The following is a 278,831-nucleotide window of genomic DNA, read 5'->3' as shown; positions in this document are numbered from 1 at the left end:
ACTGCGCGGGCCCCGGCTGGACCCTGGGTGGCACACGGGTGGAGCAGACTGGAAAAGCAGTGCAAAGCGCTTGAGAACTGAATTAACACTGGAGGCACAGCCCGCAGAAGATGGGTGGAGGGCCTCCTGCGTGGCTCAGTCGGGTGGGCGTCGACAGGTCTTTTTTTTTTTTTTTTTTAAGTTTATTTCTTTATTTTGAGAGACAGCTCAAGCAGGGGAGGGGCAGAGAGAGAGGAAGAGTCCCAAACGGGCTTGGCACTGTTAGCTCAGCCCGACGTAGGGCTCTAGCCAGCGAACCGTGAGATCATGACCTGAGCCAAAGTCAGACGCTTAAAAAGTCAGACTGGGCCACCCAGGTGCCTCTCTTTTGGCTTCATTATGTTACCAAATGAGAAAAACCCTTCCAGTTTTGCAAAATGTTTGCTAGACTGCAGTTCAAAGAATGTTTAGCAATTTTCAAACAGACAATTCATTTTAGAGGCATTTTACAGGATAATTTACCCATTCTTAACTGTTGTAAAGGTATATCACAAAGATACATTGTGGTTTAATACAAAAAGGAAGGGAGGGAGGGAGGGAGGGAGGAAGGAAGGCAGGAGGGCACCTGGCTGGCTCTGTCAAGTAGAGCGTGTGACTATTGATCTTAAGGTCGTGAGTTCAAGCCCCACATTGGGTTTAGAGCTCACTTTAAAAAAAGGGGGGGGATGGGGCGCCTGGGTGGCGCAGTCGGTTGAGCGTCCGACTTCAGCCAGGTCACGATCTCGCGGTCCGTGAGTTCGAGCCCCGCGTCAGGCTCTGGGCTGATGGCTCAGAGCCTGGAGCCTGTTTCCGATTCTGTGTCTCCCTCTCTCTCTGCCCCTCCCCCGTTCATGCTCTATCTCTCTCTCTGTCCCAAAAATAAATAAAAAAAAAAAAAAAAAAAAAAAAGGGGGGGGGGAGGGGGAGGGAGGGAAGAAGGAAGCAGGGAGGGAGAGAGGTACAGAAAGAAAGACAACGTGGCCATTAGGTAGCAAACCAGAAGGGGAGGGCGTGCGTCTTCTTGCTCTCAAAGCCATCCATGACCTCTCCCACCTGTGCCAGAGTGCTGCCAGGCTGTTCACACCCAGCCCTGTGGTTTGAGCATAAGCTCTTTCCCTGCAGGTGAGGCCAGACTCTCTGCAGGGAAGGACTGGGCCATCCATGGGGCCCCGGGAGCCACAGCAATCCACTAAGAACAAGAGAGAGGGGCAGCAGGTCTGAAGACACAGTGTGGCCCATGCCCTCCAAGCTGCCATCATCCACCGGGGTACACGTGTCTCTGGGGTTCATGAAGATGTGTCTCTCACTCAACCAGAGAAAAGGCATCACATAGCCGTCCTGGTGTTACAAGGACACATGGCCCTTGGGTGTAAGAGCGTCCAGAGCCAAACCTAGCCTAGCGGCACAGGGAAAAAGTATAAGGGCTTCTCGGGGAGACTCCGGAGACTCCTGGGCCGAGAGGATTTGAGGAGGAAATGGGAAGCAAGAGTATGTGAGTTCCTCCAGGTGACAAGGGTTGGTGAGACTTAGCACCTGTGCACCTGTGCCCGTGGGACATCTACCTGTCATCTCCACGTAAGCATTCAGAACTGGAGCCATGATATGCCACGTTTATTCGAATAGAATTTGCATTGGATTTCTATTCAAGTGCAAATGTGAATAGATTTGAAAAGAGCCTTCCTTTTTTCCTTACAGGAAGTCTATTGTGACTGACTTGGCAATAAGGATGGGTTTTGTCATTTGGAGCATATGACACACACCTGAAAATTGAATGGACTGAATGTTCAGCTCTGAGGCCTGATGGGATATATTTAAAGCAAAGGTACAATAGCGGCACCTGGCTGGCTCAGTCAGGGGAGATCACAACTCTTGATCCAGAGTCACGAGTTCAAGCCCCAGCTTGGGCGTAGAGATTATTTTAAAAAAACAGGAATCAAGCAAGGAAAACAGGAATCAAGACATCCCAGGAATGGCATCCTTTGCCTCTGCTAAGCTTATGATAAAAGTTGATATAAGCTGATTGTTAAATTGTCAAGAATTTTACCAGCCAGTTGTTAATACCATTCTTAAAAATGGAATTGCCTGATCATTCAATAAATTATGGGAAAAACAAAAGGGACAAATGCCAAACTCATCACTTTGCAATTATCTTACTGCATTTTACTGCTTTTATTTTATGTAAAATATAAGCGGACTTTTATACCCATTGAATCTGTACAACATACATATGACACCGCGCCTCATCCCAAATCCCAGCGACCAATGCTGATGGCTTCTAATCCAACATGGCAGGAGGGTCTGCACCGTGGAAACTGGCAAACACCGTATTGTTGATTTTCTAGACTTAAAAAAATGGTAGGGAAATGTAACAGTACAGATTAAATGTCAAAATCCGTCGTGTCAATAGCTGTTACCTTGTGAGTAACATACAAGCTTGAGAAAATACTCTTCAGGGGCACCTGGGTGGCTCAGTCGGTTGAGCGTCCAACTCTGGCTCAGGTCATGATCTTGCGGTCTGTGAGTTCGAACCCTGCATTGCTCTGTGCTGACAGCTCGGAGCCCGGAGTCTGCTTGGGATTCTGTGTCTCCCTCTCTCTGCCCCTCCCCCGCTCATGCTCTCTCTCGCGCTCTCTCTCTCTCTCTCTCTCTCTGTCAAAAATAAATAAACATTAAAAAAAAATTTTAAATGCTCTTCAAATATTTGAAGACTATCATCCATCTGGCATGAAACGGCTCATGTATTGATGGACGAGTAGAGTTCCAATATGCTGATGATGGAGGAGGTTTCCATTAATTGGTGTAAATTGGGATTCGAAATTGGGGCACCTGGGTGACTCACTCGGTTAAGCGGCCAACTCTTGATCTCAACCCAGGTCTTGATCTCAGGGTTATGAGTTTAAATCTTGATCTCAGGGCTGTGGGGCCGTGAGTTCAAGCCCTGCATTGGGCTCCGCACTGGGCATGAAGCCTACTTTTAAAAAAAGTCATGGGGCACCTGGGTGGCTCAGTCGGTTAAATGTCTGACTTCAGGTCATGATCTCATGGCTCATGAGTTTGAGCCCCGCATCAGGCTCTATGCTGGCAGGGATGTGTCTGGGCTCCAGGTTTTCTTCCGAGTATGGGTAGGAGACACCCTTACAAACGATTTCCCTGATCCACGTAAATTTCCCTCACAAAAGGGCAAGTTCTACTCTGTTTTCAGAGCTTAGGTCTCTGCAGTTTCTCACAACAATCCTTGTGCCAAAGGGGCGCGTTTTGGGGTGGCCTGTCGTGCCCCCTTCACAGACATGCCGAGGCCCGTGCAAGCCTCTCTAGGAACGAAGGAGGCGACATCTGTCTGGACATAGCGTCTGGTCCATCTGGGCACCGCGGGCAGGGACCCGTGCCGCACAATCCCTGCCGGGCAGCCACGCAACACCTATAAACCGTCCACAGGGTGGCGGTGCAGCACTTCACGAGAAAGGCTGTACCGTCCTTGAAGCCGCTTCTGACGGTCAACGTCACCCCTTCCTAAAGCCCCAACCCCCTGGGAGAGCGTTAGCACAATCCGTTCACAGACCGCGAGGCAGACACGGGGACTCCAGCCATGACAGTGACCTGCCAGGGTCGGATCTTTCATTCTCCCTCTCCTGGGAACTTGTTAAGGCTTTATTATTACTTTTTAATATTTATTTATTATTTGTGAGAGAGAGAGAGAAAGATAGCCAGTGGGTGGGAAACAGGTAGACGGGGACAGAGGATCCCAAGCAGGCTCCACACTGTCAGCACCGCGCCAATGTGGGCCTCGAAGGAACTCGCGAACCATGAGAGCGAGACCTGAGCCAAAAGCAAGAGTCAGTCGCTTAACTGACTGAGCCACTCAGGTTCCCCTTTCCTGGTATTAAAAAAAAATTTTATTTGAAGTCATCTCTACACCCAACCTGGGGCTCAAACTCATGATCCCCGAGATCAAGAGTTGCACCCTGTAGGAGCTTAGCCAGCTGGGCTCCCCTCTGTATTAAAGCCATGGGGCGCCTGGGTGACTCAGTCAGTTAAGCCTCCGAATCTTGATTTTGGCTCAGTTCATGATCTCAGGGTTTGTGAGTTCGAGCCCCACATCTGGCTCCGTGCTGACTATGCGGATCCTGCTTGGGAGTCTCTCTCTCCCTCTCTTTCTGCCCCTCTCTGGCACGCTCTCTCTCTCTCTCTCTTTCTCTTTCTCAAAATAAACAATAAATAAACTTAAAATAAAAATTTTTTAATGCCAAAAAAAAAAAAAGGAGTATCTTCGCCTTCTCCAGAAGGGACCGGGTGTGAGAAGGGCCATCTGCAAAGGAGGGTCAACTTAATGGCAACTGCCCCTCGGCTTCCTGCACGGAGATAATATGATGCCCAAGGGGTTTTTCAAAGAGTTAAACGTAGAAATGCTACATGACCCAGCTGTCTACACTCCTGATACACACTCCAAAAGAATGAAAAGCAGGGACCGGGACAGACATCCACATAACCGTGTTCACAGCAGCATTTATTTGCAGCAGGCAGAAGACAAACTAGCGGTGTGCCTGTCGACGGATAAACAGATAAATGATGTATATGCGTACCATGGAATATCACTTCGTCTTAAGAAGGAACGAGGTTTTGACTTACGCCGTTACGTGGATGGACCTTGAAAACTGTGAAATAAGCCAAACTGGTAAAAAAAAAAAAAGGGGGGGGGGTATGATTCCACCTTCCTGAGTGGAATAGGCAAATTCAGAGGGATTCGGGTTACCAGGGGCTGCGGGAAAAGGGAAAGAATCCGTGGTTATGGGCAGAGCTGTGTTCGGGCTGATGAAAAGTATCCTGGCTGCAGAAAGTGATAGTGGCCGCACAACACTGCAAAAGTAACGCCACCGAACTATCCATATGGATGATTAAAATGATAAATATTTAGGTTACGTATCTTTTACCGCGATAAAAAAAAAAAAAAGAAAGAAAGAAAGGGGGCGCCTGGGTGGCTCAGTAGGTTAAGCATCCGACTCTTTTTTTTTTTTTTTTCAGTCTATTTATCTACTTTTGAGAGAGTAAGAGAGGCAGGGGGGGGAGGGAGGGACACACAGAATCCAAAGCAGGCTCCAGGCTCTGAGCTGTCAGCACAGAGTCCAAAACAGGGTTCAAACCCATGGACCATGAGATTGTGACCTGAGCCAAAGTTAGATGCTTAACTGACTGAGCCACCCAGGCACCCCTGACTCTTTTTATCTTTATTTTTTGTTTATTTATTTTTGACAGAGAGAGAGAGAGACAGAGCATGAGTGAGGAAGGGGCAGAGAGAGACAGAGACACAGAATCCAAAGCAGGCTCTAGACTCTGAGCTATCAGCACAGAGCCTGACATGGGGCTCGAACCCATGAACCACGAGATCATGATCTGAGCCAATGTCTGATGCTTCACCAACTGAGCCACCCAGGTGCCCCTTGACCCTTGATTTCAGCTCAGGTCATGATCTCATGGTTCATGAGCTCAAGCCCCATGTCAGGCTCTGCACTGACTGCACAGAGCCTGCTTGGGATTCTCTCTCTCTCTTCCTCTTCCCCTCCTCAGCTTGTACACTCTCTCTCTCTGTGTTTCTCCCCCGCTCGTGCTCTCTCTGTCTCTCTGTCTCTCTCTCTTTTTCTCTCTCAAATAAAAAAAACATTAAGAAAGAGAAAAAAGAAAGCAAGAAAACCACATGCTGTCTGCAGCAAAGCCTCCCTGGCCATGACTCCCCATCACCGCCGGGAGACATCTGAGCAACTTGTCCCCAGTCCCTAAGCAAAACCAGCCACTCCCTGCCCCACAAAGCATCTGTTTCAACATCCCTGGCTCTCCCTCCCAGCAGTGTGTGCTTTTTCCATTCTCTGAACCCTTTATTTATTTATTTTTAACTTTAAGTCATCTCTACACCCAACGTGGGACTCAAACTCACGACCCTGAGATCAAGATTCTCATGCTCTTTTGACTGAGGCAGCCGGGCGCCCTGCCCATTCTCTCAAACTTAGAGAACATGTGCCCAGTTCCCTCACCGTAAAATACAGTCTTTGGCACATGCTTACTCTTATGCCTGCAGGGGTTTGTGATTTTATCTTTTCCTGAAAATTCTCTTTGTCACTGCCCCTTGCACAATCGGGGAGAACCCCGAAGGCGGTGGTGTGGGTGGGGCCTTCCTTAGCTTTCGTTTCTCCTCTGTGACCACATTGTGACATCTGCCTGGAAAGAATTCCGTGCCTAGCCGCTAGCTCCCCAAGGCTGGGATAGCCCGTTGGCATAGACGTGTATTGCTGGCTACACAGAAGCGGCGTTTCCCCTGGGCACATGAAGTCAGACCAGACTTCCTGGCTTGGGCCCCTGCAGGGTCACTCAGCTGGGTCACTGTGGGGAAGGGGGACAAGGGAGAAAGGCCAGGCCCACAGACTAGCCCTGCCCGATCACGGGGAGCGAGTTCTCTGAACAGAAAGGCTTGCACCTAAGCTGCTGGTCGCCCTTGTGATGAGACAAACACCTGTTGTGATTCTGTGTCGCTCCCCAGGCATCTGACAGCAGGACAACTTCCCCTCAGGCCTGGACGGTCACATTCCCACCTTCTGTTCTATTTATTCCCCTCCCCCCCTCCCCCCAGGCACTTTCCAAACAACCACCTATATCCTCTGTCCCACCCCCTTGGCAAGTACCAGGTGCTGGTGCCCTGTGCTCCCCAGGGGCCATGTCCTGGGACAGGGGACGTGAGCCCCCACCCCATTTCTGGGACCCTAAGTGGCAGGACCTGTGACTTTACCTCCTCAGTGTGGAAACGGCACCCTTGGTGGGTGGCTTGTACCCCCCTCCCCGACCCCCGTCCAGCAGGCCACCGTCCCCACACAGAATTCAATACACCAGCCGTGTGTCCCCGCACAGCCTGGTGACCCTGGGCGACCCCCATCCCGGGCCTCAGTTTCCCTCCTCTGCGAGATGGAAAACGGAACACCTGCTTCTCAGTGGGCAGAGACAAGAGAGCTACCGTGTCATTGAAAATCCGACGATAGTATCTGATGTTTGATAGGCTGATTAATATTTAATAGCACTCCTTTCCCCAGCCCAGTCCTAAAACTTCTTTTGTTTTTCCTCGTAAGTTTATTATTTTTGAGGGAGAGAGAGCACTAGTGAGTGAGAGGCAGTGAGAGAGACAGAGAGAGAGAGAGAGAGAGAGAGCAGGCTCGTACTGTCAGCCCCGAGCCCCAGCTCACCGAACTCGGGGCTCGAACTCATGACCCTCGAGATCATGACCTGAGCTGCAATCGGATGTCTAACGTACTGAGCCACCCAGGTGCCTCCCAGGCCTAAAACTTCGGTGTTTACCATGCCAGGCTCTGCGCCAGGCTGTGCACTGTAGTTTCTGAGACTCTCCGCACCCCAAACAGAGGGGAAAATGAAAACATGAACCGGCCACCTTTCTCTCCTCTGTGACAGAGAAGAGAAGGGACAGGAGGGAGGGGACAGGAGACTTCCCCCTGGTGGGGCCCTCCTTGGAAGAGTGTGTGGGATTTCCAGTCGGTGAGAGAAGATTAAGCCAGGCTTTTCCCCTTTGATCCCGGCTGCCCCGCCCCAGAGGCCTGGGAGCGCAAAGGCGCCTCAGGGCTGCGGTGCGGGTTCAGGTTCATCGGGGGCTTGCAGTGACAGTGCCCGCCGATGGCAGAGGTGGGCGCCCTTCTGAGACCCCAGGGCTGTAAGGCACCTGGTCCCAGGACAGGCTGCTGGCTGTGGGGACGGGGCCCAGGCCCAGCCTTGTTGGAAAGCATAGCTGCCAGATAAACTGCCCAGTCTGCCCGTCGCACCACTAGACTGAAGGAGCTCACCCTGGTGACACGGGACATCCTGGGCCACGGCCTGAGCCAGGCAGGGGAGAGAGGGCTGGGTGGCCAGGTCGGCAGAGAGCAGCGGGCCAGCCATCTTCCACACAGGCCACAGGTTCACTGCCGAATTGCTGTGCTGAGATCTTTTCTGCTAACACTGACAAAAATGTGGAGGCCTGTGCTCCCTCGGAATCCCATCCACTTTCTAGAGGCTAGTAATTCTCTGCAGGAAAAGCAGCCAGCCTTTGGCTGGGCCTCGCCCTCCGGCCTCAGGTGGCCATGTGGGTGCGTCTCAGCAGAGCCAGGAGGCCCCCCAGGCACGGCCAAGCCCACGTGGTGCTGTCACCCTACTGGCCACTGCATAGGCCACACAGACTCTCAGAACTGGGGGGACTGGCATGCCAGAAATCTGTAGGCCAGACTCCCAGGCTGGAAGCTCAGGCAGGAGTTCCCTGCTGCAGACTTGAGGCAGAATGCCTTCTCCGGGAACCCTCAGTGTTTTCTCTTAAGACCGTCCACTGATTAGATGAGGCCCACCCATTTTATCCAGGGCACTCTGCTCCTCTTAGACTCAAGCGACTGTAGATGTCAACCACATGTACAAAACACCTCCACCACGACAGCCACGCTGTCGCACCACACAGGGCAGCACGGTCTAGCCAGGTCAACACATGACATTAACCATCACAAGGAACCACAGCCACTTTGGGAGAAAGGGTCTGTCCACTGTCCTGGCTCCAAAGACAAGGAAGCAGATGCTTGACCTAACATAGAAACTTGCTGCCCCAAGACCCGGCTGTGGGGCCTGCCTTAGAACGTGGCGGCAAACAGTAGTGTGTTATGTTAACTAATGGTATTATGAGCGGATTCGAGACCCAATGTTTTCCCAGTGCTTTGTGTGCTAAATATTTTCACCTTGCCCCTTTCTCCTTCTGTACAAGCGGGGGGATCATGGACGTTCCTCAGCTGGACCACGGACTGCGGTCATGGGGAAGAAGCTGATGGGCTGACAGGTGGGAGATTTGTTCTTGTTCTCTAGCTCGGCCAAGTGCAAGTGTGAGGTCAGGCCCTTCAGCTGCCAACCAGGACCCCGACACCCACAGAATGAACGAGCAGGCCAGTCAGGGATCAGAGGTCACTGGAAACGACGGCCCTGAGAGTGAATTCTCACAGACAGTGTGGTGTGGGGTTACGGGAAAGGCCCGGGACCATGAGGGCCTCAGGTCCAACCTCAGCTGTGTGGCTTTCTTTTTTATTTATTTTTTTAAATGTTTATTTTTGAGACAGAGAGAGACACACAGAATCCGAAGCAGGCTCCAGGCTCCCAGCTGTCAGCACAGAGCCTCACGTGGGGCTCGAACCCATGAACTGTAAGATCATAACCTGAGCCAAAGTTGGATGCTTAACCGATTGAGCCTCCCAGGCGCCCGTATACGGGGACATTTTTAACCACAGCTTTAGGAGACTCACGTCCCCTCTGAGTCTTGGGGGGCTGGAAAGCCCTTGGCCCCGATGCACAGCTGGCACCTGCCTCAGAAAATCAGCATCTACACAGACCTTCCGCACTGCCTGATCCTACACCAGACCCGGGCGGGGGCTGCCTCACTCCGACTCTTGATTTCAGCTCAGGTCATGATCTCACGGTTCGGGAGTTTGAGCCCCACTCCAGCTCTGCGCTGAACATAGAGCCTGCTTGGGATTCTCTCTCTCCCTCTCTCTGTCCCTCCCCCACTCATGTTTTTTCTTTCTCTCACAACAAACAAACATTAAAAAAGGCCACTTGTGTCGTTAATGCAGGATTCTTTGCCTCTGAAATACAATCCAATTCCCTAAATTCCAAAATTTTAAATGAGCACAAAGACGTACAAAAGGAGATTTTGAAGGTGATTTTTTTAAAAGATTATTTATTTCAGTAATCTGCATCCCCAACGTGGGGCTCAAACTCAGGACCAGCCTGGCACCCGGCTGGCACCCGGGTGCTGATTTTATTTATAGCAACTGCAACTTGGCGTCTTCAGAGATCCCGGGGGTTTCCGGCAGCCGCGAGGCGCTTCTTGATGAAGTGACCCACCAGGCGCTGTGGCCGCTCCTGGTACTCGACCAGCACCTCGTGAGGACTGTTGACCTGGTCCCCTTCCAGGCGGTTCAGCAGAGTGACACAGACCACGGCCACTGCAGAGAGCAAACGCCACATCCACACAAAGTGCTGGGTTTCCAGCTTGCCTTGCTGACCCCGGCCGAGGCGTCCCCTCTGCTGTCCCCGCAGGATCAACCCCCTCAGCCTTCACTTCCAAAGGAAGCTCTCGAGCAAATCCCAGGACTGGCTTGGGGTGGGAGGAGCCCTATCCTGCCTTCCAAGGCCAGGCTTCCGGGGATTCTGGAAGGCAGAGCTGGACCCTGCCGGGGACACGAGGAACTCGGGGGTGGAACCCCCAGCTGCGCTGGCAGCTTCCTGACCCGAGCCGAGGTGGGTCTTTCTCATCCTACTTAGAGGCCCGGAGGCTCCTGAGGGCCCTGCAGCGGACTGTGTGATGGTCAAGGGTGTCTGAGCACAGGGCTGGACGATGCCAACCCGTCCACACGTGCCTCGGGGCTGGTGGGTGGTGGGGGCAGGAGGAGGGCCCGGACGGGGGCCTGGAGGCTGAGCCCTGGAGGAAGGACCCCCGTGACCAAATGCTCACCCACCTTGGAGGCCGCACGCGCCGCACATGGCAGCCAGGACCGAAGACTCCATCTCAATGTTGCGGATGCCGGCCGCGTGGGCCGCCTCCAAGTACTCCTGCTTGTCCTTCTCTGAGTAGGAGCAGAGGGCACCGTCCAGACGCCCTTGCCCTGAAGACACATGGAGACGTGCCAGCGTTGACTTGGGTGTGCTCACCACTTGCACGCAGTAAGCGCCTACTGCATGCCTGCGACGTGCTTCCCGCCGGGACACGGGGACACTTTGGATCCCCCCAGGCCCTGCCCACCCTGGAGCCCAAACCGCCCACTCATAAGCAGAGCGCTATGAGCGCCATGGAAACATTGAAGAGACAGGAGCCCAGGAGTGACGGAGACCCTCCGCCGTGCAGGAGCCCCCCACCCCCACCCCCGGGAGGCCAGGCCCGTCCCCATCACCTTCATAGAAGTCAGAGGTGCACATGGTGTTCCCCAGGACCGTGGGGAACTCCCGCAGGTCTGCACCGCACTGCATCAGCTCCTGCGCGAGCCGCTCATCCAGGTGTGTCCTATGAACCACCCGCTTCCCCAGGACCATCTGCTCGAACACGGGCTTGAAGGAGGCATCCACCGCCTGGCGGGTGACGACCACAGAGCCAGGCTCCAAACCTGGAGGGAGAAGCAGGCATCGTGGCCACACAGGGCAGACAGGGAGGGCACCGCAGAGCAGAAAGGAAAATGACCCATCTGCACCAGAAAATACCAGGACGCCCTGTAATGTTCGAAGAGGAAATCGCTAAGGATCGATTTTCTGCATCGAATTCTTTTTCTGATGACTGAGGTACGACATTAGCATTTTTCTTTTCTTTTTCTGATGATAGAGGCAGAGAATATGGGAGAGCAAAGAGCAAAGAAAAAGAAATTGCCAGGAGGCCCTGTCCCTGCCTGATGTGCCGCGCCTTCCAGCCGCCACTCTGTAACTGGCACCCTACCGCTCAGGTGACCACAATGTGCCGAACTGGTCCCAGTTTCGTGCTTTCTCATTATTTAATATTTCAAGGAACTACAAACATAGGCAAGAAATCTTGTGCGTCCCAAACCCAGCTCCAGCAACGACCGATTCCCAACGGATCCTGCTCTCCTTTCATCCGCGTGTTACTAGGTTCCACGTCGAATGCTTTCCGGGTACACCTTCCTGGGGTATTTTTCCTATTTGTAGGGTCATTCCTCGGCTCTCATTCCTTGATCTTACAATAGCTTCGTGTGGGATTTGACCACGAGCCTTTCCTGATACTTATCCGAATGGGAAATTGGGTTTCCTAAACATTAGGAATGGAGGAGGAGGAAACCAGTGGATGGTTCTAGAGCCCCCAGAGTGGCTGTTTTCATGAAACATTACAAAGTATGTCCTCCGCCCCTGCATGTTTATCTGGACTTTCTCTCCCATGCTGTTTTGGTCCCTCCTGGTCATCGAGACCCTCCTCTCTGCAGCTGGTCCCACGCTGGGGTTGAAACTGAATGGTACTCAGCGCTCTCCTTCCTTCATGAGCCTGGGGAGTTCATGCCCTTCCTGATGTCCGGTCATCCTCAAGCTGGGGTGTGTGAGCCCTTCCCCTTCCTCAGAGTCCCTGCTGGCTACGTGGGGGGCGGGGGAGGGGGGCTGTCTGTTCTCACGACTGTGCTTCTTCCCGAGTGGTGCCCCGGCACCCGCCCACCACCCTTATGCTGGAATTCGTGGAGATGTCACACCATGCGTTGTCACCAGCATCATCTAGGGTCTGGGTCGGCTCTCTAGTGGCTGTTTTTATGGGGCTATTTTAGGGGACTCAAAATCGACACCACGTGTTCCACCACGCTCTCTGATCATCAACTGTAAAAATCCCTCTAGAGCAAGAACTCAGAAACTCAGATCTTTAGGGTCTTTGGCAGACGCTGGTGTGATGTGCACACGCTGTGAGTATCCATCTGGCGGACGGCACCGGGGCCGAGACCAAAACCACTCAGGCCCTGGTACTTTTCCCTGAGAACAGCTTAAACATTGACTTATAATCCTTCAAGCACCAATATTTACACAGCAATCTGTCTGTATACATGAGAAAATGGGATAATGCATCCAGAAGATTTGGGGTCTACTGTAGTCTCCGCCCCTGGTCAGAAAACCTAAATTCCAGAAGTGCCCTCAGTCCAGGAGAGGTCACAACCCCACATGTGCAGGGCAGAACCAGTAACAGCCGGTATAGGGTCCTCCGGGCTCCAAGCCCCCCAGGCAGTTCCCCACAGGGAGACGCCCACCAGGCACAGGGGCACATGGCGGGAATGTCTGAGTCAGAGAATGATCAGCTTCTATAAAGCAAATGTGCCCAGGGGCCTTGGCTCTGAACTCAGCCTTGGCTTTCTTACAACATCCTGTTCTCTTTGTTCTCTTTGTGGCTTTCAGGGACAAAACAAAACCCGTTCAGGTTGGCCTGGGGACCCTTTAGGCAACTTAAGGACACTTATCTTAACTTTGGGTTCCATCTCTGTCTTTGAGTTTCCTGTTGGTTTTCTCCTAAGGTGCTTGAATCCTTGCAGGGATTGGGGAGCGCAGGGGACAGGAGAGAGGCAGAGAAGAAGCGGTTAGAAGGCACGGAGAGAGGCAGGCAGACAAGGAGACTCCATGGTTGCCCCCAAAAGGACGAGGCTCTACACACGCTGGGCTTAGGGCCCTTCCGCTACCTACTTGGGCCTAGTGGTCCCGGCCGAACCGGAAACAACGAGAGCTTCTCTTCGTGCCTCCTGCCAGGAGCTTCCTTGAACAAAGCCGGGTAGAGGGCTCTTCGTACCCAAGCCCGCCCCACACTGGGTCTGCAGCGGGGACACTGGCCCTGGGCGGAGGCCCTCGGCACACTCACCGATCCCACCCGAGGTGCCGATGCGGATGACAGTGACGTCGGAGCAGCGGGCGTGGTACAGAAGCTTGATGAGCTCGTGCAGCATGACTGAGGTAGAAGGGATGCCGATGCCGTGCTAGAACCGGGAGGGATGCCGCGTTACGTGGGGGGGGGCAGGAGGCGGGGCGAGGGGGCGGCCGGTGCGCTCTCTGTGCATCGGGCGCGGGCAGGGAGACGACATGACCTTCCAAGTATAAACCTAAAACCTACTGGGGCGCCTGGGGGGGCTCAGTGTGGTGAGCATCCGACTCTTGACTTCGGCTCAGGTCATGATCTCATGGTTCATGAGTTCCAGCCCTACATTGGGCTCTGTGCTGCCAGCACTGACCCTGCTTGGGATCCCCCTCTCTCTCTGCCCCTCCCCTGTACTCTCTCTCTCAAAATAAATAAGCTAATTAATAAAAACTATTGACACTTTGGGAAATGCAAACGTTTGCATGAAGGGGTCGCACAGCTGGTCCCCACATCTGCGAAGCAGGTAGCAGCCCAGGAAATGGAGGCTTGGTGGGGAAGCAACAGCCTGCTACTTAGGCGCCAGGTAACGAGCGTCCCCACAGGCCGGAGACGCTGCACAGATGCCCACGCCACGCACAACTGTCACAGTTTTACCTGTCCTGCTTCTCTCCCTGCGCTCTCTGCTTCTGCCACAAAAAGTAACTGGCCCGTGCCTCCGCTACTGGGTGCCCGCCACCTCCTAGTCTATTTCAGAGGACCTCCTGGGGCACATCTCCCACGAAGCCCCTCCCCAGTGCCCACACACGCGCAGGCACTGCTCCCAAAGCTGGGGTGAGCTCTCGCACCTATGTTGGCCACGTGTGACCTTGCATAACTCCTGCCTCCACGAACTATCTGGAACTGAACACTGTCTCCACACACTGGAGTGCTCTGGACGGTTCACGCTCCTAGAGACGTCTCACCCTGCCCCCAGCCTGACAGTGTAAACAGGTGTCGAGGGGACCAGGCCTGTGTGTGTGCAGAGAGCAGGAGGCGGGGGTGACAGGGGGCTTGCGGAGCCCCAGGCCCGAGCCCACCGTCAGGGCAGGTACTCACGCTGACAGACAGCACGGGGCCCACTTTGAACATGACGTAGCGGTCGGTCCCCACACAGATGTTGGGATATTCTGCACCTGGGTGGTCAAGGCCCAGCTCCTTGGCCATGTATTTGGTGAACGCTTCCATCCGGGTGGGGCTTCCCCCGACACACACGAACTGCAGCCAGAGAACAGAGCCCCGTCAGCACAGGCACAGAGCACCATAAAGGGTGCTACCTAGATGTAGACATCAGCATCACCTAGACGTTGCTGGGAAAAAAGCCTCACAGCTCCTGTGTCCGGGGAGCCCAGTTACGTGTGCTATTGTGAGTGATGCAGAGGCTTGTGAGTGATGCACACTCGCTCAGTGTGAGAAGTACCGGGTCACAGTTCTGCATGACACAGGGAAACCAGACCCTTGTTATCTCTGGGGAGGTAATTCGAGGTTCCATGCCTGCCCGGCCTCTGTCCATCACGTGCACAGCTCGGCCGATGTCCTGGAGGGAGCCTCACCGTGCGACCGGGGCCCCCCAGCCCATCTGTACGATGGGCTTCTAACCAACGTCTCCCACCCAGACGTCCAAGAGCCAAACGGCCAAAGTATAGAAAGAGCCAAGGGCCCAGTGGGAGTCGGGAACTGGTAGAAATCAGGTGCGTGGGTGGCGCTCAGAGAAGTAAAACTTAAAATCTGCAAAGTATTATATATACAGTCTTATTTTTCATTTTGTTTTACACAAGAAGAAAAAGTAAATGAGCTGGTTTTAAGGAGTTTGATGATGAAAGAGTTATTAGTTTCTAAACATGACAAAAGAAATCCCCACCGCCTAGAAAGGTTAAATTCAAACGCATGGAAAGTAAATACATTAAGAACACAATGCACAGCAAAGAAAACCGACAACAGAAGGACAAAGCAACCCACTGATATCTGCAAATGCCACATCCCATAGGAGTTAGTCTCCAAAACATATAAGGAATTTATACAACTCAACAGCAAAGAAACCAAATAACCCCATTTTAGGGGTGCCTGGGTAGTGCAGTTGGTTAAGCATCTGGCTCTTGATCTCAGTCATGATCCCATAGTTTGTGAGTTCAAGCCCTGCACCAGGCTCTGTGCTGCCAGTGTAGACAGAGCCTGCTTGGGATTCTCTCTCTCCCTCTCTCTTTCTGCCCCTCCCCAACTTGTGTTTTCTCTCTCTCTCAAAATAAATAAACTTTAAAGCAACAACAACAAAAAAAAAAACAATAAAATAATCCCATTTCAAAAAATGACCTTAATAGACATTTTTCCAAAGAAGACTTCCACATGGCCAACAGACACATGAAAAGAGGCTCCACATCACTCATCATCAGGGAGATGCGAATCAAAACCACAATGAGATACCACCTCCCACCTGTCAGAGTAGCTAAAATCAACAACACAAGAAACAACAAGTGTTGGTGAAGATGTGGAGAAAGGGGAGCCCTCGCGCACTGTTGATGAGAATGCAAACTGGTACAGCCACTCTGGAAAACAGTATGGAGGGTCCTGAAAAAGTTAAAAATAGGGGGCACCTGGGTGACTCAGTGGGTGAAGGTTCCGGCTCTTGGTTTCAGCTCTGGTCATGATCTCACAGTTCATGAAATCGAGCCCCACTTTGGGCTCTGCGCTGACAGCATGGAGCCTGCTTGGGATTCTGTCTCTCCCTCTACCCATCCCCTGCTCAAACTCGCTTACTCTGTCTCTCTCTCTCTCTCAAAATAAATAAATAAATAAACTTTAAGAAACATAAAAAATAAAAGTAGAAAAATCATATGATCCAATAATTCTACTATGGAGTATTTACCCAAAGAAAACAAAAACACTAATTCAAGAAGTTATATACATCCTTATGTTTATGGCAGATTTATTTATAATAGCTATACATCGAAGCAACACATGGATAGATGAATGGATAAAGAAGACACAAATAAATAAATGTGTGTGTGTGTGTGCGCATGCGTGTGTGTGTGTGTCCACATACATACAATGGGATATTACTCAGCCATAAAAAAGAATGAGATTTGCCATTTGCAACAACATGGATGGAGCTAGAGAGTATAACACTAAGTGAAATAAGTCCGTCCGAAAAAGATATATACCATATGATTTCACTCACATGTGGAATTTAGGAAACAAAGCTAACTGATTAAGAAAAAAGACAGACTTTAAGTACAGAGAACAAACTGGTGGTTGCCAGAGGGGAGAGTGTAGGGGGGATGGGGGAAGAGGTAAGGAGGATTGAGAGGCACAGACTTTCGGTTACAAAATAAATGAGTCATGGAGATGAAAAGTATGGCATAGGGAATATACTCAACAGGATGGTAATAACATTGATGACAGATGATGATCACATTATCATGGTGAGCACTGAGCGATGTACAGAATTGTCGAGTCATGATATTGTGCACCTGAAACTAATTTAACACCATATGTTAATTATACCCCAATTAAGAAAATACTATTAGTTCTAAGTAACCAGAGAAAATCCCTCTCATAAAAAAAAGAATACATGGGGAGTCGTCTCACAGCTGGAAAGGAATACGGTGGCTACTAAGACAGACCCGCGGAGAAGCAAGGAAATTTTGAGTCATTCATTGTTTTGATTTTGAATCTAAACATTAGTCCATCTTTACCCACAGGGATCAGACATTTCAAAAGTCCTGTGCCAGGATAAACCAACACTGAGGAACTCAGGACTCTGTGGGGGAAATGGGCTAGAAGTTGCATTCAGCCAAGTAAGCCATTAAAAGAACAAACATGCACTTTAAATTACAAGGAGACACGTGTAATTACTCACTTATTCTCCCTTGTTCCTCTACAGAATGTTTTGTAACTCCTTTTCTCCGAGTGGAACATTAGGAAATTTATTTTATATGGTTTCCATTACACACTGAATTTATAAGAGATTATTTAGGCACCAATATGGCAGAACTTACAAGTTTTCCTTCATAAAACTCATTAGTTTACATATTTTAAAAGTAACGGTTAGCAAAAATCTGAAGATATAACTTGATGAACTTGTCCTCTGAGCCCATGTCTACCAGTATCACCTATGACGAGACTGATGTTAAGACAAATCCCCAGAATCAACAGCCCTGCCTTTTACCTTCACATCTCCAAACATAGCAGGGAGATCGTGCGTGCTGGTGCTGAGATGGAAGTGGTACAGGACATCTTCTTGCATTGTTGCTACATTTGGGTTGGTGGGTTGTACAAAGTGGCCACTGTCACAAAATAGAAAGGCGAAAGGTTTATAGAGCACCAGCACCCAGTGGCCAAAGTGAGAACAGAAGCATCCTGTGTCAGTTGAGATGGGACACCCTAGCACCACAAATGTTCCCACCTGCCTGTGTCCGTTCTGCCCCCTTCTCCTTCCCCACATCTCCTCCCCACACCCCGGGCCCCTGTTTGGAGGAGAATCACAAAGAACTCAGAAGAGCCAAGAAAATACAAAGATCAAAGTGCTAAATCACCCTATAGAAAGTATAGCCAGTTGCTACCCAACCCAAGTTCATTCGACACCTGAACTTGGCTTTATTTTCAAAATAATACATTCACATAGGAAATATGAATGGGAATAAAAGAAAAAAGAAAAAAAAAGCTTCTTGTTCTCCCTTCCAGAGGTAACCTTTCCAATCTGTACACCTTGGGTTTAATTTTTCTTGTCTTATTGCATTATCCAGTACCACTCCTGTACAATGTCCAACGGGAGGGATGAGAGAAGACATCTTTCCATTTTGGTTTTCTTTCCAGTGTGGCCACATGAAAGTGTGTGTGGCTCACATTATTCTTTCTTTCTTTCTTTTTTTTTGACATTTTATTCATTTTTTGAGAGTGAGAGAGAGAGAAAGAGAGTGTGTGAGTGGGGGAGGGGCAGAGAGAGGGAGACACAGAATCCAAAGCCAGCTCCAGGCTCTGAGCTCTGAGCTGTCAGCGCAGAGCCTGATGTGGGGCTTGAACTCACAAACTGTGAGATAATGACCTGAGGTGAAGCCGGCCGCTCAACCGACTGAGCCACCCAGGAGCCTCTCACATTATTATTTCTATCAGACAGCACACTGCCAGCCTAGAATAGGGGTCAGCAAACCTTTTTTCATAAAAGGCCAGATAGGAAATATTTTGGGTTTCACAGGCCACGTGGGCTCTGTCACAACTCAATCCTGATGTTGTCACGTGAAAGGGACCAGAGGCAAATGCAAGTGCATGTGGTTGTGTTCCAATAAAACTTTATTTACACAACCAGATGTGTAGGTCTAGACCACATCTCCAACTTGACAAGCTTAAACACGCCTCCTTTGACATCTGTGTCTGCCTGACTCCCAGAGGCCACGGTGCTCCCCACCAAAGCCTGGCCTGTCGGGCACCAGGGGTGCACAGACAGACATGGATCCCTGAGTGAGGGCATTCAGAAGCTTCTCATTCTTCCTTCCACGCCTGACCTTCTGCCCAGAACCCACTGATCTGTTTCCTCCTCAATTTAACTCTGTAAGAAAAAAAAAAAAAAAAAAAAAAAACAGAAAGAGATGTAAGAGAAGAGGCTCTCAGCTGCCTGTGACTTGGAAATTCCACCACATGACTGCACGGGCTGGCTTGAGTCTCTCACACCCTGTAAACCAAGCCCATCAGAAAAAGTATGCTGCAGAACTCCTCCGGGGAGATGCTTTATGGGACTCAGGCCCCCAGCTCAGCGGCTGTTTCCTTGGGGGTGTGAGAGTTCAGGACATGTGCCCAATGTTTCAAAATCTAACTGAAAACACACATTTCCCTACCAAAGAGATGCGCTGGATAGCCATAATGCCAATAATGCGAAGCAGGCTCCAGGCTCCGAGCTGTCAGCACAGAGCCCGACACGGGGCTCAAACCCACAGACTGCCAGATCGTGACCTAAGCCGAAGTTGGCCCGTCACTGTCTGAGCCACCAGACACCCAACAAGCAAACATTTCTAAGAATTTTAACTCGATAAGCAAGTGATGGATGTCTTGCAACGTGAGTCGTACGTGACACCGAATGACACATGATGACAACTGAGCCAATGGTCCTTCTCTCTCTCTCTCTGCAGGATTGTGGGCGATCGTCTCCCAGGCTCGGATGCTCGGTCTCAGGCTGTGGTGTTTGGCGGAAATCAGTGATTTTTCAGCACGTTGGAAGGTGCCCACAACTGGCACTGGTGTCTTTTCTGTCACTTCAAAGCACCTGTGGACAGTCCTTTGCTTTTCCGTACAAGAGTGAGCTTAGGAACGCTTTGCTTCATTCTAGCTCAGGCTGCCTGCGGACAGAGACCCTTTCCTCCGCTGCCTTATTACCAGTTACAGCAAATACAGTCTATGACGAGAGTTTATTGATACTGCACTGTAGTCAACATCCGTGCAAGCATATACAAGGGCCCCCATGCAGAAAAAGATCCCAGGGGACCAATAGACAGCAGTGATTCCATTAGTGATCGTGAAAGTCGTCCTACACAGTAACCGTCCTCTCTCGTCTCCCTCACACAAGCCACAAAGGCTTTCAAACATAAGTGCAGGTTAATTTATTTTTCTATTCTGTATTTTCCTTATTATTGTGTATTATGTTACAGTATTGTAATCATTTTTACATGGATATTTTTGGATTTTGGAATGAACCATCTGGCAAAGCAATGTTTGACTGTATTGATTTTGGCTTAGGGTGCAACAACACGGGTGATCTCCTGGGAGAGCAAGCTATCCATATGACTAAGTCATGAGTTCCTGTCTGCACCAATCACTCCGCCGGACCTGAAAAGCCACTGTAAGGCACTTTGTGCCCTAAGATGCCCAAAATCGAGTAAGGAAAACGGATGGGAGCAAACACAGCTACAGTATGGTAGTAACTGCGGTAAGACAGAGAAGGGCACAGCATCCAGGCCACGACAGTGTCTGCGGCCTGCGGGGCAGATCCAGCCGGAGTCTGATTGGGGTTTTGTAGGCACACGGCCTCGCTCATCCATTTACACTGTACCCACGGCTGCTATGAAAATTCTGACACCTTCACACAGTCATGGCGTCCTAAGGTCTTCTCACGACAACCGTCACTGATGACAGGATGGTTGCTACACGCCTTCGGGATGTTATGGTCACGGAGGACCAAGTAGAAGGGCTGAGCGGCAAGCGTCAGAACTGACAAAACAGGATGTGATTAAGACAAGTTTGCCACATTATTTCAAAATGGGAAACTTTTTTTTTTCCCCTCCCTGATTCCAGGAAGAGAAGGAGAAGGAAACAGAGCATTACTATGAAGAACACCAATGCTTTTATATATTTTTCAATTCTTTATGCTTTAATTTATTTTTGAGAGAAAGAAAGAGACAGAGCGTGAGCAGGGAAGGGGCAGAGAGGGAGGGGACACAGAATCCGAAGCAGGCTCCAGGCTCCAAGCTGTCAGCACAGAGCCCGATGCGGGGCTCGAACCCACGAACTGTGAGATCATGACCTCAGCCGAAGTTGGATGCTCAACCGGGGCTCAACCTGAGCCACCCGGGGACCCCCTGCAATGCTTTTAAAATAGATAAGTTGGACAAGGACCATAATGAACCAGACCATGTCAGAACTTACTTTTTAAAAGATGTTAAAACAAATCAAAGACATTACTTGGAAAGCTCGTTCTCTCCTCTACATACAATTTCCAGTCACTTTATCTGGTTTTGTCACTTGACTCATTTAACAACTATTCGTGAAACACCTGCTCCGGAAAGGAAATGCAAAATGGATGCAAACTGGCTGATTCTACAAGCTGTCCAGGTGCCTTGGGACAGGTGCTCAGGGACTAGAAGAGGCGAGGAAGGGAGTCTGGGGCGGGGGTTAGGGAGAGCTCAGAGCAGCCAGCCGGATCTGACCCCAGCCACGCATCAGGCCCCGTTCTGGACACAGATACAAACGTTAGTACCTGGGAGGCACTCGGCTTTGCGGTAGAAATGATGTAACTAATAGTTCACACATGGGGAGCCTGGGTGGCTCAGTCGGTTAAGCATCCGACTCTTGATTTCAGCTCAGGTCATGATCTCACGGTTTATGGGATCTGGTCCCACATCAGGCTGTCTGCTGTCAACATGGAGCCCGCTTGGGATTCTGTGTGTCTCCCTCTCTCTCTGCTCCTCCCCTGCTCACGCTCTCTCTCTCAACAATAAACATAAATTTTGAAAATCGAATAGCTCGCACATAAAAACCTACTTCACACTCACGACTGCTGTGGAAGCTGGCTTCTATCAGTACCCCTCACCGTATGGGCTCACTTTAACGTGAATGTTTTTCATAAGAGGCACTCATGAGCTGGCCTCGAGCTCCTAACACCACAGCCGCCTTGCGGTGGTGGGCAAGGACACACCAGTGAGGGAGCGCAAGCGGAGGGCAGGCCAGGGGCCACTCCAGCTGGGTGCTGTCCATGACCTTGAGCCCAGCTCCAGGGCTCCCCCAGGTAACCCCAGCAGAGGTGGGGGACACCAAGGGGAGCGAGGAAACCAAAATACTGTTGGATTCAAGCCCAGGCAGGAATCAGGATGAAGGCAAGAAACTCTCCCTTGGCCAGCAGTGCACAAATAGACATAGAAGATGGGCTGTAAGGATTACCAGCTGGAATCACGGAAAACCATAAAGAAAGTATTTACGATTCTGAACCCCGACAGGGCCGGGAGACAAGCAGGGGCCGTGTTTTGGAAGGGGCCCCACCAGAGCCGTTCTGAGCCCAGAGCTGCCCACGTAGCTAACACCGCGTGTCCCTGGCACCAGACGCCAGAGCTCTTGTCATCTCGTCCCCGGTCTCTGTCACCAGAATCAAACGTGTTACCGTACGGCGGCTCTCGGAAAAACATGTGTCACACAGTAATCGCCATAAACCTAAGGATCTAACCAGCCTGCGGTCGGCAGGAGCCTTACTTGTGATTGTCACGTTTCTTTGTTTGGAGTCCCGAGGAAGCCATTCTCTCAGCTGGGGCAGGAGCCTAGGAGAAAATAACATAGAATGTTATTTAAAAGTTTTGGAGGGGGCGCCTGGGTGGCTCAGTGGGTTAAACATCCGACTTCAGCTCAGGTCATGATCTTGTGGTTTGTGGGTTTGAGCCCCCCATTGGGCTCTGTGCTGACAGCTTGGAGCCTGGAGCCTGCTTCGGATTCTGTGTCTCCCCATCTCTCTCTATCCCTCCCCTACTCATGCTCTGTCTCTGTCTCTCAATAATAAATAAACATTAAAAAAATAAGAATAAAAGGGTTTTTTTTAATGTCTATTTAATTTTGAGAGACAGAGTGCAAGCGGGGGGCGGGGGGAGGGGGCGGGCAGAGAGAGAGACAGAGACAGAATCCGAAGCAGGCTCCAGGTTCTGAGCTGTCAGCACAGAGCCCGACATGGGGCTCGAACTCACGAGCTGTGAGATCATGACCTGAGCCGAAGTCAGATGCTCAACTGACTGAGCCACCCAGGTGCCCCCAGAATATTATTTAAAAATAGACTCAGGCATGTAAGAGACTCTTAAGAGCTTATTTGGCAAAAATCTATTGGAACAAGGCAGCGTCAGACTAGAAGCTGTCAGGAAGGCCCCAGGAGAGAATTAAAGGGAGCAGGTACAGAAGGGGAGCCAGGACATGGTTGGTAGGCAGATCAAGTATAGCTTGTCCTCAGGGATTTGACTTGACACCCTCGAGGTGTTGACAGGCTCAACACCAAGGTGTTGACTTGGGACCTGGGCATCAGATCTGACACCTCCGTCCAAGGCCTCCTTGTGTAATTAACAACAGCGAGTCCCCCCGCCGACCCCACTCACCCCCACTGGAGGAACCCAGGGCACTCTGGCTCACTGGCCTGTGGAAGCCCAGTGCTGAAACTCTGTGCACACTCACATCAGGCCCCATGTGCGCTATGTGACCTGCAGGGTTGCTAATTTCCAAGGAGCTAGCAGAAATACACCAGAAGCCAAGGTGGGCGGGCGTCACCCCTGGTTTCCCAGCCTGGCCCCACAGACCACTCCCGGCTGCCCACCCCTGTGGGATCTCAGGTGTCAGGGACAGCCCAGGAAGAGGGGTGCGGGTCGGGGGAGAGGTCTGAACTGTGGGATTTCCAGCACCTGCCAAGGAAGGAGAGAAGATCCGAAGCAGGCACGAGTCAACCCTGTCTTTACTACCATCCTAAAGCCAGAGGAAGAAGAAACCACAGATGCGGCCGCGTTAAGTTCCTGGGGCTCGGCCTCTTGTTCCCCTCCCCCATCTCTCTGTCCACAGATGCGAGGCCCCGGGGCTACTTTCCTCTGCTCTCTCTACACCTGCCCTGTCTCCAGCCCCTCCTTCTTATCTGTTTTACCTTCCTTTTCTCCTGATGCTCCCCTGCATTCTGCATCCTGAACCTATTAAAACCGGCTCCTTCAAAGTTAAGCCTTCTGAGGATATAAATGGACTCCCGGTTTCCTATGGTCCCCAGACTGAGGCTGAACTGGGGGCCAGAGTTAACGAGCTCTCCAACGTGGCCGGGGACCCCCATAGGTTTGCTGAAGAACTGCACATAGTTATTCAAACTTTCCAACCTGGCTTCTCGGATTTGTATCAGCAGATCCACACGCTGATTGCTGGGGCCAGCCCAAACACTGGATGAAGCCAGTCTGGTGGAAACATCCCGAGCAGGAGTTAGACCAACACACCCCCGAATTTTGGCAAGATGCTAGAACACTCACTCACTGGAGCAATTATAATGGCTTGTCCTAAGCCTGGTGACGGGAACAAGGTTGAGGCGTGTACACAAAAGCCTGATGAATCTGCTCATGGTTATGACGATGGACTCCAAACTGACTTTAAAGACATTCTGGTCTTCCCTTTAGCTATTGAGTCCACCCAGGCAGGATTTAATTCTCTGCTTATCAACAGTTATATCTCTGTTTATCTTTTTTTAATTTTTTTTTTAAATTTTTTTTTTAACGTTTATTTATTTTTGAGACAGAGAGAGACAGAGCATGAACGGGGGAGGGGCAGAAAGAGAGGGAGACACAGAATGGGAAGCAGGCTCCAGGCTCTGAGCCATCAGCCCAGAGCCCGACGCGGGGCTCGAACTCACGGACCGCGAGATCGTGACCTGAGCTGAAGTCGGACGCTTAACCGACTGAGCCACCCAGGCGCCCCAGTTATATCTCTGTTTATCAAAGATCCAGGATCTTTCCCTTCCAGTTAAAAGGGCCAGGCTGGAATGGGAAACTACGTCCCCTCCAAATTTAGTTATCCTGGCAAACCAGCTTGGTTGCACCCTAGCCAAGTCTCATTTCTGCTGTTATTACAAGCAACCAGGATATTGGAAAAAAAGACTGTTAACAAATTTAGGCGTTGTAGGTGCTTCTAGACCGCTAGCCAAACTTTTCAACGTCCTGTCGGTCCATCGCTGGTAATCAGCTCGGAGAATCCACTCTCCAGACTGGGAATGAAACTCCGTCCTTACTGACACAGGACCTACACCCTCAGTGCCCAGCCCCACTGCCACCCGCCCAGAGCACCTGAACAGTTAGTTCAGTTAGTGAGGAGGGGTCTCTTACAACTCAACAGTTTCCCATCTCTGAACCTACTCTCTTTGAGACATACTGACTCTGCCTTCTGCCCCTACTCATTTATTGGGTTGAGACTTCTTAGAAAAGCATCATGCCAGAATTTCTTTTTCCCCAAAGGGGAAGATAATTCTAGAACTTGACAGTAGTCATCAACATAGCCAACCAGGGGATTTAAATGACCCTTTGACATCTTTGATTTGCTCTGTCTCTGACAGGACCACAGCTGAGTCTGGGGACACTGGTAATTTGTCACGAATGGATCAGCTACCATCCTCTTTAGGGGCAAAATCCTTAACTGATATTGGCACAGTCCACAGAGGACCTGTCAATACGGCTCAAATAGATCCCTCAAAACCTGTCCTTAGAATAAGTCAATAGCCTATAAATGAAGAAGCCCTTCAGGGTGTCAAGCCCATAATAGAGAATTACAGGTCTCAGGGCCTCATTATCGCCGGTACTAGTCCCTGTAACACCCCTACTTTATCTGTGAGAAATCCCGATGGCCAAGGATGGAGGTTTGTTTGGGACCTCGAGGCAATCGATAAGTCTGTTATCCCTCAAAACCCTTTTATTCCTAACCCCCATACACTCCCAACATCCGTGCCCACTGAAAGCAACGTTTTCACGTTTTCATAGGTAACTGACCTATGTGGTGCGTTTTTAGTGTTCCAGTTGCTAAGGACAATCAGTATCTTTTTTTTCTTTAAGTTTATTTATTTTGAGAGAGAGACAGACAGACAGAGACAGAGAGAATCCCAAGCAGGCTCCACATTCTCAGTGCAGAGCCCGACATGGGACTTGACCCCACGAACCATGAGATCATGGACCTGGGCTGAAATCAAGAGTCAGACACTCAACCGACACAGCCCCCCAGGCGCCCCTCCCTTTTTCCTCTCTGCATGTGAGAGGGAGGGGGATGCCCTGAGAGCTGCTCACCCAAAAACACGGAGACCACCATCACCCCATGGGGTGTTGTACCCAACAATTAGACCCTGTGACTCAGGGATATCCCCCTGGCCTCACAGCCATTCCTGCCACTGCCCTCTCAGTTAAGGCCACTGAAGAAATAGTCACAGGGGTTCCTCTAACCATCCCAGTGCCCCATGCAGGAGCCCTCCTAAGTTCTCCTGACACTCAACACTTTTCAGCCTGTCGCCTCACCTCCCGTGACATCATCCTGGTCACTGTTCCTCTTACAATGACTCTTTCTGGTTCCAGGATCCTGAACCCTCTCACCCCTCTCCTCTCCATCAAGGATAAAATCGCTCACAGTGGCCTCACATTGACAGATCACCTGTTGACTCCCGTGACAATTCACAGGAAACTGCTCTAGTCAATGCAGCCTTTCATGGTTTACTGATGGTCCTTATTCGAAGCATCAAATGTCACACTGGATGTGCTATACAACTCCCCTGAAGTCACCGAGACAGGACCTTCACCTCAGGCTCCTCTGTTTGGCCCAACAGGCTGACTTATGTGCCCTAAATTGAGCTTCTGTTTTAGCCAAGGGCAGAACGACAAACATTTATGCAGACACTCAGTGTGCCTTTGGGGAAGCTCATGATTTCGGAAGGGAAACAACAGTTTTCTTACCTCCCATGAGGATAAGATTCAGAATGGCTCCAATGGGCGCCGGGGTGGCTCAGTTGGTTGAGTGACTGACTTCAGCTCAGGCCATGATCTCGCGGTTCACGAGTTCGAGCACCACCAAGTCAGGCTCCGTGCTGAACAGCTCAGAGCCTGGAGCCTGCTTTGGATTCTGTGTCTCCCTCCTCTACCCGTCCTCTCCCCGCACTCTCTCTCTCTAAAATAAATAAAAAATATTTTTTTTAAATGGCTCCTATGTCCAACATTTACTAGGTGCCATACTTTTTGCTGGTGGCTCTAGTTATTACTAACAGTTCCGGGCATTTAGCCTCATCCCCCTGGAGGCCAAAGGAAACCACTTTGCTTATATTTCCACCAAAAATGCTGTGCTAAAGGAGACCAACAGCAGGACCCCAGTCATGGTCCAAAGATACGTTTTTCCAAATGACGGCCTGGAAAAATTGACCAGAGATGCCCAAAAATTGGCCCCATAAAAGGAGAATCAATATTGGAAATCTGACAGTTGTTGGTCTGATAAAAAGAGAGAACTCAGGTGTGGACCAAAGAACAATGTGGCCGTACCAGAAAGTTTTAAATTCCCAGTACTCACAACTGTACGCACATTAAACCATTGGTCTACCGTGAAAGGATAGTGTTCATGAACCAATATGGCGGGAACTCTGCTTGTCCCACTGGCCAAAATACAATCCTGGGAAACACCCATACTGCCCAATGGACCGTTTGAGGTTTGGCAAATGGGTTCTGTGCAAATCCCTCCATCTCATGGATATAAATATGTTTTAGTCATGGATCATATGCTTTCTCTCTTATTGGAATGAAGCCTTGTCTTGTAGACAGACCCACACCTCTTCTGTGACTAAAATCCTATTAGAAAAGATTATCCCCTACCTGGGGATCCCCTCTTGAACCACGCAGTGACCAGGGAACCATGTTACTGGCCACGTGCTTCAGCAAGTCTGTGCTTCTTGGCTAGTTTTACACTTTATATCCAATTAAGCCCAACTGTTGCGGGTAACTGGTGGTTTTAAGGGAAACAGATATATACATACAGTTGAGCTCAGAACAACGTGGTGGGGGGGGGAGGGGTGTGCACTGGAAAATCCGCCTGGTGCTTCTGCCTTTTGATTCCTCAAAGACTTAACTGCTACTAATAGCCTACTATTGACTAGAAGCCTTCCTGAAAACATAAATGGTTGATGAACACACATTTTGTATGTTTTATGTAGTATATACTATACTCTTAAAGTTGGAGAAAAGAAAGTGTCATTTAAAACATCATAAAGAAGAGAAAGCACAATTACAGTACCGTCTGTATTTATCCAAAAAAATCCACACGTACGTGGATCTGCACAGTTCAAACCCCTGCTATTCAAGGGTCTGCTGTATGTGGTCTCCATCCAGTTTCCCAGAGTAGTGAACGCGCTAAGGGGTCTATTGTTATGTTAATGAGGTGGCTTGGAAAGCGCCAGAAGGTGGAGGCTGGTTGCCAGGGAAACCAATCACACGATTAGAGATTGGCTTGGTCAGCCCCACTTCCCACCTCAAGGGTCTGGAGGTTGAATCAATCACCAATGGCCAATGATTTCATCAGTCGTGTCCATGCATTGAAACCCCCATAAAATCCCAACAGGCCAGGGTCTGTGAGCACGTGGAGATGGGGGGACAGCGGGCCCTGGGGCGGCAGGGAGCTCGGCACCCCCTCCCCAACCGCACCCTGGGCAGCTCTCCCTTCCCTCTGTTCCTGATTTAATCCTTTTACAACAGACCAGTGATCTAGTGAGCGATCTGTCCCCCGAGTCCTGTGAGCGGCTCCAGCCACTTCGCCAAACCCAGGGAGGGGTCGTGGGAGCCTTTGGTCTGTAGCTGGTGGGTCAGAACCCAGGTGACACGTGGACTGGCATCTGGAGGGAGGAGGGGCCGTGCTGGGGGACCGGGCCCTCAGCCTGGAGGGTCTGACTGCCATCTCTGGGTAGGTGGTGTCAGAAGTGAGTTGAATTCTCTGACGCCCTGCTGGTATCAGAGAATTAGTGTCAGGAAACCCACGCACGCGTCAGAATTGTAATCGCTGATCAGCATTTTAGCTCCTAATTCCAGGCATGCACAGTATTCATCAAACAGATTTATACAGACGGCTGGGCTTCCGCAGAAGTCTGGTTTCCAGGAAATGCAACCATCAGCAGGACCATGCAGAGACTGGCCCCAGATGGCCCCGCTCCCCTCCCCTTAGGGCCCTCACTCCACTGAGAGAAGTGGAGCCTGGGGTCTTACATCTGTGTCCCCAGGGCCGGTGTCAGTCGGTCAGGCAGTGTTCCCTGCCAGAGCAGTACGTGGTCCCAGCAACGCACCTCCCCGCACCCCCCAACAACCTGCACCTTCCAAGAGGCTAATTTTTCCTCTGCGGGTGGGAAGCTGGGCAGCATGCAGAGAATCGAAAGAGGAAGAGTTAGAAGTGCTTTCCCGGGAGGCGGCAGACAGAATCCAGAAATGGAAACCAAGCCGCAGAGAAAGCATCCTGTCCGGTCTTGCAGAGAAAGCGCCACTCCCACACCCGCTTGCTTTTCTCGCTTCGGAAACAGAGAGATCATCTCCCTGCCCAGTCCCCGTCCCAGACCTCACGCCCTCCTGAGTCCGCCCCGGGGCCTCTTCCCCTTGCACCCTTAGTGCCGGCAGGCCCCCCTTGTAGGCCACGAGCCTCCCCAAGACTGACCCCTCTCCGTGCTCCCACCCAGCACACAGCAAAAGATTTAAGCAACTTGGTGCCAAGAAAACCGCAGACTCCGGTGACCCTCTGGCTGGAAAACCCCCTGCTAACTGAGGCTGCTGGCAGGCAGCGTGGCTGTGTGTGCAGGGTTGGGGGGGGGGGGGGAGGGTCCTGGTGTTCCAACCAGAGACGCGTTTCACTCTCCAAAGCATACATTATACAGTGCCCCTGATGAGAGAGCGTGGGGCAGGCTGGGAGCCAAACACAAGCTAACAGCACCCCCCCCCCCCCCCCCCGCCCAGGTGGGATATGTGATATTCCTTGGACTCTCCTGGCTGCCCAAGAACAGGAGAGAGGAAAGAAAACAGATGGTTGACTGATGGAGATCACGGTCATGCAGGACAAGGGTCTCCTTCGGTGTATGGAGAACTTAGTAAACTGCAAGAGAGACAATCTCATCCAGAGGCTGATCTCCAGAAGCCTAGAGACTCCATTTCCCGGAGCCCTAATATCACCCTCAAGAGGTAAAGGTGTTTAAGTGCCTGCCATGGTGATGTGGGAAACAGAGGCAAACGAAACATCAAATCCCCTTACTGCCTACGGCTCACTGACCAGTCCTTGAAACCGGCACAGTGACCTCCCTTGAGGGTCTCATCTGCCTCCATGATGACACTTTGTGGGGGACAGAAGGGAATCTCAGCTTCACATCACCCCACCTTGAGAACCCTGTAAGTCTCCTTCCTTTATCTCAACTGCCCCAGGACACATGCTGGCATCATGCTCCAGGCTTAGGGCCCCCGATATACACCCGAGGGGTCTCAGGACTGAGGTTTCACTAAATGGTAATAAATGGTGTTTCCCTGGCCACAGCGACCCCCTCAAGGTCCTGGAAACCTTGCTTCCAAAATTCCTAAGAGACTTACTCTATCCCCGCCCCCTCCCAAGCTGAGGGTATGTGATGAGTTACCCGTCACGACCCCAGTGCAGCTCCTGCTGCCCACGGGTTGCAGGATTTTTTTTTTTTACCTCAACACCCAGTGTAAGGGTTAAATTGTAGTGTAGGGCTAACCTATAGCTTGAGAGATAACAGCTTTGTGTTGACACTATAGCTTGAAAAATAACAGCTTTGTTTTGACACTGAAGGTTAAGAGATAACAGCCTTGCTCTTGTAAATTACGCTTCATACTCTCGTAAATTAGGCTTCACCAATTAAGGAAACAAAAGTTCAAAGAAAAGAGCATCAGAGGCAGGGTCAAGGAGATCAACTGGTTGCGACTTAACCGCAGAAAGTCTAAAATAATCACCCCATCCGGGAACTGTTTCCACCTCATCTGGGAGCTATTTCTTTGTTCTGTTCCCAGGTGATGATAAAATGAGGTGGTCGGCTATAAAAACCATGTACCACGGCTGTTCAAGGCCGCACTCTGATCAAAAGTGTTGCTCCCGATCGGTCGGCCTTGCCTCTCATTGCAATAAACTTTGTTGTGACTGTCACTGGTGTCCATAGCATTCTGTTTTAGGAGTCGTGTGGATGCAACACCAGGATTTGTGGTCTCCCCACTTGGAAGAAGGAAGGGGTGGACACAGAGTGAGCAGGTACAAGGTTATTAGAGCATCAGATCCGGAAGGAAGAATACTGGGGAAGCTCTCTTTACAGAGAGGGGGCGCTCAGAGGGAATGCCCGTGACTAGACGCAAGGCTCCTTGTTTTAGGAGGTTCTGGTCAGCATCCCCTTCTCTTCCCCCTGGATCCTCCTCAGGTCCCACCCTTACTGGCTGGACAACTCCAGGTGCTGGGTGGTCCCTTCCCGATGGGCTCGACTCCATTGCGCGAGGGGTCAGACTGGTCTTACTGTTGCCCGTATACACAAGTTTTAGGGTTTAGTTAGGTATTTTCCGTTGTCAGATTCCTGAGAGGAACCTGAGGGGGAGTAGGTGACGTCTGTTACATTCTTAAGTGGAACTCTACGCCCCAAGGGGGTTGCTGTGGTCAACCGCTCCCAGCTCCCAGCATTGTTCCAAAATGCATGCTTTTGCCACCCAGGGACCTCAGGTCCTTTCTCTATTATCCTATCTTTCCCTATTATACAGGGGTCCTGTCTGTGTGCTTTAATAAAATCACCTTTTTTTTTTAATTTTTTTTTTTTTAACATTTATTTATTTTTGAGACAGAGACAGAGCATGAACGGGGGAGGGTCAGAGAGAGAGGGAGACACAGAATCCGAAACAGGCTCCAGGCTCTGAGCTGTCAGCACAGAGCCCGACGCAGGGCTCGAACTCACGGACCATGAGATCATGACCTGAGCCGAAGTCGGCCGCTTAACTGACTGAGCCCCCCAGGCGCCCCTAAAATCACCTTTTTGCACCAAAGACATCTACAATAATTCTTTCTTGGCTCCAAATCCCCACCATCACCCCAAAACCCCATCACCCCTGATAAGGGAGCATTAAGTCAAGCTAACACACACCCTCCCCCACCAGGTGGGATGTGTGTGACATTCCTCAGGCACCCTGGCTGCCGAAGGACACAGGAAAGGAAAGAAAACAAACAGTTAACCGATAGAGACCACAGTCCTACTGGACGTGGGTCTCCAAGAGTTTACAAATATCTTAGGAAATTACAAGAAAAAGGCAATCTTACCCATAGCCTCATCTCCAGAAACCTACAAACTCATTCCCAGAGCCCCAGCATCACCCTCCCCTCTGTAGTGATGTGGGGAACACAGGCAGAAGGAAATGGCAGGTAACATGAAATGTCCTCCTAACCTGCAGCCCATTGACAGATACTTGAGGCAAGTACAGAGAAGCACGTTTCTCCAGAAACCCCTGCCCACGTCATGTTGCCTTCCTAGAGGGAAAACAGCCATAGCCAGACAGTAGCAGGGCCTCCAGGATCCCATGGGTCCTCTTTAACACATCAAAGTCCTTCTGGAGGCCTCCCTTTGCCTTTCCCTCCCCCAACTCCACAGTATCGAACCAGTCTCTCCTCCCAAGCCCAGCACAGCTCTCTGCCCTCGGGTCCTGTCCCCGTGCTTTAATAAAACCACCTTTTTGCACCAAAGACGTCTTCAAGAATTCTTTCTTGGCCGCCAGCTCTGAATCCCCAGCACTCCAAAACCGCATCACCCCCACCTGCCCACAGAAAGGTCAAAGCCAGGAGGAGATAAAGGAGGTGTCTCACTTCCCAAGATCTTTCTCCCTAGAACAGGCAGAGCAGAGGGTGGAAACCAGGAGCCAATCCACCCCTGGGGGCAGCTCCCCACTCACCTGGATTCTTCCAGCTGCAGCAGGTGAACGGACAGGTGAACAGGCAGTGTGGGGAGCAGGTGTAAAAGAAAACCCTGGCGAAGAGTAAGAAAGAGGGAATCACTATTCAGGGACCCAGCACTACGTTTGCATTTTGAAGGAAGTTTTCAAGTTGGAAGAAAACACACAAAGCTACATTATGTTTTCCGACCTTCAAAGGAATCAGGAAACAGGGCTAGTCCGTGAGTGAGTGTCGTTGAGGCCAGGCTTAGCCCAGCGGGGGTTCAGGGTATTCTAGAAAAGGAGGCACCCCTACGCCAGGGCCCCTACCACCAGCATCCACCACGTGCATTCAACTGCAGCTCACGACGTAAAACCCAGACAGAAGGGCTCCCCAGGACCCTGTCTCGGGCGCAAGAGGGAGCACCAGGGGAAGTGTCAGATGCACTGATTTTCAAGCACCACCCACCCACCCCCACCCCCGGTGCGGTTTCACAAGGAGAGGTCACTCATCAACTCAGCGAAGATTTCCAATGACCGCTTTTTACATCATTTTGCTGATTTAAAATCGTCGTGCACCCTGGACATTTTCCCTCCCACCGAGAATAGGTATGGCACATTCCCAGCAACACACACTGATGGTATACAATGGGACCTGTCCAGTCTGGGCAACTCAGAATAAACGCGACACTTCCTGTTTCCTGCGGGGCTGAGAAAAGTCAGCTTGCAAAACCCAGTGACTGATGTAGCCCACTGTTGGCTGCACTGTACCCCCCCCCCCGCCATGAAAGGGCTTCGCCCCCCTCCTCAGTGGCCACTGCAGAGCAGGGTGAATTTAGGTGCTCGCCTGGTGCTTTCAGGTCACTTCACGTGTTTAGTCACAGAGTTAAGAAAGGCACGAACTATCTGTGAGGTACCAGAAAGGGCTAAGCATGGCAGGAAGGGGTCACTTGACTTGGGGCCAGGTCAGAGGCCAAGTGCTCAGGCGGTGAGTCCATAAAAAACTTGAGCAGCACCTGGAGGTGGCCGGGGACTCCTGAAAGGTTTGGAGGGGGCAATGACGGAGATGTGTCTTTGTGAAAGGATCCAGAGGAAGCCACTATCACATAACAATTATTCCCACCTGAAGACATAGGAGTTTCTGAAATCCCTTGTCTGCCTAAAAGTGGAGCCTCCTAGAAGAACTCAATTGTCATGAATTAGGTCCTAGGGAGCAATGCCAACTCTTCTTTGAAAACCAAAAACAAAAACAAAAACACAAAAAGACACTCTCACTATCTTATCTCCCATCTATCCACTTATCCACTTATCTTTCCAAAGTCCTTTGTTTCCCTAAGTGCCCCTTCTGCACCTCCCCAGAAGTCCTCTGTTCTCCCAGAAGTGTCCTTCTGCCCCCTCTATGCCCTATGAAGATGGTAAATAAACCCCCCAATTTTTTTAAGTAGGCTTCATGCCCAGCACGATGAGGGGCTCAAACTCACAACCCTGAGATCAAGACCTGAACTGAGGTCAGGAGTCAGACGCTTCAATGACTGAGCCACCAGGCACCCCCAAATTCTAACCACCTCTTGGAGCCACATTTTTCTGTTAACTCCCATGTGCATACATAACTAAAAATCCATCTTTTCTCCCACTAGTGTGTCTTGTCATTTTGATTTGCAGTCCCCCAAAACACTACCTAAGAGGATAGAAGTTTTTCCTCCCCAACACATGATTCCAGCAGAGTTGGATGGAGGGACACAGAACATGAGCAGAGACATGTTAAGAACAGAAAGGCAGGGTACGTTCTGGATCCAGAAGATGAAATCGTAAGGGCTGACTGGAAGGATGAGGCTTCAAGGGGTGCCTGTGTCGAGCTAAGATGACAGGGAAGGACCCAGTGTCACTTACTAGGCATGGGGCTAAGGCTGGCTGTTTCCCATGACACCCTTTGGTTCTACACAAGGTGGCTGTAGGCATCACCCCATGTGGGAAATAAAGCTTGAGTTGTTTTCACAAGCAGGTTTGAAAAGTGACAGATGAGGCTAGCTGGGGGGAAACAGGGCAGGTGGGAATTCGGGGCCCAAGTCACATCCCCGGAACCAACAACTGAGGGAAGTCCCAGACACGAGAGGGACATCAGGGTAGGGAGGGAATGACCATGGCCACGTCCTATCCCTGCGGAAGGAAGCACTGATTAAAAATAGTCTTTCAAAAGTCTAATCTTCCCTGGGCGCCTGGGTAGCTCAGGCGGTTAAGCATCCGGCTCAGGTCATGATTTCATAGTTCGTGGGTTTGAGCCCTGCATTGGGCTCTGCGCTGACAGTGCGGAGGCTGCTTGGGATTCTCTCTCTCTCTCTGCCCCTCTCCTACTCATGCTCTCTGTCTCAAAATAAATAAGCATTAAAAAAAAAGTGTAATCTTCCAACATTATCGGCACTGGATGATGGTTGTGACACTTCATGTCCCTTCGTCCTGAGGAATGGAGCTTCTGTGGAGAGCAGACAGCAGATGTCCATCTGTTCTTTTTCAGTTTTAACCATTAAACTAAAAATCAGATAGGTGGGTTACTCTGTGTAAATAGCTTGGTGTGTATAAATGTTTATAAAACTCTTTTGAATGAACATAGAGAGCAAATGTGTGTGAGTGTTCGTGTGTGTGTGTGTGTGTGTGTGTGTGTATGGGAGAGAGAGAGGGAGGAAAATGAACAGTGTTTATCTTCAGGGAGTAGGAAAAGCTGAAAGTTTCATTTTGTTTTATATTTGTGAGGTTTTTCATATTATTATTTTTATTTAAGTAATCTCTACACCCAACCTGGGGCTCGAACTCACTCACAAACTCCAAGGTCAAGAGCTGCTCCGTCGGCTGACTGAGCCAGCCAGGTGCCCCTATTTGTGTTTTTTTTTTTTTTAAACACTGAGTTTGTATTAATCTTATGATCAGTAAAGATAACAAAAGAAGTCCACTTGGACAAAAGCCCATGGGAAAAACTCATTTTTTTTTTTTTTTAACTAAAATGTTACTGGGGTGCCCACCATCGTAGAAAGTCCTGGGACTGCGAATGTGATTTGTTGGATCATGAGGCTTATGCAGAGAGAGAACTAGTAGGTCAATCTGGCCTCCAAAGAAGGGAGAAAAAGGGCAGAAGGATGGAACATTAGGGGACTTAGGCCTGGTTCAGTAAGAGGTGACAGGGCAGGATAGCAGCCTTAAAGGGTGGGGCAGGGTGTGAAAATCCTTTTAGGGGTTTAAGATTTAGACTTTCATTCCGGTTCAGGGAAATCACTAATCCTTTAAAGGCCGAGTTTACAGCCAAGGAAAGCAACCAAAGGTGTCTTTAACCCTGAAGACACCAGGAGTGTGGAATGAGCTAGAGGGGCCAGGCCTCACTGGGCAGGGCAGGGCAGAGTAGAAAAGGGCAAAGGGACAGGGAAGTAGCAGAGGGGAAGGGGGGCCGGGAAGGACACCACAGCCTGAAGAGTGCCTCAGGGGCCTTCCAGGATATTTCCTGTTCTCCAAATTTCAGAATTTCTGGGTCACCCCTCATGGAGGGGAGCAGCCTGATGTGGGGTTGACTTCTGGCATGGGTGGCCAGGAGGCTGCCACCTGTGACCTTGGGTCAGCCGGCCAATTGGGTCACCTGGCCAACCCCTGACCAAGAAGAGAGACAGCCCTGTGGTCCCCGATGTGGGCGTTTCTAGGTCCCAGGACAGTTTACCATAGACACGAATTGTGAAAGGACCCGCACGCAGGGACCAATTCTACGTCCTCTAATTTTTTACCGTAGTTTCTCTTTAGATCTGCAGGACAACTAGAGGTCAGTATTTCATGCTTCAACACTTGTTCAACATGGGTTTCAGGCATGCTTCTGGCCATCGAAACTCTCAAAGTTTAGTAAGAAAGAAAGAAAAAAAAAGGGGGGGGGGGGAACAGTCCTAAAACAGATTCACTTGCCCCAGGACGGCAAACCAAGACTCAGATATCTGTTAAATCAAAACCAAATGGAGAGCAGCCTTAAAAATTCCGAGCAGAGAAAAAATTCTGAGCAGAGAAAAAGGTTAGTCATAGGAAGTTTGAGTTTGCAAGACGACCCCGCCCCCCCCCCCCCCCCCCCGGGCCACTTCCTGCCTAGCCTCTGGAAATGTAGAGCAAGATTCCCAGTCTTTCCCAATGTCAGTATGAGGTAACCACGGACCAATTCCCCACCCTTTAAGAACTTTCTAATATTGCAGCCAAGCGCTGCGAAGAAGAGCCACCGCCTTCCCACTCGAACTCTGGCGTGGTGATGACCGTAGACCTGTGAGTCCTATCCTATGCTCTGGTTCCAGTGCTCCCTGCTTGCAAACTCTTGGCGTGTGCCCAAAAACTTTTACTAATTGCTACTTTGGTGAATCATTGGCTTTATTCTGTTATTTCTGAACTTTTGACAGTTCTAACCTATCAGCCTCTCAGGAATCTGACCTTTAACCAGCCCACCTGCAATTACCTGGTCTCCATAGTGAGAGACTCCGGCCCTACCTCCAAAGCAAGGTGACCTTGGGGGAAGGATCCTTTCCTTTTATAATACCGTTTGTCTTGTCCAGTCCCCTCCCTCTTCCCTCACCCTTATGCCCCCTCACCCCCCATTTCTGCCTATAAAAGTCTTCCTCTTGTGCAATTCCTGGGAGCTCCTTTCCTCTTGCTGGATGGGACGCTGCAGCATCGGTAACCAAATACAACCAATGAGATCTTCAAACCCACTCAGTGGAATTGTGGTTTTTAACTGTAAAAATCATTCTCCAAGAGGTAACTTAACCACTAAAGAAAAAGTGTGTGTGGGGGGGAGGGGGGATTCTGGGTGTTCTATGGTTTGAGCTGTGGAGAAGCCGGTCCCCGCCCCGCCTGCCTCCACCTAGAGGTCACACCCGCTGCGTCTCGGGTCTTGGGAAGAAGGCGGCGGTGGCGGGGTTAGGAAACACACCCCTCTCCCACCCCACCCCCGCACGCTCTGAGCGCTCCCCCTGTGCACCCTGCTCCCAAGTGCACCCCCATCCCCTCTCCCAGAACATTCTCCCCACGCACCCACTAAGCGCTCTCAGCATCCTCCGGGACGGTACCTCCTCCCCGCACGCCTGCTCATCTGCCCCCCGCGCGCGCTGCTCCCCGGTCCCCCGCCCCGCACCCTCCTCTCCCTGCACCTGCTCCCCACCCCTGCTCATCCGCCCCGCGCGCCCTCACCGTATACTCCGCTCCCCCTGAAACCTGTTCTCCTCGGACCCCGTGCCCTGCTCCCGGCGCGCCCTGCTCATCCGCCCCACGCGCGCGCTGTTCCCCGGTCCCCCGCCCCGCACACTCCTCTCCCTGCACCTGCTTTCCACCTCTGCTCATCCGCCCCGCGCGCCCCGTTAGCAGTGCACCCTCCCCGTACTCCGCTCCCCGAAACCTGTTCTCCCCCCGACCCGGTGCTCTGTTCCCCGCACGCCCTGCCCATCCGCCCCGCGCGGGCGCTGCTCCCCGGGCCCCCTCCCCGCACCCCCTCACTGTACACTCCTCTCCCCGCCCCTGCTCCCCACCTCTGCTCACCCTCCCCGTGCGCCCTCTCCTCTCGGAGTACTCCCGTTGAGCGCACCCCGCTCCCCGCACATCCTTCCCAGCCCACGGCAGGTGACAGGGAAGCCTGGCTCCGGAAAGCAGATCCCCGAACCCCGGCGGGGACCACTCACCGAAACGGGGACCCGCAGCGTCAGTTTCGGATCTAAGTTTGAGCGCCAAGCCTGGGTCATCGCCCCGCCGCTGCCCCCTCCCCGCCCCGTTCCGGGAAGGCTGCCCCCAACTCCGCCCAAAGTTGTTTCCTCCTATGGCGGGTGAGCTGGTGAGTCACCGGAGACATCCCGGTTACTCATTAAGCCGCTCTGCCGTGAAGACAACCCCTTGTCAATCTTGAAGAGCAAACAGCAGAGGTTATCCAGCGGCAAATGGGCTTGTGCGAGACGGGGCAGACCAATTACCAGTGCGGCAAGCAAACTATGCCCACCGAGCAAACCCGAACTCAGAGCCCGCTCCCAGAGGACGCGGGGTGGGAGGGGCTGCTTTGAAGGAAAGTTCACTGGAGGGAAATGAGAGGCAGGTGGCCTCTCCTCGGCTGCAGGCGATGGAGGTGGAGGTGGGCTTTCATTGGCTGCAGGTGATGGTGGGGGTGGGCTCTCATTGGCTGCAGGTGATGGTGGAGGTGGGCTCTCATTGGCTGGCGGCTGTTGCCAGGTAGAGAGGAAATCTTCCTTCTTCCTTCCGCGTGGACTCTGCAGGATGAGGCCAGTGGTCCTGACCTCCGTGGAGGAGCCCAGGTCTGTAGGGGTTGCCCCACCCCCAGCTCCAAAGCCACCGGGGAGAAATAACACGCGGAACCAGCCCTGGGTGGGGTGGTGTCAGGAAACGGGGGCGGGGGGGGGTGCCCAGGCCATGTCCGCTGTGGTCCGTTAATCTCTCCAGTCCCTGATCTGGATTTTCTTCTGAGACTCTGGGTTGTGGGAGCTCGCTAGTAACTGGGCAAAGCCAGGAGATGCTGGCGCAAGAAAGGAAATGACTCATTCGGTCGGCAGCCTAGACTGCAGGGCCTGGCAGCAGCCAAGACTGCGGGCTGACCCGAGCTGCCCTGCAGGTGGCCTGCACAGGCATCCAGCGCCCGAGAGCTCGATGCCTGAGGATCTCTGGTGCAGCGCACAGCCGTGGCCCGATGACCACGCTGCACCTGACCTGGAAAATCAAATACCCAGGACATATGTGTCAAGGGAACACCCGGTGAATGCGACAGACCAGAAATGAGATTGTGACCGTCTCTAAACCACACCTGAAAGCCCCGCCCACCGCGAGGCCACCCCCGGGCGCCTCCGGGCGGCGCTGCTACAGGCCAAGATGCCACGGACACACAGGCCAGCCCCGAGGGCCTTGGACTTGTGCACAGAAGTGCTCTGAGCGGCCTCTCCCTGAAGCAGTCATGCCGCAAAGGCCACTGACGATGAATGACACCCACTCCTGGCGGACTGGCCAAGGAGTCATTCCACACCATTCAAAGTCCCCCACAAGGAGCTGAGTATGTTGCAGAGCCATTTGCGGAGGCTGGCTTTTGCTGTTGGGTACCACTTCCCAAGTGCAAGTGCCAGCCACCCTTCCTCCCATCTCAGCAGCTCTCCAGCATCCTAGAGGGCTCAGAGGGTAGAAACCTCAGAGAAGGGAGAACGGTGTTCTTCAGACAGCCGGCAGGCCCCACGGCAGGCCGTGGAACAATGTTGTGGGTCACAGCCAGCGTTCTGATTGTCGATGGGGAAGAATGGAGAAGAAAAGCATGTCCACTCCCGCGTGGAGGAGGCAGGTACCTCTGTGTCGCACAGTGTGGCCCCCAGAACATTTGAAGGTGGCGCCGGACACCAGCTGGATGCTACCAGCTGATATGGTCTTGGCCTCTTTGTCTTTACCTGTATAAGGGCCACTTGTCTCCTAAGGGGGTATTCTGAGCAGAAAAGCCAGGGCCTCCGGGAACTGTCCAACCTGGACCCCAAACACGAGGGGCAAACATGTGCCCCCAACGTCAGCCCGCCTGCTTGCTGCTACACAGCTCTGTCCGCACTCAGTTTTCTGCACACCCTTCTTCCCATTCCATCCAGGAATCGTAGGAGTTAATTTCTTAACTGGCTCTCAGCACACCTTATAGCCCACAGTGACTGTCCCCTTGTCTCAGTCTATCAGATGGGAAACATGCCCCAAATAGATCTCTGTTGTGTATAAGCCACCTCGTCTGTGGCATTTTTGCAAGGGCAGCTCGATAGGGTAAGTTAAAGTTGTCAGGAATAATTACGGAAGGGTGTCTTGTAGCCTTTGCCCCATTGCCCCCGTGGGGACATTGTGAGGATCCACCCAGGGTTTGACATTAACACAACCCACAAGTGCCCCCTTCACATTGCCGCACGTTTTCTCACACTCGTATTCGTGTTGTGCTTCTATACAGCTTTGTCACATGTGTGACATCGCCACAGTTGAGATGATGAACTGTCAGTTACCGAAAGAACCCCCATGGTGCCCTATCCCCACCCCTACCCCAACCCCCAAAACCGTTAAGCCCTAGTACCTGCTAATCTGCCCTCAATTTCTAAGATCTCATTTTTTTTAATTAAAAAAAATTTTTTTAACGTTTATTCATTTTCGAAAGACAGACTGTAAGTGGGGAGGGGCAGAGAGAGAGACAGAATCTGAAGCAGGCTCCAGGCTCTGAGCTGTCAGCACAGAGCCCGATGCAGGGCTCGAACCCACAAACCGTGAGACACACCTGAGCTGAAGTCGGATGCTTAACTGACTGAGCCACCCAGGCGCCCCTTTTTTAAAATTTCTTAATGTTTATTTATTTTTGAGAGAGACAGGCAGACAGAGTATGGGTGGGGGAGGGCAGAGAGAGAGGGAGACACAGAATCCAAAGCAGGCTTCAGGATCTGAGCTGTCAGCCCAGAGCCTGACATGGGGCTCGAACCTGTGAACTTCAAGATTGTGACCTGAGCCGAAGTTGGACGCTCAACAGACTGAGTCACCCAGGTGCCCCTGAACTGGCTTTTTCTACTCAGAATTCGCTGAAGATTTGTCCACAGTGTATGTATTAGTAGTTGGTTCTGGGAAAATTAATAAAAGGAAACTGCATTCAGAACAGAGTCTGATGGACAGCAGGGGGCGCTCTCACACCCTACCGCTAGTTACCAGTTCCAGACCCAACAGGAAGAGTGGCACCTTGCATCCGGGTACTACTTTAGCTACTACCTTTACTGTCTCAGTGGGAGGAAGGAACACCCCCGGCCCCCGCCATCCCCCCAACAGCCCAGCCAATGAGAAGCAGGCATAGCCCAGCCAATGCGTGAAAGTCTCAGCTCAGCCAATGAGAAGCCACTAAATTTTGAGCTCGCAGTTTATTCTAATGCACTTCTTGTTATCACAGCCTTCCCAAATTCGCTTGCTTCTGTGAGAGTGGTCCTCTCCTTCGTTTTACAGATTCACCTCTGGTTCTGCATGAAGCTTGGTTGTCACAGAGTGCATTTCTCTGCTATTCCTAAATAAACCCATTTTACTACTCAAAAAACAAACAAAAAAATGGCAGTTTTATGTTTAAAGGCAACAGTTGTTTTTTACCGAGCATTGTGCCCTGATGCGGACTATCCTGTTTAACCAATCGCACCCTGAAAGACAGCCAGGCTGTTTCCAGTGTAGGCTACGAAGAATAAAGCTGCTGTGAAATTTCACGTACAGGTATTTTGTGTGTGTGTGCGCGTGAACATACATTTTCATTTCCCTGGGATAAATACCAAGAGTGCAATTGCTAGGTTGTATGGTAATTACACATTTAGTTGTACAAGAAACTGCCAAATTGTTTCCTGCGGTGGCTGTAATATTTTGCACTTTGCCAGCAATGGATGTGAAATCCACTTTCTCCACATCCTCAGCAGTATTTGCTGTTGTAATTATTTTTTACCTTAGCCATTCTGATCATTGTACATTGATCTCTCATGGTTTTTACTTTGCACTCTCCTGGTGGCTAATAGTGTTGAGCACCTTTTGATGTGCTTACGACATCTGTATACCCTCTTTGGGGAAGTATTCGTTCGTGTCTTTCCCTCATTTTTTAATGGATTGTTTGGAGGGTTTGTTGTTTGGTTATTCTTGTCGAGTTTTCAGTGCTCTTTGTACATTCTAGATGCAAGTTCTCTGTTGGATAGATCATCTGCAAACATTGCGAATATCTTCTCCCAGTCTGTAGCTTGTTTTTTGTTTTTGTTTTTATTTTGTTTCATATTTTGTCCTCTTCATATGAGCTTTCACAGCGAAGAATTCTTTTTAATTTTGATGAGATCAGTTTATCAGTTTTCTCTTTTCATTCTTTTGCTGTCAAGTCTAAAAGTGATTTGCCTTGCCCTAGATCCTGAGGACTTTGCCTGTGTTTTTCTTTAAAGTTTTATTGTTTTATGTTCTACATCTTAGTTCATGATCTATTTTTATTATTTATTTATTTTTAATTTTTTAAGATGTTTATTTTCAAGAGAGAGAGAGAGACAGAGCACAAGTGGGGGAGGGGGAGAGAGAGAGACACAGAGAGAGAGAGAGAGAGTCACAGAATCCCAAGCTGACCTGAACCAAAGTCAGATGCTTAACCGACTGAGCCACCCAGGCACCCCTCATGACCCATTTTTAAACATCATGATTTGGTGACTCTGGCTTTTGGGTTTTTGTGGGTTTTGTCTATGGATGGACAGTGGCTCCAGAACCTGTTGTCAAAAAGACTGTCCTATGGCACTGAATTTCCTTTGTTCTTTTGACAGAAGTTAGTGCAGTGTATTTGTGTGTGGGCCTACTTCTGGATTTTCTGTTCTCTTCTAATCAATCATCTGTGTGTCTCTCCCTTTCTGTCATTGCTGCAGTATTTGGATTACTGTAACTACATAGTAGACGTTAATATTGGGTAGAGTGATTTTCCTGCTTGATTCTTCTTTTTCAAGATTGTTTCAGCCATGGGACGCCTGGGAGGCTCAGTCGGTTGAGTGTCCAGTTTTGGCTCAGGTCATGATCTCATGGTTCGTGGGTTCGAGCCCCTCATCAGGCTCTGTGCTGTCATCGCAGAGCCTGGAGCCTGCTTCGGATACTCTGTCCCCCCTCTCTCACTCTGCCCCCCCTCAAAAATAAACATTTTTTCAAGAGGTTGTTTCAGCCATTCTAAGGCCTCTGCATTTCCATATAGCTTTTAGAATAAGCTTGTCTATATCTGCAAAAATACACCCTGGGAGTTGGATAGGGATTGTCCTAAACCTATAGGCCAGCTGGGTCCTGGCAAAGCCAGGACTCAGCTCCTCCTGAGTCCCTTCAGCTCCTAGTTTGCGGATGGTTTTATCATGAAAGAGTATTGTATTTTCTTTTCAGATGATTTTTCTGGGTGAATTATGATGATCATAATAATGATGATCATGTTTTTTTCCCCTTCATTCTATTAAGGTACTTTATTACATTGATCGATTTTCGTATGTTGCATCAACTTTGCATTCCTGGAGTCAGTCCCACTTGGTCATGTCATAGAATTCTTTCAATATGCTGGCAGATTTGCTTTGAAACTTATTTTTTGGGCTTTTTTTTTTTTTGAGGATTTTTCAGTAATTTGTTCATTACTTTCTTGTGATGTCTTTATCCGCCTTTAGTATCAGGATATTCCTGGCCTCATAGGATGAGTTAGGGAGTGTTTTCTCTTCCATTTTTGACAGAAATTGAGAAGGATTGGTTTTAATTCTCTAAATGACTTTTAGCATTTATAAGTAAAGACATCCTGCTTTGGGCTTTTCTTTGATTGGACAGTTTTGGTTTTTGGGGTTTGTTGTTTCGTTTTGTTTTGTTTTTGTTACTGATTCAGTCTCTTGTTATAGATCTGTCCAGATTCTCATTTCTTCTTGAGTCAGTTTGGTAATATGCACACTTCATCCTGATTATCTCATTCTGTCGGAGCACAGAATTGCCTTAGTATTCTCTTATAGTCCTTTTATTTCTATAGTGTTAACGATGTCTCACTTTTATTTTTCATTTTAGTGATGAGCGTCTTCTCTTTGTCTTAGCCAGTCTACTAAAGGGCTGGCAACTTTTCAAAGAATGAGCTTCAGTTTTGTTGATTCTATTGTTTTGTTGTTCTCTGGTTCATTTATATCTGCCCTAATCTCTCTTGTTTCATTCCCTCTGCCAGCTTTGGGTTTAGTTTGCTCATCTCCTCGTTCCCTGAGATAGTAAAGTCAGGTTGTTGATTTGAGATCTTTCTTTTCTTTTCTTTTCTCTGTCTCTTTGATTTGAGATCTTTATTACTATTTAATGCAGGCATTGCAGCTATAAATATCCCTCTGAGCCCTGCCTTCACGGCATCCCATACTTTTTTTTTTTTTTTTTTTTTACGTTTATTTATTTTTGAGACAGAGAGAGACAAAGCATGAACGGGGGAGGGTCAGAGAGAGGGAGACACAGAATCTGAAACTGGCTCCAGGCTCTGAGCTGTCAGCACAGAGCCCGATGCAGGGCTCGAACTCACAGACCGCGAGATCATGATCTGAGCCGAAGTCGGACGCTTAACCGACTGAGCCACCCAGGCGCCCCCATCCCATATGTTTTTGTATGTTGTGGTTTTATTTCATTCATTTCTAAGTATTTTCTAATTTCCCTGTGATGTCCTCTTTGACCTGTCAGTCACTTCCCAATGTGTTAATTTCTGCATAATTGTGAAATACCCAGTTTTCCTTCTGTTATTGATTTCCATTATTCCTTTCTATTATTGATTCCAATGTGGTTATAGAACATAATTTGCCTGACCTCCCACACAGTTGAAAATCTACATATAAGTTTCTCCCAAAAGGCTTAACTACTAACAGCCTACTGTTAACCAAAAGTCTGACCCATAACATCAACAGTCGACGAACACGTTTTGTACGTTCTATGGATCACATACTGTGTTCTTACAGGACAGTAAGCTAGAGAAGAGAAAACTAAATGAAAAAAATCTTAAGGAAGAGAGAACACATCTGTAATGCTGTCCTGTAGAATGTCCACCTGTCAGTGGACCCGCACAGTTCAAGTCCAGGTTGTTTCAGGGTTGACTGTCCCATTTTTACTCCATATGACCAGCCATCCACACTGTCTCATGCTCACACATTTCCCTATGGAAATGTTTCCTCAGTTTGCTCACACAGCACAGATGCCCAGCTAAGTATCTCGTTTGAAGAACTACAGTTCTAGGTGCATCTGGGAGGCTCAGTCAGTTGAGCATCTGACTCTTGATTTCCGCTCAGGTCATGATCTCACGGTTTGTGAGTTCGAGCCCCGCATCGGGCTCTGTGCTGACAGAGCAGAGCCTGCTTGGGATTCTCTCTCTGCCCCTCCCCTGCTCACACTTTCTCTCTCCCTCTTTCTCTCTCCCTCTTTCTCTCTCAAAATAAATAAATAAAACTTTATAAAACCACATTGCAATGCTAATTACTTACATGTAGCAATCGCAAAATTTATAAAATAATAAAATTCAGTCTGATTAGTTAAAAAACCATTGTTAAAACTACTAGGTTAAATATTAAAATGAGACATAGTTTTACTTAAATGATACAAAATAATAAATGTGTAATATGAATTTCAGCCTATGCAAAAAAGATTAGCAAACATTTTAAACTGGCATATGATATGATGCTTTCACATCAGGTGTTTACAACTTTAAGGCATAATGATAGTAGTAATTTTTTCTTAGTGTAAACTATGTCACAATATTCTCAAGTTTTTTTTGAAACAGAGAATATCATCTCTATAGGTATTACAGGACCAAATAATGGAAAAGACTGTGAGTTTCTTCTAGTTAAGGGTCTAAATAGGTTGATTTCAATAGAAATGTCACCAATGGAGACTCACACAGGAGCAGGTGAGGTCAGATGCTGATGGGTTGAGGGTGGGGGGGAAGGGGTTGGTTCCAAGACACTGGGACACCCCAGGCCAGTGAGACGCAGCGTCCCCAAGCCCCGTGATTCACATCCCAGAGAAATACAGGAAGCGACACCCAACATTGGTACCATCTATGCAACAGTGACACCCAATCGGCTAGAAGGTAACTTAGTTCATAAGAATCTATGCTCGTCAAATATAGCAGGAGCCTCAGAAGTATAGTTGTGATGCAGTCACATCTTTTTCAGCCATCAGAAAATGATCGCAGGGGCTTATTTGAGCTCTCCTGGTACAGATGCCGATGGAGATGTAGTCGCCCCTGCAATGCAAAAAGGGAAGAGATGAGTTGACGGGGAAAAGAGCAATAAAGATCACATTTTTTGTAAATTAAGAAGTTTTTTAAGGAAAAATTTTTTAAAATTTTTTTGAGAGAATTTTTTTTTAAGTTTATTTATTTTGGGGTGGGGGGAGGGGTAGAGAGAGAGGGAGACACAGAATCCAAAGCTGGCTCCAGGCTCCGAGCTGTCGGCACAGAGCCCGACGTGGGACTTGAACTCATGAACCACGAGATCATGACCTGAACCGAAGTCGGACGCTTCGCCAACTGAGCCACCTGGGCTCCCCTGTATATTAAGAAATTTAACCTATTAATTTTAACTAAACGAAAGCACATGTTGGGGCTCCTGGGTGGCTCAGTCGGTTTAAGTGTCCAACTCTTGGTTTGGGCTCTGGTCATAATCTCCTGGTTCATGGGATCAAGCCTCATGTCAGGCTCTGTACTGACAGTGTGGAGCCTGCTTGGGATTCTCTCTCCCTCTCTCTCTCTGTACCTCCCCCACTTGCTCTCTATCTCTCTCAAAATAAATAAAAACAAACTTAAAAAAATAAAGAAAGCACATGTTTCTGTACCTACTTTTGAAAACTACTCCTGACATCTACATAAAAATGTAACGCACGGTCCCACCCACAAGCCAAGCACAAGTCATACGAGAAACCTCCCGTCTGCAGCCCGTGCACCGCTGGACAAGGGCAGGGGCCCCGTCCACCTTCTGGTCTGTGTCCCCGTGTGCTGAAAAGGCCCTGCGGACACTGACAGAAATGTGTTGAGCTGAACTTGAAGGGAAGGAGCAGGCAGGACGAAGGGTCCCTGTGCTTCCCCGGCCCCAGAGGACACGGCCTGGCTCCTTCCTTTGCACCAAGTGCCTTCAGCAATGCTGGCTCTTTCAAACTAGAAATCTGGGCCAGCAGCGATGGGCCAGCTTTCCAGCACACCAAAGACACACCTAGAACAGCTGCAAAAATTGCAGTAAGGAAAAAAAAAAAAGCATCAGTAAGAAGCCTGGCTGAGATCCAGAAAGAGCCAGGCTCTCAGTGGAGGGCTTTCCGGTCAGAGGGAAAAGGCAAGTTCTGGGTTGGCTGTTGCGGTTGATCAAGTTAAAAGCCAAGACCGACAGGAGAAGAAACAGGAACCAGAAGAGAAGGGCCCGGGGCACGGGAGATTCTGGTGGGGACAGGAGCCTCAGCGACCCAGGGGCAGGGAGGCAGGGGCACCCAGTCACAGGTGACAAGGGCTGTGTGGCTTCCCCAGCCTTTCTGTTCCTCTGAGATCAGATGATGATGGGGGGGGGGGGGGTGGTGGTGGCGGGGAAGGGGTTGGTTTCCCCTTTCTCTACTTTAAGCACAGGGATGATGTAGCACGTGCCATGATTTGTTTCCTGATAGAAAAGTTTATAAACTCGTGCTAATATCAGGCGAGAATTCCTTGACTGGATCATCTATTTCACTGGCAGTAAAGTAAGTTCCACCTACTGAAGGCAGTGCAGAAAGACCATGACAATCATCCTGCTATATCGCTGGGGGGGGGGGGGGTACCTGTGAACCTGCCGCCCATGCGGGAGCCCCCCTGCGCCCCCACCGCCCAGGGCCAGGTCATTCCTGTCCCATTATCGAGACCTCTGTCACCGTGTGTAACCAAACGGGTCTCTGGACTAAACCAGGGCGTCAATCTCTCTCTCTCTCTCTCTCTCTCTCTCTCTCTCTCTCTCTCTCTCTCTCTCTCTCTCTCTCGTCTTGGAGAATGCGCATAAGACAACAAAAGAATCTTGACGGACTTGCTCCTTCTCTTTGTGCCCCCAAACTGTGTTCCCAGGACGCTGATTTTTAAGTGTCGCTGGCGCCCCTTGTGGTAAGAACACATCCAGTTCGGAGAAGGACGGCCCGGCTGCCCAGAAGCTTCAGCTTCAGAGCTAACTACCTCCGTCCATCGATATTTTTGCGTGGGGGACACTTTTCATATTTGGGCGCACTCGGTTTCTCTAGAAGTACTCACTTGGAGAAGGAGAATCTGTAACAAAGAACAAGTACAGGAGTTCAATTTAGTCAAAGAGAGTTGGTACTAAATGAATTAGCACTTTGCGGGGGCACCTGGGTGGCTCAGTGGGTTAAGCGTCTGACTCTTGATTTCGGCTCAGGTCGTGATCTCATGGTTTGTGATTTCAAGTCCCACATCCAGCTCTGTGGTGACAGTATGGAGCCTGCTTGGGATTCTCTCTCTCTCTCTCTCTCTCTCTCTCTCTCTCTCTCTCTCTCTCTGTCTCTCTGCACCTCCCCCCACTCGCACTCTCTCCCTCTCAAAAATAAATTTTAAAAGCATTAGTACTTTAAATTTTTTTAATGTTTATTTATTTTTGAGAGAGAGACAGAGCATGGGCAGAGAGAGAGGGAGACACAGAATGCGAAGCAGGCTCCAGACTCTGAGATGTCGGCACAGAGCCCACATGGGGCTTGAACTCACAAACCGTGAGATCATGACCTGAGCTGAAATTGGACACTTAACTAACTGAGCCACCCAGGTGCCCCAAGAATTAATACTTTAAATAATCACTTAGAAGACTTCGTAAAAGGCTGTATCACTGAAAACACTAAGCCACAGAACACAACCAGCATGGAAAAGTTCGAAAGTGCACTTTTTATTGGCATCAAATGTGAACCTGTCACACATCCATTTTACGACAGAGAGAAGACACATCATCAATAGAAGTGGCCGGGCCCCTGTGGTGGGGGCACGAAGCAGGTGCACGGACAGCATCCCCTCACGTGGGGTCTGTCGGGAGTGGCTACCCTCAGAGTAAGGGACTGGCCAGCAAAGGCGGGCAGAGACCTTGCTGACAAACATACATATAAAGCACTTCAGATGCTTGTAGAGACATAACACATCTCCTTCCTTCTTAACCAAAGAAATGAAGCCTCAAGAGAAAAAAACAAACTGCCTACAGGCAAATGGCCAATAATCACCGAGCCACAGAAAGTAAACAATACTCGATGGGCTTTACGATGGATGTAGCCAAAACTAAGACTAATTCCACCCGTCGCTATGACTGGTAAAAATCAAAACTAATATAATATTTGGAACATCTAATTACAGGGACACTTCCAAACTATTCAGAATTTAATAACAAAGTTTAAGAAATGTGGATAATGGGGGGGAGGGGTTACACCTGGGTGGCTCAGTCGGTTAAGCGTCTGACTTTGGCTCAGGTCATGATCTCACAGTCTGTGAGCTGAAGCCCCACATTGGGCTCTGTACTGACAGCTTAGAGCCTGGAGCCTGCTTTGGATTCTGTGTCTCCCCCTCTCTTTGCCCCTTCCCCACGTATACTCTGTCTCTCTTTCTCGCTCAAAAATAAACACTAAAAAAAATTTTTTTTTAATAAAAAGAATTAAAAAAAAAAAGAAATGTGGATAACAGAATAATTTCAAGTATGAACCATGAGTTCTGTGTGCAGACCTGAGGGCTTCTTATGAACCTGCCCCAAAGGGGACCGGCTGTCTACACAGAAGTTCACGCATCATAGGGGCCAGGATCTTAGATCCAAGGACACTAAATGTGATATCGTTTGGTATCTTATTTGTCTGTGTGTATGTGACGTATTGAAAGATTTGAAATTAAAAGAAAACATAAAGGGACACCTGGATGGTTCAGTGGGTTAAGTCTCTGACTCTTGATTTCGGCTCAGGTCATGATCTCAAGGTTCGTGGGTTTGAGCCCCGCGTCGGGCTCTACACTGACAGTGCACGGGGAGCCCTGCCTGGGATTCTCTCTCTCCGTCTCTCTCTGCCCCTCCCTTGCTCTCTCTCTCCATCTCTCTCAAAGCCACAGCGATCATGACTCATGCGATTCGCGTGAATAAAGAGGAGAAAAGCAAAACCTGTACAATCCTCCTGAGTATGTGTGACCTCCATGCTTCTGTAGGATTTTACGTGGTGTTTAGATTACTCAGCTCGAGATCCAGAATGAGAAAAGAAAAAGCCCGAGGGGCCGTCCCAAGGAACAGAAACCACAGCAGACAGGGACTGCGGGGTGCACTTCACCTTGAGCGTCCTCGGAGCCCTCGAGCAGCTCCAGGTCTGGGTTCGGGCCTCCACCCTGGAGCCCTCCGGGGTCTTGCGCAGACGTGGACGGTGGGGCTGCTCCCGGTGTCCGCAGGGCCCTCCCATCTGAGTCAGCTCGTTGCTGCAACCACTCATCCTTGTACCCATTGCTGATAAGTTTGGAAAAATTGGTGGGTGAACTGGTTTTTTGCCCGGGCCTCAAAAAGAGAGAAATTAGTGCCAAACTTTAGTACAAAGGTTAATGACAATCCAGAACAGTCCGCAGTGAGCATACTGCTAATAACTTGGATATGTTATCGCCCCTTAAAACCCAACAGGGATAATTCTCTGTCCCTCTCTCTGCCTCTGTCTCTCTCTCCCTCCCTCCCTCTCTTTCTCTCTCTCTCTCTCTCTCTCTCTCTCTCTCTCTCCTTTCTCAGTCTCAATGTCTCTCTCCCCGTGTTCAGCATAAGAAAATACACTTGGTGGGCACTTGGGTGGCTCAGAGCGCAGTTAATCATCCAACTTCAGCTCAGGTCATGATCTCACGGTTCGTGAGTTCAAGCCCCGTGTCGGGCTCTGCACTGACGGCTCGGAGCCTGGAGCCTGCTTGGGATTCTGCGTCTCCCTCTCTGCCCCTCCCCCACTAGTATTCTGTCTCCCTTGCTCTCAAAAATGAACAGATGTTAAAAAGAATTTTTTTTAAAGCAAACGCACTTGCTATCATCCCTGTATGTGCCGAGAGCCTGCAGAATCCACCTTCCACCACCTGTCTTCAGGACATCCAAGTAGAAAACTAATGATGCTGCTTTTCACAGGGACGAAAACTTCACACCCCCCTCCCCTGGTCGTGACGGGTTGCCCGGACTCTACCATTTCTTTCACAAATGATCGCTTTCTAAATGAGGTCTTCCTTGACGTTAATGGTCATCTGCCGGTCGAGCCCCTGGCTGGTTGACACAGTGGAGCCTATGGCTCCTGGCCTCGGGGTCGAGAGTTTGAGCCCCACGTTGGGTGTAGAGATTGCTTAAATAAATAAACTCCAAAAACAAAAGATGATCTACCACTCTCTGCACAGCTTTGCCTTCTATCTGCCATTAAGCCAGCGACTGCACGTTCACGGGTCTCACCTACGCTGAAGAGTGACGGGGGCCTTGGACGTGGATGGAGTCGGACAGGTGACACAGGTCACCTGCTCTCTCTGAGCCTCGGGCTCCTAACCCGCAAATCGCTCTGTGGTGAAGGGTATTCCCAGTGTCCCCCACCCTCTAAGTATATATTTTCTCCACCCCCAGTGTCAGCGTGGTGCTCTCAGGTCTGTCCTGCTGTTTATCTCCCACGGGACCGGAGGCTGCAGGAGGAACCAGTCGGATAACTGGTGACGTGACTTCTGGCACTAACTGGGGTTCTGCCAGCCGTGCACAGTCAGAGCACCCACCGCCAGCTGCGGACACGGGGTCCAGGCCTTGGTGACAGATAAAGTCAGGATGGGACAACAGACTCATGTAAGGCTGATGGCCCCGAATTTAAAAGGTGAGCCTTGCTGAGGACAGGGTCCCCAGGGGCGTCTCGGGCAGGACACAGGCTCACGGAGACAGAACCACTGGTTGGAGAAGTTCGGCACCCACACGGCGAAGATGTGGATGGGGACGGCTGTGCTCCACGGGGCCACGACGGATGTCAGGGGGGGACCAGCGAACGAGGAGCCCAGCGGGTGAGGCCGGGCTATGGGGCGTGACATCAACGTCGTGTCTCCAACACGCGTTGCCAGGAAGGCAACATCATTAGGCCGCCACCAGCCCAGTGCCTTGTTGCCATCATTGTCACTTTGTCCCCCAGACGGAGCACCGAAGAGACCAAACCTGAACCTGACCCAGACAGCACTCGTTCTGTCCGTGCACTTACATGGGAGGGAAGGACAGTCTGCTTCCTGCAGGCTCTTTGGGGCCAAGCGGGGTCCCCACTTTGCTCGGGTACTTGGAGTTGATGGCTGGTAGCCGCACCTGTTGAGGGAAAACAGGAGAAGGAGACTCACAGACGGTGGAGAAGGACCGCCTATGAGCATGGTCATTACGTCACCGGCCACACAACTCGACAAAAGTCCCATAAAACGGTTACGTCGTGGAGACTCTCCGTGATTCGGCAGCAGTTGCCGGGCCTGGCTGCAAAGGGCCTTGGGAGTGTGGGAGCCACGGACCGTCTCTGCGCCCTGATGGTGGTGGAGGTAATACAATGGGTGCATTTGTCAAAACTCCTGGAACGGTGCTCGGCAAAAAGGTGTAGATTAGATTGTAACGAAATAGGGGAAAATGCTACAGGAAAACACAAAAAAATGAACAGAGAAACAAGGACGCCCACAAACCCAGGGACGTATTGCAAACATTCATAGGAAGACAAGGGGGGGCCTTTGGGAAAGACGAGACACGATCCTGCAGGTGTGTGAGACTCCATAATGCTGGCCGTCCACGGGTGACATTTTGGCCGAAATATTGTCTCCTGTCTGCCACATGTCGACTCCACGTCCCACCCAGATCCATGCCCGGAGGCCCAGAGGGGAAGAGCGGGGGAACAGCCAGGCCCTCACCAGAGGCTGGGGTTGGACACTCGTCAAATCCAGCACAACCTACTAGGTTCACTTGGTGGCTCATGCCCGTCCACGTTCAAGGTCTTACTCTAGCCATGCCAAAGGCCTGCGGGCTGTGGGCGGTTCCGGCAAGCTGTGCACGGAAGCAAAGTGAAGATACAGGGCTGATGTCCGGGTGGTCCCTGACGGGCGCTCGTCCCCCTGGCTGTCACCCGCACCTCGCACACAGCTTCCGTCAATGGCTCCAGAGATGACCCCGCCTGATGGGGGGCTGTGCGGCCTTTAGCATTTCAAAGGTCCCCTAAACCTGTGCTGTGGCACCCAGAGATCCTGAAAACAGTCCACATCGGGGCGCCTTGGGGGCTCAGTCGGTTAAGCGTCCCACTCTTGATTTCAGCTCGGGTCTTGATTTCACCGTTTGTGAGTTCCAGCCCCGCATCAGGCTCTGTGCTGACAGTGCGGAGGCTGCTTGGGATTCTCTCCCTCTCTCTCTGCCCACTGCCCCCCCCCCCCCGCCAAAATAAATAAATAAATAATTTTTTAAAAAATCCAGGGACACCTGGGTGGCTCAGTCAGTTAAACGTCCTACTTCGGTTCAGGTCAGGATCTCACAGTTCGTGGGTTCTGGCCCCGTGTCGGGCTCTGTGCTGACAGCCTGCTTCGGATTCTGTGTCTCCCTCTCTCTCTGCCCCTCCCCTCTCTCAAAATAATAAACATTTAACACACAGAACCATGAACGAGACACACAGCCATCGGCTACATGGCTTATTCAGGGAGCCGCAAGCAGGGGGACGCTGCTGTCAGACCCCAGTCACCTTTTTTTTCTCCTCACGTTCCTCTGCCTCCCTCTGCCAGACGGTTTTCACGTCAAAGTCGAAAGGCCCTCTTCTGGACTCATAGTTACCGTTGTTCTGATCCGGGTTAAACTCTTCATACACCATGTAATCCGGCATGGAGATGGCAGGGATCCTGCAGAAACAGGTGGGAGCACCCAGCCTGGTGCCACTTCCTTGCCCCCCTCCTTTCTTCCTCCCCTCCCCCCTCCTCTTCCTGTCCCTCTCCCTCCCTCCCCTCTCCCTCTTTCCCTCCCCTCTCCCTCCTCCTTTCTTCCTCCCCTCCCCCTCCTCTTCCTGTCCATCTCCCTCCCCCCCCCCCTCCCTCCCCTCTCCTTCAGGCAGGCTTGGGGGACTCTGTGATCACTTATGCCACACCCCTGCCCAACTGTGTACTGCCTCAGCACCTGGCAGGCTTAGTTGGTTAAGCGTCAGACTTTGGCTTAGGTCATGATCTTATGGTCCATGGGTTTGAGCCCCACATCGGACTCTGTGCTGACAGCTCTGAGCCTGGAGTCTGCTTGAGATTCTCTCTTTCTCTCCCCCCACCCCTGCTTAATCTCTCTTTCTCTCAAAATACATACACAAACCTTAAAAATAAATAAATGAATGAATGAAATGCACAGTGAGCTACCTCTCGCTACAGAGATGGCCCAGGAGGCCTTGGGATACTCACTGCCTCTGCTCGGCCATGGGCGGCTTGCTGTGGTGAATGTACCAGTCTGGCAGGGAGTACGCAACCGGGGAGGCTTTCCTGGTCCCGGCCACCACCAGGTGCTTCAGCAGATCTCAGAGCCAAAAAGACGCAGCTGTGAGCACACAGGTCACCATTGACAGCGGTGTGTGTGTGTGTGGGGGGGGGGGGTGTGCCCTGTGACTTCCAGAGTCACCTCTGCGCTCTCAGGTGGGCAGGACTGTGCCTGGTCCCCCCCTGCCCGTGCACGTGCCCAGATGTGCACCCCTCCCCCCAAATCCTGCCCAGCTACTGAACTGGCACCCGTGTGTGCCGACATCCACCATCCCAGGTGACATCCGTGGGGACACGGGGACTGTGGGCTGGCTGCCCCCCTCACCTACCCCTGCATAGTCTGACTGCTCTCCGTGGCTGTGCAGCTGTCCTCGCAGACTTCCCAGGGAACGTGGGTGAGGGGAGCTGGTAATCAGGGCCTCCCCTTGGAGTCCCGGGACAGGGACAGAGCCTGAGACCCACCCTGCTCCCGAACCCCCTGCCTCGCTGGGGGCCCAAAGGGGTCAACAGGAAGGCGGGGACGGCGGGGGGGGTGGGGTCTGACCCTGCTTGCTCCTGAGCCAGCTGTCACTGATTGCTTAGGATCCGTAGGGAATGTTTAGCACTTTATGTCGCTTTTGGTTTTCAGATATTTCAGATTAGGGGAAAGTGGCAGGAACAGCATGGATTCCTCTTGGCCTCCTCCAGATGCTCGTGTCTCATTTCACCTTTGCTGCCTCCCTCTCTCCCTCCCTCTTCCTCCCCCCCACATTGGTATTGTCACTGTCCCTGCTGTTTGGGGGCAGTTAGGGACCCCCTCACAGACCTGGGGGCGGCAGGCTCTAGAGGACAGTTGTCACATGATCCCAGCCCACGATCCGCACCAGGAAGTCAGTGCACACGCGACTGTCTTGTCTAACCTGCATACCCATCCAGATTGTGCTGGCGATCCTACTGACTTTCCCTAAACCAGTGGCAGGGGAGTGGAGAGGGGGGTGGAAGGACATCACAGTCCTGTCCCAGCCTTGCATGGAGCGAGTGGAATGGATTGTTCTGGACTTTTCTAAAGCCTTTCGGGGCTGACCCCTGCCCCTGCTCGACAGTCTCTGAGCATGACCAGGCAGTATTTCTCAGACAAATCACAGGTCGAGGCAGACGTTCCCCACCATCGCCGCAGACTCCTGTGCAGGGTCTTTGTTATTGAAAACACATTAGAACCCGGGACGAAGGCAATGAGGATAAGCCATGGGAATGGGCCCCGGGAATGGGCCACAGGTATGGGCCACGGGAATGGGCCACGGGAAGGGGCCCACGGGAATGGGCCACGGGAACAGGCCACGGGAACGGGCCACGGGAACGGGCCACGGGAACGAGCCACGGGAATGGGCTCCGGGAATGGGCCACGGGAATCGGCCGTGGGAATGGGCTCTGGGCACACTGGAGAGCCGGCTGTCCCCACAAGGCCATCGAAGTCGCAGGGACACACCTTCTGCGAGTGACAATGACATGGGGCAGGTAACCCCTGCAAAGGTGCCTCTCACAAGCCAGTTCTGCACATTCAGTCTCGTCAATGCTGTTGTCAACAGTGGGCACATCCTGCGGGTTACACAAGCCCCGCGCTGCGTCCGCCACCCCTGGCGTCCCAAGGCTTTGGGCAGAACTTCTAGGTTCTTCAGCAACATATTTACATGGAGGAAAGGGTGACCAGCGCGACCCAATCCCCTTGTCCACACAGCAGGGACCCTGGGCGCGCGTGGGGTTCTTACCGGGCCGGCCGCCTCGCTTCGCGAGCTTCACATACTCCGAGTCGGTTTCCTTGATCCAGTACCTGCGCGGCCCCGGCAGGTGCCCGTTGGGAGGCTCACTCAAGTCACTGAGGCCGGGGATCTGGGAAGCCGGGGGGGCGTCGATGGGCTTCTCAGACCGCTTCACGGGAAGGTGGTAATACCAGTCTGGAGGAGAGGGGTGGGAAGTCCGCTTGTTACCCAGAGTTCAAGTTGGTGTGCCCCACTGCCCACAACATAGCCATGCCAGGGAGAGCATCTCACCCTCCACAGGACACCAGCATGGGAGAATCCACCATGGGACGTTTGTATAGGAGAAACCACCACGGGACATCACTACGGGAGAAACTTCCACGGGACATCAGTACAGGAGATACCACCATGGGACATTTGCAAGGAGAAACCGCCACAGGAATCAGCACAGGAGACACCGCCACAGGACATTTGCACAGGAGACACCATCACAGGAGACCAGTGGGGAGAAAATGCTCTCTTTCGAATGCCTGCGCTGAGGTTGTGTGGGTTAAGCCGCTGATCCCACCCAAAGGAAGATCTCCCTCTATGAGGCCCTGCTGTTCCTCTGCTACAGGCTGCACATCTGCTCCAAAGAGGTAGAAACAGGGTGTCCTCCAAGGTACCAGATCCCCTCCTGTGTGTCCCCTGCTCTCTCTCCTCTGTGGAACTGGCAGTAAACTGCATTTCTGGATATATTGGGGAATACGCATTCCCGCAAAGTTCATACTCACTTAAAACACTGCAGGCCAGCGTCCGGGACATGTGTCCAGTGCTGGCCAAGATCTGTTGAACTCAGTATACTAAAGACACTGAGATACAAACCCATCACAGCAGCAGCAGCCTCAGAGAGCGAGGCCAGCAGCCTGACAGGAGCAGGAAGGGGCAGGACCGGGCCCCATGGGGAGCCCCCCCCCCCCACCTCCCACGTCCCATGCCCTGGGGCCGGAGCCCAGGTGGGCCACCTCTCAGACGTGGGAACCCAGCACATAAACCTCTCTGCTCCCTTCATCTGCGTTGAGGCCACAGTGGGGCCCACGAGAGAGAAGTCACAAGTGCAAGGGGACAAGCAGAAGCCAGGACCTCGGCCAGGCAGCCACGTGTTATGGAAGACCTCCTCGGACCGCGGGCACGTGAGGTGGCTGAGCCTAGCTCCCGGGAAATCTTAAGTGGGTCCCACAGAGTTGGAGCATGGTGAGCAAGGACCAAGGGGACAGGAGGTGCGGCACTGCACGGATGAACCAGAGGAGAAGGAAGGCAGCCCGCTGTCTGCCCTTCCTCCCTTCTTCGGTCTGAACCCCACAAGCCACGGGGCCCCTAAGTGGGCGCAGGAGCTGAGGGTGTCCAGGACGGCCCTGCCAGGCACGAGAGGTGGGGGCGGAACCCCAGAGACCTTCAGTGACCAGGGTCCACCTATGATCCCGCAAAGAGAAGACACTGGGGACACCCGGACTGCAGGTGCTTCAGGTGACTCTGCAGCAGAAACGGATTAGTCCAAATGTAAGAAAAAATATCCCTGCTGATTGAAAACTTGGGAAACAAAATGAAGGAAGAATGTAAAATACAACAGATGCCATTAATGTGACACACGCGACTCGTACATTTACGAGCACTTATTGGAATGCGCTGTCACAGATTCATGACCTTCAGGGTCTAACACAGTGCCAGGCTCCCAACAGGTATGATGAATAATAGTATGTGTCACCTAGGCTGGGCCATGGTGCCCAGATTTTTGGTCAAATGTTTTCTAGATGCTTCTGTGAAGATATTTTTCAGATGAGATTCACATTTACGTTAGTGGACTCTGATTAAAGCAGATCGCCCTCCATAATGTGGGTGGGCCACATCTAACCAGTGGAAGGCTTTAAGAGAAAAAGACTAAGGTCTTCCAGGGGGAGGGAGGAATTTTACAGCTCTTCCCTGAAGATTCTATGTGAGCTGGTTCCTCTTTCAAGATAGATGATAGATAGATAGATGATAGATAGATAGATAGATAGATAGATAGATAGACAGACGTCCTATTGGTTCTGTTGCTCTGGAGAACTCTAATACAGTAGGAGCACAGGAAAACCGTGTTGAAGAAGTTGATTCATGTAACACACAAGGAGCTCACGAATGATTGTCTTCTAAAGGTAAGAGCTTACACATCCGATTTCCACCTGTAACTAAAGCTGGGTTCACTGCATCAAAACGAATGATGTTTAAACATAACAAAAATTAATGTCTAAAGGACAGTAATGAGCTGAATCAACATTATGCTTTTGAGAATGGAAGAAAGCACTGGGAAAGGTCTAAAGAATGGAGCAGAAGCTCACAGATCATTGGAGCTTTAGGAGGAAGCACAAAGAAGCTTCCTGCACTCATCATATTCTGCTCAAAAATTTTCTCTTTTAGAAGGAAGGCACGCACTCTTTGCTTTATTTTTCCTCTCTGTGTTTTGATTACTAATTAATCCACAGGAAACAGTGTACCTTCCGGTTCTCATTACTGGAAGCTTCGGGCAGGCACTGAATCTACTCCAGTAGGGCATTTATAACTGAGCAAAGGAGCACACACACCACACATACACACACACACAGTGAAAACAATGAGAGCTGTCTTGTAACTTCCATCACTTAGAAATTATTAGTACTTGTATAGCAATTACTATCATTATTAAGGTGATCAATTAGTATCATTTGGATTTCTTTGTTTCTTTTTTTCTTTTTTAACCACCAGGTTGGGTATCATGCAGGTCTTTTTTTTTTTTAAGCAGCTCTTTTTATTCATTTTTATTTTTTAGAGAGAGCACAAGCAGAGGAGAGGAGCAGAGAGAGAGAGAGAGAGAGCGAATCTTAAGCAGGCTCCGCGCTCAGCACAGAGCCCAACACACGGCTCGGTTCCACGATCCTGGGGATCCTGAGCTCAACTGACTGAGCCACCCAGGCGCCCCTCCCTGACTCCCCACCTGCAGGACAGGAGCACCTCATGTTATCAATAAGGAGAAGGCAGACAGGGGCTCTGACACTCAAGACCAGGGGCTGTCAGACTTCTAGTCACACACAGGGCAGGATTACGTGCCCACTTAGCCCCGCAGACGGCCATATTCCTGCCTTTGGGCTGCGGCTGCCTTGCAGAGCAGGGGTTAAAGCCTGGGCAGAGGAGCCCCCGTGGGAGGTGCCATCCTGGGCTAGTGTGAGGTCTATCAATAAGGGTTAATGACACCTCATCAAGTCATTTTGAGGTTAAGGGTCAGTGTATAAAAGTGCTGAGAATGCCATTTGTCAGTGTCCACTGGTGTTGTGCATACAGGGGAAGCCACTAACTAAGGCTTGGAGAAGTCACAATATAGGCTGAGAGCCCACGGAGGCGAAGAGGAACCTGTCAGCCCTCCCCCCGAAACACACACCCAGGTGCCCAGCACAGCCACGGTGTCACCAAAAGCAGTCAGATCTCACAAGCTCATTTAGAAATGCCACGGCCAGGCTTCCTAACACCTCTGAGCAGATGTGAGTGAGGCAGGTGACTGCCAGCTCCCACCCTGTGGCTCCCAGCGGAGCATCAAATCCTCTTGTCCAGCCTTTCATCCCGCCCTCACAAAAGGGGGAGAACCCTCACAAAAGGGAGAGAAATCGGGCCCTAGGTGGCTCAGTCAGTTAAGGGCCAACCTCGGCCCAGGTCATGATCTTGAGGTGCTTGTGTTCGAGCCCCGAGTCGGGCTCTGTGCTGACAGCTCGGAGCCTGGAGCCTGCTTCGGATCCTGTGTCTCCCTCTCTCTCTGCCCCTCCCCTGCTCACACTCACTCTCTCTCTCTCTCTCTCTCTCTCTCTCAAAAATAAACATTAAACAAAATTTTTAAAAAGGGGGGGATCAAAACAAGAGGCCCAGACAGACCACAGCATGCACCTCTTTTTCCTTCCGTTCTGCCCAGCTTCAAACCCTGCTGAGTGAGAAGCCCCACTGCCCCACCAGCCTCCACCGAATTCTTATTTTCTGCGTCCAGCACCTAAATGTGGAGACGATTAAAGTACTAGCGGGAGATGGGTGGTGAGATAGGAAGTCCCTGGATCAACACTGGAGGAAGCAGCTTACCAACAGTCAAACCATTTACAGGAAAATTGCAGAGATCTTACCTCCCAGCAGCTGAGACAACACTGGGAAACCTGGTTTTCTTTTGTCGAAAATAAAGAAAAAGAAGACTAGCTGTGTTTTTGCTTCCCCCCCCCCCCTTTTCTTTTAATGTCTCCCTTTAAGCTGCTTTGACCCTGGGGCACAGAAGCAGCTCTCTTTGAGGGTATCCCGTTAGTTTCACCCCAGCCCCACGTGCCCACACGCTCAGGACGCTGGGCTGGGGGCCAGCCCTCCCTCCGGAGAGCGAACACAACCGCGGGCTCTGTTAGCTGGACACTCACCGCAGGGAGCATAGCGGCTGGCGACGCCCTGCAGCTCCTTGTTTGTGTTCCTCATGCGGGTCTACAGGCGACAGGCTGGACCAGGTGACCACGGGTGAGGAGGGAACCGCCCCTGGTGCTGACTGTAGAGGCCACTTCCGAGGGACTGCCCTCTCCGTCCACCTCCACCTGACAGGTATGCAGGCTCTCGTCATTAAGGAAGGGCATACACGACCCCATGCAGCAGGGGCATGTGCATGCTGGTATACAGCAGGAGCACGTCCATGCCTTGTATACATCAGGGGCACATGCATGCTGGTATACAGCAGGAGCACCTCATCAGGGGCACGTGCACGCGGGTACACAGCAGGGGCACGTTCACGCAGGCACACAACAGGGGACAGCAGGTGACAGCCGGTACGCATCAGGAGGCCATCCACACAGGTATACAGCAGGGGCATACACACTCTCGTATACACAGGAGCATATATATCCATGCCAGGTATACAGCAGAGGGAAGTCTGTGTCCGGCACTCAGCAGGGGCACACGACACGGGTACACAGCAGGAGTTTATCCACACGGGTATACAGCAGGGGTACGACGACACGGGTATACAGCAGGAGGCCATCCGCACGGGTATACAGCAGGGGCCCGACCACACTGATATACAGCAGGAGCACATCCAAGCCGCCGGGTATACAGCAGGGGCACGTCCATGCGGGTACACAGCTGGGCAGCGTGTGATCGCGTGGCGGCGGGACTCATGCAGGTGGCCGGGTGCTCTCCAGGCACGGGGTGACAGGTGGCCCCCGCCCCGCCCCGCCCCCTGCCTCCCGCCCCGCTCACCCGCCGGCCGAGGGTCTCCCTGAATGCTGTGCGCACCGCCGGAGACTACTGTGCTCACGGGCGGCTGGGGCCAGCGCAACCCAGCCCACACTCCCAGCGGGCGCGAAACCACAACAACATGCGTCGTCCCGGCAACGCCCCGGTGGCCAACCGGTGGGCGCGGCGGGAGCGCCCGCAGCCAATCGGAGAAGCCAGGGGGGAAGCGGCCGGCCAATCAAGACCAGGGGCGGAGCGCGGGCCCCTGTCAACCGCCGGGGCCCGGCAGGGGCGGAGCCAGGACGGGGAGGGGGCGGGGGCAGGGGCTGCTGTTGGGGGTGGGGCCGCGCTGCTGGAGGGCGAGGCCTGCCACCTGGTCGCCCAGGTGCTCCACCCGAGGGAGTTTCCACAAAAAACTAGACCGAGATTTGCTTGTCAATCTCCCGTTTATTTAATGCATTTGTAAAACCAGGAGGAATAGGGGCGCCTGGCTGGCTCAGTGGGAAGAGCATGCGACTCTTGATCTCCTGGTTGTGAGCTTGAGCCCCACGTTGGGTGTAGAGATTACTAAAAAAATAAACTTAAAAAAATAAAAATAAATAGGAGGACGAATAAGTGCCTGGGAAAACGGCAAAGAGCCATTTCTGCTAACTGCCTATGGGTAGTGAAATGATCATGTAAAAGTCCTTCCCCATACCTTCTGTGTTTGAGAGAATTCCTGTTTTGCAAATTGAAAGACACTTTAAAAAGCCCTTGGCCACGTTTCCGCCGCAGAGCGTTCAGGTTTCTGCGGAACACGTGACCCCAGTGCGAACGCCCCGCCTGGATTTGGGGTCTGCACAGGTGCGCGGGCTGGGACTGACTCGGTGGCGACAAGGTAATTCTTGTGACCGGAACGAACCCTGAGTGCGGTTCACCAGCTCTCAGGTAATGTTGTGATGAATTTTCAGGGTGTGCAGCCCGCTCGGTCATGCGGGTAATCCAGACTTGGCGTTGCGTTGTCAAATGTTTGCTCCACTCTGCGCAGAGACCAAGAGTGACAGGGGCTTCCTTTTACTTGTCACAGCATCGTGTGCTGAGGGGATTGTAGGGTCAAGAGAAGGTTGTTTTTGAGAGTAGTTGATCGTAGTACGCCTGAAACGAATTCAACACTGTTAACTACCCTGGAACTAAAAATTTTAAAGTTTTAGAAATAGGCGTGCCGAGGGTCTCAGGGTGTTAAGCACCTGACTTCTGCTGAGGTCATGATCTTGCAGTTTGTGGGTTCAAGCGTCTCAGAGCCTGGACAGCTCAGAGCCCGGAGCCCGATGCAGATTCTGTGTGTGTGTGTGTGTGTGTGTCTCTCTCTCTGCCCCTCCCCTGCTTGTGCTCTGTCTCTCTCTCTCAAAAATAAACATTAAAGAGCAAAAAAATAAATAAATAAATAAATATATATATATATATATATAAAATTTAAAAATAACCAATAGATAAGTAAGTAAATAATAGTTGATCCTAGTAACTGCAGGGGTCCTGACTAGCCAGTATCTTTGTCTGTTTAAATTTTTTTTAATGTTTATTTATTTTTGAGAGAGAGAGAGAGAGAGACAGAGCATGAGTGGGGGAGGGGCAGAGAGAGAGGGAGACACAGAATCCGAGGCAGGCTCCAGGCTCTGAGCTCTGAGCTGTCAGCACAGAGCCTGACGTGGGGCTCGAACTCATGGACTGTGAGATCATGACCTGAGCTGAAGTTGGACGCTTAAACAACTGAGCCACCCAGGCGCCCCTCTTTGTTTTAGCAGTGGGTTAATAGAAGTGGGAGAACTTACTGGAATTCCTTGTGAATGGAAATCGTAATTTGAATAACAATGAAGAGTCATTATTCCCTTAGCAGAAAGTCTCCACTTCTGGAGTGTGCTGGAAACCAGTGTTTGCAGATAACAGATCAAACAAGAATCTAGGTAGGGTGCAACTCGGCTGAAAACGTGCCCCAGGAGGATCTGCTTAGACCGACAGTATCTCAAAGCCTTCATTGCCTACATTTTATCACAAGCGGGCTTTCTGTCACTTAACAGCTCTGAGTGTTTACCCTTGTAAATGTCCTCCCACACAATCCCAACTTATGCACATTTTATGCAGTTTTATTGGTAGGTGTTTAGATAAAATGTATATCATATATATCTTATATGCCTATCTGTATGTAGATATCTATGTCACACGCATCTTACTATATCAATATACATATACGAAATTTATATTATGTATCATGTATATAGGTATCTTATTCTCAATATATCTCCTATAGATAGCTCCTGCGTATGAATATTTTGAGAAGGAAAAAAAACATTTGGGTACAAATTCTGATTTCTCAAAGCCCTTGATCGCGTCCTGCCTGCCTAGTCTGTTGTGGTCTACCCCCCTGTGGTTCACTGAAGCCGATTTATTTCAGCTCCCAGGACACATCTCCATTTCTGCTTTTGCCCATCCTTGTTATAGATTCCAGTCTCCAGCAGCTAAAAGACCTGGTTTAAATTCCATTCCCTAGACAGCCCCTCCCCTCCCCCCAGAGGCTCCACCCACCCCCTCAACTCGGTGGCATGATCTTTATACTGGGGTTTCACCTTACAGGAGGGATTTCTAAATTGTGTGTGGGTTGTGTGTTGTAGGTTTTGGTTTTTTTTTAAGTTTATTTATTTATTTTAGAGAGACGGAGCATGAGCAGGGGAGGAGCAGAGGGAGAGGGAGACACAGGATCCGAAGCAGGCTCCAGGCTCCGAGCTGTCAGCACAGAGCCTGACACAGGGCTCGAACCCACAAACCATGAGATCATGACCTGAGCCGAAGTCAGAGGCTTAACTGACTGAATGGCCCAGGTGCCCTGGGTTGTATTTTTAAAAATAATAATCTAAAGTGATTTAAAGACAAACTCTTCTTTTTGACAAAGATTTCAGTATTTCGGTATTACATAGCAATTTGGGGTTTCAGCCTACCTTAGAGAACCCAACTGTCCTCTCTGTGGGCACAGAGGGAGACAGGATTTCTTCGTGTCCCCATCAGCACCTTCTACAGGGCCCTGTATTATGTGTTAAAGTGATAATGGCCTTTCCTTTTCTTTTTTTTTTTTTTTTGGTACAGAAATTTCACATTTTAAAATGGATTTAAGATGCCTTGCTTAAGATTGAGGCATAATAGGAAAATTTTTGGAAAAGTTGATAAAGAATGAACACAAAATATACTTAAGTGACAGAAGAGTTTAGATTGTTTTAAATTAAATCCCTGTAATACAATTTGTGTACAAGGCCAAGGTCAGGCCCCTGAGTGGCTCAGTCAGTTAAGCATCTGACTCTTGATTTATGCTCGGGTCACGAACTCACGGTTTATGAGCTCAGTGCAGAGCCTGCTTGGGACTTCTGTCTCCCCCTCTCTCTGTCCCTCCCTGGCTTGTGTGTGTGCAAGTGTGAATGCTCTCTCTCTCTGTCTCTCTGTCTCCCTGCCTTGCTCTCTCTCTCTCTCAAAATAAGTAAATAAACATTAAAAGAAAAAAAAACAAGGCCAAGGTAATTGTATTGTTTGGAAGAAATGCAAAGTCAATAAGTTGTATTTGAGAAATAATAAACACATGGTTTATTATTTTAAGTTGAATTATTTTTTTAATGTTTTATTCATTTCTTGAGAGAGAAAGACACTGTGAGCGGGAGGGTTAGAGAGAGGGAGACACAGAATCTGAAGCAGGCTCCAGGCTCTGAGCTGTCAGCACAGAGCCAATGCGGGGCTCGAACTCACAAACAGTGAGATCATGACCTGAACCGAAGTCGGACGCCCAAGTGACTAAGCCACCCAGGCATCCCAAGTTGTATTATTATATAGTCTATCAGAAACCAATGTTTAGAATAAGAGTTGTAGGGTTTTCTTTTGTATCTCAAAATGAGATGAATTTTTTTTTATTTCTTTTTTTAGCATTTATTAGTTTTTGAGAGACAGAGAGAGAGAGAGTGAAAGCAGGGGAGAGGGGCTGAGAGAGAGGGAGACACAGAATCCGAAGCAGACTCCAGGCTCCGAGCTGACTGTCAGCACAGAGCCCGACGTAGGGCTCGAACCCATGAACCGTGAGATCATGAGCGGAGCCACCCAGGTGCCCAAGAGATGAATTTTTTTTTTTTATAATAATGTAGTATTTTGCTTCCTTGCCTCATTCCAGGGAGTAGAATGGGTCCTAGTCATTTTAAGAAATACATCAGTGTGCCGGCTTCACTTGCAAGGTTTCCAAGGCATGTGCCTGGTGTTTAGATCCCAGTCGGGAAGGGGCATCACTGAGGGTGATGAAGACATTGGCATCATTTAGCGTGACGGCAAAGACCAAGTGTGTGTCATGTCCCATCCTGACCCTGCACCCAAGTTCATATGTTGAAACCTTACCCCCAGTGTGATGTTGTTTGGGGGGGGGGGTAGGGCCTGGGGGGGTGACCAGGTCAGGAATGGGGTGAATATCACGCCGTGGTTTCATGTTTCTTGAGTCTGAGCCCTACATCGGGCTCTGCACTGTCAGCAGAGAGCCTGCTTGGGGTCCCCTCTCTCTCCTTCTCTGTCTGCCCCTCCCCTGCTTGAGCTCTCTCATTCTCTCAATAACAAATAAACATCAGGAAAAAAAAAAGCTGAGAAAGGTCATTTAAGTTGAAATCATACACACACCGTTATGTTATTCAAGGATACATATTTGTGTGATAACATTTTTAGAACCAAATGGGAATTGTGCATAGCAGGGTCCAGATGGTGGTCACCCGTGGGAAGGAACGGAGAGGCGTGCAATTGGGGAGTGATATTTTGGGGTCTCCCATTGTGTTTGCGGTATTTCACTTGGGAAAAACTCTGGAAGCAAACACAGCAGATTCCTGATTTGTGGCGGCAGAGAGGAGGGTGCAGGGGGACCTTAGCACGACACGGGCTGCTCGGAAGGCATCGCAGTAAAGCACGTATGCATCACTCAGGAGGACCCAGTGGCGGGTGGGGTGTGGCTGCAGGTGCACCAGCTGACCCGGCCATTAGGCCATTATGATGTGTCACAGAAGGTGATGTAACAGGAGAGTGTTCAGCATTTCTACATTTCCTCACTCACGGTGTCTCCCTCCAAGGCGTCTTACCCGGGATGTAAGACAAGAAACAGAGCAAAACCCTCTCCATAGAGCGTCATGCTGTCCGTAAAGTAGGAAAGAGCCAGCGAACGCCGTCCTTCCTTCCCCCGGCTCCCTGCCACCTCGTGGGGGGAAATGAGCGGAAGACCGAAGCCAAGAAGGGGGGCCAGGTTTTTTAGAGGTCATTCTGAAGAAGCCAGCGTCAGCGGTGGACTCAGTGACATGCTCCGGGGGCACGGACGCCCTGACTTCAGTGGGTATGTACCTTTGCAGAATGATTTCCACGAGGTCTTATGTTCCACATCCCACGTGCCAGGCATGCTCTGTTTACTTGGAAAATAACCCAGCAAAACTCGTGTCCTTTTTAGAGAGAGGCCTTTCCAAAGGTCTCCTCTGTACGTTTCTCTCGATCACAGGACTTCCCGTGGGATGCTGGCTCCGCGCTACGCAGGGGTTACTTTGATTCCGTACAGCCGACTGGGGACAAGGGTGTGAACGAGAAGCCATCGTTTTAGAAGAATGAACCAGGGGCTCCTGGGTGGTTCACTTGGTTGAGCATCTGACTCTTGATTTCATCTCGGGTCATGATCTCACGGTTTGTGGGTTTGAACCCCGCATCGGGCTCTGCGCTGACCATGTGGAGCCTGCTCAGGATCCTCTCTCTCCCTCTCTTTCTGTCCCTCCCCTGTGCGTGCTCTCTCTCTCTCTCTCAAAATAAATACACTTTAAAAAAAAAAAAAACAAAAAATGAGCCATAGGAGCAGCAAGATTAGTATTTTAGTTTATGAACTTAGAGATGATTCCTGGTTTTGCCTAGCTGGTCCATTCTCTGGATTCTGGCGCTTAGCACCGCGGTTTAGGACCCCAGACACAGAGCGCGTTTATTCCATCCTCAGGTGAGACGTGACCGCACAGCTAGGGGGCAAGCATTTTAAGCCCAATAACTGTGTCCTCACAGGAGGAGGCAACAGGGAAGCTGTGCCCACTTGGGTGAGCCAAGACCCAAGCCCCCTTACCTGCCCCCTGTGCACTGCCTGCGGGGGTGGGGCAGGGGGAACAGAAATGAAAAGGAACAAAGTGGCCGTGCCAGCGGTAACAGCAGAGCCCTTGCAGAGGAACAAACCTGTCAGTGAAAATGAGGCAGGGCCACAAAGTCACGATACAAGAAGCCAGCACAAGACAGTTACACCGAAAGGTAGCAAAGCACCCTCGCTCCCGCGCCCCGCAGATGGCAGGGCTCCGCAGGCCAGGAAAGGCAGCCAAGGGGCTTTGGAAAGCAGAGTCTGACAGCCAGGATGGTAACGAAACATAATTAACCTTTGGCGAATGTGGTAACGTGGTCCTTTTCATTCAATTCGGCCCATCAGGCGGGCTCACCTGGGCTGTAAATCCATCTTTGAATGATTCTTTGGGCAGTGGACCCCCCACATGACCGACGAGTGATATTGAAAGAGGAGGTGGTTTCAAAATACACTTCCCTGGGGGCGCCTGGGTGGTTCTGTCCATTAAGCATCTGACTCTGGGTCTCGGCTCAGGTCGTGATCTCACGGTTCCTGGGTTTGAGCCTCGTGTCGGGCTCTGCGTTGACAGTGCAGAGCCTGCTTGGGATTCTCTCTCTTTCTCTCTCTCTCTCAATCTGTCAAAATAAATAAATAAACATTTTTTAAAAATTTACAAAAAAGATACACTCTCCAGGAGGGAAAGGAGTTGAGAAAACCTTCTGGGTTGGGGGGGCACAGTCTAACCGCCCTGGATAGCCAATAAGCAGGGCTGGTATTTGCAGAGAAATAAGGTATCAAAGACCCTCCCCTGGGGGGAGTTGGCTGGCTTGTTCTAGTCTCTACTGCGGTGTTCGAGCGGATCTGAGCTGCTCCTGATGGCACAGCTCAGGCCCAGATCGCGGACAGGGTGAGTCGGTACATCGCTTAAATGGTCACCAGACTCTCCCCAAATTAGCACAGGTTTACTGTCATTTATGCATAAAGTTAAAGAAAGAGCAAGGGCACCTGGGTGGCTCAGTTGGTTAAGCAGCCGGCTTCGGTTCAGGTCATGATCTCGAGGTTCCTGAGTTTGAGCCCCACGTTGGGCTCTATGCTGACAGTCAGCTCGGAGCCTGGAGCCTCCTTCGGATTCTGTGTCTCCCTCTCTCTCTGCCCCTTCTCCTCTCCTTCTACATCCAGACAACACAGATAATCCTTTCTACTTTCTTCTGTGTTAGCATCTAGGCACACGTGGAAAGGTCCAGACATACACAAGATGTAAAAACCAGCGTAACCATAACGTGTGTGAAAGTGAGGGATGTGGATATCTGTTCAAGTATGTTGATATACCATCCTGGAAATTTTTTTATCCCTCAATTCCTGAGATTGGATTAGGAACTGAATTAGTTTGCAAAACTCGACCTAGAATAAGCACATTTGTGGACTTGGTTGTGGTGGTTAGTTTCGAGTTCAAGTTACAGGTTAGTGGGTCTTTACCATTAAGTTCTGTTTGTTTTTCTCCTTTCTAGGTTAACCCAGTCATGGAAGATTGTCATAAGCACAGTGTCCATGGTGACCCTTCTTCTTATAGGTAAGCTTTACTAAGTAATCATCCTGAAAACCAGGTCATGGGACGTTTCTGTGTGGGGAGGGTGACCTCCGTGGAATGACTCATGTTTGTAAAGAAATGCCAAAGAAAGTCCTGGAAGTAAGTAAATGCTACAGATAAACGGGCAACAAAGACTCCCCCTCATCCCAGGGGTGAAGAAATGGCTGAACGTGCGGTTTACAGCTTTCAGACTGAGGGTATCATGCATCACGATCCCTAGTGCGCTGGAAAATTGCTCTTTGACAACTTTCTTTGGTATTTTAAGACAACTTGAACCACAGGGAAATCAAGGTTCCAACCCAGTTATTGCCGGGATTGCTATCTTATGACATGGCAGGATGCTGGGTGCCATCTTGTCATCATTGCATGTGGCTTCCTGGATGGCTGGGCTGTCCTGATGCTGTGCCTGCCTGAGGTCCAAGCTCCTTCTCTTGGTTGCGTCTCCACGCACCTGCTGTGCCCCACCCAGCTCCGCAGACCTCTATCTAGACCGAACCCTGAATATTCTGGTTCTTCTGGGAACTGCTCCCTGGAAGCTTTGCTGCTTGTCCCCATCGCTGCTGCCCTGGGGCCATTCCCCTCAGCTGGACATCCCCACCTTGCTGCAGTGGGATGTAGGCGACATTTCCCCAGGCACGACCCCAGACCACACGCAGGGAAGTGTCACGAATGTTTGGCGCGGGCAGCAGAGATGTCTGCACTCAGGGTTTTCTGCATCTGGGAAATTGTACCCCACAATCTTGTGACATCCTTTGAGATGGAAATCCATGCATCTTCACAGCGGATGCCAGCTGCTTCTTTGTATGTCCCCACTGCAACCTTGCACCTTGCCCACCAATGTTGCAGACCCATCTTAGACGCCACGGATGTAAGTGGTTTTGGTGGACTTAACCGGACTCGGGTTCTCTTTATTTTTGTGGAGCTGAAATCCTCCGGATGTGAAATTAACTATCATAATGCAAGCAGTTCAGTGGAAGTCTTGGGGCTGTGCAGCCACCACTCCTAATTTGTGGACATTTTCACCACCCCAAAAGGAAGCCCGTGCCCACTAACCGCTTGCCCCCCCGTTTTCCCTCTCCCAGCCCTGGCAACACCACTCTTCTCTCTGTCTGTGGATTTCGTGTTCTGAATATAAACAGAATTACACAACATGTGACCTTCTTGTCTGGCTTCTGTCATTAAACCTGATGTTTTTCAGGTTCATCCACATTGTAGACATGTCAGTATTTCATTCCTTTTTATGGCTGAATCATATTCCACAGTGTGGATAGACCGCAGTCTAGTCGACTATTAATGGGCCAGGATTGTGTCCCCCTTTTGGCTGTTGTGGGCAGTGCGGCTCTGAACATATGTGCACGTGTACTTGTCTGAATCCCTGGTTTCAATTTTTTGGGGGTGCTTGCCTTCTGGTAACTTGCTGGGGAGGAGCTGCCTAACTGTCTTCCACAGCAGGTGCACCATTTCACAATCCCACCAGCCGCGCATGACTGTCCTGCTCCCCCCACATCCTCATCAACACTTGTTGTTCTCCGGTTTCTGGAGCAAAGCCATCTTGGTGAATGTGAAGTGCTTTTGTGGTTTTGGTTTATATTTCCTGAATGACTAATGATGCCTTTTCATGTGCTTCTTTGTCGTCCATACATCTTCTTTGGAGAGATATCTACTCAAGTCCTTGGCCCATTTTGTGATTGGGTCCTTTGTCCCTTGGATGATGAGCTGTAAGTGTTCCTTATATATTCTGGCTACTAGACCCTTCTCAGATATGTGATTTGCAAATATTTCCCTTCATTCTCTAGATTGTCCTTTTGCTTTTTACATACTGTCCCCTTTAAAAAAATGTGCGCTTATTTTGAGAGAGAGAGAACTTGAGCAGGGGAGGGGCAGACAGAGAGAGAGAGAGAATCCCAAGCAGGCTCCATGTTCAGCGCAAAGCTCAACAAAAGACTTGTTGCCACGACTGTGGGATCATGACCTGAGCCGAAACCAAGAGTCAGACGCTCAACCTGCTGAGCCACCCAGGCACCCCTTAACAATAGGAAGTGTTCTGACCCATGAACATGGGTTGTCTTTCCATTTATTTATATCTTCGTTCATTTCTTCTAGCAATGTTTTATAGTTTTCAGTGTGGGTTGGAGAATGAATCTCTTGTAAGCAGTATATAGTTGGACCGTGTTTTCAAATCTACTTTGCCAGTCTCTGACTTTTGACTGGAGAGTTTAATCCATTTACATGTATGGGGGATAAGTTTCGGAATTCCCTGAGCCTGCACTGATGGGTTAACAAGGCATAAAGAATTACAAAGCTATAGGATGCTCGCTCACACCCAAGTTTGGGTAAATGAGATTAGGTAAATAGGTATAGAGAGGGCGGGGCAAACCCCAATACAGAACAAAGGTATACAAGGTAACCAAGGGCAGAAGTGCCCCCCCCCCCCCACTTAGTACTAGAGCAGAAAGCTGCTTTCACAGGAAGGAAGGACCAAATTAGGTAAACAGGTAAACCAGGCTATAGACCAATGCGCTGCGAGTGATGCCACCCTGAGCGGAACTAATTAACAAAAGAAAGGTGCTTGTTGACTCATCAGTGCAGGCTCAGGGAACTCCTAAGCTTATTCCCCACATACTTGTAAAGTAATTACTGATAAGGAAGGATTTCTACCATTTTGCCAGTTTTTTCTCTGTCTTATACCTTCTCTGTTCCTCATTCCATCCATTATTGCCTTCTGTGTTTAATTGATTTTTTGTAGTTGACTGTGTGTGTGTGTGTGTGTGTGTGTGTGTGTGTGTGTGTGTGTTTTAAGTAGGCTTCATGCCCAGCGCAGAGCCCAACATGGAGTTTGAACTCATGACGCTGAGATCAAGACCTGAGCTGTGGGATCAGGAGTTGGACGCTTAACAGACTGAGCCACCCGGGCACTCCTGTAGCGTGCTGTTTTGATCCTCATTTCATTTTGTGTACATTTTTTTAGTTATTTTCTTAGTGGTCACCCTGGAGATCACAGCGAATGTTCTCAATCCGTGGCAATATAGCTTCAATTGATAGCCACTTGGCTTCAACAGCATATAAGTACTCTGCTTGTTCAACTTTCTCCCTCCCTCCTTCATGTTATTGTCAACTTTCTCCCTCCCTCCTTCATCTCCCTCCCTCCATATGTTATGGGTACACACTTTGTACCCATTTATCTTTTTAATCGTGTCAAAATTAAAACCGAGTTACAGAGCAAGACTACCGTAACCCTGGCTTTTATGTTTACTCATGTAGTTGGCTTTCCCGGAAACACTGATTTCTTCATAGGACATTTCCTCTGTCCTGTCTGTTTTCACTTTGGCCCGAGAGACTCCCTCCAGCATTTCTTGTAGGGCAGATATTCTGGCAAGAACTCCTGCAGCTTTTATTTACCTGGGAACGCCTTAACTTCCTCTCTAATTTGTTGTTTGTTGTTTGTTTATGTTTTTTAAAAAGTTATTTATTATTTTTGAGAGAGAACAAGTTAGGGAGGGGCAGAGAGAGAGGGAGACATGGAATCTGAAGCAGGATCTGACAGCTCAGAGCCTGACGTGGGGCTGGGACTCACAAATTGTGAGATCATGACCTGAGCCTAGGTCAGATGCTTAAATGACTGAGCCTCCACAGGCTTTCTCTCCATCTTGAAGGGTAGTTTTGCTGGATGGAGGAGATCTCGGTTGGCGGTTTTCTTTTTCCTTTCCGCACGTTAAATATGCCCCTGCCTGGTTGCCGTGGTTTCTGCTGAGAAATGTGATGATCGTCTTATTGAGTGTTCCTTGTACATCGCAAGTAGTGTGCTTTCAAGATTCTCTGCCTTTGACTTTGGACTGACTCATAGCGTGTCTTGGTGTGGTGCATCTTTGAGTTTATCCTAGTTAGAGTTTGTTGAGTTTCTTGAATGTGTAGATTTATGCCTTTCATCGAACTGGGGAGTTTTCAGCTGTTATATCTTCCCGTCTTCTTTCTGTCCCTGTGTCTCGTGGCTGTTCTGGAACTCTGGAAGTCTATATGCATATGTATGAGGGTGTCCTATGGGGCTCCTAGGCTCTGGTTTCTGTATTCTTGTTTCCCCGCTGCTGCTCCTCCTCAGGCTCTGTGACTCCGATCATCTGATCCTGATCCTTGAGCCCGTTGATTCTCTCTTCCACCTGCTCAAGTCTGTCAAGTCCTCCGGTGAATTGTTCGTTTCAGTTATTGTGCTTTTTAGCTCCAGAACTTATATTTGGTTCCCTTTATAATTTTTCTATCGTTATTCTCATTTCATTCATGTATCATTTCTTCGGATTTCTTTCATTCTTTGTCCTTGATTTCCTTTAGTTTTTTTAGCATATTTAAGACAGTTGATTTGAAGTTTTTATTTAGTAACTCCAAAAAGTCCAACATTTGGACTTTCTTAGGGATGGCTTCGGTCATTTTTTTTCCCATTGGCTGGACTTGCGTGTTTCTTCATGTGCCTTTTAGTTTTGTGTTGGAAACTGGACATTTCAGTATTTTATTACTTTTATTAAGTTTATTTATTTATTTATTTTTAAATTTTTTTTAATGTTTATTTATTTTTGACAGAGAGAGTGTGAGACGGAGCATGAGCGAGGGAGGGGCAGAGAGAGAGGGAGACACAGAATCTGAAACAGGCTCCAGGCTCTGAGTTGTCAGCACAGAGCCCGACACAGGGCTCGAATTCACAGACCGTGAGATCATGACCTGAGCCGAAGTCGCACACTCAACCGACTGAGCCACCCAGGCACCCCTATTTATTTATTTTGAGAGAGAGAGGACAGAGAGAGACAGAGAGAGAGTGCGTGCACACCCAATATCAGGGGAGGGACAGAGAGAGAGAGAGAGAGAGAGAGAGAGAGAGAGAGAGAGATAGGAGAGAGAGAGAGAATCCCAAGCAGGGTCCACGCCATCAGTACAGACCCTGATGTGGCTCAAACTCTCAAACTGTGAGATCATGACCTGAGCTGAAATCAAGTTGGACACTCAACCGACTGAGCTCCCCAGGCACCCCTCAAAATTTTAATGTGGTGACTCAGGAGTCAGATGTCCCCTCATTCCCCAGGGATTGTTATTATTCCTTGTTGAGGGTCATGGCCATTGGCTTAGTGATGGTCGCTGTTTGGTATCTCAGGGGACAATGAGTGACGTGATACGGTTCCTGGAGTCACTGAGAGACAGGGCGAGGAGTGCCCACCACGCCTCGATCCTGTGGCTCTAAGCTGGGGCGCTCTCTCAGTACACCGATCCCCCACACTGCCGGCTTAGCCATCACCTCCTGCTCACACAGACCCCGCAGGGCCACCAGAGGTGCAAGTGTGGGATCGTGTCTACGGTCTGTCCTAAACATGTGTCCCATGCTGGACGTGCACAGTGCTGCACCTTTTCCCTTCCAAGCTCTTATTCCCACAAGAGACTGCCTCCTCTCACTTCTCCCTCCCACGCTCTTGGGTCTGTCTGTCTGTCACTTGTCCCATTCACCGTCCCTTTCCCAGGTGGGCAAGTCCAGTTTATGTCCTTAAATCTTTTAACAGACATCATAGCCTACCAGAAACCCCTTCTAACCCGAGGAAGCAGGAACGCCAGGCAGGTCAGAACTCACCATCTGTTTTAAGAACAAATCGGTATTAGTTGTCCCCCCCCACCCCCCAAGAATGTTCCCTGCCATCCCGCAGCCCTGCCCCCACGCTGGGGAATGGAGGGTGGCAGGCAGGGGAATGGAAGTTCCACACTGCCCTTTAACAAAAATAATCTGCTTTTTTCTTCAGTCCTCTAGTTGCTTTAAGTTTGGGATTAGATTTCGGAGTCCAAAAATTGTTGGTCCTGTTTGCCTTTGCCAGTATCTGAACACTTCAAGGGAGAACTGATTTTGTGAAGCACCCAATATTGCCATTTTCCATACTGTCATCCAAGTATCTGATATTCTTTTTATTTTTTTAAATGTTGATTTATTTATTTATCTATTTATTTATTTTTGCACGTGGGAGAGAGAGAGAGAGAGAGCGCGCGAGCTCACACACACAAGCACGGGGCGGGGGGCGGGCAAAGAGAGAGGGAAAGAGAATCCCAAGCAGGCTCCACACTGTCAGCACAGAGCCTGATGTGGGGCTTGAACCCACGAACTATGAAATCATAACCTGAGCCAAAACTAAGAGTTGGACGCTTAACCAACTGAGCCACCCAGGGGCCCCCGATATTCTTTTTAACATTGTATGTATCCTTCACACTTAGAGAAATTCCTATAAATATGTGCAAAACATCATAAATGTTTGCAAACTCTTTAATCAGAGTTGGTATTTTCTTTAACAGGGCTTGGGAATCACATGTGGCTGAAAGAAACGGAGTTTCCTCAGAAATCCAGTCACTTTTATGCTCTAATTGCAGAATGCGGTTCCAGACTTTATAATTACCAGGTGATCTTTTGTTAAGTCATTTTGTATGTCACTCGTTTAAAATTTAGTACGCCAGATTAGATATTCACATGCAAACAAAGGTAACATTTGTTTTGCATGTGAATATCTAATGGAAATAACATAGGGATCAGCGTTCTAATAAGTGGCTTTCTGGCTGAGAGACCCTGCAAATTCGCCCAGCCTCTGATCCCCGCAGGCTCTTGCCATAGACTGAATGTTTGCAAACTCTGGTCCACTTTGTTTCTTCCCATTGGCAATGAGGTGTCTATCCTGTGCCTGTCCCATCGCTGATTTCACACAGAACACGTTTGATTCCACAGTTTCACATCTGGAAGGAAATTTGCTTCTAGGATCTCACCTGTATCTGACTTAGATGCTATTTTGATGAGGCTGTGAACTTTTTTATTTATTTTTTTTAAATTTTTTTTAATGGTTTTTTTTTTTTGTTTTTATTTTTTTGAGACAGAGAGACACAGCATGAGCAGAGAAGGGGCAGAAAGAGAGGGAGACACAGATTGTGAAGCAGGCTCCAGGCTCTGAGCTGTCAGCACAGAGCCCGACGCAGGGCTCTAACTCACGAACTGTGAGATCATGACCTGAGCCGAAGTCGGAGGCTTAACCGACTGAGCCACACAGGCGCCCCTGAGCCACCCAACCGCCCGAGGCTGTGAACTTTAGACTTTTCAGTCAGGCTGGAATGAACTAAGACTTTGGAGGCTATTGGGACAGAACGGACGTATTTTGCACCCGCAAAGGACATTCATTTGGGGTGCCGGGTCAGAATGCCACAGACTGTGTTCCCTCCCGGTTGAAACCCAAGCCCCAGGTATGTGGAGGAGGGGCCTTTGGCCTTTGGGTGAGGTCATGGGGAGACCCCAGACTGCTCCCCAACCATCGCTCCACCATGTGAGGACACAGCAAGGAGACACTAAGAACCAGGAAGTAGTTCTCACCAGGCGCTCAGTCTGCCGGCCTTGAACTCAGACGTCCAGCCTCCAGGACTGTGAGAAATCGGTCTCCGTTGTTCATCAGCCCCCGGTGTCCAGGGTGTTCTGTCACAACACCTGAGCTAAGGCAGCTCCTCAGGGGAAGCCCCAGCACGTAGAAAATGGCAAATAGTGTTAGCCACTGCCTGATGCTCTGGATGGGCCAGCCTCCCCTTTGTCCCGAAGCCAGTTTGATCTCAGTGGGCTTAGACTGAGGCCAGACACGGGTGTCCCCTCTCTGGCCCACCCGCCTCTGCCTCTCCTGCATTCCAGCCCGGGTCTCGCCCACCCCACGCGCTGGCCTCCAAAGACCAGAGCTGAGAAGAATGACAGGAGCCGGGTGAGCCACTGCTCCTCGGAAAGAAGGCCAGACAGACGGACTCCACCCCGTCAGTGACCTTGCACTTGATTTCATGGCCACTTCCCTTGGAGACCCCGTTTCCTGGCTCAGCCAGCAGCCGCTGGAGTCCAGTGTGTCTGGTCGTGTGGGGTCCCTACATGGGGAGAGGGTGCTGGTTGGGTCCCCTCCGCATTCCAACCCAGTGAGGGCTGTTCCCTGGGAAGTTCATAGGTTGAAACCTGGAATCGCTCCCAGTCGCAAGGAAGCTACCTTTCTGCAAACACTGAGGATCTGTGTATCCTGGGTGCCTGGGTCCAGATGAAAGAAGAACACAAGGAAACCTCACAAGGAAGGCCAGCCTGAGGAATCCCCTCTACCACGTGGTCCTCACATCAAAGACCAGGATCCCAGGGGCTCCTGGGTGGCTCAGTCGGTTGGGCGTCTGACTTCGGCTCAGGTCATGATCTCTCGGTCCATGAGTTCGAGCCCCGCGTCGGCCTCCGTGCTGACAGCTTGGAGCCTGGAGCCTGCTTCAGATTCTGTGTCTCCCTCTCTCTCTCTGCCTCTCCCCTGCTCACACTCTGTTTCTCTCTGTCTCTCAACAATAAATAGTAAACATTAAAAAATTAAAAACTGGAACTGGGGCCAGATAGTCAGGTTATCACCAGGGAACAGAGATGAGAATTTGGCGTGGACAACAGAGAATTCAGCTGTTACTGCCAATTTGGGATTAACTCCTATTTCGATGGCTAATTCTGTGGGTCAACTTCGCTAGGCTATGTGCCCGGATGTTTGGCCAAACACTAGTCTAGATGTTGCCGTGAAGATATTTTTTGATGTGATTAACATTAAGCTGACAGGCTGTAAGTAAAGCAAATTATCCTCCATCATGTGGGTGGGCCGCACCCAACCAGTTGAAGGTCTTAAGAGAAAAAGGAAGAAATTCTGTCTCCAAACAGCCTTCAGACTTGAGCTACAATATGAGCCCTTCTCTGGGCCTCCAGGATGCCAGCCTCCCCTGCAGGTGTTAGACTTGCCAAGCTCCCCAGTTGTGTGTCTTTCCCTCTCTCTCCTGACACTGGTTCTGTTTCTCTGGAGAACCTGGCCTCATACACTCAAATTCCCCTGGCGGTTTCTGCCAGGGCTTTGCCTGCGGTGTTCTGCCCAGGTCTTGCAGAGGGGGTCTCCTCTCTGACTTTCCAGACCAGCCCAAGTGTCCTCTCCTCAGAGAGCCTTCTGCGGCCAGCTAGACTGCCCATGACCTTGCCCTGCACATCCCAGCCTCCACTTTGCTGTGGACGCTTGGTTGACTTGCAGAGCCTCTTCCTGCCCCTCTGATCCTCCTACTGGAAGGTAACAAGCAAGAAGCTTGTCCAGAGCCTAACGTAGTCCCCAGACACACGGGGGGCTCACTAGATACCAACACAAAAAATGAAGGTCTCTTTTCAAAAGACATTCTTCCCCTCCGCGTCTCAGTTTGGGGGCAGACAGCACACCCAGCAGCGCCTTCCCCCTAAAAGTGCCTCCGGCTGAGCACCTAGAGCGTGTGTTTCATGAGGACAGGGTTTCGCTTCGGTCACACTGTTGACCAGTGTTACCTTGTCTTACACACAGGAGAAAGCTCTGTTAGAAATCACATGACACTGACTGGGGCTTATTTCTGGGTGACTTCTTTCTATGTTTTATTTTTGAGAGAGAGAGATAACCAGCAGGGGAGGGGCAGAGGTGGAGGGGGACACAGAATCCTAAGCAGGCTCCATGCTGGCAGCGTGGAGCCCGATACGGGGCTCAAACTCACCAACCATGAGATCATGACTTGAACCGAGATCAAGAGTCAGACGCTTAACTGACTGAGCCACCCAGGCGCCCCGGGTGACTTCTTTTTAGATCCTAAGCTGTGGACCATAGAATCTGCTTTTATTCAATTAATGATAGACTTTATACAACTTTCCCTTCTCTCTAGATACCATGTTATAATGGCATTTTATGTCTGCCTAATTTCCAGTGACTATATCTGAATAAATATGTGAAAAACAATCTCATATTCAATAATACATATTTCCAGACAATTGAATTGTTTGCAGTTTTTCTATATTATAAACATCCCCGTTGCCAAATCTTTCCAACCGTGCTTAATTTCTTACTTAGGATAAACTCCTGAAAGACAGATAAACGATTCACAGTTTTTTTAGTGACCTTTTTATTTTGAATCTTAATAACTTGATAGTGCTTTTCAAACACTGGATATGCCTCCAGGAAACTGGATTGGAACAGTTGAGGGAATTAATTGTATGCGTCACACTGTGTGTGTGCCTATAGTAGGAAACAGCTGAAACCCTTTGGGGGAGAAGCCAAAATAAAATATGTATTTTTTTAATCCTGAGACGTTTAGTTTTCAAGGAACCCCCAAATGCATTTAGCAGCAAATAAATGAGGGAGTATTTTCTGTACGGATATTTTTTTAAATTTATTTATTTATTTTTCGCGGGGGAGAGAGGCAGAGACAGAAAATCCCAGGCAGGCTCCACGCTGTCGTGGGGCTCGAACTCACGAACCGTGAGATCATGACCTGAGCCAAAACCAAGAGTCAGATGCTTAACCGACTGAGCCACCTGGGCACTCCTGTATGGACTTTTAAGGCCAAAGGTGAAAACAAGAGATAAAAGTTGAAAACATTTCCCGTACTGACAGAAACCAGAAAACTAGAAATAAATGTCTCTCCCTGCCCAAAATCAGCCCCCAAATACACGTGCCTGGCAAAGGAAACATGTTGAGGGGAGCCTACAGGGAATTAAATTGCTCAGCAGGTTAAAAACATACAAACGGCAGGGGGGGCGTCATCTTTTCCGGGTGCCACAACGTGCTGCTTTTGGCCCCGTAGTCCTCAGAGGGGACCCTCCAATGGGATGCCCTCCGTGCCTGCGCTGTTTTTCCGCAGAGCCAGCTTGGAGGAGGTCAGGTCTTTGAGACAGAGAAGCGGTAACAGCAGAGAAGGATGGGGAACCGTTGCCCAGACAGCGCATCGGCAGGTTGAAAGGTGACCCCCGCAGGCCAGTCCCGTGGCCTGAGAATCTGTGAGCGTGACCTCGATTTGGAAAGAGTCTCCTCAGACACACTTAGGGATCCTGAATTTCCCAGGGACTCCTCAGACACACTTAGGGATCCTTGACCCAGGGACAGGTGTCCCTGAAGAGGCGCCTGGCGGAAAGGCCTGGGCACCGGGCAGAGACTGGGTGAGGCAGCTCCACGCCGGGGAGCCGGGAGCCACCAGACCCCAGAAGGACCAGGAGGCAGAGGGGGTCCCTCCCGCCCAGCTTCAGAGGGAAGCACGGCCCTGCCGGCACCTTGATTTGACTTCTTGCCTCCAAGACCAAGAGAGCACCTGTCTACTGTTGGAGGCTGCTGGATTTGCAGTCATTTGTAGGCGGGCCTGGAAGCCACGGGGCCGCATCACCTGTGCAGACAGGAGATGGTCCTGTTCAGACACCTGTCAGCCTAGATCAATGTCCACGCTTCTTCCGATGATCGATGATCGGGTCCCTCCTGTAGAAAGGGGATGCCCCTCACTGTTTACAAGGACAGCCTAAGGCCGCAGCATGGCCCTCTGCCCCCCTCCCTCCCTCTTTCTCGCCTCCCCACTCCTGCCCTCCCCCCCGCCCCCCCCCCCGCCCGTTCTGTGTCCTCACAGACAGCCTCTCGGACTCCAGTACAACAGGCTCCCCACTTTCAGATCATCTCCCCTGAACGTGACTTTTCCAAGGAAAGGCTGGAAAGGACGCAGGTGTCTCAGTGGACACTCAGCGTCCCACCTGCCATGCATGTATATCAGGGTGGAAACGTGATTTCTCTCCCCTTTACGAATAAGAAGACTAACTCTATTCAGACAGGCAGGACTGGGACTGATTTGGTTGGTTTGTTTGTTTGTTTTCCAGGCCAGACTTCGTATGCCAAAGGAGCACCTGGAGCTTTTAAAGTGAGTGAGATTTTTCTGCCACGCAGGGCTTTCTGGCGGGACTGCAGCAGCGGGATGTTTTCGTAAAACTATAAAAATGAAATCATTCCTGCTTCTGTGGGTCATTCTTTTTTTTTAGGTTTATTTATTTTGAGAAAGAGAGAGAGAGAGAGAGAGAGAGTGAGCACAAGTGGGGGAGGAACAAGAGAGGGAGAGAGAAAGAATCCCAAGCAGGCTCCGCACTGTCAGCGTGGAGCCTGACATGGGGGTCGAACTCATGGACCCTGAGATCAGGACCTGAGCTGAAACCAGTAGTCGGAGGCTTAACCGACTGAGCCACCCCAGGCGCCCTCCCTGTGGGTCATTCCTTAGGGAGTTGTACGCTGAGAAGTGCTTTCAAGATGGATTACGATGAAAAAAATGGAAAACCAGCCTAGATAAGAAAATCAGGCCTATGGTTAAATACGTTCGAGAATATCCGTACAATGGAGAATTATGAAGTCATCAAAATAACTCCAAAATATATTTAATGTATTTAATGTGCAGCAGGACACAAAATTGTCAACAGGATCTCTACTTTGTTACTAACTTTTTTGCATGGAATAAAAAGTGTTAGAAACACACCAAACTGTAACGGTGTTTATTTCTGGAAGCGTTTTATATTTTCTAAACCGTGAACATGTATTGTTTTACAAATTGGGGAGAAAATACTAGATAAGTAGTGCTTACATTTTTCAACATAAGAGAATACCTGTTGTTGGGGCACCTGGGTGGCTCACTCAGTTGAGCGTCCGACTTCAGCTCAGGTCATGAGCTCACAGTTCGAGCCCTGCATCCGGCTGTCTGCTGTCAGTGCAGAGCCTGCTTGAGATCCTCTGTCCTCCTCTCTCTCTGTCCCTCCCCTACTCACACTCTCTCTCTTTCTCTCCCAAAAATAAATAAACATTAAAAAAGAGAGAGAGAAATACCTACTGGCTTGACATGTTCTTATTCGGCCCACCAGTCATTTTCAAACTGTCAAAATGGCAGAACCCATTCTTCAAGAGTAAAGTCCGGCACCCTCCTCACCAGTGACAGTGACAGGGAGTTGCCCCAGACTGCAGCCTCCAGCCCTCCTCAGGGCTCAGGTTGAAGACCACATCTCCATGCCCCACTGGCGATGCAGAGGGTTTCCCATTCGAATAAGGTGGGGGTTAGGCTTGAGGATTCACACCATGAAATCATCCAGCCTCAGTCAGGGCGGCCAGAGCCCTGAGGGAGGGACATGCAAGGTTGGATAAGCCTCAGTTGCCTGGGAAGAGTGCGTCCTAAGCATTGGGCCGCCTTCCAGAAGCTTCCCCTGAGTGTCCTTGCCTTTCATCGGTAGTTAGAGGCGGTTCTTTAGACAAAGGGGTGGCCCTGAGCTCTCTCTCGAGACTTGGTCTCCGCTACAACATAAAGCCTCATCACTTCTTCCTCGGCTGCTCCTGAAGCCCGGCTGGTGATGGGAAGCCCCCACTCCCACCCTTCACACTGGGGGTCTCCATTCACAGGAAGGAAAGCCAGACTCTGGAGAACAACTTCCGAGAAATTTTATTTTTGATTGAACAAATAGATGTTCTGAAGGCTTTGCTTAGAGATACGCGAGATGGTCTGCACAACTACAGCGGGGACACGGATGGAGGCGAGGACCGGAACCCCATGGGGGCCATTGACGAGGTGAGGGAGGCTTGGGGGGGGGGTCACACTCCACGGCTTCTCAACGCAGAAAGATCGAGTGCAGGCTGTTATGTGGCTTGTGTCCTCCTCTTTAACCTTCTCCCTAACAGCAGCTTACCTCAGGAAAGCTTGCCGCACACACCCAATTTTTCATCACTGCTGAATCGCAGAGAAGACTGTGGCAATATGACTGACTTCCCGCCAAAGTAAATGACTGATTCTGTTTTATTTTCCAGTAAAACAAACAGAAGATCATTCAGAAGTGGCAGCCTCTGATGTCTATACACATGTACTTAAAGAACAAAGCATTTTGGGGGCGCCTGGGTGGCTCAGTCAGTTAAGTGTCTTGACTCTTAATTTCGGCTCAGGTCATGATCTCATGGTTGGTGGGGTTGAGCCCCATGCTGGGTACTGATAAGGTCAAGTGCGCCTGATTCAGGTCCATAAATAAAAATATTATACATTTTTTTGTTTATTTATTTTGAGAGAAAAGAAAAGAGCACAAGCAAAAAGGGTGGAGAGAGAGAGAGAGAGAGAGAGAGAGAGAAAGAGAGAGAATCCTAAGTAGGCTCCACACTGTCAGCACAGAGCCTGACATGGGGCTCAAACTCACAAACTGTGAGATCATGACCTGAGCTGAAATCAAGAGTCAGACACTCAACTGACTGAGCTACCCACGTGGCCCTATTTTTAAAAGTATATTTTTAAGTTTATTTATCTATTTATTTTGAGAGAGACAGCATGGGCAGAGAGGCAGGGAGAGAGGGAATGATGTCTACTTTCTGAAGCACCCAGAAACCTCACCCTGACACCTGCTGTCTTCTAGACCCTATTTTGTCATGGCCCTGGGACAGGGCTTCCATCAGTCACAGCTTGAAGGGTGGGGCTTCTGCTTTTTGAGAATCAGAATGCCCTTAAGAAGCCAATATATTTTTTTAGGTTTATTTATTTATTTTGAGAGAGAGAGAGCAGGGAGGGAAAGGGGGCGTGGTGCAGAGAAATCCAAGCAGGCTCTGTGCTGTGATTGCAGAGGCTGACATGGGGCTCGATCCCATGACCTGTGAGATCATGACCTGAGGTGAAATCAGTGGTCTTCTTGCGTAACCAAGAGTCCAATATTAACTCAAAGGATGGATACCTGCTAACAAGCAGTCACATGCTCTCTGTCAACTGCCTTGATTACTGAATACTTACAGAATGTTCAAGTCTTTATTACTAAATGAGACCCGAATGATGGGGGGTGGTGGGGATCACAGTACGACAGGCAGTTGTTGGGGCTTCCAAAGGGGACTTCGGTCCAAACTTGCTGGGACTTGGAGGGTGTCTGGACACATGTCAGCTGCCCTGGGGAGTGGCGATCCCACAGAGCCATGAAGGTCATTAGAAATCTGTGCACAGTGCTTGGATGTGTGCAGCTCAGTAGATGTTCACTGTTATTGTTATTTGGCAGATGATGGCCCGTAGGTCCAAATCGACAAAGTGAATTGTCAAAACTCAAACACTTGGCTGCGATTAACAGAAACCCCTTTTTAATATTTGTACAGGAAATGTCAAACTTGGTGAATTCCATCCTTAAAAAGTTGAGAGAAGACCAAGTCCAGATGGCTGACTATGCCCTTAAGTCAGCAGGTGAGTAAAAACTGGAAAAAGTTCATGCTTCCCAAGGGTCTCGATTCTCCATATGTGTTTATTAAGAAAACATAGTTATCTGTCCAGTAATTGAGAAGGAGGAAAAATGAGCAAATCTAGACAATGAGGCAGACGATAGACATGGTTGTAGTTGATGTTTTCTGGGTGCACATCTCAGAGGCAGCAAAGGTGTGCATCTTCATTAGCATGAGTCCAGGACCATGAAGGAAGCTGATGTGTCACAGTGAGGTTGGGGATGCAGAAAATAGAACAGGTGACACAATCATTACAACCTACAATGACGGCTAATGACTAATCTAAATGCATTATTCGTGATTGAAGAATCGTGGTGAAAGACAGGATGTGTTCTAAATGTCTTGCCATTAATAAAATTAATGCTTAAGTGCTTAGAGTTTAGACCATGAACCTTAATATTCTCTACCTGCCTGTGATAGCCTATAAACAATGTGTTCAGTGAACCATGTAGAAAGAGAGAAAGAGGGAGAAAGTGTAAACCACACGCAGTCACACTGGTATTTACCAACTGACAAAGCCAGATTTATAGTGGGGCCATAAATCTGTATCCTGTATCAAGTTGACAGCATTTGGACTAGAATGATTATACGGGGTGTGTGTGTGTGTGTGTGTGTGTGTGTGTGTGTGTGTGTGTGTGTGTTGAAATAGACAGAGCAAGAGAAGAGACTTGCTGAACCTGAATTCCCTGAAGTTTGGGGAGAATCAGCATTGAGATAAAGCATAGGAAGGTGAACTGCAGAATCCTTTTTTTATCAGTATTGGCATTTGGATACACCATTTTTATGCTTTCTTTCCTCTTCCCTATTGAATGTATTTACGGCTTCCATTTTAAAGAATTCATGATGACAAGTGTAAGTCCAGGGATAACCCACTAGAGTAAGGGAAAGCAGAAAATGGTTATGGTTTCTCAATAAATGTGAGACAAGATACCAGCTTCTTGAGCCAAGACGGAGGGCGCCCATGCCAGCTTCCCATCCCCCCACCTCCTCCACCAACTGAATACATACGACTAAAAGTTTTGGACAAAATATAAAAAGCAACTACCCAAGTCTGATGAAAAGTAAACAAAAGCAGGCAGATTCTGGAGGGCAATGAAAAACCCAGAAGTGACCCACGTGGGGGTGAGTTACACGTTTATGGATTAGAAGGGTCAATTCATTTAAGATGGCAATTCTTGCTAACTGGTCTATTGACTTAATCCCAGCAGAATTGTCTATACAAATCTATAAGTTGTTTCTAAAATGTATGTGGAATCACAGAGGAACCAGAATAGCCAAAACAGTTTTGAAAACGAAGAACAGGGGAGCCTGGGAGGTTCATTCAGTTAAGCGTCTGACTTCGGCTCAGGTCATGATCTCGTGGTTTGTGAGTTCAAGCCCCGCATGGGGCTCTCTGCTGTCAGCTTGGAGCCTGCTTCAGATCCTCTGACTCTCCCTCTGCACTTCCCCACTCGTGCTCTCTCTCTCTCTCAAAATAAATATAAAAAAAAAAAGAAAAGGAAGAACAAAGTATGAAGATTGACATTCTCTGATGTTAAGGCTTATTACAGAGCTACAGTAATTAACAGAGTGTGGTCTTGCTGAAATCAGTGGAACAGAATAGTGAGTCCAGAAATAGTCCCACACATAGAGGGCAAGTTGATTTTTGACAAAGGAGAAAAGGCAAGTTAATGGTGCTGGAGAAGTGAGACATTTTCAGCAAATAAATCTCGACTCATCACTTACACCTTACAAAAATTAACTCAAAATGGGAGACTGACCTAAATGTAAAGTTTAAAGCTATAAAACTTCTAAAAGAAAGATTCTTGTGACTAAGTTCAGACAAGATTTCTTTTTTAAAATGTTTACTTATTTATGGGGTGCCTGGGTGGCTCAGTGGGTTAAGTGTCCGACTTCAGCTCAGGTCATGATCTCACGGTTCGTGGGTTTGAACCCCACGTCTGGCTGTGCGCTGACAGCTCGGAGCCTGGAGCCTGCTTGGGATTCTGTGTCTCCCTCTCTCTCTGCCCCTCCCCTGCCCATGCTCTGTCTCTGTCTGTCTGTCTGTCTCTCTCTCAAAAATTAATAAACATTAAAAAAAATTAAAAAAAATAAAATGTTTATTTATTTTTTGGGGGAAGGGGAGGAGCAGAGAGAGAGGAAGAAAATCCCAAGCAGGCTCTGTGCTGTCAGCAAAAAGCCTGACACGGGGCTTGATCTCACGAACCGTGAGATCTTGACCTGAGCCAAAATTAAGAGTTGGGTTCTCAACCAACTGAGCCACCCAGGTGCCCCTGATTGAAATGTTCTGATATTGATTGTGGTCATGGTTGTACAACTCTGTGAATATTCGAAAAACCACCCACTTGTACTCTTGAAATGGGTGAATAATGTAGTATGTGGATTTTATCTGAATAAAGCTGATTAGAAATTTAAAAATAAATGAATGAAAAAGTAAATACATATACATTCTTAAAAAAAAAAAAAAAACCTATATACCTGGGGCGCCTGGCTGGCTCAGTCAGTAGAGTGTTTGACATTTGATCTCGGGGTTGTGAGATCTCAGGGTTGTGAGTTCAAGCCCCTTGTTCGGTGTAGAGATTACTTAAAAATAAGATCCTAAAAAAAAAATTGATCAAGAAAACCTGCTTAGGGGCACCTGTGCGGCTTGGTAGGTTAAGCATCTGACTCTTGATTTTGGCCAGGCCGTGATCTCATGGTTCATGGGATCAAACCCCATGTAGGGCTCTGTGCTGATATCCTGGAGCCTACTTGGGATTCTCCCTCTCTCTCTCTCTATCTCTCTCTCTCTCTCTGTCTCTCTCTCAAAATAAATAAAATTTAAAAAATCTTAAAAGAAAAGAAAACCTGCTTAGTATAAAAAAAAAAAAAGGATGCCCAGTTACATGTGAATTTCAGGCAAACAGCAACTAACTTTTAAGTATAAGTATCTCCCATATATTGTATGGGACACGCTCATACTAAAAAACTGCTTATTTTTTTATCTAAAATTCAAATTTAACTGGGAGTCTTGTATTTTTACTTGTTAAATCTGGCAACCTTAGGTGAACAGTAACTATTTCAGATTCTGCCATCTCAGAAAAAATACTGGCAATTGGATACTCAGTCAGGTACATGCATTTTTAGCTTTGTATTGTGATATCCAGATAAAGCTTGAGGAAATGATTTGCATTTTCTTAATTTCTTGTGTCTAAACTACATTTTGCTTCTAAAATGAAATAACCTGAAGGGATAACATTTGATGAGTATACTTTTGTATTTCTTCGGTTAAAATTAAAGCTCAGTGAATCTACAGAATTGCTCTTACAAATATAACTTGTGGATACATTTATAACATTGTCGGGTTTTATGCTTTTTTTCAAGTAGATTGGGCTGACATAAAGTCTCATCACACGAGCTGTGAAAATATGGGGGTCCATATGTCTGTTTAAGTAATAAACGCTATGCACATGATATTTCCACCTCTGATGCAACTGCTCTGGAATTCAGTTAATACCAGTTTCAGAAGTTTTGTGAAATTACACGGAACAAACATGATTTTCTCAAAGTGACAACATCTCAGCAGTAATGAGAGCCAGAAGTCATACTTTCCCAGCCAGTTCCCGAGTGTGAACCTTAACTTACTTGTAATCTGCCTGGGAATATTTTGCTAACAACATTATTAAAATACAAATGACCAGGATGGGGGGTGGCTCAGTTGGTTAAGCTTCCAACTCGTGGTTTCAGCTCAGGTTATGATCTCACGGTTTGTGGGTTCGAGCCCCACATAGGGCTCTGTGCTAACAGTGTGGTGCCTGATGGGGATTCTGTCTCCCTCTGTCTCTGCCCCTCTCCTGCTAGCTCTCTCTCTATCAAAAATAAATAGCGGCGCCTGGGTGGCTTGGTCGGTTAAGCGTCCGACTTCGGCTCAGTCATGATCTCACGGTCCGTGAGTTCGAGCCCCGCGTCGGGCTCTGTGCTGACAGCTCAGAGCCTGGAGCCCGTTTCGGATTCTGTGTCTCCCTCTCTCTCTGCCCCTCCCCTGTTCATGCTCTGTCTCTCTCTGTCTCAAAAATAAATAAACGTTAAAAAAAAAAATAAAAAAAAAAATAAATAAACATTTAAAAAATGTTATTTCTATATACATATATATACAGTTATATATTTGTATATGTGTGTATATATATATATATACATACAATATATATACACATTTATATATATATATAAATGACTGGGGTGCCTTGGTGGCTCAGTTGGTTGGACGTCTGACTCTTAATTTCACTTCAGGTCACGATCTCATGTTTCGTGATTCATGGTATCGATTCCCATGTTGGGTTCTGTGCTGGCGACTTGGGGCCTGCTTGGGATTCTCTGTCCCTCTGTGCCCCCCTCTCTTTCTAAAAATAAATAAATATCTTAAAAATAAAATAAATAAAATACAAGTGACGTGTTTGGGGCTGCATAATGTTTTATTTTTTTTAATTATGTTATCTTTTTAGGGGCCTCTGTCATTGAAGCTGGGACCTCCGAAAGTTACAAAAATAATAAAGCAAAACTTTACTGGCATGGGATCGGGTTCTTAACCTATGAAATGCCCCCAGATGTTATTCTTCAGGTAAAAGCTAGACTAAGAGGAATCTATTATTTTAGGGTTTTGTTCTTATTATGTATCATGAAAATATTAACACCGAAACGGAGGCCACTCTGAACTTGTCACAGAATCTGAACCCATCCTCTTGCATTTCAATGGTCATCAAACGATATAAATTATTTCTTATTGTATGAGCAGTAAATTATGATTGATTAATTATTAATTGTTTTTATTTTAAGATCAGTAGACTAGATGATTTGACTTCTTAAATAGGACATAGACATTCCATGTCTTTTCCTTACGTTGATTCTGTGCCCCACCCCCTTTTTCTTTGAAAGCTTCAGTCTTTGAACAAATACCTGCTCAAGGTGCATGTCCCCTCAGCTCCCACACTGTGCTACATGCTGCTCAGGCCAATGCATTCTTACAAAGTCCAGTTACAACAGGAGAAATTTCCAAATAAGATTTCCGCTAACATTCAAGTTCAATTCAAAAGGCTCTGGACAGACATCAACAGATGGTGGGGCTCTTCTTAACTATAACCTACAAACCTAAAGTCAGTTCTCAAGGTAGGAAGCCCTTCAGGAGCAATCGTATGGATCTCATTCCAGACTCTAGATCTAGAAAATGGTAGAAGTCATTTTTCTTTCTTACAACCACTGCCATCTCCATCTCCACCACCATCATATCTTTACCACCCATGCCAGCTCGCCGCCTTCTAGCTGCCCACAGTCTAATTAGAGCAACAAAAGAAAACACCGTAAATCAATTATCTAATCATATAATATATAATCCTGCAATAAAGGGCTTTGTTTGCCATAAACATAATGTGCTCTGGAAGAACAACCGAATCCATAGGTATCTTGGCAGTTTTCCTGCGTGATATGTACCCATAAAACGCCTTCATGTTATGGGCGTAAGTGAGATCTGTGGTCAATAGTGGTTTGCTGACCAATATTGCAGCGGTGGATTTATACAGCCACATAAGAGATTAACTCCATGTTTTCTTTCCAGCCAGATGTCCATCCTGGAAAGTGCTGGGCCTTCCCAGGTTCCCAGGGTCACGCCCTGATCCAGCTCGCCAGGAAGATCACACCCACTGCTGTTACCATGGAGCACATCTCCCAGAAGGTGTCTCCCTCAGGAAACATCTCCAGCGCACCCAAGGAATTTTCTGTCTATGTGAGAGGCAATCAAAATCGGTGTTCAGAGTGGGTTATGATAGGAGGGGGTGGCTGGGAATCAGACGCTGGGATGAGCAGCTAACCGTTTTTATCACTGTGAGAGAGTTACTTGTTCCCTGGACCTCTGCTCTGCCATCGACAAGGCAAGGGTTGGACCAGATATGTTCTATTACTTAATTTTTTTTGCTTTTCTCAAAGCTATCTGTGCACAATTTAAAAATGAACATTCTTATATGCTTATAATTCAGCACTTTCTTGTGCCAGGGCTCTCACCCCAGATTTCTACTCTCTGGAAGCTTCTGCCTGCAACAGTTTTAGCCACTCCTTTGGGTACTTGCCTTCATATCTGTTTTTATTGTTACTTCTTTTTAAGAAATTTTTCTTTTAACGTATGTTTATTTTTGAGAGAGACAGAGACAGAGCATGGGCAGGGGAGGGGCAGAGACAGAGAGAAAGACACAGAATCCGAAACAGGCTCCAGGCTCTGAGCTGTCAGCACAGAGCCCGATTCGGGGCTCGAACTCAGGAACAGTGAGACCATGACCTGAGCTGAAGTCGGATGCTTAACTGACTGAGCCACCCAGGCGCCCCTGTTACTTCTTTATTTTTAAGTTTATTTATTTATTTTGAGAGAGAGATAAAGCACAAGTGGGGGAGAGGCAGAGGGAGAGGGGAGACAGAGAGAATCCCAAGCAGGCTCCACACTGTCAGCACAGAGCCCGACGCAGGGCTGGATCTCATGAACTGCGAGATGACGACCTGAGCTGAAATCAGACGCTTTAATAGACTGAGCCACCCAGGCACCCCTACATTCCCTTTTTGAAAAATAATCTCTTAGGAATGCAAGCTGGTGCAGCCACTCTGGAAAACAGTATGGAGGTTCCTCAAAAAACTAAAAATAGAACTACCCTACGACCCAGCAATTGCACCACTAGGCATTTATCCACGGGATATAGGTGTGCTGTTTCGAAGGGACACATGCACCCCCATGTTTATAGCAGCACTATCAACAATAGCCAAAGTACGGAAAGAGTCCAAATGTCCCTCGATGGATGAGTGGATAAAGAAAATGTGGTATATATATACAATGGAGTATTACTCGGCAATCAAAAAGAATGAAATCTTGCCATTTGCAACTACGTGGATGGAACAGGAGGGTATTATGCTAAGTGAAATGAGTCAGTCAGAGAAAGACAAAAATCATATGACTTCACTCATATGAGGACGTTAAGAGACAAAACAGATGAACATGAGGGAAGGGAAACAAAAATAACATAAAAACAGGGAGGGGGACAAAATGTAAGAGACTTAAATATGGAGAACAAACAGGGGGTTACTGGAGGGGTTGTGGGAGAGGGGATGGGCTAAATGGGGAAGGGGCACTAAGGAATCTACTCCTGGAATCATTGTTGCACTAGATGCTAATTTGGATGTACATTTTAAAAAATAAAAAATAAAATAAAAGATATGCATATATATATATATATATATATATATATATATACATACATACATACATACACACACACACACACACACACACACAATGGAGTATTACACAGAAATTAAAAAAAAAAATGGTACTCTCTATACCTAATGTGGGGGCTTGAAATCACCACCCCCAAAATCCAGAGTCACACTCTCCTCCCACTGAGCCTGCCAGGTGCCCCTACTTTTACTTCTTGATCTTTCAGTTTTGCTTGTAATCCATTGGTATCCTTTGATGAAAAATGAAGAGTAGCCTCTTCCGTGGCTCTCCCAACCTCCCCAAAGTTTTATGTCTTACTTTTTTATAAAAAAAAAAAAACAACAAAAAACAACAAGTGTATTGAGATGTAATTCACACGCGAGCAATTCAAATACATAAAATGTACACTTCAGTGGCTTGTGGTATATTCACAGAGTTGAGGATGCATCCCTATCATCAATTTTAGAACATGTTTAAAAAATGTTTATTTCTTTTGAGAGCTCGAGTCAGGGGAAGGGCAGAAAGAGAAAGAGAGAGAGAGAGAATCCTAAGCACTATTAGCACAGAGTCTGGTGTGGGGCTTGATCTCACAAATTGTGAGATCATGACCTGAGCCAAAATCTAGAGTCAGACGCTCAACAACTGAGCCACCCAGGTGCCCCTGGAACCTTTTTGTTGCTCCCGACAGAAAACGTGCACTCGTTAGCTGTCACCTCTCATCTTCTGTCACTCCCCACCACCACTGACCTACTTAGTCTCTGTAGAGTCACTCATTCTGGATATTTCCTATAAATGAAATCATAGAACATGTGGTCCTTAGCGAATGGCTCCTCCCACTTGGGATCATGTTTTCAAGGTTCACCTGTGTCATAGCGTGTCAGCACTTTATTTTTTCAATTGTTGAATAATAACTACTTCTCTGGGTGGATAGACCACGTTTTACGTATCCATTCATCAGATGATGGGTGTTGGGTTTGCTTCCACTTTTTTGACTGTGATGATTAATGCTGCTGGGAACGTTTGTGTATGAATCTTTGTGTGGACATTGGTTTTCTTTTCACTCGGAACTGTACCTGGAAGTGAAATTACTAGATCACATGGTAAACCTACATTTCATGTTCGAGATGCTGCCAGATAGTATCTCTTACTTTCAATCGGTATGCAGTGTTTTCGCTGTAACCGTGTCAGTGATGTTCTCATTTGAGCCATATCGTATACGAGTTTCTTTGTGTAAGAGTTTTGATGTTCCTGAGGACAACAAATGTCTCTTTTTAATTCACTTTGCTTGAGGCACCTGGCTGGTTCAGTCGGTTAAGCATCTGACTCTTGATTTCAGCTCAGGTCATGATCTCGAGGTTCATGGGATCGAGCCCCACGTCGGGCTCTGTGCTGATAGTGCAGAGCCTGTTAGGGACTCTCTCTCCCTCTCTCTCTGCCCCTCCCCTGCTCTCTCTCTCTCACAATAAATAAATAAACTTAAAAAATAATTTGCTTACTTTTCTATATTCCTATCACAAAAACATTCATTATCTCTTTTTCAGGAGTGTCAAAATCCTGCCATTATGTTCCTTCATGTCAGACAGTTTCTAAGTTTCTTCTTTATTTTACTTTTTAAAGATGTCCTTCTTGTCCGCATTGCCCCCTCTTATCTGATCTGCATAAACTTCATCTCTGCATCCTGGGGATTCAACATAATCACCTCTTCTATTATTTAAAAAAAAATCTTTTCTCTCTGATTCTCCTCTGTTTCTTTGCTCCACCTTCTGAAAGATTTTGCCAACTTATATCCTAACCCATTTGCTGAATTCTTCATTTCTGCTGTCATGATTATTCCAAGACTTTTTCTTTTTTCTGTAAATAACTCCCATCTTTAATGTCTAAATGTCTTCCTTCATGGATACAGTATGTTCAGTTTTGGAAGATATTAACAGAATTCGTTTCAGTTCTGTGGTGTTTTCTTCTGTTCCCTCCCCTGTCTTTATCCCCAAATACCACTTTTCCTATTTGTTGAAAGTGGCTCTTCTCTCGTGTCTGGTGATGCTTTTCTGTCGCATTTCAGAGACAAAGGGTGAAAAGCTAGCTCAAAGCTCTGCACACTTCGTGTGTGAGCTTCTTGGGTGGGTGGTCTGCTTGGGCTGTTTCTTCCGGAGCCCCCAGTGTGATACAGGGTTAGGTTGACCCTCAAGGAATCCCGCAACCTTGTTGCATGGAGATTTCAGCGTGGCCAGCCACACGCTGTGAGAACAGGTGCATGGTACCCTCCCCCCCCTCCCCCCCCGCACTGCAGCCCCCTCCCATCCCCCACCCCATGACCCCGTCTCTGCCCTTTCTGGATACTTGCAATGACAGTATCAACATGCTGCTGGTCCCCCTACACACAGGGTAATCCGTGCTTTCTCCAGGCCACTCCACCAGTCACCAGCTGGCTATCTGCAGACTTCTTGTCTTAGTGTCTGTTCCCAGGTGTTCCCTGTTGGTTTATGCCTTTCTTTTTTTTAAGCCTTTAAAAAAAATTTTTTAAGTTGATTTATTTTAAGAGTGTGTGAGTGGGGAAGGGGCAGAGAGAAGGGGGGACAGAGGATCTGAAGCAGGCAGAGCCCGACGCGGGGCTTGAACCCACAAACCATGAGATCACAACCTGAGCCGAAGGCAGACACTTAAACGACTGAGTCACCCAGGCGCCCAACTTGTGCCTTTCTTCAGTTCCCCGGTGACCCCATCTGGAGGGGGTCTCACAGTTAAAACATGGGCGCCCGGCCTGCTCTGTGCACCATTGGAACACCTATAAATGCCATGATTCTGGGGTCACAGGACAGAACAGAAGCTGCTCCCCTTTGACTCAGAGTCTGCTGACACCTACAGCTGACTTAGGTTGGATCTGAGCGGGTCGAACCCCACCTCAGAGAGGCGCACTCAGTTGCTCATTATAGATGAATTATGGGTAGCCCATCAGGCAATAAAAACCACTTCTCATCCTTTTTCTCTTCTCTTAGCAAATTTATGAAGCAGTGAAATTAAAGCAGTGATAAAGAAGGCGGCAATAAAACTCGCACACCTCCCTTAACAGGATAAACTACAGCTGGCCCCCCGCCCCCAGCAGTGGTGATGTTTGACCACCCAAAAACTTAACTACTAACAGCCTACGGTGACCAGAAGTTTTATAATAACATAAACAGTCGATGAACACATAGTTTGTATGTTACATACATTATATGCTGTATTCCTCCAAGGAAGGAAGCTGGAGAGGAGAAAATGTTATGAAGAAACTCACAAAAAGGGGCACTTGGATGGCTCAGTCGGTTAAGCATCTGACTTCGGCTCAGGTGATGATCTCGAGGTTCGTGAGTTCGAACCCCATGTCAGGCTCACTGCTGTCAGCACAGAGCCACTTCAGATCCTCTGTCCTCCTCTCTCTGTCCCTCCCCCACTTGCTCTCTTTCAATTTCAAAAATAAATGAACATTAAAAAAGGAGAAAGTCAAAAGGAAGAGAAAATACAGTTCTGTACTATGTTTACCAAAATAAATCCATGTGTATGTGGATCCACATGGTTGAACCCATGTTCTAGGGTCAGCTATGAATGAGGTTTGAATTGTATGTACATATAATTGTGGCTGCATTGTTTAATCATGGTGTAGGCAATTCTTTTAATAAAATTATAATGGGGCACCTGGCTGGCTCAGTCAGTGGAGTGTATGACTCTTGATCCCGAGGTCATGGGTTCAAATCCCATGTTAGGTATAGAGCTGACATGTTTAAAAAACTGTGATAAAGTTTACATATCAAAGTTACATATCATATAATTTTCATTATAAAACGGTTGAACTAATGGACCCTTCGTGCATTGTGTTTCCATGATTTGGGGAAACTAATGACAAAGTTTAGATTCACAAAATTAATTTCCACCAGGCTGTCTCCTCTCAAAAAACTTCCATTTTGAAGGGTAGAGAAGGAACGAAAAAGCCCAAGGGAAATAGCATACAAATAACACTATTTTCTTTCAGTCAACAAAAGCTTACTTTTTGGAGTTACTTGGGTTGTCTGAGTCTGGCAATTGGGTTAAATTTCGCTCATTTTGGAAAACATTGGGTCAGCATGGGAACTTATTTTGTGTTTCCTTCATTCAAAGTATGCCAACAGCAAATTCAGTTATTAGACCAGAGTTAATCCTGGGATTTGCTCTGGTTCTCTGTCTCTATCATCTATCATCTATTTATCCACCATCTATCATTTACTTATCTATCATCTACGTATTGGTCAATCTGTCTATAGATAGATACTATTTATTTATCGTCTATTTATCATCTATCATCTACTTATCTATCTATCTATCTATCTATCTATCTATCATCTACCTGTTGGTTGATCTGTCATCTATCCAACTATCATCTATCTATTGATCAATCGATCGTTTTATCGATTGATCTACCTATCGTCTATATGTCCAGTCAGCCCTGTGGTCAACCCGTTTCTTGCCTCACAAGCCCCCCAGTTAAATGCCTTTTGGGTTTATAGGGAAACACTGGCACCTAGCACAGCACCGCGCCCTGGTAGACACCCAAGGTGTCTCGTGAATTGTGGCTACTTGAACAGACAACAGGCTCCGTTTATTCAACTGAGCATCCATTCGTGACACGCCCCCATGTCTGTTGTTTCCTTTCACAGGGCATCTTGAAACACTGTGAGGGAGAAGAAGTTCTCCTGGGTCGGTTTGTGTATAACAAAACAGGAACCACCATTCAAACATTCAAGCTCCAGGTAATGAGAGCCCCGGGAAAAGATGGGGTGTGAGGAGCTCCATCCCCAGAATGGGTTTGTGGGGTTGATGCAAAGTGCTATAAGAGGATAATTATGACCAAAGTGTGAGCTAAGGAAGGCTTAGCTGAACTTTAATTTGTAGCTCCAAGTGCTACATGGATTTTTTTAAATTATTTTTTTAAGTTTATGTATTTTTGAGAAACAGACAGAGAGAGTGAGCAGGGTGGGGCACAGAGAGAGAGAGGGAGGGAGAGAGAGAGTCCCAAGCAGGCTCTGCACTGTCAGCACAGAGCCCGATGTGGGGCTTGAACTCACAAACTGTGAGATCATGACCTGAGCTGAAACCAAGAGTCGGACACTTAACCGACTGAGCCCCCCAGGCGCCCCATGCTACGTGGATTTTAATGCAAAACACCAGGCAAGTACCAGAACGTGTTCTAAGCCAGATTCTTCCTTATTTGCTACTCCCCCCCCCTTTTTTTACTATAATTATTTTCTCACTCCTTCTCTTACCTCTTGGGCTCCCTTGATAGTATGTTATCTCCCATTGGGTACAGGGGATAGAGATGGTTGTAGGGAGACAGGAACTCAGGAAGAGAGAATAAATACTTCTATCACACAGTGTGAGTGATACCTCTCTTCCTAACTCAAGGGGGAGAAAATGCCACCTGTTAAGATATAAACCCCCTGAAAGCCATTAAGGTATATGAAATATATTTTCATTATTTCTCATTAGCCACAGGAAGACTTAAGACGGCATCGTCTACCGTGTCAAAATAAGTGTGCTGCGTACGATACCTCTCGGCCAACGCTGAGATAATCTAAGTTGAAAACACTATACGTGTCAGAAACGAATGACCCAGTGGGGTTTCCTATTTGATTGTTCAGCCGTGTCTCCCATTCCCACATGGGGACCCTGTGGGACGGGCAGAGGCATTTGATGTCCAGACCACCACATTATTTCCTTCTCTCTCACCCTTCTTATGAGCCCTGTACTTAAAGGAACTTGTTTTCCCATCCATTAGACTGGTGTCTCATAAAATACTGTTTAGGAAGGAAAGAAAGCGTCCACAAATTCTCCATTAGATCTGCATACCTTGGGATTCTTTGAGATGGTTTTCTTTATAAGACATTGATTTGTATCTTCTCTTTATTTTCAGCACGAAGTTTCCGAACCTTTATTATGTGTGAAACTTAAAATCCTCAGCAACTGGGGTCACCCGAAGTACACGTGTTTGTATAGGTTCAGGGTCCACGGCACCCCAGGAGAGTACCCCTAGAGGAAGCCAGGCAGACGGCCGTGACCACAGGTCCAGAATATGTGACTCGTTTTACTTCCTTAGATTCATCGCACCCATAGGCATCAAAATGGGGGTGGGAGGGGAACCTCAAAGTGGTTCATACCTGCTCAGAAAATGTGAATGAGTTTTACTCGTAAAAAATACAAAAATAAATTCAATCTTCTTGTGGTAGTGTAGCTTTTGAGGATGCATCATGTGGAAGCACTGAAAATAAGTATGTATTTGGAAGAAGCTGGTATTAGTCAACAGTCTCCATTATTCATACAAGCATAAGCATATGAGCCATGGGTACGCACCATCACCGCTATGAAGTATATGTATATATAACAGTGATCAGACAGTGACTGCAGGCACCGGCTCAATGCAACCAGGAAGCAGAAGAAATTAGAGGCAAAAATGAGAGAAAAAGTCTGTCCCTGACTATTTGCAGACGGCTTGATGAATTCCTTGAAATGAAGTGAAGTCAATTAAGGAATACATTACAAACGAGGAAGAAGCTGCAGGAAGTTAGTAGATACAAATTATATAAATCGACATCAGGGCCCCTGGGTGGCTCAGTCTGTTAAGCGTCCAACTCTTGATCTCAGCTCAGGTCAGGTCATGATCTCGCGGTTGGAGAGTTCGAGGCCCCACATTAGGCTCTGCGCTGACAGTGTGGAGCCTGCTGGGGATTCTCTCTCTCTCTCTGCCCCTCCCCCTCCTCTAAAATTTAAATTAAATAAACAAACAAACAAATATTTACAGATGAAATGATATATTTGGGGTATGTTTTAAAATTATATACAAGGAGGATATGCGTTCGGGGGGTCAATGAAGAAGATTGGCCGTAAACGATAGTTGAAGTTGAGTGCTGGCCTACGAGAGTCCACTCACACTATTCTGCCTACATTTAGCACCTGTATTGGATATTTTCAATTTTAAAAAGTTAAAAAAAAATTACAAGACATATATACCTAAAAAACCAAAAGAGTTGTGCTTTGAACCAAATTGATTCTGAGGTTCAAATGGAAATATAAACACATTAGGAAGCCAGGAAGCCTCTGAAAGAATCAACAGAGGGAAATAACTCTATGATACTGTGATTTATAATAAGAAAGATACATTTGGCCTTTGTCTGCATTTCTGGCTCTGAGCTCCTAAAACGCTGGCAATTTATGAGAGCATCAGGGTGTCTCTGCCAATGAGGTGACCTGGGCTGGGGGGGGAGGCACCTAAGGACCATAAAACACCCTGGTTGCCAGGGGAACCAACCAGGATTTGTGGTTTGGAACCTTCGGCCCCGCCCCCAACCTTCCAGTAAAGGGAGAGGGACTAGAGATGGAACTCAATCACTTGTGGCCAATGATTAAATCACGTGCGCTCACATACTAAAGCTTGTGCAAGAACCCAAAAGGATGGGGTTTGAAGCGCTTCCGGGTTGGTGAGCGCAGAGATTTGGGGGTTAGTCGTGCCCTGGGGAGGTATGGAAGCTCCATGCCCTCTCCCCAGTGGTCGCCCTGGGCAACTCTCCTGTCTGGCCGTCTCTGAGTTCTGTCCTTTTATAATAGACCGGTGATCCAGTAAGTAAAGTGTTTCTCACTCCTCTGACCCACTCCAGCAAGTTACCTGAACCCAAGAAGAGGGGGGCATGAGTCAGGAGCACAGGTGACACCCGGGAATCTGAAGCAGGAGCGGGGGGGGGGGGGGGGAGAGGCAGCCTTGTGGGACCCAGCCCTCAGCCTGCGGTTCGGACGCCGTCTCCAGGCAGACGGTGTCAGACTTGAGTTGAACTGTAGGACACTCCCCTGGTGTGGGAGAATTGCTTGGTGTGGAAGAAGAAAACCCCACACACTGGGATTGGCATTCCGGAATCGTTTAGGAGAGAGAGAGAGATGCTAAATGATGGTGTGGTACCAAAACATTGACAGACCCATGGAACAGACAAGAAAGTCTTTCCGGTATGTCAGAAATGGATCCCTATCTGTGTGGGAACAGTGTATGTGATGCAGGCGGCATCTCAAAAGGGGATGGAAGAAACAAGACTGCTGGGGCAGCCGGGTGGCTCAGTAGGTTAAGCGTCCCACTCTTGGTTTCGGCTCAGGCCATGATCTCACGGTCTGTGGGATCGAGCCCCGTGTCTGGCTCTGCGCTGACGGTGTGGAGCCTGCTTGGGATTCTCCCTCTCCTCTCTCTCTGCTCCTCCCCCTCTCGCTCTACCTCTCAAGAGGGAAAAAGAAAAACAAGGCTGGGCTTGGGGCAATTATCCGCTCATTAGAAAAATAAAGTTGCAACCATATCTCTCACTTGACAACATGAGGAACTTCCAACCGGTAAAAGATTAACAGGTGTAATTAAACCATAAAAATAAAACAAACCCTGTGGTAATTCCTGCATGGCACTGGCTAGAGGAAGACCTTTCCAAGTATGGTTCAAGCTTCAGAAGCCACAAAAGAAAAAAACAAATTCCACTACATCCCAAACAACAACAACAAAAAACCTCTGCATGGCCAACAAAACCTTAAACAAAATAGGAAAAAAAAGACTTGCCATTGATATTAGAAGGACTTACTTTCCCATATGTCAAGAGTCTCAAGAAGGCAACAATAATATCAATAGGTACAGAAATACAGCCCAAAAGTATGAACTGAGGGCTCACAGAAACACGTAAAAAGGTATTCAAATGTATTTGTTTTATGAAAAATGGAAAAAGTGACACGGAACCTTGTTTCAGCAGTGAAATTAGAACAATTCAAAAGTTCAATCACACTTTAACGGAAAGGCTTCGGAAAAACAGGCTCCCACACATTGCTGGTGAAAACGTGAACAGGCACAACCATGACGTAGGGAACGTGGCGATATCTAGCGACATTACAGATGCATATACCCTCTGACTCAACAAGATGTCATGTGCAAAAAAAAAAAAAATATGTGTATATACGTGTTTGTACCTAGAAAGTTATTCATCAGCAGTGTTTAGCAGGAGGATTCCCACGTGGGTGGGAGCAAAATGTCCCACTGCATAATATTTTGTTTTCAGATCATGGGAAAACATTACCTACTTAGACATCAAACCTTTTTTATGACATGATCTTTTGCTTTCTTACATAATAGTTGTAAAGGAAAAACTCATTTCTGCCATGTTTCTCCTCTACTCTCACACGACGACCTGACCACTTTCTGATGCTGGATGTGGGCTTTTGTTCCCCCAACACCAAGCAAGTCTGTGACACCAGCTGGGCGTCCTGTGGTTCAGCTCCGTTCAGACACTAACCAGAGCCTGTGCAGATACCACAGGTTAAGGGCTCAGTCCCACCAGACTCTCTTCACCTGCGATGCCAAGTGGCAGGTCCCCAGGTTCCCCACAATATCTGTCCAACTTGGCTATGAATCGGAGGTTCTCATGACCACCTGTCCCGCCTTGGATTCAGTTATTTGCCAGAACACAGAACTGGGGGAAATAAGTATATTTACCAGTTTATTATATAATAAAGGACAAGGATGAACAGCCAGACAAAGATACATAAGGTGAGGTCTGGAAGGGTCCCACATACGAAGGCTTCTGTCCCTGTGGAGTTGGGGTGTGCCACCCTCCCGGCACATGGATGTGTCCACCAACGCAGAAGCTCTCTGAACCCCGTACTGTTGAGATTTTTTTTTAATTGTTTTTTAAGTTTACTTATTTATTTTGGGAAAGACAGAGGCAGTGTGAGCAGCAGAGGGGCAGAGAGAGAGAGAGAGAGAGAGAGAGAGAGAGAGAATCCCAAGCAGGCTCCGCACTGTTAGTGCAGAGCCCGACATAGGGCTCGAAATCACAAAAACCGTGAGATCATGACCTGAGCCAAAATTGAGAGTCGGACACCTATCAGACTGAGCCACCCAAGCACCCCCTGTTGGGACTCTCAGGAGGCTTCATCACTCAGGCGTGATCAATCATTAACTCCATGCCCAGCCCCCCTCCCCAGTCTGGGGAATAGGGGTGGGACTGAAAGTTCCAAGCTTAGGATCACGGTTTGGTCTCCTGGTGAGCAGCCCCTACATGGGGTGCACCAAGAGTCCCCTGATTAAATCAAAGGCGCTCTTATCACCCAGGAAATTCCCAGGGACTGACAAGCTCTGAGTCGGGAAATGGGGCCAAAGACCACATGTTAGAGCAGTGAGATGCTGCTAGTGTTCTTGTCACTTAGGAAATGACAAGTGTCTTCTGAGCTGTGTGCCGGGAGCCCCGGGGCGGACATATGTCCTGTCTTATCATTTCCCCGTGGCCCAGGGGGAAAAGTGGATATTAAATAAGTAAAGGGAGAATGAGAAACAGAAACAGAAGGAAGAACATTTTTAAAAGGACAAAATGCGGAAATGGGAAGTCGGGATGCTTCTGGCACAAGAGACCTGGGACAGGGGTCCCCAGTGTGACCTGGCTCAGTGCTGGCTGGGCACATGAGGGAAGCCCGTGGCCCATCTGAAAGCCACGGCCCTGCGAGGACACAAGGAGAGAAGACAGATGCTGGAGAGCTGGTCTGTGCCTTCCTGAGCATGAGGACGCAGACGGGTCGTGCTGGTGGCGGGATGTCGGCACCCATGTCGGCACAGGAAAGGGAAGCTTCAGCGCAGTCCTATGTGGTCCCTCTCTTGAGCGCAGGGTCCGCGAACCGAGCCTCAGGGCCACGGGATGCTCCCACCTGCTCCCAGCTGTCGCCGTTTCTGCCAAACCAATGCACCTAAGGTAACCAGCCCGTTAGCCAAACAGCCTACGCTGTGACCACGGCTCACATCCCCAATTCTCTGTAGTCCCCCATCTTTGAAATGGGGGTCATAGGGGCTCCCAGTTTACTCATTTAAGCATCTGACTCTTGGTTTCGGCTCAGGTCATGATCTCGCGGTTCGTGGGTTCGAGCCCCACATCAGGCTTCTGCACTAACAGTGCAGATTCTCTTGGGATTCTCCCTCTCCCTCTCCCTCTGCCCCTCCCCTGCTCTCCCTCTCTCAAAAATAAATAAATAAACATCTAAAAAAATAATATGGCAGTAATAGCACTTGCCGTATGGGTGTTTGTTATCAAAGTGATAATATCAGGAGAAGGTGATGTAGAAGCAATGGTCATCTAACTCACCCTGCTGACAGATACTATTTCAATGGCACCTTGTATGTGGGACACAGTAGCCAACAGATGCCCATGTCCCTTGTCCTCGGTGCTGGGTGTCCCCTTCCTCAGAACCCCAACCCTGAGCACTGTGCCTCATAGCTCTCGTGGGCTCCACAAATGTTAATTTAAAAAATATTTATGAAATGTACGGGGCTCCTGGGTGGCTCAGTCGGTTGAGCGAATGACTTCGGTTCAGATCATGATCTCATGGTTCATGGGTTCGAGCCCCGCATCAGACTCTGTGCTGACAGCTTAGAGCCTGGAGCCTGCTTCAGATTCTGTGTCTCCCTCTCTCTCTCTGCCCCTCCCCTGCTCATGCTCGGTCTCTCTCTCTGTCAAAAACGATAAACATTAAGAAAAGATTTATGCAATTTATTGAAGTATTTTTCCTTCCACGTCTAAAAGATGAAGTCGCTGAAAAGCTATTTAAGCAAAACCATCCCGTAAACAGTACAGTTGTCAGAAGGCGTGCTCTCACACCACCTCTACAGTAAGCACACCCTCATTTTACAGTTTTTTCACATAAAAGAAAAAAAGAGAGAAAAATCGCCTGTCAGATCCGATCCAAAAGCTCTGAGCTGTGCCAGTCTCTTTCCCCTTGCATAGGATTTCCAGCACTGCCTTGTGACAGGGGGACCACAGATGGGCCTCCCCGAAGGGACTGGAGGTGAGCAGTCACCTGCCCCCCATGGGGCATGTGCAGCTTCCAGGACAGACAGGCAGTAAACGCTTTTATTTGCCACACTGTAGCTGTATTTTCATTTTAGGACTAAATTAGGGCATTTCCTTGCACAATACACAAACATAACAAACAGCACCAGCACTGTTCCCTAGATCCTCCTGGGACTGATTTACCAACCGCTGAGGTGTGGCTGGTTTTTAAATCAGAAGGCTGTTTACTGGCTGGACTGACAGCAAAGGGAGAGTGCTCTGTGCTAGAAAACTCAAGAGCACACAGGTTTCTAGAGATCACTGCTGATCTTGCGCCTCACCCCACACTCATTTGGAAAAAACTTGGGGTAGCAGTGTCTGTATATTTAATGATCAGAACTGGAATTATTGGTTTACTGAATCCATTTAGTTTAAGAAAACTGTGAGGCTTCATACAGAAGATTCCTTTTCCCATTCAAGTAAACATCATTCCAGCTTAATTTTATGATTGCTGGGGCAAAATTCCCTCTATTATTTGGGCCTTTGTCTATGCAGAATGTAAAATCACAGAAGTCTTCCTGGCGAGTTTAAAAAAATCTGTTTTATTTTTTATGGCATGAAATTAAGTCATTTAAAGTAAAGAGCAGGGGCTTCTGGCTGGCTCCATTGGTGGAACGGGGTGACTCTTGATCTTGGGGTTGTGAGTTTGAGCCCTGTGTTGGGTGTACAGATAATTTAAAATTAAATTTAAAAAATAATAAAGATCAATATTGCATGAAACATTGTTTACAAAGATACATTCTTTTTTGAAACATTTTTTTAATATTTATTTTTGAGAGAGAGAGAGAGAGAGACAGAGCAGGGGAGAGGGAGACACAGAATCTGAAACAGGCTCCAGGCTCTGAGCTGTTAGCACAGAGCCCGATGCGGGGCTCGAACTCATGGACCGTGAGATCATGACCTGAGCTGATGTCAGATGCTTAACTGACTGAGCCATCCAGGCACCCCCCAAAATAATACGTTCTTAACATGGGTAATATAGTATTTGGAAAACCAGGCTGGATACAGTTGAAGGTATATTTCCTATTTTGTTTGTTTTTTTTTAATTCTCTGCCATCATTTCTATCATGTACATTATAAGAATTTAACTGGGGCGGGGGGTGGTTCCTGGATGGCTCAGTCGGTTAAGCGTCCAAGTTTGGCTCAGGTCATGATCTCACGGCTTGTGGGTTCGGGCTCTGTGCTGACAGCTCGGAGCCTGGAGCTTGCTTTGAATTTTGTGTCCCTTCCTTGCTCTGCCCTTCCCTTACTCATGCTGTTCTCTCTCCCTCTCTCTCTCTCTAAGGATAAATAAACATTAAAAAAATTTTTTTAAAAGAATTTTAACTAGGATCTGGTAAAATTCATCTTGAGACAAACTTGCAGGATTATTGCTTAAGGTCAGTGTTGACATACCCCATCTTTACCATATGAGAATGAAGGGAAAGCCCAAGCCTGGGGAGTGGAGCCAGGAGCTAGAAGGGGGAAGGGGCCCCTCTGCACCATTACAGGAAGGAGTGTCAATTATAGCGCCCCCCCCAAGAGCCCACAGCAAGACATCAGTTACAGGCTCCAACAGGGAAAGGTCTAGATCCCAACTCCTACAAGAAATGTACCGCCCTTGCAAATCTTCCTGGAGAAAACTTACAGCCCAGAAGCCCTGCTTTTCTCTAATAGTCGGTCTTTGAAAACAAACTCTCCCAATTTCCTCCTTTTTCTCCACAAAAGAGCATTCTTCTCCTTTCTGCTATTCCTGTGAATAAACCCATTTTTTGGTTGTTGTTGGTAAAAAAAAAAAAAAAACAAACCCTCACTTCTAAGGATTCACAACCGGTGCTACTGATGAGATTATGAAGTGGGATTCGTGAGCCAACGGCTAAGCAAGAATTCTTGAGACATTTTTGATGCAAAAAGGTGACTTTATTACAGCACAGACGCAGGACCCACGGGCAGAGAGAGCTGCGCTGGGGTTGTGAGGGGAGGCGGATTACAGACTTTTAAGTTAGTGGAGGGAGGAGGGTAAGACTTAAAGTCTGTCTCTGAGGAATCGGAAGCAAGGCTTCCAGGACCTCGAGGGGCTGGTTCCGTGAAGATAAGGTTACTTCCGGTCTTTAACGATACAAAAACATTAAGGCACTGGGGGCGCCGTGCATTCCTCCAGGAAGGTGACCTTCCGCACGCATCAGGTGTCCGGGAAGGTGACCCTCCGCATGTGTCACGTCCGGCAGTGGGCGGTGAGCCGTGAGGCTTCATTGAAGCTGCATTTCTCTTGCCTGTGTTTCCCTCCTCACTGCCATCTGAGCCAGGAGGGGGGTTATAAACTGCCCTACTCCAGAGAGGTATAAATTTAAGTGATAATATTATTTAATGTTGAAAGGTCACTGGCCACCCTAACAAGTTTTTTATAAATAAACTAAGGGTTTTCTTTTTAATGTTTTAAATTATTTAAGGTTTATTTTTGAGGGAGAGACAGAGAGAAAGCACAAGCAGGGGAGGGGCAGAGACAGGAGAGGATCTTTTTTAATGTTTTAAAACAATTGGAAATAGGTGTCACAAAATTCTTTCAAAATGTGAATCCTCAGAAACACTTCTCATTCTTGAGGATTGAGGACTCCAGAGTCACAAAAAGATCACCCTGGGGCTTGACCCTAGACCAGCCCATCCAGGGACTGACAAAAGATCCCACCTCTCCATGGGGGTGACCAGAACCAGATCCGGGTACACCCCTTCCCCCCCACCCCCCCCCACCGCCCCCACCTGCAGTCATGGCCCTGGACCCCGCCCCCTCGGGACGTTGACCTCCGCCTTACCTCCCTCCCCACCAACCCCTCCCTCCCCCGCCTTCCCCTAGGGTGTAACCCTGAGTGAGACTGGGAGCCGCCTCTCTGGCGGACCTGACCCGATCCCTCCTCCCCGGTGTGACCTCATCTGACATCCGGGACCCCGCCTCCGCCGGGGGCGTGACCCCGAGAGAGACCCCAGGACCTGTCTCTCAAGGAGACCTGACCCGGACCCCGCCTCCCCGGGGGTGTGATCCCGAGAGTGACGCGAGAACCGGCCTCCCTCGGGGACATGACCCTGGATCTCCGCCTCCCCCGCAGACCTGATTCGGACCCCGCCTCCCCAGTGTATGTGACCTGAAGTGAGACCCGAGACCCAGCTCTCCCAGACCCTGACCCCAAACCCTGCCTAACCCGGGGATGTGACTTGGAGTGACACCGGGACCTATCTCTCCCAGAGACCTGACCCAGACCCCGCCTCTCCCAGGGTGCGAGCCGGAGTGTGACCCCTAACCCTCCTCTCCCTCAGACCTGACCCCAAACCCTGCCTATCCTGGGGGTGTGACCCCGACCCCGCCTCTCCCGTAGACTTGACCCGGGGATCCTGGATCCCCGCCTCTCCCGTAGACTTGACCCGGACCCCGCCTCCCCGGGGATGTGACCCCGAGTGACACCCGGGACCTCCCTCTCCCGCAGACTTGACCCAGACCCCGCCTCCCACGTGGGTGCGACCCCGAGCGTGACGCGAGACCCCGCCTCCCAGGGCACGTCACCCGGGATCCCCGCCTCCCCCGGGGCGGGCCGGACGGCGGAACCAATGAGCGCGTGGCGGCGTTTCCGGCGGGACGCTTAGGAGGAGACTCGAGTCCGCGACCGACGGTCGCCCAGCGCGGGCCCGCGTCCCGCCATGAAGTTTCGGGCCAAGATCGTGGACACGGCCTGTCTGAACCACTTCACACGTGAGCGGGGGCCGGGCCTGCCGCGGGGCGTAGAGAAGAGCGCGGGCCGGAAGGAGGCAGTGCGCGCGCCGGGGGGCGAATGGGGAGGGGCGCGGGCCGCGGGACGACCGGGTGGGGGTGGTGCGGGGCTGTAATGGAGGCCGTGGGCCCGTGGGAGGGGCGGCGGCGCGGGGGTGGGGGGACAGGGGTGCGCGAGCGGGGATGGTGGGCGGGAGGCCGCGGGAGGGGGTACGGGAGAGGGGGAGCGGGGATGGGGGCGGGGACCACGGAAGGGGTGGTGGCGCGGGGGTGGGGGGACAGAGGTAGGGTGACGCGGGTGGAGGGCGTGGGCCCGCGCGGGAGGGGTGGAGGTACGGAGACAGGGATGTGGGCCACGGGAGGATGGGGGGACAGAGGTGGAGGGAAAGGGATGGGGGTCGAGGGGCGCGGGGATGGGGGGCGTGGGGATGGGAACCCGCGGGAAGGGGGGGGACGAGGATGTGGGATCGCGGGAGGATTAAGGGATGGGGATTAGGGGGCTTGGAGCCAAAGGGGCGGGACACCCCTCTTCCCCTTCCCCCCCCCCCCCCCCCCCCCCCCGCAGGATGGGGCCATGGGAGTGGATGGGGCTTCTCTTCGGGAAGGATTGGGTGAACGGACCTGGATGGGGACAGGCAGGCATGAGAGCAGGTGCCAAGGATTGTTTACAGAACTTGATTTCCATCCCGGAGTTTTTTATCTTAAACCTGCTGCTGTCCCGGATGGACAGTGTGTCCAGCACAGACATCCCTTCTGGTCGGGCTGCACTGGCCCTTGGCCCTGCGCTGCAGGCCTGGGGGGCCCCATTGCAGGCTGAGCCAGTGAATGCCTCACTGGGCTCCAGTTAACCTCCCCGCAGCCTTCCTTCTTCATTCCGTCACTCCTGGTATGAGGGTTATTGGGGGCCAGTGTGACCGACCGTGTTAAAACCCCTTTCAGTGGGTTATTTTTCCACCAGCAGTTTCACCATGTTCAGGGGGTTGTCTAAGCTCGGTTGTCCTGGTAATTCCTTGCTTTAACCCCCTGCTGCAGGCGTCAGCAACATGATCGCCAAGCTCGCCAAAACCTGTACCCTCCGCATCAGCCCGGATAAGCTGAACTTCATCCTCTCCGACAAAGTGGCCAACGGAGGCGTGAGCATGTGGTGTGAGCTGGAACAGGTGAGCAGAAGGTTCTGGAAGCCTGTGGACCGCACCCAAAGGCCACTGCAAAGGGACAGAGCCCCCTCTTTTCCTGCCCTTAGGAGAGCTTCTTCAGTGAATTTCAGATGGAAGGTGTCTCCGCTGAAAACAACGAGATTTATTTAGAGCTGACGTCGGAAAATTTATCTCGAGCTTTGAAAACTGCCCAGAATGCCAGAGCCTTGAAGATCAAGCTGACTAATAAACACTTCCCCTGCCTCACGGTCTCCATAGAGCTGGTGAGTAGGAGGGAGTGCTCCAGGACTTCCCAGCAGGGCTAGAAGTGGCTACAAGTCCAGGCTTTCTAATAGCACGTGGAAAACTAGTTGGTTTTATTTTTATTTTTTTTAAAGTTTATTATTTTTATTTCATGTTTATTTATTTTTGAGAAAGACAGAGCGTGAGTGGGGGAGGGGCAGAGAGAGAGGGAGACACAGAATCCGAAGCAGACTCCAGGCTTTGAGCTGTCAGCACAGAGCCCCTATACAAGGCTCGAACTCATGAACTGTGAGATCATGACCTGAGCCGAAGTCAGACATCCAACGGACTGAGCCACCCAGGCGCCCCTATTTATTTATTTTGAGAGAGACTGAGCGAGGGTCAGAGAGTGGTGGGGCAGGGGGGAGAGTGAAAGAACCCCAAGAATTTCATGACCTGAGCTGAAACCAGGAGTCAGATGCTTAACCGGCTGAGCCACCCAGGTGCCCCTAGTTGGTTTTATTAAAAGCAAAGATGTGCCCACAAATACTTGTTTTCTATTGGAGTCAGATTCCCTTGTGTATAAATAGTGCTGCAATCACACAGTACTCAGCTGGGACGCTGCCTCTGCCCTTGTGGGAACACTTCTGCCTCTGCTCCAGTCTGCGTGTCCCTGCATCTCTGTTCCTCTTAGAGGTGTGGTCCCTTCATCTAGAAATCATGGTTTTTATACATTTTCCCCTTTGAAGGGTTTTCCCTACCTCATCTGTAACCCCTTTAGGTGATCTCTTGGTCTCCCAGAATTGCTGTGTGTTCAGTGCTGCTCCCAGAAGAATCTGACACCTGCTGCCTCAGGACGTGCCCCCCTTCCCCCAGACTCACAGCTCACAGGACGACGTTCTCACGTCTTAATGTGTTGTTCAAAGCCATGTGTGCATGGCCCCACCTATGCCATCTTGGAGCCACATCGCCTACTCCCACTGTCTAAGTGGTTCCCCGGAGTGTCCCATTCTAGTCCAGCTCCCAGGCTTTGGGGACCCTGGGGCTCCTGCTTGGAATGTCCCCTTCTCACTCTCTGAAACCCCCTCTCCCGTTAGTGCCAGTCCAGTGCCGCTCCTCCCATCGGCAGCCTCCCCCCCCGTGCTGTGTGTGCTGTGCCCCACTCTGGTGTGAGCGCTGTGCACAGTTTGAAGTTCTTCCTGATAACGGATTCCTCACCTGTTCACTATGTTAGAGCCAATCAGAGTATTCCCCGCCTCAGGACAAGCTTGTGTGTTTCCTCACTTGTTTAAGGAGAAACAGGATAGCGACGTGTGTTGCTTTCTGTCTTAAAGCGCAGGCTAGGGGTGCCGGGGTGGCTCAGTAGGTTAAGCGTCTGAGTCTTGATTTTGGCTCAGGTCCTGATCTCACGGTTCATGAGTTGAAGCCCCACCTCAGGCTCTGCACTGACATCGTGGGGCCTGCTTGGGATTCTCTCTCCCTCTGTCTCTGCCCCTTGCCCGCTCACACTCTCTCTCCTTCTCTCGCAAAATAAATGAATAAATATTGTAAATAATTAAAAATAAATAAATAAAAGGGCAGGATACGTCAATCTGTTGTTTCACGGAAGCCCCTGGACACGGATAAACATGGTTCTGTCCAGCAGTGTAGACGCTGCTGCATGCTGAGCTCACAAAGAACAGTCACGGTTCCTTCAGCAGACGGGTTGGCTTCTGCCTCACGGCTTCACATGTAGTGAGGGACAGGGTTCCCCTTGTCCCCATCTTCCCACCATGTTGTGGCACGATCTGAAATGTTGCCTCTCGGAGAGGCCTTTCTTGCCCTCCGTCTGGGAACTTCCCCAAACATTCATCTGGTCACTGCTTCATTTTCCTCCAGGCTGTGACCAGTGTGTCACATGCAGCTCAGACAAGGTCGTGTTTGTTTTCTTGCTTCCTGACCCATCTGTGTCCCTGGAACATGGGGACCGTGCCTTACTCCTCACACTCCCGACTTCAACAGGGCTCAGCAGGACAGGCACCACACCGGAAGTACTTGTTTTATGGACCTGGGTGAAAGAGTCGAGAACATTCCACGTAGATGCGGGGTCGGCTTCTACTTATTCTTCAGTTACTCTGGTTTTTCTACATTGACGTTATGAAAACATGTTCTCTCTCGGCAGTTATCAGTGTCGAACAGTAGCCGCATTGTGACACATGACATCCCCGTTAGGGTCATTCCTAGAAAATTGTGGAAGGATCTGCGAGAGCCTACAGTCCCAGACGCCGACGTGAGTGATGCCCGTCCTCTGCTTGCAAACTAAATGGTGTGGTTTGAAGTCCCTGATTTTAGTTACGGTCTCGCCATATGTTTCATTTGAAGATTGTATGTACCTGAGAGGAAACGAGAGTCATTTTTAAAGGATTCTCCAGGGAAAAAATTGGAATGTTTGCCTTCCGTTGTTTATATAAAATACCTTTAGACCGTGCTGCTCATGGTAGAAACGCCACACGCTTCACACTCAGGACAGAGAATGTCCTGCTCAGTCGTAGTGCTTCCATAAGACTAACCTAGAGTAGTCCTTGGGGGCAAGGTCACTTCTGTCCGTTTCCCAGAACTCGAGTTTTCCTTGTCCCATAAGGACTGGTGTCCAGGGTTCGTGTAAAAGCGAGGAGGAGGGGCTGTTCTGGGCGTGCTGCCAGGAGTCCCAGAGTCCCTGACAGTGAGCGTGGTGCCAGAGGGTCCCTTACATTTTGCTCACAATCAGAGCAAGAAGGAATTGTGAAAATATACCGCGTAGGCTATTTACTGGACTCTGGGAGGCCATCCACACCGATCGGGAGGAAGACCGCGCTGTCTCAGGCAACGTCGGGGGCCGGGTCTGAGGGTCTGAGCGCTGGGGCCCGACCCACCCACAGCATCTGTGAGGTGGCAGGTGGTCCTGCGGGCTGTGCTGAGTCCCGTCCCCTGGGCGTGCGCAGGTGCACTTCAGTGGGAGGGCCACCCCCCGGGAACCGGGAGGACACCATGGGGACGTGGGCGCCTGGGCGCGTACCAGTGCACGTCAGCGGGAGGGCCACCCCGTTGGAACCAGGTGGACGCCACGGGGACAAGGGCGCCAAGGTGTCCCGGAGGCAGGCGGGCGTCAGTAAGGTTGTAGGGTTGTTTTCTTTTCCTAATTTTGTTTTTTTTTTAATTTTAATTTTTTAATGTTTATTTATTTTTGAGACAGAGAGAGACCGAGCACAAACGGGGGAGGGTCAGAGAGAGAGGGAGAGACAGAATCCGAAGCAGGCTCCAGGCTCTGAGCTGTCGGCACAGAGCCCGACACGGGGCTCGAACCCACGAATCCCAAGATCATGACCTGAGCCGAAGTCAGACACTCAACCGACTGAGCCCACCAGGCGCCCCTCTTTTCCTAGTTTTAAAGGAGCTCTGTTCCCACAACTTGGAAACAGGATTTCAGAGCTTCTAAGCAATTGCACGTTTCCGACATAGGTGGTGAGCACCGTCCGTCCTTGGTTGCGTTAATGGTTTTTCTCCTCCATTCTGCAGGTTAGCATCTATTTGCCAGTCTTGAAGACCATGAAGAGCATCGTGGAAAAAATGAAAAACATCAGCAATCACCTTGTAAGTGGTCACTTGTTTAGCGAAGAGCTTTCCCAGCATCTTGGAGGTGTCAGGCTCGGGCTGAGTGTCCTGGGAGGAAGCCTCGCCCGGCAGAGGTGTGGGTGCATCCTCGCTCACCTGGTGGCGTCCCAGGGCGCAGGTCCCCCTGCCGAGGCGGGCTCGAGGACCCGGCCTGTGGTGGAGAGCCTGCAGTCTCAGATGCCCTGAGAAGCTGTTCTAGTGCTTTTCAGCCTCCTTTGTAGTGGGAGCCTTTGTGTTTGCCCTCGTAGTCGTGTTTATAGTCCGTCGTGTTTATAGTCCGTCAGGGATGCTTTCAGCAGATTCTTGTGCCCCGGACAGAGCGTCACGTTTCGTTTGATGTGTGTTTCTTTAACAAATCATTGGTATCAGCACAGCCGAGCGTCCCGTCCACGTACCACGTGTCTCGGTGAGCGCAGGTCCGAGCTGTCCCAGAACGCTGGTGTCCTGTGATGGCTTTCACGTCGAGCCAGTCGTCAGGCTGGGGGCCTCCTCTGCGGCAAGTCCGGGCACCTGCAGAGAGGCTCAGGGAGGCCCACAGGGAAAAGCAGGGCAATTAATCCAAAGATCTGGTTGTTTGTTCTTTCGGTCCCATGGAAATGAGTCAGCAAAGTCGCTGAGACAGACCAAGTCATCGGAGGTGTTTTTCTCTTCTCTGGAATGTTTAAAAACAAAAAGTTTGTGGCGCGGCCACTGCAGTCTGGAATACTCGGTGGAAAGTCAGAGTGGCCAAGTGCATAGTGAGCATGACTAGATGACCAGAATTCTGCATCTGAAGGTCGTGGCAAGAGAATGAGGGAAGAGAGGGCGCTAGCACTCTCGCATCCCCGTCCTGGAGGCGCTAGGAGGCCCTTGCTGAGACTCACAGCCTTGTCCCCACCTCCTTCAGTGGGGGATGCAGCCGTGGGGTGGTGCGTGTGGGACCCATGTAGGAGCAGGGAAGACATGTGCAGGGGCCAGGAGTCCCCGCCGTCTGCAGGTGCCACCTCAGACTCCAGCCCCTGAGGGCTTGTCAGCCCACCTGAGCTTCTGGTTCAGGATGGGAGGTGTGTGTGTGCTGGGGTCTGACATGGTTCTGCCTGCGCCCATGGTGGGAGCTGTGTCCTGCTATGTGTCACCTGTTAGCTTACGAGCCACTTAGAGCTATGTACATCAGCTTAATGGTGACAGCAGGTGGAACAGTGTCGTGACCTGGTGGCAAAGGGGAGTCCTCGGGGCCACACAGATCTGGGCCCCCTCCTGGCCACTCTACCCAGCCTATGGGCCCTGTCCTGGGTGTCACCCGAAGTGGGCAGGATCGCGCACCTTCACGGGGGCTTTGCGACTTTCCACAGATGGAGAGGTAGGTACCTTATGTTCAGTGCTCAGTACATTGAGTCAGCGCTGCAGAGTGGTAGGTAATTACCATTGAGAAGATCACTGGAAGAAGCAAGATCCCATCTAGACCCTTAAGAGACAGAGGATGTTGGTGAGGGCAGCGTTCTGGTGAGTTCCAGAGTAGACATAAGCGGCCAGGTGTCAGAGACCCGTCGTTTGTCAGTTCCCTCCCTGGGTAGTGGCAGAACGGTGGCCGTGCACCAGACACTGGCTGTGCTCAGGGGACGTAGAGCTAATCATGTGATGTCTCAGATTTCTGGATTCAGAAGAAAGTGGAAGAGAGCGTTAAAGGCTGAAGTGAATCCGGAACCACCGTGAGCTGCTTTCCTGAATTAAGTCTATATAAAACCACTGTTTTTCAAAAGCAGCGAGAGTTTACAGATTATTGTGTGTTGTTTTAATCCCATAGTATTTCCAGATTCTATGGGAGTGCGCTTAGAAATACAACGGTGTATTTCTGGGTTCACCAATAAAGTTGACAAGAAACACTTAACGTTTGAAGGCATGATTCCGATATTATGCAACCGTGAAGTTGGAGGACTGTTTTCTACTTAATGTTAAAAGCCTCAGGGGTGCCTGGCTGGCTCTGTCATGGAGCATGTGACTCTCGATCTCATGGTCATGAGTTCCAGCCCCACATTGGGTGTAGAGATTACTTAAAACTATAACCTTAAAAAAAAAAAAAAATGCCAGGGTGCCTGGGTGGCTCAGTCGGTTAAGCATCTGACTTCAGCTCAGGTCATGATCTCGTGGCTCGTGAGTTCAAGCCCCCCATCGGGCTCTGTGCTGACAGCTCAGAGCCTGGAGCCTACCTCGGATTCTGGGTCTTCCCCTCTCTGCCCCTCCCCACTCGTACTCTGTCTCTCTCTCTCTCAAAAATAAATAAACATTAAAAAACATATTTTAAGTAATAATAAAAAAACCCTCAGAAATACTAGCTCAGTCAAGTTCAGAAAGGTTTTGGTTTTGTTTCTAGAATGAGAAATGCCCGGAGTTCACCGGTGTCAAGGAATATGAATGAGGGGTACTAAGCTGCTCACTCAGTGTAGGTAGACGTAGCTGCCTCCAGCATGCAGGCAGGGCACCTCCACCATCCTTGGTCCCCCGCTGCCCCTTTGTCTTTCCACTGCCTCACCCGCTGTCCTGTACTGGTGGGTGAACAAGATGTTGACCTGCAAACTGCCACACGGGCTCCCCAAGACCTGCTGGGCGTTAGAAGTGGGCAGATGCGGACTTGGGAAGAGAAATCAGATCAGATCAGTGAAACTGGAAGCTGTTCGGTGGCACAGATCTTACTATGAACATCACTGGTAGATCCTGTCCCGTTAAAAAAACCCCAGGGTTGGTGTGGAGGGTGGAGCTTGGAAGGAATGTTGTCTGACCCTCAGAAGCCTCACAGGCCGGAGAGAGGCCCCCGGGATGGGAGGGTGGGAGGTGGGTCCTGGGGTGGTGTGCTGCCCCTCACAGGCAGGGGAGAGGCCGGGATGGGGGGGTAGGAGGCAGGGGGGTGGGGGTGGGGTGGCCGGCACCCTGTGTGCTGGGGGTGCGGAGGGGCACCAGCGACTGGACGCTGCAACATCTCCAGACCTTTCTGAACTTGGAAATCTCCCCTGCCAACCTCCGCGCCTGGTTTTTAAATAGAGGGTCACATTCCCACGAATTCTCAAGGTTTTGTGGTTATGCTGCATTTGTAGCTATGACCCAGGATGCGGCCAGCTGAAAACAGGGCAGTTGGCCAGCTTCTAATTTCCTTGGTCCCTTCCCGTGTGTAGTAGTTGTCAGAGCAGAGCGTGGTTCTACGGTCTCTGCCCGTAGGCGGTGGGGATGCAGGATGTACTGCACAGGGACGGTGAAGGGCTCACAGTCCTGTAGAGCGGCAGTCTATCTGGTCACTTGGGAAGGACTAGTGGGGGCAGCACCGGTTAGTCTCTAGGTGCACGGGGTCCGGTGCGGCCCCTCCAGTGCCTCCCTGTGAGCGGGGGGCTCTAATGAGGGGGGAGAGGCCTGGGGAGGGACTGGGGGCTTTTCCATCCCCTCAGAAGCCACCATGGGCTGTTTGGGGCCAGTTTCCCTCAAGGCGCGGGCAGCGTCCCCGGAGGTGGCCCCTCTTCTGGCTCTCCTTTTGGACGACGTGGACTTCCTCGTGTTTTACCTGTGGCTCTCTTCAGGGCGTGTGGTCTCTCTGTTGCTCCATAATTCCTGTTTTTCGTCTGTCCGTCCATCTCATTTCCTCTTACTGCACTCTCTGGGCCCACCTGTGCCTTCCTGGTCTCCTTCCCTCTGTGATCCTCGATCCTCTCATCTCATCCGCTCCCACTCTGTGCCTGCATGAGGTCTGGTCACCTCCCAGCTCCCCCGACTCTTGACTCAGGCTCTTTTTTCTCATCTGTCCCCTTGATGAGCCAGACCTAATCCCTTACACTTCGCGTCCACTCTGTAGCACCTGCGGGCTCCAGATGCCCTCTGGCCAGGGGTTTCTCTCTCTCTCTCCCCCTCATCCCCCTGCCACAAGATCTCCATTTGGACCCTGACCACAGACCTTTCAGGAGTTCTCTTAGAGCGTGGATTTTCATTGTAGCCGTGGGAGCGGACCAGATGATTTCTCGCTCCAGAACTCCGCGTTCTCAGTCCTGTTGTGGCCACAGCTTGTCACAGCACGCTGCCGCCCCCCTGCGTGCCATAGCAGCCCTCCCCGCATCACCTCTCCCTCTTTCTCCTTCTCTCCTGTAAGCCCCACACCCCTGTTTCGCTCACCTTGAACATTTGCTCCCGGGGTTTCTTCTCAGCACAGGCTCTTCCTGCGGCCTCCCCCGCCCCTTGCCCCATGTGCCCTGGCAGCCCCCCCCCCGCCCCACGGCTTCCGGGCCTCCACTCAGGGGCCCCCTCTGGGCATTTCTGAGCTCCCTGTGTCGCTGGTGCTGGGTGGGTCTTGGTGCCGTCATGGGGTGGCCTTGTCACCTGGTTTCGTGGAAGCTGATGTCTTCTTTCCCCCTTTACCCCTTTTGTTTTGCTTTGCTTTTTTAAGACTGTAAAATACTCAATTTGCAGATCATTGAAGCAAACCTAAATGGAGAATTGAACTTGAAAATAGAAACGGAGCTAGTGTGCGTTACAACCCACTTTAAGGATCTCGGGAACCCTCCGTCAGGTGAGTTTTCTGGCGGGTTGTGTTTTGCCTTTAATACGTTGTTTCAGGTGCACAGTTGCTGAGATCTCTGCCTGGAAAACGGGTGGAATTTGGCTGCCCGAGTTTCACGCTCGGGGAGAGAATAGACAGCCGAGGCCAGAGCAGGGAAGGTCGGCCTCCCGGGCCTGAGGGCGGTGCCTGCCCCTTGGTCCCCCGGAGCCCTGGCGGCTCTTCAGTGCCCGTCTGCCCGCTTCTCACCTGGGGCGGCATCACAAGGTGGAGAAGGTCTCCTCCCTCCTGCGTACATCCCAAGTGTTTATGAAATCAGATTAACAGATAGATGCCTTCCTCACCTGACAGATTTTTCCTCCCTACACGGCGACAGAGACCGTGGGACCAGTTCAATAGCAGGAGACAATGGGGTCCCTGACTGGGTGGTCTGTGCCTGCAGGGCTCGAGGCCTGGATGACACACTCGGCGGGTGGTGCCGCGGTCTCGAGGCAGGGTCCCGGGGACGTGCGCCAGTCATGTGAAACCGGCTCAGCTCTGCGCAGCCTCCCTCCCGAACACAGGATGGGCCACCACTTTTACAGTCCGGATCTATCACCACAAGTTGGCTTGTCGATGACCCGTCGTGGCATAGCGTAGCGAGGGGTTTTCACTTGGTGGCGAAGGGCGTACGTTCCTGCCAAGGGAAATCCGCGTGATGCAGGCTTTGCTAATCGTTGTGCGGGGGGACTGAGCTTGGTGACACTGGCTTTCTTTAGTTTGATAAATTGCACAGAGGGTCTGGTCTTTGGTGTTTGCCGGAGTTGCAAGGACCTTTTCTCTCGTTTCATTCCACTTTAGAACAGGCAGTCTCGTATTAGCGCCTGACAGTCCCGCTCCTCCGTGTATGTCAGGGGACTGACACATGCGTTTTCTTCCACTGCAGTGGGGACAGCAGGTCAGATTTCATGTCACTGTAAGTGAAGATTCTCTGGAAATCTGCCACGTAGTTTAAAGAGAAGGACTTGATAAATGCTCGCTTAGCGTCTGGCAGCGTCTCCAGGCTCCCAAGAGCCGGCAGTCACGTGGATCATTGATCTAAACAGGCAGCTTGCCGCCTCCGGGCTCCCCCGATCCCCGAGCTGTGCGTGTCGTTTCAGCCTCTGAAGACGCGTCTCAGGATAGAAACCTGGGGCAGATGGCCGAGGTGCGCATCGATATCCGGAGGCTCCTGCAGTTCCTCGCCGGACAGCAAGTGAACCCGACAAAGGCCGTGTGCAGTGAGTGCACGTTCAGGTCGCCTGCAGGGGGTGGGGGGGGGGGGCCTCGCATCTGTGCACTCTCCTAAGTGCAGAACAGCTCGGTCACGTGGGCCCGTTTCCCAGGGCAGTTTTCCCGGATTCAGCAGCACCTGGAGATTCTGATCCGGGGCCCTGCAGCCACGCTGGCTCGGCTGCCTCGCCCAGCCACCACGCGTGGGTCTGCGCCTAAGGAGAAGCTTCCAGAGGACAGCTGCTGGTCGTCCAGGCTGCTGTGTTAATCTGGCCCGACAGCCTGACCCCACTGGACTTAGACTTAAGGTCCCCTCGTATGCCTTTATTTCCCTTCTGTGTCTAAACCTGAGCGGTTCCTCCTCCACTCCCGTTTCTCCTCGACTGCTGACTTTTCCTGCTGGCCCCGTGACTGTGGTGGGTCCTGTCTGTCTTCCTCGGCCATACACCTGCCTCTCGGCTCTCGCCATTTATTGGCCACACGTGAGGGAGGGCTTACTCGCCCTGAACTTTTCGAGGCTCTTTCTGTCTCCTTGTCACTCTGACCACAGCAAGTGGAAGGGAGCTACACCTTTTGTGGAAGAACCGTCAGGCTGCATGTGCAGCACCAGTGGGTGGAGCCGGGGACGGCCGCCAGATCGCCCGCACCCAGGACAAGGAATAGAAGATGCTAGGTGGCTGTGCCAAGGAATGCCAGCCCTCCAAGAGAGACAGGAAGCGAAGCAGATCACGGGTGGGCAGTTAGCGCGTCAGGAAGGCACTGGAAGGGGTGAGGGGGTGTGAGGGGGTGTGTGGAGGACAGAGGGCCGGGGCGAGGGAGGGAGCTGGTGCAGCTGGGCCTTAGGGCGGGTGCTGGTGTCTGCCTGCACCGAATGCTGAGAACCCTTGGCCTGGCCTGGCGCACGTTCATGATGCTGAGGGCGGTGGCTGTGTCTCAGCGCAGGGTCCTCACAGACTCCAGACAGCTCTCCCACCTGCTGCCAGGCTCCTGACCGCTGCCGGGTGGCGCGACCGCGGTCCTGGCTAGCGGTCCAGGTGGTACCTGGGTCCCGCAGCCTGACCCCGTGCAGCGCGGCGGCATTGGCCCTGCGCATGCCCTCGCCCTCGCCCTCATGGCCCGCCCAGGACAGAGAGCTTGTCTGTTCTAGGCGAGGCAGCCGTCTGAACTGCCTGTGCCTTGGGGAAGGTGACTTGGAGTCCCCAGAAGTGGCAGATTGTGACAAAGCAAAATTGGATTGCTCCAACCCTTTCCTTAGTCCCTCAGCCCTGCGTCTGTGCCTGTAGTTTCCGCCTCCGTGGTGGCGTCCCCCAGGTCCGCTTCTCCACCGTCCCGCCTCCAGGGCATGCTGGCTGCCCTTTGCCCTCAGTCTCCAGCCGCCGCGGCTCCTGGAGGGTGTTCCTGCTGGTGCCGTGCCCCTTCCCGGCCTCCATCCCCTGGGACTGCTTCCTCCTTGGCTTGGCACTTGCGGCCGGCCCACCCTGACAGACTTCATCCAGCCCCAGCCCTGCTTGCCTCTGAGGCCCGCAGTGCGGCCTGCCCTTGGCTCCCGGGCACAGTCCTGCCCCCGCCCCCTCAGTGGCTGTGGGTCTGGCCGCTGCCTTCACTCCTGTGCTCACTGCTGTGGAATCGAGCAGAGTGATGAGCTCCACCCTCTGGGCTTGTGCACCTGCCATCGCGCAGCGCGGCGCCTGACCCAGGCCCCTCCTGCGCTCCGGCCTGTGCTGCAGCCTGTCCCCCGTGGTCTGCGGGCCGCCGTGCTCGGCCTTCTCACCTCACTTAGCTTGCTCGTGGGTGGCAGACACGTTTTCTTAGAAGGACACTGATTTGGCAAATGAGGGCCTCTCACCAGAGTCCTTGGCCTCGTCTCCCTGGCTGTGGTCACGTCGCGGGGAGTGGAGCCGCAGGGAGGCCGGGCTCCAGGAGAGGGGCCCCTGCGTGCGAGCGCTGGCTGCGGCCTTGTGGTGACAGGTCTTCTTCTCTCCCCAGACATCGTGAGCAACAAGATCGTCCATTTTGATTTGCTCCACGAGGACGTCTCCCTGCAGTACTTCATCCCCGCCTTCTCGTAGGCCGCGTCCGGCCCCTTCTTCCCTCGGTTCCGTGCTGGTGGGAACTGGAGCTTGCGGAGCACAGTTGGATAAACACACTACTTCGTGTTGCTTCTTGTTCTCATGTCTGTTTTGTTAAGACGCGGCAAAGAAAAGGAAGAGTTTCTTTATGCAGGCTTCAGGTAGCCGAGGCTTCTAGGAGCTGCCCGGCGACCCTGGCTCTGCTCCCCGGAGCCGGATGACGGGCGAGGGCGGCCCTCCCGCGGCCTTGGTTGCGCAGAGCGTCACGGGGTCTGTGGGGGGCTGTCTGGCTGCAGTGTGTGGAGCCTTAGCTGCCGGTCCTCCCAGGTTCCCGGGGCCATTGTCCGTCCTGGGTCACGATCCTCCCCGTTCCGCCTCCCCCTGACGTTCGGATCTTGTGTCCCTCGTGGTCCGCGGGCTGCCATGCTCGGCCTTCTGATGTTCTGGAAAGCACAGCCGCGTGTGTAGGGGAGGGACAGAGACCTCCAGTAGCCTGTGTTCAGGGCCGAGACCACGTCTCATCCCCCGGGGCCCGCCCCGTCACGTCCCACCGTGGCAGCCTCTCCTCTGCCCCGTGGATGGGGACGTCGTGAACAGTGTCTTAACTCACGCGACAAAGCCGAGAAGTAAGGCAGTTGCTCCGAGGAAGAGGAACAAGTGGGAAATCTGCAACGTGGAAAGTTTCCTTCATGGCCTCTTCTGAGTACTCGGTGCCAGCTGGGTATTTGAGCGCCTCTTCCGCTGCTCATCAGGTGAGTTCAGATGGGGCGGAACGTTTGTTCATGTCGCCCTAAGTGAGCACATCTCTCTTCGGCTTGTAGCAAAGTTAATTCTAGCTGCAGCGTCAAACTTAGAAATCGTGATGTTCAATGGGGCAGTGCCTGAAAATAGTTTACAAAAGCGGTTTGGCTCTGTTTTGTTTTTTTCTGTTTGTTTTGTTTTGGTTACAGAAAATGTATTAGTCACCAACCTGGAAAATTGTTTACTTTTGCTTATTTAAACGATTTTTAACACATAACGAAGATAGAATGCTGTTTGTGAGTTTAAGTTAGCAGTAAAGTAGCACATCCTTCATCTGTCCGACATAGCAGGGCCCGTTCTCTGCCCCAGTGCGTAGCCCGCGTTTGGCATTCTGTTGTCCGGCGTCAGGTGACGTGGGCACAGCTGCTCAAACACCTGAGATTTTGCTGAGTGGGTTTCGTGACCTGCCCGGGGCCACACGGCTGGTGGCGGGGATGGGAGTGGCACCCAGGCCCCGGCGTCTGATAGGAAGCCCTCTCCTCCAGGCTCTGCCGTGCGGCCGGAATGATGAGTCCCACCTTTCAGAATCCGTGTTCACCAGTCATTTCCTGAGTCTGGGAGAGTGTCATCGTCTTAAATCTGCTGTAGGATAGCACGTTTACATGCAGTTTTTAAATGTCCTAAACCACATGTAATTTCTCTCTGGTTTGTACAGTGTTAGTTTAAGTAATGCCGGATTTTGATGGTTTTATGGGTGGCCCGAGTCTGTGCGGACTGGCCACACAGCCTTCCCTGGGGGTCAGGACGGTGGGGTCTGTTTCTGATTCTCTGGAGGACTTGCGGCTTGGTGTTCCCCAGGGCCCGGCCTCAGGACCGGCCCCTCAGATCCTTGAATGAGGATGGCTGTCCCTCCACCGCCAGGGAAGCTGGTGGAAACCGCAGACTTAGGGGAGCTCAGGGCGCCGCTTTATTGGGCAGTATACCAGGGTGAAAATCTGGTAGGTCGGGAATAGCGGTTTAGTCCGCTTAGAAACACGCACGTAATTTGAAAGGTTAACTTCTTTCGGGACTGGCACCTGGGAGTGCTGAGGTGTCTCAGTCGTGTCCAGCACCCTGGAGATACCCCCTGCATGGCTTTTCTGTGCTCAGGCCCCCTCCTTCATGCCCCCGTCCCCTGTGCTGGCTCAGAGGTGTGCAGGAATACCCGACCTGGCAGCTCATGACTAACGTCCTTGCGGGTCCCTCCGGGCCTGGCACAGGACCCACTCCAGTGACCCTGGAACATGACCTCCACATTTTCCTGGGCTGGAACCATGGCTGTGCCCAGACGGGGAAGGTGTTGAATGGCATTCAGGTTGTCATAGGTGTGGCCAGATGGGCAGGGCTTCACTTTGAAGAGATAAGGTTGTGTCCTTTTATGTGGATTCCAGTGGGGGGTCCGGGAGGAATCCTGAGCCCCTGGGGTGTCCTTGAGCCAGCAGGTAGGAGCTCTCTGTGGGGGACAAGGAGATACCTTAGCCAGCAGACAGTGCCTGCTGGGGTCGGGTTGGATATTTATTACGTGTGGAGCCTTCAAGGAGCCTTCAAAACAGCCATGTGCCCTTTCATCCACTACTTGTGCTTATAGGAATTGACACACGGATTATAATCAGAGGTGTTCTAACATTCTTGTACTGAAACAACATGAAATATCCTAAATACGAGTTTATGGGGGATTTGTTGAATCATCTGTGGTTCGACAGTATTTCCTACTCTAACAGCAACGTTGCAGAAGGAGCGCCCTGGCTGGCATGGTGTTTACGGTGCACCGTTTGTCACGGAAAGAAGCCCAGACACTCGCGTGTACTGTGTGACTCTGGTTCTGAGGACACGAGTATCTATAGGGGAGAGAAGGGCTGGAAAACCTACACCAGCACCTACACCTGATCATTGCTGAATGTTTTACTTCGATCTTTGTAAACCAGGGTATTTTCTAGAACTCTTATGATGAGTTTTGTAACAAAAAAAAAATTATGTTTTAAAGGACTAGCAATAATATTTGTTACTTGAACGCAGTCCATAATCACCTGGCAACTAGAGTTTCCGGAACATTGGCCTTTAGATTCTGCATTTCCACACACATCCTTTCCTAAGCAGAAAGCTGAAGTCTCACTAGTCGTGTTGCAGGAAGGTCACAGCACGGCGTCCGCGTCCATAAGGTGCTCTGCATGGCAGCGTGATTGCCGCGTCTGTGGTGAGGGGTGCGGACAGTTGCCGGGGTCCAGGCTGGTGGGGCTTCTCAGGTCTGTGATGAGCGGAGACCCCTGGTAGCATGGGGCAGGGGGCCGCCTCCCTGAGCCCCACTGACCGTGACCTGCATGGGGAGAGCCCCTGTTCCCCTGGAGACCCGGGGAGATTTGGGGAGATGCTGACCCCAGTCCTGGGCAAGGCCTCTAGAGCTGAAGTACAGCCATTGGGTGAAAACCTCACACGAGACTGGTCCTGGGGGGTCTGCTGCTGGTCAGCAGTTACCGCACACTGTGACCACAGCTCCTGGCGGAGGGTGACCAGCCCAGCGGAACACCATGGGGGGGGGAACCCCAAGTCTGGTTTCCTGGGCGGGGTCCTCCCCTGCTGGCCGCGGCCACTCGGGCTGAGCCTCCCCTCCTGCTCTGTCCTCCCCTCTGCTCCTCCTCTTACTGGGGGCACGCTGCTCACCTTCTGCGCAGGGGCTCCGCCAGAGTCCGGGGCCTGCAGTCTTGTCACATCGGAGGGTAACACTCAGTGTGATTTCGGGGTGCTGGCTGGCTCATCTGTTCCTAGTGACAGGGGACCTCCCTTCCTGTTGGACACGTCTGGGATGACCTGGAGTGGGTGGGTGGTGGCACTGCTCGGCTGTGCAGGGGCCCCACCCGCCTGAGGATTCCCGCCCCAGACTTGCATGGCCACAAACGAGTTTCCCATGCTGATTTGCTCTCTGCTTTTTGATGTCTCAGTTATCTGTACACGGTAGCTGTGTTTGGTGAGGATGGAGGGGGCCGCTACTCCAGATAAAGGGACAGAGGAGTGGGTGGCGCTGACACCAGTGACCGTACCCTGCTCACACATAACAACATGTATTTTGGACCCTAATAAATTCCCCCACCCCACGTGTTGCGCTTTTTAAATTGCTGCCTTGGAACAAGATACGTGCTAAAGTGGTTGTGTTAATTTACCGTTCATAATGTATTTTTTAAGAGAAAAATCAAAGTGATCCCTAAATCTTTAGTGCCGAATAATGACTTCTGTGACTTCTGTGACTTCTGTGTCCTGTCCGTGGAATTGTTCTGTGCGACTTTGCAGACGGAGAGGGAAAGAGGGGTGGAGGGGAGAGGGAGGGAGGGGGAAGAAGAGGGGAGGGAGGGAGAGAAGGAAGGAGTGGGAGAGCAGCAGAGAAGGGAAGAGGGAGGAGGAGAAGGGGGCGGGCGGCAGGAGGGGGCGGGGAGGAGAGAACAATTAGAAAACAGTCAGGCTATCAGGATGTCCGCCCTGCCAAGTGGCCAGGGTACCGAGGCATTCGAGATCAACTTGTTGAGGTGTGTGAAGAGTGATCTGTGGATGTTTAGTTTACTTTTGAAGGCCGTGGGGGAATTGGGAAGATTTTAGAGGGACAGGTGCTGTGTGCTCATTCAACAAGTATCTGAATGTGTAAGACAGTTGCTGTTTTAGTCGCAGGCATAGGGAATGTGGTTTTCCTACCTGGAAACCTGCTCGGAAAGTGTCCCGTGAGCGCCCTCTGCTGGCAACGCGAGGTGCCGGCTCTGTGTCCCCGTCGCACACTCTATTCAGGGCATCGCCTTGCTGGAGCTACGGTGGAGCCTCACGGTGGAGCCTCACGCAGGACTCACCCTCTGCCCTGCGCACGGTAGCACCGGGTGGGCCGCCCATCTGGGGGGGCTGGGAGTGAGTGGGTGAGACCCCCCAGCTCCACCCACCCCCCAGCTCGCTCGTGATTGGTCAGCTGTCAGGGTGTTAAGGGCCAGGCTCACTGCCCCTCTCAGGACAGGGGACGGCTGTCCTGCGTGCAGAGGTTAGGGCTGCGAGCGGAGGCCCCCTGGAAGCGGTCTGCATGGGACCTGGCTGGAGGGCGCTCGTCCGAGCCCTGCCCCTGCTCCTGCCCCTGCTGTCCTTGCCGCAGCCCATTCCTGGGAGCAGCCCAGAGGAAGGTAGGGTCCCCTTTACCAGGATCTTTGCCCTCCCCTCACAGCTGGAACTTAATTACCAAATTCCCCCCACGCACACTTTGGTGCTGAGTCGAGACGAGAACGTGGTTGGGGTGGGGCGGGTGCCGCGGAGGCCCGAGGTCGGAGCATCTCGAGATGGGCAGTGCGTGCCCGTCCGTGCGGCCCTCCAGGAGTGGAGCCCACGAAGGCGCGGTTTGCTCCATAAGAGGTGGGGTGCCGGGCGTTGCCGTTGGTGCTGGCCTGCCAGGTGGGTGCCTGGCTAAGCTCCGTTCAGAGCGGGGAAACTGAGTCCTACGGTAACAGCAGGGCCCGGATCCGAACTAAGAGCAGGGAAAGGCCACCAGCCGTGAGGAACAGCATTCCCGAGGTGTTGGGCGCTCAGTGTGGTATGCAGGGTATGCGGGGCTGCCTGAGCGCTGGCGGTGGGGACCTCACGCAGTGCCACCGTCAAGCCACCGTGTGTGTCTTAGCTGCCCTGAGCCTTCCCTGGAACCGGCAGGCCTCAGTTAAGTCGACTGTTAGCTCAGAGGTAGCACCAAAACTGAGCACTAAATCCCAAATAGAATTTGTGGCTCCGAACAGTTCTGAGTAGGTGGCTTTTGTTCATGAGAACTTAGCGAATACAAAGGAGGGGTGGAGGCTGCATAGGGTGCTTTGCCTTCCGGAAGGTTCTCCCAGGGGTTTGGTCCTGGTGCAGGGAAGTTGTGCGGAAGCCTCCAGGACTGGTGGCGGACGTCCTGGCAGAGCCTCAGTGGCTCCTGCCGAGGGGCTTCCAGGGCCGTTTCTTAGAGAAAGCTGCTAACTGATTCCCTCTGGAGTGTCTGTACCCAGCACAGCTGAGAAGGCCCTGCAGAGAGCGCCACCCTCACCTCCAGGCGTCCTTCCGCCCTCACAAGTGACACGGTGGTGGCCCCTGTTCACCGGCCGCAGGGCTCCGAGCGCCCACAAATCCCATGTCTGACACTGTACCTTGAAACGTGGCTGATATGATGGAGACGCTAAATTTTACGTATTTAATTAAACTCAAGTAGCCCAGGCAGCTGCGGCTGGCCCAGGGGACAGCGCAGGGACCTTAGTCCTCTCTGTTCCTTATCACGTCCAGCATCTTGGGTTGGCTCTGACGCCTGGAGCTCCAACCCCGACCCCTGGGAAGAAAACGCCCGGCCCGGTCCCCTGCCCGCAGGAGCGGATGTTGGCTCACAGGGGTCCTCATATTTGACAGGAAGGTGCTAGCCCCAGGGATCTGGAGAGGGACTGTTTGCCAACTCGGTGGGTATTTGCACACAGTTCACTTTAAAGCCTGTCACCAGTAAAGCCGGAAGGTACACATTTCCCCGTGGGGAAAGGACGAAGGGGACCAGAGGCACTGGGGAGGGCCCTGGGGAGGGCCATGTGCAGGGCCTGTGTGCTGAGCCCACCAGGGGCGCCACGCCCTGTTTACTCACCTGCCCTGCTGGGCTGCAGGGCCCCAGCAATGTTCTAGAAATCATAGGATTCAGAGGAATTTGCCTAAGTCGAACGCGCAGCCTCCTCAGTCTTTCTCCAGAGACCCTCTCTCCCTCCCTTCCCCTCCCCCCCCCCCCCCCCCCCCCCCCCCGCCCCGCAAGGAGCTTCCCGTGCCTCTGCAGCCTCCTCAGTCTTTCTCCCAGGACCCCCCTCCCCCAGCCTGGGAAGGAACTTCTGGTGCCCCCAGCTGACACCACTGTCTTCTCCAGTGACATGCACACCCATAAACAACCCCAGGCCACACAGAAGGGCGGTCTAGTTTTCTAGGTAAAACACAAAATGAGACAACCTTTTGTAAAATCCTTTATATTAAACTGTCAACGTAAAGAATTAAGGGAACTGACCGATAGTGAAAAAAGAGAGACGCTTATTGTGGGAGGACTCAGGCAGCCCTGGCGGCTGCAGAGGAGTCGGGGGAACGGCTGGGTGGCCCTAAGGGTCCTGTGTGGACTCCCAGTCAGTCCTTCTCTCCTCCCAAATGTGGTATCCGTGGTTGCAGTGTTTTCCCAGACTTATCTGCTGCCAGATGCCCTCTCCCCCTCGGGTGCTGGCCGGGGGCAGGCGGACACACAAGGACCCCCACCTACTCCAGGTGACTGGATGAGAGCAGCTTTGTGAGTTAGGGAAGCAAGCCTTTCTGATGGGGAGCATATTGCCAGTGGGTTTTCTGCTCTCCTGTGTTGGCCGTGTGTCCAGGAACGAGCATAATCTCCCCTACTTCCCTGTTTTCCAGGGGGCTCAGGAGGAAGCCGGCCGGCTGGCTGCTGTGGCCGGGGCCATGACCCGGGGACACCAGGAAGGACCTGGGTCCCGAGGGCCCAGGAGGCCTCTAAAGGCGTTTCTGATGACTCAGAGAGGTGAGCAGCCCTGGTCTTAGGGAATTTGATAAGCTGTATTTTATGTTACTATTTTTAAAGATTTTATTTCTAAGTAATACCTACACCCAGCATGGGGCTCAAACTCGACCCTGAGATCAAGAGTTGCACACTCCACCGACAGCCAGGCCAGTGCCCCCACAGTCTGTATTTAAAGCATGCATTCGGGAAATTTCTTAGGAATATTCTACTCTTACTTGAGCGTTGGGAAAGTGGGAACTTTTAAGGGAGTTGCTCAGAGAACTGTGCACAGAAATGAGCATTAGCCGACTTGAACCCAGCCCGTGGCGGGGAGGACTCCCGTGACTTCAGCCTGCGTGCCTGGCCTGTGGCACTGCCAGTGCCGAACCTGCCACTTCTCCGTCTTTGTACCACAAAAGCGTGTGAGCTCTGAAGGTCACTGCTGGACCGGTCATCGCCTGAAGAACGTGTATCTGCACTGGGGGCCCGGGCTAGCTCAGGTGGGGTGGGGCAGCACCAGGGTCTCGGGGTGTCTCTGCGGTAAAGCCCAAGGGAGCAGGAGGATTCGGGCTGCGGGGGCTGTCTTTACCCCCGCAAAGTGCCCTTCGCTCTTCCTGCAAACCCGGAATGCCCGCGGGAGTCCCTGAACCACCTGCTGCCCGCGTGGATGGAGTGGAGCTCTTTTCTCACGTCCCTTGTGCAGAATGCGGGGCAGAGCCCGGGGCAAGCCGGGCGTCACCAGGGCCACAGACTGTACTCCATCTTCCCTCCGCACGCTCCATATGCACCAGCACAGCTGGGTCATCGACTCTGCCGTCGACCGCCTGCTGGCCATGTGGCGTCCACGCCCCTGCCCCCGACACAGGGTCAGTGAGGTGGCCCCCTCGGGTGCCCGGCCGCTGAGAGCGGAGTCAGGCAGCCCGCACCTGCATGTGCCCTCGTGTCCCTTCACTCCTCACGCCCAGCCCCTCTCCCAAAAATGCTTCCACTTTCATCACTGTCCACCCCCCAGGGCCCTTTGAAGGTGAAAGGAATCTGTCCTTTGGTGGAGTTTGCACGAGCCCTGTGCCCGCTTAGCGCTGAGTCTGGGCAGGCACAACCCTTGTATCGAAGAAACCCGTGTGAACAGAGACCCCGCCGCCAACCAGGTGGCCGTGGTCCTGGCTGAAAACTTCTGTCTTGTGTCACATCAGTGCTGCCCCCAAACTGGCTGATTTTGGCTGTGACTTTGTTCCCCCTGATGTTTTTATCGCCTTGTTTTTCTTCGATTCTAAATCCCTCCAGCCAGCTCCCAAGGCCTTGCTGCAGGCACTCTTGTCATGTGTGTCCCTGTGTCCCTCTGTGGGGTGATCTCTTTGTCCTTAGAAGGACGGGAAACATATTGAGGAGGGGGTGGTTGACCTCGCCCCTTGGGGTCTCCGGAGTCACTGAAAGCAGACAGCGGCTGGTCTGTTTGCAGAGAGGGAAGGGATTGTATTGTGCCCTGTGCCCACCACACCACGGAGTTCAACTTAACATGTCTGTGTGCCTGCACGTGTGTGTGTCCGTGTGAGTGCGTGTGCAAGCGTGGGGGGTGTGCTGGCGTGTTTGTGTGAGTGTGCATGTGAGTGTGTGCTTGTGTGTGCTTGCTGTGTGCCTGTGTGTATATGTTCGTGTGTCTGTTGTGTGCATGTGGGGGGGTGTATGTGTGTGCGTGTGTGTGTGTGTGAGTGAGTGAGTGAGAGTGGCGTGTGTGCGTGACTTCTGATGCCTCCTAGCCCTGAGATCTTGCACTTAGGACCCACGGTCCACTTCCAGGCAGAACGGTTACGGGCACGGCCCCGGCTCTACACCTAACCAGACACACTGGAACCTTCTGGGGATTTTGTGATGTGTCAGTTTTACTGAGGAGCTGGGGGTGGGGTGGAAATCCTCTTGAAGGACCTTGGCAAGGAGCATTCCCAGAGCTTAGACGGGTAGTTGGGGCAACCGAAAGAACAAATACAAGAAAAGAACAAGGCAAGGCGTGTAAATAGCTGTTCTGGCAATTTCCCCGCAAGGGCCCAGCCAGATGCAGATTCTTTTGCTCTCCTGCCCGGTGCCTCTGTGTGCGAGGGGGCCCCCGCTCTCCTGCCCGGTGCCTCTGTTCGCATGAGGGTCTCCGCGGCTTTGGGTGTCCACGTTTCACTGGCTAGCACCAATCAGCAGAGGTGTCTCCCATACCAACTTCTGTGAGGCTGTGGCTGCGGAGGAGGACGTCCTGGGGGCTGGGTCACCCCAGTGCCCTGTGTCCCCTTTACCCTCAGGAAAAGGAGAGAGGCCAGGCAGATGGGGGTAGTGGTCCAGTCACAGCCAGAGCCAGCGCCGGGTCCCCAGCTCCGCCCCGGCCCGGCCGGCCCCGCCCCGCTCTGGAGAGGGAAGAGCTTCATTCCCACTGCCAGGAACTGTTTGGCTCACGCCGTCTTGTCCGCACAGCTCCGACGTGTGAGCCATGCCATCTCGCCCAGGGGCACTCTCATGAACACACGTCCTCTGGGAAAGGGCCAGAGCAGGGCCCACCCTGGCCAGGGAGAGTCTCGTATTTAAACTTTCCTCTCAACCCCCCTCCCTGTTTTGTAGCGGAGAAGATTTTGACCTCTCCGGGCGCAATTGCTGTGCCGCCTGCACACCCCTGCACACCCCGCCCCCCCCCCCCCCCCCCCCCCCCCCCGTGAGGCTCCCCTGCAGAGGGCGGACCGCATCAGTTGTGGTCCGCGTGGTGGGCAGGCCTCGCCCCAGGCCCCTGGTGTGGGAGGAGGCCCCCTGGGGCTTCCTGTTTGATCTGCTCCTACCCTTGGCAGAGACTCCTCCAGTCTTGCGATACCATGAGATACGGCGCGCACGATGCCAAATGGTCCGTTTCCTGTTTTCATTCTCTCGCTCGCCTGGCCTGCGGAAGACAGGTGTGGTTAGGGGCGGAAAGGTGTCCTTGGGATTACGCAGAAGCTGAGCAGGGGCCCTCAGCCGAGGACTAGAGGACCACCGTCGTCAGAACCCAGCCTCACCCGGGTCCCCGAGGTCCCTGTCTGCTCCATAAAGTGTCCCTGTCTGCCCTCTAGCGTCAGCTTCTCGGGCACTGCATCAAGAGGCAGGTTTCAAGGTTTTGTAAAAGTGGGGTTTTGTCTTTGTAGAAGCCTGGTTTAAATTAAAGGATATACCGTCCCAACTCCACAGACGCGCAGAGAAGTGAGGGACAACCACGAAGTCTGCATGTGTTTTCACGAGGAGGCGAGACCCAGCCCCAGGGAGTGGGGTTCACGCCTGCGGAGCAGACACAGGGCCCGGGCAGCCCTTGGGTGACATCCCCAAATGGCACCCCCTGTCTGGTCAGGACCCCGGTCCCCACACCTCGGTTCGGGGCTATTTGACTCACCGCATGTGGATCTTCCTAGATGGCCGGCGGCCCCGTGGACCCAGGCACAGGTGCCCCTGGCCCCGAGGAGCCACAGCACGTAGCGGAGCGACCAGTGCCCCATACTGGTCCTGGACACCACTGTACCCAGGGGCCTGGGCCTCTGAGCTGCGTCCTGGGCTCTGCGGGCATCCCCTCTGGGAATGCGGGAGGGCAACGTGAATTGTTGGCTCTGTTTGCACCTCGTTGAGCCAAGTTGCCTGTCTTCCAGGGTCTCCCTGGTCTTACTGCAAAAAGCACCTGCACTGGGGTGCCGGGGGGCTCAGTCAGTTAAGCCTGTGACACCTGGTTTCAGCTCAGATCATGATCTCACGATTCGTGAGTTTGAGCCCCACATTGGGCCCTGCACTGACAGTGCGGAGCCTGCTTGGGATGCTCTCTCTCCCCTTCTTTCTCTGCCTCTCCTCTTCTTGTACTCTCCCTCTCACAAAAAAACTAAATAAACTAAAAAACAAAAAAAAAGTGCCTGCGCTCTCCCTCCCTGGTCCTCTGTGGGGATTACAGGGGAGGGACGTGCTGGCACCATGCTTTGTGACTGTCACACGGTGCACAGTCTCATGACCGCCAGTCTGGGCCCTTCCTTTCCACAGTGGTCAGGTCCACAGAGAGGAGTGTGGGCTGGCGAGGGGAGGTGTGGCAGGAGGGGGGCAGGGGCCTGGCCTGCTCTGCTCTCTGCTCCCCCCTGCTGACCGCCTGGAGGTGGTGGGGAGGGAGGGAGGGACCCTGTTCTAATAGTAAAATGAGGTGAAAATTCTGTTTCGACTCACGGTGTGAAAACAGGCCCCAAACTTGGAAAATGGTTGAAAAACCACAGAAGCAACTTTCCATCCATGTGAAGCCAACTGTGTGCTTCATTAATTTATGCAAGAAATCTAGGTGCAGATGGCTGAGCGGGCACTGGATGGCCATACTTGGTGCCCACCCCCGTTTGTCCCACCCCGTCAGGTGCGTCCAGACTGCCTGCTGCTGGTCCTCCCGTGGCACCCAGCCCCCGAGAGCGAGAGCCGAGGAGCACGGGGGTCCTCATCCCCCCTGCCTCCATGGAGCACCAGTCGGTAAGGGCCTGGGAAGGGGAGCCAAGTTCACCGCCCTGAGTTCATCCCTGCCTGTGCCTTGTGGAGGGACCGTCCTAGCTGGGTTTTCCGGGTGAGGAAGTAGAGAATAAGAGGCCGCTGGCTTGCCCCCAGCTTGCCAGCAGGTGACAGGTCTGGGCTTCGGGACACTGGACCCAGAGCCTTCCTTACCCACCTCTCCTGGGATCCCCAAACTCAAGAGGGCATCACCGGGGCGTGGGGCTTGCTGAAACCAGATTATGGGGTTTCTGCTTCAGGCAGGTCTGGGTGGGGGGGTGCTGTGGCTGGTCCAGGGGCTGCACACTTGAGAACAACTGAGTCTGTGAGGCTCCCCCGACCTGGAGCCACGTGATGGGGGCGTCCAGGTTACTGGGGGATGTTTCACGGCCACAGCACAGGACAGTATGTCCATTATCTTTTAAAATAAAAATTTTAGGGACCCCTGGGTGACTCAGTAAGCATCTGACTCTTGATTTTGGCTCAGATCGTGATCTTCCGGTTCGTGAGTTCGAGCCCCAAATCGGGCTGTGCGTGGAGCCTGCTTGGGATTCTCTCTCTCCCTCTGTCTGCCATTCCCCTGCTCTCTCTCTCTCTCAAAATAGGTAAATAAACATTTAAAATAAAAATCTTAAATGGTTGCCTGAAACTTAATTTCCGGTGTTACCGTAGGTGGAAGGGAATGTTTGAGTTCTCGGCTCTGGGCCATGCACTCGGTTACACGTGAGGAACTTCACAGTCTAGCACATGAGCTGGATTTAATGGTGTGTGTTGGTGGCCAGGGCTCAGGCATTGGTGTTGAAAACAACGCGAAACCCACTCTCCTGATTCTTACGTGACGATGGTGGGGAATGGATTTTGGTCATCTAACTCCTTCCTCCTTTGGTGATTTCTGTTTATGTAATTTTATGACCGTGTATCTTCAGGATGTTTCCGTGTGATTTTTCCAGTTCGGGGACGTTTTCAGTCGTTTAGGAGGTCAGATTTTTCTTCTGCTAACCTGACCACAGTACTTCCAGGAATCGATGGGTTTCAGAGAAACGGAAGTCACTTTATTCTCCGTGGTCGTTCACAGACGTGCTCGTGGACGTTCAGGCAGGGGACTGTGTCATCCCTGGGTTGGCATATTGGTCTGTGCGTAGTTTTGAAGAAGCCTCAGCAACGTGGCTGCAGGTTAATCTTGTTCAGCTTTTATGAGCCTGAGATATGAATCCACTGGACTCTTGACAGTAAATAGGGGCATTGACTCAGAAATTTAAATTGGATTCGATATCGAATCCCAAAGTTGGGGAAGGTTGAAGCCGGTGTTACTGCTTGGCGGTGCTGGGGACGGGCCAGCCCTGGTGGCCAGGCTCCAGAACCCACAGTTTGGCGTCCTGCCCCCAGCTGTGAGTGTGGCTGATAGGGGCTGGAGGCTGGTGGTGAAAGAGCCAGGACGGAAACCAGCCCAGAGCACCGCCTCCTTTCCACACACATTCCCGGCCCCGCTCTGGGGGCTGCTGAGCATAGTGCAAGGCCAGGGCTCAGTGGAATGTTTTCAAAATATCTACACGGCTAGAGAAGATGGCATCATGCACGCCCTTGAACCCGGCGTCAGCTTCAGTGGTTTTCAACCGTGTGCAGTGCTTGGGTGAAACAACCAAATTCCGGGGCGCCAGCTGGCTCAGTCAGTGGAGCCTGCACCCTTGATAATGGGGTCATGAGTTCGAGTGCCACAATGGGTATGATGAAGTTTTGGGGTGATGATGGTGGAGGGTAGTCCGGAACTGACCGCCAAGAAAGAATTCTTGAAGACGTCTTTGGTGCATAAAGGTGATTTATTAAAGCACGGGGACAGGACCCGTGGGCAGGAGGAGCTGCACTGGGGTTGTGACGGGTAACGCATCACATACCCTCAGCTTGAGAGGGGGCAGGGATAGAGTAAGTCTCTTAGGAATTTTGGAAGCAAGGTTTCCAGGACCTTCAGGGGGTCACTGTGGCCAGGGAAACACCATTTATTACCGTTTAGTAAAACCTCAGTCCTGAGACCCCTCGGGTGTATATTGGGGGCCCTAAGCCTGGAGCATGATGCCAGCGTGTGTCCTGGGGCAGTTGAGATAAAGGAAGGAGACTTACAGGGTCCTCGAGGTGGGGTGATGTGAAGCTGAGATTCCCTTTTGTCCCCCGCAAAGTGTCATCATGGAGGCAGCTGAGCCCCTCGAGGGAGGTCACTGTGCCGGTTTCAAGGACTGGTCAGTGAGCCGTAGGCAGTAAGGGGATTTGATGTTTCGTTTGCCTCAGTTTCCCACGTCACCACGGCAAGCACTTGAACCCCCTTCCTGTGTTCTTGGGCGGCCAGGAGTGTCCGAGGAACATCACACAGATCCACGGTGGGGGTGGGGGTGGGGGGCTGTCAGCCTGTGCTCTGCCCTCAGCCCACCCCATGCTCCCTCATCATATCCCCCCTGAACAATTTTGACCCTGAGATCTTCAGGGTTGCTGCAGGTGGAAGGTCTCGTCTTCTGTGGCTTCTTCCCGCTGAGCGGGGGTGTAGAGACGTCCCCAGCCATACGGGTGAATATGGGTCAGCTGGGAAACATATAGGGGGGTTACAAAAGGCAGAGGCAGCTGAATCCAACGTGGGCAACGTGTGTGAACCTCCTTGAGTAGAGAGGATCATCTGCTGGCCCGAAGTCATTGCAGTGATGAGGAGAAAACGACAAAACGTAATTAGAACAACTAGAAAGATCAGCCCAAATAAGCCCTTTGGTAGCTGACGAACATCTTCCAGTCCAGGAGTTTGACCAATCACTGAAGGAAAGAGGGATTGTTTCAGAGCAAGTGGAGCGTCTGCGTCAGGCAGAAATCCAGAAACGTTTCTCTGGTCATCTGGAGCGTGTACACAGCATTTTGTTTGCACAAGAGTGGAAGCTCCACGTCGTGCAGCGGTCAGCACATCTCGTGCCATTCTGGTTTGTAGAACGGTTTTATGCATTGGAGTTATTTTCGTATTTAATACCGTAATGTTATATTGAGAGCCATTTAAAGCCTCCACTGTGTAACAGGCAGTGCGTGGCCGTCCTATAGACTCTGCTTTGTTTAGTAAACACTCAGCTAATTAGTAAGAGGTATCTTTACAGAAGCAAGAAAAACAGAGGTGAATGGTTAGAGTGCATTTCAAACCCAGTGTCTCCCGGTTCTGCCAGTGAGATTTTGAGATGTCAGGCTTGAAGCCTCCTCAGATGGGAGTGGGAGCACACAGCAGCAGTTGGATTGGTCTTTCTGGCTTGTAACTCACAGGTCTGTGGTGGTCCTTTTGAGTGGCCCATTGCAAGAAGGAATTGTTAGTAGATTGGGGAATGGAGAACGAAGAAGAAAGGTACAACCATCCTAAGAGAAGTTTGAGGTCTTCCACAGGCTCACAGAAATAAGAAGGCACATTAGGGGTGACCGGGAGGCTCAGTCGGTTAAGCGGCTGATTTCGGCTCAGGTCATGATCTCGCGGTCCATGAGTTCGAGCCCCGCGTTGGGCTCTGTCCTGACAGCTCGGAGCCTGGAGCCTGCTTCGGATTCTGTGTCTCCCCCTCTTTCTGGCCCTCCCCTGTCTGTGCTCTGTCTCTCTCTGCCTTTCAAAAATAAATAAATGTCAAAAAAAATTTTTTTTTTGAAAAGAAGGCATATTAGTTTGCTCATTGATTTCCTGTGAAGGGGGTACAGGTTTTATTTTAGGTACAGGAGCCCATGAAGAGTGCCCCTCTAACTTCACTGCATAATATGACCCAGTAGGGGCCCTTTTATTTTGGAGTTAAATCCCCCATTGTATTAGACTTTGCATCCTTTGAGAAAACAAGGTATTTGGGGTTGTATGGGGCAGGTTTCTAGGAACTGTCAGATCAGGTTTAGGGAGAATATGGTTGGCATGTTTAGAGATTTATGAATTAACCCAGCTTGAAGTGAATAATTTATTAAAGCACTGTAGTCTTTATCGGCTGATGGGTCTACAGTGAGAAAAGTCTTTTTACGTACAACTGTTAGGTGAAGCCATCCCATTTCCCAGTTGTTTAATTTTTTTTTTTTAACATTTATTTATTTTTTTTTTTTTGAGACAGAGAGAGACAGAGCATGAACGGGGGAGGGGCAGAGAGAGAGGGAGACACAGAATCGGAAGCAGGCTCCAGGCTCTAAGCCATCAGCCCAGAGCCCGACGAGGGGCTCGAACTCACAGACCGTGAGATCGTGACCTGAGCTGAAGTCGGACGCTTAACCGACTGAGCCACCCAGGCGCCCCTAGAATTTGACAGCCATAAGGGTATGTTACGGAAACATGGTTTTTCTCTCTAAAAACCGTCATTTCCAGAGACGGCCAAATCAAGACCGATTTGTCTGTAGAACAAGTCCAGTTTTAACAAACTTGACCTAATTATTTACCTAAGTTCAGCAAGAACAGTGGTTGATCATATGGATGTCTTAAAGTTTGTTTTGCCGGAATCTTTTATACAGAATTCTCCAGATTGCACTCTTAGTAGATTCTCCAGGCCAGAAGCCAAGCCAAGTACTTCCGTCAGACAGGCCTGCAATTCCTGTGGAATTGGGCAAATTCCTCTCCACGAGGTCCCCAAGATAGCCTGCGTTTCCTGCACCTGCCAGGAAGTGACTTTCTTTGCTCACCTGGTGAGGCTGCTGGGAACTCCGTAAGCAAGGTATCAGGCCCACATTTCCCAGGGGTTTTATGGCTCCGTGTTTCATAAAGTCAACCTTAGCTCCTCAAAGCCGGATGGTCATATCTGAGTCTATGCAGTTCAGTCTCAAATAGGACATTCCAGTCAAAGTCTTGGTAAAATAGCCAGTATTTCCAGTGGCGTCCTGTTACGAGGAAAACAGATTTTTACTGAACTTATGCAAACAATTGTAATTGCCGTGAAAGAAAGAACACTCCCTGAGACAGTTTGAATTTTAGAGGGTTTAGGTAGACAGAAAAGTTAAACCGCTTCAGTTTATGGTCCAATACACCCAAATAACCGTAGTTTCTCTGCAATAAGAGGTTAAAAGCGCAAACGTATGTTTGGTTATCAGAGCTTCAGCAGCTCCATCCCATGTGGAAAAGACCCAGGTGTCCAATGAGTTCAGTCCCATTTATCATGCAAAACCTTAAAGTTTCAGGTTACCAAAGACTCCGAAAGCCATCTTAACAGTTACCCATGAAAACTTTGAGACAGACAAAATTAACCATCACCTTAAGTCATCTTTTTGCTAAGAAATTGCAACAGAGATAACATGAGCTTATTTGACTTTAGTAAACCTGGGTAGAATCGAGGTTTCATATTTAATGCTGATAACTCTAAACACAGGTCTATCTTAATTAAACCGGCAAACTTAAATTAGTTCACACAAATGTGTTTCACCTGTGTCCACTTAAAATTCAGTCAGGTTTTCCCCAACTGTCAGTTTTTACTGGGACGCCAGTGGGGGAATCTGAAGTGGGTGGTCCAAGAGGGTGCTCTTTGCTCCTTGACCTTGAGGGTGGGAGGAGCCGGCAGTGGCTGAGGCACTGAGGATGGTACTGGAACCATCCGCACCCCAGGTCGTGCCGGAGCAGGAGCAGGAGGGAAAGGCAGAAGAGGCGAGATGCCACCAAGCAGGTAGAGAAAGAGCGTTCCAGGTTCTTGAACCTTGTCGGCCGGGACAGAGGAGCAGACGCCATGTCCCTCTCACTCTCTTTTCCATCAAGCAGGCAGATGTTTATTCGGCTCCCTGCCTCTCCTCCCGGTCACCAGTTGCTACTGGAATTTTTGGTAGCCCTGTGAGAGCCGGGCTTCAGCCTTGCAGGAGGATTTAAATGCACCATTTAGAAAGCCGTGGCCACCCTCCTCTCCTACCTGCTTCACATCATAGACAGACTGCAGCCTGGGTCAGAACGTCCAGGGGCAGGGACCCGCCCTACATCCGGGTTTTGCATACTACAGGTTCATGGGCAGGGAATTCAATACAGTAGAAGGGAATCAGCAAGAGGAAAAAAGTGTGCGCACATGGCAGAGATTAAGCACTTAAAAAGAAATGCCACCGGGGGCGCCTGAGTGGCTCAGTCAGTTAAGCGTCTGGCTCTTTTTTTTTTTTTAATGTCTGCGTTTTTATTTTTGAGAGAGCATGTGAGCAGGGGAGGGGCACAGAGAGAGGGAGAGAGAGAGAATCCCAAGTAGGCTCCGTGCTGTCAGTGCAGAGCTTGACGTGGGGCTCGAACTCATGACCGTGAGATCATGACCTGAGCTGAAATCCAGAGTGGGACGCTTAACTGACTGAGGCCCCCTGCCAAGAGCCCCAAGACTATTTCTGGAGGAAGCTGGAACAGCAGTTAGGTTAGGGGTGAAGCCCTGGTTTGGTGACTTGGCCTAAGAAGGTCCGTTTGGAACCCTGGCTCTCTTTCTAACATGTGTTCTGTCTGCTCTTGGCATATGGAGGCAGGTGGAGGGTGGACACAGGCCTGGCTGGGAGCTGGCAGCTGGGCGGGGCTGGGAGTGGGGAACTGACAGCTGGGAGCAGGGAGCTAGGAGCAGAGAGCTGGGCAGGGCTGGGCACGCCCAGAGCCCTCAGGTGGGGCATGCTGGCTTGTAAATTTGGGGGCATCTTCTTGGTCTTCATGTTTACCCAGCAAATCCCTGCCCAGTCCCATGACTGTGGTTCCTCCCATTTTGTGCCCATCTCCCTGATTCGGGAGCCCTTGACCTCATCCTCTCTGCCCTGAGCCCTGGAGGAGAGAGGGAGGGCCCTCAGGGTTGGGTCGTGAGCAGGAGCTCTGGCCTTGGACTTGCCTGACGTAGCCTGTGTTTGCCTCTGAGACGCTGTGCCAGGTGAGGATGAAAAGGAAGAAACACCGAATACACACAGCCGCCCTCACAGGCAGAGCCCACGGGCACAGGACTCCTGACCCACCTGGAGAGCAGGGGGCATTAACCGGTGTGTGAGGTCGGGTCTCTTCATTGAACACTGCAGTCCCCACACCTCGTTTGTTCTTTTCCCCAGATGTCCGCGCTAATCCTGCGCCTTTTATGAACACCGACGAGTCCAGCCGTCCTCTGGGTGCGCGGACACGGGCGGAAGGAGACCCGGGACTGGAGAAACCACCCTCGCTCGTGTCGCTGGTGTCGTGGGACAAGGTATTGGCGTCTGGGGAGCTCGGGTTTGCTCCCTGAGCAGCACGCGTGTCCGGTGCAGCCCTGGAAAGCCTCCCAGGTGCGGTAGGAGCCGGCCAGATGTGGTTTCAGCCCCATGTGCCACGTCCAGGGAGCGGAGTTCACTTGCAGATCTGGAATCCTGTCATGAGAAGCCGGGATGCGTTCCGGAGACAGAAGTGGGGACGGGCTGCACCCCAGGGGGCTCCCAGGGGGCTCCCAGGGAGCCGAAACCCTATTTGGGGGCCCCGGGGGAGCTCTTTGAAGGCCTCTACTGGTAAGACTAGACTACCTGGACGTCTGAGCAGGTGCGTCTGTGTCTGGCTATCAGAACGGCCCACAGCAGTCGGGTGGAGAGGACAGGACAGACGGTCTCAGTGGCGTGAGGAGGTGGGGAGTGTCCTAGGAGAAGCTGGGGCGCAGCGAGCAGCGTGGGGTGCGGCAGGCCCCGAGAACGAGGCTACCTGTGCCCGATGCAGTCCGGCTAAGAGTGAGCTCTGAATGCTGCCAGCCCAGAGCTCTGCCTTTGTCCTGATGGGAAGGAGCCCCTTCTGCAGAAGCTCCCAGAACCTCCCCGCCCCTTTGCAGAGACTATCCTGCAGCTGTTTCTGGTGCTCCCCATGTGGGTCCCCAGTACTCCTCACAGAGGTTCCCCCAGTACTGCCTATCGTGGCCTCTAGTACTTATGTGGGTCCCCAGTACTTCCCATGGGGTTCCCAGTACTCATGTGGGTCCCCAGTACTCCTCACGGGGGTCTCCAGTACTCTGCATGCATGCCCCCACCAGTACTCCTCACTGGATTCCCAGTACTCCCATGCGTGTCCCAGAACTCCTTATGTAGGTCCCCAGTACTCCTCATGTGGGTCTCAGTACTCCTCATGGGGGGTCCCCAGTACTTCTCATATGTGTCCCCAGTATTCCCCATGAGGGTTCCCATTACTCCCCATAGGGGTCCCCAGTTCTATTCATGTGGTTCCCCAGTGCTCCTCATGTAGTTTCCAGTACTCCCTTTGGGGGTCCCGAGTACTCTTCATGTGGCTCCCCAGTACTTCCCATGGAAGTCCCAGTACTCCTCATGAGGGTCCCAGTAGTCCTCATGGGGGTCTCCAGTACTCTTTACAGGGGTCCCCAGTACTCCTTATAGAGGTCTGCACGCAATATTCTCTACGGGGTCCCCAGTACTCCCCACGTGGTCCCTCGTACTTGTCATGGGGTTTCCAGTATTCCCCAGGAGGTCCCCTGTCCTGTACACAGTACCTCTAAGGGCATTTGTATCTGAGAATTAACCTCTGTCAGCCCATTCTGTTCCCATTGGGAGCTCTTTCAGGCTCAGCTGCCACTTTGTGAAAGTTCACAGGGATCGTTTCAGGTTAATCCGGAAGGATGTCTGCAACGGGGAACTTGTAATGATCTGAGAGCAGGGTTCGGGAGAAGTTCGTTGGGGTGCGTTCCCAGACACAAGTGGACCCTGGTACCGTGGGTTTGTCGTGGACCTGGTGTGGGTGCCCCACCCACACCTGCTCTGGTGACCCACACGCTCAGCCGGCCCTGGGGGGTGTCCCCAAGGCCTTGGACCTCCTGCCCGTTTCCAGGCTCTCCTTGATCTTGAGCCCACCCACCCCTCCTCCCCCAGCCCCCATGGCCCTGCTCCCTGGATCCCCGGGCAACCCAGCCTCGAGCAATGGCCAAGTGGGGCTGCAGACTGGGGTCCTGGACGGTTTGATGATTAGGCGGTTCTGTGGCGTGGTGTTGTGCGAAGTTGAGACTCTGGACTGAGTTTGTAAAATGTTCTGGTGCAGGGGGAGCCGGGGGAGAACGGATAGGTCTTGCCCACTTCAAGTCGTTACAGAGAGTGTTTCCAGTCGGTGGAGCTGGTCACACCACATTAAAAGTTGTGTGCCATACTGTGACGTGTAGGAAATGCCCATCTGGGCATCCGGATGACCTGAATAGATCTCTCATGTGTATGTGGGCTTCGTCCCCAAACCCCTGGACTTTAGTGATAGAGGGCAGGAGCGTGTCTTTTGTTACGTTAATGGAGACTTTAGACCCCTCCCCAGGGCTGGGGGGGTGCGGGTTGATTGCTGGGGCAACCAACCCTGTGATTCCAGGGTTGAAACTCCAGTCCCCCCACCCCACCCCCAACCTCTGGCTCCATAAAAACCCAAGGGGACGGGGTCCAGAGAGCTTCCGGGTTGGTGAGCACGCGGAGATGGGGGGCAACGGGCCCTGGGGAGGCGGTCAAGCCCCATGCCCCCTCCTACACCTCACCTCATGCAGCTTTTCCACTTTTCACCATGTCCTTTACTGGTGAACGGGACTATACGGGTCTCCCTGAGTTCTGTGAGCCTCTCTAACCAATTAAAAGAACCACGAACCGAAGGAGGAGGCCCATTGGAACCTCCGGGTGATAGCCTGGGGCTGTGGCTGGCACCTGAAGTTGCAGGGGTGGGGGGCCTGGCGGACTGAGCCCATCACCTGTGTGTGGGGTCTGACGCCATCTCTGGTAGAAGGCATCAGAAGAGAGCTGAATTCTTGCTGTTATCTGAGAATTGCTTGGTGTTGGGGGTGACTTTGGAATTGGGTCTGGGACCCGTGAAAGATCATAGTTCATAGGTTAAATGTTATGTGAAACATTAATAAGCAAATGTAGTATTCTAGAACAAACACAAATGAGTAATACTGTTTCTTACCCCAAGTGAATGTTAAGGTTGTAAAACCCACTGCTATAGTTCAGATGGCAGTTGGGGGGTGATTTCGGTGAATAGATGTTGAGTTGAGAGTGACAAGACAGGACACACTGGGTGGGTGAGCCGGGTCCTTACTGCGACCTGACTCCTGGGAGACCCGGGGTCTTTACCGAGTGGGGGAAGGCATATTCCCTCCAGCCTTCATGTCTTCAGGACAGAACCCTGAGGGCTGGCTTAGCGCTTTCTGTTTTCAGAGCGTCTTGTTGTCTGGAATAAAATGTGGGTACCCCTGATCAGAATTACGTTTTCGCTATTGCAGAATAAGACATTCGGGGCCCTTAGTAATGCTTGCGCATGGTTAGTACTGTGTCCCACAGCCGCAGGCCCTGTGACTCAGGTGTGGCTGGGTCCTGGGGGGTCACAGCAGGAGCGTGGCCGCCGGCCCTCCCAGTGTGGTGCTGGTAGGTGCTGGTACCGTCCTGCTGGCCGGCCCCACCAGCCTGGTTATCTGCCTGCCATTCCTTGGCTTTCTCGAGTTTGCCGTTAGCACAACTGTTCCAACAGATTCTGCCCGACTGCCCACACTGTATTCCTAGTCAGAAAACTCTTCCTGTCCGGGGGAGAGCACAGCCTGTAAGTTACTACTCAGGCCGCACGCTTTGGAGAGAGAAGGTTTCTAGACATTTCAAGCTGTTCAGAGGCAAACAATGTTTAAAACTGCACTTGCTGAATTATTTTGTGGTCCATGGGCATAATTTGATGGGTGCTGTAAATGTAGAATGCGCACAAATGTAGGTCGAACCTTGTAAATGTTCTTTCACACCTTTGCAGCTACTACGCTCACTTTTCTGAGGCGCTCCTTGGGAAGTCTTTCACAGCCTGACACCCTTCCCTGGAGAGGTGCCCTGTGGTGACTTTGCCCCAGAACAAAGCGCTGCATTTTCACCGTAAGCTTCCCCCCCAAATTCCAGCCTTTATCCAGTTACTCATTACATACCTTTAGCAAGTTTGTCTAAGTTTTTGATGAAGTTTCTAGAATACCACTTCCCAAACTTCATTAAATGGAGCTGCATTTTCCTGCGTCCACTCTATTATTCTTTCTGCAGAAGCATCAGCTGCTTACGGAAGACCCACAGGAAAAGAAAAAGTGGGATTCTCCTGAATTCTGTCTCTGTGGGTGTGCTGGGAAGCTGGCACTCCCCAGGTCAGGAGCTAGGGAACCCTCGGCACTCGCTTCCCTTATGGCCCTAACACTGCCACCGATGCTTGTGGCGTCTGTGGGGCTTGGCCTTTCCCCACCCGGACCTGTGGGATGCAGGGTACCCTACGGTCCCACTCATTCTGAGCTCTGTCTCTGTAGCAAACGTGAGCATCCTTACTGTATCCCAGAAGGTAACAAACACAGGTTCTGCCTGGGTACTGACTCGGAAACAGGCACATATCCCACATCTACTGTGTGCCCATCGGTTCCGAGAATGAAAACGACAGGGCCCTGCACTCCAGGAACTCCCGCCTAGGAAAGCACAGAGCACGATGTAAATGCTGGGCTGCTGGGCTACGGAAGCCTTGGCTGCATCCCTGGGGCCCAGGGGCCTGGCGGGGAGGGCTGGGCGCCTTCTCAGGGGCTGCGATGCTGAATAGGGTCAGGTCACGGGAGAAGTTGGAAAAGGCTTTATGTGCAAGAAGCAGTGTGATGTTTCAGAGGCCCTGCGGGTAGCTGACCAACGATTGGAGTGTACGTGTGGTGAGCGAGGGGCAGAGGTGGAGGCACGAAGGGAAACGGGAGGAAGTCGTCACGGGCTGAATTTAGGTTATGGTCCAACTTAGATTTAACAGGAACTGTATAATCCCCAGAATGGATCGTGATTTCCACTGTGTTCACGTGAGGCCTAAGCTCTTCCCCCCTTCCCCCCTTATTATTATTATTTTTTTACCATCAACACCATTTTAAGGTGTGCAGTTAAGTGGCACTTAGAACATTCACAAGGTTGTGCACTGTCGCTGCTCTCTTGTTCCGGGACATTTTCATCGTCCCCCAAAGGAAATGCCCCATGAACATCTCTCCCCAACCCCTCCCCCAGCAACAACTAATCCTCTCTCAGCCTCCATGGACTAGTTTATTCTGGAAATTTTGCATAAATAGGGAAAGTTGGAAAAGAAACCCTTGGCAGTAAGCTTGTGTTGTTACAAACTAGCTCAGCTGAAGGTAGAATTTGTGGGACCTGCAGGCAGGAGGCTAATGGAGGCCCAGGAGCTGGTGGCCGTCCCTGCCCCTGTCCTGTTCCCTCTGGCTGCTCCCAGCTCATGGCACCTTCCAGACTCAGGGAGGGGGGCTGCCTTAGCCTGAGGGGTCGCATCCCCAGGAAAGGGCAGGGCCCGCCCCCGGTCAGCAGGACTGGCAGGTGGCAGTGGGGGTGCAGAGAGGCCGGGTGCTGGGCATCTGTCAGCCTTGGCCTTGGCCCTCGACACCTTGCTGTGATTTCCTCTGCGGAGCTGAGGTCTGGTACTCAGAGCAGGTGGAGAGTGTGCATGGACGGTTCGGTGAGGGCCTCCCGAGAGGGGAGGAGCTGGGTTATTAATTGGCTGAAACCACTTGTGCTAAACGTGATGTCAAGAATAATTGAAGCTTGGGCACTCAGTGTGAGGATGGTGGCTGCCTTTTATACATATGCCGAGTGGCACACTGTCAGGGCCGGGGCTCTGAGTGTGGGCCGGTGAGGTGGCAAGCCCTGGAAAGGTCTGACGGCCATGCCCCCGTCCGGCTCCTCCCTGCCGTTTGGCGCAGGAATCGTGGGTTTTGTCACAGGAGGCGGCGGCCCCGGCAGAGCGGAGGCCAGCGACGCATCTTGGCACCATTGGCCCCAGGTGCCCGGTTGTGCCCACCTAGGCCCCGAGTTTGCCAAGCCCTTGGCATTGCCTTTCCTTCTTTCTCCTGCTTGGTCCTGCTTTGGCTCCCATAGCCCCTCCTGCCCCGTCCTAGCTCCTGGCTCCTACCGGTGTCCCTAACCGAGCCCCCCTCCCCGCCTCCCTGACCACCACCCTAGCAAGGCCGCCATGTCGGAGCCAAGCTCCTGCATGGGCTTCCTGGGGCCACTGACACAAATCACAAACCTGGTGGCCTAATGCAACAGAAGCTTGTTCTGTCTAATTGGTTTTCCAGGGCCGAAATCCACCTGTTGGCAGGGCCACACCCCCGGGGGCTGGGGGCAGGGCTGTGCCTTTTCCTGGTGCTGGCCAGCATTCTCGCTGGTGTGGCCGCACACCCCAGGGAGGAATCTCTGGCTTGATTTTCGGCAGTCTCAGTCCTGTGGCTGCAGGAGGGTTGGGATTCCTTCCAGGCGATAAAGATCTGTAAGCAGCTCCAGCTAGGAGTTCGAATCTCTGAGCCTCTCCTTTCCTCCCCCTCGCATCATCCAGCGCAGTTAGAAGCTGTCAGCCAGTCTCATTATAGACGGTCTGCGACTTACGATGGCTCATCTTGGGATTTTCCACTTTACCATGGTATAGAAACCATACGTGTTCCATAGAAACTGTACTTGGAATTTTCCCACGCTGGTGACACTCTCTAGGACCTGAGCATCTCCCAGGCAGCCACATGGTCACAAGGGTCAGCAACCGAGGCCCTGACCACCCTTCTGCTCCCACACAGCCGCTCGGCTTCTCACCTTCAGGTCCGCATTCAACCAGTTACATGAGACATTCCACAGCTTATTATAAAATAGGCTTTGTGAGAAGAACGTTTTACCTGCCTGTAGGCTCATGTAGGTGTTCTGAGCACGTTTAAGGCAGGCTAGTCTCAGCCGTCATGTCCGGGACGGTGGGTGTGTTGAATGCATTTTCCACTTAACGGTCTTTTTAACTTACGATGGCTTCATCTGGATGCAACCCCCTCGTACGTCAAGGGAGATCTGTGCTGGTCAATTTGACAAAAATGTCCTATGGTGCCCATCTCTTGTAGGGATTCCACAGGGGCAGACAGTGGCAACACTCTGCTGACTCGTGTCTCTAGAGTCCATCCAATGTCTGGATCTAGAGTCAAGTCAGAAGATGTCCCTTGGGATTCTTGCCTCCCACGGCCTTTTTCAATATGGTAGCCGGGCTAACACTTCCATATCATTGGTCAGATTATGCCACACTGGTGCCCAAACCTGCATCTCATTCAGAATGACATGCAAATTCCCATCCAACCTCTCTGCCTCCCACATCACCCCCTGCTCTCCTGGCACCCGCCACGCAGCCGTGGCCAGCTGGCCCCCCAGGTCCCCAGGAACGTGGGCTCCGCAGGAACAGAGGACTAGCCTGCTTTGTTCTCCGCCGGTTCTCTACAGCCCAGCATGGCAGGGGCCAACCGCTAGTCTGTGAATGGAATAGTGTTACTTTCCCTAATTTACCGAGTTTTTGTAAGCAGCTCTCAAATAATTGTTATCTTCCCCCTCGCAGAACATTCTGGAAACAACTGGTGAAGCGCCATTAAGTGTGTTCAGTGGGAGAACAGGGGCTGCTTCGGATCCAGGCGACAGTGCCAACAGGTATGTCAGGGAGCCCCGGCTAAGCTCTGTTCTTCTGTACACGCACGGGGCCTTCCGAGGACCCGCCCGGGCCGGGGTGACGTAGGGGGTGCCGCCCGGGGTGCGGGAGACCACAGACAGCACGCAGAACACCAACCATGATGGAGGAAAGAGGGTCTCTTGTTGCCAGTTGAGAGAAATATGACCAACCTTCCCCAGCACGTTGGGAGCCATCCACGGGGGCACCGTGAAGACTGGGAACACCTCGGGCCTTGCCAGGGTCAAGGGCACTAGACCCTGTAGTGGGTGCAAAACACACACACTTTAAAGCAGTAGCATTAGATGGGCCTTGAGCACGTGATGCGAAGTGGAATGAGCCAGTAACAGAGGGACAGATGTTGTGGGCGTCCACTTGCACGAGGTCCCTAGGGCAGTCAGGTTCATAGAGAAGGAATATAGGGGAGGTGGGGGAGACCCAGGCCAGGGTTGGACCCGGCAGCCGTCAGGGTGGCAGTGAGGCCCACAGGACCTGAAACTCCCTGGGCATTCCCGCAATGAGTATTTCTCCCTTCCCATGAGGGCACGGGTGCGGTCCTTAGAGGTTTCACACACGGACAGTAAACGTGGGTTACGTGGGTTGGGCTGAAGTCCAGACAGGAGGCAGTGGAATATCACGTGGGCCAGGACCTTGGCTGGAAGGCCAGGTGAGCCGGGAGCCGCTGTTTCCTGCCCAGGGTTGAGAGCACAAGAGCCAGAAGCAACCTTCCCCTGTCCGAAGAGAAGGTGCCCAGCCCTGTACCTGACGGGGGATGGCTCTGAGTGCCCTGGGCCTGAGCAGGGGATGGCGTCTGAATTCCCTGTACCTGAGGGGGGAATAGCATCTCAGTTCCCTATACTTGAGGGGGGGTGGCTCTGAGTGCCCTGTGCCTTTGGGGGGAATGGCGTCTGTGTCCTCTGTACCTGAGGGGGGCACAGTTCTGAGTGCCCTGTACCTGAGGGAGGACAGAGTCTGAGTTCTTTGTACCTGAGTGGGGGATGGCGTCTGTGTTCCCTGTACCTGAGGGGGGACCGCATCTGAATGCCCTGGGCTTGAAGGGGGGTAGAGTGCTGAGTGCCCTGGGCCTGAGGCAGGGTCAGCTCTGGGTGTCCTGTACCTGAGGTGAGGCAGCTCTGAGTGCCCTGGGCCTGAGGGAAGACAGCCCTGAGTGCCCTGTACCTGAGAGGCCTGGGCACAGTTCCCCTGTGTGGCTCACCGGGCCAGGTATATGGGGTTGTGACAGGGAACGTGATGGGGTCCCTCTAAGAGGGCCTCATCCTTGCTGGCTGTGGGTCACGGCCCTCACATCCCTTTCCCGGAACCTGTGAATGGGCCAAACGCAGTGGGCAGTCGTCCTACACTGGAGTAGCCACTGTGACCTCACAGTGAATGCCGCGGAGGCCTTGTTCTGCCTCAGGGCAGCCCACTTCCCCTGGATGGCAGAGCACCTGTAGACGGTGACCTGCCTTCCAGGTGAGCCATCTGAAGCGGGGTCCCATCTGGGGACAGATTTTAGTCCGTGGCCTTAAATAAGCTCCTCGTCAGCGAAACTCATCCCGGAACACTGGTTTGGCCTCTACCTACAGGGCACCCTGGTGTCACCCGGACCACCAAGCAGCAGGTGCGGGTCACAGGGGGGCCCCCCAGGAGAGCCGGGGAGAAAGTCGTGTTCAGATGGGCCCCATGAGCGAGGAAGCGTGGCCGTCCTCACTGTCCCTTTTCCCTTTGTGTCCAGAAACAACCGGGAACCTTCCGTTACAATCTCCAGCTCCTGGAGCAGCCGTGGCCCGCGCCCCTGTCGCCGACGGATGTGTGTGGTTGGGAAAGTGAGCAGTGCCTTCTGTGGTCTTCCCCAGGTGGGTGTGTGCCCGACACGGCCGACTGTCTCCAGAAACCTGTTGGTGGGGTCAGGCGGCCCTGGGGCCTGTGGGCGAGCCATGTGTCCAACTTCTGGGCCTTCAGACCCCGCTGAGGCGGTTGGAAAGCACAACCCGACTGGATCCTCAATAAGGAAAATGTACAGCACGTTTTTGCTGTCGGCCAGAGGGCCATCGCTCAGCTGTCCGCTTTGATCATCTCTGACCCCGCAAATTGGTAGTAGCTCAGCCGGGGAGCAGCGTGGACTCGGGGTGATACGGGTTCCCCAAGCTCCTGGTGGAACGTGCTGGAGGGTGTCCCGGGCGCTCTCTTGGCCGGGGTGCTGGCAAGCGTGAATCCTGTCCCCCTCCACATGTGCGGTGCACGGGGCCGGCCTGCGCCAGCCCAGCCGAGTCAGGGAGCCCTCGGCCTCACCGGGGTGCTCTATTCGCCGGCTTTTTGACACGGCGGAAACCTGGAAACCGGTCCTGACTCCAGACTGGGCCACATCATCACCCCTCACTCCTTAACCTCTTAAATCCCAGTGCACCCGCCCCGTGGTGGGCTCCTGCAGTGTGACGGTGGGGATCCCCTCCTGCACCACGGGACGGCAGCGCTCTGCAGAGGACGTGGCCCCAGACCTGCTTCCAGGGACTGACGTCACGTCGGCCGCTGTCACGATGGGGGCCCCGGTCGGGGCACGTGCATCCGCTCAAACCAGCGCCCCGATTTCACATTCTCCCACCTTGCCCAGAAGGTAGGGGAAGGGTGGCGCAGAGGCCACCAATTCAGGAGCCACACCCAGCGAGCCGGCGACTCACTGTCTTCCTGTCCACCTAGCAGTGATTGTAGTTGTGGCCAGCGCCTTGAGCCTCAGCGCCCTGGACCACGCAGGTGGCCACCGTTGTTCCCACCGCCCCGGCCCCCCCCCCCCCGCCGCCAGCACTTCTCACCAGGTCGGTGATGCGGTGCTGCTGGCCCTGGGACCCCACTTTAGGAACCAGTGAAAGTCAGCCCTGCCCTCGGGTCCCGTAGCGCTTGCTTCTGGGCGGGCTGCTCCCCTCCTGTCTCCGTCCCTCCCGGTCGACCATCATGTTCTCTGAAGCCGTCCTTCCTGTCCCCCCACAGCTCCCTCGGCCACGATGGCTCGGTGTCCTGGCCTCGTCCCAAGCAGCTCTGTCCCCTCGCTCGGTGTCTCCCCGAGGCCATCTCCGTGCAAGGTCCTGCCGACGCAGTCGATCCCACTGTTCGTTGCTTCCCAGAAGCTGACACTCCGGCCCTTCTGAGTCTGGGGTTCCGGGTCCAGGTGGCTTCCGATGCGAGTCTGTGTCTACTCCTGGATTTCGGGGACAGCTGTGGGGTTCAAGTGAGGATCCACGACGTGTCCGAGGGAACGGCAGTCACCGCCTTCCACCAGTTTGGGAAAGGTGGGTGGTCCAGCGTCCGTTTAGAGCACGGGCAGTGGGTGCAGACTCGGTGACACCCCACGGGTAGCCCCGGCCACACTGGGCCAGAGGAGACCCTGCTCCTCCTGGGGCTCCCGCACCCTCCGTGTCCTGGTAACACAGGCTCGGGGGCTGCACCGAGCCCCCCCCGAGCACTTTCCCTCTCTGCGTCCTGCCGGCCCCGCTGCTACCCTTCCCCACATAGGGGAGGCGGGACAGGGGTCTGTCCTGCTCGCACACCTGGGGAGCCACGTGACTCTCCCCAGGGAAAGCTCTGAGCCACCGTGTGAACTGACACTGTCCTTCAGGTGGGTGCACACGCGCATGATGCTGCACGCTTCATCGTTTGTACTAAAGTGTCGAACACCTTGCATGTAGGCAAAGTGACAAAAAACCTCTTTCTCCGGACACCGTGGTGCTGGGACCGTGCTGCCCGGAAAAGGACCGAGTCCCCAGCGCCGGTGTGGGGGGCGGGGTGGGTGGGAATTCTGACCTTTTCCTGCTCGCCAGCAGCGTGCAGCTTCCCGCTTTCTGTTTATCTTTTAAAATTATCTTTTGAACTTGGGACATCCTCATAGTTCAAGCCCCCACCTTACAGAGGCATGTGTGGTGATGGGTGTCCCCCCTCAGGGACCCCTGCTCTCTATCCCTTAGGCCCCTGGTACCCGCACATGACCCTCTCTCCTCCTGAACACAGATGAGCGCGGCACTCGGAGCCCTGCTCCCCGCTGGCACACACACCCGGCCACGTCTTGGAGCTCCTCCCGCGTCCCCACAGGACGGGCTTCCCTGCCCTGCCACGTGCAGGGTGCACATTAATGTGCCCGAGTCTATTTAACCATGCTTTTTATCCGTACACATCGAGAGTTCTTCTAATCTTTCAATATCACAGACAACACTGTGGTGACTAATCACACGTGTGTGCCATTTTGCCACTTCAAAGAAAAGAGGAATTGCCTCAAATGCTAAGTGCGTTTGTAATTTTTTTTTTTTTTTTACTTATTTTTTGAGAGAGAGTAAGCAGGGGGAGGGGCAGAGAGAGGGGGGACAGAGGATCCAAAGCAGGCTGAGCTGACAGGCTGAGAGCAGCGAGCGCGATGTGAGGCTTGAACTCACGAACGGTGAGACCGTGACCTGAGCCAGAGTCAGATGCTCAACTGACTGAGCCGCCCAGGCGCCCCGGGTGCGTTTGTAACTTGACGGTTGTTACTAAACTGCTCGCAACAAGGGTTGGCTGGTTTCTAGTCCCCAGAGCAGCTCTCACTAGTTATTAGGTCCGACCGTGAGAAAGGGCCAGCGTCTGCCGTATTGTACCCGGAATAGCACTTTTGTGGCTCAGCTCCCCATGGTGTTCGTATGAGCACTTTCAGTAATTCCGAAGATTAGCCCTTTGTAGGTGATATAAGCTGCAATAGTTCTTTTTCTCAGTGTGTCGTTTGTGTTCAGGCTTTGCTTAGCGTTGTTTTTGCTTTTCATGCAGAAATTTTAATTTCTATCAAGTATACTCTATGTTTTCTTTTATGGTCTCTGAGTTTTAGCTCATAGAGAGGACACCCATCAGGTGTTATCTTCAGGTTGGTTGTCGTCGGGTGTGGAGAAGTTGCTGGTATTCGCTATTAACGTTGCACCGTTCTGTCGCTCTGAGTGGCCACAAATCCTTAACCGTGAAGCGTATTCTTCAGTGTTTGTCAGTCCCGTAAACATTATTTACAAGTAGTGATATGCCAACCCCATACCCCCGGCCTGACACCTGTCCTTCCCTGTCCTACTTAATCACCTTGGCTGGGACTTCCTGAACAGGGGGCCTGAAGGGAGAGGATGGCGGCATCTTTGTCGCGAGATGCTTTTAGTGTCGTTTGTTAAACTGGGTGCCAGACTTGGGACCGATGTAACTTATCAAATGTTAAGGAAATTTTCATCTTTGCTCTTTTATCAAGGACTTTAAAATTTTTTTAATTTCAAATTCCAGCTAGGAGTTGAATACCCGTGTTATGTTAGTTTCAGGTGTACAACATAGTGATTCAGCACATCCATGCATCGCCCAAGTGCCCTCCTTCATCCCCAAAACCTGTTTCCCCCGCCCTCCTCCCTTCTGGTGACCATCAGTGTGTTCTCTTTGGTTAAGAGTCTGTTTCTTGATTTGCCTCTCTCTTTTTTCCTTTGTTCATTCGTTTTGTTTCCTGAATTCTACATATAAGTGAAACCATATTTGTCTTTCTCTGACTGGCTTATTTGGCTTAGCATAATACTGTCTAGTTCCAGCCACATCGTTGCAAATGGCAAGATTTCATTTTGTTTTATGGCTGAATAATATCTCATTGTATATATGTACCACATCTGTTCATTCACCTGCTGATGGACGCTTGGGCTGTTTCTGTAGTTTGGCTGTTGTGAAAATGCTGCAGTAAGCATAGGAGTGTGTGTATCCCTTTGGATTAGTATTCTTGTATTCTTTGGGTAAACACCTAGTAGTGCAAATGCTCCATCATAGTGTAGTTCTATTTATAATTTTTTGAGGAAGCTCCATACCGTTTTCCACAGTGGCTGCACCAGTTTGCGTTCCCACCAACAGTGGAAGAGGGTTCCTATCAAGGACTTTTTTTTAATGTCAAGAGCCATGGGGCACCTGGCTGGCTCATTTGGTGGAGGATGTGACTCTTGATCATGGGGTCGTGAGTTCAAGCCTCATTTTGGGCTTAGAGCCTACTAAAAAAAAAATGAAATAAAATCAAGAGTCATCCAACTTGTGACACCCTTTTCAATATCTGTGGAGCTGATCTTATGATTTCTTTCCTGCCTCTTTAGAGCTGTAAATATTAACCAACATCTTTCTATTTTTTATTGTTTTTAACGTTTATTTATTTTTGACAGAGAGAGAGAGAGACAGAGCATGAGCAGGGGAGGGGCAGAGAGAGAGAGAGAGAGAGGGAGACACAGAACCTGAAGCAGGTTCGTGGCTCCGAGCTGTCAGCACAGAGCCTGACACACAAGCTGTGAGATCATGACCTGAGCCGAAGTCGGACGCTCAACAGACTGGGCCCCCCCCAGGTGCCGCTAACCAACATCTTAATACTGAATCACCCTGGAATTCCTAGGAGGGAAAACCCACTGGATTTGGGGGTACTGTTCTTCATGCTGCTGAATTCAGTTTCCCGACATTTTAGTTATGTTTCTTCCTCTGGTAATGACATGGGACTCGTCTGTAGTCACTAAGTTTTGTGTGGTTGTTTTGAATTTGGGGTATCGATGTTGTGTGGAGGTTTTCTTTATTTTGTTGGTCTTGAAATGGTTTAAATAGCTTTGGAAATCATTATTCTGTTTTGGAGAATTTTTGATAACTCTGTGAGACTGATACATACACACGCATATAGATGTTAATTGCCTCCATTTCTTCTATGCCACCTTCTTCTATTTTATCTGTGGGAATTCATCTGTTGAGATGTTTTCTTCTTCTTCTGTTTTTTTTAAATTTTATTTTTACGGGAGCACCTGGGTGGCTCAGTCAGTTGAGCATCCGACTTCAGCTCAGGTCATGATCTCACAGTTCGTGAGTTCGAGCCCTGTGTCGGGCCCTGTGCTGACAGCTCAGAGCCTGGAGCCTGTTTCAGATTCTGTGTCTCCTTCTCTCTCTGCCCCTCCTCCACTTGCGCTCTGCCTCACTCTGTCTTTCAAAAATAAATAAATGTAAAAATAAAAAAAAATTTTAATTAAAATTTATTTTTACGTAATCTCTACACCCAACATGGTGACCAGACTCATGATCCTGCGATCAAGGGTTGCATGCTCCACTGACTGAGACAAGCAGGTGCACCCCCCGATCCCCCGCAACCTTTCTTTTTTTTTTTTAAGATTTTATTTTTGGGCTCCTGGGTGGCTCAGTCAGTTGAGCATCCAACTCTTGATTTCAGCTCAGGTTATGATCTCACCATTCATGGGATCCAGCCCCATGTTGGGCTCTGCGCTGACAGCATGGAGCCTGCTTGGGACTCTCTCTCTGTCTCTCTGTCTCTGCCCCTCCCTCCCCCTCAGGATATATAAATCAACTTAAAAAAATAAATGAAAGAGTTTATTTTTACTGTTGAAGTTTTCTATTTCTGTTGCAGTTAGTTTTTTTAAGTTACATTTTCTTGGGAAAGCATCCACTGAACCCCGGTTGTCGCGTGTATTTGCACGAAGTGAGCCAAGTGGGCGGTAACGGCTCCTTACGTTTCATCAGTGTTCATGGGTGTCTCCTTCTGCCGCGTCTTATTTCTGGGTTATGCTTTCTCCTCGTCCTTGACTGGGTCAGGCACAGTTTCATTGGTTTATTTAAAGGCCCAGTCTTTGAATTTCATTAATTACATTCCTCCCCTAAGTTTATTAATTTCTGCTTTTTTTTAATAAATTTTTTTTATTGTTTAATTTTGAAAAAGAGAGCACAGGTTGGGGAGGGACAGAGAGAGAGAGTGGGACAGAGGATCTGAAGCAGGCTCTGTGCTGACAGCAGGGAGCCCAAAGTGGGGCTTGAACCCACAAATGGGAAGATCATGATCTGATTTGAAGTCGGACGCTCTGCTGACTGAGTCACGCAAGTGCCCCCGGAAAGATTAAACAAATACATATTTATTTATTTGGAGAGACAGTGGGAGTGGGGGAGGGGCAGAGAGAGAGAGAGGGAGAATCCCAAGCAGGCTCCGAGCCGTCAGCACAGAGCCCTATGCGGGGCTCGAACTCATGAACGGTGAGATCATGACCTGAGCTGACAGCAAGAGTCGGATACTCAACTGACCGAGCCACCCAGGGGCTCCCCGTCTTAACTTTTGTAGAGTGTTTTATGTGCTCAGTGGTCTCCCGCCTGCCAGCCAGCTCAGCGCCACCCCCCTGCCCCACTTCATTAGAGGGCAGTTGTGTGCTGCGTGTGCTTGTCTGTGCTTGTGATATTCACAACCACTGTATTGTTTTGCCTAGTGGTGGGGTGACCAGGGTCTGTCTCCATCCTTGTGAATGTGTACCACAGCAGAACTCCCGGGGCCCAGGGCAAAATGCAAATGCAGAGCCCTTTGTTAATGAAAATTATTAAGACTTTCACCACAGCGGAGCACTAAAACCCACACAGGGCCCTGTGGAGTGTCCCATGCCCACGACGTGGCCCGCCTGCATGATGTCCCGTGCCCACGATGTGGCCCTCCTGAAAGAGAAAGTCGCCTCTGCTGTGTCGGTTCCCAGTGTCATCACCGTCACTGCCCTTCCATGCAGGTTTGATGTTGCACATATTTTTAATGGTTCATTTAGTGGTCATTCTTCTTCCTTTTTCCAGAAGGAGTCTATATGCTCAAGGCAGTTATTCACAGTGAGTTCCGTGGAACTGAAAAGGAGCTTGGCCCCTATTATGTGGACATCGGCCCTGCGACCGTGTCTGTGTCCATGAACTCCAGCAGCATCCACAAGGACGGGCTTCTTGTCCTCACGGACTCCCTCACGGATCAGAAAGGTAAGAGCTGCACCCGGGGTCTGAACCTCCCGCCCTCCACTCTGGACGCGGCGAGCCTCTGTGCTGGCGTTGTACGGTGCAGGGCATAGCCATTCCCATCCAGACACGCGCTCCTGCCTCACTGCGCCTCGCTCAGCAAGCACTGATTGCACAGTACTGTGCTCTGAGGGGTGCGTCCAGAGTCCTTGTCTCGGGATTCACAGTCTAGTAAACGCATGGAGGTCTGCGTCTGAAAAACAGGAGCCAGGACACGGAGCTGCGTCCCCAAGGGCACAGCCAGGGCCTGGGAGGTTTCGGGAGGGATCGTGTGCACCTGCAGGTTAAGCAGTCCACGATGGGCCTTGAGGAGTGGGTCTGCCGCGAGGTAACGGGTGCGGGGAGAGCATTTGGGGCTGACAGCGTGGCAGTGAGTCCGCGCACAGAGAGGAGGCCCGACGGGTGCTGCAGATGGCTGAATGCTCACAGGGTGCCAGGCGCTCTCCTCCTGCTTCGCTCACATTGGGCCCACGGCCGCTGGCGGGGGCTCCCTTGGCGCTCAGTGTTGTAAGGGACCCGGCTTGGAGGCCGGTGGAGTGGGAGTGGAGGATCCCAGCCAAATATCAGCAACACGTGGGAAGAAGAGTCGTGGGCGAGTGTGGGCACCCGTCGGAGATACTCAGCCTCAGGGGATGGAATTATGGGTTATGTTTCCCGGAAGCAGGGAAAAGGAGAGGCCAGCAAGGACGTGTCCGGATGATACTCATGGGGTCTTACACACCGACCGCACACTCTCTATACACTTAGCCCCGTGAGTGCCTCTCTGTCCAGGATGTCACAAAACACAGGGAGGAGGGATTTTAGTCTGTGCCCTTGGGGTCTGCACTGGGAGTTGGGATCGGGAGACCCGGCACAGATGGACCACCCGAGTAGTCTCGTGCGGATTCGTATGTCGTGGTTCCTCTTCCCGGCTGGTGACTGTGTCCTGAGTTGTAGGTGTGGTCAGTGAGATGCTGTCACTCTTAGACATGAGATATTTATTTTTCAGAAATTCTAAAACACTGGGGCACCTGGGTGGCTCAGTCAGTTGAACGTCCGACTTCGGCTCAGGTCATGACCTCACGGTTCACGAGTTTGAGCCTCATGTCAGGCTCGCTGCTGTCCGTGCAGAGCCTGGAGCCCGTTTCAGATTCTGTGTCTCCTCTCTCTCTGCCCCCACCCTGCTCACGCTCTGCCTCTCAAAAATAAATAAACGTTAAAAAAATATTCTAGAGCATTGATGAAGAACAAAATACCCACTGCACGTTACCGTTGTTATAAAAGAGGATTTTGTCTCCGTGAAGAGAAGAGCTGCACAGAACACCAGTCCCTGAGAACAAAGACCCGTCTCCTCTCCTGTCCCAGCAGACCAGTGTGCCCAGACGTGATGGTCCTGCTCTGGACCCTGACACCATGTGCGGTGCCTGCCCTCCCCGTACACGCACACACGCGCGCGTGCACATATCATGTGTGTGCAGCCCTTTGCATTGCGTGTCCGAGGGGTTAAAAGCTTGCCCCCGCCTGACCCTGTTAGGAGCCCTTGTGAAGTAAGACACTCCTTGGTGCGCACCGGGGAGGCCCTTTAAAGACGAGGCCATCCAGCAAAGGAATTAACAGTTACTGCCACACCAGCCAGTTCCTGGGGGAGAAGAGAAAACACAGGATTCCCACGAAAAACATTTTGTGACAGGGTTCACGTTCCACAGGCTTGTCTGATTCCAAACCTCGGGCTTCAGAATTTTGAAATCCACTGGGATTCAGAGAGAGAGAGTAAAAAATGGAAACTGGGGACCATCTGTTGCTTGAGACAGAGGAGTGGATTTTTAAGATCGTCACCACGTTTTCTGTTTTATGTTTTCCCGCGTAGGCACTGTCGTCACACATCGTTTTCCAACTGGGCCCTCGTGGAACGTGTCCTTCACTTCTCGGACACCAGCGGGCGGCGGCCAGGCGTGGAAACCCGTGACTGTTCGGTTCCAGATGCAGCGTATGTTCCCTTTCTGATTCTAGACTTGTCAGAGTCAGTCGGGATCACCGAGGGCCCCGGGCAATGCCAGTTTCCATGATTAGCTCTGCTGAGATTTTCTTTTGCCCTTGAACTAGCTCTGTGTTTCCTTGTAGTTTGTTGTAGGGCTTTCTAGAAACCACCTACCTCGAGGCTTCAGCCTGAAGGTACAGGGTGGGTTATGGTGCAGAATCCTCTGGGAGCCCCTGACCCCGTACCAGATGCTTTCCAGGAGATTTCACAGGGAATCGCCCCGTCACTTTAGGACTTTGCTGGCCTTTGCACTGGGGCCGCCTGTGTGTCAGCGGGCTCAGGATCCTGCCTTCCTGCCCGACTGTGTGGGAGGTGAGGAGGCTGGGGTCCCTGGATGGCCCGAAGCATCTGTACCTCCCTCACGTACACAGCCGTCTCTGTCTACACTAACGGAACCGTGTTTGCCACCGACACCGACATCACCTTTCTGGCTGTGACCAAGGAGACGGTCCCCCTGGAGTTCCTGTGGTATTTCGGAGAAGGCCCACCCGTGAGGACAACTTCCAGGAGCATTAGGAAAAGACTCCGCATCCCCCAGTGGTCAGTAAATGGGCATCACGAGGGGTGGCTGCTGGCAGTGTGGCCGTAGCTCAGTGTACAGATCTCCCCGCCACGACCTCGAGCTACATTCACACTTAGTGCCGCTGGTGCATCCGCAAATGGGACTTCAAATGTACATTTGTTTATTTTTTCATTTTTTAACTTTGATTTCTTTAAGTGTATTTATTTTGAGAGAGAGTGTGAGCGGGAGAGGGGCAGAGACTGAAAGAGAGAGAGAGAGAGAGAGAGAGAGAGAGAATTCTAAGCAGGCTCTGAGCTATCAGCACAGAGCCCGATTCAGGGCTCAATCCCATGAGCTGTGAGATCATGACCTGAGCCGAAGTCAGAGGCTTGGACGCTGAACTGACTGGGCCCCCAGGCGCCCCTCAAATGTGAATTTAAAGAAGAGGCTCCTTCCTTCCCGCTTGCACCAGGGGCATGTGTGGGGCTTTGGAACCAAACTTTCCTGGGTTCAGATCCCATCTCCCCCACCTGGGTAAATTCCCCCTCCAAGGAGGGGTCCCAGTGCTTGACCCTCCCCCCCTGACTCTGGAGGTGACTGACCTAATGACCGAGGGGTGGCCCCCTAGTAAGTGGGAAAGCCCTGTGGAGGACCGTGCCCACCCCCACCTTTCTCGGGCAGTGAGGCGGGGTTCTCTGTTCCTGACCTGTTCCTGTCTCCCCCTACCCTACCTGCCCCCTCCTCGGTCCCCACCACCCCCCCCCCCCCACCCCAGGTACAGCGTGACGGTGCAGGCTTCCAGCAGGCTGGGCAGGGTGGCCTCGGAGCCCCACCGCATCAGGGCGCAGAGGAGAATCGTCGCCAATCGGCTTGCGTCCCCATCCTCGGCTCTGCTCAACACCAGCGTGACCTTTGAGTGCAGACTCAACTTCGGCAGCGATGTCGCTTTCCTATGGGACTTTGGGGACGGCGCCGTGGGCCTGGGGGGCAGCTCTGCCAGCCACAGCTACAGCAGGTGAGGGGCTCAGGTGCAGGCAGGGCCCTGCACGCGGCGGCCGGCACATAAGGGTCTCCTAACCGACCCCACAGCGCATGCCATTGGCAGATACTGAAGAGTGACATGTAAACCCAGCTGCTCCCCGGGAGCTCCCGGTCTGGGGACGGCAGGAGGAAGACGGACGTTCTGAGCCCCAGGAGGCACGGAGAGGGCAGTGGGACGAGTGGTGGGGGCCCGACGCGGGTAGAAGGGGCTCAGAAGACTGCGAAGGGCCTCTCTGTCATCCTGAGGTGCTTGGGCTGTGTCCTTTCATTCGGTATTTATTGAGCACCCACTGTTTACCTGGCGTGAGGCATTCTGGAGATCCATGCACAGTCAGGCCTGCCTGGGGAGGTGGATGTGCCCACGGGAAGCCACGTTCAAGGTTAGGAGTAGACGAGGCGTGGGCCACCCGGGTCCGGGTCTGAGCCTCCCGGCTCAGAGTCCTACACTCACTCCGATGGAGGGTGTCCCGGAGGAGGAGGAACAGACGGATGGGCTCAGTCTCTTCATTCCTGTGCGTTGTGGCCCTTCCAGGGAAGGGGAGTTTACTGTCCAGGTCCTCGCCTTCAACGACGTCAGCACTGCCTCCCTGAGAAAGCAACTTTTCATCGTGCGTGAGCCCTGCCAGCCGCCCCCGGTGAAGAACATGGGGCCGGGGAAGGTGCAGGTAGGGCTGGACTGGAACGACGGCACTTGGGGCAGTAAAGGGAGGCTCTGTGCCACCAGCCCTCCGTGCCGGACGCAAGGGGGCACTTCTGAGGGCCTCTGAGCGCTGAGAGCCAGGCCCAGGGGTCCTCCTTCTGGGCTGATTGGGCCTTCGTTCTCCCCCCTTCCTCTGGTGCTCAGAGCCACCGGCTCTGAGAAGCTTTCCAGAAATTGCTGGTGCAAAGCACAGAAGTGTTGTCAGGAGAAGGGGACGTTTGGGTACACACGGTGTCAGCCAGCCCTTTCCTGAGCGCCTACTACGGGTTAGGAAAAGTAGGGCCACTTTTTATTCCTTTTTTTCCTTTGAGGCCTCTCGTGTGGAGCGGATTTTCCCTTTCAGGGCAGAAGTGTCCAGTGACACATGGAGTGAAAGCCTGGGACTCGGCTGCATTTGCCCGAATTTGTCCCGTGGTTTTCCGGCATCAGAGGCCGTTGATGGGCTGCTGACCGGGGTCTTGGGTTGGGGACCTCCTACCCCAGATGAGGCAGTGGGGATCGGGGGGCACACAGTCCCTCGGGCAAGGCCCGGGTGGTTCCTGGCCATGTGGGCCCTGTGGGACAGTGACGGTCCCTTACAAGTGAGACCCATGCCCCCATGAGGCCAGCATGTGCCTACAAGGTCATCAGTCTGCACGGGCAGTGGGCTCTCTGGGTCGGGGAGACGGACAGAAGGTCAGGGGGGACCCCTAACATGGCCATGAGGAGCATGGGTCCCCCTGGAATCAGGGGAGAGGGGTCTGCGCTTAAATCCTGACTCTGCTCTTGGGTTGAGCCACCAAATGGGGTTTTTCCCTGGTTAAACATGGTTGAGTTGACTCCACGCCATGTGGCTCAAACTGTGTATTGGCTGTGTGATCTGGGGTTCTCTTCTTTTTTTGTTTTCTAAGTAAGCTCTACACCCAGCGAGGGCTCGAACTCACAACCCTGAGATCAAGAGTGGCACATTCTACTGACTGAGCCAGCCAGGCACCTCCTGGGGTTGTTTTCCACAAAAAAGAGTACTCAAGTTTTTTTCATTTTTAAAATAAAACAACATTGACGAGTCCGTTTTTTCTTCATAGTTTTTTTGTCTCATACACATTTTCTAAGAGTGTAAAGAAAAACGGGAAATCATCTGAAATGCATCAGGAGAATGCCACTGTCACTGGACACACTTAACGTCAAAAGTCACATTCCAATTTTAATAAATACCAGTTTCTTTCTTTTTAAATTTGTTTTAGAGAGAGACAGAGTGTACACATGTGGGGGAGGGGCAAAGAGGGAGAGAGGGAGAAAGAAAATCCCAAGCAGGCCCCTCACTGTCAGCTCAGAGCCTGACGCAGGGCTCGAACTCACGAGCTGTGAGATCATGACCTGGGCTAAGATGAGAAAACAAACGCTTAACCCACTGAGCCACCAGGCACCCCTAATATTTCTTGATTTTTAACAATACTGGGGCGCCTGGGGGGCTCAGTGGTTAAGTGTCCAACTTCAGCTCAGGCCTTGATCTCGCAGTTTGTGGGTTCGAGCCCCGTCCCCGGCTCTGTGCTGACAGCTTGGAGCTCGGAGCCTGGAGCCTGCTTCAGATTCTGTACCTCCCTCTCTCTCTGTCCCTCCCCCATTCACACTCTGTCACTGTGTCTCTCTCAAAAATAAATAAACATAAAAAAGTTTTAAATAATACTAACTTTCATGTATTTTACCCGTGTGTTTCTTTTCTATGTGGATATCTTTTTGAAACTATACTTGACTGTTCAGAAGTTTAAATTTCTATGGAATCAGATCTATTCACCTTTTCCCTTTCATATTTTCCCATTAATCTTAGAAGGATTTTTCCTCTCATGGGTATATAAGTATAAATATTCACATATTCTTTCTTGTTTTTGTATATTGACTCATGATTTTGTCTGCAGGAGGAATGTGTATTTGTTTCAGTGTTTTGTATTCCAGCTATAAGGGGCCCATCCTGTGATTATGCAAGAGGGTCACTGGTGCCCGATGTTGAGAGTAAGTTTTGACGCTTCTCTGTGGCGTCAGGCATAATGGACCTTTCGAGCTCTTTTCTCTTTAACCCGCAGGTGTGGAGATCTCAGCCCGTGAACCTGGGTGTGACGTTTGAGTCTGCGATCCTCTGTGACATCTCCCAAGGCCTCTCCTACACCTGGACCTTCTGGAACTCTGAGGGGGCACGGGTGCCCCTGCCCCCTGCTGTCAGCACTCACGGGCAGACCCTCACTGTCCCCGGCTACTTCCTACAGCCTGGGAACTACACCGCTCTTGCCAAGGTGGGTGACTGGCCAGCGTGCTTTCCACCAGCCTCCGAACAGGACCCCAGCCTCTGTTACCCCAGCCTGCTCTGTCCAAGAAAAAGAGGGCTGTCACAACAGGTGTGGCTGGGATCTCGAGAAGTGCTTGATTCCTTTAACACATTTTATGTCCAAATGCGGACAGAGTAATCGTGAAAATCTCCTTATTTGTTTAGCAAAAGCTTCCTGTTCACCTGCTTTGACCATGTCACCAAGGTAGTCCCGGGATGTTAAAGGTGTATTTGTGTCATCAAGGGGCCCGCTGCCTGGGAAGGGAGGGCATGTTAGTCAGAGAGCATGGCCACCAGGGGACCCTGGTGACCAGGCTGGTGCTGACATTTGCTGCGTTTGGCTGGAAAAATGGTGACAGTAGGTCGTGGTCTCTTCTAGGAGAGTTGGCTTCATGGGGCACAGGACGTGGGAGGCAGCAGCCGGGGCCAAGACCCTGAAGGAGACTAGGGCTCGCGAGGGGGCACAGGCTGGCAGGGCAAGTGGGGAACAGACCTGGTGAGGGGTCTGGGGTCTGCCTGGCAGGTGTAAAGGCTGGACTGGAGACCACCGGTGCCGCCCCAGCTCCATAGGGAGGGGGCTTTGTTCCTTCATCTGGGACATGAGGGTCTGCCCTATGCGTGGTGACCAGCGTGGGTCCCTCAGGTCCCTGGGGACACCAGCACACACACTGGGAGCAGTGACATGTGCTTGCGTGTCTCAGCAGCATTACACCGCGATCAGGATTTCCAGTTGCTTCCTTGCCACATCTGTGCTCATCCCACCGTGCCCTGGACCCCTCCCCAAGGGCCGGGTGACGGCCACAGTAGCACCGTTGCAGACGAAGGCCACAGGAAGGGTCAGAGGCAGTGGAGTGGGAACCACACTTTACTTCAGAAGTATTAATTAGGGAAGAGTTGGGAGTAGACTGAAGGATGGGACTTCACTACTGAATACTCTCTGGAACATTCCATCACTCTGGAGTGCTCTAATGGTGAACTCAGAGGCAAGGGGAGGCTGAAATGGCACAGTGGCCGTGGGCAGAAAGGCAGAACAGGTGACTGCAGGTGGGTTTACGGCCAGTAAAACCCACGAGGGTTCACCTACCCTCGTGATTACTCGCACAAGTGAAATGGAAAACGCAAAGGTTAAGACCGAGTGCATGGAGGACAGTGAGACTGCTCCCCATTTCCCTCAGGAGAGCAGAGTGTCCATTTGGGACACTTTCTGAGCAGCGAGGACAGGAGCAGGAGGGAGGAGCCCCAGCAGGCAGCCCTTTTGTTTTGGGAATGGAACAGGTGAAGGAGCCTGAAAACGAGACAAGGTTTGGTATGTCTATAATAAGCATCATAAGGATCTGTTAATTTTTAAATAGTAGAAATGTTTTATTAGTAATACTCCCTGTTTTTAAATGTTTATTTTTGAGAGAGAGAGAGGCAGAGCACAAGTAGGGGAGGGCAGAGAGAGAGGGAGACACAAAATCCAAAGCGGGCTCCAGACTCTGAGCTGTCAGCACAGAGCCTGATATGGGGATTAATCCCATGAGGCGTGAGATCATGACCTGAGCCAAAGTGGGATGCTTAACTGACTGAGCCATCCAGGTGCCCCAGTTATTATTTTATTTTTTTAATGTTTTTTTTTTAATGTTTGTTTATTTTTGAGAGACAGAGCACAAGCAGGGGAGGGGGCAGAGAGAGAGAGGGAGACACAGAATCTGAAACAGGCTGCAGGCTCTGAGCTGTCAGCACAGAGCCTGACACGGGGCTCGAACTCCTGAACTGAACCACGAGATCACAACCTGAGCCAAAGTCAACTCAACCGACTGAGCCACCCAAGGCACCCCCATTATATTCTCGAAATCATTTGTTCCTGAAACGGTCTATATTTTTTCTTGGTTTAACGTGGCTTAAAATCTTTACTGTCCGTCATCACATTGACAAGACCAAGCAGGCGTTCCTGTTCTGTGACCAGTCTTGGGGGTCTCCTTGTCACTGAGGTTCTTGGGGAAGTGACTGCCAAAAGGGCAGATTTCAGCTAGACAGACGTGGCCCAGAGCAGACCCAGTGCGGTCATGGTGTGGACCGTGTGACCAGCCTAACCACCCCGTGTTCCAGCTGGGCACGAATGGGGTGGAGGAGAATTCCCAAGACAGGCGGTCTGGCCCCCTGCCCGAGAGGCCTGGCACGGATGCCCATCTCCCTGTGGTGTGGCTCCGAACCCTGCAGATTACAAGTACCATTGTCAGTGTGGTTAGAAACAGCCATTCATGCAGAGGCTGGTTCATACTGTGTAAGGTCACGAGTCAGTGCTCTGTGACCTGGCAAAAAGAGAAGCGGACAGGGCCGTGTGGCCATGGGTTCCCTTTCCATCCTGCAGCTCTGAGCTAGTGTGTGCCGTTGGATAAGGTGCACAAAGATGGGCAGCGAAATGCTTGATGAGGCCCAATGCTGGTAACTTCATGCATCCAGCACTTGAGAGTCCCTTTTCCCCGAGATCCGGACAGTGGGGTCACAGGTGCCCTCGCCTGCCCATGTGGGAAGGGTCATGGTTGCGGTCCACGCCTCGGCGCTCAATGGCTCCGCTGGTTGGCACACTCACTCATCAGCTGTGTCATTGGCGTTGAGTGGGCTACGGATGTATCTTTGTCCGAGTCGTGGCGACCCGACTTGAGAAGATGCTTTTGCTGAGATCCGAGCTCATGTCATCACTTCGCCTTCGGGGGCCACTCCCTCAGATGTCCAGACCTCCTGCCATCACTGTCCTGACGGGTTCCCCCACCCTGGGGGACGGGGTCCCCGTCTCTGGACGTTCCTGTTGGCTTCTTGGGCGGGAGGAGCTGGGCAGGCAGATTGGAGTGTAATCAGAGACGGTGCATCGCCCTCAGGCCCGCTCTCGGGAGAACCGCCAGCAGCGATCGTGGGTACGTTTTTGGAGAAAGTCACGGAGGACCCAGCCAGGACCCGTGAAAAGAACAGCGGGTGTTAGGCTCTATTTGTTTTTAAAGTTGCATCAAACTTCTAAAAGAACCCTTGCAAATGCCTTCTTCATAAACTGTTCCATATTCTTGAGTTGAAGAGTATTTGTCTCAAAGTTCATTTATTTGCTTCAAGAGCATCGATCACATGGGGGTAGAAATGTAGTTTGAAGGAAGTCTCCAGTGCCGTCCAAGACCACGGACAGATGGACAGACTCCCTGTCTGTGGAGTAGGTTTGGCATCTGGACTGTGAGCAGACAGGGCCATGTTACTGACGGTGTTGCTCTGTCCCCAGCTCCGTGTGCCCTCCAGATGCGGTGAGCGAATGCCCCCATCCTCACCGGCTTCAGCCACTCTGCTTCCACCGGGCACACAGTAGGCTGTTTGCCTGGCGAAGGTGACTGGCTGGGGTTGGAAATAACAGACCCTCTTGGTGCAGCGCTCGGAGCCGCTGTTGGAGCCAGCGGCGCATTTAGATGCCCCAGTTTCCTTCCAGAGTCAGAGGAGCGTCCACCCCGGAGGTCATCCTGCCCAGTCCCCCGGGTGATGCCCCCTTGTCGGCGGTGTTCCAGGTTCAGGTGGAAGGCAGCGTCGTGCACAGCAGCTACCGTGTGGGGGTGGAGGTGCGAGCCCGGGCCCCCGTGAGCGTCATCTCGGAGGGCACGCACCTGTTCATCTCCAGAGCCCCCTCGTCCATCATTGTCCTCAGGGGATCCCAGTCCTATGACCCAGACAGTCCTGGAGCCGTTCTCAGGTGAGCCCGGCGGCTGTGTGACCATCTGGGCTGGGCACAGCCTCCCTCCCCTCCCCCCACCCATCGCCTTCTCCAAACCCAGGCCCAGAAACGTTGGGAGAGGTGGCCGTAAATCCTGCCTCGTCATTCAAACAACTTAAGTGCCTCCACTCTTGTTAGTTGAACTGACGTTTCACTCGGGATCGTAACGTAAGGGATTTGGGGAAGGTGTGGAACTAAACACATGAGCAGCTTTGTGAGTTGGTGTTTTAGAAAATGGAAGTTGAAATACTGCCTCAATCCGTTCCGGCTGCTGTAACAAACCACCCCGGCCTGCGTCGTCCATAAACCACACATTTCCTTCTGTCCCCTCTGGGCGCTGGAAGGCCAGGACCGGGGTGCCAGCTGGCTCCGTGTCCAGGGGGGACCTGCTTCCTCTTTCGGAGCTGGCGCCCTCACTGTGTCCTCACAGGGTTGAAGGGGTCCAGGGCTCCCTGGGGACCATGTTATAGGCACGCCAGTCTTTTCGTGCCCCCCCCCTTCATGATCTAATCCTCTCCCGAGGCCCCGCTCACACCTCACACAAACAGTCCGTCCTTAACAAATAAGTTATTTCATTACTAAAGTTCTTGCTTTGGTGTTCAGGGAGCTTGATCTCAGAGTCTCGCGCATCCCTTAATGTTAGAGGCCCCGGCTCAAGCCTGGTGCCCTTGACCGTCCACACACCTTCCCTGGTGGCCTCACCCAGTTTCCTGATGTGGACACCGTCCGCACCCCGCTCCCCCCGAGCTGCACCCTCCACAGACACCGTCCGTGCAGCCCCCACCCAGACCACCGTTGGACTCCCGGCTGGCTGTGTCCTCGCCCGTCGGGCCCTCTGCGGCCTTTCCGTCTGCTGATGGAAGGTCCTTCCTGTTACCGAGGCCAAAGCCTTCAGTGGCCGCGGCTGCTCTTCTCCCCCTTTGTGGCCGGTCTGTCAGGAAGACTCATTGGCCCCGTCCGCCGTGAGGGCCGCATCCGGCTTCCTCCCACAGGGCGTCCTCACCGGTGCCCGGCTGTCCCCTGCCCACCGTCAGGCCCTGCTTCTCGGAGCAGCTGGACGCAGCTCGCAAAGCCCTGCCCCAAAGTCTGCAGCGCTGCCCGAGCACTCCCCGTGCCCCAGGCCTATGGCCACCTGTCCCCCGAGTCCTCTTCCTGCTCCATGCTCCCCCCCTGCCCTCAGCACTGGGGCGGTGGGGGTGCCTCCCGCATCTTCCCTCAGCTGACTCCTGGACTGTCCCCACCCCACTTCCTTCCGTCTGCGCTCAGATACCACATACCCGGGGGGCTTCTGAGGGCCCCATCTGAAGCAACGACGGTCCCATCCCGACTCTGTGCCTTGTCCCCGTGACATCGGATATCCGCTCACCGGCTGTCACTGTCAGCAGTCTGTTCCCTCTGGAACAGTCCCTCCAGAAGGGCAGGGCTGCGGTTTGGCATATCCCCTGTGCCTGGCGCCCAGCAGGGCCTCAGTGAGTGTTCGTGAATAACCAGCGTAGACATTTGCTGCGTCCAAGTATGGGCTTTGGCGGAGGCCAGAGGTGGCCCCTTCACTTGCCGGTGATGTGTACGCACTCTGGACAAAGCACGCAGCTGGCTGTGTACCTCCTGCACCATGGCCTCAGGACACAGCGGGGTCTTGGTCACGCTGTGCCCTCCCGACAGCCCCACGTGGCACCCAGAAGCAAGGGCTCAGTGTGTGTGTTTGCTGAGACGGGCTGAGTCTCCCCCTGGGAACGGGGATTGTTCCCGCCGAGCCCCGGGGAGGGTCGCTCCCACAAGGGCCTGAGCTGGACAGGCTCTGGATACAGGGAGGGTTAGGATGGGTGTCCGGGTCCAGCTTACCTGCAGCCAAGAGAGGGAAGTGACCTTGAAGGTATGAGCAGGAGTGCAGATTTGGGGGTGCTGCGGGGGGGGGGGGGAGCCTGCGGCTGCAGGGCCGGCACCTCCCTGGGGGGCGCTGCTTGTCTCCATGTGTCCCTGCCCCTCCCCCCACCCCCGGGCAGGACCTGCCCCAGGCAGGGGTTGGGGCTGTCTTCCTGACTGTCGCAAGTACAGAGGACTGAGCGTGCCTGGTGCTCATGTCCTGGCCCAGGAAGCCAGGTGGGTACCTGGCGGTACTGCTCCCGCTTTGGACACCCCCACCCTCCCTGCCTCAGAGCATAAGCGCAACCTCACAGCTCCCTGCCCAGCTGCTCCCCTGGGGCCCCAGGAAAGCCCACTGAGTGACCCCAGGGTGGTCACCTGACAGGCCAGAGCAGGTGCATTCAGCCCCATGGTGGCGTCCCGCAGGTATCACTGGAAGTGCACCGCAGCCAGCGCCCCTGGGCACCCCTGCTTCTCCGCCTCCTCTCCACACAGCCTGGACGCTGGGGCTCCCACCCTTTCCTTTCCTGCGGACTCTCTGAGCAACAGCTATGACCAGTTTCTCGTGACACTGATGGTGTCCAGCGGTGGCCGGAACTCTTCAGAGGCACAGGTGTTCCTGTCCCCTCGCCCTGACTCGGCACTCAGGTGCGTCCTGTCCTGTGCTCCCTGCACTGCGGATCCAAGGGGTGCACCCTTCCGTGCTCTGCCCTATGGGTGTGGGAGCCACTGCATGCAGGAGCCGGGCCCACAGGAGAAAGGGGCTGACCAGGGAGGGCTGGGGGAATCCGCGGTCCTCTGGCCCCAGGGCAGAGCCTGCTGGGCTCATGCTGGCACCTGGGGGCTCCAAGTGGGAGGGCTCCTGTGTCCGGGGCCTGAGGCCAAGCCTGGAAAGGGCTAAGGCATCTCAGGGCCTCTGCCCAGGGCCTTCCAGGCGTCGCCGAGCTGGGCCAGATGGCAGCGTGGAGGCGGTGCAGGTGGAAGGAGCAGAGAAATACTGTGACCACAGAGGCCAGACTAGCACCTGAGTGAGGGCCCCACTCAGCGCCAGCACCATGCAGGCTGGTGTGCCCTGCTGCTGCTTCAGACTTCCCCTGGGGACCTAGGTCCCAAGGAGCGGGCTGGGGGCAAGGGGGATGTCCGGAAGGACTCAGGCGAGCAGGACCGCTTCCGTACACGGACCCTGCAACGGGTCTAGGCAGTTGCCGTCGTCATGTTGAAAACACGTGTAGTTAGAAGTGTGGGTAGCTGGTTCTGGAAGGCTTCCTGGAGGAGGAAGCAAATTGGCCGTGCCTGGCAGGACCAATGCAAAGGAGAGGACGTGAGCTGTGGTACCAAGGTCGGGCAGACCACCGTGATGGAGCCCCCCCCCCCCCCCCCCGCCAGGGGTTCAGGTTTGAAGCCATGAGAAACAAGTCTCAGCAGACAGAGTGGACACTTCTCCAAGGTCCATACAGACCCAGACTGCCTGCATCGGTTTTGAGTCGTGATGTGTGTTAAAGGTGAAGGAATGGAGGTGCCCTGCTGGCTCAGTCAGTGGAGCATGTGACTCTTGATCTCCGGGTCGTGAGTTCAAGCCCCACACTGGGTGTGGAGCCTACTTAAAAAAAATTTTTTTTAAGTGAAGGAATGCCAGTACAGGGCTACAAGCCTTGGGCCATCATTTAAATAATTATACTAATAAATTAGGCCCTTTTTAAAAAAATACAATGTACCATATAATTCTGTTACTCATAAGATAAAGAATTTATTTGAAGATACTCACCATGTTCTAAAGGTGGATGTCTATCAGTCCTGTCAGGCATTATCTGGGCCCCTGTGGACCCTGTCTCTGCGAGGTCCGGGGCCAGACGGGCCTCCCGCGTCTGGCCCGTCCCTACCCAACAGGCACGCGCACGTGGTGCGTGGAGAGAGGCGTGACCACTTACACGCAGACACACGTACGTGCACACATAGGGACAGCCTGGCCTGAGGCCCCTCGAGGAGCCTGCGTGGCCCCGTGTGCTGTGCTCCCTCCACCCGGACCTCCTGTGCTGGGGGGGGCCGCGGTCTGACACGGGGGGAACACCTGCACCGCACACATGCTCCAGGAGGTTGGTGGGGGGGGTCTCTCTACCTTGGCCTGCCGAGGCCCCTGAGTCCCACAGGACAGAAACCCATCGAATCAGGCCCGTGGCGGCAAACCCTGACCACCCATACCGCCTAAGGAACTGCGTTCCTCAGGGCATGTGTTGGCGAGTGCTGGTCAGCAAAGGAGCCTGGGGAAGGAATTCGGGGGGCCACGGGGCTGCAGGCCTGAGAGATTGGGTGGGGTTTCACGTGTGGGGCCCAGCAGACTGCAGGGAGCGAGGCTAAGGGCATGGATGCAGTGTCCCCTGGAGCACCCGAGGCCGTGTGAGAATGCAGAATGTCCTCAGCCACTGGGGGCGGAGCCCCAAGGTGAAGAGAACACTCAGGGGGCATCCCTCCTGCGGAGAGAGTGGCCAGAGTGCCGTCCTGGCTCTGTCCTGAGCTGTGTGACCTGGAGGAATTGCACACCCTCTCTGAGCTCAGTGTGTTTGCCTCCTGGGATCTGGCCCACATGGGTGGAGCTGGGTGAGGGCTCAGCCACCCTGGAGGTGCTCAGTCCCGTTGGCCGTGACACAGACACCCTCTTAACGTGGCTGAACAAGACCACAGAAGCACCCAGTCCTTTCCCTAAAACCTCCAACCTGGTCTGCACGTCACAGATTCGTCCACATCTCCTGGGTCAACTTTAGAGACGTCTTTGTTAACTGGAATGAGGAACTTTGTCTTCAGGCTGAGTGCGAAGTCTGTGGCCAAGTGTCCCGGCTGTCCTACTCCTGGGACCTCTTCCTGGTCAACGCAACAGAAGGGACTAGTGTGGAAGGTGAGATCACTGCCCCTTCGTGTGTTAAGCGGGGCAGGACGCGGGGATTCACAGATCTCTAACGGCGTGCAGACTCTGCCTCGTCTGGGCTGGCGTCCCTGGTCCTGCCTGTCGCTGACCATGTCCCCCAGCCCCTCTCCTTTATGCCCTTGGGGATGCCTTGCCCCCGTCCCTCCCAGGTCTTGCCGTCCTCGGGGCCAGGTCTCGCCCCAGCTCTGCTCCCCGTGCCCAGAGGGGCTTCTCCAAGACCTGGCTCTCTTGGGTGGGGAAGGTGGGTCCGGGCGCTGCCAGGATGGTGGTGAGGGTACGTGGGATCCCGGGAGAACACGCCCACTCTGGGGTGGGAGGTGGCCTGCGGGTGCCGTGGCCGCTGGGTTTGAACCACGAGGGACATGGGTTCCCACCAGTGGTATCCGTGATCAGAGAGATGGTGGTGAATGGCAAACAGAAGGGCTTTTATTTCTGAGCTGCGCGCGGCTGTTCCTATGACAGAAGCTTGTGCCAAGCCCTCAGAGACCCACACTTAACTTCTTTTGGATCCGTTTGGTGGGGCCGCACGCAGCTTCCCTACACGGAGCTCGGAGCCCGGCTGCCCTCACAGCTGGAGGGACATGGAGACTCGGGCAATGTGCACTTCTTCACAGCGGAGCCATTCCCACACCCCGAGATAGTTGACCGTTTCTGAGGCAAAGCCCGTGGGGAACGCACTAGAGGAACCTGGGGCACAGACCCCGGTAGTTGATCTTGCAGCAGAGCCGGGGATTATCCCTTGTCTTTGTTGTCACAGAATCTTGCTGTGTCACGGCAGCACTTAAAAGCTGGCCACCGTGACACGTCGTCTTTTACGTCTTCAGAAATGTTTCTTTATTTGGAGTTCGTCCTTTCTCGTAAATTATCCTAGCACTTGTTAGAACTGTGACCCGAGACGCTGACAGGTGAGCGAGGGTCGGGAGAGAGTCCACGTGGCCGCATTGTCTCAAACATGCGTGGACGACCCGTGCCAGGCGGGGTCCCGAGGGGGACACGTGGACAAATTGGTGGCCTGCTTCCATGCGTCTGCTTCTCAGGAGCCGGACTGCCTGCCTCCGGTGAAAACCAGGCTCCGCTAATTTTCTCATACGTGTCCTTTTCAGATTTGCATTGGGTCTGTTACAACAGCACGTAAACCTTGAACCGCATAGCTTTTCTGCTCCAGATTTCTGACACTGTCCCGTGTTTGTTCAAGTTCCCTTTTGTAGGACGGTGGGGCTGCTGGGCTCTGCCGGACTGGGGGCCGTTTCCAGGCCACCAGAGTCCAGTCCACCGTCCACGGAGCCGAGCTGGCCGGAGTGCCACACCACGGGAGCGCCGTTCTCACAGGAGCCGTTGCCACTGACCCGGGGCCAGCCCGGCCTTTCAGCCGTGGGGAAACCCTCCTCAAGGCCCACGGTCAGCCGACACTGGGTTCCCACCACGGGTGACACTGCAGCCCCGGGAGTGACTCCCCAGGACCAGGGCTCTCCAGGACCCAGCTCCCCTGGAGGAAGTTCGCCCTCCCAGGGCCTGTCCCCTTCCCCCTCTGGTAAGTGCCACAGTCCCCTCATATTCGGGGCCGGGCCCAGACTCCACTGTCTCCTCCATTGTGGTGGTGACACGGTGACACCCACAAGGACAGGATGTGGACTCTAGAAACACACTGGGGCGGCCCACGTGCTGCGTCAGGAGGGTGGGTATTAATTTCAGGAGAGTCTTACGGCTTTAAATGACACGTTACGGTTTTCTCCTCTCGTGTAGATTTTGAAGCCTATTACGGCAATATCCAAGAAGCAGAGCTGTCCAGAGGGAGACAGCCCGCTGACTGTGAGTCCGTGCTTCTCCCTCTTTCTGGGGCTCCTTGGGTCCCTGTGTCCCCGCCTCGGGTCCCTGTGTCCCCTCGGGTCTAACCTCTGAAATCGAGAATTGCCCCCCACCCCATGGCATCACGACCACCAAGAGCTCCCAGAGACGAAGGAAAAAGCCCAGATTCCTCTGCATGGCACCGTCTCCCCCAAATCCTTATTTCCAGCTCACCTACTTCTCTTCGGGCTCCCTGCGCTTCCAAAAGCCCCAGGCCCATGGGGGGTACCGCCCCTGTCCCACACCTCAGTCCCCAGAGCGTCATCTGCCAAAAACACCTCCCTTTGCGCCTTACCCACTTGTCATCTTGGAGCGCTTCCTCCTTTCCGGTCAGCCTCCGTTCCCTTCCTCCGGGACAGTCCTACCTTCTTACCTTGTATCACCCCCGCTCCTGTGACAGCCCAGCAGAGTCCTCACTGCGCCTGAAGCAGGTGCGCAAGGTGCTCGCGGCTGTCTCCTTGTGTGTCCTGCTCTAGTCTAGCTCTTCAGGGAAGCTTCCCTGGCAAGTGCAAACCCGCGTGCCAGATGATCACAGTGCCTGGCACACCGGCACACAGTGAGTATGTTCTCAGATGGAGAGATGCACGGTCACTGGAGGATTGGTCGTCTGTGGGCAGGACGGCCGGACGGTCATTGGAGGACATGTCTGTGGGCAGGACGTCCGGACGGTCAGGGGACAACGTGACTGTGGGCAGGATGGCCGGACGATCAGGGGACGACGTGTCTGTGTCCCACCACCCCAGGCACCTGGACATGCGGAAGCCCTTGCTCTTTCTTTTCCTCCATCCCTGCCGCCTGCCCTCATTCACTGTGTGACACAGCTGGAGACCTCTCAGGGCCACAGCATAGCCCCTCCTCCCCCCACCAGTCCTCAATGTCTTCCCGCCACATGCTGGGCCTCCCACCAGAGCGCCCTGGCACTTTCTGCCTCATTTCCCTGCCTTCCCCTTTGTCACCCCCTCCAGCCACATCTCCAACGTTTACTCGGTCCCTGTCTGTGCCTTGCCCACCCGGGCCCTCTCGGACCATGGCCCGGCAGCTCTAAGACAGCCCCTTCTCGGAGGGGCCCCTCTCATTCCTCTGACTCCTCCCTCCCATTCCTCCCTCCCAGGCCCTGCATTGTCTCGTTGCCTCAGGGCCTTACAGTACTGAGGGGGGCAGGGGAGCAGGGGGGCAGGGTCCTCCTGCGCCCTGACCTGCCAGGGAAGCTCCAGGAAGCAGGGCCCCTGTCGCTCTGGTTAGTGGCTCTGCCCCAGTCCAGCACCCGGCCTGGTGCGCAGAGGGTCTGCTGAACGCGAGAGGTGGGTGGAAGGGACGGAACGTGCCATTGCAGCACGAACCCACGTCATTCAGGAGGACGCACAGCAGAATGGGTACTGATGAAGGCCGTCAGACTGTCATTATGGCCTGTCCCTTACCGTGTCGGCTTGTCTTCCCAGGGCCCAACCCCAGCCTCCCAGGATCAGATCCGAGTTCCAGTGCCGACAGGGGCCGTGGTGACGGGGACAACCTGCTGGGCCCCTTGCCCCCGACAGCTGCTGCCGGGCCCCCTCTCATGGTTGACTGGCCCAAGTCCCTGGTGGGCCGCACACTCTTCCACAGCTACACCGCCTCCGGTACGGCGCATGTCTACACAAATGGGAATTGGCAGCTGGTCCAGAAGGGTTTGCTCGCCAGCCTGTTTCTTCTGCCACATTTCCTTTCCACACAGAAGTACTTGGGGTCATTGAGCCTTTTCTCCTTGTATGTGTCCCTCTGGGGACGGCAGACGGGGCCCCATTTACGGGCAGACTTGGCCTCTGTAGCCCCAGGAGCCCTGTCTGCACATGGAACAACCTGTGCCAGGCCGAGGCCACGACCTCCACAGGGAGGATGATCACCCCACGGAGTGGGCATGGTGGCCCCGCTCCGTGACGCACTGGCTCCACTCGGTGCTGGCTTGAGGCCTCTTGTGGGGAAGCCTGGGGCCACGTCTACCCCACTGTTGTCACACGGCTGCCTCCTCCCCTCTCCCCCGCCCCCCGCCATGGTTCCCTGTGGAGACCGCCAGCCTGTATTTTGGGACCCTCCCACCTTCAGAGTCAGCCCCTGCCCCCCAGGGAAGGGACCCGGTCCCCAGGGGACAGCTGTCACACCCAGGTTTCAGAAATGGTTCACAGGGTTCCTGCAAGATACAAAAATCACTTTGAAATATCTTCTTTTTTAAATATTTATTTATTTATTTATTTATTTTGGAGAGACAGAGAGGACAGGGGAGGGACAGAGAGAGAGAGGAGGGCAGCAGAGACATGGGACTCCATCTCACAAACTGAGAACGAATGACCTGAGTGGAAATCAGGAGTCGGACACTTAACCAACGGAGCCCCTCAGGCTCCCCTGCTTTGAAATTTCTTCATCACCCCTCGCGGACAGACTGAATGTGCAAACTAGCCGGCTTGGAGACTGGACCTAATGCTACCGGTGCAGAGCGAGCTCTCACCAGCGTCGTCTCTCCCTCGGAGCCTAGTGTGACCCTGGGCCCACCCCCAGCACCCCCATTCAGGGTCACTGCTGTCAGGCAGGGGATGCTGGAGGAGAGATTTCAGCTCCGTAAAGAGGGCGGGTGACGAGCATCTGGGGGCATTGCAGGGAGGAGCCTGCTGTACCCCTGCCTATGGAGGTGCAGGGCGTCTGCCCGCTCCCCTGTCTTCAGAGCTTTCCCGTGATGGCTTCCATGTGCCCCTTCTCTGCAGGTATCACGGGACAGACTGTGACAATCAAGCCATTCGCACTGAGCCCTGGGAAGACCTACGTCCTGCAAGCCTCTGTGGGTATGTTACGCTGTCAGCTGGACCCGGTCGGGGGGATGATGAGGGGTTTCATTACATTCATGTTTTTTCTGGAAATTTCAGCCACTTCAGAGTCTCCCGAGCTCTTGTCCCGGGTGTCCTGACCCTCCCTCCATCCCCACAGTCACTCACTGCTCATTGTTGCCTCCTTGTGTTTGTTTCTGATCCTTAAGGGATCAGGTGGTGTTTAGGTCACAGTAAAGGCTGAGGTGTTTGCCTTAAAAACACACACACACACACACACACACATACAGAAAACTACATATGTATTTATTTTATTTTGTCCAAGACAAGTGCATTAGCTGGTTCTTTCCCTGCAAATTGGTCGATAACTCCTCCACATATTTAAAACCCAACGAGGTAGCATTTCTGTTGTTCTGTGGACACCGTTTGTTGAATACATGACATGTTTACCCCGTGTCCTGTTCCGTGTCCCTTCTGGCCTTCCCGTGACTCAATCTGACATCTGACTTTGGGGTCATTTTTGGACATTCTGCCCCATTTCTAGAGAGTTGTTGTGGGTATTTTTTTGAAATTTATTTATTTTGAGAGAGAGAGAGAGCACACGCAAATGGGGGAGGAGCAGAGGGAGAGGGGGAGAGAGGATCCCAAGCAGGCCCAGCACTGTCAGCATAGAGCCCAATGTGGGGCTCGAACTCACAAGCTGGAAGTTCACGACCTGTGAGATCCCAACCTGAGCAGAGATCAAGAGTCCGAGGCTCAACCGACTGAGCCTCCCAGGCGCCACCTAGAGGTCTTTAGTTCCATAGAGGAAGCACAGAGGTTCTGATGGTTTACACATACGGATGGGTTTGGGTCGGTGCCCACACTTTTGGGCTCGTGGACACCCTGGTGCGTTTCCAGTGTTGTATTCTGCATTGGCTTCCTTTCTCCCGGGCGTGCAGCACGAGGCTGACTTCCCTGTGAGACCCCTTGGTAGGGCCGGCAGGGTCCCTGGGCTTCATTCTCGTTCCCCCTGTTTCTGTTGACATCGTTGCAAAGGTCGTCCCGCCCCTTCCATGGGCGTTCAGAGACTAAACCCCAGGTGCCTGTGTTTGGTACGAGAGAGGCATTTCCCTGTGTTTTCCCAAATACCACAGAGCCAACCATTGGCTAGCCCTCCCTCCCTTTGCTGCTGACATTTGTCCAAATGATGAGCCTTAGGGCCATTTTCACAGGTGGGTCACACTCCTTCTGGGGGGAAGAGACTCAGCCTCTGTGCGAGAGGCCCGGCTCGTCCCGGCTCACCTCGCTGTGCCGCCCCGGCAGCCACGCTGGCCCCTGGGCTCCCGCCCACACCAGGCCGGGCCGTGGCCCCCAGCTGACTTCCACGGTCCATGTGACCCTGGAGCAGGATGGTAAACGAGGTTATCTCCAGTGCGGCACCTGCTGTTAGGATGATGGTTTATACATCTCATTCTTAGATGTTGTACCTCAAGAAAAAGACATCAGAAGTGGAAAAACAAAACAAAATCGCGTCATGGGAACAAACATGGAACGATTAATGATTAATCATCAGTCATGGTAGCAAATGGGAAATAAAATGTTTGATGCTTGGGGAACCATGGTTGTGCATATCGGACTATGTGTGTTTCCCTGGGGAGTTTGAACTCTGTATTTAGATATGAATGCAGTTGACAGAAGCCATAAAAAATGGCATTGGTGCTAAATTCAAGTGAGCCACACGTAACTGTTTGTGGATGAGACTTCGAGAGGACCCGGGTGGGGGGGGGCGAGGCTGCGGTGAGGGGGAGCCCCGAGTCCTTTAGTGTCTGTGCTCAAGACTTTGATTTCCATCTGCATGATCTGCGTGTGCCTCCCGACCCCGGGCCTGGGTGTGGCTGCCTGCACTTTGAGTGCCTGTGGATGTGTCACATGACAGGTGCCGCGTGCAGGGTCCCCCCCTCCCGCGCATGTCGCAGTCCCCTGCCACCGGGTCCCCCCACTCGGGCTCTGACCCAATCCGAATCTCTAGCAAGTTCCCGGGCGACGCCGATGCCGCTGTCTGGGGATCACACGGTGGCAGCCACACAGTGTCCCACTGGGACCGGGCATTCGTGCAACTGTAGTTCTCTGTCACGCTCTCCTCCACAGCCTCCAAGCACGGCTTCCTGGGGCGAGCTCAGCTTTATGTGACGCTCAGGCCAGCTCCGTGGGCCGTGACCTGTCAAGTGCAGCCACATCGTGGCCTCGAGGCACACACCGTCTTCAGCATCTTCTGCATGTCAGGGAGACCGGTACGCGCGGCTGCCCCAAGTGTGTCCCAGAGGCAGAGGTGGCTCTCCGGGGAGATGCTGCGGGACGTTAACCCTGGGGTCTGGGGGCGGGAGTGCCGTGGCTGTGCCCTCCACCCGCTCAGGGAGACACCACCCGTTCCTTCCCCCACCCTGCCCCTTCCCTCAGAACCCACCGCCTGTGTCCCTGGAGGGTCGGATCCTGGCCTCCCTTGGGGCCCAGGCAAATGCCCTGGGTTGTTTTTTTTAGTTAAGTTTTTGTATCAGTTCCAGTATGGTCAACATGCAAAGTTAGTTTCAGGTGTACCATATATTGATTCAACATTTTTTTTTAAGTTTATTTATTTTGGGAGAGAGAGAGAATAAGCGGAGGAGGGGCAGAGAGAGAGGGAGAGAGAATCCCAAGCAGGCTCTGCAGTGTCAGCACAGAGCCCGATGCGGGGCTCCAACCCATGAACCGTGAGATCACGACCTGAGCTGAAATCAAGAGTTAGACGCTTAACCGACTGAACCACCCAGGTGCCCCTGATTCAACATCTCTCTACAACACTCAATGCTCATCACAAATGCATCCTTAACCCTCATCCTTCCCCCACTCTCCTCTGGTGACCATCAGTGTGTTCTCTGTAGTTAAGAGTCTGTTTCTTGCTTTGCCTCTCTCTCTCTCTCTCTCTCTCTCTCTCTCTCTGTTTGTCCAAATGCCCTGTTCTGACACCAAGAACAAATTGCCCGAGCCCCCCCATCTCCTGTCTGCTGTGTCCCCTTCAGCCCGAGGAGGCCCAGACCACATGTGCCTCTGTGACTTTTGGGAGACCCCAGGCCAAGAGAGCCCACGACCCTGAGTGACAGGCACAGCCAGTGTGTGGGTCCTCTCAGCTCTGGGAGAGGGACCCCGCAGGTGGGAGGTCACCCCACGCACATGTGTGCATTCAGGGGGACACGAAGTTAGTATCTGCCCCCAGCCTGTGTATAAACAGTGCCCTCGGGTGGAGTGAAGGAGGCAGGGGTATGTACTTCCTGGGGACGTGATTCAGTTTGTTCACCTACACACTGTTTTTTGTTCTCCGTGGAACGGATCCTAGGACTTCCATTACAAATTCAGTTACCGGATAGGAAACGGGTCCAGACACACTTTGTACCGCGGGACAGACACCCAGTACTACTTTGCTCTGCCCGCGGGCGAGCCCTTGGATGACTATAAAGGTAAGTCAGTCAGGCCGTGGATGTGGGTTGCTGGCTGTGTTTGCTTACGGTCCTAAACCTTCCCCCTGGTTTCCCCAAACTACAAAATGTTAAAACTATGCATCTAGAAAATAAGTTCTCGGGGCACCTGGGTGGCTCAGTCGGTTGAGCGCCCAACTTCGGCTCAGGTCATGATCTCAAGTTTCATGGGTTTGAGCCCCGTGTCGGGCTCTGTGCTGACAGCTCGGAGCCTGGAGCCTGCTTCGGATTCTGTGTCTTCCTCTCTCTCTGCTCACCCCTGCTCATGCTCTGTCTCTGTCTCTGTCTCAAAAATATATAAATGTTAAAATTTTTTTTTTAATTTAGAAAATAAGTTCTTATTTATTCATCTGGAAAAGTGTCATGCTTTTTAGATGAGGTGGATTACCTACTTTCTAGTGCAGAGACATTAGCGATACTATAAATAAATCTCTTTTAAAATTACAGCTGAGATATAGTGTAAATGCTAAGGTGCCAGGGAACATCTTGTGAGTATGGATTAAACCTTTCAGACCAAGCCGCCCCTTGTTTACTGACGAAACATGCGGTCTCTGGTGAATCCTGCGTTGGTTGTAGACAGAACCCAATCGGGGGGCTCCCGCCGCAAAGAAAACACGGGGGTAAGGGAATGTAGAGTTGAGTATGTGTTGTTCCCAGAGCAAAAAGAGCTCCACGGTGCTGGCAGCTTCCCCGACCCCTGTGCTGGCAGGCTGCCCCATTCTCAGCCCGCCCCAGTGGCCTTCCTCCACTGCGCGTGTTAGATACCCCACCACTGAGGAAAGCGGCCCCATCTGCAGGACTGTGCCCGTTACGTCAATCTCGGAGGCTGACAGGGTGTTTTTTAGCCTTCTGGATGATTCTGACGTGCAGGCAAGTTTGAGAGTCACCCATCTAGAAGTTTCTTTGACCTGGCCACCTGAGAGTATTTCAGCCTGACGTCTGCAACTGGTTCATCCACCTGGTTTGCTTAAACCTCCTCTCTCCCCGAACCCCAGCCAGAAAGCTTTCTAGTTCGGGAAAGCCTCCCTGACCCCCAGTTAGACACACGTGCACCTTCTCCTGGCTGTAGGTGGGTGACACTGAGCAAAGGCCTTCTGAGCTGGACACCGATCCACTCGGATGGGCACGTCTGCCGTGTGTCCTGATGAGCACGGTGATGGCTGCAGGTGGTTTCAGGGTCTGCCTCACTTCTTCCAGAATGAAACCACATGCACCTTCTGTCTCCTGGAAAGTTTCCTCCAAACGGATGCTCGCCCGGCAGGCTCCCCTGCTTCCTGGTGTTGGGCACGAAGCCCTGTGCTTTGATTCAGACCGGGCAGTGCCTCACTCCAGACTCCTGCCCACAGGACCCTGGGACCCCGTCTGCAGGGGTGTGCAGACCACAGGGCTGTGCACATGCCCACCTAGGACGTCAGGGCAGGGCCTCAGCTCCGTGTTGGATGGATTTTTGTTTTGCTTTTTTAATGTTTATTTATTTTTGAAAGACAGAGCATGAGCAGTAGAGGGGAGAGGCAGAGAGAGACAGACACACAGGATCCGAAGCAGGCTCCAGGCTCTGAGCTGTCAGCACAGAGCCTGACACAGGACTCAAACCCATGAACTGCGAGATCATGACCTGAGCCGAAGTCCGACGCTCAACCGACTGAGCCCCCCAGGTGCCCCCATGTGGGATGAATTTGTAGACCCATATTTCAGGCCACAGTCACTGAGCAATGTCAGGGTGAGTGACATCACCCAGGTCATTCCAAAGACCCCACAGGAGTTACAGTTGTCGACACGGGGATGATCTGTTCCTTCGAGGACCTGACTTGAAGATTCCTACGAGGGGGAACGCAGGCAGACTGAATACAGTGCAGCAGACCCTTAATCCCAGCCCATTCCATCTCTGGACTGAAGGTTCCACAGCTGCAGGCGTCGGGGTGGGGTCCACCTGAACTCTGCCGGCTCCTGCTGCCTTGCCTGCGTCCCCTGCTTCAGCAGGAGGGCCATGTCACCTGCAGTGGGGTCCCTGTAGTTCTTGTTAAACTGGCTCTCTTGCAGCTGACATGGGGCCTCCCTGTATCCACGGGCTCAGAGTCCTAGGATGGGGGGAGCCCAGAATTCGCTTGTAGGGGTGATGGGGCGGCCAAGGGTCCAGGGACCACAACCCTCAAAATTAAGTCCCAAATCCTGGGCCCCATGTTTTGGGTTGAGATGCTTTTATGAAAGCCCATGGCATGCCTCTGTTCTGCTCTTTTGCGTGACTCCTGTGGCCGGCCCCGTGGCTTTCATGTTAAGTGTCATCCACACTCCAGACCCTAGGCCTGCACCACAGGACGGAGTTTCTGACGCCCCAGAAAAGGCATTTCTGACCACGCTCCCGTGACTTCACACAGACTTCCTTTGCCTTTCTCCAGACTTTCCGTGTCTCTGTACATGACTTAGGAGTGGCTTAAAATGTTACCCCAACACCTGATCCTCCATTGCGGACTGTGGCTTTCATCCTCTGGGCTTCCCACAGCTCCAGCTTCCCCCTGGCCCAGTGCTCCCAGGTGGGACCGGTCCCGTTTGCCGGTGGCCTTGAGCTGCCGGCTCCCAGGGCCTGCAGGTCAGACGAGTGAGTGCCGAGGGCGTGAGAGTGAGCAAACCGCCTCCTGGCTCCTGTGGCCCATGGCTGTCGCTTCTGCTGCCTCTTGTGACTGCACCCATGTCCCCAGCTCTCTGGTGCTTAGTGTCCCATACTGCCGTGGGGCATTTTACCTTGGAACGCCAGACCTCCCCCCTAGGATGGGGCAGCCACACTCAGCGTTCACGCCTCGCTCTGTTGTGATGCACGGTGTCATCACCGTTCTGGTGATGGCTGGCAGTAGACAGTATGGGTCCTGAGGTGTTAGTTTCCTCTGTTACGTTCCCTTCCAGTCATGCTGTCCACCGAGATCACAGATGGCTCGGGCTCCCGAGTACAGCCGTGTGCCGTGGCGGTGACTGTGCTGCCGCGTCTCCACGGGGGTCTCTGCCTGGACGAGGACATGTGAGTAAGCGGCACAGAGACCCCGGCATGTGCCTGTGTTTCCTCGGGGCCGGGTCTCCCCTGGTCGGTCACGGTTGGAGTAAACGGTGGCTCCTGGGGTCCCATCTTGTCAGGATGAGCAAAAGAAATCATTGTACTGAGACATCATCTGTGTGCCACTCATTCACCCATATACAGAACACAGTCCCGGGGTGCCTGGGGGGCTCAGTGGGTTTAGCATCGGACTCTTGATTCCAACTCAGGTCATGATCTTACAGTTTGTGAGATCGATCCCAGCGTCGGGCTCTGCACTGACAGCACGGAGCCTGCTTAGGATTCCCTCTCTCTCTCTCTCTCTCTCTCTGCCCCTCCCCCCTTAAACTATATAAACCCTTTAAAAAAAACATAAAAGTGTTTAATTTTGATGAAGTTCAACATCCTAATTTTTCTCTTTTATCGCTTGTGCCTTTGGTATATCTGTAGGATTTACTCCACTGTTTTTCTTCCAGGAGATTTCTAGTTTTCTCTCTTACCCTGAGCTCTCTGATCCTCTTTGAGCTAACTTGTGTATGTGGTGTGAGGTAAGGCTCCAGGTTCACTTTTGCACACAGGGATGTCTAGTCCTTCTAGTGCTGTGTGTTGAAAAGGTCAGTCTTACTCATTAAATTGTCTTAGTCCTTTTGTCAAAAATCAATTGACTGTAAATGCTATGGAGTCTCAATTAATGCTCTGTTCATCTCTATGTCTGATTTCATGGCACTGCCACACTGTCTTAACCACTGTAGCTTTGCAGTGAATTTTGAAATCGGGAAGCATGAATCAACTAACTTTGTTCTTTTTCCACATTTTTTTGGTTATCCTGGATCTCCTGGTTATTGTTAATCTCTGCAAAAAGCCACCTGGAATTTTTATAGGGATTGCATTGAGTCATTTTGAATATCATCGTTTTGAGAATATGAAGTCTTCTGATGTATGAGCAGAGTTTTCCCTTTACTTAGATTTTCATTTCTTTCAACAACATTGTATAGTTTCCAGTGTATAAGTATTGAATGTTTTTGTCAAATTTAGTTACAAGAATTTCATTCTTTTTCATGCTATTGTAAATCAAGTTGTTTTCTTGTTCTCTTATTTTGGATTTTAATTGCTAGTGTATAGAGATACAATTGTGTCCCACAGCCTTGCTAAACTCATGTGTCTGTTCTAACAGTTTTTGAACGCATTCTTTGGGTTTTTCCACATAAAAGAGCATGCTATCTGCAAATAGAGTTTTCCTGCTTTCCAATCTGGATAATTTCTTACTTCTGGCTTAACTGCATTGGCTAGACTCTTCCAGTTCAGTGATGAGTAGAAGTGGCAAGTGTGGAAATCCCGGTCTTGCTTCCAACCGTGGCGAGGAAACATTCCCGAACATTTAGCGTGACCTTAGCTATAGGTCCCTGGAGTTGTGTTTTTTTCAGGTCCAAGAAGTTCCTTTGTATTCCTAGATTTGGGGTATTTTTTTTTTCATGACAGGGTGTTGGATTTTGTCTGTGTTTTGCTAGATCCATCGAGAGGATTAAGTGGGTTTTGTCCATCCATCTGTTACCATGGTATATTACCTTGACTGATTCCCATACTCAAGTTACTCTTGCGCCCCGGGCACAGACCCCTCTTAGCCATGGTGCGAAGTCCGGCATAAGGACATACCGTCCGGTCAGAGCGTGCACAGCGCTGTGATTGTGGGTGCTGTCTTCCAGCTCCACTGTGAGGATGTGTGCAGACCTTCAGCCTGCTGTAGCCACACTGCCGTCTGCGTCCAGCCCCGCACCGTACCCCCTCGTTTGCCACGATGCATCTCTGTCATTCTGTTTGCCAGAGATCAAGGGTTTTGTGCAATTCTGATGTGCTGCCTCACTGGGTCTCTTTAGTTTCTCTTGCACAGACCATCTCTCCTCTGAGCCATTCTCTGTCTGCCCCGACCTCCTCACCCGCCCAAGAAGATTTCTATCACAAGTACCCCTGTCTCGGTAGGCAGGCCAAAGAGGTTCCCAGCATGTCGGAGCAATCCTGATAACTCCCCAATTTCCTTCAGATATAATTCCAGCCTGAAACACCTGTCCACCCTCCAGCTGATGGGCAGTTATGCAGAAATCAGGAACTACATCACCATGATCGCCAGGATCCTGAGTCGCTGGGCTGCGGAGGACAGAAGTCCCCCGTGCGGCCAGTGGTCACGAATACAGGATGCGCTGATTTCTTCCGCATGCAGACTGCCTTCCACAGATCAGGTGCCATCAGGGGCAGGGCACGCTCGGTACCTGTGCGTGGGCATCGGGTAGCAGGGCCTGACTCACCAGCAAGCGGCCTTACTAAAGCAGTCAAGAAAGAGGACCAGGAGGGTGTGGCTTGGCCACGAGGCTGTGGCCTCTGTCACGTGTGCTCATTCTTCCACAAACAAATGCTGTCGGTTCACAAGAGAGGCCGTGCAAGGTGGTTACCACTGCAGGTCACTGTGATGTGACCCATCTGACTCTGTCTTGTCAGTGACATGCCGGAGTTACGTGTATGATTATGTGCAGCTTCTAAGGAAATGGGCATGTGTTCAAATGTCACTGCCCTTGGTCACTGCCCGTCTGCACCTGCTGTCCCTGATTGCCACTAGAGAATGCTGGCATCCTAGAACATGTGTCATTGTAGTGTTGATCCTTCCTGAACTGGTGCTGTTCCTTCCTCCAGGACTCTCTCCCCCTTGTCCCAAGTTTCCCTGAGCTCTGCCCTCCCTCTCCTTCCCCTCCGGTCACACTCCAGGTGGGCTGGGGGAGGCAGACACCCTGCTCCCCCTGGGAAACTCAGGTCAAGGGGACCCTGGGTCCCTCCACGGTCCCTTGCCTCAGAGCCCCGGAATCCGCTCCGGCTGCAGGAAGGAGCACACGGTGAACCGTTTGACTTTAAATTGCATAAGTAACCTTCCCTTTTGCCTCCTTCTTGTGCTTGCTTGTTTCTCCGGGTCAGGAGGAAATGCTTGATTCTGTTCTCCTGTTCAGGGACCTCCTGCGCTTCCCTCACAAGGTGAGTGCTGTTTCTTGCCAAGTATATTTTCCTGCTTTTGTGCCTAACTGGGAGGATCTCCGTCCGTTCTCGAAGAACATACAGTATAGGGTTTGACCCTTGAATTAGAAACGGGACTTCTCTCGCAAATTCACCTGAATAGCACGGCGCATCCCAGAGCACGGGGCAAGAAGGTCTCCCTAATACAGAGGTTTGAAGACCCAAAGTAGAGACGCATTACGACGGTGTCGTCCGTACTACACATACTTCTGGTTAAGGGGGTCGCTCTCTGCTAGTAATCTGGGTGCTGGGTTCTCCAGTCCACGCCTTCTTTCTCCTCGCATCTCTGGCCCCACTGCCCCCATTCCCCAATGTTCTCACTGCCTGCTTGCTGGGAGGGGAGAGGAGACCCCACCGAGGTCGTCTTCACCAGCCCTCAGAGCGAGCTGCAGCCCAGCCTGTCTTCCAGGGCCCCCCCTTGCCCTGGCAGGGATGCCCCACAGCCAGGAGGGCTCACCCCCTACTTGTGCTCAGTCCCATCCGGGCCGCCTCATCGCTCCCTTGTAGCAGTGTGACTGCTGCCCCCGGCATCGTGCGGGCCCCTGTGTGGTTACAGGTGGTGGCCCCTCTTCAGAGCAGAACCTGCAGAAGGGGGGCTCAGCCCGCCATGACTCACACACAGGTAAGCTGTCGGGATCTGGCTGCCTGCCCCACCTCACCACAGAGCCTGCTCCTGACCCAGTACCTGCAGACTCCTGTGCTGCCTGGTCTGCCCCGCAAGGGACCCCTCTGGGCATAGCCTCTTTGCCTGTGACCACTGTGGGCGCCTCCCTTCTCCGTTGCCTGGCGGGTGCACAAGGATCTCATCACGGCCTTTTCGATTAAAGGCAAGTGATGTTGCTGAACTGATGGTCTCCACCCCTGTCCTGCCCAGAAACTCCTCTATGTAACCCCTGACTCTGCTCCCTGCCCCTCCGTCTGTGCTCCCTGCATCTCCAACTGCTCCTTGCCCCTCCAACTGCTCCCTGCCCCTCCAGCTGTGCTCCCTGCCCCTCCAACTGTGCTCCCTGCACCTCCAGCTGTGCTCCCTTCACCACCAACTGTGCTCCCTGCCCCTCCATCTATGCTCCCTGCATCTCCAGCTGTGCTCCCACGCCTCCAGGTGTGCTCCTGCCCTTGCAACTGCTTCCTGCCCCTCCAACTGTGCTCCTGCCCCTCCAGCTGTGCTCCTGCCCCTCCAGCTGTACTCTTGCCCCTCCAGTTTTGCTTCCTGACTCTCCAGCTGTGGTCCCTGCCTCTCCCACTGTGCTCCCTGCCTCTCCCACTGTGCTCCCTGCCTCTCCCACTTTGCTCCTGCCCTCCAACTGCTCCCTGCCCCTCCAACTGCTCCCTGCCCCTCCAGCTATCCTCCCTGCCCCTCCAGCTGTGCTCCTGCCCCTCTAGTTGTGCTCCCAGCTGTGCTCCCTGCCTCTCCCGCTGTTCTCCTGCCCCTCCAACTGCTCCCTGCCCCTCCAGTTATGCTCTCTGCCCCTCCAGCTATCCTCCCTGTCCCTCCAGCTGTGCTTCTGCCCCTCCAGCTGTGCTCCCAGCTGTGCTCTCTGCCTCTCCCGCTGTGCTCCTGCCCGTCCAACGCTCCCTGCCCCTCCAACTGCTCCCTGCCCCTCCGACTGCTCCCTGCTCCTCCAACTGTTCTCCCTGCCCCTCCAGCCGTGCTCCCTGCCCCTCCAGCTGTGCTCCCTGCACCTCCAGTTGTGCTCCTGCCTTTCCAACTGTTCTCCTTGCTTCTGTTGTGCTCCCTGCCCCTCCAGATGTGCTCCCTGCCCCTCCGGGTGTGCTCCTGCCCCTCCAGCTGTGCTCCCTGTGCCTCCAGTTGTGCTCCTGCCCCTCCAAATGTGCTCCCTGCCCCTCTAGCTGTGCTCCTGCCCCTCCATTTGTGCTCTCTACCTCTGCCGATATGCTCCCTATCTCCCCTACTGTGCTCCCTGCTTCTCCAACTGTGCCCACTGCCTCCAGAACATTCCCTCATGAACACAAGCTCCTTTCACTCCTCTGCACCCATATAACCAGGGCTGTGACACCAGCCCAGCCCATGACACAGGTGTGGCAGGAACGAGGGACTGAGTGAGGACGTGGATGACTGTCACCTTGTTCCCTCCCTCCTGCCCAATCCTTGTCCGCATCACCTTGAATTGCTCCCTGTCAGTGACCTGGGGAGGAAAGCTGGCCCCCAGCAGGGACACATCCCCACAACTGCCCGGAGCAGACCTCAGAGAAGACACTTTAGTCAGTGACGCTCTCTGCCTTTAAGGCATTGGTGGCTTCCTGGCACCTTGAGGACAGAGTCCGTTCTCCCGCATCTCACACCTGGGCTTCACTTGCTCTGTGTCCTCTGCACTTCCTCTAGCACCTTCCATGGCCACCCGCCACGTTCCTGTCACCAAATATTCCTTGCACCCCTGAACCTGTATGTTCTCCCTCAGCCTGGAACGTTTCTGCCCCTCTTCCCGGGGAAGATACCGTTTTCTCCCCCAAAGCTAGGTTCAGGTGGTGCGTTCTCGGTGGGCTCTCCAGGGCCCCTGCAGGCAGAGCTCACTCGTTCTGGACAAGTCTGTAAGTGACCGCGTTAGGGCACTTTAGCACTTCTGACTGGTGATCACTTTCTGCACACCTGTCTTTGACCTCCAGGCGACTTAGCCTGCTAGGATCTCACACTGGCTTGGGACAAGTAGCGGACCATCCCCAGCATGTCAGCAGCCTGTCCCCGTCATGCGCGCATGCACAGGTGTCAGCGGGTGGGCTTCCCAGGGTGACGCGGGCACCCTGGGTCCTGTCAGCCTGTGCCCCCGAGGCTTCCCAGGCTGGAGAGAGGCAGAGAGAAGGGGCACCACTCATCAAGGATGTTACCCATAAGTGCCATCCCGCACCCCATCACATCCCCCTGAGAGGACCCGTCACAGGGCTGCTCCTGGGCTCTGGGCACCTGGGAATGGAATTACTCCCCTGGGCCAGGGGGATGACTTGGTGGAAGCCGAAGACATCTGCATAGGTCCCGCTCCCCTGTCTGCGCACCCCGGGGTCTGTCACGGTCCTGGCCTCAGTGTGGGCAGACCTTAGCAGGGTTGTCATTTGCAATCAAAACCATTTCCAATAGTTTTGATTAAAAAGTAGCCAGTGTTGGGGCACCTGGGGGCTCAGTCGGTTAAGCGTCTGACTCTTGGTTGCATCTCAGGTCATGATCTCACAGTTCATGAGTTTGAGCCCTGCGTCGGGCCCTGTGGTGACAGTGCAGAGCCAGCTTGGGATTCTCTCTCTCTCTGCCCCTCCCCTGCTCATTCTCTCCCTCCCTCTCTGTCTGTCCCTCCCCAGCTCTTTCTCTCTCTCCCTCTCTCTCTCAAAATAAAATAAACTAGGGGTGCCTGGGTGGCTCAGTCGGTTGAGCGTCCGACTTCAGCTCAGGTCACGATCTCGCGGTCCGTGAGTTTGAGCCCCGTGTCGGGCTCTGGGCTGATGGCTCAGAGCCTGGAGCCTGCTTCCGATTCTGTGTCTCCCTCTCTCTCTGCCCCTCCCCGGTTCATGCTCTGTCTCTCTCTGTCTCAAAAATAAATAAAAAACATTAAAAAAAATTAAAAAAAAATAATAAATAAATAAATAAATAAATAAATAAAATAAACTAAAAAAATGGCCAGTGTGAAAAGTGGGCATAATGTGTTCTTTGAAGGCATTTGTTTTACTTGAAATAAGAACTTATTATTTCAATTCTGAGAAGTTACTTTGTGTGTGGTGCCTGTAATAGCAGTTTCAGTGTGTTTCCAGGCGAGTTTCATCTCATTGCTGGTGAAAGAGTTTGATGTCAGGAAGTGTTTCCAAGCCACGTTCTGGCTAAACAAGCATGGCTGTCGGAAAGTAGAATCTTATTTTCGTTTCATCGATACCCATTTACTTGGCAATTGCCGGGAGCTGCCAGGGCACAAAGGAGGGACACATTCAGTGCTGTCTTTGGGGCACCCATGACAGGCGCTAAATGCGGAAACAGACACGCTTCGGTAAATATGCCAGGTCCTGTAAGGAGGAGGGGCACAGGGAGCTCCAGAAACACGGGCAGTGATGCAGAGTACTTTGCCTGGTGGACACTTGACGTTGGTTTTAAAAGATACATGGGAAAGAATCATGATTAATCCTGTCCGGTGCAGTAATGGTGTCGTGGGCACGTCTTCAGAAAGAGTTCTCATGTCAGCCGTACACACTGACGTGTTCGTGCATGGAAACAGTAGAAACCATGCAATTTGTTTTTAAATATCTTCTTAGAAACCAAAGGAGAGGGAGAAAATCTCTTGTCGATGAGTAATAATCACAGCTGGGTTATTCTGTTTTCGTGTATGTTTGAAAATGGTCCCTATTAGGAGTTTAGGAAAAAAGAGAGTAAAGTAGGATTTTGCCAGCAGACGCAGGGAAAGGACACTGCAGGGCAAGACGTTGATGCTTGGGGAACCATAAGAGGGTCGCTGGGTTCAGACCCAGCAGCGTCTTTGCATAACGGTTATTAGAGACCCTTATTTTCTCTGGTCGTTTCATGGGTCAGGAAACCGAAGACCAGAGAGGAAATTGGCACCTCTGAATTTGGCCAGTCTTCCACTAGGCAGAACCCGGGCTCGAACCCCACCATCTGGAGCTGTGGTGCTGCATTTGCTGTTTCCAGGAGTGATGGAGGAGACAGGTGCAGGGAGACTGGTTACGCCTTTGCTTCTCCCGCAGGTAAGCTTTACGAGTGCAGCTCTCATCCTGAAGTCCACCCAGGCGCTCCTGGCTCAGAGCCTGCTCTCGGGGAGGCCCGCGGTGGCCAAGGGCACAATGCTGGAGCTCATACTGCTGGTGTCTGCCATTTGGGAAGTGTCTGACCAGGAGACCCCGAGGAACGTGGGCTTCCTCCAAGAAGAGGGCATTAAGGTCATCTCGGCCCTCTTGTTGGTAAGTCAGACTTCATCTTCATTGGTAACAGCCATCCCCTCTCGTGGCTGCTTCTAGACACCGAGACCATAACTGGTTCCTGAAGTTCCGTGTGGCTTGTTCTGGGTGGTCGTGGGCGCCTTTGGAGATTTTTGGTTTGAATTTCGAGTGTTTCGTGTGAACGCTGTAACGTTCACGATGAAACTTTGCTTCCGTTCCATCCTTCCATGTTTTGGTAGAGTCCCTTTTGGGGTGTCTGGAGCGGTGCCTGACTTAGAGACGGCATTTCTGAGCACACTTTCTGCTTCTTGAGGAGCAAAGTGAAGTAATACAAATGATTTCTAATGTGCGTTAATGTGAAAAGCAGCCCTCTGATACATAACTACCTCCCTCCTGTCCAGACCTACTGGTTTAACCGATACTTGGGAAATCAGAAATACACAGATGCTCCCCTCATAGCAACTGATTAGCAATTACGCATTTAGAAACACGAGCTGCTCACCTCACACCCACCCTGCACTAAACCCCAAGGCATGCACTCCCATCTACACAGCAAGACCACGCAGTATTGAGGTTCCTTCTGGATGGGCTGAGAAACCGGAAGGATAGCGGTTGTCGCAAAACAAATAGAAGGATAGCGGTTGTCGCAAAGTGAATAAAATGTTCCAGGCACAGGGCCCAAAACCAAAGAAAACAGGTTGTGTGCTACTGGTATTTGGTGTTTACATCCCCGTATCACCAGCTAGTCCAAACTACCTTGAGATGAGCTACCTTTTCATGACTTTGTCTCCCCCCTGCTTCTGGATTCGAGACCGCGTACTCATTTGTGCTGTGAGCGTTTGACTCTCTGCTGTTCCAGGACAGTCTCTCTGCAGCCAAGGAGCGTCAGCTCTGCGTCAGCGCTGGGCAGATGGAGTTCTGCACGCTTCTTCATCACGACCATCAGGGCGCCATGCAGAGCCTGGGCCCCGTGCGCATGCATTTACCTGGCGGCCTGGCCGGACAGAGGCCTGCGGCGGCGGGGATGCAAAGCCCGTGTTACATTAGCCAGCTCATGCTCTTCAAGAAGAACCCATATCCGGGGCGACGAGCTCCCGGCCAGGTACCATACGGCGGGTGACCCATCCCTTCCAGTGAGCACCTCCGCCGTGCAGTGGTTATGCTTTGATGATGAAGAGAGGGGTCAGCGTGGCACGTTTCGCTCAGGTCCAAGAGCGGGGCCGCTTACAATGTGCGGTTGGCTCTAGTTTTCTCGGAAGAAGCTTTTAGCAAAACTAGGTCTCCCTGGGATCCTGGGACCTGGGCCCACTCAGTATTGCCTAAGGGGCCGTTTTACCTGTTTCTGCAAATCAGAGGAAGAATGTAACTCCGTGAGACTTGAGACGGGGCTGCCTTGGGCCCACTAGCCTGTACCTCTTGTCTTCCACACTTACCTCACTGGCCCCTCGAGGCTGAACCAGCAAGCGTGGCCGCTGGGTTCTTGGGGGATTCGGCAGAAGAGGGGACCAGAGTCAGAGCAGGGTGTGAGAATGGGGAGGTCGGGGAAGGTGGGGCCAACTCTTGGCGATTCTGGGAGCCCCTGCTTCACCTCCTGCGCCCGGAAACCACCTACAGAACCCCATTGTCACAGGAGCTGGGAGGGCAGAGTCGGCATCCTCTGTGTGTTCCACACCCCCCACTTGGCTCAGGTACCCAGTAAATGTCTGACGACTGAATGACGTACAGCTTATCTTGGTGAAAAATGCTCATCTGAGAAAACATCGACCTGTTGTTATTTTCTTAGGGAAATAGAAATGGCTAGTTAGCATGTGAAAATCATTCTTTTTTTTTTTTTCACATTTATTTACTTTTGAGAGAGACGGAGTGCAAGCTGGGGAGGGGCAGAGAGAGAGAGGGAGACACAGAGCCTGAAGCAGGCTCTGGGCTCCGAGCTGTCAGCACAGAGCCCGACGCGGGGCTTGAACCCATGAACTGTGAGATCATGACCTGAGCCGAAGTCGGTCACTTAACCGACTGAGCCACCCAGGCGCCCCGAAAATCATTCAAATTAACAAACAGGAAATAGAAATCAAAATGATTTTTTTAACACGCAGCAGCACAGTTCTTTAGAGAGACTCGCTTCTGGGGAGGCACGGCGAGCAGGCGTCCACGCTGCATGTTCTCCGAGCAGCTTCACGTGCTGGACCTGCTGCTACACTGAGCCTACAGAGGAAGGAGAAAAAGAGCTATTTAAAGCAAGATGTGCTGTTTTACTTATTTATTCAAAACAACATTATGTGTGATCACCTAAATAGAAATGTATCTAAATGTTCGACAGAGGGATCCAGCTCACTGGTGATTTAAATGAATTATTATCCATGCATCGCCAGTTGAAATTACATGAGTCGGGGGCTTTTAGTGACTTTGGAAGATTCTGTGCAAACAGTGAGGAGAATGCTTTGCGTGCCCAGTATGTGTCTGGGGCACAGAGACGGGTCGGGACACAGCACCCCAGACAGGTTCTCTGAGCCACAGTGCCACAGGCCAGCTATCCGTGTCTCTTCTGTACGCCTTTCTGTACCTTCCTGATTGTCTACGATCTGCCGCTGTTCTTCTGGTGTGAGCTGTTAAAGTGAAAGACGAAACTACTTTAGAGACTTTAGAAATTATTAATAATAAGAGTAATCACAGTCCTGCCTTCCTAACCAGTAAAGGGAGCCGTGTTTCTCCACCCCGCCCCCTGCTGTCGGGTTCCCAGTACTGCCACTCGGCTCCTAGGTGCTCCTGTCTCTGCAGATTGGCCCGCTTGTCGCCCTGTCCCTGTTCACCTGCTCCGGCAGAAGGCCCATCAGCAGGCAGCGGCTGAGGGAGCCTGTGGTTGTGGAGTTCGGGGAGGAAGACGGCCTGGTGAGGGGGTCTTGCCCAAGCCACCTCGACTTCACGTAGGCCGCACGGCCTCATGTGCCTTGACTTTTCCCAAGGCAAATTTTGCTGACCTCACTTTCCGTGTGGTGACAGGGTGAGAGGAGAAACAGGACGACCTTTGCGTTGCTTCGGGAGACGGTGAATTTTCATCGGTTCACCGGGCGTTCCGAAAGCCCCCAGGAGTCTCTGCAGATAAGGATAGAATTCTCTAGGCCCGTTTCAAGAGCGTTCCCGGTCATGGTGCTGGTAAGGTGTGTTGTGGGGAGGCCACCAGGGTTTCTTTCCAGCCAGCGACAAAGTCCTTGCAAAAAGCTACGGAGTAAATTTACTTTTAATTCTTTTTTTATGAAGTTTATTTATCTTGAGAGAGAGAGAGAGAGTGGGGAAGGGGCAGAGAGAGGGGGAGAGAGAGAATCCCAGGCAGGCTCTGCACTGTCAGCAAAGAGCCTGGCTTGGGGCTCGAACTCATGAACCTGGAGATCATGACCTGAGCCAAGATCTAGAGTCTGATGCTCAACAGATTGAGCCACCCAGGCGCCCCCAGGGAGTGAAATTCACTTTTAATGCAGTCCTGAGCTCATTGTCTAACAGAATTATGTGCCATATGTAACATGGTCACCTGCTCACAGAATAAGCTTCCTGCCGAGTTTTTCCTGATTTTGGATTCCTACCTGCTCAGCTTATTAGCATAAGAAACGCCCAAATACCGGTGGCCTCATTAGGAATCCACTTCTCTCTCACCGTGTAGACCTGGGCCAGAATCCTCTTACTTTCTGTTTATTTTTATAAGAAGAAAAAATGCGTTCAAAGAGATGTATCTGAGGAGACTTGGTAAACGAATCCTGTCTCTCAGCAATGTTGAGTCGGTGAGGCCTCGGGAGGCCCGCCCTATGGATACATCACAAAGGAACACAGGTGAATGACCACCGGGAAGGTTTTTAGGAATGAATCCTGCATGAACAGAGCCAGCGGATGCCGCCGGCACTGAGAGCTCACGTCTGTCTGGGTGGGCCCGGGGATCTGCTGGATCATTTCTCCTCCCTGAGGGCCGCGTCCTTCAGCTGTCAGACAAAGCTTTCCTCCGTCTGTCCTGCTGCCCTGCCTAGGTGGGCACCTCAGCTAGGTGTGTCTTCCACAGGGTAACATCCACACCGCATACAGCACGGACTCAGTGTATGTCGGCTGACCCTCATCTGGTCACATGAGCTGACCCACTGAGTGGGAAGCATGGCTCTTTGCTTTTTAAAAAAAAAAAAAAAAAACACGCTTATTTATTTTTGAGAGAGAGACAGAGTGTGAGTCCGAGAGGGGCAGAGAGAGAGGGAGACACAGAGTCTGAAGCAGGCTCCAGGCTCCGAGCTGTCCGACGCGGGGCTTGAACTCACGAACCATGAGATCATGACCTGAGCCGAAGTCAGACGCTTAACTGACTGAGCCACCCAGGCGCCCCAGAAGTTTTTATTTTTAATGCAGTGAAGGGAGGGAGGGCGTGTAGTTCTTACTGAGAGCTGGTGCTGCCGGGGGACACGCACAGTGGCCCCTTGGAGTCCCAGCCCACGTCCTTGTCCTTGCACAACGTCGCATGACAGAGGTCCTCAACAGGAAAAAAGCAAAACAAAACTCGACACTATTGCTTTGCTTTTCCTTCCTAGGTTCTCTGAGAAACCTACTCCTTCCGATTTTCTTGTGAAAAAGGTCTACGTCTGGGATGAGCCAATGGTACACATGTATGTCCCTGCCGCTTCTCTGAGAGGTCAGTGCACAGGATCTCACAAACCTTAGTTGTCCGTGTGATGACAGCAGCTGTCGCAAGACATGCACAGACAGCGGGGACTTTCCTACTCCTGGTGGAAGTGTCATGCCGCGTGCAGAGGCGGCCCGTGTGCATCCAGCCTGACCCCAGTATGCAGCGGTGCCCTGGGCTGTGGTCACCGACCCTGCCCATCTCCCCCTCCACAGCACCTTCCCGCGGCTTCCGGTTTCTGCAGCGCCTCCCTTCCTGGCCTCCGCTACCCTCTGTGGACCCTCCAAACTCCTCTTTGGTGGACCTTCCCCGACCCCTGGGATCTCTCTGCTGGCTGCTCCCCTGACACCTTGTGTTTGCCACTCCTGTTTGCTGCTCTGCCTCCCAGCATCAGGGCCATGACTTGACGGCCTCCCTGCCGCCCCAGGATCTCTCCCGGCCATCAGCGGGCAGGGCAGGGCAGGGTTGGTCTGGGCCGACCCTGTTTGCTTAGGCTCCTGAGTCTCTGTTGTTCCCGGAAGGCAAGAAACAGGCTGGCTGCTTCGGGGCGTCCACACTCCATAAGCACATGGGCCCAACCAATTCCGTGGGCTGTGGACCTTGCACAAGCATTGGCTTCCGGCTGGCACACCTGTCGCCTCTGTTTTCACATTTCTGTCGGATCTCTTTTCCTCTGAGAACTGGGCACTGTGAGCTCCTTGTTTCTTTTCAGCATGGACAACATGGTTAACCATCTTCAGATTCTCACTGGTAGTTTAAAACACTTTGCCTTTGATGTTTCTTTTTAATAGTTTTTGTTTGTTTGTTTGGTTTATTTATTTTGAGAGGGAGAGAGCCAGTGGGGGAGGGGCAGAGAGAGAGAGAGAGAGAGAGAGAGAGAGAGAGAATCCCAAGCAGGTTCCGTGCTGTCAGCACAGAGCCTGACGCAGGGCTCAAACCCACAGATCGTGAGATCGTGACCCGAGCCGAAATCAAGAGTCAGATGCTTCACCGACTGAGCCACCGAGGCGCCCCTCCATAGTTTTTTATTGTAAGAAATTTCAAACCGACAGAAACCTAGGGAAAAAAAGAAAAAAGGTTGCAATTTATATGTCATTTCAGCATTATTTCACACGTTTAAAGATCACTACCTCCTTTTTTGGTGACCTATTCATATATGCCCATTTCTCTCTCAAGTTTATTTTTTCCACATTTTTTCTATATTTTTCTATATTTTTTACTTTGTTTTCATTGGGGTTTTTTTTGCATTGCAAACTTTTTTTAAGAGTAAAATTTATCAACTTGTTTTAAGTTACTCTTAGATTTTGAGTCCTAGTTAGAAATTCATTCCTTATACCCAGGTTCTGAAAGAAATCATTCACATTTAGGTTTTCTTTTGGTGTCTATATTGCTTAATTCGTTTGTGTTTAGATCTCTGATCGATGCTTCTCACTGTAGGTGGTGTGAGATACAGGTTGATGTTCATATTTTTTTGAAAAAATTTTTAATGTTTATTTTTGAAAGAGACAGAGACAGAGCACGAGCAGGGGAGGGGCAGAGAGCAAGGGAGACACAGAATCCAAAGCAAGCTCTGGACTCCGAGCTGTCAGCACAGAGCCCGACGCGGGGCTCGAACTCATGAACTGTGAGATCATGACCTGAGCCGAAGAACCGACTGAGTCACCCAGGCACCCTAATTTCACGTTTTTACAAGTAGTTGGTTGTCTCAAAATCATTTATTAGGGACAGGTCTCCAGGGTGGCTCAGTCGGTTAAGTGTCCCTCTACGGCTCAGGTCACAATCTCACGGTTCAAGAGTTCAAGCCCCACATCGGGCTCCACACTCTCTCTCCCTCTGTACCTCGCTCATATGAGCTCTCTCTCTTTCTCTAATAAAAAAAAAAAAAAAAAAAAAATTAGTGTTTAAAAATCTTAAGGGCAAATTTTAAATAAATGGACTGTTAAATTTTTTTAAAGATTTTATTTTTAAGTAATCTCTATACCCAATGTGGGGCTTGAACTCACAGCCCTGAGATCAAGAGTTGACACACTTTACTAACTGAGCCAGACAGGCACCCCAAATATTTTTGTTTCTAAGCATAAAAGTCATCCAAAAGTGACCGGCTGCCTTCTCATGGTTACCGCACTGTTCTTACCATGACGACAGCAGACTTGGGACGTGCTGGTATTTGGCAGGAGGCTGAGGGGCCAAAGAGAGCAGGGGTGGGGTGGTGTGGAGTTGGAGAGTATGACTCCTGCCCCCTGCCCCACTGCCCACTACCCCCCTACCCACTGTCCCACTGCCCCCCTGCCCACTACCCCCTACCCCCCCACCTTCTGTCCCACTGCCCCCACTGCCCCCTGCCCCCAGCCCCTACCCCCCTGCCTGCTGTCCCACTACCCCCACTGCCCCCTGTCCCCCTGCCCCCTACCCCCCTACCCGCTGTCCCACTGCCCCACTGCCCACTACCCCTACTGCCCCCTGCCCACTACACCCCTACCTGCTGTCCCACTGCCCCCACTGCCCCCTGCCCCCATGCCTACTACTCCCCTACCTGCTGTCCCATTGCCCCCACTGCCCCCTGCCCCCCTGCCCACTATCTCCCTACCTGCTGTCCCCCTGCCCCCCTGCCCACTGTCCCCCTACCGCTGTCCCACTGCCTCCTGCCCCCAGCCCCTACCCCCCTACCTGCTGTCCCATTGCCCCCACTGCCCCCTGCCCCCCTGCCCACTATCTCCCTACCTGTTGTCCCACTGCCCCCCTGCCCACTACCCCCTACCCCCCTACCTGCTGTCCCACTGCCCCCACTGCCCCCTGCCCCCTGCCCCCTACCCCCCTACTCGCTGTCCCACTGCCCCCACTGCCCCACTGCCCACTACCCCTACTGCCCCCTGCCCCCCTGCCCACTACACCCCTACCTGCTGTCCCACTGCCCCCACTGCCCCCCTGCCCCCCTGCCCTCTATCCCCCTACCTGCTGTCCCCCTGCCCCCCTGCCCACTACCCCCCACCTGCTGTCCCACTGCCCCCCCCCGCCCACTACCCTCCCCCACCCACTGCCCCCCTGCCCCGGCCACCTTTGGGGTTCATTATGCCTTTTTGCAAACTTCAGGTTGTATTGAGTTGGGTTTTTTTCTCTCCTTAGACACGAGCTTGGGATACTTATCCTTACTGGATGCTGACTATGACAGAAGCCCTCGGAACAAGTATTTCGCCAAGGCCGTCAACTATACTGTGCGTTTCCAGTGGCTCCAATGCATCTTCTGGGAAATGAGGGAATGGAGGTCTACAAACTCCTCTCCGCAGCCCGGAGCTTCTCCAGGGAAAGTGAGCTGCAGGTAGGGACGTACTGGTGAGGACAAACCCGACTTTTACACCACGGCTGCATTTTCCTCTGCGTGGGGCCCAGAGTGGGGCCTCCCTGGCCGTGGCCCTGGGAAAACTGTGCATCCCTCCCGTCGGCAGGTCTGGTCCCCTCCATGCTGCAGGATCTGGCTCTTGGGTTCTCTGTACCCTCCCCTCCCCAGGGTGACGGCACATGGTAGCTGTTCCCCCACATCCTCTGAAGAAATGTGCTGGTGGGTGGGGGGTGGCGCCTGGTGTCGGCCGCCTCTGCGCATTCTTGGGGGCACGTCTGCACTCGGGCCGTGGGGCGTCTGCTCTCGCCGCTCCCCCCCACCCCCTGTGCCCTGGCGCCCCACCTGCAGGAAGCCCCCCACCGCGTGGTTGTGAAGGCAGATTTCCTGTGCAGGAAAGTCCCCACACGGACCACATCGGCCCTCTGGAAGATTTGGGTGTATTGGTCACGCTGCTCGATCAGAAATTCTTTATCATCTAGGCAGAACGGGCAGTCCTGTGAGAGGCTCTGCCGGGACCTTTCCACTAGAGGGGAGGGTACAGTGATCGGGCACGTTCAGAAGTAGAAATGGTCATTTCCTTTTTAGAATCGAGTCTCGGGGCGCCCAGGTAGCGCAGTTAGTTGAGTGTCTGACTCTTGGTTTCAGCTCAGGTCGTGATCTCACAGGTCGTGGGATCAAGCCCCATATCCGGCTCTGTGCTGACAGTGTGGAGCCTGCTTGGGATTCTCTTTCTCCCTCTTCCCCTCCCCTGCCCATGTGTATGTTCTCTCTCTCTCTCTCTCAAAATAAGGAGGGAGGGAAGGAGGGAGTGAGGAAGAGAAAGAGAGAGTGGGAGGGAAGGGAGAATGGAGGGAGGAAGGGAGGGAGGAAGGAAGGGTGGAAGGAAGGAAGGGAAGAAGGGAAGGAAAGGAGGAAGGGAAAGAAAGGGAAGGGAAGGGGGGGGAAGGAGAGGGAAGGGGAGAGAAAAATCAAGTCACGAGGAGCCGTGTTTTGTGGCGTCTGTTAGGAGACCGAGATGCCCAGCTCACGCCCACGTCTGCGTGTCTCCCTCCTCTTCTTCGGTTGTGCTGTTCAATTTATATGGTGCCCAGGCTAGTAAATCACCGGCCCTACTGTAATGGATCAGTATTTACCTCTGATGTCAAACTGACCACAAACGCATTAACACAGCTGTTCATTCTCCATCACATCCCGCCGTCCGCGGGCACTTTTCCACGAGCCAGGGGCACGAGAGTGAACGCCACACGGGGTCTGCTCACGAGACAACGAGGGAGAGGTGGGTTTTAGTCAAACAAAGTCAGTCTTTTGGTAGGAGTGACGGTGACAGGGTCCCTATACCCCGAGTCTGCTTAGGGGCCACTCATCTGCCCACAGCAGGGCTGGGACTTGAACTTGCTGTGTCCGGGCCTGAGCTGGACTGTGCACGGTGTGGACACTGAGGTGTCTGCATAACAGGTGTCTGTTGTAAGTGCTGTAACCCATCACCCTTCCCGGCCCTCCCTTAATCCGCGTACATGACATGGTCGACACAGCCCTCGACACACACGTGCCGTCCTAAGCCGTGTCTCCCTCCTAGCTACGATCGCCTCGCACCGGTCTCTGTCGCAAGAAGAAACCTGAGCGCCGGCTTTTCAGTGGAGGGTGTTTCCAAGCTGCAGAGGTGAGCTCCGTTTTCCAAATGAGAATAAAGTTTTGTTTGCCCCGCTGACCAAGCGGGACACCCGGGTATGCCTGAAACCCACGTCCCTTATGGTCAACTTGCCTTTTGGAATACCCGTGTTACCAGACAGTCGTCCGGAACGTCACGTACATTTCTCTGTACTTACATCCGCTGACGAGATGTATAAACAGGAAAGTCAGCGCGCTTCCCGTCACGCTGAGCCTTGGCTGGTCATTCTTGCCAGGGAGGATGCGGTGGTTTGCCCGTCCTGGTTTATGTGTGTTCGTGGCTCCCTCTTTCTCTTCAAAAGTGTCCCATTTTGTTTTATTAATATTATTTTTGAAGTTAGTTTGGTTTTTTGTTTGAGTGATCTGTCCACCCAACATGGGGCTCGAACTCACGACCCTAAGACCAAGAGTCGCATGTTCTAGTGACTGAGCCAGCCAGGTACCCTCCAAAAGTGTCCCATTTTAGAGAACAGATTTGGACTCAACCCTATTCTATAGCCATTTTTTGGTATAGAAACAGTGTATTTGGGGGCGCCTGGGTGGATCAGTCAGTTAAGCATCTGACTCTGGATTTTGGCTCAGGTCATGATCTCACAGTTCATGGGTTCAAGCCCTGCATAGGGCTCTGTGCTAACAGTGCAGAACCTGCTTGGGACTCTCTCTTTCTCACTCTGTCTCTGTCCCTCCCCCACTTGCCTTCTCTCTCTCTCTCTCTCTCTCTCTCTCTCTCTCTCTCTCAAAATAAATAAATAAATAAACATAAAAGAAAGAATACGTGTGTTGGTTTCTGAACTACGGGTAAGGAGAGTGTGAGCCATGGAGCGGCGCCCTCTTTTGACTCTTCAGTGTCACGCACACAGAGGAGGACCGGGCTTGGCACACAGCAGGTGCTGCGTGGGTGTTTGCTGAATGAGTATCTGAATTTTCTGGTGAGCGTTGGGTGTTAGGTTTCTGTGCCAAATCTCATTGTGATGGGGAATCTGGCTGTACTTTATTAATCCTGGGGACACTGGGGTCACCAGGAGCCCAGTGACTGGGACTCAGGACAGCTGTCCAACTGTGGTTTCAGACAGAACTTCAGGGGGCTGAGCTGTCAGGGGAGGGGCAGCCCCTGGAGTCCTGCAGGGACAGGAATGTTCTGGGAGGACAGCAACCCCACGAAGCCAGGCCCCACGCCCACCCTTCGAAACCCCGTCAGAGGCCCGTAAGACTCCATTCCAGGTTAGGGTGCTGGCACGAGTGACTCGAAGGGGACCCCGCTCCGTGGGTCTGGAGTGTTCGGTGCCCCCTGCCCCCGGCCAGCACTGGTGCCTGGAGCAGGTGGCGAGTGACAGGTGTAGGGGTGCAGGCAGCCAGAGCACGCAGGACAGGGTCTGCCGGGAGGGAGGGAGGGAACACCCACTGCATGCACGTGTGCAAGCCCACTACGGATGTCGCACGTACTGCTCAGCGAGACGGCTGTTCTCATCACATTCCTTTTTCCCTCTCTTTTTTAATTTTTAAAGTTTTATTTATTTTGAGAGAGACAGAGACAACGTGAGTGGGGAGGGGCAGACAAAGGGAGAGAGAGAATCCCAAGCAGGCTCCACGCTGTCAGCGCAGAGCCTGATGTGGGGCTCGAACCCACGCACCCAGGAGATCACGACCTGAGCCAAAATCAAGAGTCAGACCCTTAACAGACTGAGCCACCCAGGTGCCCTGTTCTCATCCCATTTCATAAAGAAAGCTTCTCAGAGATGGGACATGAGCGACTGCCCCGCACGGCAACACCCTTCCGACCCCGAAGCTGGCCGGTCCCCAGGATGCTTTGTCTGAGTCCCGGCTCCTGATCCAGCCGCCAGCGGCTTCCCCCAGAGGGGCTCTGACCCGTCCCAACACCGGACGGCAGAGGTCGCTCCCTCTGCCTTCCCCTGTTGACCGCGTCCCAGCAAGAGTCTGCCTGCTTCTCCCAGTTATGGGGCCGACAGACGTCTACACACATCAGTGAAGACCAGCGGGGGCCCCGTGTGTGAATGTGAGTGTGAGTGAGTGTGAGTGAGTGTGAGCCAGCCTGGGGAGCTTTATCTTCATAATTTACTGTTCATTCCTCTCCTTCTGTTTACAGACACCCGGAAAACCTGCTTCCCAGTATTTTGATTGCGGTTTCTATGGTTCTCTATGCACTTTTGGTTACCAAAACCAGGCGTGTGGATCGTCATGAGAGAGAGAAGGTGGGGTACATTTTCCTGCAAGAAGACACTCCAGCCGACCACCAGCTATACGCGGTTGTCGTAGACACAGGCTTCCGGGCTCCAGCCCACTGTAGCGCCAAGGTAAGGGCTCATCGCGGGGCTTGCGCTCTCGTGTGCAAGGCTGTGGATGGCGTGAGTGACGGCGTGGACACTGGCCATCCCAGCTGCCCCTTCGACTCCATCCGACGGTGGGGGGGTGGGGGGGAGGCTCCTCTCCTGCCATCCTGCTCTCCCTCACCTGCCTGTCTGCGCGAGCCCCCCTCCCCTGCCCTCAGGGCCTCCCCGTCGACCCCCCCCCCACCTCGTCTGTGGGGAGCACTGCAGGCATCCAGCCCCATGTGAGGCTAAGGACGGAATGGGTGCGATGGGGGAGGCCCCGTGGGAGGAGTGGGGACAGTTCAGCAAGACGTTTGGGGACAGTGGCTTTTCTTGTAGAAAAAAGCAATATGAAATGTCCACTTCACGTTATACCCGAAAGCACTTCCACAAAATTTAAAGATTAAAACAAAATACGGGGGCACCTGGGTGGTTCAGTCGGTTAAGTGTCTGACTCTTGTTCCCAGCTCAGGTCTTGATCTCAGAGTTGTGAGTTCAAGCCCCACGTTGGGCTCCACGCAGGGCATGAAGCGTACTTAAAACAACAACAAAACAATATTTAGAAACTTCTCGAAGGAAATATGTACTTTGCAACGGGGAAGGATTTTAAAAACTGGAAATACATAAGGAACTTTCTTAAATGGAAGAGTGACAGGTTGCACGGCCCCAGAATCAGGCACTTATGTAGGACAGAAGCCACCCCAGTGAGGGGCAGCAAGCCCTCCTGGCCGGAGTGTGCACCTGCGGGGCTCCTGGTCCATCTCAATCACTGTCACTGCCATCTGGCCTCCCCTGGTCCACCTCAGTCACTGTCACTGCCCCCCAGCCTCTCCCAGTCTCCCCTCTGAGCTGAGGGAGGACAACATGCCCACTGTCCTGTCCTCTCCCTCCTGAGACAGACATGTGCCCTAGTGAACCCAAGTTGCCATCTGGTTTTCTAGATCAAACATGTAGAAATCAGCCGCCGTGGCAGGTGCTCCTTCGCCGTCTCTCCCAGGGAAGTTGGGGAGGCACCATCCAGGGACGGGGCGGGGCATCTTCTTGGCCCCTCAGGACCGCGTTATTGTCTTTGGCCTTCTGGAAGGTTCTGGGAAGGTTGGGGGCTGGGAGAAGGTGCACACACAGGGTAGTATCCTGTGTTCATGATCTCAGACTCTCACTCTCTTATCTTTGGAGGTTTACATTGTTTTATGTGGAGAAAATGGAGTTTCAGAACCCAGAGAACTCTACTGTCCAGAAAAGCCCCTGTTTGAAAGGAACTCCAGACACACCTTTGTCCTGAGGTGAGCGCAGCCCATCAGACCCCATGTGGCCTTAGCACGCGTCCGCGGAAGTAGAAATACCGAGCATCACTTCCCAATAAGGAGCACATGCACACAGACGGATTTGTAACACTGCTCCCAGGGCTGTGTGAAGTAGACTAGAGTCTGGTTAAGCACAAGAGGGAGGGAGGAGGGGTATTGGGTTTATCCGCTGGTGAGGGTCAGACGCCCAGCCCTTCCTATGGTACTGACAGCACTCAGTGAATTCGGTTCACCCTGCTTGGGAGAGCAACGCTATGTAAGACCCTGTGGTTGGACGGAGAGGGGTAATTTATCAGGAGTACAGGCTCCTGATGTTTCCGGAAAGCGTAGGAGAACTGCAAGGTTCGTTCTCCTGGAGAATTTCATGTATGATCCGTATGGGCTCCGAGTGTCCTGTGTTCATCAAGAAGAGGTTAATTCCAGACTAGTCCACGCCAGACATGCATGCATTAAGGAGTTTGAGTGGATTGGGTTCAGGGGCCCGCGTGGACAAGCTGTGTGTGTGCTCAGCACCCAGCACGGCCAGGGGCGTCGCTCTTAGTGGCTGTGGGGGCCTGAGGGCCCTGTCCACCCCCTACGTCCCAGAGCCATGTCCACCCCCTACATCCAAGAGGGGCTTCATAGGTCAGTCTGTATAACCCATGTTTGTTGACATGTCCGATGTGCCCCCAAAGGGAGAATGGGGGCCGGTGCCGCCCTCCGGGGCCCCCACCGCCCAGGCCTGACCAGGCGCTGCCGTGTGTGTCCCCAGCGCCCCGGCTCTGCTGGGCCCGCTCTGCAGGATCCGCCTCTGGCACGACAGCCGCGGGCCCTGTCCCGCCTGGTACGTGAGCCACCTCATGGTACAGGAGCTGGGCTCCGGGCCCGCGCGGCGCTGGCTCTTCCCCGCCGAGTGCTGGCTGGCGGCGGGCCGGGGGGACGGCCGCGTGCAGCGGGAACTGGGCTGCCTTTGCCGGGGACCCGGCTTCTGGAAGGTAGGTGCCAATTGACCTGCCGGCAAGACGCGGCGAGGGCCCTGCTTCTCCGAACAGCACTAAGTTAGAGTCAAGGTGGCCACATCGTAAATGACGCGGCCACTGAGCGAGCCTGCAAGCCTGAAGGAATTGCCCTTGGGTTGTTGGTTTTCTTCCACAATAACGTTTACAGAATTACGGTGGCCTGTGGTCTGTGGTGACCAACGGGCTGCTAATTAGAGACGTGAGTGCCCTGGATTCCTGGTCACCAAAATGACCAGGAAACGGTCCAGGCATGGTCAGGGGGTCATGACAAAAGACAGAATCCCCTAAAACCTCACAAACCAGCTATGAAACTCGCTCTGCATCTGTCCTGATCTTTCCCCATTTGTGAGTGTGTTTTATGCAGTTGTAATAACGCTTATGCATTTCGCACTTTCTAGTTATCTTCAGGATTTTTGTTTTAGAGAGAGAGAGAATGAGCAGGGACGGGCAGAGGGAGGGAGAGAGAGAGAATCCCAAGCAGGCTGTGTGCTATCAGCTCAGAGCCCAGCGTGGGGCTCAATCCCAGGAACCCTGAAATCATGACCTGAACCAAAACCAAGAGTCAGGCACTCAACCGACTGAGCCACCCAGGCACACCCCCTTCAGTGATGATTTTAAAGCAAATTCATGAATTTTTCTGGAATAGCATTGAGCACCAAGCATTCCTTGAGTTGAACTGAACATTGTGAACCCAGTGCAAATCTATACGTGGCGTTCTGCCCACTATGTAGCAGACGCTGCCGGGCTACTGCGGACACCCAGGGGGATGCTCGTTCCTGGTCCTCAGTGTGCTCAAAGCCCAGAAAAAATTAACTGTGCTGTGGGGAGCATGCTGGGAAAGTTGATTAGGATCACCAGGGGAGGGGTGACACTTCCACTGAGCAGGAGGGGGGAGGGTTCCACTGGGGGAGGGGTTTGTGAACAGAGGCTCTGGGGAGGAGGGTGTGAAGACACTTGAGGGCGACAAAGGAGAGGCAGAGGGACAGCCTGTCCCAAAGCCCCCGAGTCCCAGCGCAGGTAGGGTTGCAAACGTCCAGGGCGCCGAGTGGACGAGGGTCGGCAGGGGCCTGCAGCGCCCACACAGCTCGGCATCTGGCTGGTGAGCCAGGGGCATCCCCGCTCAGGAGGTCACTGCTCGCCAAGCGGAAGCTCCCGCGGTTGGTGCAGATGCCCCAGGTCCGCTGCTGTCTCCGCGCTGGTATGTTCCAGCTCTTGTATTCGAAGTTCACGGAGTATCTGGAAGACTTCCACGTCTGGACCTCCGTGTACAGCCGGCCCTCGCCCAGCGGCTTCCTGCGCACCCCGCGCCTCACCGTCGCCTTCACCTTGCTGTGCGCGTACGCGTGTCTCGCTGCCCTGGTCACCGCCTCGAGGCAAGAGCGGGTGAGAGCGCTGGCTTTTCTGTAAAGTGGCTTCCGATTCCCAGACCCACAGTGTGACACCTTCCGGACTTAGGGATTAGCAAAACTCAGAGTCCTAGGAGAGGTTTCAAGCAGGGGAGGGAGACCATGTGCCTCAAGTGCCCCCGAGGTGACACCGGGAGCTGGGGGGGCCTGCGGGGCCGTGGCCTGCTGCATTACCTCTGCCACATGGATCTCGTGGCCTCCTGCTGCCACAGAGCAGGACTTTCCCAGCGGGGTCAGCAGCTCGGACCGTCCTAGAAAATGCTCCTGGATTCTTTTAAGGTTGGCAGTTAATTCAAATTTTAAAAATCCTCTGACCACAAACAACAGAACAGTTCTGACGGCCACGTTTGCCCTTGGAATGCTAGCGTGCCCTTAGCAGCACTGGCCTGGCCGTCCCTCATGTGATGGAGAGGTTACTTGTACCTGAGGGTGGGCAGTTAGATCGGAGACTCTGCTCTCCTGTGGGGAGCTCACAGGGTGACTTCGGGGTACGGGAAGAGAGTCAGCTTTGCTGCTTCTGACAACCTGAGGCTGTCCGTGGTCCCTGCAGTGGCTGGGAACGTGCCGAGGGGTCCTGTCCGGCGAAGTATCCACCTGGGAGCACAGTGTTCCCAGTACATGTGATAGCAATAATGGATCGGCAGAGCTTTTTAAAAAAAGAGTAAGAGGTGTGTGGAGTTGGTAGGACGGCGGTACGTATTATCAGTGCAAAGGGAAGAGCCCTGTCCCCCTGGGACGGGAATGGGCCCAAGGTCAGCACACCTGAACTTGCCCTCCCCTCTGGGGTCACCCGGTGTGTGATCTTAGCTCATCAACGCACTGGGGACACGGGTGCCTTCCGGTCAGGTGCGGCGAGGTGCCCGGCACTTCCAGTCAGGTGCGGCGAGAGGTGCCTCGCAAGAAGGGGCACTGGCAAACATCTGTTCAGTCTGCAGAGATGCGTATGGCAGAAAAGCAAGGAGATTCCTTATGCTTTTTCTGTTTTTTTATTAAAGGTCCAGGATTCAGGGAGAAGGACTTTGGTTAAACATGGGGTACACATGCATCAAACACCTTTGTAGCTAAACCCAGAATGGGTCTGGGGGACATGCGTCCTGCTGTCTTCCCGCAGCTCCCGTGGGCTCTGGGCTCCCCCGACGCAGCCTATGGGTCCTTCCAGATGGGTCTCCTGTGCACCCTGCTGGCGTCTCCCGCGGCTCAGCTCTTGTCGCTGCTCTTGAGGCTCGGCCAGGTACCTGCAGCCCGTCCGCCTGGTCCTGCTGTCCCGGGTCCTCCCTCGCCGCAGGACCCCTGCCTGAACAGCCACCTTCTCCCGCAGGAGCCCAGCGGGCCTCGCCGAGTGAAGCCCTGCCTGCCCCCGAGGAGGGCGCCCATGGGGGCAGCACAGGGTAGGTGTGCGTTTAAAAAAGCCTGAAAGGTGAAGTCACGGCAGCGGCCAAGGATGAGGTCTGAACAGGGAGGTGCCGGGAGGGCCCCCTCCGTCCTGGCTGAGCCTTTTCAAGAGGCCAGTGCGCTGCACAGACCTTGTGTCTCCTGTGTCCTTTGCACTGTGTTTGTTGTGGGGACAGCAAGCATCATCTCGTGCGCTAAGAGCCCTCACAAGGGGTTGTGCAGCCCCCGCCAAGGTGCCACGTGCAAGGGCCTCTCTGGCAGTTGGGTCCTGGGTCTCAGGGACCCATCTTGCTGGGGTCACAGGAAGGGGCATGTCCTGAAGGAGGCTCTCTCCCTGAGAATCCTGAATCCCTGGTTTAATGTCCTAAATGTGACTCTTTTTAAATCAGGCCCTAACTTCCATGGCAGGACACCAGAGGCTCGGAAGATACACAAGGTAAACGGAACAGCCAACAGGGCTGGCTCTCTGCTGTCTCCCTCCGCCGTGGCCCGGACACGGCTGGTCAGGCCCAGGGAGGGATGGGGACAGCTGGGGCCAGTGCGCAGGGCAGGTCCTGCGGGGAGAGAGGCCAGCTGTTAGGAGTCCCCGTGGAGGCCACTCGAGAAGGGCTGTGGCTGTCAGAGTTGGGAAAGCCACGTGTGTACAAGCAGTGACGTTTGGAAGCTGGGCCTGGGGTGTGTCCAGGGGACAAGTCGCTTGAAGCAGAGGCCCTTGTTGGCTCCTGGGCCCCGAGAGGGGACACGGGACAAGTCCAGACAAGCAGACCCGGCCTGTGACCCAGGGCAGGCTAAAAGGCAGCTTCGAAGTAGCTCAGCCACATCATGGCTCTTCTTTGGGGACCAGTGTGACTGTGCTACAGGCATGTGACTCTTGTCTGGGCCAGTGTTTGGGGCACAGGAGGCTCCTTACGCTTTTGAATCTCCGCCTCCTTGCTGAGACTCTGTCCCCAGGCCTGAGTCCAGGACGCTCTCCCCTCTGCTCCCCTGCTTGGAGATGCCCGATCCCCACCCCCACTCGGCCTCTCTGCCCTCCTGCTGTGAGCCTCAAAGCCCCACTGCTCTGGCAGGTCCAGGTCAGCCCCCTGGAGGGCAGGTGACACCCCACAGGTCTCTGTAGAGGCAGAAGATCTGGTCCCGGGGCCACATGCCTCCTCCCCAGACCCCTGCCCAGCCTGAGGCTTGAGGAGGTCCGGGGCCACCCCCTGAGAGCGCTCACAAGCCGTGGCTCAGAGGACACAGTATGGCCCCAGAGGACGGAATGCACGGAGATGTTAACCTCGTCCTGACTTTGTATTTTGCAGCGTAACGCTCTCCCTGGGCACTCCGGGGCCCGCAGAAGGGCGGCAGGCGGTGACGATGCAGGCGGTCCGACCCCGGAGCTGGAGGCCTGCGGAGCTGACCCCCGCCAGCGGGCCGAGGGGGAGGAGGGGGCACAAGGTGATGTCGGGGCTGGGTGTGCAATGCCAGGCCCCCTCCTGTCCTGGGCCCCTGGGGAGTCGGGCCCGATGACCCTGGACGCTCTGGTCACACATGAACCAGGCCCATCGAAACAGCCATCAGTTTTGTTCCAAAGTCCTGGCCGTTTCCAGTGTTTACTTACGTGGGTCTGGTCACGACTTTTAAAAAGTCAGGAGTAGACCTAACTTTTTTTTTTGAGTGTTCTGAGATTTGATGCTTTCAACTATTTCTGCTGCACAGCAGTGGGTAGCTGCAGCTCCAGACCAAGCAGGAGCTGAGCGCTGAGCCAGCAGGGACGGGGTCCCGGTGGGGGCAGCCAAGCAGCCAGTCAGGGCCACCCAAGGGGCCGCCGGGGACCTGGGCCGGCAGGTGCACGTGGCTGCAGGGGTCGGGGTGGTAGGCCGTGTGAGTGGTGTTTCCTGGCTCCAGGCCACCCAAGGCCTCAAGTCCCAGCTGCAGGTGCCGGCCGCGGACGCTGCCGTGTGGACGGTGTCGGCAGGGCTGGCACCGGTGGTGGGCACGGCACCCCGCACGTGGGGGATGGGGTGTCGAGCACCTGGGTTCTGTGACCGGTTGAGACCCTGGGCCAGCGGCGTGCAGTGCAGGCGCCCACCCCGCAGGAATTGGAGGTCACATTCACCCCAGGACGGCCACCTGCGGCCGACAGCTGGTCACGCACACGGGGCCGGGAGCCTGGGGGTTCAGCCCGGCAGACCAGACTCGAGGAGGTCATCAAGGAAGGACAGCCCGTTGTACGTGCACCAAGGGTCCCCCCCTTGCCTAGCACCTCCTCCCCAGCAGGTGCTTCTCGGCTTCTGCTGCTGGCGGCAGCCCTAGAGCCGCACCGCCCTCCGCCTCTGAACAGGTTGGGATCCTCCTATCGAGCAATCACCCGAGAAAGCGGGGCTCCAGCGGCCTCCTCTTGGAGACATGAGATGGGGGTGGGGACCCTTTGATGAAGTGCTTGGCTCCAGAGAGATTACACAACGGAGCCGCGAGAGGCGCTGCTCCCAGGTGCCCCCCCCCCTCCTCCTCCTCTGCCTGGCCCTGCTCTCCTCCCTCCTCCCCGCTCCTCCCCCTGCTCCTCCCTCCCCTCCTTTCTGCTCTTCTCTTGGTCCTCCTCCTCCCCCTCCTCCCTCCTGCTCCTCCCACTCTTTCCCCCATCCCTCCCCCTGCTCCTCCCCTCCTCCCTCCTCCCTCTCCCTCCTGCTCCTCCCACTCTTTCCCCATCCCTCCCCCCTGCTCCTCCCTCCTCCTCCCTCTCCCTCCTGCTCCTCCCACTCTTTCCCCCATCCATCCCCCCGCTCCTCCCCCTTCTCCCTCTTCTTCTCCCTCCTCATCTCAGGTAGTCCTCCCCCTGCTCCTCCCTCCTCCTCCTTCCCCCACCCTCCCCCTCTCTTCCCACCTCCTCTCTGCTCTTCTCCTGACCCTCCCTTTACCTCCTTCTTCCCTCTGCTCCTTCCTTCTCCTCCTCCCTCCTCCTCCTCCCCCACTCTTCCCACCTCCTCTCTGCTCTTCTCATAGTCCTCCCCCCTCCTCCTCCGCCTATTCCCCCTGCTCCTGCATCCTCCTCCTCCTCCTCCTCTGGCCCTGATCTCCTCCTCCTCCTCCCTGCTCCTTCCACCCCCTCCTCTCTGTTCTTGTTCTGATTCTCCCCTCCTTCCCCTCCTCTTCCTCAATACACATAGTGAAAACTATAAATTGTGAGGCAGATACAGCAGCAGACTGTAGCCCAGACTGTGGCATAATTCTGGTAGAAAATCCTGAGTATAAAGAGCACTCTGCCCTGAGAATGACCATATGAGAAATGCGTCCCCATTTCACCCAGACTGAAACGGTGGTTACTGCATGCAGCCGGCTGCTCTGTAGACCTCGTTGCTCTACACGGAAATGCAAATCCTATAACACGGTGCATATGTGCAGAGGTGTGTGTATATGTAAAAGGATTTACTGTCAGGAATTAGTTCATGTGCTCATGGAAGCTGGCAGTTCTCATGGACCCACAGTCCACAAGCTGGAGACCCAGGAGCACCAATGTTTCAGCTCAGATCTGAAGACAGGAAAAAGCAGATGTTCTGCTCAGAGGCCGTCAGGCAGAAGGAACTCTCTCTTACCCTGGAAGGTGGGCCTCTTGTTGTATTCAGGCCTTCACCTGATTGGATGAGGTCCACCCACACTGGGTGGGCACCTGGCTTTACTCAGTGGAGCCATTTATTTTATTTATTATTGTTTTTAATTTTTTAATGTTTATTTAGTTTTGAGAGAGAGAGAGAGAAATAGCTCACGAGTGGGGGAGCGGCAGAGAGGAGGGAGACACAGAATCCAAAGGAGGCTCCAGGCCCTGAGCTGTCAGCACAGGGACTCGATGTGGGGCTCGAACCCACGAACCGCAAAATCATGACCTGAGCCAAAGTCGGACACTTAACTGACTGAGCCACCCAGGTGCTCCTCAGTGCAGCCATTTAAATGTTCATCTCTCTGGAAATTCCCTTGTGTACACACCAAGAATAATGTTCAACCAAATGTCTGCACACCCATGACCCAGGCCCACTGACATAGAATTAGCAGGCACACTCAGATGGCAGGGGTGAGGTCTGTTAATGCGTGTGCCTCTTCCCTGCTCCCCCTTAGTCCCCACCAGTGGGTCTGGACGACTTGCTGTGCTCCAGTGGCCAAGGGCACCACCGCCTTGGTCGGGCTTCGCAGCGTGGGCCACTTGCTGGATGGTGTCTGTGGCCTGTGGCTTGGGGACGGCATTTCTGGGGTACAGGTGAGCAGTAGTGGTTTTCAAATATCCTCGGGCCTTTGGGAAAGTCTCTCATTGATAAAAAGATTCCTTGCATTTCTGGGAACGCAAAGTGTGAGCCCAGATGTGGCCGTTGCTAATTTCGTCCTCTGGTCTCCCTCCCACGGCCCTGCGGGCGAAGAATCTGGACACAAATCCCCAAGAGCCCCAGGGCCTGGCCAGCCAGCTCTGGGACAGCAGCCCGACCCAGATGGAGCCCCGGGTGTCACCCGAGGCCTCAAGACCCTCCTCGGGAAGGAGAGGTCCAGCGACCAAGCTCCCAAGAAGCTGGGCTCTGAGCCAGGCTACTGGCTCAGCGAGGAACCCTCGACCCCTGTTTGTTGAAGATGCACGTATCTCAGGGATTCTGATTCTGTCCGTACGGTGGCCTCTCCATCTGGGTCCCCTGCTCCTCAGCGGGCCATTCAGCATGGCTCCTGTGGGCCCAGGAGGAGCAGCCATAAAACCAAGATACTTGCCCCTCTGCCCTTGACTCTTCCCTTTCTTCATGCATATATTGACTCACCTGGTGATGATGGACAAGTTACTTAAAAAAAAAAAAAACTCTCTGTGCCTCAGTTTGCTCCTCTGTGAAATGGGAACATTCACAGTACCTAGTTTGTAAGATTTTAGAAGGAGCAAATGAAGTCCTCTAGGCTCAGTGCTTTGCAGATGCAAAGTTTATTGTCATTATTATTACCCCTCCTCGCCCATGCTCTCTGTCCCTGTGCTGGGCTTTCCTTTCTCTGTTGCGGGGTTGACATCCCCTCCGGACAGATAGAACTCCCTTCTTTGGGCAGAACAACAGGGCGCCCACCGCCACTGCCCCTTCTCCGCCACAGGCCCACCGCTGCTGCCCGCAGTCGCACCATCACGAGGACGCAAACCCTCAGGCCTGGTGTCCTGTGCACAGATAGGCAGGTACTGACGGCTGCTCTCTCCCTGGGGACAGGTTTAACCCGACACAATGTGCACAGTGGCTGCACCTGCTGACCCTGTCCGTGCTGTGCTGTGTTTTTGTCACCCAGCCACTTCTGGTGAGTGGGGCCCTCCTGTGGTCCCTTCCTGTCAGCAGGGGCCTGGACGTGGAGCCAGGGCTCCATTCAGGTGACACGTGATGACATCTCTCCAACCCCATTTTTCACTCGAGGACACGGAGCCTTGGGACACAGAGGCTCTGGACCCGCCTCTCCCGGAGAGTGGGTGGGTGAGGAATCCCAGACAGGTGACACTAGGGTGCGCCTGAGCCTGTGACTGAGACAGCTCCGTGGGTCACAGGGACGGGGGACGAGGACTGTGCCTTGTCTAATTTCTCCTTCCAGGTCGGCCTCGTGGCCTTGGGCTTTGCCTGGAGAAAGAGAGACGACCCACATTTCTTCACCGAGTCTCTGCGCGAGGCCACCAAGGACCTGGGCTCTGAGCTGGAAGGACATGTAAGGTCCCCCACGGCCCTCCGTGCAAGCCAGGTGGAGGAGGTGAGGCCGCCCTCGGTGCCGTGGTCCAGCCTCCGCAGGCCGGTCTGAACTTCCTCTTTGGATTCAAACTCGACTGCGTTTTTGGAGACCCATGGGTGTGATGTAGTTTCTCTGCTGCTTCACGTGCCCGTACGCGACGCGTGAGCACTCAAGACCTGTTTCCTTACCTCTGCCCCAATCCCGGAGAAATCAGAGCATCAAGAACAGTTGCCTATTGTATTTATTTTTTTTAGTTTTTACTTTATTATTTATTTTGAGAGAGAGAGAGAGAGAGAGAGAGAGAGAATCCCAACCAGGCTCTGCTCTGTCAGCACAGAGCCCAGCATGAGGCTCAAATGCACGAACCTCAAGATCATGGCCTGAGCCTACTTTAAACTATTTTTTTTAATGTTTATTAAAACATGTCTCTCTCAAAAGAGAGAGACAGAGTGTGAGCGGGGGAGGGACAGAGAGAGCCAGAGACACAGAATCAGAAGCAGGTTCCAGACTCTGAACTGTCAGCACAAAGCCCGACATGGGGCTCAAACCCACGAACCGTGAGATCGTGACCTGGGCGGAAGTCAGATGCTCAACCAGCTGAGCCACCCAGGCGCCCCATGAGCCTACTTTAAACTATTGAAGCAGATAAGAAGTAGAATTCTTGGCCATGATTTTGGAGAACTTCGAAGTCATGTGCGTTTCACAACAAATCTAATTCTTGCTGCTTCCTCCCCCTCCTCCCATCAGTACCCCCCTTGTGTGTGCAGCCTTCTCTCGGGTGGGGTGGACAACACGAAGGCAGAGGAAGGTCTCCCGTGCAGAAGGGTACGGGCTGGTCCCCGGCAGGTGTCGTGTCCTCCTGTGGAATGACCAGGGACACGCCCCAGCTCACTGATGGGCCTCACCCCTACCTTTCTCTCCCAACTGCCGTCCTTCCTCAGGTGACCAGTGAGCCCTGAGGCTAACTGGCCTATGGCATGATTGCCTGAGTAACCCGTCGGCCCCCTGGTGATGGAGAGCACGTGCCATGCGTGTGCCCCACCCTGACCACTTGTTCATACTCAGCGTGTTTCTCCCACCACCTCGTGCAGCAGAAGCGTCACTGCACCTGCTGTAAGATCAGTCACAGTGAAGCTGGGAGCAGTGATGTAATTAGACCGAGGCCACCTGGGTGGTGACGAGGCTCTGGGCCGCAAGGCTCGGCCACACGCCTGCTGCACTTGGTGGCCCTCAGCACATGGCTCTGGTTTCTCTCACCTTCCTGGTCTCTTTTCTTTCTCCTTCTGTCCCACGGGCAGTCGCCGCCCCTGTGAGGCAGGTCTGCTGGCCCTTCTGTGTCTTTGGCCTCCAGTTCGAGCCCGGTCACAGGTGCAGCCCTGATGCAGGGCTGGCGGCCAAGTGCCCCCGCCCAAGGTGTCCCTCGGTGCGTCCTGTCCTCCTTGGGACTGAGGACGGTGCGACGGCTGCAGGGGGTGGGAGCATCCCTGCCCCAGGGCCCCACCCACGTGACCTCCCGGGACAGGGGTCTCTGACTTCTTAGGCGTCCTGAGCACCTAACCCATGCCTGTAATCAGTCGGTGCCAGACAGCTCCCCCTGTGCAGTGACATTGTCCCCAGAGCTGGCAGAGACCTGCCCCCCCACCGGCCCACTGCCCGCCCGCCTGCTGTATGTGACTCTGCCCCCAGCCCCAGGCCGCATGAACAGTCCGGACTGCGGGACCTCCTGCCCTTATCCGTGGTTCCCGGCTCACAGCGCTGTCGTCCCCACAGATGGTGGCTGCCCGACAGCGAGCACGCCGCCTGCGCTGGGCACGTCCACCTTCCGCGGCCCAGCTCAGCGTCACCAGGGAGAGGATGAGGAGAGAGACCCGGACGCGGGTGGCCCTGAGGTGGGTGGTGGCCCGACGGGGTGGCTCTGCTCCCACCCTCCTGCAGAGGGGGCGCTGGTAGCCTGGGAGCAGGGGTTGTGGCATGCGGGTGGGGACTCAGCCGCAGGGGAGGGGCACCAAGGGGACGGTGGGTCCAGAGAGAGCAGGTTTGCAGGAGGCTGAGTCTTTTCCGTTTGCATGTGCCATGACTAACAGTCTAGAAAATCCTACAAAAATGAACAAGAAAACAGGCAGAAGGGAATTGAGTCAGGTAACAGGCTATAAAACGAAAATGCAAAACGCAGGGCCCTTCACATATTTGAGAGGACTGTTTAGCGGATCAGGGAAATAAAACACAAGAGACCCACACAGGCATCAGGTAGAGGAGAAGCGAGTGCAGCCGGGTAACGTGAGGATGACTTAGAAACACATGCCCTCTTCTCCTCTTCTCGACTGGGAAGACAACAACTGTCTTCTAGAGTGCCGTCTAACATTAGCTTACAACTGTAACGCGCGCTCAATCAACGGCCAGCAGACCTTTCTGGTTTTCTTTTCTTTCTCCTCTTCCTCCTTCATCACTCGTTCTGGCCCATGATCGAGTCACTCTGGAAGAAGGAACATGGAGAACCGGCCAGGAAAACCCCAGAAGGCAGAGCCAGCGCGTGGGGCTCACTCTGCTGGCCGTGACGGTAAGACCGCAGCCCCCGAAGAGTGTGGCTCTGGGCACACGAATAAGAGACGGCCCCACGGAATGGATGAGGAGGTCCGGAAATTGACCCAAATGCAAATGCCACCCGATGCGAGTGTGTGACAAAGGCACCATCTCAGATCTTCAGAAAAACGAGGGAGCTTTTAACCAGCAATAATTGAACGGTCATGAGAGAAGCGTAAAAACAAATGAATAACTGGATGCTTTTGTCATAAGACGTGCAAATTCCAAGCAGATGAAGATTTAAATGTGAAAACAGAACCATGCAAGTCCCAGAAGAAAGTGCGTGTCAATTTCTCTGTGACCTGTGGGTGAGGAAAACGTCTCTGTGACCTAAAGTCCAGAAACGGAAGAGGAAACAAATTTGGGGACGTCAGACTCAAAGAAGAGACACCTGGTGCGACATAAGATGTCATACGTAAAGTAAAAAGACAGTGACAAACTAAGAGGAGTATCTTAACATACAAAGAGGTTTAAATAAATGGAAAAAAGACCAACAACTCTGTAGAACAAAACTGGGCTCAGGAAGCCAACAGGTGAGGATAGCACTTGGGCTCATAAGCGAGTGAATTGCAGACTAAAAGTGCAGAAATCTGCAGTCGTTGGTGGGTGAGCTGACGGGGAAGAGATGCTGTCACATAGCGCCCGTGTGAGTGCGGAATGGAACCGCCCCCGTGGGGACCTGGGAAGCCCCACACCGTCACAGATGCACTTGCCTCGACCCAGCAGCCCCGCTCCAGGAAGCGCGTCAGCAAAACCTCGAGACGACCCAGGCACGAGACAGGCCGTGCGGGACCTTCTGCCGTAGAAAGAGCCTAAAAATAACCCCGCTGTCTTGCGGGAGGCCAGGGCACCTGGAGCACGAGGACCGTCCGCACAGACGGGGAACACCTCTCTGTTACAGGAGAGAAGCAGGTGGGAAAGAATGTACGTGTGGGCTACCCGCCACTCGGCCAACCGCTAGGAATCGAGTTTCTATGCATCTGCTTGTCCTCAGTAGAACGAGGGATTTCCTACCACTTTAGGAAATTGCTACTTAGGGGACAGAAAAGGAATAGGATTTTCAAAAATTTGCCTCAAGATGAAAACATATGACCTTACAAGCCTGCTCCCTAACGACAGAGAAACTAGAGAGAAAATCATCCAGCGGGTTCCACAAGGGTATTTGTCATTAGCGCAGCGTTCTTGTCTTCATTCTGAGCGCTGGTTCATGTGGGATGTGGCAAATGAGGGATTCTGTGACTTCCTAATTCTCAGTGTGGGAGAAAGGAGGTGCAGATTTGAGTGTGAAAAAGTTAAAACGTTATAGTCCTGACTTTGAATTAAAAGTGACTGTAAATATGTTGGGGTGCCTGGGTGGCTCAGTGGGTTAAGCGTCTGACTTCGACTTCAGTCATGATCTCGCTGTTCTTGGGTTCAAGCCCAGCGTTGGGCTCTGTGCTGACAGCTCAGAGCCTGGAACCTGCTTTGGATTCTGTGTCTCCCTCTCTCTGCGCCTTCCCCACTCATTCTCTCTCTCTCTCTCTCTCTCTCTCTCTCTCTCTCTCTCAAAAATAAATAAACATTAAAAATGCTTTACAAAGGGGCGCCTGCGTGACTTAGTCAGTTGACTGTCCGACTTCGCCCAGGTCATGATCTCATGGTTTGTGAGTTCGAGCCCCGCATTGGGCTCTGTGCTGACAGCTCAGAGCCTGAAGCCTGCTTCGGATTCTGTGTGTGTGTCTCTCTCTTTGCCCCTTCCCTACTCAAGCCCTGTCTCTCTCTCTCTGTCTGTCTCTCAAGAGTAAGTAAACATTGAAAAATTTTTCAAAGAAATGCTTTAAGAAAAAGTATAAGTATGAAATAATAGTTTTTTTTTAATAAGGAAAAAAATTTTTTCTACATCTGTCTACCAAGAAAAGGCCTAGAAAAAACCCAGGGGCAATGAGCAACTGTAGCCTAGATCCTGGTGTACAAATACCGTTTTCCACCCAAAAGAAACAGGTATCGTTGGATTTCATGATTTCAAGTCTGTGATAGAAAACGTGTAAGATAAGCCTGGAACATTTGGTAAGCAAGGAAACAATTAATAACTAGACTCGGAAGCCAGTTTGAAGAGGCTTGAGTGGGTCAGAGATGGGTAATTAGACATGAAATCAGAGATCATGATAGAGATCTTGGTAACAATGAATTAAAGCTCATCAAATATCCATAAATTTGCCGTGACACCAGAAATGTAATTGATTGGCGCTGGCAGATATGTGGGAACCAACTTTCAAAAAGCCGGTAACAAAGTATCGGTCCCGTCTTCCCAAACTGCCCCTGGGAAATCACATAACAGGGAAGGAATATTTCTCTTTACAGAGGTATTCCAGCTAACAGATAGATGAAAACAAAATGATAGGATTGGACCATTTTTCAGCCTTTAATGAATGAACGAGTCTAAGCATCAATCATCCACAAAGGCCACCATGAAGAAAATAAGAAAGAACCAGACATTATGTGTCTCCTGGTGGGAAACACATCACCCAGGAGGGAACCTACCCCAAAGGGCCTGGTCCTAGTCTGGTCACGTTTTTGTGCTAACTTGCAGCTGACAAGAGAGCACGTGCTGGGGTCCCCGGGAAGCAGGACAGAGAGAGAGGGGAGCAGCAACAGCGCCAGTTCCCTCCACCCAAGTAGGGGTGCTGCCTGAGGAGGCAAGAGAGGCCGAAGCAGGAAACCGTGAATGGAATCCACTGTATCCACAGAGCAAGGAAGAAAAACTATCTGATCATCTCAATAGATGCAGAAGAAACCATTTGACCAGATTAGACATTCATTCATGGAGAAAAAACATCTGTGCAAACTAGGAATAGAAAAGAACTTCCGTAAAACAATAAAGGGGATCCATGAAAACCCTACGCCTAACCTCACACTTAGTGGTGAGACAGTGTGTGCTTTTATTTTTAAATTTGGTTTAATTTTTATTAATTTTTTTAAGTTTATTTTTATTTGAGAGAGAGATAGCAAGCAGGGGAGGGACAGAGAGAGAGGGAGACAGAATCCCAAACAGGCTCCACGCTGTCAGCACAGAGCCCGACATGGGGCTCGAACTCACAAACTGCAAGACCATGACCTGAGCTGAGATCAAGAGTTGGACACTTAACTGGCTGAGCCTCCCAGGTGCCCCAGGGCGTGCTTTTAGGAATCAGAAACAAGGCAAGGATGTCCCCTCGTCTCTCCCTGATTAAACCTCCTGTTATAAGGCCTAGCCCATGCCATAGGCAGGAAGAGGAAATACACAGTTTACCAGTTTGAAAAGAAGAAATAACACAGCCTCTTGCAAGAGGACGGGACTAGTCCATACAGAAAACTCTCAAATATTCCATGAAAAAGGCTCCTAGAACCCCTACGTGAATTGAGAAAAGCTGCAGGAGAAACGTCACCCTGCAGTCGGTTCTGTTCCCAACCACCAGCAGGGAACAGCTGGTATTTAAAGTGCACAAAGGAATAGCGTATACAGTAGTACAACAGAAGTGAAGCTCTTGGATACAGATCCAAGAACACGTGCAGAATTTGTATGCTGAAAACCACAGAACACTAATGAAAGACATCCAAGAAGATGTAAAGACACGGAGAGACCTGTCCGTTGGCTGGGATCCTTGTGTGAAGGTGTGAGTTCTTCCCAAGTGATCCATAGGAACTCAGTGTACTCCCAACCAGCGTCCCGCAAGCTTTTTCATAGATCTTGACACGCTGATTCTGAAACTTCAATAGAAAGCGCAAGAATTAGGGTACCAGAACAATTCTGGAAAAGAACAAACAAAGCCAGAGGACTGACTTTAGGACTTACCGTAAAGCCTCGGCAACCAAGACACCATGGGATTGGTGATAGAACAGACCCAAAGATCAGGGACAGATGGACAGACCAACACAAATACACTCAGTTGATTTTTTGATGGGACACGAAGGCCCGTCTCACTGGAGAAAGGGTAGCCTTTTTAAAAATGGTACCAGTAGGGGCGCCTGGGTGGCACAGTTGGTTGAGGGACCGACTTTGGCTCAGGTCATGATCTCACAGTTTGTGGGTTCGAGCCCCGCGTCAGGCTCTGGGCTGACAGCTCGGAGCCTGGAGCCTGCTTCGGATTCTGGGTCTCCCTCTCTCTGCCCCTCCCTGCTCATGTTCTGTTTCTCTCTCTCAAAAATAAAATGAACATTAAAAAAAAGTTTACTTATTTATTTTGAAACAGAGAGAGAGAGAGACAGGGAGAGAGAATCCCAAGCAGGCTCTGTGGTGACAGCTCGGGGCCTGGAGCTTGTTTCTGATTCTGTGTCTCCCTCTCTCTCTCTCTGCCCCTTCCCAGCTCACACACTGTCTCTCTCTGTCTCTCAACAATAAATAAATGTAACACAATTTTTAAAAAATGGTACAAGGAGGGGTGCCTGGGTGGCTCCCAGTCAGTTAAGTGTCCGACTTTTGATCTCAGCTCACATCTTGATCCCAGAGTGGTGAGTTCAAGCTCCATGCTGGGTTCCATGCTGGGCATGAAGCCTACTTTAAAAAAAAAAAATGGTGCTAGGAAAATTGGATTTCAATGTGTGGGAAAAAAAAAAAAAAAGAACCTCAGTACATACTTCAACTTATACAAAAATTCACCCAGGGGTTTCAAAGGTCCATTCCACGAAAAATATTTTGCTGGGTCTGTGCACACAGGGTCTGTGTGGACACCAATTTTAAACTGTGTTTCTTACAGAGACGTTTGCATGTACACCCTCATGCTGCTCCTGCATTGGTTTGTACTGTGTGGGAAAGTCTCCCAGGATGAATATGCCCTCAATCAAGCTATCCGGAATGAGTTTACAAGGTAGGATGTTTGTTCAGACTTCTCTGAACCCAGGGCCACCGCGTAAGGACTGGTTTGTCATGGACAGCATCACTGACGGGGGGCGGTCCTGGAGCCTGGGGTTCCAGGGTGAGGGTTACTTTACTCTGTTACTTTTTTTTTTCAGTAGGAATTTTTTGTAATGTTTGTTTATTCTTGAGAGAGAGAGAGAGAGCGTGTGTGTGCATATGAGTGGGAGCAGGGCAGAGAGAGAGGGAGACACAGAATCTGAAGCAGGCTCCAGGCTCTGAGCTGTCAGCACAGAGCCCGACACGGGGCTTGAACTCACGAACCACAAGGTCATGACCTGAACTGAAGTCGGGCGCCCAACCCCCTGAGCCACCCAGCTGCCCCTACTCTGTTATTTTGAACAAAAGTCTGTCTGTCTGCTATTACAGGCCATCTGTCAGAGAAGAAAGGGATCCATCCTCTCCCTCGGGACACTTTCCTTTTACAAAATTGAGGTCCAGAGAGGGTGTTTCACCACTTATCCCGCATGTGAAATCTGGAAAAAACTGTCAGATTGGCTTGGGCACTGCTGTCCCCACTGTTGACAGGAGGCCTCTTTTTGGCAGACTTTGGGCACATTTATAGCATCTCAGTTTCATTAATAGCGAAACGATATTTTGAGGTACCTTAAGGTCTGGCGCGAAGATGCTAAATCAGGTTATTGAGGTTGTTTTTGTGGGGTTTTTTTTTTGTTTTTTTTGTTTGTTTGTTTTTTTGCGGAGAACATCTGAGTTTTTCAGCCAAAGGTTGCTGTGATTCATAACCAATGGCCGCAGTTTCAAGCAGTGGTAAGACCCTCGAGTTGTCTACCATTTCTCACATGCTCATTTGTTTCTTCCTGCTGTTAATAGTACATATTCATTGTGGGTAAACACAGAAGAATGGAAACATAGAAAGCAGAAAATGCTCAATAATAATAATAAAAAAAAACACTACCATCCAGAGGCAACCATGGACAGCATTTTGTTATGCCATAATTTTCTCCGCATTTTGGTGGTTCCAAAATTGGGACATGAACTGTATCAATGTGGACACTTAATGTGCCCATTCCTTTTTTTTTTTTTTTTGAAAGTTGTTATTAAGTGACTTTATTTTCTCCTGCCAAAAAATATTCAGTCTGAGAGTTCTTTTCAAAGAAGTTTGGCTTTGATTTCTGAAGTGCATGACACAAACTCATATAGATTCTTTACTGTGGTCAAGGAGGCGGAAATAAAATACCGTGTTCCAACATCTACTTTCTCTTTCTCTGGAGAATATTAAAAAATAAATTTTAAATGTTTATTTATTTTTGAGAGAGAAAGAGACAGAGCGTGAGTGGGTGAGGGGCAGAGAAAGGGAGACACAGAATCCAAAGCAGGCTCCAGGCTCTGAGATACTAGCACAGAGCCTGATGCGGGACTCGAGCTCACGAACCATGAGATCATGACCTGAGCAAAGTCAGGCGCTTAACCGAGTGAGCCACCCAGGTGCCACTCTCTGGAGAATATTTTGAAACACATTCCTGGATTTTTTTTCTATGAATTTGTTGCCTTTGACTAATTCAACTTGATGGACTTTATTTTTGTTGATGTCAGGGGGACATATGTGGGTGGCTGGCAAATCCATTTAATTTACCTATTACTTAAGGACATATTTGCTTTGGTCTTCTATGAGAGAGGTGGTGATTGACGCCCACCCAGATGATGGCTACCAAATGCAGGTTTAGGGCCCACTAGTATTGGGAGCAGGACGTCCACGTTCATGAGTCTGGACTCTGTACTGAACACAGGAACACAGCTGCTCACCAGAGAATGTTCTAGCAGTGCAACTGCCCCTCACCTTTGCAGCAACCGCAGTTAGTTCCATTAATGACCAACTTCTCAGCTTCCCGCCCACTTGCACACAGGCACATGTTAGGCCAGCAGGAGGCGCTGCGTGCAAAGCAAAGTGACCATTTGGGTGGTTCTCTCTGGAAAAGGAGATGAAAACCGGAGATATTTCTGGCTCGGATCGTTTATTTTTGATCTCCTATTTTGTAAGTCAGCATTACTTGACATACTTCTCATACGAGAAGTTCCTCTCGGTCCCCAAATCAGAAACATCACAGCTGAGATAATATTTGTGCAAAGTCTCACATGTAGAGCAATGGATATGCTTGGATTCGTGGCTCAGATGCTGGTCCCGTTGGTTTGTGTAGACCTGTGTCTCCCACTGCGACGCAAAATCTCACTACCTCTGGATGTGCCGGCCACCGGGCAGGGGAGGGGTATTGATGTGTCCTGGCTTGTACTGGGATGCCTCAAGGGGGACCGTCTCCCCCTACCCTCCCCTGGTACCTAATCCTAAAAATTCAACAGCTTTTCAGGGTTCAGCGTTTGCCAGCATCCAGGAAGAACCAACTACGTCTATTTGAGGGACCGGGCTTTGTTTGCTTAGTAGGGGACTCGGGCAAGTCCGTTGACCCTAGGCCTGCGTATCCCCATCTGCACAGCGAGGCAGCTGGGCAGCTTGATTTCTTCTGTCATAGAAAAACAATGATCATGAGATTGGGTTCCATCATATTTAAGTTTTATCTGAAGTTTTTCTGGACTCTATCAAGTCTCCGTGAAAGTCCCAAGTTAAACAGAAGCAAACCACCCAATAAGGCGCCAGTACATGAAATAGTCACGCCATCCAAGGGCCGTAAGCGGAAAATAGCCGCTGACTTTATTTTTGCGACGTTTAGCCAGCTCTGTGGGCCTGATTGATTTAGTAGCTCTGATACAGAGCGAGAACACTCTTGGATTGTTTGGCTCACCCCCTGCTCTCCGCACACGTGGAGAACAAGAAATTGTGTCCTTGGATGACTGGAGTTCATGTCACTTCCTAACTTCTCATCGCTTTCCCACAACATGACCTCCGCCGAGAAGTGTCCCGGTCCCCCCTCCTCGTGGAGGGAGGCCCGGATGTAGTAAGACGTGAGACCGGTTGCCATCGCCGTGGGGGTGTTAGGCGCACAGCATCCTTGCCATGGCTAAGGGTCCTTTCTGTGAAGCCACATGTAAAGACGTGTTTTCGAGGCAGGGCAAAGTATTTCGTCCTCTCTCTAAAGAAGTTTAACGTTTCGTTTTCCATTCGACTGCAGCTCGGAGCCACATGTCTGCTCCTCGTGCAGCCATGTGCGGCTCGGGCCCGTGCGCGTGGCTTCACTGCGTTGTCTGAGCAAGCAGAAACCATCCGTGTTGTCAGCTCGGAATTCCGGCGGTCCCTTACTTCGGTTCCTTGCTGGAAAAGTGAAACAGATATCTGACAAGAGTCATAAAAATTAATTGGAAGAAAACCAGACCCACATTTGTTGACTCCCTACTATGTGTCGTCCTGCCCCCGGTCTGTGCCTATTCACTGAACACTCAGGCTGTCTTGGGAGGCTTGGCGGCCATTCTGGGTCTTTAGGGAAGAAACAGGGAGGCCGTCCATCAGGCAGTGGTGTGGAGAGGGGGCTGTGTCTCTACCCGTGGGTCCCGGGGCCCCTGTTCCTCTGGTCCCCTCCTGGTGCTCACGCTGCACTGGCCACACCGCCCCCCACGCCCTTCCTTGACCTCACAAGCCCGTGCCTGTCCAAGCCTCTGCCTCACCGTCCCCGCCTGGAACACTCTCCCTCTGACGTCCATGCGGCTCACTCCCTCGTTGCCTTCGGGTTCCTACGATTTAGCTTCCTCTCCTGAATGTGGACCCCTGACACAGCCTCCATTTCGCTTATTTATTTGATTTATTGTTTGTTTCCCCACAAGAGGGCCAGGGCATGATTTCTCTCTCCCCACCTGTGCCCGGCACACGGTGAAGTTTGTCGAGTGAACAGGTGAGCGAAGGGACAGGTGGCTTCATCACTGTGCGGTCTTCCCACCTATCGCCGAGGAGCAGAGCACGATCCAGAATCACACCATACCCCGTGCTGCGGACAGCCCCACTTTTATTCCTGCAGGTACTGCAAACGTACATTACAGAAAAATATCCTTTGGTTTCTGCTCTTGTGCTCAGGAATGCCAGGAGCTCCTCCGGCGGCCTGACAAGTGTGGGGGCCTGGTGGGACTGGAGTCTGACCACGCTGCTGGATGGCCTGCACGGGCGAGGCGCCCACACAGCCGGTGTGCCACGTGCTCAGGTGGGCTTCTGTCCGCCCTTCAACATGGGGTCGTTGCGGGGAAGTATGTCACGGTGGGCGAGATCGTCAAACACCTGACCTGCAACACTGCGTGCTCGTGAATGACTTCTAGGTTGTGGGCCAGCAGCTCCTGGCTGTGGGTGCATCTTGCTGCTTCTCGGCCCAGCACGAATTTGCTCCAGATCCGTGCACCTGCCTTAGCTGCACCAGCACCTCTGGACGCCTGAAGTCGCCAGGCTGGGCCGGAGGCTGGGCATGGTGGCTCCACCAGAGCTTGTGGGCCAGTGGGGACAGAAGGCTAGATCAGTGTGCAGAATGCTGTGACACAGGACACAGGGCATCCCAGGACAGAGGGGGAGCATCCAGGAAGCTTCCAGAGAGAGGCAAGGCTTTCCCCAAATTCTGAAAAAAAACTTACAGTGAATATATGCATTTCATATAATAACCCTGTCCCTTGTTTATCTTTTATGTTCTACCTTTTTTTTAACGTTTATTTTTGAGACAGACCAGAGCATGAGTGAGGGATGGGCAGAGAGAGAGGGAGACACAGAACCCAAAGCAGGCTCCAGGCTCTGAGTTGTCAGCACCGAGCCCGATGTGGGGCTCGAACCCACGAACTGCAAGGTCATGACCTGAGCCGAAGTCAGACACTTAACTGACTGAGCCACCCAGGTGACCCTACGTTCTGCCTTTCTTTAAGAAAATAAAATGATTTTGTCCTGCATTTCTCAAACACCATAGAGGTGACCCTTGAACAGCACAAGGTCAGAGGTGCTGACCCCCATGCAGTTGAAATTCCACGTGCAAGGTTTGATGCCCTCAAAACTTAACTACTGGCAGCTTACTGTTGACCTTGTGCCTTACCAACGGCAGAAACAGTTGATGAACACATATTCTGCATGTTAGATATATTATATATCGTGTCCTTATAATAATGGTAAGCTGGAGAAGAGAAAATCTCCTTAAGAGAATCCTAAGGAAGAGAAAGTACATTGACGGTTCTGTCTTGTATTCATCTAAAGAAACCCACGTGTCAGTGGATCCGTGCAGTGTAAAGTGTGCTGTTCAAGGGTCGGCTGCGTTTCTGATTCCACTTTTATCGTATTCTGTGCTGTCACGTGGATGACGCCAGAGACACTTTAGAAAAAGGCAAAAAGCAGGAGCTGCTGGGGGGCGGGGGCGCGCAGTCGGTTGAGTGTCTGACTCTTGATCTCGGTTCAGGTCATGATCTCAGGATTTGTGACTTCAAGTCCCACATCGGGGTCTGTGCTGATGGTGCAGAGCCTGCTTGGGATTTTCTCCCTCCCTCTCTCCGCCCCTTCCCTGCTGTTCTCTCTCTCTCTTCTCCCTCTCTCCCTCTCTCTCTTCCTCTCTCCCTCTCTCTCTTCCTCTCTCTCTCTCGATAAATAAATTTTTTTTTTAAACTTAAAAAAAAAAAGACAAAAAGTGACCATTTAGATTTGGTGCAAAGACCGTGAGGCAGCTGTGTCTTCCAGAGAATGTTTGGTTAAATCCATCCTGCCGGGTAATCCTGTCGCTGGGGCTTCCAGAGGGTGGTGCACCACGCATTCCAGGCTTGCCGTCTGTCCAGGCGTCTCCATGTTTTTTGTGGTTGTCGTTTGTTTGTTTTTTATTTACTTTTAAAATTTTATTTAAATTCCAATTAGCCGCCATACAGGGTGATAATGGTGTCAGGAGTAGCAGGCGTCTCCATTTTTATTCTTCCTCCAGCCCGGAGCCCTTGGCGGGAAGTGCTACCTCATGGGCGCTTTGGTCATTAAACAGCTGAGAGCTTCCTCTGACAGCGAGTGCGAGGTGGGGTGCTCTCCTTCTTGTCACCTCTTTGCATGAGCGCGTGTGAGTGCGCATGAGAGTGTGCGTGTGTGTTTTCTCCTGAGATTTGCCATTTATGTATGGATGGATGGATTGATGGATTGATGTATGTATGTGTTTGTGTGTGTGTGCATGTATGATTTATCTGTGTGTGCGCACGTGTGGATTTATGTGTGGATTCGTGGACTTAACATGGAGTTAACACGCCATGTCACACTGGTTTCGGGTGTACAATACGCACTGGATACAGCAACTCTGTGCGTCACCCGGTGCTCCTCACAAGTGCACCCTTAACCCCCATCACCTGCTTCAGCCGTCCCCCTGCCCTACCTCCCCTCTGGCGCCCACCAGTCTGTTCTCTGTAAAATACTCCGAGTTCAGAAAGTCTGGGAGACGTTTGGGCAGGAAGGCCGCAGGCCATGAGAAGCCTCGCTGGGAGCCTGGCTGTGATTGGAAACGGTCAGCGGCCAGGGTCTGGGACAACCGTCGGCATCACCTGCCCTTCCTTCTCTTGCCAAACCTTTCCCGCGCCCTCTGCCCATCCCAGCACGCTGGGCAAAAGCAGGACAGCCCCAAAATACTGAAAACGGTATTCTCGTATCTCCTAGTGGGAGGGGGTGCTTGAAGGTGGGCACCTCGCCCGAGTTCCCCGCGCCAACGGAGCCCTTCTGACATCCAAGCCCAGACGGGTGCATGGCCTTCACGTGGCGGAGTGGATCCTTCGGGCTCCGCCAGAGCCCATGGGTGACAGGGCTTTGAGGAAGTGGGGGCCGTGTGTCAGGGTAGCATGTGCCCATGTGTGGCCAGGTGTATACAGCCCAGGCCACAGGGCCGACTTTGAAACATGCATCTGATTATCCCTCCTACAGCTGATTATTTCTGATTATTTCTCCTACAGCTTCCCAGCCCACCTTCAGTGCTTACTGAAGACTCTCCTCCTACACGTAGCCCCCAAGTGGGAGCCACCGACACCAGCTCTGTGACAGATCCGGCCGTCCAGGGAGTGGCTGCAAGTGGCCCCGGGGACTACGGGGCGAGGGAGCACTGGGTGCTCAGCCTGGGCAGCACAAGGTCAGTGTGATCCAGAGGTCAGCTCCGTCCACGCTTGCCCGTCCATCACTCTGTGCGGTGGCCAGATGCCAGGGGCGCGACCCACCCTGGTCAGGGGCAGCTCTTGCAAATGTAGGGCTTCAGTCTCAGCACAAGAAGGAAAAGCCAAACGTCCCCCCAGAATTTGCCAGAAGGCTGGAGTTCAGGAAACATAATGAACATTTGTCCTCAATGGCTTTGTGCTGAGCAGGATGCTCACAGGGCCGCACTGGTCTTCACAGGGCCTCACGGGCTTCACTGGGCCTCATGGGGCCACACTGGTCTTCACAGGGCTGCACTGGGCCTCACTGGGCCTCACGCAGCCACACTGGGCCTCATGGGGCTCCACAAAGGAGGACAGCCTCCCCTTGGTCCTGCGTTGTGCAGGTGGGCACCTGAGTCTTGGCCATCGTCCACAGCTGGTGGCCCAGCCCGGCCTCCCCGGCAGCTGTAACAGCCCATGGCCTGCACAGGGGTGGGCTGTCTGACAGCGACAAGGGCCCTGCCTCAGGCAGTCACGGTGACAGGTGCCTGTGAGTGATACCAGCAGCACAGGAGGGAAATTACTGCATTGTCACCAAACACAGACAGGCCAAAGGCAGCGTCTTTCCGGCACCAGAGTGAGTCTGCAGTAGGAAAAGAGGAATGAAGGTTTTAGAGGCCTTGGCGTGAGAGGTGGCCGCCTTTCCCCGAGCTGTGCCCGTGCCAGATGCAGGGCCTCCCTTCTGTGGAGCGGCCCTGCCTCAGGGTCCCGGGCAAGGAGAGGGGAGATACACAGAAGCCCGTCCGTCCAGCCCCAGGATCCCGGGTGACCTCGGAGGCCAGGGGTGCAAGGTCTGGGGTGGCGGCCCCGGCTCGCCCTGACGTGCACCACTTTGCAGGGCGGCGGCCCACGCGGCCCTGAGCGGCCTCAGGGCCAGCAGGTGGATAGACCGCAGCACCAGAGCCGTGTCCGTGCACTTCACTCTCTATAACCCTCCGACTCGACTCTTGTCCAGCGTGTCCCTGCACGCCGAACTGCTCCCTGCAGGGGGCCTGGCCCTCTCCCCGCTGGTGGAGTCGGTGGCCGTCTTCCACAGCGACTCGTCCCGGTGGTACCGCCTCACGCTTCCTGAGGTGGGTCCGCCTGCACCCGTGCCTGCTTGTGGGTCCTGGGCTCCACTTGGGGCGGCCCGCCCGCCATGCTCCCCACCGCGTCCCTGCTCCCCATGTCCACGCAGACCCACGGTGCTGCCCCCTGTGACGCAGGGCCCGGCAGGGGACAGTCGGCACCCTCTCTCTGCTTTGAGATGTGCGTTGGCATCAGTGCTCCGCAGAGGGGTGGAGGAGCGTCCCGAAAGAGGCTTGTTCAGCTTAAAAGTGTTACCTGGGAGGGTTCACAGGGGCTCAGCACGGCTGACCTGCCCTAGGACACGTCTCGTTCGGACCTTACTGCACGTCCTGTTCCTGCTGCTGCTCCGAATGGACGAATGCGTGCAAGCAGGAACTTCAAGAAATTGTTCATCGGGAGCTTCAAAGGCTCTGCCTGGCCCAGGAGCCGATAATAACACACATCTCACAAATTGTGGAAAGTCGTTTTCTGGAGCTGTATGAGGACAGGCCGGAGGACCCTGCCGGGTGGCTGCATGCTGTTCACACCACAGGGTCTGCCTGCACATGGGGCCCACCACAAGCTCACCTGTGTCCCTAACTGATGCCCGGCAGGGGCCAGCGGGGGGGGGGGGGGTCCTGCGGGAAGGGTACCAACAGCCCCAGGTGCCTGGTGGGGAGCCAGCTGGGAGTGCAGACCTGGAAACACAGTGTATCGTATCTTTGTCTCGTGTATCCCTCTGTTAGCTGGTCTTCCTGGCGCTCAACCTGATCGGCCTGTGTCTGCACCTCTCTGGCGTGGCTGAGACGGGCGTCCGCAGCTACTGGCACAGCCCAGGGCGCTGGCTGGAGGTAGGCTCTCCTGTCGTCGTCCTCGAGAAAAATGGTACGAGAAAACCAGTGTCCTTACCTGAAAAGGAAGATAATTTTAGCAAGAAACGGGTTGTGCTCTAGCTAATTCCAAGCATCTTGCCGTGTCCCCCTCTGTCGTGTTGATGACAAATAGCACGGGGTCAGCATCCGTTCGCTGCTCCTGCTGTTACTTTGCACCCCTAGCCATGTGGGTGCCATTGGGGGGGCCTCCCTGGGAGCCCCCTGAGGCACCTTCCTCTTCAACCCCGCAGCTCACCATGGCTGGAGCCGGCCTCGCCTACCACGCAGCCTCCAGCCACCTGGTCACTCTTACCGGGGAGGTGACCGACCACTTCCAAAAGGGATTTTTCCACGAGTTTCTAGACCTCAGTCTTGTGACTTCATGGAATCAGGTATGGAAGGGCATCCAGGGCCTCACGTGCTCTGTGAGGCTGCCCAAAGGAGGAGGTCATCCACGTTCTAGAAGGTTCTAGACAAGGGATTTGTTCCATATTGAATGAAAATGCTCTGAGCCTAGGACAAGGGTGAATGGGACAGGGAAGGGCCTGGAGTCCTTAGGGGACATGTTGCAGGGGTGCATGTGTGTGTCTGGAACATGACTCTAGAACACGGACTGCTCCAGTGACTCTACATGAGAGACTGAGACACATCGTGTCTGTTTCCTCTCCTCCTAACGGTGCCCTGGAGGTGGGTGGAGTCAGCCCCTCCCATGGTGCAGGAGGGCCCTGGTCCTGCCACAGGGACTGACCCCCACCAGCCTGGGCTCCATCAGAGGAGCAGGGCCAAGTGCACATCCGGGTGGGTGAGCCCAGGCAGGAGTCCTCGGGGGCTGGGGGGTGCCCAGCACAGCCTGTGGTGTGGACAGCTGTCGTGGATGTGGACATAGGCAGGTGGAGCTCTCATGTTCGGCTTCCTTGTCCTGCAGCCTCACAGCCACCCCCCTGACCCTGCAGGTCTTCTGGGAGCTCCCTTTTCCACCCAATGGGTGGCAGCCAGGGCCCCGAGTGACCTCACACCCCCAGGGTGGGCCCTCCCAGAATGACCTAGAAGAATGGGCTCTTCTGTGCCCCGGATGCTGACCAGCCTCTAGGCTGGCACGGGACCATGCACGGTGGGGCCCTGAGGTCAAGCTGCACACACAGATGCTGGCCCAGAGCAGGCAGTGCCCTCACCCCTCTTCCATGTGTCCATTGAATGTCGCCCTGTCCTCACGGCGCTGACCAGCTGTGTTGTGCTGACTTGGTTTATCGTGTGTCCGTCCTCAATGCTGGAGGCTCCGGGGAGGAGGGTGGCTGCTTCTCTGGGATGGTCGGCGGGCTCCTGTCTGCCTTTCGCTGCGTGTCTGCACTCGCTTGCTGGTCTCCCGAGCTCCGCCTCCCGTAATGGTGGCCGCCATGCTGGCCTTTTCCTTGCTGAGTTCAGGGAGGCACCGGCCCCCGCTGTCTCTGTGCCCGCCTCATCACAGCCTCACAGATGGGGGCGTCTGGGTCCCGGGACTCTCCATCGGGGCTAAAGTCAGCCGGCCCAGCTTGCCAGCCTGGCCACACTCAGCACACGGCTGCCCCCCAACCGTCGGCCTTGGGAAGGGCCTTTGCCTCCTCCGTGGCTGCTGTTGTGCAGCCCAGTGAACTGAAGCCCCGACAAGCTGCCCTGGTGTTTCTAGAACCGGCAGGGTCCCAACTCAGGCCTGGTCTTTCCGAACACGCGTTATGATTTGTCCTTGGCCCTAGTCCATTCTGCAGACTTTGCTTGCTGTCCCTCCGACACCTGGGACCAGGACGTCATCACATGCAGCGACTGCCTGCTGGGTGTTCCCCTCGCGCACAGCCGGCAGGTACAGCTGGTAGTTGGGGTGACGTGCTGACCCGCTCTGTCCTTTTGTCTCAGAGGGTGTCGTGGCTGCAGGGGACCCTGTCATTCGTCCTGACGCTGAAGTGCATCTGCCTCATTAGTGTCCAGACACCGGTGGCATCCTGCTCCTTCCTGACACGCCGTTCTTTCGCTGGCGTCTTCGCAGCAGGGGTGAGGCTTCCCCCAGAGCCAGGGTCAGGTTCCCTCCACGATAAGTGAGCACGGCCGGCGTCCTCTTCTGTTAGCACCTTCTCTGGGTGGGGTGACGGGGAGGGACGAGCTCTCAAGCTGAGACACCCCTAGAGCCCCGGGCTTCCAACATCACCCCGTGGTTTTCCGTCACGGGTGCCGGTCGCTACGTGGTGAGTTGTGGCCGTGAGCACAGGAGCCCCAACCGAGTCCACGCTTGCTCTGTTCCGCGCCTTCCCGCCGCATTGTTACCATCACTACTGCCAAAGCAGCTGTTCTCCCCCGCGGAGCGTTTGCTAAATGCCGGGACGGCGGCTGGGCTGTCTGGTGGTTCCCTCCCTGAACTGTCACAGCCAGGCCGCCTGCAGCCTGGCTCTTCTTCACGGGGAGGCCTCCACTCCTCTTGCTCCCGAGGGAGGGTCCAGGCCAGGTGATCTGACTGTCAGGGTGCCAGACTCTACTTGCACATGGGGAACCAAGCACAGATCCCCAAACCCTGCTGGCTTCGTGCTCGGCAGGACAGGCCCAGCAAACCAAGGCGGGAACAGCTGACCCCGGAGTCGAGACCCGGCTTCATGCCCAACTGCACCTCTCCAGAGCCTGCTGTCACAACCGTGGGCCCGTACCCAAGCTCCGCCTCCAGGAGCGCATGGCAGGTGTGTGCCTGGCCATTTACCCTGGGCTTGGAGACTGCGCGTACGTGGAACTCTTCTGACTACTAAACTGGTCGTTGTTATACCACTTCGCAACTCAAAAAAATGCTTTTTTGTTCAGAAGAACACAGAATATCATGAGTAAATTGTCCAAACTAAGTGGCAGAGCCCCAACTGTTCAGAAATTATGGGATGCGCGGGGACAGGTGTGCGGGGGAACCACACTTGCTCGGCCCACGTGGCAGACCACTGGCGGCTGTGATTCCACTCAGAGTAAACAGCAGTGAGGGGAGCGCCAGCGTCTTCGTAGGGAGGCCTCGGGTGCAGGGCCGGGGCTAGGAGCATGGGAAATGGGGCCAGCAGGTTGGGGGGGGCTGGGCTGGGGCCCACGTGGACCCGTGACGAGGGGCTGGTGGTCTGTTGTGCAGGTAGGGTAGACCTGCACACATGTGCACACACATGCACACACTCACGTGCACACACGTGCACACTGGACCAGTGTACCACCCGAGGTTCCTAGATCAAGTCTCCCATGTGGCACAACAACCAGACCACAAAACTTGACCTGAGTTAAATGTAACTCCCTTTGCTTCTTAAGTGGTTTATTTTACTGATTCCTTGCCAGGTGCTGGAGACATGAAGCATGGCTGCTAACAGCTAGGGTGGGGTGCAGGGAGGAAGAGAGGAGAGATGGTACCTGGACACTTAAGATAGAGGAGGGGGTGGAGCTGGTGGGCACTGGGGGAGGGGGAGGGGCAGGGAGGGAAGAGGGGAAGGGAGGGAAGAGGGGAAGGGAGGGAGGAGAGGGGAGGGAGAGGAGAGGGGAGGGGGAGGGAGGAGAAGGGCTAGGTAGGGAGGGAGGAGGAAGAGAGGAGAGATATGAGGGGAGGAGGGAAGGGTAAAGGAGGGGGAATGAGGAGGAAGGGAGGGGGAGCGAAGGGGGAGGGGTTAGGGAAGGAGAAGGGAGGGGAGAAGAAGTGGGGAGGGGAAGGGAAAGGAGGGAGGGAGGGAGGGAAGGAGGAGAGGGGCAAGTGAGGGAGGGAGAGAAAGGGGAAGGAAGGGAGGGGAGACAAGGCGGGGAGAGGGGAGGGGAAGGGAAGAGGAGGGGGGGGAGGGGAGAGGTGCAGGAGGAGCAGGGAGAGAGGAGGGGAAGGGGGGAGGGAGGAGGAGGGGAGGGGAGAGCAAAGGAGGAGGGGTGAGAGAGGAGGAGGGGAGGGGCAGGGCCCCAGAGAAGGTGCAGCAGACAGAACCGGGCACTAGGGATGACAAGATCGACTCCCGAAAAGCTGCTTCTCCAAGCGTGCTGTTGTTTGGAAGCCCTCAGAAGCCCCCAGGCGGGTCTTGGGCTCCTCTGAACCAGGGCCAAGGCAGGTGAGTGGTGGCGGGTTTTCTCCCTGCAGCTGGCGGGCGTCCTGATGCTAGCAGCCCACTCCCATCTGCGCGCGGCACTGCCTGGCACCTTCACGGACGTCTCCCGAGGCCTGCCGTTCCGTTTTCCAGGAAGACGCCAAAGAGACACGTTCCCCGGTCTTTCCAAGTCTGACCCGCGGGCCCCGGCTTGGTGCTGCGGGGCTTTCTTTATAGTAACGAGCACCGTGTGGTTGGGAACGGTACGTGCACCTGCCCCAGACTTTGAAGTCAGGGTCTGCCGTAGGCGTGAAACTCTCCTTGTCTGTGTACACGTCTCCACGTGGCCATGGCTCCCTGAGGCCCGTCTGCCCTACGAGGGGCAGGGGCTGGACACTCCTGCAGCCTGAACGGGTCCAGCAAGACCGAGCGTTCCAGCGTGCTGCCTTCTCCAGGGAGACCCCCAGCCCTCCAAGCGCTGAGCTGCACCCTCTTTCCTCCTCTCGTGGTAGCTGCTAACTCTTGCCTTGTTATTTCAAACTTCCCATCTTACAAAGGTTTCACTCCATTAGCCAGCCTTCACCAGACAGGTTCTCTAACCTCGGGCTGAGTTTGGAATGGGGATCCGTTTCCCACCTTCCTACTGATCTGCCACTTGCCAATCTAGTCATATCACACACACACACACACACACACACACACACACGCACGCACACACACACCAGCTTAAACCCCCACCTTGACAATACTCAGACCTGAGTCCTTTTTTTCTTTCAGTGTTTCTAGCTTCCTGGTCACGGCTCATCCATCCATCTAGTCTTCCCTCTGCCCATCCACCCATTAACCCATCCCACCTTCCATCCATGCACGCATCCACCCATTCATCCACAGATCCCTCCCTCCTGCATTTCCTCCCTCCCTTTTCCCTCCATTCCTCCCTCCATCTATCCACCTATCCATCCATCCATCTACCTATTCATCCGTCTATCCGTTAACCCATCTGTCTATTCATATGTCCACCTGTCCATCCACCTATCCATCCATCCACTTATTCATCCACCCACACAACCCATCTACTCATCCAGCCATCCCCCCACCTCTCCATCCATCCACCTATCCACGTAGCCAGCCAACCATCCATCCACCCACCCACCCACCCACCTATCCACCTATCTATCCACCCACCTATCCATCCGCCTATCCATGTAGCCAGCCAGCCAGCCATCGAATCATCACCCACCTCTCCATCTATCCATCCATTCATCTTCTCATTTGTTCATTCGTGCACTCGTTCCACAATTACTTAAAGAATACCCATTCTGTTTAGGCAGTGGTGAAAAGGACATTGTCCACAGTCCATAGAGGATGACACGAGTATAAACAAAGAATTGTAGCAATTTTTAAATGTTAATACATTTCCTTCATTGGATGTGTGATTTGTAACTATTTTTCCCATTCTGTGGCTTGTTCTTTTAATTCCTTTAATGGTGGTGTTTTGCAGGAAAGTTGTTAATATTTGTAAAGGCCAATTTATCAGTTTCTTCTTTTATAGATTCCACTGGTGTCCTATCTAAAACCAAATGGCAACACCACCGTCACACGTATTCTCTCCTATGTTTCTTTTAGAAGTTTTGTAGTTAATAGGTTTTAGATTTAGGTCCGTTCTGAATTAATATTAGTACAAGTTTCGAGGGATGGATCAGAGTTACTGTTCTTTCAGTTTGGGACATCCAGTTGCCCTGGCACCATCTTTAAAAAGCTCGTTGAACTGCCTGTGTATCTTTGCCATCAATCACTTCACTGTTTCCGTGATTCTGGTTTTGGGTCGTCTTTCCTATTCCGCTGACCCCTTCTTTTGCCAATCCCACACTGTCTTGATTACTAGAACTCCATGTAAGTCTTAACGTGGCACAGATGAGTCCTCCGGATTTGTTCTTTTTCAGTTCAGGCTGTTCTCGTTCTTTTGCCTTTCCATATAAATTATAGAATCTGCTTGTTGGTATCCACAAAACGGCATGCTGGGATTTTGAGATTTCTAAGGATGTATAAATCAGATTTGGAGAGAATTGACATCTTCACGATAGGAAGTTTTTCAAGCCAAGAATCCTGTATGTCTGTATGTTTATTTACATCTTTGACATCTTGTAGTTTTCAGCACGTGGATCTCGCACAACTATGCAGTTCTAAAGCCTACCTAGAAGCTTCCTCAAAGAACAAGCAAAATAGAGACCCATTTGTTTTCCCGAGGGGAGCAGGAAGTCCTCACACAGCAGAAGGGATAGTGGAGTTGGGCTTTGTTGGATGAGAGGGACCAGCTCACGGAGACACCTGGGAGCAGGGTCTGAAGGCTGGAGTTCAGAGTCAAGCAGCCGTGATTTGGGGAACGATACTTGGAGCCAGGAGGGCTCTGAGTGTCATGCTAAGATGATAAGGCGCTTGGACTTTATCATGAAGAATAGGAAGACAGTGGTGCCCGGGGGGTCTCTTCAGAGACAGGCTCGTGTGGCTGGTAGAGGAGGAAGCCTCGGACCCACACCTGCTCTCTGAACGGATGGTGTCCTGTCCTCGGGCACTGGGCCTCCCTGCAGGGCTCTGACACGTTGCCAGGGGTTCGAGGGATTTAGGACCGAGCAAGGAAAAAGATATGACCACGAGAGACAGCAACACGCACAAGCGGTACCGGGCCACATCTTGACAGGTCGCACAGCACAAGACCGTCCAGAGGCTGTGTCTCGGGGCCACCTCAAGAAAGGGAGAAGGGCAGTGGATGCAGGGAGGGTGGGAGGTGGTCTTCTGTGTGTCGCTGTGACCCAGTGGCGCGAGGGAGGTCTGAGTCAGAGCTCCAGAGGGCAGGAGCACCATGGGGTCTCACCAGGGGCAGCACCCTGTCTTACCAGGGGCAACAACTGTCCGGTGACTTTCTGCAGGGTATGCAAAGCAGGCCCTACATGGCTCAAAAGTTTGCTTGTTTGGACTATTTTTAAAACAGTCAAATGTGCAAAACTTTGAGTTTGGTGCCCACGGGCTTTTTGAGCTAACAAGTCTCAGCCTGCAGTAAAGAAAGAAACACACTGGGGCCGGTGTGCGGAGACCACAAGGGCGCCTCTTCCTGTCTCCCGGGCACAGGCACAAGACCACGGTGGGGCACACACATGGCCGGCAGGGCTGCTGAGGACCCCAAACCGATTTTACGTGTGCAAGTGCACGTCACGTTAACAGTGTTTGTCCTCAGCTGTTAGGTACGGAAACATCCTTTATGGTAAGATTTGTTCTCGAGCCTGAATCCATCGTGTTCTGAGTGAGCTGAAGGCACAAGAGGTGTTTTCCTGTTGTGCTAAGCAATTGGTGTCTTACTAAAAGCTCACAGGACAGCATCCTGAGATGCGGTCTCCACTTCGTCGTCTGTCAGGTTAACAAAGTCACGGTGGGTTTGGTAACATGCAATTTGTCTACCTTTTTTGTCCTCCTCCGCAGCTGAGAGGTTCCCTCATGACTCTTGTTCGAAAAAGAAAATCTTTCCAAAGCAAATCCCTTGTGCGTCTAGAAGACGTGACTGCGTGCGTGTGGGGACAGTGCCTGGCCTTGCTGGGACTGGAGCGGCCACAGCGGGAAGAGGCTGAGACGGTCGAAAGTCAGGTGACTGTAGGGCCTGGGTTAGGGGGCACAGCGGCACATTCAGAGGAGGCTTCCTCGCAGAACTTGGCTTTTGGTTATTAACCATGGTGGCAGTTCTGTGCCAACTATCTTTGCAAAGGCAGGACATTTTTGGTTGAAATTCTAAGGCCTTGAGGGGATTACCAAGCACGTTCTCTTCCACAAACTCATTATGTTTGGATGACCCTGTTGGGTTAGAAGGGTAGAGTTTGTGGGCACCTGGGTGGCTCAGTCAGTTGAGCGTCCAACTTCGGCTCGGGTCATGATCTCACAGTTTGTGGGTTCCAGCCCTGCGTCGGGCTCTGTGCTGACAGCTCAGAGCCTGGAGCCCGCTTCCGATTTTGTGTCTCCCTCTTTCTCTGCCCCTCCCCTGCTCATACTCTGTCTCTCTCTCACTCTCTCAAAAATAAAGAAAGATTTAAAACATAAATAAATAAATAAAAGAAAGATGGGAGTTTATGACTCCCGCTTCGACCAACAAACACACACCACCCTGTCCCTGTAGAGTCGTCATTTGATTTTGGTTTCTGCCACCAGACCCAAACCTCTACCAGAACATGGGGACTCAGGCACAGTGTTTGAGCCTAGTCACCCTGACACGGAGGCAGGCACATCAGAGCCAGTGTTTGCACGCCGAGTGCCCAGCTGTTTCATGACTGACAGTCATCCCTCAGCGTGGTTCGTGCAGTCGTGATAGCGTGCGTTTTTATAGGGCTTCGTTCTATATCACGTGTTTACCATTCCTTATTGCCTTTAAGTCCATGTAAGAGTCCTCACATAGACATTCTGAACCCTAACACTTGCCTGTATGTGACACAGTGAATCAGGGACTGAGATGTGAGGATTTGGGCCCAGCACCCAGGTCTCTGACTCCAGGGTCCAGTGAGCTTTCTATGTTTTTTTTTTTTTAAAGTTATCTCTTCTATTTGGAGAGAGAGAGAAAGATGGGGAGAAAGAGAATCCCAAGTAGGCTCCACACTGTCAGCACAGAGACCAATGCGGGGCTCAAACTCAAACCGTGAGATCATGACCTGAGCCAAAACCAAGAGTGGGATGCTTAGCCGACTGAGCCACCCGGGTGCCCCTCCAGTGAGCTTTCTAACAAAGCACAGTGCCATCTAAAGTCAATACCAGTAAACGCTTCAGAAAATGAGAGAAAAAGAAAAAAATCTGGTTCTCGAAGGCACTCACTAATGTGATTTTCTTTGCTTCAGCATTACTACCTGGATGAAGTCTCAGATCTGCTAGAGGAACTTCTGTTGAAGATTAATGGCTTGTCCGACAGCCTGCGACTTCCTCTTCCAGAGCAGCAATCCTGTGATGAGACAGAGGCCAGGGCAGAAGGTGGTCCCTTGGGGAGCATTTCTGCCTAACAAGCCACTGGGGTAAGCAAATGAGGAATTATTTTTATCTCTCTCCTTTATAGCAAAAATGTTTTTTGTTTTTTGGTTTTTTTTTTAAGTTCTAAGGGAGGTACGAACTGGTTGCTGTTCCAAATCATGAATTCCATTTGCATAAATATTCCCTAAGGGTGGGTAAGCTGGCGGGAAGGTGTGCTCTGGCCAGAACTGAAGAACCACTTAATAATGAAAAGTGTAGCAAAGGACTTCCAGCGTAAAATGATAGCAGAAATACCTCTGTACTCCCTCACCCCTGATTACAGCCGGAATCAGCAAAGATAGTGAGAAACAGAAATGGAAATTCCATGCTCCCAGACCCCAGGAAATATCTGTGATCCAGAACGTGACCAAGAATCCCCCAAAATGACGGCCAATACAGTGAAAATTAGACCAAAGGGAGAGAGGACCTAGCCACTCCCAAGAGCACACATTCTCCAACCTCAACAGCACACGTGGGGGTCAGCCAAAGGCCCCTGGTCTGGAAGAAAAGAGCTACAGAAATCCCCGGGAACCTCAGCCCTCATGGGCTGAACGACAGCCTCCTGTTTCAGAAGCTGTCTGTTGATGTGGTGGCCAGTGGAGGGGCTGTTGGCGGCCCATGGGCCCAGAGCCACCCAGATTCACACACAGGGGTTGGACGCAGTGAAAAGGCAGAGGAGCGTGAGGCGTGTTCTCGGGGGGCTCCCTGAGGTCCAGAGAGAGGCTGTGGAGCCCAGACGCACGGTCGTGCAGCCCAGACGCACGGTCACACAGCCCAGTGGCGTGGGTGTGCTCCCTGGCCACAGCGAGGTGGACCCCCTCACGCAGAAGGGTGTGCTCATGATAAACGCAGATCAACCATGGGACCGTGCGACAGGCTGCTGAGAGAGCAGCCGTTAAAGATGATGGTAACGAAGGAGACAGAGACCAGGCCAGGAGAGGATCATCACGGACCCGTCAGGCCGTAGGCAAGTGTACTCCATGCACAGGCCTGAATGCACCGAAAAGTTTTACTTCTCTGAGTAAGAGTGCAAAGCCACGATGGAAGGTTGCTTGCTCTCTCTCTCTCTCAAAAATAAACATTAAAAATAAGATAGAAAAGTGAATTTCTGCATTAAAAAAAAAAGAACCACAAAGGAGAAATTGACAGAGTTGAGGAAAGAAAAGGAGCAGATGGCCGGAAACACAGGCCGAGCAAAAGAAAAATGAATTCACAAGAGAGACTGAAGGATACAGGTGGCAAATTTGAGAACACTCAGCAAAATGAGATACTTTTATTTTTTATTCTTTTATTTTTTTAATGTTTTGTTTGTTTTTGAGAGAGAGCGCGCACACAAGCGGGGGAGGGGCAGAGAGAGAGGGAGACACAGGATCCGAAGCAGGCTCCGGGCTCCGAGCTGTCAGCACAGAGCCCGACATGGGGCTCGAACTCACAGACCTGAACCGAGGTCAGATGCTTAACCGACTGAGCCACCCCAGGCACCCCTAAAAGAAAAAACCTGTTTAAATGTGCATGTCAGTAGAAAATTGGGCAAATGGTAGGAAAAGCATAATTTTTACAGAATAGGAATTAAGTTGTGTGGGGAACTTAGAAGAAAAACAATCTATTAAGAAAGGACAGATGCCACTTACTGTCTTCGTCACATAAAATAATGGGAGGTTCAGTCCAGAGTTCAGAAGAAATACAACTTTATGCATTTGTATTCACTCATACCGTAAGGTTAACGTTATTATTTCTAGACTTTAGAGAGAACGAAGGACAACGTGTACTGCTAAATCAGTGCTCAGGGGAAAATAGGGCTGATGCTACCGAGCAGCAGCAAATAAAAGTACGTCTTCAAGTGAAATCGTCAGGGAAATGTGCACGTGCACAGGCGCACACGCATCCACGCACACACACGCACGTGCCTGCACAAACCAAGCCACACAAGAGGAAGAAATCTGTAAAAATGAAAATGCAATTTAATTAAATCAGCAGCAAAAAATGACCCAAGATGAATCTCTACTTAACAATTAAGTAGAGGGGTGCCTGGGTGGCTCAGTCGGTTAAGCGTCCAACTTCGGCTCAGGTCATGATCTCACGGTCCGTGAGTTCGAGCCCCGCGTCGGGCTCTGTGCTGACAGCTCAGAGCCTGGAGCCCGTTTCAGATTCTGTGTCTCCCTCTCTCTCTGCCCCTCCCCTGTTCATGCTCTGTCTCTCTCTGTCTCAAAAATGAATAAACGTTAAAAAAAAATTAAAAAAAAAACAAGTAGATACCTTATTAGCTAACATACAGCAAAGTGCGATGGAAGAAAGTACATTAAATGTACAAAATAAAACTGAGAAAGTGAAAGTTACTTTATGGAAATTAAGTGAATTCTGAAACACTTGGAGCCCGAGAATGGCCCTCGGTACTCCTGCACCAAACTCGAGTCACGCAGAAACCTTAAGCAGTGAGGGAAACAGTTCTTCCAAAGGCACCTTGGCCCAGATGGTAGAAATCTCACCAGACTTAAAAAACACTTAAGTTCAGGATGTTCTCTGAACTGTTCCAGATCACAGAGACAGAGAAAGCTTCCAGATGTGCTTCTATAGAGCAAAGTAATGCACTGATACCAAAACTGGGCACAAGTGTCTAACTTAAAAAGACAAAACCACCACATGCCAGTCTTACTGATGTTGATACCAAAAAATCTAAACCAATAAAACCCTGTAACAGTGAACCCTACTGATGGAACCAAGGCTTCCGGGAGCCACAGGCACGTATTGCCCAAAATGTGGAACCCGTCTCCTACAGAAGGAGGGCCGGAAGTTTGCGGGCTCTGTGTGCCACTGGCGGGGGGGGGGGGGCCTCTAGGGGCGGCAGGCAGGGGAGGTGGGCCTTCAGGGGTGGGGGCTCTTCTTTGACTCCCCTTGAGGATATGTGGGTGTCTGAGTAGCTGGGGCGAAGCCGAAGTCCACAGAGCCCCTCACGGTTTGTCATGGGGGAGAAAGGGGCCGAGAGATTGAGATGTTGTGTGTGACCGCTGCTGGGTTCAGCCAGGACTGTCCTTTGCACTTCACACCCTGGAATGCCAGAGAATTGGATAGAACAATTCTATTAAAAAGTTGCTTTGAGTTACATCTAACTTCTTTATCATTGAGGAAATCAAAAAGCAGATAAATCAAGTTTATTTCCAAAATACATGAAGCACATTAAAGTCTGATTTGAGATCAGTTTTGTAAGATGGACAAGTAAATATTCAACTCACGTCTACACTGAGTGGGCTTAGCATCCTGCGCGGTGTGAAAAAACAGTGGAGAGAGCACACTCCTGCCCCTCCCTCCTGCAGCTGGTGGTGTCCCAGTGGACAGGGCAGTGAGGCTGCGTTCCAGCATGATGCCCAGTGCATGCTGATCCTGATTCCCTGGAAGCAGGTATCTAGAAATCATAAAACAGGGCTTTGGGAATTAGTGTTCTCTCAGAAGAAGATTGTTGTGGTTGGAGGTCATGATCGTGGTTAAGAACGCAATCTTGCCAGGCACCTGGCTGGCTCTGTCAGTAGAGCATGTGACTCTTGATCTCGGGGTGTAAGTTCAAATCCCATGTGAGGCGATTACTTAAAACTGGAATGCAGTCTTGCCATTTGCCACATTTGGGGCAAGACGCTGAGTGAAGTAAGTCAGACAGAGAAAGACAAATCCTGTATGATCTCACTTACATGTGGAATCTGAAAACAAAACAAGAACAAAAACCCAACCTCATGGGCACAGAGAACAGATCGGTGGTTGCCAGAGGCAGGGGGGTGGGGGCAAAATGGGTGCAGGGGTCAAAAGGTACGAAGTTCCATTTTAAGAGAAAGGAGTCCTGAGGATGCGAAGGCGACCCCGGTTACAACACCGTGTTTATGTCTGGTTGCTACGGAGAGTAAACCTGAAAGCTTCTCTCTGCAAGGAAGACACATTCTGCAATAATGTGTGGTGACAGATATTAACTAGACTTCGTGGTGACCATCTTGCAACACGTGCAAATATCTGATCCCTGTGCCTCACACCTGGAGCTGACATGTATATGCCAATCAGAGCGACATAAGAGATGTTTACAAAGAACGTGGCATCAACGACCAAACGGGAAACAGAAAACACTGGCGAACAGAATCCAGCATCGGATGAAAAGAAAATGCTGTGATCATATAGGAGTTTTAAACCAGGAGAAGAAAGGTCTAAATATTAGAAACCAGATTAGTGACTTCACGAAGAAATGGCCGACACTACCATTTGATTTTCTCCATGACTGCAGTTGATGAAATTCAACATCCATTCCTAATTTTTATTTTTATTTTTAAGTTTACTTATTTGTTTTTGACTGAGAGATAGCATGCAAACAGGTGTGGGAGGGGCAGAGAGGGAAGAGAGAGAATCCCCAGCAGGCTCTGTGCTGCGAGCACAGAGCCCGACGTAGGGCTCGATTTCACGAACCATGAGACCATGACCTGAGCTGAAACCAAGAGTTGGAGGCTTAACCGACTGAGCCATCTAGGCTTCCCCATTCCTAATTTTTAAAACACACTCCTAACTGATATAATCAAAGAAGTAAGACTGTATGTTGAGTCAAGAGCCGGTTCTTTGTATGAAGGTACAACGTCCCAGACATTCCCACCAAGGCAAGGACAAGGGGAGGTTGTCAGTTCTGAAGTCTCCTAGGATCACTTTTAAGGGATTTATCTCCTCCCATCCCTGGAGGCGCTTACCTCGTGTATATATTTAATAGCTCACAGCTGCACTTAGGACGTGGTCGCTAGTCTTCCGTGCACACAGCACAGCCTGTTGTGAGTCCTCATATGGGCACAGCTCGTGGTCACTCACACCGACTTCCTGAGGTTCAAGATAATCGCACTTGAACGCCATCAGAGGCGCAGGGTGCCTGTGGCTCTCACATTTCTGCGCTGTGACCAGCTGGCCTGGAGTGGGACGGAACCAGGAATGTGCTCGGCACTGAAACCAGCCGAGCAGGCCGGATGGCACGGGACAGACCCTCTTTTGTATGATGTGATCTGAGGAAACAACCCGCTTGAATTTCCTAACCTCGGACCAGCTGGTTTTCATCTCAGCCATTAATAATTAAGATTCGTATCTTTATAAACTGGAAGGATTGGATGCCTGGAACTACCAAAGCCACCTGCAAATCACACTGTCCCTTGTCTTCTCGCAGTGACTCAGTGCCGTGAACTGCCGTGGGGCTGCCCGCCTCTGCCGCTGTCCTCCTCACCTGCTGGGCGACCGTACAGTGTCGCAGCGCTCCCTCTCGCCAGCCGTGTCCGTCGGGCCCTGAGGACAGCGGCACACTAGCAGGTGCTTCTTATGGAGCAGGACGCCTCTGCCCCAAATGCTTCCTGATGCACAGGCCTCATCACCCCACCCCCCTGGGACACGCTGCTTTGCAGGAGTGGCCGGGCCACCAAGACTTCGATGCAATTTAGAGATGCCAGAACGGTTTTTCCTATGTATTTTCCTCTTGATTCACTTTTATGAATATGGCTGAGCAAGGCAGGAGCATCTAGAAAGTCAGGAATGTCCTGACCGCAGGTTATAGTCTGCCTGAGCAGTTTTGGTCCTTTTTAAAAGAAGGAAAGAAGTGTAATTCATTAGCACCCACCTGCCAGGAGGGGAATTGGGCAGTTGGTGTAGCTGTGGAAAATCTGCGCTCGCTTTCCACATCCGGGTACTGGTGACCGTGGATGTGGGCGTACGATGGGGGCTGGTGCCCGATCTCCCACGGCCTCTGCTTTCAGAGAGGTTTGTGTGTGCGCCACGTGAGTCAGGGATGGTCAGGACACAGGGAGCCATGGAAAGGGTGGACCTCCTTCCCACGTCTTCCCCAAACTTTGCCAGTCTGTGGGCCATCCTAAAAGGTATGTAGAAGGCTTGACTCTCTTTAACATGGGTGGCCTACAAGTGTCACAGACACCTGTCCGGGAAATGGCCTGAGCTTCCCCCTTACATCCAGGACTTTCTGTGATGACAGTTGGGTTCTATAAACACTGTCCTCCTGATTCACGATCCCAGATATCCGAACATGCGAAACTCAAATCCTTGAGAAGAAAACACGTGATGAAAAGTTTAAGGAAATACTGCTCGGCCTGAACACACAGGATGTATGGGTAGTCACACACCTGCGGGGTAGGATTGGGTTTTAACCGTGGGCTGGGTGGGCGTTGAACGGCGACCTGTCCTCCTGACATCTTGTGTCCTGTCCTGTGAAGGAGGCTCTCCAGGGGCCTCTCAGAGAAGGACCTGCTGTGCCCACACGTGCCGTGTTGTGCCCGGGCTTGCTACACAGTCACTCAGCCGGGTTTTCATTCGCCTGGCAGGCAGTGCTGTGCGGGGCGCAGTTCAGGGCCTGGGGGCGGGGGTCCACCGAGAAGGCAGTCTTCCTGGAACCTGGAAAATACAAGTCTCAGAATTCGGGGCAAAGTTCTGAGCGACTTTTGTCCTACCTGGATCTGGCACACGACATGTCTCTTCACCGGAAGCCACGAGCAGCCATCAATGATGCAGACACTGGATTACAGTGAGGCGTCGGGGCACCGGGCTGGCTCGCATGGTGGAGCACACGGCTGCTGATCTTGGGGTCCTGAGTTCGGGCCCCGCCCTGGGTGCAGAGGTGACTTTAAAAAATAATAAAATCTTTAAAATAAAGCAATAAAATGAGGTTTCCCAGGAAGAACGTACTTCCCCGTAATTCCCAAGATTCACTCGATACATGAGGATGAGATGGCTCCTGGATTTGGCTGATGGGACCCATCATCCCTGCTCGTCTGCACATGAACGGTGTCTCACCTCAGGGCTTCCTACAGGGCCCGGTGCTCGGCAAATACGGAGTAATCAGTTATTGGCAAAAGGAAGCTACTAGAAACAGGGAAAATAAATAGGGCAGAATGTTAACACGTGATTCTGAGTAAAGGTGTAGGGGTGCTCAAGTGAACTGTTCTTGTTCCTCTTTGTGACGTTCGAGATGATTCCCAAATGAACAGCTTTGGGGCACCTGGCCAGCTCAGTTGGTGGAGCGTGGGACTCTGGATTTCGGGGTCCTGTGTTCAAGCCCCATGCTGGGCAGAGAGAGTACTTAAAAAAATAAAAAATAAACAAAAAGGCTCTGTTGAATCACTCAATGGCAAGATGACCAAACGCTGGAGTCCCAGTTACGGGTGCGATTAGCTTTGTTTTTTCTAAACTCTTCTCCACGCCTGTCTTGGAATTTTTCCCTTCCATCGGCATCACAAGAAAAGCTAATTAAGTTTAGGAGAACTATTCAGAAGTGATTTACAAATGTGTAATATATTAGAAGTGGAAAGAACCAGACAGAAATATTCAGACAGACAGACTTCAGAGATAAATTTCCTCTGCTTTCAGGATTATATGAAGTCTGCCCACGATAACTTCACAGGATGGACTGTTGTTGTTGGGGTTGATTCATTCCTTCCTGGCAGACAGAGCTCCAGCAAAGCTGAAATATTATTGTTAATCCTTTTTTTTTTTATTTAGATGTGTGCTAGAGCAGCACCGGAGACACTTGGATATAAACCAGGACTTCTGTGTTGCTATGAAAACATCATTTATTTACTTGAACCAAACGATCTCATAGTGGGAGCCAAGAAGGTTGAATTCCTCAAGACTAAACTTCACCATCAGCCGCCTTTCTTCTCGAGAAGTTTCTGTGTTAGCTTGGAGTCTTTCAAACTACAGTTATTTCCCAAAATAATAAGTAAAATACTGCACCTGTTTGCCAGGGTGGCTGCAGCAAAGTCCCAGAAACACAAATGTATCATGTAATAGCGTGGGAGTCCTGGAATCTGAGATGGGGGTGTCACTGGGTCCAAATTCCCTGTTTTATAAGGACACAGTCACCTTGGGTCAGGCCCCACCCTCGTGACCTCGTCTTTTTCTTTTTAGGTTTATTTATTTACTTTTGAGAGAGAGAGAGGGAGGGAGGGAGGGAGGGAGAATGCCAAGCAGGCCCCATGCTGTCAGCACAGAGCCCAATGCCAAGCTCGAACCCACGAACTGCGAGATCATGACCTGAGCTGAGATCAAGAATCAGACGCTTACCCAACTGAGCCACCCAGGCTCCCCCTGTCATGACGTCATCTAATGCGATCATCTTCAGAGGGAGGTCACATTTGTGGGCACTGGAATTGGCACCCCACCTTTTGGTGGGGGACCCATCGCGAAGACCTTTAAGCAACTGTAGATATTCAAAGACAAGGGTTATATCATTTTAGTTAATTTCAACTTTTTGCGAAATTTAATCCCGCTGATGTGATGAAAGAAAAACCAAATCCTCAAAAACTTCACAAACTTCCTCTTTTTTCCTCGGCATAGATTCTCCTGTGGGGAGGCCTCACAGGACAGGTGTTTACATATTGGGACATGTTGATGATCATAAAAACCATAGAATAAATGAATCATCTGTGTTCTTTGGCTCTGAAGAAAATCAGGCAATAACCAAAAGTGAATTCTTTAAAATAGGAGCACGAGTGGGCCTCTCCTTAACACCACTTGGGTGTACTGGGGCGCCTGGGTGGCTCAGTCGGTTGAGTGTCCAACTTCAGCTCAGGTCATGATCTCGCGGTCCATGAGTTCGAGCCCCACGTCGGGCTCTGTGCTGACAGCTCAGAGCCCAGAGCTGCTTTGAATTCTGTGTCTCCCTCTCTCTCTGCCCCTCCCCTGCTCATGCTCAGTCTCTCTCTCTCAAAAATAAATAAACATTGAAAAAAAAACACCACATGGGTGTCTGTGCTCCTCACCATGAGTAAGGACTCAGCCCGTTCCCCATCGGCTTGGAAATGAGCGTCCACCGTGGTAGATTCTAGTGTGGAAGTTCACAGGGGGTCTTCCCACTCGTGACGTGTCCTGAGGAGCTCTTCCCGCATTGTGACATCCAGGGGCGAAGCAGGTAGTTTGCAGTGGGACCAAGGGGAGAGGAAGAGCAGGGTCTAGAGCCTCCCTGGCTGGCATCCCCTGGGTCTTTCTCGGATGGAAGAGGAAGCGTCTTAATTACAGCAAGCGCCGTGAGCGTGCCTGACCCAAGAACGTCACCACTCGCTGCCCCCGTGTGGGAATTTATTGGACACTCAGAATTAAGGTAAATGTAGAGGGCGCCTGGGTGGCTCGGTCCATTGAGTGTCTAACTCTTGATTTGGGCTTAGGTCATGATCCCAGGGTTGTGGGTTCGAGTCCCGTGTCAGGCTCCACGCTGAGCACGGAGCCTGCTTGGGATTCTCTCTCTCCCTCTGCCCCTCTCCCATTTGCGCTCTCTCCCTCTCTCTCAAAATAAATAAATAAACTTAAAAAAATAAATGTGGAAGGAAGCTATGGAAATCTCTGGGATCGGGAGCCCTGTTGTAGGGCTGACCACCGTCACCCTGATGGCTCCTGCTACTGTGGATTGTCTGTGTAACAGAACTGGCTAAAAAGCACTAAAATACAGGCTTTGGCCTCAGAAAGGTAGAGGCCTTAGGAAAGCTTTCTCTGCAGTAAGCTGAGCTGAATCATTTTCCAGAGACCTGTGCTGGCCAGGGACTCCTTCCTAACTTACTACATTTCCTTGTGACTGTCTTCCTGGCCCTGTTATCAGGCCAGGAGCAAGGAAAAGTGATCATCAAATTTCAGGAATGTGAGCTGACCTTGGAGCGACCTCAGCATGCCCAGTGCCCTGCAGACGGTGAGCACTTTTCCTTCCCGAAAGCTGCGGATGATGAAATTCATAATCCTCGCAGGTGGCTGATTTCTTGGATGCTGGGTCAGCAGACAGGGATGGCCATGCCAGTAGGGGGTAGTCAGAATGGTGTGGGGGGCAGAGGGACAGACACACAGACCATGGAAATAAAGCAGAGAACCCAGAAATAGAGCCATGCAAACAGACCCAACCAACTTTTGACAGAAGCGCAAAATAATTCAGTGGGGGGAGAACAGCCTTTTCAGCAGTGGTGCTGGTATGATTGGACATCCAGAAGCAAGAAAAAAAGAGAGAAATAGTGCTTGAAGTCACTCACACCTTAGACAAAAATTAACTTGAAATGGGTCTTAAATGGAAAATACGAAACTGTAACATTTTTGAAAAGAGAAAAAGCAAAGAAGCAAATCAGCCTGATCTGTAAGAGCAAAATGAAAAGCTTTGTTCCATGAGCGACCCTGTGAAGAGGATGAATGCCTGCAAACTGCACGTTCAACAAAGAACTAGTATTTGAATATATAAAGAATTCTCAGAACACAACAGTAAATTACAAATAACCCCATTAGAAAATGGACCAAACCAGGAACGGACATCTCACGGAAGAGAATGTTCAGGAACTCAGCAGAAGATGTGAGTGTCAGTGGCCACCAGCGGGATGCAGAGCGAGACCACAGTGAGGTGTCACTCCGCACCCATAAGAAAGGCTCAGATCCAAGTAGTGACACTTAATGGGGCCGTGGATGCAGAGACCTGGCCTCTCATCCATCGCTGGTGGGCATGTAAGTGGCACAGCCCCTCTGTGAAACAAGCAGTGTCTTATAAAATGATATACGAAAACTTACAATCTGGAAATGGTACCAAAATGATACAGAAAAATGGAGACTGGCATTCACCCAAAACCCTGTGCATGCACGTTCCCAGCAGCTTTGTTTTAAATACCACTACAGGAAACCTCCCGGTATCTATTCACTGACTGACCAGGTAAACTGCAGGGGCATTGCCTGCTGTGGAATACTATGCAGCAATGAAGAGGACCGTTATCCATGCGTGCAGCAACCTGAGTGAGTCTCCAGGGAATTATACCCAGTGCAAGAGCCATGCTCAAAGGTTACATATTCTGCGCTTCTGTTCAAACATGCTTTAAATGGCAACATCATAGGGATGGACCACAGCAGATCCGGACGAGTAGGGGGCACACAGTGCAGCAGGAATAGGGCAGCAGGAGGGACCCAGGGGGTGAAACGTTCAGTATCTTGACTGTACAGATGTAACATCCAGGTTGAGATCGTCCTGTGGTTGTGCAAGATGCTGTCATTGAGGAAAGCCGGGTAGAACGTACGTGGGGTCTCTACACGTTTTTACAATTGCACATGTATCTACAATTCTCTCAAAAGTAAAAAAAAAAAATTAATTTAAAAATAAGGTTATCAAAACACGCAAAACTAACATAAATGCAAATGATGCTTTAAAACTAATAGAAAATGTCGTGCTTTTTCTAGCAGACAAGAGAGTGACCCCCATCAGAAATGCGCATTACATCCCAAGCTGCTTCCAGCACCTCCTTCCTCTGGCCCGGCCCATGGTTTATCCTGTGCCTCAATTATCTTTTCAGGGAAAAAGTTCCAGAGCACGAAGGTGTCTGACACCCTCCAGGGGGTGACCATCCTGAGTGCTCTGATTTCTGCCTGATGAGATCCAGCCCCATCTTGGGCCCCACACCATCTGTTTCCGCCGCTTTCTGTTGTACCACGACGCAGATGGTGGGGGGACGCTGCGCCATGGTGGGTTCTGTAGAGTTAGTCATTCTTGGAAGCTCAAAAATTCAGGATTATTTGGGATCAGAGTAATATGTTTGTGTCAGTAACCAGATACCTCCAGGGAGAACACCGGCAGGAAATGTGGGTGGAAGAGAGATCAGAGAATCGGCCGGACCCGAGAGGGATTCAGAAGGTCTGCCTGAAGCCGGAACCCCCCTCGCTGATGTCACAGCCCAGCCAGCTGACAACCTGCTCCCGAGAAAGCAACACGTATCCGCAGATTTTAGCCACAAAAGGCTCCCGGCATCTGAACGGCATCATACCCCAGACCAAAACAGACAAAGGAAAGCGAGTCTGCCCAGGACCATGGAATTCGCTGTCCACGGGCGCTGCTACGTAACTTCGACTCTGCCCACTTGACCAGATGTGCAGCCGGCTGCTTCATGGCAGGACATCTGTCAGCGGTGTCCAATATCTCCTACTTCTGGACCCACATTTGCTGCCCTCACCTAAGAAATAAATGGAAATCTTTGCGGTGCTGGGCAGGGTCGACGGTGAACTTGAGGCCTGCTTTAGACCAGATAAGTTATTTAACTGAGTTAAGGCTGTGAGATTCTCTGCAGGACAAGTGTCCTGATTTAATTACTGCTAGAACAGCTTGTTAGCTTATCTCGTGTTTAAAATGATGTGGTCACCATTTTGTTGTATGGGCAAAACTCCTCCCCTGGTCAGTGATGGTCTTGCCTCCCAGGTAGGGCAGGTCCAAGAGGGGAGGCCCCGCCCAGGTCAGTAGGACTCTTCCTACTTGGGGAAGACAGTCAGGGAGGAGAGGCCAGCGCACACGGACTGAGGAGCCTGTGCAGATGCGATGAAAGGGGAGCGTCAAGTCACCGATGTGTGCACCGGCCTACCGCCTACGGCAGCACCTCCATGCCCGTGTCACTGCTCTGGATTCAGATGCACCGGAAATCTATGAATCTGAGGTCAGAGACCTCAGCACATCAAAGACGGAAGGGCTTTATTATTTGTAAGAGAAAGATTTTCTTCATTAAACCAAACTGTAAACCACAGTATTTTTTGATGACTCCTCCACCCCCCCACCCCGTGAAGTTGTCCCACCCCCACATGACATTACCCTACCCCCATGACGTTGTCCCACCCCCTACATTGCCCCACCCCCACATGACACTGTCCCACCCCCATGACATTGCCCCACCCCCATGATGCTATCCCACCCCCCATGACGCTGTCCCACCCCCATGGCATCCCACCCCCACATGACATTGTCCCACCCCCATGACATTGCCCCACCCCCACATGACATTGTCCCACCCCATGACTTTGTCCCACCCCCACACTACATTGTCCTAAGCCCCATGACACTGCCCCACCCACACATTGTCCCATCCCCATGACATTGCCCCACCCTCATATATTGTCCCACCCTGACACATTGTCCCACCCACACATTACCCCACCCACACATGACTGCCCCACCCCCATCCCCATCTGACTTTTCTTCGAGTCACTTCACCTGCCTGGTGACTCCTGGTCATGAAGAGGCACCAGGAGACACTAGGGGGTGCTGCAGGTGTTCCTGTCCTGCACCTGCGATTTACACTCCAAAGGCGCGTGGCCTGCCGCGGGTAGAGCACACTCCAGTAGAGTTACGTGGACATAGCGGTCCTGAGCCAGTGCGGCGGGGGCCTCCCTGACCCTAGCCCAGAGTCACGTCTGTGTCGGGGGAGGGCTGTGAGCCAGAACCAGCAGAACGTCTGTGCGGCCTGGGCACCGCACATGCTGCGCGGCCGAGGGCAGAGCAGTGACCTCTGTGCCCGGCGGGACATCGGCAGAGCCAACGAGTGCTTTTGTGTCCAATTGTATTCTTAGGGAAAAAACACCAACTAAAAATGCATTTTGTAGGTGAAGCTTTGATAACTAGCTGTGTGGTGCTCCTAGAAGATTGTTCCAGAAGATTGCCAGCCAGGACGGCGGCCTGGCTTGGGGGTTCTCTTTCTTTACGTGTCCATCAGTCTGATGCACTAACTAGTAGGTCATTGTCGAAGCTCACGTTTCTTTGATTATTGGTGAAATCAAACACATTTTTTATGTGTGCAGTCCATTTTGTTGTTGTTCGTGTACTTGGTCCACCTTTCTTTTTTATAATTTTTTTAATGTTTATTTATTTTGAGAGAAAGTGCATTTGCACAAAAGCAGGGGAGAGGCAGAGAAAGAGAGAGAGAGAGGATCCCAAGCAGGTTCCACACTGTCAGCGCAGAACCCGATTCAGGGCTTGATCTCACAAACCGTGAGATCATGACCAGAGCTGAAACTAAGAGTTGGACACTTAACCAACTGAGTCTCCCAGGTGCCCCACTTGGCCCATTTTTCAATTGGAAAAAATATTTACTTTTTTGTCTGATTATAAGAGATCTTTAGTAGTATGTTCATTTGCTAGGGCAGTCATAACAAAGTGCCACAGATTCCATGTGGCCTACGTGGAAACTGATTTCCTTGCGGTGCTGGAGGCTGGAAGTCCAAGGTCAGGGTGTCAGGACGGGTTGTCTTGTGGCCTCTCTCCTGGGCAAATAGACACCATCCTCTCCCTCTGTGTCGTGACCTTCTCTTATAAGGACGCCAGTCAGATGGGATTAGGGCCTTAATCACATCTTTAAAGGTTCTATCTCCAAATTTGGTTACATTCTGAGGTACTAACGGGGAGCGGGACATCAACATATGAAGTTTGAGGGGACACAATTCAACCCCTAACAGTAAGAATAGCAAATATTGTCTAGTTCGTTTTTTGCCTTTGAAATTCTAGTTGATAGTGAATAGTAACAAACCATATTTATACATATGCATTGCTTGCCACATGCCAGCCACTGTTCTGAGTTGTTTTAAATAAATACTAACTAGTTGGGGTGCCTGGGTGACTAAGTCAGTTAAGCACATGACTTCGGCTCAGGTCATGATCTTGCGGTTTGTGGATTCGAGCCCCGCGTTGGGCTCTGTGCTGACAGCTCAGAGCCTGGAGCCTGCTTTGGATTCTGTGTCTCCATCTCTCTCTGCCCCTTCCCCCACCACTTGTGCTCTCTCTCTTGCTCTCTCAAAAATAAACAAACATGAAAACAAATAAAAATTAACTAGTTGAATCTTCATACAACCCTGAGGAGTAGGTTTTGTTTGTACTTCCCTTTGTGTCAAGGCTTAGGTCACACAGCTGTAAGGGAGTGGAGCGGTACACGAGCCCCGGGCACTGGGCTTCTGGAGTCAGCATTTAACCATTGTGCCATCCTGCCTCTCGGGCTGAGCCTTAGAGTTCACGGAAATCCTACCCTGGATGTACCTGCCCACCTGCTTTTCCATCCTGATGGCTCATCATACTGATTTATTTCTCCCACTGCTGCGTAACTGAGGTTGATTTGGAATTTGTTTCAGTGTAAGATCTCTTCTCATTTTCTCTTTCTAGCCACCAGGCACGGAGGAGTGAAGGCGGCCGTGGCTGTGCTGAGGCGCTACAGACACCGTCTCGCCAAGCCACGCGACTACGTCTGTCGCAGACACCCTGCTTTTCCGCAGGAGAAAAGGCAAGGCTCTCAAGTCCTCCATTCGTCATACGTTTTAAGGCTCTATTCCATGCCATGCTCTGTTCCGTCTGTGAACAAAACCAACAAAAATGCCTGCCCTCGGGGTGCTTGCCTTGCAGTAGGTGAGGCGTGCAATAAACAAGATATACTACATCCATCGATGGATAGTAAAAAATGTTATGAAGAAAAATCAAGTAAGGGATAGGAAGGGTTTTGTTTATTTTATTTTAATTTTATTGTATTATTTTTTATTTTATTTTATAGTTTAGTTTGAGAGAGAGAGGGTGTGTGAAAGCGGTAAAGGGGCAGAGAGAGAGGGAGAGAATCCTAAGCAGGATCCTAGCTGTTGGCACAGAGCCTGACATGGGGCTCACACTCACAAACCCTGAGATCATGATCTGAGCTGACATCAAGAATCAGACGCTCAACTGCCTGAGCCGCTCAGGTGCCCCAGGAAGGGTTTTATTTTAGAGAGGGTGAATAGGCAAGGCCCTGTTGGACAAGGTGACATTTGATCAGAAACTGAATGAGGTTAGAGCAAGCCGTCCACCTACCTGGGGGAGAGAGATGGCAAGTGCAAAGGCCCTGAGGTGGGAGCCCAGTCGGTGCGTGAGAGATAGCGTGTGCATCTGCAACATATGACAGAGAGAGAAGGGGCAGGGAGGGGAGGAGCGAGAGAGACAGGGAAGGAAAGTAGGTGAGGAGACCGCCAATGACCAGGTCACGGGGGAGTCTTGTGGATGCGTTACAACTGTAAATTTTATTCTGAGTGTGAGCAGGGAATGGCATGATAGGCATATTTTTAAAACCCTCACTCTGCTCCTGCAGGGACAAGAAGCTGTAGGCAGCAAGAGTTGAGGGAGGAGGGCTGACTGGGAGGCCACAGACTAACCCAGGCAAAAGGTGGGGGTGGTTGGGTGTGAGTGGCAGTGTCGTCGGGCTGGCGGGGGTCTGTGTCAAGGTTAAGCTGTCAGACTCTGCTAACAGATTGGACTTCAGGTACAAGAGTCAGGAGAGCCCCGAGCGAGGTTTTGAGCGCAAGCAATGGGTAAAGTGGTATCTGTGTGATGGAATGGATATTTGACACGTCCATGGGGGATTCCTAGGGAGGAGACCATTGGTGTCACATGTGTGGAAATAAACCAGACTCCTATGTCACCTACAAAAAAGAGTGTGCTCCCTGTGTGTTTGAGACCCAAATGAAAAAAGGAAAATTTTAATATTTCTAAAATTTTTTAATGTTTAGTTTTGAGGAGAGAGAGCACGAGTGCAGGAGGGGCAGAGAGAGAGGAGACACAGAGTCCAAAGCAGGCTCCAGGCTCTGAGCTGTCAGCACAGAGCCCGACGCGGGGTTCGAACTCGTGAACCGCGAGATCATAACCTGGGCCGAAGTCGGACGCTTAACTGACTGAGCCACCAAGGCGCCCCAGAATATTTTTACAAGAAAAATAGGGGGGGCGCCTGGGTGGCTTGGTCGGTTAAGCATCCAACTTCGGCTCAGGTTATGATCTCGCGGTTTGTAAGTTCAAGCCCCGCGTGGGGCTCTATGCTGACAGCTCGGAGCCTGGAGCCTGTTTCCTATTCTGTGTCTCCCTCTCTCTCTCTGACCCTCCCCCATTCATGCTCTGTCTCTCTCTGTCTCAAAAATAAACGTTTAAAAAAAATTAAAAAAAAAAAGAAAAATAGGAAAGATTGTTATGACCTTATTTATAGCCAGAAAGGGTTTTTTTTTTAACAAGACATAAGAGCAAAGTTCAAAAAATTAAAAATAAATTGTATTATGTACAACTTTTCCCCAGCTTCGTTTAGATAAAATTTACAAATAAAATCATAAATACTTAAGATGTACAAGCTAATGATTTGGTAGACATATGCTCCCATACTTATGCTGACTTATCACACTCAGCATAATGTCTTCTAGGTCCATCTACGTTGTTGCAAATGGCAGCATTTCCTTCCTTTTTGTGGCCAAGTAATATTCCACTGTGCATATACCCCTTTTTCTTTATCCAGGCATCTGCTGACAGACATTAGGTTGTTTCCATGTCTTGGTCACTGTGAATAATACTGCAGTGAATATGGGGTGCTGATATCTCTCTGAAACAGTGACTTTGTTTCCTTTGGATAAATACCCAGAAGTGGGGTTACTGGATCACAGAAGTCCTATTTTAACTTCTTGGGGGAACCTCCATGCCGTTTTCTATAATGGCCGCGCCAGTCTGCATTCCCACCAGCGGTGCACGAGGGCTCCCCTCTCTCCGCATCCTCGCCAACACCTGTTGTTTCTTGTGTTGTTGATTTTAGCCGTTCTGACGGGTGTGAGGTGATACCTCGCTGTGGTTTGGATTTGCATTCCCATGACGAGGAGTGATGTTGAGCATCGTTTCATGCATCTGTTGGCCATCTGGATATCTTCCTTGGAAAAATGTTCAGTTCCTTTGCCCATTTATAGTCATTTTCTTGTTTGGTTCTTACTACTAAGTTGTATGTGTTCTGTATATATTAGCTATTAACTCCTTATCAGATACATGTTTTGTAAATATTTTCTCCCGTTCTGTAGATCCCCTTTTCATTTTGTTGATGTTCCTTTGCTGTGCAGAAGTGTTTTTGTTAGAAGTAGCCCCACCTGTGTATTTTTTTTCTTTTGGTGTCAAATCCAGAAAAATCTTCGCATGGATCAATGTTAAGGGGCCTCTTCCCTATGTTTGCTTGTAACAGTTTTATGGCTTCAGGTCTTACACCAAAGTCTTTAATCCATTTCAAGTTACATTTTTGTGAGTGGTAGGGATCCAGTTTCGTTCTTCTGCATGTGGACATCCAGTTATTTCCAACATTGTCTATTGAAGACTGTCCCTTCCCCATTATGTGTTCCTGGCACCCTCGTCAAAGATTAGGTGACTATGTATGTGTGGATTTCTTTCTGGGCCTTCTTTTCTGTTCCATGGGTCTCCCTGTCTGTTTTCAGGTCAGTACTGTGCTGTTTTGATTACTACAACTTTTTAATATAGCTTGAAATCAGGAAGTGTGGTGCCTCCAGCTTTTTTCTCCTCCTCCTCCTCCTCCTCCTCCTCCTCCTCCTCCTCCTCCTCCTCCTCCTCCTCCTTCTTCTTCTTCTTCTTCTTCTTCTTCTTCTTCCTCCTCCTCAAGGTTGCTTTGCTATTTGGGGTTTTCTATGGCTCCATGTGAATTTTGGGATTGTTTCTATTTCTGCATGAAATGCCATTGGAATTTTGATAGGGATTGCATTAAATCTATAGGTCATTTTGTGTGTGGACATATTAACAATATTAATTTTCCACTCCAAGAACATGGGGTATCTTTCCATTTATTTGTGTCTTCTTCGATTTCTTTCATCAGAGCCTTATAGTCTTCAGACTACTGATCTTTCACCTACTTGGTTAAACTTATTCCCCTAGTATTTTATTCTTTTTAATACTGTTATAAGCGGAATGTATTTTTTTGTAATGTCTTTTTTCACATTTAAAACTTTTAAAACTGTTTTTTTCTGAAACTAAAACCTATAAACAAAGCAAGAAGACAGCCATGACGGGTGCACCTGGGTGACTCAGTTGAGTGTCCAACTCTGGATTTCGGCTCAGGTCATGATCTCACTGTTCATGAGTTTGAGCCCCATGTCAGGCTCTACGCTGATAGTGTGGAGCCTGCTTGGGATTCTCTCTCTCCCTCTCTGTCCCTCCCCTACTCATGCACGTGCTCTCTCTCTGTCACTCTCGCTCTCAAAAATAAATAAACTTTAAAAAAAGGAAGACAACCATGGGATGAGAAGAGATAGTCTTATTACATAAAACTGACAATGAATTAGTATGTAACACATCCAAAGAACATCTACAAATCCAGGTGAAAAAGGCAAATCCACAAAGACAGGCACAAATGAAAAGACTAAGAACAGAAGTGGAAACGGAACGATCAGTACAACGAAAGAACAAATGTTCACACTCATTGGAAATCAAGGAACCATTAAAATAAACTGCATTGTCACTCTGTATCACTCAGTTGGGCACAGATTGAAGCGTGAGATGACATGAGCGCTTGCCAGGGAACAAAGAAGCAAAAAGACCCCCATCTACTCCTGGAGAGCTGCGAATTCCTACAGTCACTGCTAAAAACAATTTCTTCTGTGGTCTTTGTGAGGAGACCAACAGGGGTACTGTTTGTACACCTGCAAGAGCTAACACAGGGGAGCTTTGGGAGACGGGGTCCTCCTTGGGCTACCCGGTCCCTCTGTGCCTCACTGGCTGCGCCCAGACCGTGAAGCCTTGACTGCTCTTGACCTGCCATGTTTCAAAGCTGTGTTTGTAGGAAGGAGAGGAAGGGATCTCGAAGGACGATGTCTCATCCCAGAACTGAGAGGCAGCCTGTGTACCATCTGCTCTGCATCCACAGGGTCCCCCAGGCTCAGGGACTTTCTCTTGAACTGGACCTGCTGAGTGTGCAGCTGCCGCCCGGCCCCCCATGTCACCCTGTGGGCACCAGGGTTAGGGAGCCAGCACACACATGTGGCACTCTGGCCGCTGCTTTGGCTGTGAATGATAGTCTTTTGTCTCTGACCCCAGAACCTCATGTCTTCTTCCAGCAGCCTGAAACTGGGACAGCCCACCTTGCTGGCCAGTAAGTGGGTGAGATCTCAGACCTTTCCTAGGTCTTGACTGAAGCGACCCAAACGTCCACTGTCACCACGATTAAAGTGTGCAATGCCTGTGAAATGAAACTCTGGGCATCAGTTAAATGAAGTGAATTATGCTTCATCTGTCAATGTCATTAACTTGCATAAACGTAATGTTGGGTGAGAAAAGCTTATTACAGGAAGATGCATTCACATAAAAACTGGGTCCTTTGCTCCATACTGTGTACAAATGTGGTCATCTTTAACAGTAGTACAATGATGTTCTGGGAATGAGAAGCATCAATTCAAGAATAGGGAATGGAACACAGAGGGGCTTCTCCCATGTGTTTTAACTACTTTTTTAATTTACTTATTTGAGAGAGAGAGAGCAAGGGAAGGACAGAGAGAGGGAGAGAGAGAGTGAATTCTAAGCAGGCTCTATGCTGTCAGCACAGAGTCAGACACGGGGCTCAAACCCATGAACTGTGAGATCATGACCTGAGCCGAAATCAAGAGTCATACATTTAACCGACTGAGCCACTCAGGCACCCCATCAGTGGGTTTTATTTCTTAGTGGAAACTGACGCAAATATGGCAAAATGGTAGAATTTTTAAGTGGGCGGGTAGGTGTTGGTTATGCTGTTCTCTCTACTTTTCTGCACGTTTGAAATGCTCCCTAAGTTACAAGGCCAGTGGTGACGGCAGGGGTCTGTCTCGGACCCACGGCCTGGCCTCACATTTTCCTCCAAATACGAACATCCGTTCTCACAGCGACTTCATTAATGCTTCCGGATGGTACCTATTCTGCAAATGACAGGAAACACCTCCAGCCCCCCACCCCAATAGCCTGGGAAAACCATCACTGACCAGCCAGACAGGGAGGACATCAGAGACACCACTGGTAAAAAGCCAAACCCAGAACCCAGAAGCTGCATTAAAGTCCCTGTCTGCCAGCCTGGGCCCCCACCTCCCTTCCCCCGGACCCCTGCCTGGGGCCTCCTGCTCCTGACCAACTGAATCCGCAAAATGAACTCATGTGGACACAGGCCGTGTGGACACAGGCTCTGCCTTGGGAGAAAAAATGAATCGCTCTGTGCTGGTAATCCGATCTCCGCCCTTCTGCTGGTAAACGGGGGGAAAAACACACAGTACATTCTCCGCTCTTTAAAGCCACAGCAGCGCATAAAAGGGCCACGGTGGCTGAGCTTGAATGGGGGAAGCCACTGATCACCGTCAGGAGAAGAGAATGGAAACAGGCTCAGATTTATTCTCTGGTCCTCTCTGGGCCTCAACCTCCCCAGAAATACTCACCTTGTTTCACTTAGCGGGCCAGGGGCCAAAGGTCAACAGAGCGGCTCCATTGGCTCCCTGTGGTCCGGCAGACGGGCCCCATGGTGAGATGCCGTTTAAGACCAGAAGTACCTTCACCGAAGCACAGGGGTCAACCAGCCAGAACTGGGGGGTCCCGCCTCTTGTCCTGCAGGGGACATCCGGCGATTCAGATCCCAAGTAGAAGGGAGACACCCCGCTGTGCAGGAGCCTGGAGCGGGTGGGCGGCCGGGCCCAATGGCTGGTGGATGAGCCCACAGCCGTGGTCGGCCCGGTGGGCCTGACCACTCAGGGTCAGGAGGCACAAGGGCCTGCGACTGTGGTCCTGGAGAGGGCGTTAGAGCCACATACGAGTTAGCTAGGACTGGGAGACGACGCACCCTTCGTGGCTCCGAGGCCACGGTGATGCCACCCGCACCTGCGCCCGGGGCCGGCTGTGCCGAACTCGGAGCACAGGCTGCGGCAGAGAGACTGTGGCGCCCGGCAGAATGCAGGGGCCTCCCCCAAACCAGACGGCTCGCCCCCAGCCGGGCAGTAGATTCCCTCAGGAGCCCGGAGGAGGAGGGAGACCCCACCCCCAAACTCCCAGAGAACTCACAGGAATGCGCCGGGGTCCAGAGGGCTCTCAGATTGGCCTCTTGCGGGTGGTGGTTAGAGGAAGCAGCCGCTAGCCGCACTTGTGTGTGTAAACCTGTGCTGATTCGCATTGTCTGAGGAGACGACCACAGGCAAGACATTCCCGCACCAAATGGAATCGTGTGTTTAAGGGTGTCAGTACACATGGCTGTGCTGCCCCAGAGACCCAAAGGGGGGAAGGAGGGAGAATGTGCTCCCTGGAGTGTAGACGGCTGCCCACGCCCTGTGCGTCTCTGCCCTGTGTTCTCTCTGTGCAAAGTCCCCTTCGGTTTCAGGACCCTGTCATATTGGCCGAGGGCCGCCCAGACTTCATCGATTACATCCACAAAACCGCTTCCAAATAAGGGTTTCGATATGCGAGTTTCAGGGGGACACAATTCAACTCATAACCACTGCCGAATCACATCGTACAAAGACGGGCGGCGAACTCCCCTCATCAACAGTGTTTGCGCATCCCTTCCTTACAGTCTCCCCAGCGCTGAGTCCCATCTTTTCTTTCTTAATCTCTTATTGATGGGTTTTTCTTAAATTGGGAATTTATTCTTTCGTAAATTGACTCTCTGGGTCCCTCCCTAAAACATGAGAGTATCTCTCCCCTCACATTGGCCGGAATCGGCCACTGCTAGGTGGACCAGTCCCCACAGGGTCTTTGGCGCCTCCACGTGAGCCCTCTTCTAGAAGCCGCCGCCAGTGCGGTAGAACTAACATGCGACTTAGAGCCAAAGAACAGGATTCAAGTCCTGGCTCCGGCAATTTCTGTGTTGTTCTTCCAAAACTCTTGCAGCCTTTGTCACGTCGTCACAGGCAAGCTGGGGACAAATCGCCCTCCTCACCGGGTTGCTGAGGATCAAGGGGGCTCTCACGGCATCACCCTCCGGTGTGTCGCGGGTTCCCAGGAATGTCTGCGGGCCCGGGCCCGCTCTGCGAGGACCAGACTGTGTCCACGGGGTAAACAGGTCACACTTCCCGGGGGGAGCATCTGCCCGCGAGCACGATTATTTATATGGATTGGCGGGTTTCTGTGTGGAGGAGGAGGCTTCATGTTCCGTGTGGCAGAATTGAATCACCCAGGAGAGTTCATGGACCTAAAATTCGATTACTTGTCATATCTTTTATTCACTCATTTCCTCCTTTCCCTGCTAAATTTAATTTTTCCTCATTCTAATGAAGCTCCCTGGGAAAATCAAATCATTGCTTTATTTGAATCAGAGTAATGAACCCGTGATGGAGAGGCACAGACGCATGTGGGCTTGGGGGGAAGTTCCCAATAAGCCAAGGGTGATGTTGGGGCCAGCTTCCCCGGATCCCTGGAGGAAAGAGGCGAAGCCGTGCACGCGCCCCTGGTGCATTACGGTCGACGCGGAGCCCTGGCGGGCCAAGGGCCGAGGATGCCGACATACAACCCCTCCCCCCCCCCCCGGCACTTTCCCGAAGGAAAAGACAAGCTTAGTTCAGTCACAACGCACTCCGCGTCTACTCTCAGAGATGAAGGAATAACCGTGCACAGGGCAGCGTGCCTGGAATCTGGAATCGCCTTAACCTCCTGCAGAAGACCATCGCCAACCAGCCCCACTGACGGTTTTGAAACGGGTTCTCGTTCCTCTCCAGATGAGGTCTGAGTCTGTCACGCCTCCCCCCTTTGCACGTTCGCTATGTCGCTGTGGCTGTGTGAACGGGCATGCGGGGCCCAGGCCGCCCTCCAGCTCTGGTGGAGCTCCGCACGCACAGTGGCACCGAGGGATGTGCCTGCCTGCCTCCCCGGCCACTGACCCCTGCCGCCTGCGCCCCTGGACGTGCTGCCGGGCTGGGTGTCCCCTTGGACCCCTGCCAGGCATCTGACAAAGAAGGGGCTCCTCCTCTATGGGGCAGTCGTGTGCACACCCACCTTTCTGAGGTCTTGTCACCTGCCAGAGCACAGCCCAGAGAGTGGGACTTAGGGTCTGGTCCTTGGAGAGACACCCGCCCCCCCACACCCATGTGTATGCACATGCAATGCATATGTACACACACACACACACACATACGTGCACACACGCACACGTGCAAGTACACGTGTACGCATATGCCCTTGTGTGCACACGCGTATGCACATGCATGCCTATGTGCACATGCACACGCATGTGCATGCACTTGCACATATGAAAACGGCATGTGTGCACACGTGTGCACACATGCACACGCGTGCACGTATACATGCACACGTGCGCGTGTGCGTGCACACACCCAAACACACACATGCACACACTTACATGCACATGCATGCACACATGCATGCACGCACACACACACAACCTTGGGAAGGATTATGAAGGACAGAGGAGTTATTGTGGGTTGTGCCTGTGGGTTGTGGAAAGAATAGACCGCCGTGCGTGTGGGTTTATGTCTCTCACATCTTAACTCCCTGAGTGGTTTGCTTCGAGAAGCAGCACTGGAGCCACGCAGTGGTGTTGTCACTACCGCTCTCGTTTACGGTCTTTGTCTTCCAAACATCACATCCTTTCTCGGCGGCAATACAGGCCCCGCTGTTGCTTGAATGAAGGAGCAGGAAAGGGGGAAGCCAGAGGGAGAAAGAGCCGGAAGGAAAAAGAAACTGGTCCGTTTGCGAGAAAATTTAACAACATAATCCCCTGGTGCCATGAAAAGGCCGCGTTCCAACAGCAACCTGTGCGGGGACCAGCATCACGGGGTCTTATCTCAGTAGGCGACCTGATAGCCGGCTCGGGGCTCGGCCATCCTCTGCACACAGGAGGTGCTGACGAGGGGCTGGGGGTGGCCCGCCGGAGGGGCCCTTGCACGTGTAGTGGGGAAAACACGTAAGAAACACGCTCTCCATCCTGGGCACTTTTAGATGTATTATACAGCTTCCCAATTTTCGTTATCAACTGCAGACCACACAACATTTTCTCCATTTTAGGAGAGAAAAAAACCAAGGTTTTGAACGGGTAGGTAATTCTCCCCAAAGTGTTCCCAAGTCCTGAATCCCCCCTTACGGCGAGGGGCACAACCATCAGCCAACAGCTCAAGCCAGAAACCCGGATTCGCCCTGGACTTCCCCCTTCCTGCCGCCCACCTTCTCTGTCCAATCTCTCAATCAGCGAGCGGGGCCCCCTGGACGGGACCCCCCAGAACCTGCCCTGCTTCCCTTCACTTCCCGCCATCTTGCCTCAGCCACGGGGCTTCCTGCTGGATCGTTACAACAGTGTCCGCTGGTTTTCCACCCAGTTACTACCTGCCATAGACTTCACCTTCGGAGAGATCCCGTTCACCTCCTTTCTCCAGAGGAAACACGGTGGACTTGTCTCTAGAATATCTGGTAAAGTGTTAGACACAAGTCTGAAATCCCCACCTGCTCCCCATCAGACCGAAGCATGGTGATTTAAGGTTTATGAAACCAGGATGGTTTGGATCCAGACATAAATTCTTAGCCACGAAGAACACTTTCGCTTCTTTTTGAGTTTATTTTATTTTGTCCGAAACTAGAAAGACACGCACGTGAGTGATTCGTTCACAAGATTTAAGTATGTTTTAGTTCTGTTTTGACTTTCCAGCCGGCCATCCCCAAACTGTGCCAAATATCTTTGTGTAACGTGTTTTCTGAGCAGAGACTGAAGCCCCCGGCAGAACATGGTGTGGGTGAATTATGGCGTCAGGCTCCCAGGTCACATCTGGTTTTCATTCCATTTGCTCTGAATGGTGCTGTCTGCGTTCTTCAGACACCCTGCATCTAGAAGTTAGCAATCACCTTAGGAAGGAACAAATGGCTATCATTTTCCTACCTGGCTGATGTTCTTAGGTCCTAAAAGGAGGCAGGACATTGACCTTGATTTTCTGCAAGTATGTAAGAAATGGAGTAGAAGACGTTGACCATTTCATGACTCTATTCAGATGTGCCTTTTGTTCAGTTCCAGCCTGCTCAGCCCTGTCTTGTATTTTATGGCTTCTCCATTTTCATCTGGTTTAACATAGCATTTTGGCCACGCACCAGGCATCATCCCTGCGTTCTGTATCCCCGTCTCGTTTTCTCCTTCTTCAGCCCCGCAGGCAGATGTTACCTTGTGTCCCACGAGAGGCGGCTGGGAGTCTGTGAGAGGCTCAGTGCCCTTGCCCGTGGCTGCGGGTGGCAGGTGAGGGAGCCAGGACCGGAGCCCGGGGTCCCAACACGTTCCTTCCACCAGAAGCCACGCTCCGGCTCCTGCTGAGCTCCTGGATGCCTGGGCTTTCAGCACGCCAAGAGCTGGGATCTAAGTCCCAAATGAGATCGTGTAATCCCTTAATCTCCGTGTGGGGAAATGGAGGTGCCAAAGGACAGGCTACCTCCAAGTTGCACAGACTGAGGCGTGGAATCAGAGGTCCCGGCTGGGGGCCCGTCCTGCCATATCTCAGACATTCAGGCGAGACTTGTAACTGCCATGGGCGTCAGGTACTAGTGCAGCGGGACCGCCATTCTCCGAACAAGGATCTACATCGCCTGCTCCCGGATGCCACCCCTGCCTGATGAGCCTCCTCCAGGGAGGGAGGCAAGCGGAAAGCAAACTGTAAAAGGCACCATTAAGATGCTATCAACCACAGAACTTCTGCGCACATACTTGATTTTCCACAAATGAGCTGACCTCTTAAGATTTGACCATTGTCAAACAAAATCACAAAACACAATGGTGTAGGGCCAACTGTTAGATTAAAGGAGAATACGGAGACGTGGCAATTAAATGCAACGTGAGATCCTTGACTGGGTCTTGCTTAGGAAACTTTAAAAGCCACTTTGTGGACAAAGGAAAATATTTGAATCAATATTAAATTTCATAGGCATGATAATGGGTTCGTGACTATACAGGAGAATATCTTTGGAGAAGCATTTCCTGGTGAAGGGCCATTACGTCTGTTTTAAATGGCGTGTGTGTGTGTGTGTGTGTGTGTGTACATATATCATAGAGAGAAAGAGAGAGGAAACTACTTCCTGGGAAACTTTAAAATGACAGCCACCCACCACAAAACCTTGGGAAGATTAAAAAAAAAAAAACTTTTTAAAGTTTACCTATTTTTGAGAGACAGCAGGCGTGAGGGGAGAGGGGCAGAGAGACAGGAAGAGAGAGAATCCCAAGCAGGCTCTGTACTGTCAGCATGGAGCCTGACACGGGGCTCGATCTCATGAACTGCGAGACCATGACCTGAGCTGAAACCAAGAGTCTGCCGCTTAACCGACTGAGCCACCCAGGCACCCCTAACCTTGGGGAAATTTTTAAAGGGCAATTCTTTTAATGCAGTGATTATACTTGTTGAAACATACCCTCAAGAAGTAAATGCAGATCCCATATGATTTCTCTGCCACTGGGTAGAAACAGGCAGACCCCATGAGACAGGAGCACATACCAAATGGATACCCTATCCCCAGAGTCTGAATCTTGCACAGCAGGACAAAGAGACCAAAGAGGATGGAAATTCCACTCCAGGAAAGAGGGCTCTGCCTGGAGCCTGCACCCCCGGGGTCGTGGCCTCCTGTGAGATGGCTCTGTTCCCTCGTTTCCCTAAAGGCTGCCATTCACTACCATTCACACACAGCAAAGAAACACTACAGATACAATGAAGAAACCCATTTTTCAGTTGTATTGGGTAAAGCGTCTTACACTTTCAACAATTCATGACCCACCATTCTCAGTATAGACTCAACTGAGTTTGCCTAAGTACTTTCATCCAAAGCACTTCTGTGCATGTTGACATAAATCCACCATTGTGTCGCTGTCCCAAAGTGACCTCCCCGATGCCTCTCTGGCTGATTTCTCCTAGCTGTTATGCAGACCCCACACCAAAGAATGAAAATGCTCATCCAGACTTGCCTTACCCAGGGCACAGAATACCTCCTGGGCCATCATCTCTGATTAATGCCTCTCAGGTGGTCTACTTTTCCTACACAGCCAGGAAACACGCCCTATGTGCCCGAAGGTCCCCCATGGTGTAACTTAGGTCAACCTGCCAGGGGTCTTTTCCCGCTCTTGCCTCTGACTCCCGGGGCCACACTGTGGTGCCCTCACCTCATCAGGTGTGCAAAAATAGTTACTATCTAGATAGACAAATGAGTTGCAGCACCTGCAAATAGAGAACAAAACCGATGGAATAATTTTTAAAAGTCACAGATCACGACCGTTGAAAAGCTAGAAGAATATTATGAACAGTTCATGCCAATAAGCCTGATAACTTGGACCAATTTTTTTTTTTATTTTTTAAAATATTTATTTTGAGAGGGAGTGGGAGGGGAGGGGCAGAGAGAGAGAATCCTAAGCAGGTTCTGTGCTCTCAGCACAGAGCCTGATTCAGGGCTCGATTCCATGAACCGTGAGATCATGACCTGAACTGAAATCAAGAGGTGAACATGTAACCTACTGAGCCACCCAGGAGCCCCTAGATGGACCAATTTCTTCAAAGAGGCAATCTTATAAAACTCATAAAAGAAGAAATAGATAATCCAAGTAAGCCCATATTTGTTAAAGAATTTGATCAATAATTAATAACCTTCCCAAACAGAAAGCAGTGAGCTCAGATGGGTTGACTGGTGAATTCTACCAGACATTTAAGGGAGAAATCATACCATTTCTCTACAATCTGTTCCAGAAAGTAGAAGTGACTACACTTCCTAATACATTCTATGAGGCCAGCGTCACCCTAATAATGAAGTCAGACAAAGACATTACAAGAAAAGGAAACTACAGATCAATACCTCTCATAAACATCGATGTGAAAATTCTCAACAAATATTAGCAAATCAAATCCAACAATGTATAAAAAGAATTACAGGGACACCTGTGTGGCTCAGTCAGGTGAGTGTCTGACTCTTGACTTCAGCTCAGGTCATGATCTCACGGTTCATGGGATTGAGCCCCGAGTCAGGCTCTGCACTGACAGCACAGAGCCTGCTTGGGATTCTCTCTCTCCCCCTCTCTCTGCCCTCCCCTGCTCGTTCTCTCTCTGTTTCTCTCAATATACATAAATAAACTTAAAACAAACAGAATTATACACACTGACCCAAGTGACCAGTTGTGCAAGACTAGGTCAACATTCAAAAATCATGTAATGCAATCGATCACATCAGCAGGTTAAAAAATAAAAGTCCACTAATTAAAAATGAAAAGATTATTAGAGAAAGCCATGCCTAAGGACTTCATCGTCCCCCTAAGAAAATCTGTTCCTTTAAACACTCTTGTAAACACAAGATTGAAATTCCTAACAAACTAGTTCAAACACTCAAGCTAACGATTGCCCACAGGAAGCTTCCTGTCCTCGGGCTGCTAGGAGGGAGCCTGGCTGGCCAGGCCCCAAGGGCCCCACTGGGCATCTTGCCCAGCATGCCTCCAGGCTGCACTGTACTAGGCAAGGCCCCCCTGCCATCCTCTTCTGCACCCCGCCGTGGTGCCCCCTCACGGACCCAGGCGTTCTCTTTGACGACAAAATGGAGGCCCTTGAGCATCCCGTGTGCACACACCTCGTCTCAAACCTCCCAGCAGCCCCTCTGACAAGACGACAGGAGGTGGACAGGCCTCTCCTCCACTGGACTTGCCCCGAGGAGGCTGTCCTGGGTCCCCGTAACCCGATCCTGTCTGTAGAAGAAGGCCGAGTCTGGGCGCTGGCGCACTTCATTTGGGTTTGATTAGCGAGGCTGCGGGGAGTCTCTGGGCCACAGCCGCCCTGGTGCACACTTCTTTCCAGCACCAGATATGACAATTGCCAGTGTTTTCCTTGGGTGAAGTCGGAGGAAGCGGACAGTTAGTGAAAACACAGACTCGTTTATTCTAATAAATCGTAGCGGCAAGTAAAATAAACTCGACCCCGCTCGTAAAGGGGAGCAAGCCCCAGGAAAGAGAAGACAGCGAAAACAAGACGTCTCCTCCTCGGCTCGGCCGGTACTGCGAGCAGCATTACCCACGCTTGCCGGCCGGGGAAATGCCAGCGTCCAGATACTTTTGTTACACAAAGAACTCATACACATTATGAGAATCAACTCCCTCCAGGCAAGTGAGCGACAGACCGGTAATTCACAACTGAAGAAAAAGAATTCGGGAGCATACATGGGGGTGGGGGGGACATCTTCACCCTTCCTGGCGATAAGGGAGTAACAATTATAACAAGGAGGTATCTTCACCGCCTATCAAATTTAACAAAAATGTTTAAAATCATGTCAAGCCTGGGGTGCCTGGGTGTCTCCATTGGGTAAGCGTCCGATTTCAGTTCAGTCATGATCTCGTGGTTTGTGAGTTCGAGCCCCATGTCGGACTCTGCGCTGACAGTGTGGAGCCTGCTTGGGATTCTCTCTCCCTCCCTCTCTCTTTCTCTCTCTCCAAATAAATAAATAAACTTTAAAATAATGTCAGGCCTGGTGCCGGTAAAATCAAGAAAGTTCCCACGCACAATGTTGGCAGATGTGTAAGTTGGCCACAACTATTTTCAAAAGCCATAAAAGTTGCGCATTCCTTTCAACCTGATGCTTGTATCATTTAGCCAGTAATCTGTGTCCATAAATCTAACCAAAAGAAAAAAGAAAAAAAAAAAACAATGTAAGAAATATATATAACCAAAAGAAATGAGTCTAAACATGCCCTCAAAATTCTGTGTACAAAGCTATTTATCCTAGTCTGTTTGGGAATAACTAAATATCCATGAACTATTTGGCGTACATTTAAAAAACGGTTTTGCAAAGAGTTTGACATATCTTGCTGGAGTATTCATGATTGAAGGCCTCAGTACATAGCAAGTTCTAAAGGTGTTGCCATGGCAGAGTTTTAATTATGCAAACAAGCTTTCACATCAAGAATGGAACACAACATCGATGGCACTCCTATTTTGATACTTGGACATATTTAATTTTCTACCTCTACCTTGTTGACATTTCTAATTTGTTATAGGTGAAAATGTTTTGTTTTGTTTTGTTTTTATCTTAGAGAGAGAGAGAGGGCGCACGCCCATGACCAGAGGAGGGGGGGCGGGGAGAATCCCAAACAGGCTCCACCCTCAGCACGGAGCCCGACACGGCGCTCGATCCCATGAACTGTGAGATTATGACTGGAGCTGAAATCAAGAGTTGGACGTTCAACCGACGGAGCCACCCAGGTTCCCCCAAGTGAAAATGTATTTTTAATGGGGCGGGGGGGAACAAAGATGAGCTCAGATCTCACACTGTTCATCTGTCGCTCACGAAAGTATCCTAATCCTTTTGAGCCTGTTTATACTGTCAACCCACATGACCTGTGGCTAATGAGTTCCTTATGTATGTCACTGCCATGCAGAGGACTGCTTCCTCCTCACCGTGTCCACCTTCTACAAGTCCAAGCGTGCCCTTACATAGGGTCCGTATCACGTATCATGGTTCCCTCGAAACTCCTGGAGATCCCAGGCTCTGCTGGTAAAGGGTCAGTCAGGGTAACCACTGCTCATGGCACTTGGTCACATGCAGAGGAGATGAATATGGCCACACCTATAGCCAGTGGTTCCCCGGCAAGGAATATTCCACGGAGCCCATGCATCAGGTCTCTGGGTGCCTGGCCCGGCTTGCACAATTGGCTCGTGCACAGGGAAGTGAACAGAGGAACAGGGCACAAGTCACAGCGGCACCCTGGGGAGTGGCAGAGGGCCAGCCTGGGGTCAGCGGAGGGTGAGCCAGGGACAAGTACAAGAACACCTTTCTGCTTGATTCCGCGGGGGCCTCGTTGGAAGAGGAGAGATTTTCCGGGTCTGTGGGTGGGTTTGTGGTTGGGCATCGTGGTGGGGCCAGGTGACAGCTTCCTTTCTCAGTGGAGGAAGCTCACCAGCTGGGGTCAGTGGGCAGGCAGAGGGCAGGAAGCACAGAAGGCCTGCGGGCTTGAGAAGGAAGAGAATTTCCCTCACCTCAATTAGAGCCTTTGAAGGATACTGGAGAGGTGGCTCTGTGTGGATGAGCTTTTGGCCTCAGAGCAGCCGAGGGCCCCACTGGGGCAAGGGCACAAACTCCAGGAGTTGTCCTCAGTGGTTTGCTCTTGTGCCCTCGAGCCATTGACAGGCTCAGCCTTCGGTCCGGTGACCTCCGCCTTGGCATCACAGCACCCCGGCCCAATGGACTCCTCGAGTAATGAAGCTCACAGTCATTACCAACTGATTTCCATGATCAGTCTGCGCCCATCTGCAAAGCTGCCGTCCCCCCACTGCTGGGGCACTTGCAGTGCGGGAGAAATGCTAAGAAAGGTCCCAAAGTATCGAGGGTACATTTCTGCCACGTATTACGTGGAGCCAACCACACCCTAAGCGTGCAGGGTTCAGGCTAACTTATCTCCCATAGGTTTGTTTGCAAATAGCAGGTATCTTTTGGGGGAGCATGTTTTAACCCACACCGGCGTCCCCCTGCAATGGGGGTACAGCATCCCTGAGGGGTCAGGCGGGCCCGTGAACACGTGGGTGTGTTCTCACCTAGCTGGGAGGAGATCTGAAGTCACCGGAGAAGGTCAGCCTGTTACTGGTGTTTCCCCGGGAGCCAGCCCGGTGTGGAAGCCAACGGCTCCTCCCATGGGAGTCCCCAAGAGTCCCTGAGAGCCTCTGAGAGTCCACGAGAGTCCCCCAGAGTCCCTGAGAGTCCTCGGGAGCCTCTGACAGTCCCCGAGAGCCCCCGAGAGCCCCCCGAGAGCCCCCGAGAGCCTCTAAGAGCCCCCTAGAGACTTGCGGGCATCAGCTGCCACGGGAAGGCCAGTCCAGAGGCACCGGGGCCACTGGCAAAGCGGATGAAGGCCAGCCTGCCGCCGAGGCCGAGGAGATGGGCTCCCAGAGGTTGGGCAGCCACCCTGGCGGGAGCTGGGACACCCCGAAAACCGTGGGGAGCGGCGGCCCCACAACAAGCCCAACGGAATCGCCGCACGAGGTGTTAGAACGCAAGCCTGAGCGAACGGCTGGTGCTCACGAGGAAGCGGCAGGTGACATGGGGCCAGGGCGCGTGGTTGACCGCGGGGGAGGACACGGGGTGGCGCTTGCACACAGGGCAGGGGGGTGAGAGTGACGGCGAGGAGGACTTGAGAGTGTGTTAGGCCGACGCCTGATCATCGTTCCCCGGTGTCTGCTTCCCATTGGGCTGACACTCTTCTTGGCACGCGCAGCCCTGGATGCCTCTTGGTTCCAAGACTGAGGCGATTTCCAGGCGGCAGAAGACCCCTTCTCGCCGAGGCTCCATTGGGGGCAGGAATCCGCCCCGGAGCCGCGGCCATTGTGACAGCCATGCCGCTCACATGGGGTACCAGGATTTCTGGTTTAAAAAGGGACGCGTCCAGGGCCGCCTGCGGGGCTCAGTCAGCCGAGCATCTGACTCTTGATTTCAGCTCAGGTCACGATCTCGCAGTTCATGGGCTCGAGCCCCATGTCGGGCTCTGCGCTGATGGCACAGAGCCTACTTGGGATTCTCTCTCTCTCTCTTTCTCTCTGCCTCTCCCCTGCTCGTGCTCTTTCTCTCAAAATAAAAAATAAATAAAAAAAAAAAAAGCAAAGTGGGGGGATGCATCGCACCTCTCTCCCTGCTGGCAAATAAAAGAATGCAACTGGCCTCGACTCTGACCTTTTGACAATCCATCGGGAAAAATGAGGTTGCAGAAATAAGCGTGCACCCACCGTGATGGCCATAATGATGACAACGAAGAAGGAGCACTGTTGGTGGGAACATAGAGGGACTCGAACGCTGCTGGTGGGCATGGAAAGCAATACAGTCGCTGTGGAAACTAGTCCCGTGGCTCCTCAGAAAGGGATCCACAGAGCTACCACATGACCCAGCCATTCCACTCAAGGCATCCTCAGAGCAGAGCTGAGGACACGTGTCCACGGACGCTGGTGCACAACGCTCAGTGTTACCTAACAGCCAAAAGGTGGGCTCAGCCCGAATGCAGATCAACCACCAAATGGGACAGGCAACGTGGCTTCTCCGTGTACTCCAGTGTCGCCCACAGGGAGGAGTGAGGTGCTCCTACCTGGAGGAGCCTTGGAAACATTACGCTAAGTGAACGAAGGCAGGTACTTTGCAGGTCTGTCGTGTGACTCCGTGAATGTGAAAAATCGGGAACAGGCAACTCGCTGGAGACAGAAAGTAGATGCGTGGTTGCCAGGGTCTGGGGGAAGAAGAAATGTGCGACCGCTGTGAACGTGCACGGTTTCCCCTGGCGGGGGGGGATGGAAGTGCTCCGGGATTAGGTGGTGGTGATGGTCACATGACCACACGAAGACACTAAGAACCACTCAACAGTACACATTAAAATGGTCAAGTTTACAGTGTTTGAATTACCCTTCTGTACAATAAAGAAATCAAGTCGGGGGAAACGAGCCTGCAGAAGTCATATAGTTTAACGACGTGGGATAATCCCGTTCTCGTCTGTAGAGGGGGAAACGGAGCTTCTCCGTGGACGGAGGAGACGTGCTCAGCGGGGCAGTGGGGACTGTGACAGTGCCAGACGTAGGCGTGCCAGACGTGAGATGGAGGATGTGCACGCCCACTGCTGGCAAGAATTATACACACCCGATGACATTAAACAGAAAGTTATGAGTCCGTCGTTTGGGGAGGCATTTCTGGTGTCAGCATTTTTTGAAATACGTGAGCACATCTGGATCCTCTGATCATAAGCAACTCCTCTCTGAAAACCGTCTTTAAAGAGCCTTTCTTGTTCAGGAAAGGGGTCAGATCTCTTTTTTGACTGACATTTGGAGGGAAGATGTTGAACTAAAAATTCCTAATGTGTCTATCTTTGATTTTGTTTTATAGCCTTACAGTTCCCTTTGCTGACTTTGACTCCCCTTAGCGTTTAATTTTGATAGGTCCACTTGTGTTAATTGCACGTCCGCGTGTGTGCAAGTACGTGTGTGAGTGTGTGTCACTGTAAGTCTGTGCGTGCATCTGTGTGTATGCATGTGTGTACGTGTGCACAAGTGTGACTGTAAGTGCACGTGTGGGGGGAGTGCATTGCACGTCTGCATGTAACTGTAGTGTGTGTGCACATGCACGCGTGTGTACGTGCGTGTGTGTGCACGTATGCAGGAGAGCCATGTGTGCGTAGGAGTGACGTGTGTGTAAGTGCATGTGTGTGTGAATAAGTCTATGACTGTGTGTGTATGTAAGCGTGTGTGAATCCGTGTGTGTAAGTACATGTGTGTGAGTGCGTGTGTGTGAGCGGTGTGGGGGGGGAACGTGTTTGGAACACAATAGAGAGAGTCCGAGATTAAGAGAAACAACTGGAGGGGCGCCTGGGTGGCGCAGTCGGTTAAGCGTCCGACTTCAGCCAGGTCACGATCTCGCGGTCCGTGAGTTCGAGCCCCGCGTCAGGCTCTGGGCTGATGGCTCGGAGCCTGGAGCCTGTTTCCAATTCTGTGTCTCCCTCTCTCTCTGCCCCTCCCCCATTCATGCTCTGTCTCTCTCTGTCCCAAAAATAAAATTAAAAACGTTGAAAAAAAAAAAAAAAAAAAAAAGAGAAACAACTGGAGTGACCACAGAATATACGTCAAGTGCTTTGAAATCATTACCCATGAAGTGCTGCGTTAATGTGAGTTACTACTTCCAGGCTGTTCCACACAATTTTTTAGCATGACTGTGTGACTTGCAAATAGAAGGGCCTGTGGGCGCTTGGGTGCCTCAGTCGGTTAAGCATCTGACCCTTGATTTTGGCTCAGGTCACGATCTCACGGTTCGCGAGTCGGAGCTCCGCAGCGGTCTTGGTGTTGACGGTGTGGAGCCTGCCTGGGATTCTGTCTCTCCTTCTCTCTCTGCCCCTCCCCCACCGGCACACACGAGCAAAATGAATAAACTTAATTTTTTTTTTTTTTTTTTTTTTTTACAGCTGAGGGTATGCTTAAAAGGAAAGACAAAATGGTATAAAGACAAATAGAGGGGAAGAGAGACCAGGAAAGCGGAGAGCCATCGATGCGAAGCATCTTGACCCCTGCATGTTTCTCTCAGGTCACAGACTTCACAGCAAGCGATAGAGAGTCAAGGACATGCAGAAATGGGTTTCATTCACTGCAGTAAGAACAGGGAAACAAGTTCATGGCAAAGGCAATAAAAATCTGGTTTCAATGCTGAATGTCAAAAACAAGGTGATGTTGCTTGCCTGTTCTGAGTATTGAGGAACTGTGATGTCTCCTTACACTTTTGTAATGAGATTTCCTACCGCTAATCTAGAAACCATCCAGCAGCAGCACAGCTTGAATTTCCTCCTAATAGAGACATTTTCAGAATTTACCAGGTTATGGAGAGTTCAAATGTGGTCAGGCTTTCAATCAAGAATTCCTAATTCAAATCCTGCTGTCCACTGACTGACACGCGCTAATGGGGATCATTACATCCTTGCAAGCAGGACGAGCTCTGTGGCGTAATCGGCTTATCCCTCTGTCATCTGGCCAGAGTGCCCACCACTGGCACCGCTGGGGCCGCAGACGCGCCTGACTGGATGTTGAATTGTGCACAAGGAGGAAAACCCCGGCTGGGGGCCCCGAGCGGGCTTTACGGGGGAGCAGTGGGCTTCTGCGGCAAAACACAGGACTGAGAAGCACTTCCAGTGCCAGCCCGGCTGGCCGGAAAGTACCAGCCTCCTTCATCATCATCCACGCGCCCCCACCATTTTTGGGTCCCTCCGGCCGCACAGAAGGCCGCTAACATCTGTCGGTCACCGGCTCTATGGGGCACGGCATTTCACCTTCTCCATCTCATCAGGCCAGCGCAGCCTACAAAGTGGGAAGGGCTGCCTGGTTGCAGGTGAGGAAACTGAGGCAGAGATATGTGAAGGAACGCACCAGCAGACACCGGGCTTTGTCTGGCACAGAGCACCCCCCTCTTGACCCGTGGGTGATGCTGTCTGTGCTTTGACTTTTTTCCTTTTTTTTTTTTCCGTGTTTATTTATTTTGAGAGAGAGACCGCGTGAGTGGGGGAGGGGCAGAGAGAGAGGGAGAGAGAGAATCCCAGGCAGGCCCTTCATTGACTCGGGGCTCGAACCCTCGAACCGTGAGGCCATGACCTGAGCCAAAGTCGGACGCTTAACCGACTGAGCCACTGAGGTGCCCCTGACTCTTTCTTTGTATTCGACACTTGGTTATACCACCTCTCAAAGCCGACTGTTGACCTACTGCCCGCGAGTCATTCCATCCTGGTAAATGTTCTCCGAGGGCCCAGATCAGTACAGGCGTCTCTCAGCTGGCTTAATGCAAGTGTGGAATGGAGACCGTTCGGTCACAGAATCTTCCATGAGGCCGAACGTTGGCGTGTTCATCACAGAACTCTGGATGAGCCTTGACGGCAAGAGGTTCCGGGCTCTCTTCCTGGGCACAGCGTTTTGCTGATGGAAGGCGGACTCACAAGCAGAGTCATTGTCTAGGCGACGCTGATAGAAACGGATGCACTGAGAATGGAGAGTCCTCCCCTTTCGCCCACAGACAGAACCTTTGACACCTGGGGGCTTCTAATACTGATTTGCTGGACAAAGAAAATTGGCTCCGGGTTTTTCCAGAAAAACAGAACCAATAGAATGTCTATCTATCTATCTGTCTGTCTATCTATATATCATCTAATCTATCATCTACATCTTCATATATTTTTATATGTTTCTTTATGTATATATGGAGAAAGAGAGAAAGAGACCGTGGGGGTAGAGACATTCATTGGGAGGAAATGGCTCGAGTAAGGCTGGCAAGTCTAAAATCTGCAGGGCAGTCCAGCAGACCAGAGGCCCAGACCCAGGGAAGAGTCAGCAGTGCAGTTTAGGTGGGAAGGCGCCTGGAAGCAGAATCCCCTTGTGCTCAGGGGACGTCCAGTCTTTTTGTCTAAGTCCTTCAACTGATTGGATGAGACCCACCCACATTATAGAATGTAATCTGCTTCACTCAAAAGTCCGCTGCAGTGAATTACTACTATTCCAAAAATACTTTCACGGCAACTTTTAGGGTAATGTTTGACAAAATACCTGGTACGATGACCCATGTAATTAACAGTCACACTCGCCATTCGGATACGAATGTGTCCCCGCAGTGAGGCCAAGCGTCAAGCTCTAAGGGATCTGAATCCCTTCAAGGTGAGTCCTTCAAGGGCAACCTTGGTCCTGAAGTTCCTCATTTTTGGTTCCTTCTCTCAGGGAGTTAGTGGACATTCCCCAGAGGTGGGCAGAAGAGCATGCCAGCAGCATGGGCCTCCCAGGGCTTGTCCTGTTCCTGAGCGAGGGCAGCCCGGAGCCCTGGGGGGTGGGAGGGGGCAGGGGGGGCACCTCTGAAGCTGTGAGCTTCCCACCTGCCTGCAGGATCACCCGCCCTGCCCCAGGCCGGCCTTTCTCCCCTCCTTCTTCCCAGTGGGATCCTAGAGCCTGAGCATCTGGACCATGTCAGAGTCTGGAGTCACGTTCAGGGATCCCCCCAGAGCCCCCCAGGACTGGCCCCCAGACTCTGGCATTTACTCATTTCTTCCTGTCCGGGTTTCCACCCTGCAGCCAGGCACTGCCCCTTAACCCCTCTTGTGTGAATTCTGAGTAATCGTGGGGTGGACCCGAGACCTGAAGGCCCTGGCTTCTTCCCCAGGCAACCGTGTCCCTTTTGTCTGTCAGTAGATCAAAGGAAGGGTAGAAAGGGAGGGTTTGGGGAGGTTTATCCATAGGCAGGAACTTGCTCGTGTCAGAGTTTCAGGTTACATGAAATCTAAGCGTCCTTGAAAGAATCCTGATGACTTCATCTCTGGATGCCTTGAATAGCATTCTTTCACAGGACCGAGGTGGGGCCACGCTGCCGCGGGGACTTGCAGGCGTTTTAAACCGTTGGGCCTTGCTGGCATTCGACACCAGACTGCAGCAGCTGCACCCGGCTCCCAGGCCCCACGTGCGATTCGGATGCTTGTGGCGCTTTGTGAGGAAGGCGGGTCATTTCGCACCAGACTGGATCTTGTGCAACAAGTCCATGCTGTTCCACCTGCGCTGGTTCTCCCCGCACCCCACCCCCGCTGCCCCTTCCTCTCTCCTGACACCCCCCTGCCCCTCCTTCCTCTCTCCTGACCCCGAGGCATTCCACACCACACCTCAGAGACCCAAGCCCCACGCCGCACCATCAGGAACACAGTTTTCCCCAACGCAGCCACTCTGGGCTGACACAGGGTGTCCCTGCGTCCTGCCAGGTCATGCCTATCTTGTCTCAGGGGGGTGGCAGTAAGCATCATCTCAGCCCCGGACTGCGGAGCCCCTGAGAGCAGGACCGAGGAGCCTTGTTTCTGGAAGGACACCGGTAAACCTGCGAGGGGCCGACCCAGGAAAGCACCGACAGAGGACAAGAGAGACTCATCCCTAGGAGGGTCTGGCGGTTTCTGCAGCTCCCCTCCCCCTCAGCCATGGATGACACAGACAAGGCCACCTTGCTTGTCCGGGATTCCCCAACCAGGGCCAAGCGCGTGGGGTCCGTGCACGAGTGGAGCGGCGTAGCGTCAGGATGCTCTCCTGTCTCTGGGGCGCCAGGTGACCGCAGAGACGCCCCAGGTGGAGCCAGGCAGAAGGGCAGGTCTCAGCCTTTGCCGGGTGTGACCCCACTCTTCTTGCGCAAAACTTCGTGGAACCACTCGGTCCACCCCCGCGTCCAAATTCTGGGGTAAATACCGTTGTCGCTTGGCAACAGAGGAGATGGAAGCTCCCGGGTGTCCTCACGGTCCCGGGACCAAGTGCCAGAGGCAGGCTGGCACCTCCTCCCGCCAGAGCACCAGGCCCTCCCCGTCCCCAGACGCAGGGTGCACGAGAAAGGCCCGGAGGAGCAGTGAGGGGGAGCGGGCGGGGGGACGACAGGGTACAGGACTGAAGTGCGGACAGACACCTGCCCGCCCGCCGGGGAGCTGGAGGGGGTGCGGGTGCCTAGGGTGAGCCGGGCAGGGGTGCCCAGACCAAGAGCTCCAGGACGTGAGGTCAGGCCAGGAGGGGAGGCACAGCCCCAAGCCCTTGAGGAAACACCCCAGGGGCCCAAGAAACGTGTCCCCCCCCATCCTGACCACATCACCGTGACGCAAGAAGACAGTGGAGTGTGTGGGTGCGTGTGGATGTGTGAGCCAGTGTCGAGTCGGCAGAGCACGTGCCCTCGGTCCCCAGAGCTCCTCACGAGCAGAAGCATGGTTGTCCACAGAGGGAGCAGGGCGCTCCCTGCAGCCACTGTAGCCCGGGACCCCAGCAGGAGCCACCCCCGCCTTGGGAGAGCAGCGGGAACAAAGCCGCGTTGGAAGCGGTGGGGGGCGGGGGGGACACACCTGCCGCGGGAAACGAAGGCCCAGAAACCCCTACCTGTGCACAAGCAGATCACAGGGACAAGATGGGTGGCTCTCACTCAGCGCTGTGCCATGCCAGACCTTGTCACTCCTCCATCCGTCCGTCCATCCGTCTGTCCATCCGTCACCCCAGTCAGTACGCCAGCCCGGGGGTCGGATGGGCAGTGACATAGGATTCAGGGCCGCGCACGATCACACGTGATAAACACTAATAAAGTCTAATCTCCATGGCATCTCCGTGAGGTGAGTGGTAGTGACACAAATTTCAAATTAGTAAAGGAAGTTTGGGATGGAGGAGTAACTTCCCCACAGACACGCAAGTGATACAGACCAGTGGTTCTCAGACGGGGCATTTGGCAAGGCTTGGAGACCTTCTGGGCCATCATACCTGGGCATTGCTGCTGGCGTCAGGTGGGGAGACACCGGAGACACTGCTAAACATCTCACCATGCGCAGGACGGCCCCTACAGCAGAGACTTCCTGAGCCTAGACATCGGCAGACGGGGTAGTGACTTCACGGGGCTCACCCACCGCCCTCTCTCCCCCCCAGGGCTCAGGAAACTGCACCCCCAGACTCCTTGCAATTAGATGGGGCACGTGGCTGCCTCTGGGCGGGGGCGCCGTGAGAGGGGTTACAGGTGTCATGTCTGGGCAGGAGCATGAATGTGGGCAGAGACCTCTGTGCCCTGCCCCCCCCCCACCGTGAAGGCAAACCTGACCGCCTGTGGAGGAGGGTCCCCCCCGCGGGATGGGTGCCTGAAGGGGACATCCCCTCTGAACTTGTAGGCCCGAGAAGTGAAGCCCCGCCTTGTGAAGCCGCTGAGATTTAAGAGACGTCTCTTACCCGGCCTCGCCTGACTGATACACCTGCCGGAGGGGACAGGACAGAGGTTAAGATTCAGGTGGGGGCTCGGAGCCTCAGGGCCTTTACCTCCCAAAGGGAGGTTGCGAGGCTCCAGCAGGTGGCAGGTGGAGAGCCCAGCGTGCCACCTAACCTAGGGCCTGCTGTGATTTCTCTCAAGCCCCGGCCCCGGGCTGTGTCTTCAAGTGGCCCCTGGCCAGCGCCCTGGCCACCGTGACCATCGTGGGGAGTGGGGGAGGGGGGAGACAGCAAGAGCGCGTGGTCCAGATGGGGGCAAGTTTGTGGGGGAAGCATGGGAAGGAGGCCACACGCCAAGCCCCAGGCCAGGCCGGGCATTCAGTGTGAAATAACGAGGGAGGGATGGGCGGCCGTTGTCTTGTCTTCCCATAAACACTGCCCGGAATGAAAGAGAGGAATTCCAAATAACTTGGACCAGTATTTAATTATTCTGATTTATTAACGCCGAGTACATAGAGCAGTCCCCTGGACGTGACATCCCTCATTCCCCGGCGAGTCTGGGAGTCTGGCTGGCCTCCCGCCGCCGCCTCCCCGATCCTTTTCATTACCATCGACATGATTATTTACAACGGCCGGGCTGGGGGAGGAGGGCGATCGCCGTGAAGTTCACAGTAAGTTCAAGGGCTCTTGTGGGCAGCAGCAAAAATCAGAGGATAGCCTAGTGGTGGGAAAGGGGGACCCTGATGGTCAGGGGGTCTCCAGGGGACTTGGCCCAACAGGCAGAAAGCAGAA

The 278,831-nt window shown here is 52.1% G+C and overlaps 5 protein-coding genes across 12 annotated transcripts; 3 read left to right on the top strand and 2 right to left on the bottom strand.

The window, feature by feature from the left end:
• Nucleotides 1-9,736: 9,736 nt before the first annotated feature.
• Nucleotides 9,737-38,352, bottom strand: UPP1 (uridine phosphorylase 1). 6 transcript variants are annotated; one of them, XM_060632075.3, is made up of 9 exons: nt 38,244-38,346; nt 32,584-32,657; nt 22,370-22,434; nt 17,589-17,706; nt 14,483-14,641; nt 13,394-13,508; nt 10,962-11,171; nt 10,530-10,676; nt 9,743-10,016 (listed from the first exon to the last, which is right to left on the bottom strand). In XM_060632075.3, the coding sequence occupies exons 3-9, from the start codon at nt 22,411-22,413 to the stop codon at nt 9,859-9,861; spliced, it is 951 nt and encodes a 316-aa protein (XP_060488058.1). In that variant the 5' UTR covers nt 22,414-22,434; nt 32,584-32,657; nt 38,244-38,346; the 3' UTR covers nt 9,743-9,858. The 6 variants fall into 6 exon arrangements, with proteins under 6 accessions (XP_060488062.1, XP_060488061.1, XP_060488057.1 ...); XM_060632076.3 differs by lacking the exon at nt 38,244-38,346 and adding an exon at nt 32,774-32,919; XM_060632078.3 differs by lacking the exon at nt 17,589-17,706 and having other exon boundaries at nt 9,742-10,016; nt 38,244-38,352.
• A 7,243-nt stretch (nt 38,353-45,595) lies between these two features.
• On the bottom strand, nt 45,596-61,620 carry CA2H7orf57 (chromosome A2 C7orf57 homolog). Of its 2 annotated transcripts, XM_078442611.2 has the most exons (10): nt 61,522-61,620; nt 60,696-60,863; nt 60,417-60,454; nt 56,275-56,460; nt 54,458-54,569; nt 53,764-53,917; nt 52,270-52,367; nt 50,365-50,582; nt 48,323-48,337; nt 45,596-46,312 (listed from the first exon to the last, which is right to left on the bottom strand). In XM_078442611.2, exons 5-10 carry the CDS (start codon nt 54,472-54,474, stop codon nt 46,266-46,268), a joined length of 549 nt encoding a protein of 182 aa, XP_078298737.2. In that variant the 5' UTR covers nt 54,475-54,569; nt 56,275-56,460; nt 60,417-60,454; nt 60,696-60,863; nt 61,522-61,620; the 3' UTR covers nt 45,596-46,265. The 2 variants fall into 2 exon arrangements, with proteins under 2 accessions (XP_078298737.2, XP_078298736.2); XM_078442610.2 differs by lacking the exons at nt 60,417-60,454; nt 61,522-61,620 and having other exon boundaries at nt 60,696-60,856.
• A 4,937-nt stretch (nt 61,621-66,557) lies between these two features.
• Nucleotides 66,558-97,706, top strand: SUN3 (Sad1 and UNC84 domain containing 3). Its single transcript, XM_060632072.3, has 10 exons — nt 66,558-66,862; nt 69,115-69,176; nt 75,504-75,607; nt 80,866-80,906; nt 82,418-82,583; nt 84,128-84,212; nt 88,729-88,844; nt 89,835-90,002; nt 96,137-96,229; nt 97,390-97,706. Exons 1-10 carry the CDS (start codon nt 66,741-66,743, stop codon nt 97,507-97,509), a joined length of 1,077 nt encoding a protein of 358 aa, XP_060488055.2. The 5' UTR covers nt 66,558-66,740; the 3' UTR covers nt 97,510-97,706.
• An 8,621-nt stretch (nt 97,707-106,327) lies between these two features.
• HUS1 (HUS1 checkpoint clamp component) lies at nt 106,328-120,025 on the top strand. Its single transcript, XM_060632071.3, has 9 exons — nt 106,328-106,467; nt 106,816-107,078; nt 108,129-108,256; nt 108,340-108,516; nt 110,637-110,744; nt 112,010-112,084; nt 116,528-116,627; nt 117,755-117,874; nt 119,853-120,025. Exons 2-9 carry the CDS (start codon nt 107,027-107,029, stop codon nt 119,933-119,935), a joined length of 843 nt encoding a protein of 280 aa, XP_060488054.3. The 5' UTR covers nt 106,328-106,467; nt 106,816-107,026; the 3' UTR covers nt 119,936-120,025.
• Nucleotides 120,026-120,137: 112 nt separating this feature from the next.
• Nucleotides 120,138-253,660, top strand: PKD1L1 (polycystin 1 like 1, transient receptor potential channel interacting). 2 transcript variants are annotated; one of them, XM_078442613.2, is made up of 56 exons: nt 120,138-120,687; nt 127,118-127,241; nt 138,717-138,850; nt 145,996-146,084; nt 147,836-147,956; nt 148,503-148,714; nt 149,086-149,384; nt 154,699-154,872; nt 156,755-156,874; nt 157,297-157,465; nt 158,203-158,442; nt 159,001-159,133; nt 161,229-161,435; nt 164,992-165,173; nt 167,484-167,705; nt 169,787-169,947; nt 171,173-171,508; nt 171,721-171,786; nt 173,262-173,438; nt 174,555-174,632; nt 176,745-176,887; nt 177,967-178,087; nt 181,004-181,115; nt 183,166-183,361; nt 184,086-184,142; nt 188,874-189,086; nt 189,925-190,167; nt 191,841-191,951; nt 192,063-192,220; nt 193,622-193,722; nt 196,837-197,029; nt 198,627-198,710; nt 200,823-201,030; nt 202,222-202,328; nt 203,101-203,323; nt 204,557-204,730; nt 205,865-205,984; nt 206,072-206,141; nt 206,535-206,581; nt 207,447-207,582; nt 210,235-210,373; nt 211,341-211,425; nt 211,711-211,863; nt 213,613-213,731; nt 219,135-219,245; nt 223,269-223,392; nt 225,124-225,207; nt 226,124-226,296; nt 227,196-227,430; nt 228,151-228,255; nt 228,528-228,668; nt 230,164-230,298; nt 232,370-232,579; nt 235,791-235,952; nt 237,185-237,355; nt 252,271-253,660. In XM_078442613.2, exons 1-55 carry the CDS (start codon nt 120,625-120,627, stop codon nt 237,341-237,343), a joined length of 8,259 nt encoding a protein of 2,752 aa, XP_078298739.2. In that variant the 5' UTR covers nt 120,138-120,624; the 3' UTR covers nt 237,344-237,355; nt 252,271-253,660. The 2 variants fall into 2 exon arrangements, with proteins under 2 accessions (XP_078298739.2, XP_078298738.2); XM_078442612.2 differs by lacking the exons at nt 120,138-120,687; nt 127,118-127,241; nt 138,717-138,850; nt 145,996-146,084 and adding an exon at nt 147,525-147,721.
• Nucleotides 253,661-278,831: the final 25,171 nt, after the last annotated feature.

This window comes from Panthera onca, chromosome A2 (genome assembly GCF_046562875.1).
Source record: "Panthera onca isolate mPanOnc1 chromosome A2, mPanOnc1 haplotype 2, whole genome shotgun sequence".
Classification (NCBI taxonomy): Eukaryota; Metazoa; Chordata; class Mammalia; order Carnivora; family Felidae; genus Panthera; species Panthera onca.
This window is presented reverse-complemented; position numbering and strand designations above follow the sequence as displayed.

Coding starts and splice junctions, on each gene's coding strand:
- UPP1 (XM_060632074.3), bottom strand. CDS start 38,303: ATGACCCAGGCTTGGCGCTCAAACTTAGATCCGAAACTGACGCTGCGG. Junction 10,677..10,961: donor CACCTCTGACTTCTATGAAG/GTGATGGGGACG, acceptor ATGTGTCTTCAG/GGCAAGGGCGTCTGGACGGT. Junction 10,017..10,529: donor CGGCGCGTGCGGCCTCCAAG/GTGGGTGAGCAT, acceptor TGCTCTCTGCAG/TGGCCGTGGTCTGTGTCACT.
- CA2H7orf57 (XM_078442610.2), bottom strand. CDS start 60,750: ATGAGGAACACAAACAAGGAGCTGCAGGGCGTCGCCAGCCGCTATGCT. Junction 53,918..54,457: donor CCCATGGCCGAGCAGAGGCA/GTGAGTATCCCA, acceptor CTGTTTCTGCAG/GATCCCTGCCATCTCCATGC. Junction 52,368..53,763: donor AACGTGAGGAGAAAAAAAAG/GTGACTGGGGTC, acceptor TTCCCTCAACAG/GTGCGGCTACCAGCCATCAA.
- SUN3 (XM_060632072.3), top strand. CDS start 66,741: ATGAGCGGAAGACCGAAGCCAAGAAGGGGGGCCAGGTTTTTTAGAGGT. Junction 75,608..80,865: donor CCAGACTTTATAATTACCAG/GTGATCTTTTGT, acceptor TTTGTTTTCCAG/GCCAGACTTCGTATGCCAAA. Junction 88,845..89,834: donor CCCCAGATGTTATTCTTCAG/GTAAAAGCTAGA, acceptor TTTTCTTTCCAG/CCAGATGTCCATCCTGGAAA.
- HUS1 (XM_060632071.3), top strand. CDS start 107,027: ATGAAGTTTCGGGCCAAGATCGTGGACACGGCCTGTCTGAACCACTTC. Junction 107,079..108,128: donor CTGTCTGAACCACTTCACAC/GTGAGCGGGGGC, acceptor CCCCTGCTGCAG/GCGTCAGCAACATGATCGCC. Junction 110,745..112,009: donor CTACAGTCCCAGACGCCGAC/GTGAGTGATGCC, acceptor TCCATTCTGCAG/GTTAGCATCTATTTGCCAGT.
- PKD1L1 (XM_078442613.2), top strand. CDS start 120,625: ATGGCCTCTTCTGAGTACTCGGTGCCAGCTGGGTATTTGAGCGCCTCT. Junction 138,851..145,995: donor CGCTGGTGTCGTGGGACAAG/GTATTGGCGTCT, acceptor TCCCCCTCGCAG/AACATTCTGGAAACAACTGG. Junction 213,732..219,134: donor CGGACGCGGGTGGCCCTGAG/GTGGGTGGTGGC, acceptor TGTTTCTTACAG/AGACGTTTGCATGTACACCC.